The 243030-nt window shown below is 42.4% G+C and overlaps 9 protein-coding genes and 1 long non-coding RNA gene across 19 annotated transcripts; 5 read left to right on the top strand and 5 right to left on the bottom strand.

Annotated features, from left to right (window-relative positions):
- Positions 1 to 18467: 18467 nt before the first annotated feature.
- sik1 (salt-inducible kinase 1) lies at positions 18468 to 29253 on the bottom strand. The gene is made up of 14 exons (XM_062402066.1): positions 28978 to 29253; positions 28299 to 28499; positions 28094 to 28210; positions 24883 to 24946; positions 24600 to 24761; positions 23697 to 23821; positions 23474 to 23597; positions 23159 to 23379; positions 22671 to 22820; positions 22458 to 22568; positions 22147 to 22372; positions 21795 to 22049; positions 21471 to 21660; positions 18468 to 21297 (listed from the first exon to the last, which is right to left on the bottom strand). Exons 2-14 carry the CDS (start codon positions 28449 to 28451, stop codon positions 20781 to 20783), a joined length of 2415 nt encoding a protein of 804 aa, XP_062258050.1. The 5' UTR covers positions 28452 to 28499; positions 28978 to 29253; the 3' UTR covers positions 18468 to 20780.
- A 25369-nt stretch (positions 29254 to 54622) lies between these two features.
- ankrd10b (ankyrin repeat domain 10b) lies at positions 54623 to 69672 on the top strand. Its single transcript, XM_062402468.1, has 6 exons — positions 54623 to 55024; positions 55870 to 56022; positions 57455 to 57546; positions 66397 to 66650; positions 66838 to 66945; positions 69072 to 69672. The coding sequence occupies exons 1-6, from the start codon at positions 54827 to 54829 to the stop codon at positions 69287 to 69289; spliced, it is 1023 nt and encodes a 340-aa protein (XP_062258452.1). The 5' UTR covers positions 54623 to 54826; the 3' UTR covers positions 69290 to 69672.
- Positions 69673 to 70860: 1188 nt separating this feature from the next.
- ube2al (ubiquitin conjugating enzyme E2 A, like) lies at positions 70861 to 75649 on the top strand. Of its 2 annotated transcripts, none has more exons than XM_062402577.1 (6): positions 70861 to 71042; positions 72278 to 72358; positions 72490 to 72515; positions 73450 to 73539; positions 73620 to 73708; positions 74837 to 75649. In XM_062402577.1, the coding sequence occupies exons 1-6, from the start codon at positions 70999 to 71001 to the stop codon at positions 74984 to 74986; spliced, it is 480 nt and encodes a 159-aa protein (XP_062258561.1). In that variant the 5' UTR covers positions 70861 to 70998; the 3' UTR covers positions 74987 to 75649. The 2 variants fall into 2 exon arrangements, with proteins under 2 accessions (XP_062258561.1, XP_062258562.1); XM_062402578.1 differs by having other exon boundaries at positions 70863 to 71042; positions 74858 to 75649.
- Positions 75650 to 75746: 97 nt separating this feature from the next.
- Positions 75747 to 79572, bottom strand: ing1 (inhibitor of growth family, member 1). Its single transcript, XM_062402576.1, has 4 exons — positions 79451 to 79572; positions 78011 to 78181; positions 77079 to 77227; positions 75747 to 76659 (listed from the first exon to the last, which is right to left on the bottom strand). The coding sequence occupies exons 2-4, from the start codon at positions 78147 to 78149 to the stop codon at positions 76027 to 76029; spliced, it is 921 nt and encodes a 306-aa protein (XP_062258560.1). The 5' UTR covers positions 78150 to 78181; positions 79451 to 79572; the 3' UTR covers positions 75747 to 76026.
- Positions 79573 to 79920: 348 nt separating this feature from the next.
- naxd (NAD(P)HX dehydratase) lies at positions 79921 to 87817 on the bottom strand. 7 transcript variants are annotated; one of them, XM_062402670.1, is made up of 11 exons: positions 87700 to 87817; positions 86258 to 86394; positions 84070 to 84220; positions 83929 to 83974; positions 83739 to 83827; positions 82919 to 83027; positions 82149 to 82199; positions 81934 to 82038; positions 81706 to 81826; positions 81446 to 81569; positions 79921 to 80425 (listed from the first exon to the last, which is right to left on the bottom strand). In XM_062402670.1, exons 2-11 carry the CDS (start codon positions 86310 to 86312, stop codon positions 80275 to 80277), a joined length of 1002 nt encoding a protein of 333 aa, XP_062258654.1. In that variant the 5' UTR covers positions 86313 to 86394; positions 87700 to 87817; the 3' UTR covers positions 79921 to 80274. The 7 variants fall into 7 exon arrangements, with proteins under 7 accessions (XP_062258654.1, XP_062258652.1, XP_062258655.1 ...); XM_062402668.1 differs by lacking the exons at positions 86258 to 86394; positions 87700 to 87817 and adding exons at positions 84477 to 84959; positions 85076 to 85884; XM_062402671.1 differs by lacking the exon at positions 87700 to 87817 and having other exon boundaries at positions 86258 to 86441.
- A 5-nt stretch (positions 87818 to 87822) lies between these two features.
- Positions 87823 to 91970, top strand: rab20 (RAB20, member RAS oncogene family). The gene is made up of 2 exons (XM_062402675.1): positions 87823 to 88206; positions 90780 to 91970. Exons 1-2 carry the CDS (start codon positions 88017 to 88019, stop codon positions 91379 to 91381), a joined length of 792 nt encoding a protein of 263 aa, XP_062258659.1. The 5' UTR covers positions 87823 to 88016; the 3' UTR covers positions 91382 to 91970.
- A 313-nt stretch (positions 91971 to 92283) lies between these two features.
- col4a2 (collagen, type IV, alpha 2) lies at positions 92284 to 145453 on the bottom strand. Of its 2 annotated transcripts, XM_062402664.1 has the most exons (48): positions 145149 to 145453; positions 144808 to 144906; positions 144662 to 144713; positions 126018 to 126098; positions 108263 to 108397; positions 108125 to 108169; positions 107908 to 108024; positions 107754 to 107822; positions 107586 to 107621; positions 107445 to 107498; positions 107320 to 107355; positions 107142 to 107183; positions 106177 to 106254; positions 105990 to 106034; positions 105833 to 105874; positions 105703 to 105738; positions 105566 to 105610; positions 104347 to 104410; positions 103583 to 103696; positions 103347 to 103496; positions 103150 to 103221; positions 102917 to 103068; positions 102716 to 102788; positions 102506 to 102612; positions 102055 to 102238; positions 101727 to 101771; positions 101359 to 101433; positions 101181 to 101279; positions 100837 to 101058; positions 100538 to 100699; positions 100264 to 100434; positions 100002 to 100145; positions 99767 to 99892; positions 99491 to 99672; positions 99241 to 99304; positions 99057 to 99131; positions 98857 to 98964; positions 98619 to 98726; positions 98447 to 98518; positions 97663 to 97788; positions 97446 to 97562; positions 97096 to 97257; positions 96563 to 96661; positions 96317 to 96463; positions 96109 to 96225; positions 95512 to 95703; positions 94236 to 94522; positions 92284 to 93528 (listed from the first exon to the last, which is right to left on the bottom strand). In XM_062402664.1, the coding sequence occupies exons 2-48, from the start codon at positions 144843 to 144845 to the stop codon at positions 93274 to 93276; spliced, it is 5022 nt and encodes a 1673-aa protein (XP_062258648.1). In that variant the 5' UTR covers positions 144846 to 144906; positions 145149 to 145453; the 3' UTR covers positions 92284 to 93273. The 2 variants fall into 2 exon arrangements, with proteins under 2 accessions (XP_062258648.1, XP_062258649.1); XM_062402665.1 differs by lacking the exon at positions 101727 to 101771.
- On the top strand, positions 145445 to 183320 carry col4a1 (collagen, type IV, alpha 1). Its single transcript, XM_062402667.1, has 52 exons — positions 145445 to 145648; positions 162997 to 163050; positions 165577 to 165666; positions 166029 to 166073; positions 166196 to 166240; positions 166439 to 166501; positions 166602 to 166655; positions 166971 to 166997; positions 167103 to 167177; positions 167286 to 167348; positions 167524 to 167559; positions 167647 to 167685; positions 167803 to 167895; positions 168017 to 168052; positions 168137 to 168196; positions 168581 to 168616; positions 168720 to 168764; positions 168879 to 168911; positions 169931 to 169991; positions 170118 to 170153; positions 170243 to 170389; positions 170505 to 170588; positions 170750 to 170833; positions 170994 to 171064; positions 171204 to 171395; positions 171692 to 171860; positions 172005 to 172097; positions 172320 to 172424; positions 172559 to 172656; positions 172845 to 172995; positions 173106 to 173219; positions 173355 to 173522; positions 174204 to 174293; positions 174389 to 174541; positions 175331 to 175434; positions 175585 to 175669; positions 175824 to 175963; positions 176694 to 176820; positions 176940 to 177020; positions 177625 to 177723; positions 178184 to 178234; positions 178319 to 178504; positions 178667 to 178800; positions 178917 to 178989; positions 179109 to 179180; positions 179465 to 179593; positions 179714 to 179812; positions 179894 to 180106; positions 180242 to 180419; positions 180528 to 180642; positions 181268 to 181440; positions 181678 to 183320. Exons 1-52 carry the CDS (start codon positions 145577 to 145579, stop codon positions 181757 to 181759), a joined length of 4923 nt encoding a protein of 1640 aa, XP_062258651.1. The 5' UTR covers positions 145445 to 145576; the 3' UTR covers positions 181760 to 183320.
- Positions 183321 to 206868: 23548 nt separating this feature from the next.
- Positions 206869 to 221089, top strand: irs2b (insulin receptor substrate 2b). Its single transcript, XM_062402395.1, has 2 exons — positions 206869 to 210446; positions 218206 to 221089. The coding sequence occupies exons 1-2, from the start codon at positions 207080 to 207082 to the stop codon at positions 218208 to 218210; spliced, it is 3372 nt and encodes a 1123-aa protein (XP_062258379.1). The 5' UTR covers positions 206869 to 207079; the 3' UTR covers positions 218211 to 221089.
- On the bottom strand, positions 215407 to 219778 carry LOC133967148 (uncharacterized). 2 transcript variants are annotated; one of them, XR_009924016.1, is made up of 3 exons: positions 219657 to 219778; positions 219253 to 219371; positions 215407 to 215815 (listed from the first exon to the last, which is right to left on the bottom strand). It is a non-coding gene; the product is annotated as an uncharacterized LOC133967148 (long non-coding RNA). The 2 variants fall into 2 exon arrangements; XR_009924015.1 differs by having other exon boundaries at positions 219552 to 219748.
- Positions 221090 to 243030: the final 21941 nt, after the last annotated feature.

Genomic DNA, 243030 nt, shown 5'->3' with positions numbered 1-243030 from the left:
TTTCTTTACCCTGAGTGTTTGATTGTGGGTTGGGGGGTGTTCATAAACCTTTGTATGTTTACAAATGTTTGAGTGTATGTTTCTTATATTTAAAACTCAATAGATATATTGTTTAAAAAAAAAAAATGTCTCGGGATGAAAAAGAAGAGCAACACACAAAGAGGGCGCCGACCAAAATGTTCAGCTCAAAAAGACAATGAGAACTGAGTGTTTTGGGTGACATGGGCCGACTGTCATGTAGACATGGTGACCTGCTTCCTGCTGCCGTCACCACCACTCCTCACCTGAATGTTGCACAAATGTTCCTGTTGTTTTGACCCCAACCATCTCCTGCTGTGAAAACCTGTGTGCGGAGACTGTGCAGACCCAGTTTTCTGGACATTTTGTCAGAGCTCAGGTCTGAACGCGGCTCCAAGTTTGTGATGACGGAAATGGGTTTTTTATTACAGTGGGTGTCAATCTGAGATTCTCTGAAGGGGTCAGGAAACTCAATGATTCTGTTCATCAGGAAATACAAAGCAGCTGTACTTCCAATGAAACAATTTCAGAAGGGGCTATTAATCGGTATTAATGTGGTAAATCATTAAATAAGAAAACTAATAGTGATTTTATTCTTTATGTTTTAACGGTCTGTGGATGATTAGTCAGAGTGTCAAAACAAAACAGGCATGGCCATGGATACCCAGAGCCAAGCGTGCATCAGCTCCTTTTGGTTCTTATCCATGCGATCATGTGATGCAACACTGTGCAGATAAAGTGGGTATTCTCTGAAGCACAAAATCACACAGACTTGTCTTTTTAAATGTCAGAACCAGACCTTTGCACGAGCTCAAACCTATCTTTGGAAACATCCCAACAGCTTTAACATCACAGCAGCACCCGGAGATATTCCATCACAGTTTTTTTTTCATCCTTTTCTCTTCGACCCTCGGTTCAGGCCGACCCCTCAGCAGGCCGACCACTTCACGAGCACACGTGGCCGCTGCTCAAACAGACCGCACGCGGTTTGGACACACGTCTTGGAAACGAGGTGTATACCACAGAACGTAAACACGCATCTTCTGGGATAGTTTCTCAAAAGGAAACAACAATAAGTCACTTTTCTAGCCGGCACAAAAACTAATATTAGGGAAAATAAAACATGATGTAAGTTTGTGCAATTGCTAGAAAACAGTTAGTGTTCTTCGTACGCACTTGGTGCCTGTCGACATGACCCCGAGGCACACGGCTCACAGTGAGGTGTGAATGACATTTCCCTGTCCGAGTGGCACAAATGGAAGACCGTCAGAGTCTGAGTCGATGACGGCGGACGCTTGTCACCGGGCTGCTGCCTGCGGTTGTGTCACCCAGTCGGACTCCAGTGTCAGTAACAGCCCTGCTGGCGCGGCCCAGCATCGCGCCTCCCGGGCCTCCCTTATCTAACTCGCCGGAGTGAAGTCACTGGGTCAAGGCAGCCGCAGCCAGGCACGACCCCCTCGCCTAGAAAGTCACACTTGCGTCAGCACTCCAAATGGTTGGGGCTCGATCCATTAGCGTTCGCCTGTTGGAAATCAATAGGGATGAAAATAGCGCGGCTCAGTGTTTTTAACGATGAGGAATGCTCCCTCCACGGCGTCTGTGTCCCCTGCATGCTAAACAAGAAACGTCTGTGCTGAGATCCCCTCCGGTTTGTTTGTGCTCCATTACACATGAACAACCTCAACAAGAACTCAAGTGTGCAAACCAATTGTGTGAGATGGCAATCTTAACGAAAAGAAGAAATGGGCCCCCAGTGCTGGTTACATGTTCTATATACTGGTCATTATCGGCTCTTCTAAAAGCAGCTCTGGCTGTGAGTTGCACCCTGTGGACATGTAGATGCAACGATAAGCACTTGAAAAGAAACCTTCAATCGTGGAACCAAGTGTTTAATGAAAGACTTCTGAGAAAGACCGATTCAAAAACCATAACCAGAAATGTTCTCCGCTTTAAGCAGCTGCCATGAGGCGCCGTAAAGTACACAATGATCATGCCGAACCCACACAGAGGTTTACAAGAGGCTACATTTATTCATTGAACTCAATGACACACCAGTGAATTTAAATCATGTTAATCATGGTAACCACAAAAGTCGTGGATCCTTAGCAAAGTCGTTATTCTAACAACCTCACCGAACCGTGACCACCCTGTAACCTTAACCGCATGTTTGTTATCACAGGGAAGGGCTTGTGCGCCTGCCGTCCGCGTGTTAACAGTTAACACTGCCATCGCGAGGACATGGGCCTGATGATATTACCATTTAGCTCATAGTGCTGCAGTTTGCAACAAAAGCTAGAGCTGTTCTCAGTAGAGGGCACACATGGCAAGGTCAACCCCCCCCCCCCCCCGCCCCCCACATACATGACTGTCTGGTTCATATCGTAGAATCGAAGAGGGGTCTTAAATCATTTATTTTTTTCAGCCGTTTTTTCAGACATGACCATCTCCTGCTCAGCTGACAACAACCCCAACTGGAGACATTTGTTTTTCTTTTGGTTTCGTCTTTTCATTTTTGCGTCTGTCGCGTTTCAGAAATGTCATCAACCCCCCACTTGCGCGCAGTGGATTCAGCAGAGGACCTCCTGCTGTGTTCTCACATCGACTTCTCTCTCTACGACCTTCTTCGTACTGGGGGGGGCGGGAGAGGGGGGGGGGCAGATGGAGAAAGGCCTGGAGGCTCTTACATTTGCGTTTACACATACATGTCCTTTAGAGAAACTCTGGAGACTCTCTAGAGCTCGTTGCATGTCTGAAAGCTGCTAGAGACATGATGAGATTTCTGTAAACTATGAGTCCGGTTTTAACATTCCTCGTTCAGCTTTATGAACTTGCTGCAATTCCCTCTTAATCAGAATTTACACATTTTCAGTCTTGATTACACACTGTAAGAAATGTACCCGGTAAATTACAATAAACTACTGGCAGCTATAGTCACCAGCAAGATCATTTTACTCTACAGTATATACATACAAACATCAGGTTATAACCATTCAAATATTACACTACTATACTGTGTATTTAGATGTTTTACAGTATAATACTATAATGTTGTGTTGCCATCATGCTGTTTTCACGGATCCTACTACGATTTTCATTTATGGTTTATTACCATATAATTAAAATATTATCAAATCTGATTATGCAGTATAAAATTGGTAGAACCTAATGATTCAAAAGTTTTACATTTCACAATGATTACCTTTCAAACTGCAAGCATAAAAAAAAGTTCAGTTAGGAAATGGCCTTAAATCTTTAGGTTTTTATGAAGACAAAGCATCAAACATATTCCATGATGATGTAATCCATAAAAAAAACTCCCTTCCTCATGCCGAACAGGTTCTCAATCTGCATGTCAATGGATGAATTCAGTTTTCTCCTTTAACTATGACAATAGATGAACCTGAAACTTCACAATTGAAAAACTGCACTGAAGTAAACTGAGCTGAACAGAACACTTCGGCTGAGACCTGGTGAAAGTACAGTTCCTGTAGGAAGATGTATTTAGGTTCCATTAAGCCTTAAAGGACATTTTTCTCCTCTCAGTTTCTCTCCCCCTGCTTCTCCTGTGTTCTTAACACCACACGCACTGGTGGGCCTTTGTTCCCCTCTCAGGGTTGTCAACAATTAACCGCGTAAAAACTTAATAAGATAAAAAGCATGCAAATTGTGATTATTTACAGAGCTTGTGGCATCCTCTTGAGATTGCCAGTTGAACACGGGACAGTAAGAACTGGGCTGGATGATCTCATAGAGGACAGGACCTTTGGGATGAAGCAATCAACTGTGTTTCCGCTAGATTTGCTCATGTGATTCTTACCCAGTCAGTTGTGGACTGGCTGTGAGGGTCAGGTGCCATCCACATGACTTGGACTTCTTCTCTTAAGTAACCCAGGAGCAGGCCCAGTATCCAATTCTTTGCTGTCAGTCATCGTGACAATCATCCTCTTCAATCCCTCCTCTCATATCATTTAACGCCCATTTTGTTCCTATGCGCCAACTGTGCTAAATGAAGTAATGGAAATTATTCAGCCTGAGTTGTGCAAATGCATTATTTTTGGTTGAACAATCAATACTCTATTATTCTGTAATTATGGACAGTAGCTTGCAGTAAATGTCTCCCTCATCGAAGGCATCAACATTTCTAGTAATCAGATGTAAATAAGAGACACAGTACAGCACCGTAGAATTTTTACACAAATTTGTGACAGAGCACCGTAACAATCCTGTACTTATGCTCTTGAATATTTGCCATTTAAATGCAGAGAAAAATTCTTCCTGTGTAATTGACCCAGATGAAGTCAGAGCTATCTGGGAGGAGGAGTCTCGGGGATCTAGGGGTTGATTCCTGATAGGAAATGCCTCTGAAGCCAACAGGAACACAGCACAATGGAGAACTTTGTGAAGAATCACAGGGTTTTTATTTAAGGCTGTGAACAGAAGAGTAGGGGAGAGGAGAGTAGGGGACAGTGCTGAGGATGGGAACATGTCCTGGTTTTAACTTTCTCTTTTTGCGTCATCCCTTCGTCAAAACGTATAAATCACAAGTGTGTCACCCAATGATATGAACGAACTCCCTGCCCCCTGCCATGTCTCATCCCCTCTCTGCTATACGTCCTCTCAGGCTTCTACCATACTCTGCACTTACACAACAAAACGGATGAAAGACGTGTAATTCTAACAGCGGGGGGGGGCATGTCTTGAATACACACCGACAGACGGACGGTGGGTGAACGACTTCTACTGAGTCGGAGAGAGGAGAGAAGTCAAATGGTCGCAGAGCAGAGCAGCTGTTTGCTCTGATTTCTCCCGTGCGTCACACTCCGGCCCCTCAGGAGCAGCACAGCAGTTTGAAACTAACCCCTGAACTGTATTGGCAGGGCCAAGAGGATACAGCTTACAGTGGCGTTGGTTGCCAAAATGTGTTTATTGTTTCCCAAAATTTCGTAGAGCGTCCCTTCTGAGCAAGCGAATGTCGAATGGTCACGTCTGTGCTGCTGCTCTGGTGTCAGCCAAGTGTTAAACTCGCCCTGCGCCAAGGACGCACTGGGTTGTTTCAGCCTGAAGGAGAACTGTCAATAAGACGTGACTTGTTAATGTTCTCTCCTTTAAAAGTCAAGCTGATTCCCCACAAAGTCACGCTGCTGTAAAGTTATGATTACTGACATTTTACCAATAAGACTCCATTTTGAAGCTGTGATTATTCGCTGAGTGGCCAGTTAATCCATTGTTCTGTTCGTCAGTTAGAAGCCATTAGTAATAACAACTCACAGATTAGCCGGTTGTGGATAATTCTTCCTCCAGCCCGACTCTTTGCTATAGATTCACATGGAATTAAATCTAAGTTATAAAAGTCATGAACACAATTTTAAGAGTTTCTGATTTCTTATTTAATGTAAATTGTTAACACGAATTTCTTCAGCAAAGCACGGATTCTGCTGTCGAACATGAGCCATTTATAAATGGATTTTAGTCTTGATGTCCTGCAGCCCAACACGAGGTTAAGTGGTAAATATAAACATTTTTTAAATGAGTCATCAACCAGTAATTAAGCCATTTATTACACCTTTTAAACCCTTTTTACATTTCAACTAGAGGAGCCTAGAACTGTGTGCTCAGACGATGGATGTCATTGGTGGCGACCTCGATTTATTCTGACAGAAAGAGATAAGTAACAGAATCCTCTCATCGTCTGTGTCATAGCTGAGCACCACAGATGCAAAAGAGGCTAAAATCCAACATTTCTACGACCACAGTGTCGCAGACCTGTCCCCATGGAGGACGGCAGCAAAAGTGAAGAGATGAAACAGTTTTAAATGGAGGGGGCCACTGAAAGACAATAGAGGAACAGAAACGTGATCCACATATTGACTACGGAGGCCTAAACGTGCCAGATCACGACATAGACTGCTGTATAAAGATGAGTGATGTCTCTCCACTTCCTCCCACTATCCAGGAACAAAGCCAAAATATTCTGCATACGAACACTGGCATCTCGCTCATTTGGAAAACCTTCCGATACACGCGCTCGAGTCAGCCTCAGCTGTCTATCATGGTGTTTTTATGGCATCAAATAACTCTATGAAGCCAAACTTATCAGAAACATGAACACTTGAACATACATCAGTGTGATAAGAAGTACCTGAAAAATGACAAAAAAATATATATTTAAGAAACATTTATTCAACGTTTACAGGGTTGGATTTATGAGCTATGCACCGCAGCCGGCCGCCAGGGGGCGATCAAGATGCTTTTGCTTCACTTAAGTTTGGCTGTCATGCTCAACTTCTTTATACACAGTCAGTGGGTAATGCATTCTAACACAGATTGTGTGTATTTGTAACATTACATATTATAAATGTATGTTTGTTGCATGTCAAACTTACTCCACATATTTTCCCCACAAATTTGTACAAATCAGATCAACTCAAGCAGTATTATAAACTATTTCCTCTGCATGACTCTGCAACAATTTATACTGATGACACCTCTGACTCAGTGAGGATACAAATTCAAATAGTGAGGATATGTGTTGGGTTTTGTGGCTAAATTGAATTACATTTTCAAGTAGCGAGGAGAACCCAGCTGAGCACAGACCGACCTGTACTTTCACAGTCTTTGACTTTGAACACACACCCACTGCAGCAGCTCAGCAGATAGGAATGCAGAAATATGAAAACGCTGGGCGGAAAGCATGTAAAGCATTTCATTGTTGCTGACAATGCAACAGTGTGCGGAGTGCATGTGAAGAAAAAAAAACAAATGAACTGGGGCAGAGAACCCCACGTGCACGAGCACACAGACCCAGTGGTGCCTCTGAGAAGAGTGTGATGCTGATGTGCAGTGAAAGGCAGAGGTGGTGCATTAGTTGGAGTGTGGAGCCGCTGCGAGTCGGATTGTGCTGCCGTGTCAGCCCGTCCAGACAGACGCTGCTCTCCAGGCTCTGTGTGGGTGTCTCTCGGGGGACAGAGAGGCTTTTCTGTGATGAAAACCCAGAGCTCAGGCCAGTAGCTGCTGCACCTCTTCAATTCTTCATGACATGCAAGGCCTGCCTGCATCGCCTGGTTGGCAGCGCGGGGTCACAGGGCTCCCGTGCAAAATGTTTTTTTGAAATCACCCGTCCATTAACAGATTATCTCCGGCACTTTGCTGTTTTACGTGGGCTTTTTACTACAGGACGTTTTCACAAAGAGCATTTTAATCTTTGTTTTGGGCCCGTGGACACATGTATTTCCTCGTTCAGCCACAGTGATCAAAGTCCTGCAGGAGCCGTTCGTTCTGAGCTGTGGTGTTTGCTCTCAAAATGTTCTGCTTTTAAAGTCACAGTTTCTCCAACAAATGCATACATTTTTAAACAGCCTTTCTGAGCTGTCTGCCCAATATGAACTAAAATACAACCGGGGTCCTATCCCTGCTCAAATGTAAAATGTTGACTTTAAGGCAACAGTAAATAAGAGAACTCTAACTTTGTTTGAACTGGGGTCAAAGCTGCAGCCATAGACCCTAAGTCAAAATCTGATTGGGCGGTTGTTGTTTAATGGAGAATCCTGTGATAATCACAGCTTCGTCAAAGTTTGGTTTATTTCATTGAGGAAGTCTCAGGGATCGATCGTCACAGATATCTGTTGACTCAAGGTGTCCTGGACTGAAACCGAAAGCAGCAGTTGTGACCTCAGCAGAGAAACCGAGTTGCGACAGACTCAACGGAGCGTTTGTCATAGCTTTACTGGAATCTCTCTCTTTGGGAAAATGAAAGATTAACTCAAAAGGAATTCGCTTCTGATGTCTTTGTGAGAAGTTTGACTTTCAGGATTATTATTCTTCTTTTTGAAATATGCGTATGTAAATGTGTAAAATATGTAAAGGAATTGGGGTTTTTACCTCCAGAGAGGTGGTTTTGTTTTCATCACTGTCTCTTTGTTTGTTGGCTTGTTTGTTTGTTTGTTTGCAAGATTGTGATAAAAACAACCGGACAAATGATCACAAAACGTGGTAGAAGGATGCGACATAAGACCCCATTACATTTCGATGTGGATCCAGACCTTGGGGCAGATCCAGGAATTACTCATCACTTTCTTTAACATTCTGAGATGGAATGTTTTTTTTAATTTTCTCCAATTTTCCAGAGAATACTTCATGGATCCTGATGAAATCAATCAGGTGTATTTATGGAACTGATATCTATGAGTGTGTTGAGTAAGGTGCAGGTTGATTGAATTTAATGGGACTGTTGGGCCCTGGCAGCTGGAGCACTTTGTCTTTTAGTTTGATTAGTTTAATTAAGGCCCCATTATTACCATTAAAAGATTATGTCCTAATAACTGGTTGTTAGCATTTTTTGATCGTAACAAAATGTCCTTTTGTTTGTCACGCGCAGTCTGAGGAGGTGTGACGTTTCCCTTTATCACGCTCGCTGTTGACTGCATTCGGTTTGAATCCATTTACTGCCCACTGACATTTTAAGTATCAGAGATGTTGTTAATGGCTCCAGCGGCGCTGAAAATGTGTCACTTCTGGGTCACATGATGCACTTCAGTGTCTCCGCTGACGGTGACCTCGCATACCGCAGACTTATGTAACCTCGGCAGTCTCCGTTTCCACAGACGTGCAACATGAGCTCCGACACAGAAGTCTGAACGCACCGTGTGGTGTGTGTGTGGTGCGTGTGTGTGTGTGAGAAGCAACACACACTGCGTAGCGACCTCTCACACACCTGCTATCAAACACTGGTTTCCAGCACCTAGGTGGGACATTTTGTGATGGGTGCGTTTGATTCAGTTTAGCACATTTTTAAATATCAGTGAGGGGAGTTGAAGACAAATAGCACGTGTGCATAATATGTGTATAGTCCAGTGTACGTGCGGAGGTGTTTGTGGACGCATGTGTGTATTTGTGCCGGATGAGATGTTGTTCTGACTGAGGAGGTTTTCCATTTTGGGAGCCCCCGTCCTCCCCATCTGTTTTTTCATCTTTTACGTCAATGCCTCCAGACCGCCACTGAGTGAAAGGGTTTTCCCGCTCGATGCCTCCTGAGAGCTGCTGCCAGGCTCGCTTCATCACTGTGCGTCTTACGGGCCAATGAGTTTTCCGTTTAAGCTGGAGAGAACACTTCAGTGGAAAAAGTGAATAAACTTCCTCACCAGTCCCTCAACTTCCTCAACTTCCTCGTCTCTTTTGTTTACGGACGCTGGCATTTTCCAAACAGGTTTTTGTGCAGTGAAATAATAAAGTCATTTATAATTGTTTCCCCTCAGTGAAGTGGCAAGTCCCACATAAGATCATGACGTCAACAGGATGTGCGCTCACTTCCTCTTGAACGGAGGCCCTCGTTCCTGCATGTCATCTGACTTGCAGTCATGTGGCTGTGCAATAACTTTGTGCAGCAAAAAGACGGAGAGGAAGTAACGCGACCGGGCAGCTCGGGAGAGCGGCTGCAGCCTCGTAAACGAACAGAGACACAGCCGAGCGGAGGACCTCGCGGAGTGACAGACGAACAGCCCGGAAAGGATTTGAGTATAGCAGACAGAACATAGAGCAACGGACAAATGAGGACGATGAGGGGATAAAAGAGAGGAGCAGGAGGCGCAAATCTGTCAGACGAGACTGTTAATTACCTCGACAAATTCAGCAGAGCCGTATGACTGCCAGGCTGGAACCAACTATTGCTCCTTGTCTCAAATAATCAGCTCTGCTAATGCCAACCCTTGCCCCCTGACTGGTCCCATTTCTCTGCCCGTCTGGCTGCACAAACACTCATGACCCACTTAGAGAAGCTTACACACACACAAACACACACACACACACACACACACACACACACAGAAAGAGACATATCTCTACAATCAGCTCTGAGACACAGCTCAGAGAAATGAAAGGCAGACTTGTTAGCTCTCCTCAGACTTGTCGGCTGCATTGTGAGGCCGTCGTTCTCCGACTCCAGCTCTGGCCGATGGCCTCATGTGTCCACTGCAGCGTCGAGTGTTGACAGAGGTAAACAAACAAGCTGCATCGAGTTTCGAGCTGAGACAAAGAGCCAGTCATTGAAACGGAGAGAGTGTGAGGCGGCCACTCTGACCGATAACCCCCCCCAAAACCAGCAGCAATTTATGTGTGTGTGTCCGACTAATTGTGTCTTAACAACATTAATGAATTTCTTCTTATTTATGTTCAGCTCATACGGTTATGGGGTAGGTTGGGGTTGGGGTTGCTCAAAAGCAACATTCCATCACAAGTCAGCTGCAGCCCTCTTTCCCTCGCAGTGCCTGCACAGTCATGAGGGGGGATGAGGATGACTGCACATGTGCACCCCAGTGGGTTGGATTCGCGGAAGATCTATTCAGGAATATTGATAAAACCACACAGTGTGTCTTGAAAAACAATTGCAAGTGCAGGGACCAATAGATGTCATCATTTGGGGTAAAAAACAAAGTATCAGGGAATCTCTGAAGCTTAGACTCTTCGCTTCACATGAAAACATGGTGCTCTGTGGGACCAACTTCAAAAAAATGACTTCAATGGGGAACACACAAAACAATTGTGTTCCACTTAATTGTAACAAGTCTAACATATACAATTTCTAACTATAATTTAAAAGAACTCAATTCATTTGTGTGGTACTCATTGACGGATCATATAAGTCATTAAGATGCATCATCTGGGAACCATGGAAGTCTGCACTATATATTCCACTCCAACAATTGATGAGATAAACAACTCATGTCTCTTTGTGGTGCAGGAAAGGAGTCTGGGCAGCACTAATACCCATGATACCTTCCCACAACATGTGGTCATGTAGCGACAAAGTAGCAGCGTTCTCTCTGGGTTCACGAGTGAAACAGGAGCTGGAGGCCGACGAGTCAGGCCCCTTGTGACGCAGCCGTCACCCGACAGCTCCTCCCAAGTTTCCACTGAGACACACAACTTCTGACACTCCTGTGTCATTGTGCGACCACGTGTTGCGACGAGGGGCTCTGACTGGGTCTGTGATCGCCGTTCCTCCTTGTGTTGGCTCCGTCTCTGCCACGCACACTGCAGCCTGAGATGAAACATTGAAGTGAGAGATGACACAAGGGTGGGGGTGGGGGTGGGGGGGCTGTTCTAGTTCAATCTTAACTTTCTGAGAGAAGAACATGGAGGCTCTGAATCCTTCTGAGAAAGACAGAAATCTGTGTGCGATTGTCTGTCTGTGGTTTTAGTTTCTCAACAACAACAAAACAACTCTAAACATGGCGGGGGTTGTATTTCTGAGAAGCCTGGTGAATGTATTTCGAGGAATTGCCCCCCCCCCCCAAAAAAAAAAAGTTGGCTTCCTGAGATGACATGTGATTTCAAACACAGAATACTCCTTTGTGAGATTGAAAGATACATATTGTTTTGTAAACAGAAATAAAAACAATATCATAATTACCAGAATATTATTTTGATCAATAGCTCTTACTATAGACACGTGTTTTTCACAGCCTCCACCCAGGAGAGAATATTAGTCTGTTAAACTTAACATAAATAATAATGTGACATTTATAGTGAAAATTATTGACTCATATGAACTTTTTTTAAATCTTGATATCATTTCTGGCCACATCGTCCATTTTTAACGAGCATAAAACAGTAAATAACGTGTTTTAAAACACCAGAGTCGTTGGAACCTTGGTGGGTGGGTAGGTGAGCGTGCTGGTGCAGGTGGAGGTGGAGGGGCTGAACACGTACGGCTTGTTTGGGGTGTGTGTGTGTGACTGTTCAGATGGAGACAAATTCAGCACACAGCTGCTTGATGAACTCAGTATGAGACAGTGCTGGAATGTAATGCCTGTGATGGAATGCTCACACGGTCGCCAAAGCCTGCTGTACAATATTAACAGAGCCCAAAGTGCGTCACAGCTCTCACAGCTGACTGTGTGCGTGCGCGCGCGCGTGCGTGTGTGTCCCTTTAATCTCTCTCTCTACTGTAGTGCCACACCGGTCTTGTGGTGGCGAAGTATGAGCCTCCCAATCCAAGTCGCTGGGTGGTGTCGCCATAGAGACAGGAACAATGGCAGCGCTGCACATTAACCTTATAATCAGGGCGAGTGCGTCGTCAGAGAGTACAGCTCCGACTGCAGCACCAGAGGGCAGAGATAATTAGTTGTAGGGTGTTTTGAAGACATTAAAAACGTCCTAATGGTTTTAATTTGACGGGGTAATTATGATCATGATATCAATTACAGTCAATCCACAAAATACTGTATTGTTATAGGATGAATGCTACAGTGGTGTAGCATCCGTGTGAATCTGGAATCCTGTCTCCTGGAGATACATTCATATAACGTTCAGTTCAGGTTGGTTTACGTCTATTTGGGATTTGTTTTGTTTTTACATGTGAAAAATAGTGAGACATCCTACATTGTCAGTCAGGGGGAAATTGTGTCATAATAAAAGTTTTGGACCACATGGAAACATTGTACCGGCTTTAAAATAAGGTGTGTAAATATCCATATTAAGCCGGAATTCTGTCTCCTGGAAATTTCATTTATATAAAACTAATTTGCATGAAAAAGGATGATCTGAGAACATGTCACTGTGATCAGATCTGTTTTCAGTTAACATTGTGATAAAAGATTTGTATTTTTATTATCTTAAGAGTCGTAAATATGATGCTAGTGAATGTACTTGCAAAATGTGGCTGGACAACATGTTTGTTTCGTTTCAGAAAAGGAAGTAGGTGTTTAAAATCAATTTCTTCGCTACTTTGGTCTGATACAGAAACCCCTGACAGTTTCATAACTCATTCAACCATTCCAAACACAGCTGTTCATCAACCAACAGCTCTCCAATGCAATGAGTGGAAACACTGGGCAAGACGTGGGGTACACCCTGGATAGGTCCGAAATATAGAAAGATACAATTTTCCGGAAATACAACAGAACAGTGAAACAAATGATGAATGAAATGTGAAAACTCAGTTTTCACACATCTTTTTTTTTTTAAATACCATGAAAATTGGTACTGTTTGGTCGGCTGCCAGTGAAAATTCTTCTTGAGGCGTGGTTCTGCTGAAAGGAAACTCCCTGTAGTCATTGCTAATTATTTGTTCCAGCTCTAATAGCATGATGTGACCCAGCTCCAGGAGATACTACTAATTCCACTGCTGGGTGTGTTTAAAGGTCATGCTGTGCCTGTGCCGCCTCCTGTAATTGATCACTTAAACTTGATATAAGCCACGTACCGAGTACCTGTGTACTCACATCTCTCTCATTAACAGGTGACGCAGGACCTGCTGTACAGTATCACTTGAAAGTGACCTTAATGTGTCAGACAAAGCTAAACAAATATCTGTAGAGCCATGCAAAACAACCTGGCCAGGGTGTTGAAACATTTCCTATTAGCTCAGTTTTTATGCTCAGAATCACTGACTGCACTCAGAAAGCTTTACAATGTCAGCAACGTTCTATTATCACACCCTAGATGCTGTGAAGAAGTAATGACTTCATATTTTTGCCAGATAATGAGATAAATAGGACATGTTCACAGGGTCTCCCAGGTCTACTCACACAATTGCACTTTTAATTCTGGTCTCCACCAGCTCCTGAGAGAAATATCAGGCTATTTAGCTGCTAAATGATCAACTTTATCAGTAATGGCTTCCCGTTTTTTTCTATTGGACAAATGAATGCTCTGAGGCAGAAAGATTTATCATAACAAATGACCTTTCACATTGTTTTAACATTTTATTGAGTAAATATTGTTTATAGCCACTTTTAAATCAACGATCAGACTCAAAAGGATGAAAACCCTGACATAGGGTGCGACAAATAGAAAGAATTAGATTAAGACATGACGCTGATAATGTAGCACCAAAATTAAATTGGATATATGCTGTTCCATATATTTTCTCAGACTTCACTCATTTTCCAGTCGGACCGAATTTCGGCTTTGTTTTGCGTCAGTTGCCGCAGAGTGGACAGTGTTCCTGACCGGCTGTCGGACAAATTTCTGACATGTCCGAGCTGCTTGTGAGAAATGGGGATTCCCCCTCTTTTTAAATGTTCAGCCACACAGAATGACACTTGTGGTAAATTCATCACGTTTCCCATTTTTACCATTGTAAAAATAAGTCTGGAGGGGCAGAAGGGAAAATCGTGAGCTTTGAATTTCCATGGCAGAATTTAACAAAACTTGGTCATGACTTGGAGTGGTCTCTTTGTCAGCTGTGTCCATTACTGCTTATGTTTACTGCACAGTTTGTGCAAAGTTCAATAAAGCTTTCTGTTTCCCCCTTCGTGTGTGTGCTAACTCTGTAATGCACAGTTTCGCTCAACACTTCCGAAACATGTTTGTTTACTCTGCTGTGAACGTCCACGAGTTCCACAAAACCTCTGGTATTCGTACTCATCCTGCCAGAGGGCTCGATTATTGGCAGTGACGCATGTGTACAGTTCGTCGCTCACGTACACACAGTTAGCGGGGTGCTAATCTCACCGCGAGGGGAGAGCTTCACAAGCCGCTGAATTGGCTTGGTAGAGAATATTTCCCCCATTGTTTTTTTTATCTGCTTTACAGCACATTCAGGCCAGTGATGCACAGCAATGCAATAACTGACACTTTATAGTTTCTTATGCAACAGTCCTTGTGACTGTTAAAGTATCACTGGCATTTTGATTCTGAATTTCCCTTTTGTCATCAGACGTTCACTGGGATTTTTTTGTTTTAACATTTCCACAGTTGCACTTCTTCTCTCCAGCGTTTGCTTTTTCCCCCTCAACTTCTGTCTCTTCTGCTTTTGCCCACATAAACGATTCTGGGAAACCTCTTTGCTCGATGCCCTTTCACTTTTGATAAGTGTGTTACTTATTCAAAACGTCTGAAAGTTTAATGTAGAGCTGTCTGTTTGTTGAACCTTGGATTATTCTGTGTGGGTGTGTGTAGATGGAACAGATTTGGAAGTGAGATAGGTTCATCTGAGTGGGCCTCACACTCAAGTGCGTAACAGTCCAGGCCAAATCCCCTAATGCCTTGAAAGTCCCTTTTTACTCTCAGCTCAAGAACTTTCCTCTTACACTTTGTTGTAAGTACAAACATCCAAGTACTGTACTTCAAGTTCAAGGCTAGCGCTGTTCAAAAAACTTTCTCACAGATTTCATACAAAGTTCACAAAACAACAACAATAAAACGGGGATCATGATACTGATTATTCATCTGTTAATGTTCATAAACATAAATAAAAAACATATCAGTGAGCCAAACCAATGTGTTAAGGGACATTTTTCAAACATACACACAGGAGTTTATTTTCACTCCCATACTCCCAGTCGCACTATATGGATTCGTCCACAGCTGACAATATATAGTCATAACTCTACAGTTTCAGATTTAACACAGCTAAATATATCAGCTCTGGAACCAAACTCCTGTTCCTGACAACACTTCACTTTAACCCTCATTGAGTGTTAAATATATAAACACGTTACATGTGGTTTATTACTCCGTGAAATGTGGTTGTAAGTGGATATTAACGTGACTGTCAACAGCTATAACTCCTCAATAACTGGAGGCTGTTCTCGAGACACTTACTTCTTCATGAGAGAATGTGTACGTTAAGTAGCACTTACACATGTCATTAAAGCCACTTACACGAACATTATAGTTTGTTAAATGGGGAGGATTAAAGTAACTTATCACCTCCAATGTTGTATTGTTTAAGTTGCTTGAAATGCTATATACACATCAATTCATTAGTGATAAAAATATCATAACAAAATATACTACACCACCAGCTAAGGCCTTTTTTAAGCATGATGTTTGACTTTCAGTTTCGACACCCTAAAATAAATTTGGTTGATATTGCTTTTGCTGTGTTGAAAGTTTTTAGGAAGTAAAGAATCTGAAGGATCTGAATCTACTTCCCCCATCAGCGCTCACCTCCAAGTCCTCTTCTCTCTGCACCTCCTCCTGTTTGCCTCCACGTCATGCAGCACTGGGAGCCCAGGAACAAACTGTACAAGCCACACTGAGTCCTGTGTTTCTTCACTCTGGGTGACCCGCACTGAACTGTCCCGACCCTGGAGCTCAGTTTACATGCACATATACACAAGCAGCCTCAGAGTGTTATAAACAGAATCACCTCCATTTATCTGTCACAGAGGCAGATACTGATACTCAGCACACGGACTCCGACAAGGACAATTCAGCTGGGCCTTGGCCCAATAGCAAGTATGATGTGTGCAAGATTACATAAGCAGCCGAATGTCGACTTGTTCCTGGTGTGATCATGTCAGCACATCAGGTGTCAGTAGGTGTTTGGAATTAACAGCAGCCTCTGAAAGTTTCAACACATTACCAATATTTAAAAGGTGACTCAGTCAAAGCTCTGAATTACTTTCAGTGTAATCCCTCAGCCTGTCAGTTAAATTTCTATGTCCAGAGTTCTTTGGGAGTAAATGTTCCGCGTGGAGTTCCACAGGGCTAAAATCTATGCCTACTACCTTTTCTATGGGATAGCTTTACTGTTATATTGCATAAGCTTAGTATTGATTTTCAATAAATGACATGTAGCAATTAGTTCAAACAAAACTTATGTGTAACCTATGTCTTACTATAGTTCGATTCAGATTCAGATGTGTAAGAAATAAAAAGTAGAACCGATACTATCTTCAGCTTTTAGATAATACATGTGTATAAAACCCCGATAGCGGAATTTATTTGTGTGTGGAAAAAAAACAACTTCCCCTTTTTTTGTGAGCAGAAGTAAAAAGTGGAAAACGCACTTGCAAACTGCCACTAATGTTAAATCAATAGTCTATCAAATACAGGATTTTTAAAGCTGATTCCAATATCAGTATTAAAAAAATCGAAAGATAAAATATTGATAAAATTTATGAGTATGTGATGGTTGTAGGCACAAGCGTTTATTTGCCCTTTCTCTTCTGACATTTGCTTTTTAACTTTTCTCTGACAGTCTGTATTGTTTTAATCGTTAAAAGGAAGGAAAATAAGTTTCCCTCCTTACAAAATATGTACGGCATTATCAGTTGTTTTAAGTTGTTTGTTTTCTACTTAATATCAACAGATTTAGCGGAATTTCGTTCATTAAAAATATGCCTCAACAACAACTCACAGTTTATGTTTGTGCAAACTTCTATAAATCAGACAGTGTTGTTGAGAGCATGTTACAAAGAGCTTGTCGGTTACTACAGGGTCAAGTCTTCGGCAGTAGCTGATGACAGTTATGTTTGTGGTGGCTGGACATCGAATGCATAGTTCTCCTTTCACCCTGAGCCTCCAGGAGCACATTCCTGATGTTAATTGCCAAATGTCAAGCCATATGTTTCATGTACAAACGATTAGGACTATTTTCGAGTTGGTGATTTGTGGTGGGTCATCACCCTGTAAATCTGTACATGCAGTGAACAGCAAATCAACGCACTGCTAAGTTTGGAACAGGCAGCACCCTGTTGGGTCAAGTAGAAATTAGAAAGGGGATTCACCACTGTCTTAGTCTCTAATCTAGCTGCAGATAATGAGTGAGCAGGGAGAGAAGACGAGAGCAGCAGAGTTCACTCGACTCTCGGATGGTTCGGCTTCTCACGTCCAGCAATCCGGTAAATTCTGCTCAGACGTCAGACACCTGTGCGTTCTCGGTTTCATGAATAGCCGACCAGCAGGAGGGTCGCGGGGTCTGATGCATCATCGCTCTGCATCATAGCAGAGGATGATGTGCATCATCTCTGTGCCTGATCATCAGTGACTGGTAGAAGAGGAAGCAATATAAATTTTGTTTTACAGTAAAATACTGTCACTAAGGATCAGTGTTTTATGATCCTCTATTGACTTACAGTAAGATGTTTTTTTATATTAATCAAATAAAATGGATCAAATAACTTAATTAAGCAACACTCACATTATCATGAGTTATACAATAATAACATTATTTCCTTATGAGTCACTCATAATTACCAGTTATACAAAAATATATTACTTGGATGACACCACAGGAGCAGTATGGGGGCTTGGTATGATTTTTCTGTTTTGTAAGTTTTAAGAAGTGTTCACCGGTTATGTCAATTGTGTTGTCTTTGGCTGGAACACTGTTTACCCCTGAGACTCCTGAAGGTATTTTTGGACTAGAACACTTCATCCACCCCTCCGTCGGCATAGTGGTGAGTAGATAATGAGTGTACTTTCATTTTTGGGTGAAATATCCTTTAAAACTAGTGAATTGACATATTCTAGTATATGGATCATGAGATTGTAAGTAAAAAATAAATTTAAAAATGCAGAGAATATGTGCGATATGAATATTATAATAAATTAGCCTGCAGGTGAAAACAAGTCAGATTTGAGCAAAAAAGCTCTTCTCTTATAACCTTTAACTTTTAACATGATTGATAGTGCATCTGAAAAGTTTGAAAAGTTGATAAAAGAGCAGCAACCATCCAAAAACATGTCCACGTTATAAAGAACATTCAAACCACAGCAAGTTTAGGAAGTGAAGTTTATTTAAATAAATAGCCACATAAATAAACAATCTTTCTCAAACTAGCATTCTCTGTCCTTTCGTTTCTCTTCCTACCCTCCATACAACCACACATGCACACACAGACAAACACACACCCACACACACACACAGACATGCACATGCTCACACAGTCAAGTAACAAATAACAAAAGAATGACAAAGAAAAAAAAAAAAATGAAATACTTCTTATTATCCAAAGTTTATCAAAAGGGTAATTTAAGATTTGCATCGAGTCTTAGTGTTTCAATAGTTGTTAAATGTTTTCTTCATCATGAGAAAAAACAAATCGGCAATAAGAAATATGAATAAAGTGCAATTCTTGCTTCTGTTTACACAGCGAGTTCAAAAGGTGGAAGAAGCTGTCAAAAGGGGCTTCTGAGTGAACGGCCAATAACGGAGGCATCATTTGAATTTCTTCAGTGTAGTGATCAGAGACGGACACCTCTGATTGTGGGTTTGTTCAGAGAAAGGCACGTTTGTTGTTAACGAGTGCAATCAAATAAAAAAAAAAATGTCGGGTATAAATATCAATACTGCATGTTTCCAACAAAGAGCGTGGTTTGGAAAAACACTTCTCCTCTACAAGATGTTTCACAGAAATGAGAGAACTTGCTAAACGTCTCCTGCAGCTTTCTAACACATCATCTGCACACAAACATCATTTGTACCAATTTTTAGCCACTTATGGAGAACTGAAGAAAGTTTCACTTACAGCACAACATGGTATTGCTATGTTTTCACTCTGCTTATCTAGAAAAGTACAAAAAAACAAATACCACCATGGTCCTGACAGTAACAGCTGGAGATATTCACATGTGTAGCGTTAAGGTTTGGTGGCGACGGGAGGTTTCTTTCTCACAGCAAAAGCTCAGGAGAACATGTGGAAATGCGAGCGACCCACCGTGCTACATTTCGAGACAGCACTCAAAGTGAAAAGTCAGTAGTGTATCTGTGAGCGATCACCCAGCTCTTGTGCTGTTCACTCTTTGGTTAAAAAAAAAACAAAAAAAACACACCCAAGAATGCTGCGTGCAGAATCAGCCTTTTGAAATGCCTTCCAGTCTCGTCCTCTCCATTTCTACAGTGTCAAGTTAATCAGTAACGTAGCTCGTACCGTTTGTAGTCAGCGAGCAAGCACAGCAAGGTCAAACAGACGAGTTGAGAATCAAACAAGCCTCAGGCATTTACATTTTGACCATCCTATGTAGGGTCCTGCCTTCCCTGTGTATTTCAATGTGAAATATTGCACTGTTCCCACAGTCTTTGCCTTGTCCACATGGAAAATGTCATTCCTCTAGTATTCTGGGATCGACGTGTTGTTTAAAGTTTTTCTTCTGTTTCCAAATTCTTGCCTGAGGAGGTAGTAAAAAGCATCTAACAAGAAGTGATTATCGAATGAGGGGAATACGGATCAGAGTATCCACATACTGTGCATAAGGTGCTATCGAGCTGACTGATGTACCTATTGTGCTTTGCTCAATCAGCTACACTACCTCCTCCTTTAGTTTTGGCTGATGAGGACGCAGCAGTCTTTTTGCAGCTTGAGGTAAAAGCAGCATTTGCGTAGCTATAATAATCCTGCACAGAAAAAAAAAGGAAATCACAGTTTCAATACAAACCTAAATTGACCCCACAAGTGAATGTATGTAAGCTTAGGACACAATCATGCATGGTCATTGCACTGCTACAGAGGGATGTGTCTTTAGAAAGGCCAACATTGTGGGAGAAATGAAAAACAAAAATGAAAGAGAGAATTTTGGTCTTCTGTCCAGTCAAGTGAAAAAACATTGACAACAGGAAATAACACAAAAAAAAAGAATGAGGAAGATGGGGCCTTTCTTTTTTCAGAAAATGAAAAAGTAGACTTAGACAGCATCCACATATGTGAGACATAACACATCGGCTAACGTCAGCTCTCACTTCATTCAAGTGAGTCCGTCAGGAGGCAGGATGAGAGTCTTTCAGTCTATTATTGCTTCTCTGACTGCCTGATACAGATTGAACAACTCATCCAGAGTTTGGTTATTGCTTGTCTTTAGCTTATATGATATCAAAAGCATAAACACAACATACACACATGTGTACAGGATGTGTAGCCCGTGATGGAAAATAAAGTGTACGTTTTTCGGTTGCATTTGTTCTTTCTCCTTTCCTTCCTTCCTCTTGTTCTTTTATCTCTTCTTCTTCTTTGTCTTCTTCTTCTGGGCTCAAAATCAAGTCATTTTTGCTGTCTCCACAGGGAGAGCAATTGTTGGTCTCGAACATGGCGGAAGTTCTACTTCACCATCACACAGCTACTGAGCTGCTGCTGCCCGGCTAGTGCCAACTCCTGTTTGTCGGGATCTGTGCCGGAGGCCCCACCCAGGCTCCACACCACCGGCTTGGACAGGATGGGGGAGATGCCTAGCGTTGCAGACTGGGGCTGCTGCTGGAGGCTGGAGTGGGGATGGGGGTTGGGTTGCTGGCTGATGTGCAGGCGAGCCTCGAGGAGGTAAGCAGCGGAGGCCACGGGGGACAGCGAGGATGAGTAGCAGGACGAGGAGGATGAGGAGCAGACGCTGGAGGAAGTCTCGAGGGTTTGCTGCCAGGGGCTTTGCTGTGCAGCCACTGAAGGTGGTTGAGTAGGCAGGGTGGAGGTGGTGGGGGTGTAAAACATGGAGGAGGGAGCAAACACTGTTGTTGGCGGAGGAGAGGGCGACTGCTGCTGCGCCAGAAAGAGCAAGGGATTCTGGGTATGTCCAGTCTGGGGTGCTTGGACCTGAGGCTGCGGCTGATGTTGGATCTGCAGCATCCTGGAAAACAGAGAGAGAAGATCGGACCTATTATAGGGGATGACTGTTTCAAACTGTGGTTTCCAAAACGCTTTGGGGCATATACAAAGCAAGTATGGTTTTTATCCTGAGGTGATGTCCTTACACTTTTTTGACAAATTCTGCGCTTCATGATCCAATATTTAAGCGCTCACCTTTGTTGGTGCAGCACCTCCTCCAGCATGCTGCGGTGCTCAGAGAGGGCGGGACCCATTGAACCTCGGCTGCCGCGGTTAAAGGAGAGGGGAGGAACCACCTGCCTCGTCAGACCCTTGATCTTATTTAATCCCAGAAGCCCTTTGGTACGTGTGTTTTTCCTCAGCTGCTGGCGGAAAGCTTTGAGGCCTGCAGAAACAGCATGGGAAAGGGTTACACAATGCTACTTCTCTGATCCTTCACTGTGACACAGTAGATGTGAGAACATTTTGAATCTGATTAAGCAGTCGATGCTTGAGGTCTCGATCCTGCTGCTCCTGTACCTTGTGTAAGAGAGGTGTCGGAGGCCCGGCGACCCTCCTGGAAGCTGGCGGAGGGCAGGCTGCCCTGGGCAGGGGGGAGGAGGTGGGAGGAGAGGCTCAGAGGAGCTCCTGCTGGCAGCAGAGCTCCACCTTCAGCCCAAGAGGCTGGATGCGCTGACATCTCACCCATAGCAGCCTGTAAAGTACGGGTGGGACTGGATGAGGACTTCAGACAGCTATCAGAGGAGGCTCCATCAGAGGGACTCACTACAATACCTACATTTAAAAGAACAGTGAAGGAGTTAGATTAGGTGGTTAGATTAGGTAGAGCGAGGATTAAAATGTGCCTTTGAAATATGTTGGTCATGCTCACATGGAGGGCTGCACTGATGGAAACGGGCCGACACCTCAGCCAGAGTGTGTCGGCGGTAGGTGGTGGTGGGAGGGAGCAGGGGCCCAAGAGCTTGCGATGCCTCCTCCTCCTCCAGGTCTCGGGGTCGCACCTCCTCGCTGATGCTCGTCTCCAGCAGGCTGTTGGGTGAAATGGAGCGATTCCAGAGCAATCTGTTAAAGCTGGCCTCCACTGGAAACACCACACGCTGAAACAGAGGCAGGACGACGGTGAGCCACTGAGGGGGACGTCTGAGCGGCTCAATGCTGTCAAGTTTGAGCGAATGTGTTTACCTGGAACAATCCCCCTTGATCACACTCCATCTCCGGGTACACAGGGGGAGTATTTTTGGCTGGAATTGAAAACGCTGTGGTCCTAAAGCTGTCAGTGGACTCCATTATGACCTGGGGGCAAACAGAAAGCACACAGCGTTTCAGACTTCGAGTACATTTTGCAGGTTGGATCGGGACTAGTCTGAGCTCGGTGCACCCAGCTGGAGTGCTCACCTCTGGGCCAGTGGAGTCTGAGGTGCTCCTGGGTCTCTGGCTCCAGGTTCCACACTGGCGGCTGAGCTGCTGGGTGCGATGCTCTCTCACTCTCTCCAGCAGCAGATAGTAGATAGCCGAGAAGTGATTGTAGCTGCTGCTCTGCAGAGACTGAGGGGAAAAGGATGGAAGAGAGTAGATTAGTGGTTTGGCCACTTTGTTTAATAGCTTTCCTCTGCCCTGTACCTCTGTGTTCGTCTTTGGGTGAAAACCTGGGACGAACAAACTAAAATAATCTGTTTGGTGACAACGAAGCGAGAAGTCGTTTCTGGATAACTGTCCTAGAAAGCTGATTGATAAAGCATGCAGGGATATATGATGGGCCCTAATGTGATGCCATACATGTCTGACCTCACCTCATGAAGTCACCTGAGACTGTGAACTCTCTGTTTGTAATGCGACTACAACATGCTCACAATAAAACCCTAATTCTTTTCTCATTCAGTCACCTCAATAGTCCTCTGGCGGTCGATGCCCAGTGTGTTCATGATGCCCAGCACGGGTTCACTGTAGTCGCCCAGGTTCGAGTTGTACTCGGTGAGCGAGTGGCTGAGGGTCTTCTGGGCGGCCGTTGGGTCCGCCATCATCCAGCGGTGCTGCTTGATCTGGGCCATGCTGATTCTCTTGGCTGGGTCCACCACCAGCATCTTACGGATGAGGTTCTCACAGTCTGGAGGACGGGAGAAACAAATGGCTGTGAGCAATTTGCATTTATATAGAATTGGTAATAGGCAGTAGTCGTCAGATGTCAGAGTGATGGTTACCTTCGGACATGAAGAAGGGGATTCTGAATCGTCCCTCTGTGACTCTCTGTCTGAGCGCAGGAAGGCTGGGTCCGTCGAACGGAAGAGAGCCGCACACGAGAACGTAAAGTACCACACCGAGGCTCTGTTAAGAAATAGCGAAAAGAAAACGTTACGTTTTTTAAATGTTGATGTTTATCTTTAATTGATTCATGACGTCTATAGTCTCTTAATGCAAACTTACCCAAATGTCGAGGTGAGGCCCCTCATACTCTTTTCCTTCAAACACCTCAGGGGCGGCGTAAGGCGGGCTGCCACACCATGTAGACAGAGGCTCCCCTGCGTTGTAGAAGTTTCCGAATCCAAAGTCTAGAAGACACAGGAGGACACACACCACAGTTGTGTTATTTAAACTTGTTTGTTTTCTCTGCATTCCAGCGTGAGTTGCTTAGGGCACTGGGACACAGATGTGTTTTATTCCTTCCATAACGGTGTCTTTATGTAATTTGTCATCCTGATGATGAGGTATTCACAGGCTAGTCCACATCAAGCTCTTCTTAACATATCCTCATATCCTTTCTCACAAAAGTCTGTCTGTGCTTCAAAGTAATTTCAACTGTGAGTCTTGGTTAAATGAGTCAATTATTCACACTTAAATAGCAGAAAGGCAGCACGACAATGGTTTAAAAGCACAGGAATCCAACTGTCTCCGGGCGAAGACTGAACAGAATACAGATGTGAGATCAGATTAAGGAATGGTTTTCTAATAAAAATCAACGAGACGATCAAGTGAATGACTTGTCTCTGTGGACAATGCATTTTCTGAGCTTTTCTCTCTAAATATTTTCTACAGACTGCATTTGCTGCAAATAATATAGTTGCATTACATTTTGTATAGATTACCAGTTACTAACAGAGGAGAACGTCTTTGTTTTGAGTTGGTGATTTCTGATTGATACTTTTAATCTTTGTTTTTTTGATAATGTAGCAACTGTATATGCTGTGATATAGTACATACATATAAAAGGCTGTATGTCATGTTGTTAAAAATGTAAATACAAATATTGTTGCGAGAAAAAAAAATCAACACTCCCATCATAAAGCATCTTGTTACCATGTTAAGGTGAACAGTGTATGGAAGACCTACCAGCCAGTTTTATATTCATGTTGGCGTCCAGCAACAGGTTCTCGGTTTTTAGGTCGCGGTGGACAATGTGGTGTCGATGGCAGTAGTCCACCGCGGTGAGAATCTGCCAAAACTTATTTCGTGCCTCAACCTCACTCATCCGGCCATTTGTGGTCAGGTGGTCTGCAGGGAAGATAATGTTCCACAACTGAGTCGGGCATATTGGGGTGCTCCATCTGTCAAAGTATCAGGATCCACAAATCCAGAATACGCTCTTATTTGCAAATTTGTGAGCTGAACTCACCGAACATCTCTCCGTTGTTTGCGTACTCCGTCACGATGTACAGCATGTCTTTGGTCTCCATGACCTGAGCGGAGGGGAGATGAAAAGAAAACAGTTAATTTCAACTGGGCCACTGGCGGCTGGTGTGACGAAGAATTTGTTTTGTTCCAAGACCTTCCGTTGAGTCTGCTCTAGGCATTTCTTTGAATGGGACATTTTATACCCAGAGAAATCCCCTTCTCATACTTCTCCATAGACGAGTTCCACTCACACAAATCACCCTGGATTTCCATGATATGTCCTGTTGCACAAGCAGGCCGCCAGCAGCTTCCTGTGTGCTTTTTGTATCACGTCTGGTTAAAATCCTGTTTATACCCGTAAACTCAGCACTGGTTTTCAAGCTACCCCTTTAATATGATTTTCTTGGAAACAGAGATAAATGCACACAGGCTGTTTATACGGGTCCCGTCGGAGGCATCACAAAAAAACATCAGTGTGATGGCGCAATGCACTTTGTGGGCCTGGGAGAGATGCTGTAAACAATCCTTTTCAGGAGCTCATAGAAGCCTCCCATTTCCTTGGAGAGCGCTCCGGATCCAAGCAGTTCCACTAAAAAGGTTCCACAACAAAACAATTTTTCAGCGGATGACAAAGCCCTGTCTGGGCGACGCTGCCAGCCAGCTCTAGATTAAATGTCACTAGATTCCACTGAATGGTGGAGTGTGATTCTTTTCAAGCCACCAGGCCCCTGAGAAAGCCGAGCAGAGAATGATTCAATGCCCAGATGCCTCCGAGCGGCCAGTAGTCTTAATCTGTGAGATAGGGCAGCTCTCTGGGGCTGTCACCTTGAGGTGCGGATGACGTCATGGCTCTGAAGAACAGGCACGGCACGTCAAGGGCCATCAGCCCCCAACCCCCTACCCACTTCCTCCAGAACGAGGATTAACTCCTTATCATCCAGATTTTGCCAGTTTCTTTGCCATGGAGTAGCTTTAAGGAGATGTTTTACATTGGTAAACTACTGGGATCTCAACTAAAATCAAAAGTATTTTTTTATAGGTTTGCACAAATTTATGCTTCATGGCATTTCAGCAAAATGTCTACCAACCAGCCCACCAGTGGGAGCGGGGCATTAAAGAAGATAAAGAGCAGAGCGGTGGCTCGTCGATGCAAGGTCAAATAGAGGATGAGACAAAGACAGAGGGAAAGAGTTTTCAGTGACAATAAAGGGGGAAAAAAAAACATTCTGTTCCCATGAGACCACGTGGGAGAGTGGAAACAGCAGCTGATTCATCAGGGCCAGAGATCTCAGACGGCTCCCCAAAAAACTGCAGCAAACAGGAAGCAATGCTCCGATCACAAGACGTTCCTGTTACTCACCAAGGACCAAGCATCTGACTAACATTACCTCACCCAAGGGCATGGAGACATTCACAGGGATACAGGACACACAGGGCGCAGACAGACAGATAGAGCTCACCCAAGTTGGTTTATAGATTCAACATATACAAATATAGTCTAATGGTTCAAATTCTCTTTATATGATCACATGTTGAGATAAGTCATTAATAACGTGTAGTTTTGGAAATGGGCTTCACTCGAACAAAGAACATTTGACCTCTGACTCGGTTTTTAATTCTAACAAATTAGTTTTGTACACTTCACACACATTGTGCCATTAAATATCACTGGCTCTGAATTCCAACATATGTTATATCAGCCCTGAATGGAAACGCAGTTAAAACCTCTCAGCTGGTTAACGTCCCATTGTCCCCTCATGTGAGAACTGTATTATATATTATTAAACAGAGATTTTAATATCTTACTAATGTCTTTTCTGGTCCTACAATTGTTTTATGGTTTACTGATCTAATATTGTAACTTATTATACTTCTTAACAACATATACAAAAAAGAAATGTCACATCACTGACCCATAAGTTAAATGACATATTTCTTGAAAGCACTATTTCTGTAAATAATATGATGCTTTGGAGGCATTTTAACATTCTAATTATCAGTTTCATTATTGATTGATCCGTCAATATTGATTGCGATATGTCAATTTATCATTTCATATATCACAAAATAAATAAGCCGTTTTGGGGGGTTTCCTTAAACCCAAAGATGTCTTTAAAATTCTTGTTTGGTTTGACCAAAAAGACAAACCACCGGGATATTTAATATTAAGTCACTAACAACTATCAAAATATCATTAATGACTAATTGTTTCTGCTCTATATTGTTCTGATAATGGATTCTCTGCACCTGGCTTATACTGCGTATAAAGTTATATATTGTGAAGCTCTTATTTTTGCGTGAAAAATAAGTGAGAACTGTTCACCTTTAGATATTAATTAATTATAGAGTTCAACAAAGGGCAGGAAGAAAAAAAATGAAATACAAAAAGAGGATTTGTGGGTTCATTTTGTTCAGTTTGTTTTTTGTTTACCAGCAGACGTGTTGCACTGCACTCGCAAGGTCGGCTGAGGGCGAAAAAGCGGATTCTTCCCACTAAGTCCTCATTGTGATTAAATGTTAAGCAACGCTGTGAGTAGTCGTACTTCACGTGAAGAGCAGACACGTTGCACTTGGCTCGAACAGATGCTAAGTGGGCTTAACGCTCAGACCAGTGGTCAGAGCGTTAACCAGTCTGTCCTGACCGCCATGTTTCCCATGTCTCTGCAGTCACCGCTGACATTATATAAAAGAAAACATCTGAGAAATGCATTGTTCCCTGGTGCCCATGGTTATTCTAACTGTGACACAAACACACAGAGTCAGGCACACCAACGCACACACACAAGCACACACAGGGGGAGGTCAAATGGATTGCACTAATGCCCCTGTGCTGTCCTTATGATTCAATGTGCTCTGAGAGTCAGCAGCTCGAAACAAGCCAGTGCAAACCACCTGGACAACAAATGCCCCTTATTTGTGCCACACACAATGACACTGCTGCATCCACATGTCAACAGTAATGAGACACAACGCTCTGCACCACAACATTGTTCCTGGGGGAAAAACACATTTGTCTCCCACTTTCGAAGCTCTCCGCCACATTGCACTTGACTCCCCTGCACGCGGAGCCTTCCAGGCTGCAGGGTTTGGAGACACTGCTTATGTGATACCAGGAGAATAACACACGGCTCCACTCCCACAGCATTGGGCGCACATACACACACATGCATGAGAACCAGACCCACAGCAGGAGGATGAAACATGATACACACCTGGTACAGCTTGATGATATGGGGGTGGTTCAGCAGCTTCATGATCTGCACTTCTCTGTAAATCTTCTCCAGGTTGGAGGGATTCAGCCTGGTCTTATCAATGATCTTTATGGCCACCTATGAATGAAATCACAGATACATTTAATATATAAGGTTTAACATCGAAAATACACACAGGCCGACACTAGGGAGAAGAGACGCTGACCTGGGTTTTGGTGACTTTATGTCTGGCCAGTTTCACCACTGCAAAGTTGCCTTTTCCCAATGTGCGGATAATCTCGTAGAAGCCGACCTGCAGCGGTCTTCCCTGGGCAGAGCTGGACTGAGTCCCCCGGCTCTTCTCCGTCATGATCACCATGCTGCGCCAGGCCGACGTTACACAGTGGGAATGAATTAAGGCTCGAACCTGCAGAGACAGAGTTGCAGACTAAGTATATCTGGTAGATTCTGAGTATTAACAGATACGAATGTTTTACACATATTAGGGCGAATGCTTTTATCCAGGGTTTGCAAAAAAATAAGAGTCAGTGTTTGTTGGTCTGTGGTGCAGCAGTGTGAGAACACGTTTGCATTATAGGTGAGTTCGGTGCATGGGAAAAAGAAGCATAGAGTCAATAAGGCGCTAAATGGTTCTTCATAGTTAAACAGTATTGGTGAAAAAAGGTTTTTTTTAAGCGTAATCTTTTTGTTTTAATTTTTATTTCTTTTGAATTGTTTTGAAGTGGGAAAAAATAAATAAAAACGGTTAAAAGTTTCCCAATGTGTTAGTTTTGTCTGATAAAAAAACGCGCAGCAGGTAAAATTCAGCCAAAAGTTCCGCAAATTAGAAGTTGAGTTGACTGAAACGTTGAAAAAGCTGTAAAAGTGAGAAGTGCAGTTTTTACCTCAAAGAGCGGACATGAAGCTTCTTCTCTCGCAGTACACACGGATCTCAGAGGAAGCGGAAACCATTCCACCACCAGAGACAAGTGTCCAGCAGCACCAGCAGAGCGCGGGACCAGCCGAAGACACCGCGGAGCAACTTTTCCTCCTCGGTCTCCACTCGGGCTGGGTTGGACTTGTTGTGTGCGGGGCCCGGGACTGCGCTGCGGCCGGCGTGTGTCTGTGCGCTCCGGCGGAATGCGGAGCTGAGGGCTTCTGCTCTGACAAGGGGAACTCCTCCTCCCTTCCTCCCTCCTCCCCGCGCCACCATAACAAATTGATACCCACCTTATTGACGTCACACCCGCGTCAGAGCTCCGCGCTGGGTGCAAGGCCGGGCCCGAGCGCAAGGTACGGGTTGCCAGGCAACCGCGCGGCTCGGCGCAAGGTGACGCGTGTGCTGATGGTGGGGTTGCTCTGGAGATGGGGACGCTGACGTCAGTCGAGGAGATGTGTCACCACGTGATGTTTCCCTCTGCCGGGGCCGCTGCTCACGGGCACGCGCGCTCTCACTGCGCCGAGCGACTCCAACAGGAGCCAAGCTACTGGTAATCCACAGTCAGACTGGATCCGCTGCTTACTTATATGACGCCGTGAGTGGTTAGTGCATCATTCTACTCTACAGATTCTACTCTTCAGATTCTACTCTACAGATTCTACTTTACAGATTACTCTACTCTTCGCATAGTCTATTCTATTCGATTCTATCATGCTGAGCTCATCACACTTTCTGCTATTCCATTCTACTCTGCTCTATTTTATGCTATTCTAATATATTCTATACTCAGGCTCAGATCACTCCACTTTCTGTTCTATTCTACTCTACTCTATCCTACTCTTATTCTACTCTTTTGCTCAGCTCATCATACTTTCTGTTCTATTCTATTCTATTGTTATACTCTGCCCACAACGTCTTCTATAATATCCTATTCTATTCAGCTCATCACAGCTTCTATTAAATTCTAATCAATTATTATATTATGCTCTGCTCATCACACTTTCTACTACATCCTATTCTATTCTGTTGAGCTCATCTCGCTGCTTATTCTTTTCTAATCTATTCTGCTCTGTGTGCTCTGATCTTTGAATTAACTTGAAAAATAAAATAATGAAACAGTAAGTTAATGTTGATTTGTGCTTCATGTGAACTAGAGCAGGCTGATAAGCTGCTTTGGGATTTTGAGGCAGCCTGAGGCTCAGGAAACTCTGCACAGAGAGAGAGTAGAATGGATTCTGCTTAATGTCAATAGATGAAAATGTCTGCAGTCATTCAAGAAGGGGCCCGGGCAATGATCCTAGACAGAGATCCACCATGAAGTAATGTGTAGACAACACATGTTGTGTGGAGAGGACAGCCTAAAAATATCTCTTAACTCTGATCATCTGCAGGATGAGAGGAGGAAAATTCCTAAAGCATGAATTGAAAGTCTCATTGCTGGTGACAGGATGTGATGTACGCCAAAGAGGTTGTTAATGAAACTTTAGCACATGCCACAATATCTATATTTTGACCCCTATTATTATTGAATAAAATAAACACAGTAATCATTTGTGCAGAAAAGCATTAACTAATGAATCTGTATTCTTTTTAATTTAAGAAAAATCTACAAATTGAGCTTTCATTAAGCCTGCTCTGTTCTGTTCGTTACTGTTATATATTTACTTTATACATCAGTTTAAAAACTTTATATATTATTGCGCCTCAGTTAAAGGAACGTTACAAACACTTTTCAAAATCAGAATAACTTCTTTTAGCTCTTAAACTTGTTTCTGCAAAAAGCTATGGTGGCATTAACAGCTAATCAGGAAGCCTTGGGCAATCGCAAAAGAGTGGGCCAGTTGACCAGAGGCCTTTCGGAATGTGGACCAAGAGCTGACACAGAGCGTTTCAGACAAAGGGTGAAAGTGGCACCACTGCAATGTGAAGTTTGAGAAAAATAATGTTTATTTTTAACATTTAAGCATGTTAATCTATTCCAATAGATTAATAGCCAAAGTATTGGCCTTTTACAGTAGAAGTCATACAATTAAATCATAGGAGTCTATTTCCAATAGTTCCCCCATACTGACGGATTTATGGGTAATAACCCGTGGCTTAAGTAACGGCTTATTAATGATGTACTAATTCTTTATAGATTATTTTGATGCTTTGAAGAAGAACAGGTATTTGGTGGAATGTGCTTTATATTTAGCCATAATCCAATTACAAATGTTAGTCAGGCACTGACAATATATTCTCATACTACCTTACAATAAAATACCATGTCTGGTTGATGGGTTACACTAGTGTTAGTAAATTATATTGAATTAAATTACTGGTCATTACTTTTAAGCAATAATTAATACTAATGAAACAAACTATAACTTCTAGACTTAGTTATAAATAGTGTCTACAACTCCAAATGTAAAAATCCTAAATGTCACCATAAAAAAGGTTTATGGAGACAATGGCTCTTTAATTGTAGGTTTTCTTCAGATACTCGTGTCTATTCGGATGCTGTTAGAGTTCATTAAACACCGTAAAGCTTATTTGCTCTTTACTCAGTGGCTCAGCAATAAATCAGGTCAATGGAATGTTGTGAGAAGTACAGAGAGCTCCCTCTCTGCTCTCGCCACAAAGCAGGTGAGACAAAAAAGAGGGTGAAACCACTATGACACAGAGAGAGCGAAGCAGTTTGAGACAGAAAAGACAGACGTAGGGGACTGGGAGGGAGGGAGCGTTTACAAAGGACCAGGAAAAGAGTTGCATGAGAACCAGATGACACATGACAAAGAATAGATACGCACATGCCTCTTCTTTTTCTTCTTCTTCTTCTTCTTCTTCTTCTTCTTCTTCTTCTTCTTCTTCTTCTTCTTCTTCTTCTTCTTCTTCTTCTTCTTCTAAGTGTGGTCTATTGGTGAGTGGCAACCAATGTCAAGGTGCATTACCGCCATAAAAGCACATGCTAATACGCAGAAAAATCAAAGTGAAACAACAATGCCATGCTTTGTTAAGTTTCTTTTAATTTATAAATGTGCTGCAGGTGACCATTAAGAAGCTAATTCAATATTGTAATTATCAGGTTCTGCGTTTTTCGTGTTTATTCTATCAGATGTCCACAGAGCTGTGCTGGTAAAGGATACATCTAAATTACTTCTGACTATCAGTGGAGCTTTCTTCTTCCAATGTCTTCTCTCAGATTGAGGTTGTACCCACGCTTGTATTTGTGTGTGTTTCTGCTCCGAGATGGGGGGTAATCATGATTTTAAATGAAGATTGGATGGAACTGGAATGTGAAAGAAGAAATGAGTCTGCATCTAATTGCCAAGCCACTGTCTGGTCTGCAACCGGAGACAAAGTTAAAACCAAATAAAAGATGACGGCCATAACACGTAACAGGTGGTGGACAGACTGCAGCATTTCATAACATGCTCAGAGGCAGAGCGGGTGAGAGCAAACACCAAACATCCACCTCAGCACAGAGACAGACCCTCCGCTCCCTCAGTCTGAAATGTTAAAGAAATGCAAACCACATGCAAAATGTTTCAGTTGAAAGGTCACGCAATATTTTGATGCACACTCACAACAAAACCACACAGCCCTCTGCTCCACATCTCGGTGTCATAACCGAAAGTCTCGGCCGGATGCCTTTTCAATATCGGCCTCACATGCGTGCTGCATTTGTTGCACTGCTTGCGTGTGGATAAGGCAGACACAGTTATATAAACTGTGTGATGAGATGTCAGCATGAGCTCACGTATCCGCGAGCAAGCTGGGCCTGTGATTGTCAAACAATTTAGAGATTGAAAAAATAAACTTAAGAACTTCCACGAAACACACTGGGACGACAAGTAGTTGTTTTAAGAGACTTGTGCATTGAAATTGTCCTTATTTGTCTATGTAACTTACTGGTTTTATGAAAACTTGATAAATATAAATAAATAATGAGAATTAATCGTCAGCTACAGGCCTACATGTGGGGTCAAGCTGTGAAGGGCGTTTGTGATGCCAAACCACAACACATGCAGATAATCTTTTTTGCCCCTGAAGAAATAAATAACAGTCTTGTGAGCAGGAGACTTGAAAAACATGTGTTGAATGTGAGTCCAACCTCTTTCACAGAAAAAGAGTTTCACGGGAGCAACTTTTATTTACTGGAAATGACTTGATAGCATACACACACACTTGTGATATTAATTGTTTGCTAAAGTCACGCATGCAAGTCACAGTTATTTCCTGAAAATAAAATAAAATACAGCCTTTTCTTATTCTTAAAATACCAATGTGACTGACCAAGCTGTTGTTTTGTCATCAAAGTTAATCAGTTGTGACTGAAAACAGGTGACTTATCTGACACAATTCCCTGCACGCAGCTTGTTTGTTACCACAATGATAGAGCCATGCGTGGGTCTGGCCTTTTTAGTGTTTCTGGTACTTTGTTGTCTAATGTGGGCGCACAAAGGTCAAGTCAAGGGGTATTTCAGTCCCTGGCATCATTTATTTGAATTTTAAAGGAGTTGAATACTTTAACGACGAACACATTGGTGGATTAAAGGATTAAATGAGTAACACTTTTTACCCGTGGACCTTTTGCTTTGTGGTTGAGTCTTTTCACCAATACTGAAACTAATCGCTTCCTACATATCTGAACATATCAATAAACAGCAGGCATGCAGGGTTTGAAGAGAAGCAGAGATGAGATCAAACATTGACGTCTTGTAAACTGGTGTCATGTAATTATGACTATCTTCCTGATCTAATTGAATTCCAATGTCCCCTGGCTGCACTTTTCTGACAAAACACATCAGGGTTAATCTGGACTTGGAGTTCAAGATCACAAGACGGCAGAAAAGCCTTTGATGGTGAGATGTGTGTCTACCAAACAAGATTAAAGCTAGCACTGTGGGAGAGGAACAAATCCCATGTTTTAAGTGGGGCAACACATAATTCTTCATTTAGCGTAATATAAGTTATAACTGACAGGTTGTTTTTCCCATCCACAGTTTGTTCAGCTTTGGAATCAATGCTTTTCTTTTAATTACTTGTGTGTGACTTAAATTTCCGGACAAGCTTTCCAAAGACTGTCCTCACAGAGACCTCTCAAAACTGATAGTAGAGACAACTGTGTCACACGTCCCGACTCTAAGCGTGATACTGTGTAATTCAACATCTGTACAACTTGTTCTATAAAGAATCAGCTGCGACTGTATCCAGGCTGATCACACATGCTGTCTCATCCTCATATTTTATAATGTTAATTTACATTTGCAACTCCCTATTTATTAGATCTATTCGTACAGTCGAGCCAAAGTATTTAAAGGTTCAAATTTGACCTGATGATGAGGAGAGAGGAGAAGTTGGAAAAAAAATTAAAGCCATGGTTGGTAGTAATGGAAAAGCTAGCAAACGCAGGCTACCCTTTCGAAATCACATCATGCACATCCCCCCCATCTTTCATCTGCCCTCTCGTCAAAGCTACACCCATATATACAAGCGCTGCCTGACATCTGCTCGACGCCGACTCTTTCGTGAGTCACTTGCTAACTTTTGGCTTTTGTCATTGCTTCAGTGGTGTATAGCTCTCTGCCTCCCAGGCTTAAAAAGACTTTGTTCTTGTGCAGTGCGAGCATGGGCAGGATGTTTGCAGGCAGGTCGGTCGGTTAGTGACACACAAGTACACCAACGAACCATTTACTTCAAATCCTGTGGGGAACATGGGAACAAATGTCAAATCAAGTGAACTAGTAGTTATAAGGAAGTTATTGGGAAGCTCAAACGCATTAATATCAACCTTACGATGACACTAGAGGAACAGTTTGGGGAGCATCAAAATCATTTAGAAACAACCTCATTGCCAATTTCATAGACACCCATTCAATTGTTCCTGAGATATATTGAGTCTGGATGAATTTCGTGCTCCAAGATTGCTGTCTTGTAAAAACTGAAAGTCACCTGTAACAGCAACTTACCTTGACGGACACTTGCTTTTTATTGTTGAGCAAGTTTTAATGACCATAGAAATTATGATAGGAACAAAAACAAGGACCTTTGGTGAAATCGCTGTAGAACATGTAGTCCATGTTAGGAGTTGGTTTATGATGGACGGGTTAACAAAATACGCCTTTGAACCAGAAAACCGCTCTTTGTTTCATGTTTGAAACCCATATTCATCACTGACTCCTAATGTCAACCAAGGTGTGCCTACACGCAACCAAGCTTTGATCGCTCCACTAGCTTAGCAGCGTGTTTATTATTGTTACCATGATGAATAAGTTCTGGTATGCTTGTTGCCTTTGGCATTCTATTTCAGGAAGTACCAAGATGGGTTGGAGACGGACAAACGACCCATAGGTGTTGAGATCTGTTTCATCCGTGCCATCTATAGCATAATCACTACAGCAACACCCACCAGCTGATACAGTAAAGGCATACTCACATCATTAGCAACTACAGCAGCTCTCAGTTCAGGTCTGCTGTGAGGTCATGGATGCTTCCTGTTTTGCATGTGTAAATGCATGAGACATTCAAGTTTAATTTAGCTTTATATTTGTGAAACATTAGGCAGCTACAGATGTTTTGAAAGCATATGTACATACACCTCACTGACAGACCTAGGCTGATGTTTCACTTTCTGATCACCCTCCATTTAACCATTTATCTTACTCCTTGGTTTTACGGCCCGACAGTCAGTGAAAAGCACCTTTGTCTGATCATTCGGTGACATTGTGTGGTGCGGAGGACAGGAGACCTATTCTTTCTCAGTAATTAATGCTGGTCTGTCTGTGCTTGTTGACTTTGGCAGGCAGGGCTGTCCTCGTGAGTTTGTGCGTCAAGCTATCATCCAGGAGGACCAGCACCAGCCCTCCTCAAACAAACAATTCAACTGAAGAGGTCTCACAGATTTCTCACCCACAAGGACTAATGTCTCACATATTTTGGGGGTTTTGGTCAGAATTCCTGTAAAAATGATATTTATTAACAATAATCCCAGGTATTGCCATGGATTTCCCTACACCGAAATAGAATTCATCTAGGTTGACCCGGAAAATAACTATTTTCTACAAAAAACACTATTATGTGGTGGAAACACAAATGTTCCCTGAGAGACAGGGATTAACTAAATTGAAATTAAATTATTGTAATCAAGTGATCATCTAGTTGTTGTTCCATAGTTTGTTGGTACAGGCCTCGAGGGCGTCAGAGTGATGGACAATGTTGATCCAACATTGAAAATGAAAAACTATATTCCTCTTACTTGCATTGCAATCTACGTGCAAAGATAACCTACAGATAGCTAGGCATAAGTTCCTTTTCCGATTATCTTTGAGCTAGTAGAGTGAGCTTGTTGACAGCAGGGCTGAACAATTGTATACCTCTGGGCTACCTACATTTATTGTGGACATGGATAGAAGAGAGAAATGAAAGTATTGAGAATTGAACAGTGCCTAAAGGTTAGATAGTGATGGAGTTGTTGTCCCCTAATGTCCCCAAAAACCATGTAAGTAGGAAATAGACATCAAAATGTTTCATAGCCTCTATTGTATGAAAGCTCTCTATTAGTGCACATCTATAGGCTATGAACAGCTTTCTTAACAGGTATCATTTCTTTCTTTTTGCATCCAATGGAGAATTAAATGAAGGGGGGAAAAAGGGCTTTGAACTAATGAATGTGCTGGTCTCTAGACCACTGTTAACAAATGTAAAGATAGTAATGCGGTGATAAGGGAGGGAAACATTGTCATCATCGCTCTTTTGCTAGCATGAATATTCAGCAGCTTTATTTAGCCTTATTTGTTGTGTTGCATGTTTATAGCTGTTTATTAAAGCACCTGTAACTTTGTGCAGGCTTTCTATTTTTTTGTTTCCAGATTTTAAGAAAAGCTAAATTAAGCTAAACTGCTAGTGATAGCTTCATTAATAGCATCAAAACACGTGAGAGTTAGCAGTCTGCTTTTGAAGGGCTTACTCAGCAAAAAGAAAACACTGTAGTTAAACAAAATCAAAATCCCTTTCTGCTAAAGAATGCAGAGTGTATTGTACTATCAGCAGGGCCGCTGTTACAGAAGTCCTGTGGTGTCAGTTATCTCGCGATGTAAATACCTGGCCTCTGACTGTGTCTGCACACCAAGTTACACAGAGCCTTTATGAATGCTTGTGTGCGCAAAAGCCCCTCCGGAGACAGAGCTATGTGCGTCATACCGCGGATCAGCCTATTATCCCGGGCTGAGTGTGGCAGGGGAAGGGGACGTGGGGTATCCAGAAAGGTGACCGTATTTGTGACAATGAAAATGAAAGGAAAAGCAAATCAAGCACAACAGTTGGAAAGCTCAATGGGTTGATCAAATTTAAAAGTATGCGAAGAGAAAGTAAGTAAGATGGGGCATTTTGTAGAGAACAGATGAGAGGGTACAAAAACAGAGAGAGCAGCAATGAGGACACGAGGAAAAGGTCATCGCTGAGTGGAGCTTGATGATGCACCTCTTGTAGTGATTTAGTGATGTAATGCTCTTATTCCTGCTCCAAATACATAGAGAGTGAATGAATAAAAAAAAAACTATCCACACACACACACACACACACACACACACAATCTGAACTAACAGGGGATTTATTGAATTGACTTGCTCACGATGAAATAGATTTGATATATGAGACAGTGGAAAATCGGTGGAAAGGCATGACCTGATTAAAATCGTGTATAAAACAAACAAAGCCATCAAAGCTCTCATCAGCCTGCAGCATGTAGACTGGGATAAAGGGATGAAACTGAGATTGAACTGGGATTGAAAGACTCAAAAAATAATAATAAAAAAAAAAATCTAAGAGCTAAGATGCTGATGGGGTTTTAAATGTTCACCCTCTTAGTTTAACATATTAGCATGCTTACATTTACTTAGTGCTACACACCAAGTAAAAATTAGGCTAAAGTTTTTTATCTAAATTAATCTGGCCCCACAACATATAGCATATTACCAGGTGTAATCCCACTCAGGATTGACCTTTTTCATCAATGGGAGTGCATTGCCCTTAACTACACTCAATTATCTTTATTGCTTGGCCCATAGACTGTACACATAGACGGATGACATGTCTACGTACTTTCTCCCATTGCACAAAGAGGAAACTGCAGGTGGCACTATCTTCCAATCGCGAGTCAGTCTGAGCTACCAATTATGAACTTTCAGATCATTCTCATACCATCAAGTTCAAACCAAGCTTACCAGTGATAGGATCTACCTAAAATTACTGAAACCATCTTAGAGAAAAACGAGTTGAAGTCCCATTTGCTAACATGGAGGGGGCAGGGTTTGTGATCTATACTGCAGCCAGGCACCAGGGTGTGATTGAGATGATTTTGCTTCGTTTTTGTGGAGCTGTCATGTCGTCTATCTTTATCTGCAGTCTCTGGTTTGTCCATTTCCCTTGGGAAGTATGCCATACTGCATCTTTTGTTCTTGACAGGCTTCATGATGCTAGTCAGTGATGACATGTGTGTTTCCTTCAACCTGACCGTGACCTGACACATACAGCCAGAAGGGCCCACTGTGAAGGACATGTTCTACTATATTAAGTTGATTTCATTTATTGAAGAAAATAATAGATGTCAGTCATGATATTTTGTAATGTTTGTGAGTTCCTGAGTTGAATTGTTTTACGAGTCAGATCAAATTGTTGTGCTGGCTGTATACGGCCTGGGGGGCAGTTTTTCACAACCCTGATATACATAAACATTTCTAATGTTCTGCCCCAATTAAATGTCACGCTGTCTCACGTCTTTTCTTAACAGCTTAAGTGGGTTTACTCTTTTCTTTGTTAGTACCTAGCAACAAAAATGCAGCAATCATTGTGTCCATTGTGTTAAGAGGTGTGCTCAGTATGTGTATGAATTGCTGAAATAATTTCCCTCTGTTCCAATGAAGACACCTGTGGTGCGTGCATCAGCACAAACAAATGCATCAGCATGAACGCAGGGGGTTTGAACATATGGTCGCCCAAACTCAGGGTATTATCAAAGTCTGTAAGATCCTCTTTTAATGATAAATGTCTGTACTGTAAGGCTACATCCAGTTTCGTTTGAAAACAAATCAATTCACTATGGATACACCTGGCGTGAATGCTACTCTGGATTTTAGAGCTGCTAAACGGAAACTTTGCTGATGCTGATGGCCCCATTTTAGTTTGAAAACTCCAGGGCAGCACTATAAGTCTGGACCGGCGGACACTGAGATTTTTGAACACGTAGACACTAAGAACCTCTTGCTGATTGGCTCTTGTCAGTAATGACGTAAAAAACCCTCTGGAAGAAAACAACCAGTATCAGCCCCGACCACCAGTGTAGAACACAACATGGATAATCAGTCAAATTCTACATTTACAATGATACAACCGCTTATATGCCGGCTGCGAATACCTGCCTATGTACACCTGCACACGCATGCCCAGTGTCCATGAGTGGTCACGTGAAATGCGTTTTCAGGCGAGTTACAAAGGTCAAGGATTAAAACTGATACAGAGCCAAAACGGCTGTGTGAAGAGAGACTGTTATAAAATGCAGTAGTGTGGATGTACCCTGAGAGCAGTAGACTTGGCAATCGGCTATACAGACGTCAGTCTCTCACGTCATTCATTAGAGGAGGAGACGAACATCAGCGACTTGAAAGTGACACTGCAAGAGTCCAGATGGAAGGAAGGTTGTACATTGAATCCCTCCAGGTGAGGCTGCATCTTGTGCTGCTGACCTCTCTGCTCAGAGTCCATATGGTCTCTCGGCTGCAGCTCCTAAGTCCAACAACAGCTTTGGAGAAGGGAAAGAGTGGTAAAGACACATTCAGCTTCAGGGCTTCAAGTTGAGGCTGATGTTTGTTAAAGGAAGCAACATCTGGTATCAATTAAAGTTGGTGATTAAATTTGGATCGCAGGGTAAACTCCGGCAACACTCATCATCATTTATTCGTCCTTGTCAGCACTCATCTAAACCGACCTATCACTCTTTGCGTCTAGCCAGAGCCATTGCGTCATAACTCACTTTACTCATTTCCTCATTTTCTTTGTTAATGCCTACCACTTGACCTCCATCATCGCCCTGCGCAGTTGCCAGTTGGGAGGCGACCGGCATAAACGCTCGGCGTGAAGCGTAATGTGTTTTTGATTCAGTGCCGGAGAGTTTGAGAGAAGTCTGTCAGAGAAAAGAACAGCTAAGCGTGGATTAGGAGACCTAAGCTGGGTGAAGGAGGGTGTCTGAGAGGCAGAAATTACGCCCTGGCCATCTGAGTGTTCGCCTGCTCTTGCAATGTGAGCACTGCACCTATCCTGACTGAATGGTTAGAGCGGAGGAGAAAAGAGGGTGGGGGGAGGGGACCGCATCTGCACCAAAAAAGGAAAGCTAGAGCTGGGGCCGAAAGGTAATTTGTACACATACATGGATGGTTTGAATGATGAGGTCTACTGGCTATAAGTTCTTCTAACTTTCCCATCAAACTGGAACAAATGTATGTGGACATAAAGTGACTCAACATTCACAGACAATTTAATTAAAGATTATTTGGAAGAATTATATATTTATTCAATTGTTTTTCAAGCCAACACCAACAGGTTAGGTGTTCTCTCATTTTCTTTCTGTAAATGTTTGAGATGAATAAGATGATGTGACAGAATGTGAGGTAGTCATTATCTGAGACTCACAAAACTTTAATCTTCAGCTTCTTTCTTATCTTCTGCACAAAAGCCCTTATTCAGTCTCTGCAAACACACACATACGCACATACGCACACACACACACACACTTCCACAGCTGGTGCAGGACATATTGTTTGTTTCTCCTCGGATGCGTATGCCAGTGATTCTGATGTGCCAGAACAATAAATCCAGAAAATATGTCCCAGCTTACCGTGGAGCTGCAGGACTGTTTGATCATTCAGTCTGAAACCGTTTTTTTTATTTCTTGATGTGTCATACTCACTGGTGGTATCGGACTCCACATGCTACTGCGCAGAGCGAAAAAAGGGAAGAACACAGTGTACTAAAACCACCAGGAACATAAAGTGTGCATTCGTGAAGCGTGCAATTATGTGTCAGCGTGCAGCTCTTTCACAGCTTACCATCTCTGAGTAAATCATCATCAGCATTTAATTTATCAAATCAACAGCTGAGTTTACAATATGCAGAGAGAGCACGAGTACAGTCACCTTGAGCTCTTTAGACATAAAAGTACTACATCCTTTCCGAAGCTGATTTCAGACACGAACTCTGCAGAATGGCCAGAGAATTGGGTCTGGACTTTCTCTGTAGATTTGCTGTTCACATATGAAGAACACAGCAGGAGATTCTCTGCTCAGACCTGTTCACAAGGAAACAGAAGTCACTGGAGCGTTCAGGTTTTTGTTCACAACACATCCACAATGACTCTCGGCATCTTCTACATGTATGGTACCGCTTTTTTTTCTGTAGACATTTTTTGCTTTTATTTCAGTACGTTGGACATAAGGAATGTCATCCACAAGCCCACTTGCACACAGTGAATCCTCCAGAGGATTTCATGCTGTTTTGTCACAATGGGATCAATTGGAAATTCTACAGAGTTTTAACTGGGGCCTAGCAGGAAAACCAAGAGTCTCTCACTTGTGTTTTTTCTTACATATAGCCCCTAAGGAGAATGTCAGGAGATTATCTGGAGCTTGGGGCATGGCCTGAAAGCAGCTTAATTTGCACCTTTACCAGAGGGTCTGTCCAAAATGTTGTCAGACACACTAGCAGACAGGAAGTGTCGGAGCTGGCCCCTGTATGAACCACGCAGTGTTTAGAGTTGTGTTTGGCTTTGTTGCTAAGGGCTGAATTGAGATGAAAGCCGGCAGCAGATAGTTTGCCACGGTTCCTCCTCTGTTCCCTTGTCCAACACGACCTGTTCCCTTCATCCAGTACCAGGCCACCCACTGCTCACTTTAATCATTATCCTCAGATTAACTGCAGCACACAGACCCTTCTTTGTTTCCAGGCTTTTCAACCTCCCACACCCCCATTTATTCCCCTCCCCCCTGCTTTATCTCCTCGCACTACTTTCTGCTGCAGCCCGCAAATGACAACCACTTAGGGAAGAAAAATAAATATCAAAGAGTGCGGAGCAGCCGGAGGAGTCACCTGCCGCACTACGCAGCAGCATCTGCTCATCCACCTTAAAATGTAAAATTACAGTCAGACCTGATGCCATTTTTTAGCAGCAGGGATATGAAACTACTCGACTCTAAATCAGCACAAAACTCTCTTCCCTGCCCTTTATGATAAACACCTGATTAAAGAGGATGTGACTGATTTCCTCCATAAATTATTCTCCTTTTGGCACCGGCTACGAAAGACATATGACGTCAGCCTCATCGTCAGCAGTCTATGCTGCTCTCTAGGAAAGTCTGTCCTTTTCATGTTATCCATGCCTCCCCCACTATGAGTCAAGTATCATTACCTCAGCGTGATACTGTGTATAATTAACATGAGGTGCATGGTGACATTTCTGCAGCCCTTAATGATGTTCTGGATTCATAAAAGATGAAGGAGTGACAGTATACATTTCTTGGTCGTGCAGGTTGGTGGATGGACGAATGCCTCATGCCATTAGTTTTTTTTAAGCCAGTGACAGAGGACATCTTCTTCTCTCCCTCCTCATCATCGCTTTTGGTTCGATCCAATCAGTTTCTTAATATTCTTCTGCCACAATATAATTAATTCAACCTATCGTCAATCACATCAGGCCTCTTCTTTAAAGGATATGAGAGTCACTGTCACTGCTCTCCTCCTCTTCTCTCTCTCCCATCCCTCCACCTTCCTCCTCCTCCTCCGTGTGGCAGCGAGCAGTGAGCAGGCTGCCTGGTCAAAGAGACGTATGGGCAATGATGTCAGCAGCCTGCGTCAAAGTCTCAGGGGCACGTTTACAATCTTCTTAACCGTACTGAGCCTTCCATCGAGATCACTGCACACTAATCAAATCTGCACTGCTCGCAGAGTCTTTGTGCATATCTACGTCAATATCCTCCTCCAGCTCAACCCCTCAATTCATCGAGGCAGACCCCCTGCACATGTGTGGCGCCTTTGTCCTAAACAGACGCAGGCACACACGGGGAGAAATAGTGTGTAACCTTGAAATGGCTCCTTTTCTTCTGGGTTGATCAGTGGAAGTGACTGAGGGGCATCAATCCATCATACTTGACCTGGTGAGTGGTGGCTTTTGCTGAGAAAGAAAGACCCCCCCCCCCGCTCAGTTTTTATTTAACTGCAGAAGAGAGCAGGTCTTCAGCTCCATGTTCAGGATCCACTTTGCTGACTGCAGGCCACAGATAGTGTACGGTTGTTGTGCTGCTCGTGTTGATCCTCCAGCAACTGAGTCAGATGTTCTGTGGATTGCATTCGTGCGTGACTGCACCATAAATTGTCATAAACACGACATGTGCTCAGGTTTGTTTTCAGAGTTGGTAAAGACAAAGGGTGGAGTGGAACGAGTCAACAAGGTCGTTAAATCAGAGGTCACTTTATGGTGACACATATGTAAGCAAGCCATATTTTCATCATCACGGAGGTTTATAAGACAGGGTTTAATATGTAATTACCCACATTACGTTACTCTCAATCTATTACATCCAGCACATGCGCTCTGTTCTTATTTACAGCATGCAGGAATGTGTAGACAGGATTAAAGCAACAGGGAAGTCTGTTCCAGCTTTGTGATAATAAACCAAGAGGTGGTAGGTTTATACTAGATTTCCTTATCCATGTATTTCTATATGTAGATCAATATGAACGGATGTAGGATATGCAGATAACTCTTACAGAGATTAGCCAAGTTGTCTGGAGCCTAAACACACCACGCGTCAGCCAAATTCAACTCCATTTCCAGGTCTCATGTAACTGGCAGGACTATGAACAGTGTACGGTGAACAGAAGATGGAGTCTTGGCCCGGATGTTCACTTTCTTCACCTGAATTAGTTAGATTCAGGTCTAACTAATTACATAGCAACCCATCCATTCATTGTTAGGATGGACCAAAATGAATGTCTGACTGAAACTGGCGTCCCCTAGAGCCATACATATTTAATGAGTCAGGGTTATGCTGTGAAACTTTTGAACCCTCCTTTAAAAAAACTGAATATATATTATAAAACTGCTTTCACAGTCAGAATATCGTTCCTCATGAGATATAAACTGGACCAGTGAGTTCTGTCCCTAATTGGGCTGCTGCCATGTGTCGGTACAGCCGAGTGAATACGGTGACTCTTCACAAATTATCTCAAGCTTATGTGCCCTCGGTCGCCTGCACTGGCATCACTACAGACAGATGAGGGTCTATTACTGGTTTCCACTCCGGTCGTCAATGGGCTTTCAGCAGCTGCTCGGGCTCGACTGCGACATCCATCAGAAGGCTCAGCAACACCGCAGGAGTAGGTTGTTGGGGAGAGGCGGGTAGAGTGAGGTAACCCATTAACTGGTTAGAGCTGTCAGAGGGGCTGCGACCACACAAACAGAGCATTTGTGCTGCATTTACGTCAGACAGCAGCTGCGGTTCATCCCTTCCCCCTGCGTTACTACGACAGTCTGCCAGACGAGCATGCACGACTGGGAAAGAAAAACACTGCAAGGGACCATATGTTTGCGGACAAGCCGATACACTCCACATTGCACACACACACACACACACACACACACACACACACACACACACACACAAACACACAACACACAGACACACTAATTAGATTTAAGTGGTTGCCCACGTTCTTTCCACTCAGGTGACAGAGAGAGATTCATACACATGCATACATAAAGCTTTCATAATCCATGACATCTGCTATAATCTTCCTTGGCATTTAGTGCATGAGGGCTGAGCGATTATAACAGGTGTCATGTCGTGCTAAAGACTGGATTATTCTGGCTTTCACCCGCATGTGTGTTACAGCAAACGCAAGTGTGCATGAGGGTGTGAAGTCTCTCGGCTGCTCATATATGGCAGTTATTGTTTTAATTGGGGGGGTGTGAGGAGTGACGTCTGCTGTTTGACATTTCATCTCCCCTCTGCAGAAACTGGAGCAGAACAAATTAAAAGGAGAACTGAAAGAAAACTGAGTGTACTGAAGCAGCAGGGGTTACAGGTTTCAGTTGGGAAATAAATCACCAGGAGAAAGAACAGAAAGAGAAAGAAAGAGGAAAAGTGGTCTGCCCCTACTGTACTTCACACTTCTCTCATTACTATTGTTTTCTTTTCCTTTCATTGACGTCATAGTAGACTAATGTAATAGGAGAGAATATATAGAACACGTTTTTTCTGGAGTGAGAGTCATTGATGTGTGAAAGGGTGTGTGTGTGTGTGTGTGTGTTTGTCTATGCGTCTGTGTGTGTTTAGGTGTGAATGTATGTGTGTGTGTGTGTGTGTGCCCCAACTAACTGGGTCAAACACACAGTGTGTAGCTCTGCAGCATGGTTACAGCATTGTGCAAAGTTGTAGCTCAGTAAATGTGAGCTCTCAATGTTACATAAAGTTTACATTTTTAGTCACACAAAGTTAAGAGGAACAGGACTGGAAAATGACATGAGGTGTTGGTGGTGCTTTATGAAGAAATGTGGTGAAAAGACCAAAACAAATGCACCAGTCTGCCCCTCTGTAGTTTTCAACTTTCCCAACCCCTATATGTATCCCACTTGAAGATGTTAATAATGAAAAAGCTGAAACAGAGATTTTAGAGATTTTAAATTGAAATTGAATTGTGCATTACTTTCAGTTTTATATTATAACAGATTTGATCCACAAGAAAGTATTTACACCCAAATAAGTGGCTCATAATAAGCGACAGTGGCCATGTTTATTGTAGTGAAGGAACATATCAGCAGATGAGGGTGATTATGTTTTTTAGCAGTTCTGGAAAACAGTTAAAGTCTATGGCACAGAGGGAGAAGACTTAAGACTAACACCGTTTTTAATGAGATTTAATGACAGTGAGGAAGGTAGATGATATCTGAGTTCAATATAACCTTTTATTATTAGTTCATTACTATTACAAAGCAAAAGGGGAAACTGCAAACGGACTCCTGATAGACAAAGGAAGGAAGACAACAGGTGTTAATTCTAATCTCTGCGTAAGAGCCGGCGCCTGGCGTCAGAAGCAGCTGATGTCATCTCCAAAGCCCCCCCCCCCCACACACACACACACACACACACAAGGCATCACTGCTGAGCCCGATGATCGCCTTACTTCTCCTGGGAGAACACCTCACTGAGTGCATAGTGACTAATGAACTCCTCCCAAAGGTACATCTCTGCAGTCCTTGTCTTTTTTTGTCACAGGCGGAGACAGGTGCAGGGCCTGATGTGTTGTAACCTGATGAACCACAATGCTTCAGTTGCCCCAGGTGCTCCACAGTCTATTGTACACTCATGTTCTGCAGCTAAACATTCATTGCTAGGCAAATAAAACACAGAATAATGAACTGCAGCTTGATGCAGCATGATGAGTACTTTCAACAGACAGTGTTACAGTGTGTGTGTGTGTGTGTGTGTGTGTGTGTGTCCGTGCAACAATACCATCAGAGAGAAGAGGAATTACTCAGATGCTTTGCGTACATTAGGTCAATTTGGCTCCAACACATGCAGCTCTGAGATAAGGCCTAATGTCTATATAATGCTTACGGGAAGATACGAGGCTCGTTCATTATATTTTATGATGTCATATTTTTCATCTTTCATCATCTGAGTTACACCTTCTGGCTTGTGATAGATTCACTGAATCAACAGTCATTATCAGGTTTAATCAACTTAACCTACTATTCTCACTGATGTTAAATTTGAGTATAAATGAATTCTAATGATATGTGATAAAACAGGCTTGTACATTGTGCATACGGAGTCTGCGCAGTAGCAATCTTGGGATGGAGCAGAACAAAACTCCACTTGAACAAACATTAGTGTCATAAGAACTTCATGAAATGACAGAAACCATCTTCCACAAGAATGGGCTTAATGTGACTTATTAGTTCGTTCCATGTTCCATCCACTAACATGGAGGATGCAGTCCATTCTGTAGAAGACTGTTAGATAAACAAAAAGTACTAGAAGGTAAGAAGGAAACTCTCTTGAGTCACTGTATTTTATTTCTTCCTTTGGACTTTTATGGTGAAGTTCTTTTGTTACGACTTCTCTAGAATGACCTAAGAGATGTTATTTAAATGAACAGTACGCCATTCCCTCCCCTACAAATACGGGACTATCAATTCTCATTTTTACTAAAGCATTGAAACAGTATTTACACAAGCACATCCTCCTTGTAACATGATGCATAGTTATTAAGAGTGAATTGTGGGAACAGTTCAGACAGGTACTGACAGACAGTCCAGCCCTGATACTTTCAGTTCTTACAATAGAGACAAAGAACTCTTGTTCACTTCACAAATTACACAAAAAGGGTAAAATTCACATTAATGTTCTGAATCTGATATATGTGGTCTCTGGATATGTCCTTTATTGGATGTATTGTTGAAATAATAATAATAATAATAATAATAATAATAATAATAATTTGTTGGTGTGGTTAAATGGTACTCTGACAGCATCAGTGTAAATAATGTCAGGACATGATGCAGTTGTAATAATGTAGCCTCCCATATAACCCAAAAGGCGGAACATTAAACTTGTGAGCTTGTTCAGTGGAGTGTAAATGTTGGTAATGTTGACGTGTGAAACACTGGTCAGGCTGCTGAGAAAGGATTTACAACAGGAGGGGGCAGCGGTCTCCTGAGCAGGAGTTTTACCTTTGACCCAGATAAAGAAAGGCAGGAAGAGAGAAGGAAAATGAAGCATATATTGCTCTGGTACTTGTGTAGTGAGGAACTGAGTAAAGTAAAGGCATATGTATACAAACATACATGCTGAAATCACAATATCTTTAAGATAGTGACATTTTTTAATTTGTTGACAGAGGAGCTTTTGTTCTGGCATCATGGTTGCATACACTCACATACAAAAAGGATATAAGTTACTGACAAATGCCAGGGAAACCACAGAAATATTTACGGTAATTATAAAAAAAAAAGGTCTAAAAATAACCTTCAATTTAATACTACTCGTACTTATAATTATATGTATTAATGAGTTACAATTGACACCATCCTAAACTTTTTATGCTTTACCTAAGGGGCTTGTCGGCTCGTCTAACAGTATCATAAATGTCTTATCAATAACTTTACAGTGTCATAATCAGAGGAGTTCGGAATCAACCATCTGACAATAAGACCAACTTCAGGGTTACAGTGACACAATTATCTTAAAGTCCTGATCACATCAACAAGTGGTACAGTGGACTTAAATCATGCTGTACAAAATAATAAGTTCTTTGTGGCATAGAGACTGAACGTTGTACATACTTGTTCTTTCTGAGCATATTTCAGCCATAACACTAGTTCATGAATTCCTATATACGACAGGTAGAGGCCCACAAACAAATACATCAGCAAATTCTAATAAAGTGGCTGTTTTCATCAATTGTAAGAGCGACTAAGCAACCTGCGTTTTTGTGTTACTAAATATTAATGTTGGTTTGACATGTCACGTGTGTTTTAAAGTTATTCAAGTTTATAAAACAGTTAATGTTTATTTTGTATTTTGTTTTTGCTAATATTTTATTATATTCTGCTTTAGGTGCTTATTTTACGGCAGTTGAAGATGCCGTACTGCAGGTTAGTGCATATGCGTAGCTATATATTATTGACCGCATGGATATCGCAGAGGAGCAAGCATGAAACATGCAACGTGCAATGGGCAGTGTAAATAATATTAATCTATCTATCTATCTAAATGGAACAATGGGTTTGTAGGGATATTTTGGCTATGTGTGTCACCAAGACGGTAATGGGCCGAGTTAAGAAGTGTTGATAACTGTTTTGCTGGAACCTTTCAAATAAACCCCCCAAGTTTTTCGACGACTCTTGTTGAAGTGTGTTTACATTGGGAGTTCACAACAAGGCCAGAAGTATTTCTGTTGGACACGAGTCAAACTTAATAATCACTATTGGAATGTGGAACGAGGTAAAAGGCTACATCAAAGTCGCCAATATTTTCTATAATTCTAAAGATTTAATGGCTTATTTCTGTCTTAAGTATGCTTGAAAATCTGATGCTGCCTTATAACGTCCTCCTTTGGCTTTAAAAGGAGTGAGCGAAGCAGCGTGGTGGATTCTCAATAAAATGTCATAAACCAATTTAAGTAACTCGTAAACACACGAGAACAGCACATTACCATGAGGTTGAGAGCGGCGTAGAACTGTGAGTGTGGTTTTGTCCATGTTTAAGTGAGAGGGGGGGAGAGAGGGTTCAGCCAAATCGTCTCACTCACTTCCATTTAAGTCTGACGTCCGTAACCCACCATTCCCCTTCTGTTTACCAAAGTGATACCTAACACCTTTGCGTCATTCCTCTTTCGTGTGTGTGGAGTTGAGTCAGTGCTGTGTTATCAGACAAAAGCAAACAATCCTTTGAAATGTGCAAAGACTGGGGAGACGGTTTCGACAAACGGGAGCCTCTCAATTAAATGACGCAAAGAGGCAGGGATAAGTAACTGAGCTAAGCTTGAATGAAGAGTTTCAGGTCATTGACGCTGAGCTGAGCAAACAGACAGCAGTCAAGTGGGGTATCGACCCAGGCTGATAAGCTATCAGCGGACATTCCTGTGCAGATGTGTATAGTCAGAGCCACCTACAGACATCAGGACACAAGACTTGGCAACACTCAACAGAACCAAGTGTGATTCACCGACAAAGAGGCATCAATTCATTATTTTTTTACACACCGACACGTTTGTACTTCTTAAGGAAAACTCATCTACATAATACATTCGGTAGCTCCTTAACCCTAACTCTAACCCTAACCCTAACCCTAACTCTAACCCTTACCTTCAACTTTAGCATCAAAACAAAATGCCAATCCCAACCCTAACCCTAAAACCAAGTCTTAACCCTCAAACAGCCCATTGAAAAAAAATGACCGGTCAGAATGTCCTCACTCTATAGGATCTATGCTTAAAATGGTCCTCACAAATATATAAGTACATGAACTTATATGTGGTATTGTATTCTACTTTAAATAGGTTGTGTGTTTTCTGATAAAAATAAATAAAATTCTGTGAAATATATCGTTCTCGAAACGAGGTGAAATAGGCTGTGTCCCAATTCAGGGGCCATGTAGTGCAGCTCCTTAGTGCAGCTGCATTTCCTGCAACTCAGCCACACGCATGGCTAGCTTGTTAGCTTAACCACCAGAACACATTGAAACCTGGGATAGGTGAGCCCGAGAAGGATCCAGCTCTTGGATCTGTTGTTGTAGAGACATATTTGGAAGGATACAGCTCCTGAATTTGAAAACATTTATAGTGACTAGAAAATAGTTTTGGACTCTTTGGCTTTCTGTCCCATCAGAGGTAAACACATTTTAATCCATAGACAAATAATAAAAACATGAACGCAATCGCCATATTGGACTGGACAAGATAAGAATTGCCTGTAAATTCAAATAAGTAAATAGGGGAGCTGCAGTTTTCCTGTATAAAAAAGTTTCTATAATGTTTAAATGTCTCAGTCAATTTTAGTGACTTTTTGTCATATACAAAGTTGTATGATCTTTGGAGCACAAAGAAAATGATATCTTCAGTTATTTAGAATCTGGATTGTTCAGATGTAATGGCTGCCCTGCATAGGCTGCACGATATGAATTACTGAAGTGGTGGTAAACAGTTAATTGTCATGGAAGAAATACCAGCATAACCAGTTCTCCGTTCTGAGCCTGATTTAGTCAGACGTGTCAAAAAATGGCTTCCTTGGCAGAGTATGATAACATGAACTTTTTCCAGCATTCCTTAATCTCCAATGTAACTGGTGCAATATAGTTGCATCATGGGTAATGTATGCACCTGTAATGTATGACAACAAAGGAGAATGCAGTGGGGGGAAAAGTACATTTCTGGTTCTTCTGCATCGATTTTGATCCCTTTTTTTTTAAACGGTTTAACATTTGTCTTGTAAAAGGAGAGGAATATTAAAAACGGTGGAAAACGACATGGAGCTGATATACCCATCATTTCCGAAATGTTGGTGCCAAAGGGAAACCTGACAGAATATTTAAGTCAACAGTAGATTTCCACTGTGCACCTTTCCCTATTTCCTATATTTCCAGTGTTTGTGTTTCTTTATCTCTTTCAATGTACTCCTTGTTAAATTGCAGGATTTGGACACAGTGTGACTTCTTTACTGTGGCAATACATTTCATATTCTGGTCTATATTTGGAGCATCAGTTGAATTTTTTCGCCCCATGTTCATTTAAGTGTGTGTTTTAACTGTGTGTGTGAGTTACACACAGTATTTGTTCATAAGGAATAAGGACAGTCAGGAGAAGGGAGGGGTGCCCCCGCTGTGAACTGGTTCCCTGCTGCTTAAAACTTATCATGCTTGCATTGTGCTGCTTTATAAAATTTGTGTCCGGGCCATTAATGCTGACCCATGTCACTGATTGTGGGGAGGTGAAGGAGATGACTCGGGGGAAACTGGGTAATGGAGTGCCTCCCACAGAATGCTCAATGGTTTGCCGGTGAAGTGGAGCGTGATATCATCACAGTGATATCGGTATGACGCACCTCTCTGAGGTTCATTAACATTCTCTTCCCTCCAGAGCTTTTCTCATAAGAGAAACCGGCTCTGCAGTTCACCCAGTGCAGGCACAGGTTGACCTGGTTGTTGAAAATGGACGTGTGGTTCATTGGATGGAACAAACAGAGCTGGATGGAAAAAAGACTTTCCAACACTGTCTCTGAATACATCAGATACTTCCACTCATTAAGCACAACAACCCAAATTCTGAACTTAGAAGTAATTTCGAGAGTATTTCAATTGGTATTTTGCTTTCTATCTCTTCACCACTTCAATTCAGGGTGCAGTTCTAAAGATATACTATAATGAAAAAAAAAACAATAAAATTGTTCTCCAGTGCTGGATAATTACATCTTCTTTTTCAGTCTAAAACCTGATGACGATGAAAACAGGCAAATTAAAACTAAATAAAGCTGCAAACATAGTGTAAGAAATGGATGTGATACTGCACCTGGACTGACCCACAGACTGGGAAATGAAATTAAATGACGTGATATCGACCCATAACCGGTTACCTCTGGCTCACTAGGGAAATCACCGGTGACCCCCTGTGGTCAATATCTCCCCCTAGTGTACATAAATAACAATTTAACACAAAACAGGCACAGCTAGTAAATGGTTTGTCATTTCCAAATAGCATGTGCATTGTTACAGTACGTTTGTTTCCTGAAAACCGTATGATGAATAATAGTTATACCATTAATATGAAAATAGTGGGGAAAAGACAAGCAGATATTATCTGGTGTCACTGCCTGCGTCAATCTGTGTCAGAGCCAGTGTGCCAATCTTTTTGTATACGTCTATGGTCAGAGCTTGTGTTTGACCAGTTCTTGTTGTATACTCCCATCCTGTGGTAAAAAAGAAACATTACATTAGAAACTTATAAATTACGTGTTTCTAATCAATTAAAGAGCCTTATTTCCTTAAACATTCAAAAATACTCACATTTTTATTACAAGCATTAATCAATACTCTGTGTGATTCAAACCGCTGATACATATTCTCTTTTTTGGTCACCAAGATGAACCTGATTGTAGAAGGGACACATGTCAACGGATTATGGAGTTAAAGTTATGAGTTACTAGAGCTGTATTGTTTTATCAAATCTAAAAATTCAGTGAGATAAAAAAAAAATGTTTACAACAGGGAATAGTTTATATTTAAAGAAAGAGATATAACATTAAGGGTTATGGTAAGTACTCACAGGTGCATCCCTACTGTCAGTGAAGAAACTTGCCAGATATAATAATCCTATTTTGGCCAGAATAGAAATTAAACATAGGTGAGCAAAAAATTGCATTTTTTAAAATACCAACAAATATGGGTCGATCCTGGCCCATGTGTTGTTCGATTTTTGCTTTAGTTGTAGTATCTAGAGTTAAGTGTGTACAGCAAAGGCTGATTATAAAAATGGACGACTCGACAGTGTGTCACATGATAAAGGGCATTTATATCTACATCCTCTTCCACAGATGGTGTTTCCTAAAAGCCACAATTTTGCTTACAAGCTGTGAATGGTAGGAGAGGGAAATGGCACCTTGTAATCTGCACCCTCACCACTAGATGTCACTAAATCCTTGACGATTGTCCCTTAACCAGGAGGCTATACTTAGGCCCTGTCCCAATTCCTCTCCCTACCCCTAGTTATGAAGTGCCCTTCGTTAGGAGCGTCCTCTCCAAAAAGAGCCACTAGGAAGAGGGAAAAAAAATCTTCCTCAACAATTGGGACACCACTCACTATGTCCTCAGCAGCCAAACAACACCAAACAATATCAACAGACGTTTAATATTATTAACCACTATCAACCAACATTATAATAGGGACACAACTGATAACTGCAGAACAGACAGGACAGATTAACCTATTGATCAATACGCAGTCAGTCAACCTGTTTACATTGGTTATTTCAATGGATGTTAGTCTCGTCCATTCAACTTTGCCTGGCACTGAAGCGGGTACATTTTTTTCAAACTTCATATATGGGACATGGATGTAACGAACATTACCACGTTACTCACACGTAGAAGCACCAACAAAGATTTTAAGAGATTTTGTGTTGATAAGAGCCGACAACGGGGTCATGATCACATGATCTCAGCTGCAGAGGCGATATGTCACTTCCTGCCTCTGTCTGTTGCACCTGGCTGCTCTACCTCTCGCCTGAATAACACAGAGGGTTTGATGTGGTTTGAACGCGTCTGTAAAAAGAACATCTGCATGTGTGAAAGGCCAACTACGGGTAAAGTCCATAGCCAAATCTTCGGATTGTACCCAGAGATCATCTCGGAAAACGAGGTGTCATATAGAAATGGGACAACACTTCCCCTTCACAGGCCAGAGGGATAGGGCCAAGTGGTGAATTTGGTGATTGTTACCTTTATATTCAATTGATGATTTGGGCAGGGCGATTAAGATACATTTATTTGTCCCAAACACATGCACAGGCACACTCATGCAACTGTAAAACCTCTGCTTTTAACACACAGAGCAGTGAGCAGCCATATACGGCGCATGGGGAGCAGATGTTGGATGAGTAAGGTGCCTTGCTCAGGGGCACTAGACAGGGTAGGGAGAATCCTCTTGGATTTTTGGATCAATCCAGGTTCGTCTTTTTGTTGTTTCTCCGTGGAGTCAACCAGAGACGAACCAGAGACCTTTTCTGCCCATAGTCCAAGTTTCTGCCAGTAGTCCACCGCCTCTCTATGACCAGAGAGAGGAGGAGGAGGAGGAGGAGGAGGAGAAGGAGAAGGAGGATGAGGAGAGCTTTCTGGAGTGGAGTGGAGAAATCCAGCCCCGAGTTTCAAATCCAGTCGGTGCACTACATGCAGTCCTGACTGTCAAATCCAGTACGTAGTGTCAAATCCAGTCCTGAGTGACAAACCCAGTCCGGAGTTTGTTGCTCTCTCTGGGTATCTCAAGTTTCACTCCGGCGCGTGCTCTGCCCTCTCTGCTTTGTGTTGTCAGGCAGAAAGTCTGCACACATACACACACGCTCACACTCACAGACACACAGCAGGCAGGGTGGCCCTGAAACACACACACACACACACACACACACACACACGCTCGCTCACACTCCACCATCCACGACAACAGTCCGCTTCTCGTTCCGTCGTCTGTTCAAACCGCGGTCAGCCGTCGTCGGTGATCTCTGCCCCGGCGCTGCGACCATGTCGGCGGGAGTGGAGTCTGGATTCTCGAGCGAGGAGGTGCTGAACAGCCGCTTCCCTCTGCACCGGGCGTGCAGGGATGGAGATGTCGGCGCCTTGTGCTCCCTGCTTCAGTGCACCTCCAACCCGGCTGACCTCGGCGTGGAGGACAGCTTCTACGGCTGGACGCCCGTACACTGGGCCGCTCACTTCGGGAAGGTAGGTCGGGTTCTGGTCTTTGTTCTAATGAACGTCGCCGGGGAGCGGGCCACAATGAGCGGAGGAGCTTTGCGACGTTGAGCCTGGTCTCGGCCATTTCCTGATGTTAACTGTTCGCTGATGAGACCAAGCAGCAGCCATGGTTTTCTGGAGGCAGACAATGGACCATCAACACGAGCACTTCGCTTTCACATTACAACAACACAAAACACCGTGTTTTAGCCTCATAGGGTTACCTAGCTAAAATATTATTATGAGCGGGAAAGTCCTAAACATTAATTAAATGGCCGTTAGATGAGACGTTAACAATGGAATTACAACGTCACGGGGAAAAAAACACTAGTTATCTTAAATATGCGAGTGAACTTAGAATTAACCTTAGGAGAGTTTAAAAAAAACAACTATTGAGAACAAAGCTGGAGTAATTACTTTCATGTACGTGTGTGAGCTTTTTATAGAAAACATGGCGGACATAAAAAGTCCCTTCAATCCTAACTTTAAACCCTATTAACACGTTTGTAACGAACTGTTCATGGACCTCAGCTCAACACGCTCGGAGACTCGTAGTAAGATAAGTTTTACCCTGACTACTCCATGGAAAAAGGGCAGGGCTATACTCTGCAAGAAATTGGATCAATGCCTAAAGCAATATAAGACCGAGGCTGACACACTGAGTGTAATGTTGCATCTGTGCCTCTTAAACAGACACTTTGCTTGACTTGTCTGTACATGCTCAGTGGCACGTCTCATTACATAACCATTAACGAGGATCCCTGCAAACATGCTGTTATGTGTCTGACTTCCCCATTCATTCATTCGTCCATTCTTCCCCTGTCTCCGCACAGCTGGAGTGTGTGATGCGTCTGGTTCAGGTGGGGTGTGGTGTTAACGCGGTGACCTCCAGGTTTGCGCAGACGCCCACGCACATTGCTGCATTCGGGGGCCACCCTAAGTGCCTGTTATGGCTACTGCAAGCTGGTGCAGACATTAACAGACAGGTAAGACATCAGGCGCACACTCAACACACGTTCTGCACACTGAGGAGCAGGTCTCAGACACACACCGAACTCTTGGACTCTCTCCCTGTTGCTTGGGACGCTTTGCTAAACTTTTCCCCTCAGCCCCCCAGTAATCGGGTCCAGTTGATTATGTTTCTGACTTGAGACAGATGCAAAACGGGAAAAACAATGCAAATATCTCAGGATGAAGAAGATTTGTAATACACATAAGACACAGGCGAAGATTTCAACTTGGGAGGCACCAAGCTTCAAGGGTTTTTGGTGATGCATGCGGATATCTGCAGTAAAATGTATCCGTCATGTGTGCACCACCTTCGGCTGAACGTTACGAATATTTTCCTATTGTTGTGGGTGAGCTTCACCCAGAAAATCTCTTAATTTCTGTAAGGAAAACCCTGGGCAATGTCCTGACCCTACTATCTGGAGTTCACGTGTGAAAAGTTTCATACTCCAGAGAATTTAATAGTTCAGGCTGCTGCTTTAAAAATCACTCAGCAAGTCAAGAAAGTTCACTGGAATTTCCCCTTGTTGACATTTCCCAGAGAGACTCGTGTAAACATGATCTTTTTCATAGTTTTCTGACTAATCTGCTATGAAAACGGCAATCAACAGAGCAAACTTTAACAATAAATCACTTTTACATTAAAAACGGAGCCAAATCTCGACTGTATACTGGCAGTTGCACAAATGCTGGAGGGAAAAGAGCAGAGCTGTGTGCGAGGCTGAGCTCACGCTGATCCCATCAAAGAGGATCATTCTAACTCGAGGTCATGATCCTTAGCATGTATTGTTACTACTTGGTCCCCCACTTGACCTATATTCCGATTATGTGTGTCAGCTCGACTGCCCTTTGCCTGTGACGTCATTGCCTCCTCATGTATTTTCTTGCTCAGGCTCTGGGGGTGCATTTTATGCTGCGCTGCACCGCTGAGAGAAATCAGATTAGTAGGTCACAATGACATAACATGTTGTCGTCACTGTGAAACACATTGCTAGGGATTTGGCTTTGAATTTGCTCAGCATATGTTGAAGCACCTGGTGAAATTCTAGGATTTGCCTCTATTTCTATTGGATTCATGATATTTTGACCTGGCTGTTGGGACAGAGATGAGGGTGGGAGCACAAAGCACAGCCCATAATGCTTTGTGGTTGGATACAGCCTTCTTGGTTTGTGCTTTGTTCTCTCCCTCCCTTCCATCCCTCCCCTTCATCTGCACTAATGTGTAACTGTAAAAGTGCGTGGGTGGTGGTGAAGTATCTGAAAAGTTCCGCCTGTGTTACACCCTGTCATCGCTCATAGTGTTTATTTTTTAATTGACTATGGAAACGGAAGAGGATTAAAAAAAAACTTCTTCATACAAATAGTATTTATGTTTTTTGTGTGTAACTGCAGTCTTTTGTCGCCACTCAGGACTATGTGGGCGAGACGCCCATCCACAAGGCTGCTCGTGCGGGCAGTCTGGAGTGCATCAACGCTCTCTTGATTCAGGGAGCGAAAGCTGAGTAAGTCCAGCGATGGGTCCTTTACCCACATTTGTTTTACTTCTGTACTGTCCAACTACTTAGTTCACACCTTTACAAGGGATCACCACCAAACTCAAATCAAGCAAGGAACAACATTTAAATAATGTATTTACATGCAAGTAAATACTGTTATTATCTGTTATCTGTTATTAATATTCCTGTGAATTACCTTTTTACAGGAGTGAGCAAATTTGTACACAAAGTGAAGAAGTTTAAATATATAAATAAACTTAACATCTTGGATGCCATGGCTGTCTCACTCACTCAGCCAGAAAGAAGCTGCTTTTATAAGTGGAAAATTAACCATAAGTACATTTAAGCAGTATGCCATAGATAATTGTTAGTGACACATTTTTTTTAACAAGCATAATGTGCTTTTCTGTTGGTAGAATTTGACACTGGAAAATGCAAAGAAACATTAACATTTAATTTAGTTTACTTCGCATAGCATTGCGTGAAATGCAAAGTTACATAGATGAAATGTTAAATTACGTATAGGGTGTGATAGAAACCAGTAATGGCTTATATGAAAACCACACCCAAATATAACGTATATATAAAATATCTTCAGGTTGTAGATTCGTATAAAAGAGTAGTTGGACATGAAATAATATCCCATCTGTTTAAGTAATTAACTGATGGCAGTGCATTTTATTAAATAGCTGCTTATTGACATTTTGTTGCAGAACGGTAAACTGTTGATAAAAGGCAAAACAAACAGTGTTTATCGTTCAACCACTTCAGCTCAGAACAGTCTGATCATAGCATGTGTTGTAAATAGTAAAAGAATTGATGGTGGTCCCTTGAAAATGTGACAGATTTTGTTAATCCTTGAAATTGTTGTTTATCATTGCAACAATTCACATTAAGTTGCCCTCCGTGTAATAATCAAACTGAGTTCATAGAGAATGATAAAGTTCCTTTTCATTTACTCATTAAACGCCTTTTGAATTTCCTTTGTAAATTGAGGAAGGGCTGTGTTATGATACAGTTTAATAATTAACTTGGCTCGGCGCCTCGGATCTTTACTGGCGCCTGTAAATTCAGCACGATTATTACTCAGACATGAGGACAACCTAGTGTAAAAGTTGATAAACTGTTTTTAGACTTGTAGATCATTTTGCATGATCGTTATTAAATCTAGAGTGTGATTTTCTTTGTTTTGGTTATTGTCTTAAATAAAGTGCCTGACTAGATGACCAAATGCACATTGCCTCATTTTTTTATATAACCTTTTACCGCCAGGAAGAAAAAGTGATATTTCTGTTGCACAAAATGAAACTGTATTTATTTCACATCGGACATAGTTCGAGATCTGCAAGATCAGCTAATTCTCACCCTTTTCAACAAGAACTGTAAGATAAATATGAGTAAATACAGACTTTGAGATAATACGCAAAGATAAATAAGCATTCTCAGCCACACCTTTCACATTGGCAACTGCTTTTGTGCTTTGGCCGGAATGGAAAAGATTTTGCTACTGTTGGTGCAACTGAGGCATGAACAAAGGCATTAGAGACACCACTCCTCATTCCTGTTTCCTAAATTTAGATCCAAGTCCTGCAGGGAGGTGAAACAAATATAGGCGATAATTATTATTCCCCAAAGGCCACACAAGTCAGTGAAGTCAAGTAACTAAGCACTTCATTTTTACCCTCGTCAGAATTAACTAGTAAATAAACATTGCATTTGTACTGCTTTATTACTAATACTCGAGCATTGTTTAATTAATACATTTGTCTTCTGTTTTGCCAGAATAAAAAGTGTTTTTTAAATGCAGTAATGATGACATATTAAAAGATACAGCTCATTTAAAGATAGAAATATATTTATATATAAAAGTTCTAAAGGTTGATGAACCAGTTTTTCCTTCTCGCATTACTTGCAGTTTCATTTTTTACAACAAGCTTCATGCCTTTTCTTTCTGATCTCATTCAAGTAGAGAAAGTCAAAACAAGCAGGGTGATTGCAGATGCCAAGTTTATTGTGAGTAGATTTTGTTAGTTTGTGTGCCATCATCAGCCAAATGGTCAATATGTTGTCAAATACATCAGTCTTCCACATATTGTCATTTAAAAAAACAAAACATGAATGGCTTTGTCAGTATTGAGAGAAAAAGTATTTGTATTGGATGAAAGTGAATAAAATCAGAGAAAAGTATAGTTTACTTTTGGCCTCTGGTTACCTCTGGCATTCAAGAAAGAATGCAACCAAAGCTAATGCACATTTTAAAAGGTTGTTGAGACACGTATGATCTCTTCCTCATTGTTTCAGTAACCACATGTCCCACAGACGCTACATAGAAATCAAAGAATGCTAAATATATATGTCATGAATGAAGTATGAGCCTGAAGGCTGAGTCAGTCAAGTCAAACTTTAACAGGGGGATTTGCTTTGTACTTCTAGTTCAAAAGTTTATTTTCCCCAGCATATGAACTCCCTGGTTGCTTTGACTTTTTCAAATTTACTGCAATGCTTTTTGCAGACATCTCTTTGTAATTACCTACAAAAAAACTTTCTTATGGACATCATGTAATGTGCATTTGGTTATCAGCTGATAAGTGATATTTATGATAAAAATTATGTGATTTTCTTTCCCTGCAGATTACAGATACTGTATTTAGTTTAGTTTATCATTACGTTTTTTTTGTTGTGACACAGAAATAGTGGAGCTCAACTGGTAAGGAAACTAAGAAACACAAGGGGGAATGAGGCTCATGACAAAACAAACTAACAACCTAGCTTAAAAATGTAATAGGTGTCAAAGGTCTGTTAATGATGTTGGATATATTCTTAAAACTACCCAAATATTTTAGATCATCCGAAAGCCTATATAAAGGCAAATGTTCTTTGTTTTTTTTGCCTTATACATTTTTTTATCAATATAATAAAAAAGGAAATTAATATAAATGCTTGTGTGCAAATTCAGGTTTTCATGGTTAAAAATACGATATTCAATGAAAAAAGCAAAAAATGTTTTTTTATTAACTTTTTCTTAATAAATTTACATTTAAAAAAAATCATAAACTGAAGTTGATACATCAATACTTTCACATAGGTCATAATCCTAAGTCCAGGAACTGTACTTTCCTATATAGCATTGCATTTTTAGTAGTTTTTAGTAATTTAGTAAGTAATTGATAATTGTCTGATACAAGTTTACCTTTCCACCTTTTACAACTCATTTTAAATTGCCGTAACATTTCAGCAGAGCAACATAAGTACAATCATTTGCTGTTTGTACTAGCATCATTAATATTTTACATGTATATATTTGTCCTGGCCAGTCAGTAAAACCTGGATCAGATTTTGAAAGTGTCCTTTTTAAAGTTGACATTAACATTTTACTGGAAACATAAGATCTTTGTCTCTGCCTCTGCAAAAATGGCTGACATTAAAAACGATTAACAATTTTTGGTGGAAACTGTTTTAATATCTAAAGCTATGAAAGAGCTAAGTCTAATTTTGGCAAATTCTTTATCTCTGCTTGTAATGTTAGTGAACGCCAGGTAAAAATCCTTCTGGCTCACACTGGCTGAGTCACAGACAAACAAATACAATATTTATTTGGTATCCAAAATTTCTAAAGAAATATGTCCATTTACAGCTATTAAATGTTAAATATTTGTTTTCTTTAATGAAACGTTAGCGTCAATATTATCAGTCATGTTATCAAATTGAAATATTATACTACATAACTTATGTCACCAAATAAAGCTATTACTATTTATATTGCTGCACACAGGTTGGAATTGCAGTATCAAATGTAGCGATATAAAGTTAACGCAAGTCATATTTAAGTCCTTGTTATCACTTGAATTCTGCTGCTCATGGTTCAGCTCGTTGATTCGCTTTGTGAGGATTCTTGAGTATAGAGCTATCTCCCATACTCGAATTGCCTTGTGCCACCACATGCCTGCTAGTATCTTCTGTTTCTTTGGAATTTGAGGAGGCTTTGCCACCGGGACTCCTCCTGTTCTTCTACGAATCATCAAAGTGGATGGAAGAAAAAAAGAAGAAGCCAAGTCCAAGTTAGGAGAGATCAAACCATTTTGATTCATCTCTGAGTTATTACAACACGTCGCCCCTCTCTCGCCGTCTGCCTCTGCCACTGATTCAACGCACTCAGTTGGACTCACAGTGGATTCAGTTTATTTTCCATTAGCACTTGATGGCTGATCGTAGGTTTGTTGAGATCAGGGATCTGATTCCTCATCTGGTGGGAAATTTTGAATGTATTTCATCATCTAAAGTATGAAGTACAGCTCTCGCTCTCAGATACTTTAAGACATCGAAATGAAATGTCAGCGACAGAATTGTTGAACATCTTTCAAAATGAATAAGTGGTGTCGTGGTTGGAGACTTTTTTCTTGAGTGGACCATTATCCTCATTTCCTATGGCCCAACCATCTTCTTGCACTCTTCCACTGCAGAGACCTGGTTCTGGACTGAGGTATTAATGTTGTTCAGTGGCAACAATAGAAGAGTCTCCTCATTCCCATGTGATGCTCATCCTTCTCCTATTAGATAGTGACTCCAGCTTTTCATTGGGACAAGTATTTCACATCTGCATTATCTTTAACTGGATGAGACTGGAACTCAACTTCTGGTCTTTCCCTGGCCTTCATAAAGAAACTTGTATCATTTGCCCACTTCCTCTTATCTTTTCTCCATTAAGTCTTAGTGACACAAAATCCTCATGCTGCAAAAAAATCAATGAAAGTCAACGTTTCTGGTTCTTCTGTCTAAACTTAATTTTAAAAAAAATATTTAACAGACCTTAAAGGAATCTTTCCCTAAAACAGAAATCTTAAAATCCATTTGAGTTAATGGGACAAAAATAAGCCTAACTTAATCGTGTGATTTTAAATACAAAATTTAAGTCATTATTGTTATTTGAAAATAATATCTAAAAAAAGCTCTAATTTTGTTTGCAACCATAGATCTCACTTCATAAGCCATCCTTGGGTTCAAACAATTGTGGATGTAAGAAACATGACCTATTTCTTGAACTCCACCAAATATCCACATTTGGTCACAACAAAACGAAAAGATTCTACGTATTTGTCATGAGCCTCAGAGTGTAAAGGTGTCGCTCTAGAGAGCTACTAGCAGGTAGGACAGTGATTAGAGGCTGCCGGGGATGAGAGTAGTGCAGAGACAGAGGCTCAGAGCAGCTGAGTGAGATGGGTTAGATTTGCATAGCAGCATGAACTGAACTATTAACTGTTTAATGCTAACACTCATCCTGTTGCAATGGTTATTCACTGTCATTTCACTGTACCAAGTATTTTTTACTTTCTACTTAGAAATGTTTTGTTTTGTATGTCACAGTATTTATTAACCCTATACAGTATCATAGTCTGTTTGCACATCTAATCTTTGTCACCTTGACAATAATTCACGAAAAAAGTTTTCTACACTGTTAACAGAAACAGAACCGTACGTCTTAATGTTTTGCAGCCATTGAATTGGAAATGACTTGGTTTTTTCAAGTAATCCTAGAAAGGGGGAGAATAGACACTGCTGAGTCTGCCCCGTTCCCTGGGATAGCCGCACTGTTGTGGCATTGAGTGTTCTCACTATCGCTTCCTATCTACACACTGGCAAACTGTTGAGGTATTTCTTGCGGTGATTGGTTTTAATGCTAGGTTTTTTTATGAATCAAAACTGAAGTTTTAGACCTGCATGCTTTGCTTATTATTCATAATTGTTCCTGTATCTAGTGTTTTTTATTTTTGTTTTTACTTTATGATTTCTTTTTTATTTTGTGAACTAACCATAGGAGCCCTTTATATGGACAGGTTTAATCACGTGAGTCCCATATCAACATGTAGCATGATAATAGGCTGCCTCTGGAAGGTTAGACGATAGTTAGAGAAGATACATAATGTGTGCATAGGAAGGAAAAGCAAAGCATAACAGGCATTTTTCAAAGAATTAACGCTTCCTATAAATTCAAACGTTAAATCGGGATTAAATGGTGTTATTCACAGTTATCCATATTATTGGATAAATTCATACTGTAGATGCCAGGTCTCACTAAAGGAATATATAATTACTTTTTTTTGTAGTTATCATAAAGGGATGGGTGCATCTCAATTATGCAATGGTCTTCTAGTTATTTAAGCTAAAAGATTGCCAAAGACAGGTGAGATGTGAAGAGAGAAATTAACAAAATAATATTGGAATTTAAGGTGCAGATTAAAATGGAGATTATGGAGACATTTGGAGATTTACAGAAGTAATGTACTGAAAGTGAAGAAAGATTTGCAACTGTTGGATCTGTAGGCATTAGTTTTTAAAAAAGATAATGATTTGTCAGGGATTTAAGGTGGTTCAGACACTCATGGACATTTTGAAATCTTAATTAAGATTGTCCAGTTTGTCTCTTATGGAGTCCAAAAAGTTGGAAACCATTATGAATGCAATGAGTCTGAGTTTCTACAATGGCTAATTGGTCAATTTAGGTGACGTATTTTTTTTACTAAAATGGAGGAATGAGGGTTTTTAATGGCCATTTTCAATATAAAAGTGTTGCAAAATGATGAGATTAAATACAAATGACAGCAATGGGAAGGTTGTGTTGGGCTTCGTTCCGAGGTCAAAACACATATTGATGCTGCTTGTTTTACCACTGTAATTCCTGTGGACAACATACACAACAATCCTCATTTAACAAAGAAATTATTATAAGTAATGTATCCGCTCAAATAATAATAAAATGCTGAAGCAAATCTTTTTTAAGCAAACTCTTTTTTGCTTATGATAATGTCTTTATTTATAAATACCTTTCTAGAGCAAGAAATTTGTGTTGCTAAGTTGTTGTATTTTAAAAGGAGAATTTCTATTCCTTGAAGTGAGACCAATTCATCTACCTTATCACAAACTGGTTCTTGGTATCATTGTGATTTCTTGGAAAAAACAATCCCTTGGAAGCGTTAATTTTGAAGGGGACGGGTAATGTGCAACAAGTTATTGTGTGATTATCTTTTAACTTTTGTTCCTTTTCATTTAAATCTTCAATTCTTTATAAAATGTTTTTCATGTGCTCTAGTTTTTGAAATGTTTCCTTTATGCACAATTGTTTAGAGAAAAAACTGCAGAGAAAGAACTAAATCTCCGCAAAATGAATGATCGAACAGCAACAGTGCATCTGAACAGAACTGTCTCATTGTGTGGACGTCAATTTACATGGCTTCAGCAACTTAAAAGAAAATATTTCAATAAAATAGAACAGAATAATGCAGGACCCACCAAGTATGGTAATTATTCACTGCAGGTTGGCATTACTTATCCTATAGTGTATTTTTATATTCAATAATTATTATGAAATATGGACAGGTTAAAAACAATTTTTTTTTTCAAGTAAAAGCTTGGACATGGGCCAGGAGTCCCACTTCTTCAACAAAGACCTGGCTGTTTGCTCTGAGAGCTCATTTTGCAGTGTGATGACCTCTAGGCTCAGAACAAGCAAAGCATTGTTTTGTAACTGACCAATGGAAAGAGGTCTCATCATTAAGCTTAACAGGAATCTATTGGTTGTGGGATATTTTCCCTCTCTAAACACTGACAAGCAGATTTCCCAACAGCAACAAAAAAGTTGTTTTTAACCAGCACTTTGTTTACTAAATAACTACAGTAATAATATTTAAATTAATAATATTATTCTTATGTAGTTTTTTAGATGCATTGATATGACAGTAATGGTTTTATTATCCAGTGGAGTTGCTTCTATACTGTTCTAACAAGTACAGGTCTGAACATTGAAAACCGATGACACTGCATTGTTCGCTCATTCATTATTGCACAAAATCCACCTATTCCTGCTGCAACTGGATACGATTAACACAACTGTGTCTGCACAGCCTCTAATTAGAGTTATAGATGGTTGAACAAATGCCTCTAACAGTTGCACAACGTCTCTTATCATTTCATCGTCTTCATTTATCTTGAATCAAGATGAAGACTGTGTCTTGGGAGTTGCATCTTCTTTGGAGACACATCTGGATTCCTGATGCTTGAAGTTTTCAGTCAGTGCTTTCTTCATGCTGTATAATTACCACCAAATCTGTGGTGCTTCTTCTGAAGATATAAGTGTGTTTCATGCTGGCTTCCTTCGGATCAAGAACATCTGGATCTTGTACTTGTTTAGAAGAGTTCAAAAATCTTGCCGTGCTGTGTCGCGTCACTCTTTCACAGATACATGTTATATTGGAGTGTAACCCTTTCATCCAATGTCTTTGTACACATCGTACAGTCATATGCACAAGTGATCTTGCTCTCTTTGTGCAGTACAAATTTGGTGAATGTCAAAACCATTACCTGGAACTTCGATGCAGACATTCTTTAACAGTATCACTGTTGGAAATCTGAGAGGACCGTGAACTTCAACTCCAAATCCTTAATGGTCTTGTCTTTCTTGAGCTCTTTACATCACCTAGAGAATCGATCTTCTTTGGATGAAATCATCCTCTCCATGTTGTTGTGTCAGGTTAAAATGAACAGGTGCACCTACAGATGTCTTAGTCATGTCCTTTTGCAGCAGACGACTCCCCAATCAGTTGGAAAGAGTAGTTCTTTGGAAGATCCAAATGATCCAAAAGGGATCAGTCGTCATCTCTCACGAAGATGACGAAGAGGATGTGAGGTGGTAGAGCAGCACAGGCTATTTCTATACATCTGTATGTCTGGTCATTTGTGAATGTTTGCTTTATGAGTCTGTGTGTCTGTGTGTGTGATTGGATGTGTCTTGTTTTGTTTGTTTTTGATTTGTGTGAATCAAACGTACAGTGCGAGATTCTAACACTCCCTCTTCCCGTTGTGCAGTGTGAGGAATGCCAGTGGGCTGACCGCTGCCGACCTCGCCCACGCCCAGGGATTCCAGGAGTGTGCAGAGATTCTCTCCAATGCCCAGAACTTCCAACAAAATATGGTTCTGTCCCATAACGGGACTATTCTGAACGGCATGAGCCAGAATGGTGGCCACGTCCAGGGCCGCAGCTTCTTGAACGGCGTCCCCAACAGAAAGAGGTCATTCGATGGCATGGAAGCAAACCCAGGGAAGAAGGCGAGACCTAACGGTGGGTCACTAAGCCAATCAAATGTCTGTTTAGTTCATTTATGAATTTCATGTCTTTGAAAGCAAAATAATATATAAGTATGTTGACGCTTAAACATGCACCAAGTTTGGTTTAAAATGTATTTTTATGCAGCCTTTATATTTCAAATATGTAACATAGCTTTATTTTATACTTTTCTTTCTCTTAGGTATGAGCATGCCACCAGAGATGCTGAATGGGAGCAGGCCACTGGGTAGTGCTGGAGAGACCCAGATGGAGAGCGTGAGCATGGAGCTGACGGCAACTGTAACCTCAGGTGGGCCGGGACCCTTTGCTTTTGGGCTAAATGGGTTTGCACCTCTAGGGCAGGGGCCCATGGATCAGTGTGAGGGCCAGAGGGGACTGGACATGATGAGCCACGCAACTAAAGAGCTGGAGGTCATCACCGTGGCACCAATGCAGACCCCGTGTCGCTGCACCAACTCCTACGCCTACCTGTAGAGGGCATGTGTGTCCATTCACACATTCTAATGCTCCTGAGAGTTCAGGGTTTCTTTTTGGTTTCGCTTAGCATTTCTTTCTATTATACATGAAAAATTGAAAATATTTGGTGTTAAAGTACATTTGAAAGATGTATAGCTATCTGTGCTGTATTTTCTACTTCTCTGTGTGACTGATTATACTTGGAATGTTAAAGGTATTAAGATTTCTTTGTTTTACGGTTTATCTATCCAGTTATACAGATAATTGTGTGATCATTCTTTTTTAGATTTAGAAGAAAAAGGTTTTTTTGCACAATAACATCCTAGATATTACAGTGATTTGCATTCCCTCGACACAGTTGAATCCTCTGTGAAAATGTAGGTCATGTTGGATTTACAGAAAGAATAAGTCTTTGTTTTTGCTTCTCCAATTGTGCAATGTTCCATTGCAGTGTAGGAAAAGGGGCTAAATAATGGGTCAACTAGAGATGTTTTCATGGGCCTTGTGCTGAAAAGTTTTTTTCAGCAGCTTTTTCTCATGTCAAAGGTTAGGAAAAGATACGTTTCCGTACAGTTCTGTTAAGAGAGATGGCCACAAACGATTAATTAATACTCACATAGAATCTAATTCCTAAATGTTGAGTTGAAGTTTACTGTTCCTTTTCCCCCTGCTGAGTTTAATTGCTCTAATACTCTTGATTTGCAAAGAACGTTTTGATTGAATAGATTTACATGAACAACAATGTGTGCCTCTGCACTCTTTTAATGTACACTGGGGATCGTCTCCTGATGTAAACTGCCACCATGTATTAGCTGATGCCGTTTTATATTCCAGAATTACCTTATGCCAAAGCATATCCCAAAATGAATGTAGCCGGTCAATTTTAAATTATTCACTGTGCAGCTTCTTTTTTTTGTAGTTTGTCAATGTCATGTACTAAGAGATTGTCGTCCATTCATCCTGGCTATGTGCTTTATCGATCATAAAGAGTGATGTAAGTTTACTGTGTGCGTTTTAGCAGCGTTTTTTTTTAGGAGCTAGCAGGGCTTGCACATGTGTAATATTATCCGTATGTTATATAATATTAATGATAATACCCAGTCTGATTTGAAACTGATTTTTGGCCATTTTACAATCAGTAGTTGCGATTTAATAGTTCTGCTCAAGAAGAAAATTTGCATGGATTTCTAAACTTTGCAAAAAGCCTTATTTCTTGAGATGTATAGAACAGTTAGAACAGTTAATTACTGTATGTTATTTTCAACTTTTATAGCGAGGGAATTTCTTTCTGTATTTTGTAGTACTTCTCAACGTTCAAGGTGGTGTCTGATTATTTTTTGTTTAACGTGACAGGTTTGAGTGTATAGTTGAATTCGCTTGGAGCATTCAGTGCTTAGTGGTCCGCAGGTTTAGCTTTGTACTTGATTGTATGAAATTATTAAATGTTGATCAATTTTATAAATGTGACTGTGGTCGGCCTTTTGTTTTCTTGATGTGTTCTCATGCATCTGTAAAACCCAGACCTGTTGGCATTTTTGCTGTTGTGCAAACAAAAAAACAAAAGAGTAATTTTCCTAATTAATGTAAAGGAATAATTATAAACATGAAAATAATGTGTTTTAATATTAATCCCCTTGCTTGGTTGTGGAAGATTTCCCTGTTTCATATAGTACTGCTGAAGCAACCAAAGATAAGAATGTGACCTATTCTGAACTAGTTCTCGGGTCAATACTTATATAACTTAAAACTCTGCAGTGATTTCAGTTCCTTTAATTGATTATTATGTAACTTCTAGTGTGTTGAAATCTGGCCACAAATGGACCTTTATAGTTGTGCAAAACAAAATCAATCCACTAGTATCTTTTGGCTGCTCCTACTCCAAAATTGTCTTTACAGAAGCAGGAATATGGTCACAAGCTTTTTCTCAATGTTCCTTTTGACAATTTGTCTCATTTTCAGTGACAGGTGAAGGACCCTGCAAGGATCTTTGCTCTAACGGTCACAGTGAATCCCAGCCTCTTTTCGGATTCGACGTGGCAGCAGCGATCCTCTACGGTGACTCGCCTGAGATCAACAGCTCCGCTGGCAGCCTGATGGAGCACCTGAAGTCAGTTAAAGTACAGCAGCTGTATGACCAAGTCTTCTTCAGCACCATGCTCCTGCACCCGGGATCATAAAGAATGAAGGAGCTAGCTGGCTGTCCTTTTGTTGCTTGAATGTCATGTCAGCTTAAACAAGAATTAATTTGCCTTAAAAGCCAGAGTGGTCCAATTATTAATTGATCCATTTATTTGTTATTGTTGTAAAGGGCTGGCCCGTTGTTGTGCATGGAACTGAAATGTGTAAGTGATGAGGTTGACTAGCAAGTGGATTTTTGTTTTCGACGTTTTTAAAAGTTTATATAAACTGTAAATAGCCATGTCCTGATTTACACTAAAGTTGCTATCTAAACCACTGCCAGGTCTCCTGATTCGGCCTCAACTAGAAGTGGGGTGATTAATCTCTTGTTAACAGAAACAAATGTATCCCATGTTACTCATTGATAATAAAAAACGGTTTTAAAAAATGTAAAACTTCCTCATTCTTCATTTCAATCTATGACTCTTAGAATGGAGCCAGTGCTCCATTCTAGGGCAGAGTTGTTTGTCTCTTTCAGGTCTGTATTCAAATGGCACCAAGTGGGTGGACGTGGTGCATTAGTCTTGCCACTGGGGTAACGAGCATTGGTGTAGATCCCCGGGTTTGCTTACTTTCGCCCTTGCTCTGTGTCGTGTTGCCCATTCGGCTGAGGGTGGTCTACTGGAGTGGACATTCAATTGCACATGTGGAGCAGTCAAAACTATGGAATGCTATGTTTTTTCAACCGCTCCATATGTACAGGTAACTTCAAGGGATAGTTCGCCGAAAGATGAAGGATGAGTTTGAGTCCACAAAACATGCCCTTTTGGAGATTCAGGAGTAAACAGGGTTGCAGCCAAATCCAATAAGATTGAAGTAATTGGTGATCCCTTCTTGAAACGTAAAAAAACAACAGAAAATACCTCCAAGCCCAGACATTTATATTCAATACACCATGTTTTTAGCCCAAATGTCGTCTGGTGTCACTTAGATGTCACCACAGGAGCAGCATGGAGGCATTTTATGTTTTCTTTCTGTTGTTTATTTACGTTGGAAGAAGTGGTCATCATTTACTTTAATTGGATTGGATCGACTGCAACGCTATTCTCTGTTTCTATCTCTATCTATAATATACATATAACTCTATATATGTTATTGGCCGCATAGGTAAGAAAACTGGTATGTTCTCTCACTGGGCTCCACTGGTTTCCACACTGGTGTGTCTCGCAGCCTGTTTGTCTCCAGTGCTCTGACCAGACCCCCCCACCGCAGCCTCACGTGTCGGGGCACAGCTGCTGTGGCTGAACCCAGCTGTCAATCACCTATCACTGGGTTCGACCTTCATCTCTGCGCTGCTGCACAAACACCACGTCACTGTGACCACGCCCCGCGACAAACGAAGCCCTCAACCGGGAGGGGTGACGAGGGGATACTGTAAATTACAAAAACAATATAATACATTCGTGTGTATCTTTATTGTCCGTGATTTAATACATTTTTCCAATATGTTGTCACAGCTGAACTATGAGCATGCGCTGGTAGTCCTATATGTATGTATTTGTGAAACGGGGCACTTCTGTACCTCCCCCTTCTCTCATGACATGGTATGGTCCGGTAAACCTAGCTGGGCTAACCAGAGATTCAGGATAATCCAGAGGAACAGTTTGGCCGCTGAGGAAGAATCGAAAACAAACTAATAACACGTAATTAAAAAAGACAAACCGCCGACGGACCGGTGTCGTCACCACATTTATTCACAAGTTAAGCCATGTCCACCCCGGCCAGAAGGAGACTTATGAGAGATTTCAAACGGTGAGTCGATGCGGAGAAATTACGCCGATGTTGTTGCTCTAGCTATGATTGGCCAAAAAAAAAAGACCACAGCTAGCATTAGCTTAGCTCGGCATAGCTAGCCAGTATGTATGTTGTTTTAACTTTTAGTTGGCGAATTCGCCGGACCCCAAAACAAACCACACTCTTAGCGTGAACAACGCGTTGTTATCGTGTGTGTTTTCACGAACCTGAAACCTTTAAGTGAAACAGCGTTAATCTGCGAGAAGCGCTTCGCCCGAAGCTAGAGGCTAACGTTGCTAACAGGAAGGTAGTAGCCACTGTTTACGACTGCTTCACACCAGCTTGTGTTTGAATGTCCGGGACGAGTGACCGATCGGCCACATTATCCCTGGTCAGGACACAGTTAGTGCCACTTGTCTGATGTTAACGTAACACAACATCACTCTTTGATGGTGATAGATACGAACCAGCATCGAAGTTGGCTAGAAATTTGAAATTCACACGGTCTTCACTTATGTTAATCAGTCAAAGTTTGGTGAGTGTAAGTTCTTATGGGCGGATTTATTCTTAAACAAAGAAGAATATCACAAAGTATTATCATTATATCTTATATGAACCAATTGTGTTGACTGTGAGAAATACATTTCCACCATAGAAGCATTAAATACTGCACCATATGGTGTTTTTGTGACCAAATGTTACCACATATCTTCTGAGTTCAGCATCAAATACAACGTGGCCATTAAAGAGGAAGTTAGCTCTGTACTAAAAATCAAACCACACTGTGTGTCTCTATGAGGAAATACATTTCATTATATCTAAATGTAGATTACTTTTAGGTGTTTTCACTACATTATTTTCAGATTCCATAGTAGTTTGGCTGGACTCTTACCTGCAGGTATTTGGATAGCAGCCATTTCTGTAGACAAGACCTCTGAATGTGGGAAATTATTGTTATTTAGAACAGATGTAAAAAAGAGACAAGTGACAGTCATGAGTACGCATATAGGCTTTTACAGTGTGATGCAATTTATAATGACATAAATGTACAGCACCTCTTCAATCATAAAACTATAAAAATATTAGGTCATATATAATTACAATATTTAATCTGAAAAATGGCATAACCAAAGACTGTTTTAAATATTAAATTTTGATGTAAAAGTAAATAAGCATATTCTGTCTGAAGGAATCTAGTTTATCATAATTAAACTAAGAGCTCCTGTAATAATGATATGTTTTTTGTTATGAAGATTACAAGAGGATCCTCCAGCTGGTGTTAGTGGTGCTCCATCCGAAAACAACATAATGGCGTGGAATGCAGTCATTTTTGGGTAAGACATTGAAACACAGCCTTAATAATAATCATTTCAGTTTAATCATAATGTTTAATAACTTATGCAAATCAAACAAGTGTGTGTGACACATTTGAATTAATGTGTTTATTTCCCCTCTATCCTCACAGCCCTGAAGGAACTCCCTTTGAGGATGGTGAGTAGTTAAATGTAGTAAGACATAGCTGGCTAATTTAAAATGATGAAGTGAGTGACACGGTGGGAGAAAGTGAACATATTTCCTGGAACTTAAATTCCAGAGGCACAACTGTGAGGTTGTAATTTTTTTTTAATGTGTACTTGTTTTAAAGCGGCACTCAACCCAAATATAATTTAGTTTATCTAGTAAAAATTACCATACAATTTGGATGATAGGAACAACATTTTTAATCGTCCGGGTCGTAGTCGTAACTGGCGGCATTTTAATTTTGGGTTGTCCGTCCTTTATTCCTGTGAAAGTAGATTTTCATGAATGTCTCAAAGGAACAATCACTTTATTTACATCTGGGATTTGATCTGCCTGCACGCAAAATGTTAGAGTTTTTTCCTGATGTATTTAAATACGTGTCTCATAAACTCTCAAGTGAATTAAACAAAGAAAAAGTAAATGTTCTAATAACTTCTAATAGTGGTGTTGGTTATTGTTAGTCTAAAGTGAGCACAGGCCAGCGGGGGAGTGAGGAAGGAGGACATGCAGCAGGGTGATGCATAGTGGAATATAGTGGAAACGCAACAGTTTGTGAATGCACGTATCAACCGAATAACCCACTTGAGCAAAATTAGGTTGGTTAAAAGCTATAAATGTTGGTTTCGATACATTTTTGGATTAATCTCCCAGCTCTACTTTGACTATATATCTACTTCTTCTTAATGAAACATGGACATAAATTGTAACTCGACAGAGATCTACAATCAAAAGTCTGTAATTCAAGTTAAACCTTTAAAACAAAACTGTTGATGGGTTTTAATCAGGTTCGGACAAGTCCCTCCTCCGATACACCTTTTCTGCCTCAAAAGATTATTTAATTTCTCCTGAACCAAATAGACAAGTTTAATTATTCATGTTTTCTTGTCTTTTGTCAATGTCGCAGGTACATTTAAACTAATTGTAGAGTTCACGGAAGAATATCCCAACAAACCCCCCACAGTACGATTTGTGTCGAAGATGTTTCATCCAAATGGTAAGAATATTTACTCATGTACTGGCCCATTAATGTTCTAGTGTTATTTGTGGGTAGTTTTCACCTATTTTTATCCTCAGTCTATGCAGATGGAAGTATATGTTTGGACATCCTACAGAATCGTTGGAGTCCCACCTATGATGTTTCTTCTATTCTTACATCTATCCAGGTAAGAAGTGTCATTATGCCTTATTTCTGTTTTATAACCAAAAGTGAAGGAATACGAAGATGTTTTTCTTTAAATAGTGAGCTTTAAAAAGGATTCAAACCCTAATTGCTTGTGTGAGAATTCTGTGCTTGTCCAATTCAAGCTCTGTGACCTGCTTAGTATGCAAACTCTGTAGTTCTTCATAATGCAAAACTGATTTCTGTGAATGCCTTCATTGATAAAATACATTTGTTGCCAAGGAAGGACATGACAGTAAGATTTGACATTAGTTGCTAACGCAAGATACATGTCCCTTGTGTTTGACTACAAGTAAGAATAACAAATCATCAGGAAGAAACTTGAAAGCTTTTAGACTGTGAGAGTGGTGCACTTCAGCCTCTAGTGGCCAGAATTTATACTACAGAAACACAACAATATACCTTGGCTCTTTTTCTCAAATGGAAAATCACTCAGAAAAATTTGCCGGGACAAAAATATTGTTGCAATTTCAGGGGAAATAAGAATGACGAAAACTAATCTCCTGTTTCACAGCTGTAAAAACTTGACCCCACTTGAGAGAAAAATCTGAATAACAACTGAACTTACTGCACTTTTTTCAGTATTAAATAGAATAGTTCAAAATTAGCTTATTTACTCTACTTGAAAATGGGAAAACAAGATTTTCAACCTTATATGATACATTAAGTATTTCAATTTGTTGATCATTCGTCTGACTACTGTTACTAGAAATTATTTTTTGTCACCATTAAGAATAATAGCGACCACCACACTTTCCTTTATCAACTGTACAGACTTTTCAGGATAGAAATTCATAATTTTATACATTTCAAATCTAGGAATTTGAGAGGCTGGCATTTTTCGTTTGTTTAATAAAAATAAGTATTAAACAGACGTTGTGACTGTACTATGGTTGTAGTAATAATGGTGATATAGTAAGCATTTTTTGAACATTTTTGGAAAAAACCTTCACAGAGTTGAACTTTGAACAGAAATCCGATAGTCAGAAAAGTCTGGTGTAAAATGTCACCCAAGAGCTGTTATTGCTTAATGAACCTGAATACATGACTTGTGTGACAAATATGACGATGCAAGTTTGGATGTTTTCCCCTGAAACGCTCTCATTTTCAGTGTTCATCTTCTCCTCCTCAGTCTCTGCTTGATGAACCAAATCCCAACAGTCCGGCCAACAGCCAGGCAGCTCAGCTCTACCAGGAGAACAAGCGGGAGTACGAGAAGCGTGTGTCTGCCATTGTAGAACAAAGCTGGAGAGACAGTTGACCTGACAATCCTGATAGCTGCTCTCTCCATTGTAAAGCTGTGTGTGCAACAATTTTTGGTGGAGTACCTCTTAATTTCTGGTCCCCTCGATCTCTGATTTAAAGCTTTTATGCACTTTACCTTCAAACTCCCTTCATAGAATGTTTTTGCGTTTTCTTATCCACCAGGAGGGATTTCTTTTTTCTATTCTCTCCCCCATTACTAGTCCATCAGGGGAAATGTGCTGAATCTTGCCTTCATTGTTTTGTCAATATGGACTTCTGAGCCTTTACCCCAAAAATTCTGGTGTGTTCTAACATGCTGTAGTAACTTGTGACTAATTATGTGAAACATCTCTGAGGGTGTTATCAGTTGAGTGGTCTTTTGTTGTGCCCCTGATCTGTTTTTGTTCACAAGGCTCCAGTGTGATCCCCAGCCCCCCACCTTTCCTCGGGAGAACGAGCAGCCTGAGTATTATGGACTACGACGAAATCAGACATCTTAATACCGTGTATTTTGCTGTGTTGTGAACTCTGTTACATGCATGACAGTTAAAGTGTATTCACGTTCCTGTTCAGTACTCATGTATATAAGGAAACCTGCAATTATGTACAGATTTTGCACTGGTTGTCTCCCATGTCATTTTTTTCAGTACTTGTAAATAAAAAGGCAATTTCATCCTTATTTGCTAACTTTACTACCGTAAAAGAGTCCCAGTGAAGGGAGTAGTGAGTTTATCAGAATCACTTTATCCTGAGAAATGTGGAAGAGCATGACATACTTATATGTTTTGAAGTCTTTTATTTGTTGAGTATATATAATGGAGTGGGGTAAGTGAAAACAAGGGGTTGGTTACAAACATGCAGTTGTACTGTACTGTGGCAATTCTTTACAGAATTTAGAGAGCAATCATGTTTCTCAGCTATGCAGCAGCTACAAAAATAACTATGTACAAGACCCCTCTCGTCAATGTTCAAACAGTGTTAACAGTAAATGGAAACCAAGACGAGACATCAAATAAAATTCAACGCAGCAGTGTTCGTAGGGTCGGGCAGAAGGAGCTACCTGTTGTATGCCCTCTCCTTTTTGGCCCGTTCTAAGGCCTTGTCCATGGTCTTCTCATTCTCACCTCTACACTTAGGGCAGTACCACTTTCCCTTGGGCTTATGATGGAGCCCGACGCAGGAGAAGTGAAACCACTCAATGGGACATTCGTCGTTGTCACAACCAATCATTTCGCCGTAGGACACCTGCTCACACAGGCAGTAGGTCGGCTCATCTGGATCAATGGGCAGGTCTGGAGGCGACACTTCTCTCTCAGACTTTCCTTTTGACCGTTTCTTCTTCTTGGACGATGTTTTGGCGCGTTTTTCCCGAGACGCCCCCGCTCCCGCCTCTTCAGGGTGATCCACAACCCCGTAGCTTTCGCGAGTTTCTCCATTTTTCTGGCGCCTCGAGCGCTTCCCTCCAGATTTGTCCGCACTACCAGAGCTCGGTGTCACTTCCTCGCGCTTCTTGTCGAGGTGGCCGGGTTTGCCTGGCGTGATGGCGGCTGATGAAGTGGGCGTCATGGCTGCTGCCGTGGTTGTCATGACTGTTGCTGTGGGAACGTGGCTCTCGGGGACTTCTTGAGAGGAGACGAGAAGCTCAGAGTGCCAGTCGATCTGTCGTGTTCGGTTCTCAACCAACTCCACCTGAAACAAAGCAAGGTTAGGGTTTACTGTGAATGTCTGTCTTTTGATTTTACACAACATAGCTTAATGCCTATAAATGTAAATTGGAAGAAGGTTTATAGTTGGTCAAACCCAGTTTGAGGATAATACCTTAACCACTTCTTTGGGAGATAAAATGAAGCAAGTGAAAAATGTAGATATTAATTGTAAGCATTTAACACATTATAGAAAAATCTCATTTCAACTTCACAGAGGAGGAGGTTAAATACGGAATTTTATTTCTGATGAGTTTTTAGTGTGTATCGGACTGTGGATTCGGTGTTCACTATTCCCTAATAATGATTTTAAGTGAAATCCAAATGGGAAAAATACAAAACACAACACTATTCAAATAAAAACAAAAAATGTCTCTGCTGTAGAAGAAGCTGTTGCTTACTCACCATCTGACCAGCAATCTGGATCTTTTCATCTCCGAGCTCTTGACTCCGGATCAGTGCCCTCTGAATCGATAACTGAAGCTTGCGCCTCTGAACTGAGTCGGATTCCCTGCGATACCGTTCGTAAGCATCGTCGAGCTCCTTCAGAACATCTGCCAGGAAAGATGTGGGAGAAGGAATACTTGAGTTTAAGCATTAGCATAAAAGGTAAAAACACGAATATGGCCCTGTGTCCTATTCCTTGCCATAATGGATTAATTTGCTCATTACCTATTGTGATGACTGAAGGTGCTTTGATACCGTCTGATACCACAGCGCTGCAGCAAATACTACTTGATGCAAATACTGCTTTCGATATATTATTAATGTCGGTATGGTAAGCACGTGCTAAGTTGCATTGTAGTGCCGAGAGCAGTTGTTGAGCATGTATAAACAATTCATGTAAAATTGTGATGCACATCTTCACAGGGAGCAGATCCCATTGCATTATATTATATGTTGAACCCTCACAAACATTCTCTAAGCTACTGTGGGATTCTTTGAAATCTGCAGCAAGATAAGTACCCAGTTAAAGGGATAGTTCACCCAAAAATAAAAATGTACTCACCACTAAGCTGATTTACATGGTGTAAATGACTTTGTTTCGAGTGGAATTTGAATGTCAGGGCTTACAGACACTAGGATGACACCACCGGAGGAGTATGGAGGCATTTTATGTGGGGGTTTTCTACGTATTAGATTTGGCTGCAACACTGTTTACCCCTGAAACTCCAAAAGTGTTTTGTAGACTCAAACCCTGGCCCAGCCCCTCCAGCTGCATACTGGTGAGTAGATAATGAGTGACTTCCTTAAACATCCATGTTTGAGGCTTTTGCTATGTTACAGTATAATATTTAGTACTTGGTGTACTGTGATCCACTGTGTGACTTCTTTACCTTGATACCTGGCATCGATCTCCTTCATGAGCGACACACTCCGCTGCAGGTCAAAGGGAAGCGATTCCACCAGGTCCAGATACTCCTCAACATAATTCACAACAACGTGGCCCGGGTCACCATTGGTCGGGTTCAACATTGTGAATCCCCAGGACTCACAGACACATGCGCCTGTTAATAAAACAGAAATGGTTGTTAAAATGTGTGCTGTCGACGTAAAGTCACTCTGCAAGCTTTTTCACAAATGTATATTTTCTTTGCAACTTCAACTTAACTTATCAGATGTCTTCAAGACTTCATTTGTCATGTTTACATACAGCAGCTGCTGGCAGAGGCACAGGCTCCCTCTAACCAGGCTCAACAATATTTAGAAAGAAAACCATACAAGCTGAATAAAATAAATGAATGAACGAAAGTAATCAAATGTGCAATTAAATATAAATTATAAAATAAAACTAAGTGGATGAATATAAAATAGAAGGTAGGTAATACATAAGATATAATGTAAGTAACACTGCGGTGCATCTCATGTTTTTGACAGGACTCTCAAAGATGGTTTTGCAGTTATCTGAGATCAGTCTAGAACAAACGGTGTGTGGTGAAAATGTGAAGGTCTGAGAGAGCAAGTGTTCTGCAGTCAGCCATCCTGTGCATGTAATGGTAATAATAATCTACCGATAAAACAGAGTGCAAAGCTAGTTCGAGCAGAATTTAAATAAACAGCAAGTGATGAATGAGCTCGGAGAAGGCAGCGAGGCTACTAGCTGCACAGTTAGCTAGCCACATTTCCCGGTTCGCTGTGGCGTTAACGCGGATGCGGATGAATCGCAACCCGACATGCTAACGTGTAGAATCACCCACACAGCCCCAGTGCTCAGCTTCACGTTCCCATCAGTGAGAGACTGTAGCAGCGGGGAGCTCCATTACTCATGATTACGGATGCTAACTGCGGCTAACGCAGCCCGTAGAGTTTACGCTAACGTCACGTAAACGCCAGCCAACTTTCTCCTCTGTGCGAGTTTGAGATTTAAACCTTGATTTACTATTTGAACCCGGTTGTGGTTTTGGCGGACAACGTTAGCGACGAGTTCACACAAGCAACACACAGATTTGACAAAGATTTACGAACACTCGCATTTAAAACGATGCCCCAGGAGCTTCGTTCACACACAACGTAAACAACCACACACAACTTAAATCCAGTCGCTAGTGTTACACACACACACACACATGCGAGCGTGATTCATTTTAAATACTGTAATGAGCTTTTAGACTCGTATCTCTACCTTGTTTACTACAAAGTGACTGCTAGCCAAATTAGCGTAGGCTAGCCGTTGACGTATAAAAACCCACCACTCTATCAAAAGCAACAAAAACAAACACTAAAACACGCCACACTCGTGTAGTTGGTGAAAAAACAAAACTCACGTAAGAACTCACCGGTTTGTCTTTAAGTGTTTTTTCCTGCAGCTTCTCCGCCGCTGACGTGATCCCCGAACACTGCGTGATGCTCCTCTCGTTGCTGTTGCTAGCGCTAGCTCGTGTGTGTGTGTGTGTGTGTGTGTGTGATGCTAGCCCCACAGTGGCTAATGTTAGCTGCTGGCTGAAGTGCCTGAACAAATATCCATCACTGCCAATGTAGACGGCTACAATAGATCAAGGCTGAATGAATTCATGAAATAACAAATGCTGCTCCGGATCTCTGATAGTGAATTACAAACTGCTGTTTATAGGATCATCGTTGTTACAGAATTATCTCCGCTTTACCCCTAACGAGACTTCCCTCTGGTTTCATAGTGACAAATGTTTCCTCAAGTCAACATCGCCACCATGAGGCAACAACAACGAACTGTTATGGTGAAGAACGTGTTGAAAACATTTGTTCCAAAAAAGCCACACAAAACACACAACATAATTTATTATTTATTTCAAAGTTCAAACAGGTTTCTAGGTTCTCTGTATCTTTGATGGGCATGTTTGGTGAATGCATTAATAATTCTACATGACGGATGGGAGAGACATTGTTGGTTTGTTTGTTTCCTGTAATTAATGAACCTCTTTCAACAAGTGAGTGTGTGTTGTAGTTCCAGCGCTGTCTTTTAAAGGAGACTGTCCACGCCTCTGTGATTCTCATTCCATTAGATGAGAACATCAAGTCCACCCACAAGTTCTACTATCAGTTTCTAATACCAAAAAAAAAAACTGTGTATGGATCTTCAGCGTTTTAACAAGTTCTATAGAATAAACATTGACATTGATTGTTTTCAGCTTTCAAATAACTTTTTAAAAGCCGGGCCAATCTCCGGGATCATGTCCGAGGTGGTGGTGGATCTGCCGTGTCGCTTGAATGCTTGACTGTTGCATTGCCTGGTGAGTGAACAGGCTCCGAATGCTGCAACCACTGAAGGATTCATACTGCAAGAAGACAAAAATTATGGTTTAACTTAACATAAAACAACACAAATATGGAAAATGTATTTAATCCTAGAATATGAAAGAATGCAAACTTGCATGTTTCGGCCGCCAACTCTTGATTTAGAACTCAACAAGATTCCTACGTGACAATAGCAATGTGTGTGAACTGAAACTGGAGATTTCTGATAAAATGTCAGAAAATTGTGAAAGAGTTTCCGACGGGGACTTCTTCAAATGTTTTGTATTTCTTTAAGAAAAAAAGAATAAATAAGGACAAGCATCATCCTAATTGTTTGGGCTTGAAAAATGTCCTTTATCAAAACAGTTGAAGATAAACTCTTTGTGGATCAACAAATAAATAATTTATTTGCAGTTGCCAAATACACAAAATATGATATAGGATGATCAGTTAAGTTTAAAGATGTAACAATCTGAGCTTCTTAAGATAGCGAGTTGAGTGGAAACGAATGGATGCTGTGAAGGTATGTAGTAGACAAACCATTTTGAAGTAGTTACAATAAGATTTTAGTTTGTTCAGATACAAGGTCATGTGCTGAAACATGTACAGGCACTGGTATGGGTCTTTAAATGTGTTATATTCTACCATTAAAAGGTCCAGTTTATAAGATTCAGGTGAGAGGGATCTATTAGCAGAAATTGAATTTGAAATAATCCCATTTATGTTTTCACTAGTGAGTTTCATCTGAATTGTACAAATGGGTGTTTTCTTTAGTGCAGAGCGAGCCTTTTATATATATATATTTTTTTATTAACATCAGGAGTGGGTCCTCTCTACGGAGACTGCCATGTTTTTTACAGTTCGTCCCAACTGGACCAACGCAAAACCTTTAGAGTTTTTATGACAACTGAAGGCTGCCACAGGTTCTCTGTCGTCATTGGAAGGAGAGGGCGAGATGAGGGGTATTCAGCCGCAACATGCAACTTCATCACTAGATTTCACTAGATTCTACACACTGAACCTTTAAAACACAGAGCACACACGCCCAAACAGGTGTGCACCTTTTGACCCCTCCAGTTGCAGCGGCAGCATGAGCCCAGTGTGCCAGCACTCCCATAGATCCAGACAGGAGGTCGCCCTGTCCGCCACATCTTCTCCCACTGCCCTCAGCACTGCACCAGATCACTGAAAACAACAAGTGTCAACGTGAGATGACAAAAACAAGTGTCTCAACACACGTCTAAGTAGTGATGGAAAATCTAAAGAACAGTTAAAAGCTGCTTGAACAGTAAAAAGCTTGTCTGATGTGCTTGATGCTAACCTTTACTGCCATCTGTGATGAGATCCTGTTCTCCTTTTAGCACCAGAGTGAGGTTGCCCATGGCTACACTGAGCTGCAAGGCGCTGCGTTGATGGTCACTACTGTCCACGGGTTCATGGTGCTGAGACAGCGACAGACAGAAAGCCACACACACACACACACATCAACATACAGAATCCTGTGTTGATTGTCTGCTAGTGACCGACCATATACTGCTGACAGACCTACCAGGGCCTCATATAGTCGGGTGAACTCCATGAAGTTGGGTGTGAGGATACCCTTGGTGTACCCTTGAATAACAGATGGTTGCTGTGTAACAAGCCATAATCCATCCTGGTAAAAAAACAAACACAAGACGCACACACACACAGTCAGTGACTGCATCCCACGAATCCAGTAAATCCCATCTGCTCAACAGCTCAAACTTGATTTGATCAACTTACCGCATCGATGACTATAGGAATATCTCTCGCTTTAGACTTCTCTATCACCTCCTAAAGTGTGAGAAAAAATTATATTATAAAAGTTATATCAAGCCCACAAACTTTTTTCCTTAAGCTTAACAAAATATTTATGTACAGATATACCAGACTGATGGGTCAAAGCTAAAAATGTCAGCAGCAGAGTTTGTGTTTGTGTGCAGGTTAAAGTAATCACTGATTTATATTACAATTCTTAAGGAGTTGAGTTGTCACCCCAGTTCAATTGTGAATTTGTCAGTAGGATTATGCAAAAATAACTGAGCTGAAATTCATGAAAGCTGATTCCCGGACTGGACTGGAGCCAAGTAAGAATCTATTGCATTTTGGCGTGTCTCCCACAAAAGGGGAGGATGCAGGAATTTTTCAAATGCTTCCTTTCATATCTTTTAAATAGTTTTTTTTTAAACATTTTTACTTAATGAATAATACATACTTTTTGATGAACTTCAGGAATGTTTTGGGGACTGTTATCTATGAGTGTGTGCAATTTGGCGAGGATCCATAAAAATCCAGATTTAGCAAATTTGGTTTCATCATCGGCTAAGATAATGATTTCGTGATCTGCATTGTTTTGTTGGCATAGCTCTGAGGGTTAATTACATGTAAGGCTGCTTGGTGGAGGTATGTGCTCTACTGAGTGCCATTCAAGTTGAAGATATGTCATGTTACATGGAAAAGTAGATAAGAGGCTGTTTTGAGTGAAAAAGAAAGCGTGAATATTTCCCACGTGCCTTAACTGTTTTCAGTAAGAAGTCTTCTCTCCCTAGACCTGGTCCCACCACAAGGCCATGCAGTCTCGGGAGCCATTTTTCAATCTCCTCCACTGCATTAGGACTGTCCCTTGATAGACACATACACACAAATATTAGATGTGGTTGAAAGAAGACATTATTGTGTATTAATCTGGTTAAGTTCTTATTCCCAAAAGTTATTCACTTTCCATCTTTCCTTTGTGTATAAATAACCTACTTTGGTAAAAACAAACACTGATGGATCAACGTTACAATGACAACAATTTTACATAATACATTTCGCAGACTTAACAACAGTCATGAGGAATAAAGCAACTCCTGTCACTTTGTGATGACAATGCATGTAAACTGCACCAACTGAAGACTCAACAGTCATATTGATTTTCCCTACAAGGTGTTGAGTCACTTGACAATAGAACTCATATTGAGTGTGTGTGACAGAAATGCAAACACAGTTTATACAGTAGGCATATAGACAAGTGATAACCATATCAGCCACTTATTATAAACTTATGGTGAGAAAACACCATTGTGATCAGCAAAAGCCGACCCTTTACAGTGTAATAATCCTACTAATTCCTTATAACTGTTGTTATGACAAATAATTTATAATGACGGTTTACAACAACTCTGATAATGTATTTCCAAAAGCAACTTAAGGGTATCTATACTTCATGATGAATATAGGCATCATAGAAATAGTTACCACACTTTTATTTTTAACCAAATTTTTAATTTCCTAACACACTATTCCTTTTACTAATGATCACATTGTTGTCAGAAGTGATCCTGTACTCACAGAACAGGATGAACTATGAGCTCAGGGCTGTATGACTTGATAACAGTCGCAGCATCTTTGGTGCAGAACACATGAGACAAGTCGGCCCCCTGGAGACGAGAAAAGAAAATGCCGTCACAGCATCAGAACCACACAATAACTTTACACTCTGTGAAATATTTGTGTCAAATCTGTATTTAGGAGTATTTACCACTTTCAATGCAGAGATGGCTGCAAAGTATGGGGCTCCGGTATAGCTTCAGGGGGTGAAGAGAAACAGTGTTGGGACAAATGTTCTATAACAAACAAGGGATGTTTCTATTGAGGAGGATTTGGTCTTTGTGTCACATACTCTTGGCATCCTCCAATGATCCCGATTCGTCCGGCTTGTCCCTTGTGCTTTTTGGACGTCAGTGGAGGGACTATACTCTTTACTAGGGCAAGGAGTTCATCGTCCATGCCGCTGTGTGAGGTAGACCCCAAGCCGTAGTAGCGTTCAAACACTGAGGACATAAAGCGATTAAGAGTCAGCAGATAAGCGATGTCTTTACATTCCATGGACATGTGATGACAAAAGTTTGGCAGCAAAGACATGAAACACAATAAAAAAAAAACCGATAGCACAATAAACAATAAATTTACATGTGGCGTGACTTTTCCATCACGTAGCGCTCACACGACAGCTGACACGCCCGCAATTTCAATTTCCTCTTCACACATTCCATCTCCCCGCTGCACACATGACACCAAAACCAATACCTAATGCCTGGGGATCTGGTTCCAACAGTTGACTCTGTTGGCTGTAACAGTCTGTCTGGGGTAAAGGACGTCTGAGATGAACCGACGGGCCATGTGCACACGACGGGGAGGCACTGGAGAACACAGGCGCGCGGGCAGGGACGGAAGCCTTCTTGGAGGGAGTGCTCGCAGAGCCCGGCCTGGCGGAGGATGAGGAGGAGGAGGAGGAGGAAGACGAGGAGGAGATGCTGGAGAACATCTGGCCAAGCATCTGTAGCATGTGCAGCTCCCTGGCGTGCTCGGCCTCTCTGCGGCGGTCCTCTGCCTGCAACCGCTGCTCCTCCATGCGGTAGAAGTTGTCCTCGGCCTGGGCGCTCTGCTCCAGGAACTGCTCCATCAGTTTCTCCATGGGGAAGTTTGCACGCCTCTTCCTCTGCCTCTTGGGTGCTCTGGGCGGCACGTTAGTAGTCGACTGGGCCGTGTTGTGGGGTCTCACTGAGGTGCCTTAAGTGGAGAGAGGGATGGGGATTATGTGATGCATCAGAACGTCGGGGTTTAAATGATTAAAAACCTACTGTCTGCACCCATGTAACAGAGAAGTAGAAGGAGGGATCACTTACTGTTATTTCCCACTGTCACTTTAACTGGAATCGGGATGGGAATAGTTGGGTATTCCAGCTTCACTTCAGCCTGCGCAGGGTAAGGACACTCCCCTGTGCACTCGGAGTAAACATCCTGGCCATCCTCTCCATCCTCCTCCAGGCCATCCACGGCCTCCTCTCCTCCCATCCCGCCGTCCATGAACTCCCGGGGGTCAAGAGCGGGCCGGTTGCTCAGGATGCCGTCCATGGCGTCGTAGAACTTGCAGATCTTGTGATACTGCCCGTTGTTGCGCAGATTGCCCTCCTTCGCCAGCAGGTACTGCCTCTTGAGGCTCTTGATGCGCACCCGGCATTGCTCCGGCGTCCTCTCGAACCCCATCGCCCCGAGCCGCCGGGAGACGTCGCGGTACACGAAGCTGTTTCGGAAGTTTCCGTCCAGCGCCGCCTGGATGTCCTGCTCCCCCCAGATGTTGAGCAGGGTCCTCGTCTCCACGTCCGACCACAAGAAGCCCCGCGTCGTGTTCGCTTGCATGGCGGAGCCCGCGAGTTATCACAGCCCGGACGGAGGTGTTGACACTGCGGATTATGACGGACGTCTGGATGCTGGCGCTGCGCCGCATCAAAGCCGCGGGGCGCTTCCGTCCCGAGCCCCGTCAACACCGACCCACCGGCCCGCTAGTCTTCTCCCATAGACTAGATACAGCTAACAACTTGTAAAGCATCACATTAACCTGCACACGTCAACTCTTTGTACACTAGCTAACACCTATTCCTCTGTGTCCTATTACGACGTTAGCTAAATATGTCGCACGGTATTTGGGAGATAAACTGACCGGGGATCGGCTTCCTGAGCGCTGATCGCTGCCTTCACCTCGGCTGGGTTGGTTTAGAAACTGACCTCTGATCAGTCCTGAGAGGGGGCACTTCACCTTTCTCCCCCCCGCCCATACCCGGTGTCTGCGGGGTCCTAGAGACCCCGCACCGACTCCACCAACATGTAGCTAACAGACGCTAAGCTAACTAGCTATGGCATAACATGTCGTCTCGCCCCCCCCCCCCCCTGTGTTTACCTCTCCTGTTCAAACAGACGTATGTGGCGATAATGGACAGTGTGAGTGTGAGGAGGGTAAAGGTGAACATCTGGATGTGTTGTGGCATGTTGTCATCTCTAGCTCCTCTTCCTCCTCTTCCTCCTCTTACCTAACCTGGATCTGAGCCTCCCCGCTGACAGATGCAGACACACGGCTCTGATCATGAGGCTCCACGCCGGTACAGTTGGAAACTTATGGTGCCTTTACAGCCTCCTCGGACACTCCACGATCCCACAGTGTTGAGATCTGTCAACAGACGAGAAGCCAAACGGAAGTCGCTTAAAGCTGCAGTTCCTCTACTGGCCTCCATGTGCGCTGACTGCAACACAATGCAACAATCTTCGTTTTTTAACCCATTTATACGACTAACATGCGGCTGAATGCACTCATACAAGTAATAAACACTCCGTTCTGTGCAGTCATTTTAAAAAACACTCCCCAGAAGACCCAACAGATCTTTCAATTGTTCTATCTTGTGCTTACAAGATAATTAACTAGTGGAAATAAGATATTTATCATAAATGTTTTCTAGTTTTACCACAAGACATGAACGCAACACATGAGTTAATGGAGCCGGAACAGGTTTAAAAGCTTGGATCTAAAATCGAAAAAAGCTGCATAGAAAAGGCAGAATATAAAATATAACGCCCCACAATAATAATAATAATAATAATAACAAAAAAAGTGTTGTCCTATATTGACCACAGTCTCAAATAGAAAAGCTAGTTTGACTTATTTAATTTCCTGTCCTGTGGATTTCCAAAGTCACATGAACTTTGTTCAAGAGATTCAGGCTCTGTCATCACTAACGGTAAAGCTCGTGTATAAAAACAACACAAGCCTGATGTGACGAATCAGGCACACTTGTTAATCAGATTTTGCCCTCAGTTTTGCCTTGCAGGTGCAAATAAAGTAATACATGAACAACATGACTCTGAAACTTGGCTGGGGACAAATCTTTCCTCCTTTAAGGAACTTGGGAGACCAATAAAAGCATAAATATAACCATCTGAAGTGTGGCAAGGACAAGAAGATTCTATTCGATTTCGTATCTCCAAAGTAGTATTGTCCTTCCCTTTTGGACACAGTATTTATAAGAATACAAATCATTTTCTGATTATGAACTTGATAATATCTCTGGATAAATATAATCTTCACACTATGCAGGTGGACCTCTCCTTTGGCTTGTAGTTAAAAAAAATCACAGTTTGATCAGATGTCACAAAATAATTTAGAATCCAAACAAAAGAAATATAAAGCAAATAGAGATATCAACCTACTAATTCAACTTATGTCCCTCTGTGAAACCATTCATCTCATCTAAACTCCCCCAGTAGTATGAACATTTTAATAACATATTGATAACGATACAAATGTTGAACCGGTCACAAATGAACCTGCCTGCAAGACTACATTGAGGGCGATTTTCATGAGGTGCTGCGTAATAAAAACAAATGAAAGTTAGGGCAAAGAGAGAAATGTTATACAAATTTGAATAACACATTGTTATAAATAAAATATGTGTGAAACATTGGTGAGGACCCTGCCTACCAGAGAACACGTAGAAACTCCTTTACTTCCGCCTACCAGACAACACTTGGGGGAAATCTCGTCCCTCTCCTCCTCGCCTGTTCACCTACTTCCTGTTTCACCTCAGTAACTTTTGAAGTCCAGACTTTGAGGCAGCGGATCTGAGGAGTCAACACTGAGCCGTCGCTCCTGGAAATGGCGTCAGTCAGCGGAACTTGTGCGAAACGAGGAATACGGTTTACGAACTAGATCCGGACTTATTTCCCGACGAGTCACAGGAAAGCAGGAGCTCTGTACCCGGCCCCCTGCGCCCGGTCCACCGCATCATCACCCGCACCATGCCCGAGGGGTCGAAGATGAAGAAGCCCGACGTGAAGGTGGTCCTCCTGGGGGACATGAACGTGGGGAAGACCTCGCTGCTCCACAGGTACACGGAGAGGAAGTTTAAAGACACCGTGAGCACCGTCGGAGGGGCGTTCTTCCTCAAGCAGTGGGGGCCCTACAACATCTCGATATGGGACACCGCCGGTAATGACCTCCCCTCTTCGTCTTTTCTCTCCCACATTCTGTTTTTCAACTCTTATCTCGTCCTCCTCACCTGAAAACGCGTGATCCATCCACTTGAGGCAATCACAGGCATGTGACCGCTGCTCGGGCTGCGTCATGAGAACCTGTGGCTCTGCTGCTGTTATTTACTTTTAGTGACAACAACATAAAGTCCTGCTGGATGACAACTGTTCAGGTTAAAACATCACAAAAACAACACATGGATCCAGCTCACTGACTTGAAACAACCTTTAAAAACAACTTAAGATCTAATCTCTCAATCTGTGCACAGCCACACAACTGTTACAGCAACACCAGGTCACGTTAACTGATTGATTTGTTTATTTGGGAACAGATTCAAGTTAATAACTCTCTGAAATTCAGGCTTTTCCAGCGTAAAGTAATATTTAACTGTTAATAAGATGCTCAGCATAGTCCGCATTAGGTTTGACTGTTTCATATTTATTATAGCCACCCAGATTATTTGGGTAGAATTAATAATGGGGCAAATGTTACTGAGACATGGGGCACTTCTGGCTTCATGTCAAGCTAAGTCTAAAATGAAATCAATATATGTTTATAAATCAAATCAAATATACTTTATTCTGCTAGAGCAGCTGCAGAACAATACATTGTGTAACACACAACAAAAGATTGAAGCATTTTCTTAAAAACAAAGACCTGTTTGTCAGTTGATCCAACACACTCATCAAGTCAATTCGATGATATATTTAGTTTCACGTCACATTTAAATTGACAATTTTTAATTTTCTTTTCAATTATCTGAGAATTTTACTTTTTAAACATGCCAGCTCTTGGCCAAAGTTTTGTCACACGCACTTGAACTTGTGCTTCTCCTGAACTTCTGTCCTACGAACAACCCAGAGGATCACGAGAGCGCCGATGTTTCAAGTTTCGCAACTCAAGTAAACCAATTTTTGGTGTTTCTGTCAGCTGTAGCTGGAATAACTGTTGATTACCGCTGACGAATTAAACTTCTAACCGCTCTACATTCCAGTATTGTGTAACGATAAATTACTGTTACTCTTCTTAGGAAAATACACAGTTCACTGAAACGGATGGTGAGCCATAGAGATAAGGGAAACGCCGCCCTTGCCACCAGTGAACCACTTCCTGTCTCTGTTCCCTAACTTCAACAAAAACGAAGCTGTGACACAGGGTCGTATTAGAATCAGTCAGATGTTTGGCCTGTCATGTTGAAACCTGGTCATATGGGGCACAGTTCACACACATTAAGAAGGTTCACCGACGTAAAAACTGACTACCCTGTTCCTCTTAATAGTCACATGACCGGGTGATGACAGGAAACTTTGACTCCCCCATGCTCTAAACTGCCCTTTCCAAATTTATGTGCAATACTACTTTCCCAGAGGCAAGAGAATGACGAAGTTAGGGTTATACAAATATGCAAAACCGAGTATCTTTCCACTAACTATTTTTACTCTGATGCATCCCAGGAGTTCTTTTACTCATTGGAACCAGCATGAATTAAAACACAATATTCATATTCATATTTGAATAAAAATTCCAGAACAAAATTTTCTCAAATATCTACATTGGATGGTATTCCTGTCCATCATATATTATAGAAAACTCACTATCTTTGTTCTTTTATCAAGGATTAAAAAAAATATAACCTCAGGCATCATTTACAATTCTTTACAACTCAAAATGATGAATAGAATAGTTTAACAAACTATCTGCAGATGAAAATATATGATTTAGTGGTTGCAGCCTTGGATACTGTTTAATCTGAGCTGCCAGTTTATCTTCAGCTTGAACTAAAATAGACAAATACAGCAGACCTGCAATATATCCTGTCTCCATGAAGGTTATGTTTTTGCCCCTGTCCGTTGGTGTGTTTGTTTGCCAGCTAGATTACTTAAAAACTACTGAATAGATTTCAAGGAAACTTGCTGCAAAGACGGGACATGGGCCAAGAAATAAGTCATTACATTTTGTGAGCAGGTCCGGACCAGTCGGCAGATACAGGATTTTGTATTTTCTTTTCTTTAACATTGTGACATATAGTGTTTTTTTGTTGTTGCTTTTTTTAAGCATATCACAGCTTTCCCTGGAAATAATGCACGAATCTTGATGAAAAGTAGAATATTAAACCTGGGATATTTAGGGGACTGAAACAATCAGATTTAATGCAGGAATGTTGTGTTGGCCTATACCTCAGATGACATTTTAAGATGTCTTATCAGAGAAGCAGCTAAATGGAAATCAGCCGCTTTGCCACTGTATTTACACCTGTGCTTTTCCTGCTGTGACATGTTGACGTATCTTCTGTGAGAAAGGCTGATTTAGTTCAGCGTGCCTAATAAACCAGTAACCAACAGATGCCCCCAGTGGAAAAACTTTTCACACAATGTGGCCTTTCAGGGATCCTAAATATTTCAACAACAGAGGTTGTTTCTGTGCTCAAACTGCTGACTGGTTGCACAATCTCTCTCTGTGTCTTTTCTCCACTGCTCCTCTTGCAGTTCTTGCCGTAATAACTATTTGTCTATGGGACTTTCCCTCCGCAGGTCGTGAACAGTTCCACGGGTTGGGCTCCATGTACTGCAGAGGTGCGTCGGCTGTCATCCTCACTTACGATGTCACCAACTGGCAAAGCTTGGCTGAGCTGGAGGAGCGCTTCCTGTCCCTGACCGACACCGCTAACCAGGACTGCATTTACGCCATAGTGGGCAACAAGGCTGACCTCACAGACCCTAAAGCCCAGTTGTCCCACGACTCAATCGGAGTGTCGGAGGATCAAACCCAGTGCGAGGAGGAAAGGACAGAACCACAGATTCTGTCCTCGTGCCCGACACCCCCGGCCTCTCCTGAATCCCTCTCCGGGCTGATCCCACACAAACAGGTCGCCCACGAGGACGCGGTGGCTTTCTATGGGAGAATACTGCGCTACAAGGGCCTGGAGGACAAGAGCAGCCTGCCTCCAGAGAAGATGTGCTTTGAGACGAGTGCCAAGACAGGCTACAATGTGGACGCATTGTTCGAGACACTGTTCGATCTGGTGCTGCCCTCCATCCTGAGGAAGAGAAACGAGAACCAGGAGTCTCCCACAGTCGACCTGGAGGTGTGCAGGGGGGCAGGCGGCAGGCGGGCCAGATCGACCTGCTGCTAGAATCTGCCTGGAAGAGATGGAGAGGCTGCCACAAGCAGAGACTTGTTTTTACCAAATGACAATCAACACGTTGGTCAAAGCACCAAATACTTACTGTGATGGTACCAATGATTTGCCTTGATTAAGACCCAAAATCATGAATCACCTCCCACTTACACTTACACACACAAACACTTTGGTGCTATGAAGACGGTCAGAGAAGTTCAGTGTCCTGAGACATTTCCTTTGTAAATATTGGAAATTAAAGCGTTTCCTCATCACTCTGTGCTTTTTGAAACCTTCCACACTAACGACTGAAACTGCACTTGTATCCCAAAAATGTGCCTGTGGGCAAATAATGCACATGAGTCAATCACTGCTATTTTTAATTAAAAGAGAAATTTAACAGCACTAATTGTTAGTTTGGTGGCACATTTCACTGGGTTTGTTGAAGTTGAGCTGTTTGGGTTTTTGATAAATCACAAAGTCTTTTATTTACAGATCTTTAAATTTTATAGCCACTTTTGGAACTTTTTCAATGAGTGTAAATAGTAAAAAATCCCTGTTGAATTTTTACCTATGCTGTCGTAATAAAATGTTTTATTTTGCAGGTTGCCTGGTCTGTCCAATTTGGAATTCAGTATTCAGACACAAACTCTGTAAAATATATAAAATCCGCTGCTGGAACTACGTGTTAATACAAATACCAGCATCGGCCCTAATCCTTATCGCCAAAGGCTCTCAAATCCCATTTTTCTAATTCTCTGTTTGCGTCATCTCTTTTTTTGAGCAAACATTGTCGGCAAAAATGTGTGGAGCAACTGACTCGGACATTTGCGCTCTCACTTACATCTCCCCCCGGAAAATTTCTGGAAGTTATGTGGACTGAACAGAAGCTTCCGTGAGTTAAGTGACACCAGAAATATAACAAACAATATTTATTTTTTACAGTCAAATGAAATGAAATGAACATAATTACATTGCAGTTAAAGCAAATGTCAGTATTTTCCATTGACATCAAACTGTTTATTTCCGAGTGAATGTAGATGAAGTGGAACAATTTACCTACTTTTCTAAATTGGGTGAAATACTAACAACCGCGGATCAGTGACAAGACCGAGGATTTGCTGCAGTCAGACCTTTGATCGAGGCTGTTTGCGTTCTGTTGGCAGCGGTTAAATAATTAGTAGGTTTGTAAAGGAAAAGGGAGTGTGGCATGAGTCATGTTAGATAAGGCATACATTTAAATCTCTTAGGGACCTGGGTCAAGTTGGTTCAGCTGGTTTAAATACAAAGAGAATCAGTGCGTTGTATGAACATTCGGTGCAAGAAAAATAAAAGAGCTGCGGGCTACTTTCGCAGTAGTCGGATAAAGTAAATGCATAAAACAAGTGCCGTATTATAAAAATAGGTTTTGTAAGAGCATTGGAATAAAGGCAGTTTAGTGAGACCTCAGATGACACTCATCATATGGCTGAGAAGCGGGGTCAGTGGTTTTATGGTGGGCCGTATACCCTATAAACGATAAAAAAAATCTAGATAAACTGAAGCAGTGCATACACACAAGCCTCTTTGGTTCAGCTGTACGGTGTCTGACCTGTGTCATAGTAGCTGAGGTAATAAGTTAAAACAGTAAGCACCAATACACATTTAATATAAAATACTTTTCTCGTAATGTTGTTGGCTTCGTAATGTGGCTTCTGATTTATCTACAGTGGGACGTTTCACTCAAAGCTCAAGGAATCACACAGTCATTGTATATCGGAGCTCTGTGGGAGAGAGTTTTGCTCCGTTTGCATTGATCTCAATTCGGTATTTCAGATCCCTCACTTTAGATTTTGTATATCGTGGATAGAGAGATAACACAAGACCACCGTCGACGGATCAATTTCTTTTCGTTTCTGCTGAGTCTCTCACAAGTTCTTCATGCAGACCTGGCAGCGGCTGATGCGCGACAGGAGCTGGCCTGCTTTCAGAGTCTCTGAGGCTGGGTTAGCGTGGAACGACTGATCGATGGAGGTCAGCCAGAAGCTCTGCTTGTTTGCGAAGTAGTGGCACGTCCCCTTGGCTCCGTTACACTCGATGAACGGTGTCGTGCGGAAGTCCTCCAGGCAGGAGCCGGGCGAGGACAGGGACTGACCTCCGCCCTCGTTTCCTGCTGCTGTGTGCTGTGGAGATAAAGGCGAGAGGGGGAGAGAGGAGAAGCCAAACGTTCAATAAATAACATGGGAAATAACGGAGATAACAGTTAGCTGATCTTACAAACCAGTTTTTCCTCTTCCAGTGAAAGACTGGAAAAAGAGACTGGAGCTAAAACCAAGTGTTTCAGACAGAGGGTGAAAAGAGGAGCTGCAGCAATGGACAGTTTGAGGAAAGCAATGTTTGTTCTTAATACTAACACATATAATCAATAAAATCCTAAACCTGAATATGATTAGAATATGTCTCCATGAAAGTCAGTTCCACGTAGACGGACCTGCTGCGAGAAGTACTTACTGCTGCATCGAGTGCAGAAAATAATCGAATAATTGCATAACCCGCTTCTGCTTGTAAACAGTGGTCAGATGTTCTGGGAAATTATTGAGCCTATTTTACAGAAATGTTAGTGACCCATTTGAACCTCTATGTTTTCAGCAGGAATTATGACGGAAGGGATTCAAAATAGTTGACCTTCAACATCACTGATGAATAACCAAATACTTTAATACAAACATTGTAATAAATCTAAAAACCAATGTACCACTGCTTTTACTTTTCCTAAGATTAGAGTATCATGCTCTAGTTATTGACAATAACAGGATGATGGATGAATGTTAACCTGCTGCACAAGGCACCAGATTATTCTTCTAACTCCAGAAATGAAGGCAGGACTCACCATGAGGTAGGAGTAGCCGATCCACAGGCTGCGCCAGCCGGCTGGACACTGTGGGATGGTGATGTCCTGGCTGTGGACTGCGATGGCAACTGACGGAGCTTCACACACCGAGCAGCGGCTGATGTAGGGTTTAATTTCTCCCTCTTCCACGGGCATCATGGGAAGGGGAGCCGTTGTCGACAGCCAGTAGGACTTATCATTTCTGCTGGCGTAGTAACATAGGTCTCCAGGATTGCAGTAGAGGAAAGGCATGGTGCTGAAGCGTGGGAGGCACGAGCCTGCCAAACCTGAAAAGGACAAACGGGCCAAATCATAGAAGTATGGCACATTACACAAACTCAATTAATATCATTCTTTTAATATGTCTTTAAATTACCCTTAATTGAATGCCTCCGCAAACCAGTGAGGTTGTAGGAAATATGTTCACAATCTCCCATTCTGCTCTTGAGTTATGGTGTTAAACAAAAGTTTTTGATCAAAATTATAATGTAAAGTTTACCGTTGACCTTCTGGATATAAATTTCATGTCACTTCATTTTATCCAAATAGACATTTGTGTGAAAGTTTATGCATTATAGCTTAATAATTCTTGAGTTACTGCGACAAATGTGTTCTGATAATGTTTGAATGCCCTTTGACCTTTGGGCCAAGCTGAATTTCCTGCAAGATGTTCCTGGGATGTTGAGACCGTTAGAATGGGATGGACGTAAATAAGTGCAGCATATGTATGCAAGGCTGATCATGACACTATTTCAAGCGTGGCAGCATAAGATTAAGCAGAAGATCCTCTGAATGTACTGAGCTGAGTATTGATGCTTTTATAACTTAGCACTTGTTGACGTTTTGTCTCTTCCATCAGAACTAGCTGCGTTGTATAAAAGGTGCTGAAAACTAAAGTAGGAATGACATCTGCTGCTGATATTTTCCAGCCGTGTGGTGTGACAGAGCGACGAGCAGGCTCGTACCGATTTTACTTAGATTTTAAGTTGGCGCAACTTGTAATGTGAAATATTTTCATGCCCTGAAACTAACTAATTAACTAAGCAGGACGAACTAATGAGGCCGACCGCTCTGGTTTGTCTTCTGGTTCAATGGATCACAATGTCAGAGGAGTTTAATGTGGGTTACGCTCACCTAAACAGTTAATGCATTCTGACAGGACTGCACTACAACACACTCACTGTGTATGACAACACAGGGTTTTATGCTTCCAGAACCCTGTTTGTACCTTGTAGAATTTTGAAAGGAAATCATTTTATTGTCCGTCCCGACTTACCGAGGTCCTGGTTGTGGGCTTTTTCCTGTCCCTCGAGGTACAGCAGACTGTAGCCGTTCCACAGTTTGGCCATACCCACTGGACACATGGGCGTCTGATCTGACTGACTGTGCTTCACCAGTAAGTAGCCGACACTGACACTGCGGCCCGCCATGCCAGGCAACCCGGAGATCCCAGGGTTGCCACGGCGACCTGTTGGGAAATGAGGAATTCAGAGGGTTTTTTCGCAGAGTGAACTTATCACCCTTTATAATAATATCCAATCCAAACACTTCTACAAAACATTTTGTATCATAGATATTTGAAAATTTTAACATATCATCTTTGTAAGCTTTTCCTTATCTGAAAAGAGCATGTAGCGTCTCCAAAGATGTTACAATAAAACATCTCGGCCTTGAGCAACATTCAAGTCATTAGCTCCCTCCGAATCATTTTCACTTCAGTGCTCAATGGTTCATTCCCTGAAACAACTCTCACAAAAAATAACGACACAACTCTCGTGGAGACTGGTTCGCTTCTTAATTCTTCACCTACTTTAAATCTTTTAATCCAGGCTTATCGACCTAATCCTAAACTGCCCCACAGCGTCAGACGCACCTTCCATGCCCTGCAGACCGGGGTGGCCCATTTGTCCAACCCCTCCACGAAATCCAGATGTTCCTGGTGTTCCACTGATCCCAGGCATGCCCTTCTGCCCAATGGGTCCCATGAAACCTGTAGAGTAAGCAGTGATGTGGATGTCGCTGAGCAGGACGTTTCTCACACAGAGATGCTCAACAGCAAGTGTTTAATGAGAATAACTGACCTGCATCACCAGGAGGACCCTGTGGCCCTATTTCCCCTCTCACCCCCACCGGTCCATTGAAACCCTGTGGTCCCGCAGGGCCCCTCTCTCCTGGGACTCTGATGGGAAAGGGAGCAGGGCCCTGGCTTCCTGGGTACCCACGGTAACCTGCAGCAGGGATGGATTGTGTAAAGACAAAGACTAAAGTGCACATATACTGCAGATATATGATATCCATTGAGCAGTATACAGTAGTGCCTAATTTACCTGGTTCTCCAGTGTTTCCTTTTGGACCAACTGGTCCTCTTTCTCCCTTCACTCCATTATGACCAGGAACTCCCATCATCCCTTGCCCTCCTTTCACACCTGCAAGAAAAAAAGCACATCAAGACTTTGCAGAGAAGATTGTAAATTTTCATATTTGCTACTTGACTCATGAATTGTAAAACATTGACACTGCAACTAATTGTATTTTAACCATATTATAATTATAATATTGTAAATGATTATGTTTTATTAATTTTGTTTAATGTTAGCAGCCCTGTCCGTCGTGCACCATGAACTCAACAAAACTAAGTTCTGAGGTCTTAAGGTTTGTTAGAATGTCAAAGAAACTCATCTCATAGGTAAACTGCAAAATCACTTGCCTACTGCCATCAAGTAGACATACAATCAGTGATAGCTTGTTCAGTTTATATATAAACATTATTATACTGATTATTTATTCTTTCACATCATATAACATCCAAATGGCATAGACTATAATATATTTCAGAAAAATATTCAATATTCATCCATACCTTTCTTCCCAGAAACACCATTAGCCCCCCTGAATCCAACTGAACCTTGATTTCCTTTGGATCCTTTTAAACCATTAACTCCAGGAAACCCATTATTTCCTGATATGCCCTTTTCTCCAGGTGGAGCGTCCAGGCCGGGAAATCCTCTTGGTCCAGGGAAACCTGAGAAACAAATAAGTTAGGTTTGATAAATACAAATAAAATGACCAAGATCTATTTTGCAGATTCAACAAAGAAATATTATATTATCTATTGAATCACAAGGATGAAAAAAACAGATGTGCCAAAGTGATCCCTGGTCACTTGGATTGACGTTTCCTTTGACTACAGAATCCTGTTCATTTTCTTACCTGGTAATCCTTCCCTTCCTATAAAACCAGGGTCCCCTCTCTCTCCTGGCCCGTCTGGGATCCCATCTGGTCCAATGGGGCCCCGGAATCCTGGTGGCCCAGGATGACCCTGGTCCCCTGAACAAATGAAACAAGGGATGGTTACTAAGTCTCAAAGTGGTCCGAGCACATTGCAGCATACATTATGAAACGTGAGTGTAGCAGAGAAGGGGCTGACCTAGAGTTCCCTGGAAGCCTTTCAAACCCGCCTGTCCTGGAAAGCCCGGTTGGCTATTAGGGTCACCGCTCTCTCCCTTTGCTCCTTTGATTCCGGGCTCGCCAGCTGGTCCGACGATATCCAGACCTAATAAGAGTATCAACAGAAAAAATACACATTGCCCTTAGAGGAAGAAATATTTTGCTCATATTCAGGTTCGTCATATTGTCCACTGCTGCAGCACCTCTTTTCAGCCTCTGTCTGAAACACTTGGTCTAAGGTAATGTCTCTTTAAGCCCCTCCCATCCTGATAAAAAGCCCAGTCTGCTCTGATGGTCAACTGGTCCACTCTATTATGATTGGTAATTTGCTACCAGGGTGCGTAGGAAGTGTCGGCCTCCTATCTCGCTTAACCTGGCTTTGTTAAGCGGCCTGTGAGACCAGCCCAAGGTGTGCATTATGCAAATGTGGAGCATTCTATCGTTAGGTTACGTCATAATTCCTGAATTATCAGCAAGCCTACTGATGAGGTGTACGAGGGGCTTCTCCTTTACTGTGGACGTTGGGCTTTATAATTCACAAAACCTATATAACACACTTGAGGAAAAGAAAATCAAAAAAAGCTCAACATGTTTCCTTAAAGTATTTCTCTATAAAACTTAATACTCATAACTAAAAAAGGGAACAGTCAAAGTTAAATAAATGTAGGTTTGTAGGCAATCTATAAAAGTATTATTTTGAACTTAAAAAAATTCTAGTTATGACAAATACACAAAGGGTTTGTTTTGATAAATTCTTGTCATACCTGGTGTTCCTGGGAACCCCTTCTGTCCTTTCAGTCCATGTAATCCATACAGGCCCTTCAGGCCAACAGAACCTGCACATGTTTGCACAGATCAGATGTTGGAATATGGTGGAGCAACAAGTATTTAGTTTTAAGGGAAAAGAAAGACTGAGCACCGATCTGATCTGGTTACCTTTGTTGCCTGTGAACCCAGGAAAACCCGGGCGGCCATCTTCTCCAGGAATTCCAGGAAAGCCTTTTTGACCCTGGTTACCAGGAGTTCCCCTCTGCCCATCTGAGCCTGCAAGAAAACAAAATGCACATGGGTCAGAGTGATTACGGTGGAATTCTGCTGTAATGCGTACAATATAATTACCACTATATATCTAAAAGGAAATGTGCATAATAAAGGAGTGCATAAAATCTCTTACCTGCTTGTCCTGATTTTCCTGGAACACCTGAATAGCCCTTTTTCCCTTCAATACCATCAAAACCAGGAACCCCCCTGTCCCCAGTGTATCCAATCAGTCCTTTTTGGCCTGTAAGGAAGGTATCAAACATTAAGTATGAGAATGCAAACAGCTGCTTATCATCAACAGAGGAGAAGTAATTAAGCTGCATGAGAATGTACCGAGAACTCCTTGGAAGCCATCCTCTCCTCTCAGTCCGGTGGGTCCTGGAAGGTCTATTTGAAGACCTTTAGCACCTGTAATAGTGTTCAAACATTTACTAACACTTCAACTATTTTCGTCACAGGGATTTTAAAATTGAAAGCTAAATCCCAGATGGAGTAAAGTTTAAAATTGAGGTTGTACCTTTGACCCCCTTTCTGCCTTCTTCTCCTGTTGCACCATAGGCACCAGGACTTCCTTTAATTCCCTGAGAAGGAATACATGAATATGAAATAAAAAACATAATGACAAACGTGTCAATACATCACTTTACCTGAGATGCGGTGGGGAAAGAAATACATTGGACATGTTTTTGCAGCCACAAGTCAGAAGATCAGATGAATTTATCACTGGCGGCCACTTGCATGCCTTATCTCAGCATTGTTCCGCTCACCTTGTTTCCCAACATTCCTTCAAAACCAGAGATTCCTCGATTCCCAGTAGGGCCTGGCATTCCCTTTATCCCAGGGAGCCCCTGTGCACCTGGATCACCGTAGTATCCTTTGTCATTGCTGGGATCTCCAGGTAAACCATGAGTTCCTCCGCTGCCAGGGAAACCGTGAAAACCCTTAGGACCTGGAGGACAGAGTAAGATGTGAGGAAGGGAAGCCTGGGATGACAGAGATGCTGACAAGGAAAGAGTTGCTGATGTCAGGCTGTAGCTCTGCACCTCTTGGCCCGATGAAACCTTGATTTCCTCGATGTCCGCGGTCTCCCTTGACACCCTTCATGTCAACAATCATCTTGGCAGGGATCTGAGGCTTATCCCCTGATGGACCACTCACACCACGTTCACCTGGAACACGAGGGTGACGAAGAAAGAGATGCTAAGTTTATATGCAGGTCTCAACAGAAGTCAGCAGACTAATACTTTTCTTGAATCACAAATATTGATTCAGTCTCACCCTTCAGTCCACTTTGACCTGACACTCCTTTTGGGCCGACCTGGCCTGGCACTCCAGGTTCTCCTTTAAGCCCCCCGAAGCCCTTCACCCCAGAATAACCCCTGCTCCCTTCGAAGCCTGACATGCCAGAAGATCCTTTATAACCTGGGAAACAAAAGGACCACAAGTAAAAAATTAAACATAAAAATCATCATGATATTTAATTTCAATATTACTCAACGTGGTAATGTCTAGATTATCAAATCAAATATGAGGAGCACACCCTTCATTCCTGGGAGTCCTGGGCGTCCATCTGGACCTGGCTCTCCAGGATTACCAGAGGGGCCATACTCTCCAAGGACACCGTCATCACCGTACCCCCCAGGCATTCCTTTTAATCCGATGGGACCTGGAGGGCCTGATTCTCCTTCACTTCCCCTCTCTCCAGTGAATCCTGAGCAGGTTGATGAACCATGATAACACACGAAAAAAAAGGTGAGAAGTGAACAGGAGCATTTCTGAGAGAGGGTACTGTGCGGTTGCCATCTTTGCCTTACCTGGCTGTCCAGTAGCACCACGAGGCCCAGGTGGACCTGCTTGCCCAGGGTCACCGGGGTAGCCATACTTGCCAGCAGGCCCAGGCCTCCCTTGCTCCCCCTGCAGTCCTCTAGGTCCTCTCTCTCCTTTGAAGCCAATCATTCCAGGCATGCCACCCATTCCTGGTTTGAATGGAAGAACAAGAACAAGAGACAACAGCTCTCAAATCCTTAACTATCCCACATTTACTGAAGATAAGGCAAGAAGTCAAACTAATACAGGTAGGGGAAATAAACTGTTGAGTTTGAACATCACTAACCTGGATATCCGGGATCTCCTTGATTCCCAGTCTCGCCCTTATTTCCTTGAACCCCAGGCAGCCCAGAATCACCTTGGCCTCCAGTGGAAGCCCCGAAGATCTCTCCATGCAAACCCTTCTCACCCTGTCCACCGTGTCGCCCGGGCATACCGGTTGAACCAGGGACACCAGGTGAACCTTTGCTGCCAGGAAATCCAGGGTCACCACGTGGGCCGGCAAAACCTTTAATGGAAAACCATTAAAACGAAAGAAAACAATCAGGATGAAAGATGAAATTCAAGTCAAAGTTCAGATGTGGTTCTCTCTATCCAATGATTGGCCAGTGTCTTCTTGTCATTCCGTACCTGGTGGTCCGATACGGCCACCTACGCCTGGCTCTCCTGTTTCTCCTTTCTCTCCGTGAACTCCAAGTATGCCCCGTGGTCCTTTTTGGCCTTGTAGACCTGGTTCACAAAACATAAAAAATTATTCATAGACATTCAAATGCAGGAAAAACAGAACAATATTTTGTTGTTGAGTTACCTTGGACACCTGGTAATCCAGGGGGCCCTGGAAGTCCAGGCTGCCCAGGAGGTCCTGGAAGTGCATTACAAGGACCTGAAAATAAAATAACAGAAACAGAGTCTTCAGGGCAACAGCTTGGTAAAAGTGTTTGTTTATGTGTGACTGTTTTATATAAAACTATTTTGATGGTTGTCTGCTGCCCAGCGTGGTTTGTATTTCAGAACATGATGTTATCATTACATTAGCTTGTATGTCAACACACTCACTCTCAAATTGTCAACAATTAAATCATCAGGCACACAAGTCAAATAACAAAAAGGCAAAGCTGTTATCAGAGAGCTGTTAAAAAGGAAGCAATAAGGTGAAAACCTTATTAGACCAGCTACCTGTTACATCCACCTGTCCTCCATCTTCTGTCGGACTACAGCTGCCTTTCAGTTGCAAAAGAGAGAGAATGAAAGAGAGAGGCATCCGGAACCAGAGTTAATCAAAAGCACAAGCATTATCTCAAACCAGCTCAGCTGCAGCTGGTTTGAGGGATGCGTATTACGTATTACAAAAGAGAGAACTTTTAGACAGTCATAGTGAAATCAAATATTTAGATAGAAAACAGTTAAAAATCATTGTAAAGTGGTAAAAGCCTTGAAGGAGAAAATGTGCAACATGTTTCAGACTTGATGAAAAGGAAGAAGGCAGCGGTCAGCTGACTCTTACCTGGACTGCCAGGTGTTCCAGGAACTCCAGGATAGCCTGCAAGACCGTCATCACCAGGTAAACCACGCTGGCCTTTGAGGGCACCAAGGACGGCACCTGGCTCTCCCCTCGGTCCGGCTACACCGGGTTCACCAGGTAGACCTAGGAAACCTTTGTCTCCACGTTCTCCCCAGGGACCTTCTCCCTGTACACATGAACCAGTTATACCAGTTATCCACAAGCCTCCTGTGGACAGGTGTTGTAAACTAGCATTTATGCTAATACACTGTAAACAATGCATCTGGTTCGTCCAATGACATTGTCATCTCCATGTCCAAATAAAATAAAATCAATACTGTGTCTGTTTCTGACTCTGACCCTATTCACATAATAAGGCAATTGATAATGATTTTAAATATGATGAGTATGTTTGATGTTACACTGTCATTATGAACATGACTGATGGACTCACCGGAGGACCTCGGCTCCCAGGGAAACCAGGTAAACCGTTTAGGCCTGGAACACCTTGTGCTCCCGGCTCACCGTCTCTTCCAGGATCCCCCAGATCTCCAGGATATCCTGCGTAGATCAGACACAAATACACAAAGATATATATAAACCATACAATCCTGCATCAACACATGTACATACAGTAGACACACACATAACATGTAGACTGCACCTTTCTGTGTGGCCACACTTGCTTTTCCTTTTTGGCCTTTTGGCCCCGGTTCACCTTTGAACCCACTAGCGCCCTGTAAGACATCATATTAAAGAGTGAGGGAACAAAGAAGAATGGAAAATGAACAATAGGAAATTATTATGAGGTTATGTGATTTTTATGTTCTTTTTTTAAATACAGTTTTCATGATTTGTCTCTTACGTTGGACCCGTCCTCGCCCTGGGGACCTGGGTCTCCTGAATCACCCTCCTGACCAAACTCTCCCGTCATCCCAGGATCACCTCGATCCCCAGCAGGGCCGGGTGGTCCCGATGGAGAGTTTACAACACTGCACTCACATTCTCCATGGTCACCTACAGGGACCGTCAGATATTATCAATAATTCATTAGGATATGAACAATCATCATTAGTTAGGACAGTATGGTTACAGCACCTTTCCCTCCTTTATAGCCTGCGTTGCCGGGCCTCCCTCTCCCGCCTGGAGCCCCCTTAAAGTGCTCTTCCCCTGGAAACAAACATAAATACAGTTAAATCAATTTCAGGAAAAAGGAGAAAACAACAAAAGATACAATATATATAAAATTTACTATGAGAGTATCAACACAAATGCACAGTAAACCACTCTCTCACATGTGTGTGTGGGTCCGGGAGAGCCCATAGACCCTGGGCGCCCCTTGGCTCCTGGGGGTCCTACACTGACTGCCGGGCTCCCTGGTTCCCCATCTGGGCCCATCTCTCCTTGTTCCCCCTTTATGCCAAATGGCCCGAAAAAGTCCCACACTGAGAGGAACAAATGGAAGAAGGTTCAGTGTATTATGTGGATCAAAGTGTGAAGGAATCTCTTTGTTTAGCTTTAGCTGAATGACCTTGTTGTTGTGTGTCAAAGGCAGGACGTCCTGGGGGTCCAGGGAGGCCTTGATCTCCTATTGGGCCCCTCTCTCCATGTGGACCCTGCTCACCAAGGGGACCCGGAGGTCCAGCTTTTCAAATCAAAGCAAATGGAATAAAAATATTTGTTAACTGCAACAGGTAACATCAACTGCATGAATCCATTCTTTAACCCATAGCTCTCTATCAGATTATAGATGACAGTTTATAAAGGGTTTCTAAACCAATGTAGCTTTATTTGAGGATGCTGTAATAAAAATAACAACACAAATAATAATAACTGTTGTGGTTATATCATAATACCAGATTTCTTATCTTCAGCTGTCACTAGGTTTCCCTAAAAAATACCCTTAATTTATACCAAAAGCAATAACTTTTAAGTCATACATTTTTATGTTCACTTCATCCAGCTGCTCCCCTGCACCACCTGGTCTGCGTACTGTCAGGTGATGCCCCTGCAGGACAAGATGCTCTATTGTTCCTCAGGATCACGGAGTCTCTGATATGAATTTGAATAACCTTCAGCAAGTCCATATTCATCTCGAGCACCTGACTCGCAGTGGTCGGTCACAGCTGAACTTCAGTAATACCCCAAATTTCCCTCCAAGAGTTTCACTTCATGTCAGCAACAACTTGTTAAAATAGCTTTTACTGTCGTACTGTGTGTGTTTGTGCGTGTGTGTGTTTATATCTGTTTCCTCTTCTCTGTTGGCTCATTGTTTTTGTGTATTAATCCACGTACCTGCTGGAGACCAAGGCCATGAGGATCCAGATGAGATCAGCTCTCCTGGTTCACCTCGGACTCCCTGAGGCACAAAGTTAACGTCTGTGTCATTAGACTGTGTGTGAGCACAAAGGTGAGATGTGGACACACTGTTTGAAATTGACCAACACACATATCCTGTTGCTGCAAAGCGTTGAATCACTATTCTGTTTTTCCTTTTTTAATCTCTCTGTGTTTTGTCTTTTCACTTCTTCAGGGTATGTTTTACTGGATTCACTGGAAACATTTGATTGTCTATTTTACAACATTTGATGACACACCTGAGGCAATTACTGACATCTAGTGGTGGGAAATAAACTCAATTTTTTCTTTTTTTGAAAGACTCCCAGGAATGAAGGGTGTGCTCCTCATATTTGATTTGATAATCTAGACATAACCACGTCGAGTAATATTGAAAATCAAATATCATGATGATTTTTATGTTTAGTTTTTTAATTGTGGTCCTTTTTTTTAATATGACACAAATTCTTGTGACAGGATCACATATATATATTTAGCAGATGCTTCTTCAAAAATGTCTGATAATAATGAAATATTCAAACGGCACACACGATGTTGCAACCTCAACTTTACATTGGAGTATTTTTGGTATCTTGTGCGTCATTAAACACAAACACTTGACATCTGTGAAAATTTAAAATTCTCAGCTAGATCGTAAAATATACTTATGTAGGTTTTAACAAAGCCATCACGAATTTTAAAAAAACGTCCAGTTACTCAAGTAAAACTTACTCTACGAGTAACAGTCCTGCATTAAGCCATATCAGCAACATAAAGTATCAAGAGTTAATTATGTTTAATTCAGAAAAATGGCTCCTGTAATTATTAAAGTACAAAACTGGATTATTATCACAGATGCATTAATGTAGAAGTAGCATTTTACTGTTGTATATGGTTGAGGTGGAGGTAACTGTTAGTTATTCATATCGTTTATAGGTAGTTTGATTTGTAGCATCATTATTTATAATTGAATGGGAACGAAGAGGAAAGCTACATGAAACTTTACAGTGGAAATATCTCAGATTTTTATATTGAAGCACTTGTGTAAATGTACGAATTTACATTGTCATTATTGTCTTTCAGTGATAATCACATTACTATTTTAAATGTACTTACTTGTCTCATCAAGTTGGAAAAAGGTTTGAGACGTAAAATCACAATCAGTTGCTTTTCTCACCTTATATCCATCTCTGCCTCTTTGTCCTAAATCGCCAGGATCCCCCTGAACCAGAGTTTTCATTCATCAGGTTATAAAATTAAATTTTATTCAAATTTGATGATAGAATAATAATATAATCGTTCACACAGACATACCCTTGGTCCAGGTCTGCCATCAGTGCCAGGTTCACCCTGGAACAGCATTCAAAAACAGCATTAACAGCACGTAACATGTGGATAGAAGACTGAGTTTTGCTGAAATGTAAAGAAATTAAAGTTTGCTGACCCGTGATCCAATGAATCCCATTACACCCGTTTCTCCTCGGTTCTGAGATCAAATCAAAAAGCAAACGTCAGTGCCATGGTGACGTGTGAATCTATTAGTGCATGTGAGTATGAATACATATAAATGGGTAAAATCATTCAATGAGCCGATTACATACCACATCTCCGCTTTCTCCTTTCAGACCTTTTTCTCCAGGACTTCCCTACAATAAAGACAGTTGAGTGTTTTTGTGGGACATCACTGTTTGCGTCACTTCAATCCATAGTTGTTATTTCAGAGGCCACATTTCAGTGTGGTTACAGCAGGGTAATGACTAAAGCAGCACATATTGCTGATGGACAGACCTTGATTCCATAGTAGTCTGGGGGCTCAGAATAAGGATGAGTGGAGTTCCCTGGCTCGCCTGGAGGTCCTATGTCCCCCTGTAGTGAGAAGTAGGAATTGCCACAAAAGTCAGCCAACTCAGAGAGAAACAAATCATCATCGGCCAACAAGTACTAACCTCAAGTCAAAATAACTCTTGTTCAAATGCTACTGTTGTGTAACAGAAATATAGTAGGTAATCTTCAGAAAGATGTCTACTGTGACTGACATATTATCATGAATCAAATTACTAGATTGTAAATACTGATGCAGCAGCAGCACTTGGGGAACTTAAGGGAACGTGACATGATTGTAAGGGCCGAAAATAGCAACAAAGTAAAAATATTTGATATTTAGGATAGCTACGATTGTATAATATTGGATACTGACATTTTTAGCAGGGAAATATCTTTAGTGATACTAATAACGAGGACGTTACATTTTTGTATCATTGCAGGATATGGTGTTTCAAAATTTAGGATAATGCATTGATCCTGATGAAAAGAATCACACATGTTTAGGGGACTGATATTTATGAGTGTGTGCAATTTGGTGCAGAATCAAATCAACACAACTTTGGATCTAAATTAAAAAAGACTTAGTGCCACTGTAGTTTAGTAATTTTTTGCAGTGGGGAAGATGGTTGGAAAACAATGACTTTATCTTTAACAGTGTGATGTATTTCATGAGCTTATCAATCAATCAATCAAATTTTATTTGTATAGCCAATATTCACAAATTACAATTCAACTCATAGGGCTTTAACAGGGTTATGAGTTTTTTAATGTAAAATGTATCATAATTAGTGTGGTTAAATAAATAAAGTAATGCATAAGAGCATAGAAAATTGTACTTAAGTACAGTACTTGAGTAAAAGAACTTTGTTGCGATGAACTACTAAAAGTCGTATGAATGACTTTGCATTTGTACAAACATGGCCACTCACATTGTCTCCTCTGATTCCTTTAAACACTTTGGTCATAGTGCCCTGCTCAGAAAAACAAAAACACAAGTGAGGTTGTCTTCTTACATTTGCTAAAGTTCACTGATTCCATGCAGGGTTTACCGAGTCGTGCAAAAAGTTAGAATTTTGTTGTGTCATATTCCCGTAGTCTTTACGTTACCTTTGGTCCACGTGGACCCGGAGACCCTGGGGGACCCTTTCAGAAGACAAACAACAGGATTCTAATAAGCACTTTATATCATAAAAGATAAGGTTTCACAATCTAAAAGAATTCACAAGTTTTACCTTTGGTCCTGGGAAGCCTCTGTTGCCCTCCCATCCTGGCTTTCCCATAGGCCCCTGACAAAAAACACATGAAAGACGAAGTCAAATGGGAGAAGTTGCAATGTATGTTTTAGATAATTCATTGGATTGAATTTATCTTACAAATATTCCGTGCATCCCTGGTGTTCCGGCATCTCCCTGCAGATGGACGATTAAAGAGTTACGATGTAGGCAACATCTGTACGACTTTGCAGCTATGTAAAGGTATAAATGTCATTTTATGGAGCCAGGTGTCCTTCAGTATTAAAGTAATATGTGGTGTGAACTCACCCTGAAACGCTGCATGTACACACTCAGCTCCAGCGAGTCTCCCTTCTCTCCCTTCCTGCCCGATTGTCCCTTGGAGATGAAGAGCAACGGTCAGGAAGTCAAACTCTATGTGTTATACAGATCTCTATCTAGACAGGGTTAGAGTCGAGCTTACAGGAAAACCAGGTGAGCCATCATAACCAGGTACTCCTGATAAACCTGAGTCTCCTTTTGTCCCGTTGCAACCGTCTGCTCCCGGCCTCCCTCTGGGCCCAGCTTGTCCTGGGTGTCCCTGCAGCGAACGTCAAATCAAAACAGTCACATCCAGAAGAATAAATGAGAAAGTACAACGACATGATCCTGCTTTCATCCAGACTGGTGGATGGACTTACAGGTATGCCATCGTTTCCAGAAAACCCAGGAACGCCGGTTTGTCCCTGTGGAGCAACATAAATCAGGCCTTTAAAAAAAGTTTTCATTGTAGTAGATTTTAAAATATTATTCTAAAAAAAGAGACAATGATATTTTACCACGCTTCCTTTAGGACCTATGATGCCTCTACGGCCACTGTCGCCTTTGTGGCCCTTTTGTCCCTGGATGCCATAATCACCTGGTCTTCCAGGAGGCCCTTGTAGACCCTGGGGACCAACAGGCCCAGGGTGACCCTGATGTTCGGAGGTTAAAAAGAAGAGTTGATTAACTTCATTTCAAAGAAAGAATATTTTAATAAAGTATCACCCTCTGTACATGACTTACATATTCATTTGATGTTAACTTTAATCTGAATGAAAACTTTAATTAATTAATCAATTCCATTGTAATTTTTTCTCTATCAACAATGTCATGAGTGTTGTTTGACAAAAGCCAGAATGAAGGTGGAGAGATCCCTGGTAAGAAAACAATGCTTACTTACCTTTTGATGAATTAGAAGATAATAGGAATAGTGTTTATTGAGGGTTTAGAAGCAAAACATCACAACAATGATACAAAAGAAATGCAATCATTCATTTCACAAGTTATCACGGATTGCGTTTCATGTGATTTTCTGTTTCCGTCACAAGGGGGAGACAAACACTTTTACTTTTCTCTCCATCAGCGCTCCTCGCTCTCTATAGCCACCCAGTGGTCACTTGCTATATTTGCAGGTGTTACCTGTGTAAAAGCTGCCACGAGCTTCAGAGGGAAAAGTCAGAGAAGCATTTAATCTCCACAAAAAACATTTTCAATGTCACTGGACTGACTTCGAAGTTGTTTTAAACTTTTCTTGAAGAAACAAGTAGAAAATGAGAGGGAGGGAGGGGGGGCTCGAGGGGCAGAAAGCAGATAAGGTCTGGTGGGATGGAAACAGAATACAGACAGAGCAGACAAGGGTTGAAAAAAACCTGTGAGGATAAAGGTACTATGGGAATTTGGTGTGTTTTCATGGTCTGAGGGTTGATGGGGTCAAATAGTGGTGACCTTCGAGGTTTGGGGGCCTGACGATGTTCTTGTGAGAACCAACAAACACAACAAGGTTATACGTCCCTAGACAGAGATGCTCTCTGGGCCTTGTGATATGGAGCTTGAGCCAAGGGGTCCCAAGGGAATGAACAAAACTGCAGGGAGCCTAAACAATGTCAAATAACAATTCAAACAATCTCACAGACAAATTATGATGCAGATAGTGTGAGATTAATACAAATGATGAGTTTGCACTTAGGCAGCTTGTGCGTCCTGTGTGTGTGTGAGTGTGCAATTCGGGCCAAAAAGCCACCCATATAGCTTATTAACAGGAGGTGTGTGTTGTGTCTGTGCAGCTGCTGCCTATACGTTGCGACAACAGACACACACCAGTCCTGTGAAAACAACTCAAACGCCACATGAACAACGGCAGTGCTTTATAGTCTGTGTCGTGTTTTGTATATTTAGAAATTAAAACAACTAGATAGACCTCTGTTTATTATATATATTTGTATAGTGTCAAATCATAACATACATAATCTCAAGGCACCTAACAAAGAAGGTTGAGACCTTAAAAATGATAGAGAAACAGTTCCCACAAACAGACTTAGTGTGGGCTGCCATCTGCCTCGAACAATATATCTTGCCCATAATGGAGATCGTATCAAGACACTGGCTATAGTCAATTTACCATTAATACAAATATCAAGAAAAAAAAACTTACAGTAATATGTTTACATAGGGCAGGAATGACATCACAATCTGGATTTATTCACAATATTATCGAGGATTTCCAGTATGACAGCGCTTTAAAGCCACCTGAGATGAAACTGCAGTTGAGCTCTGTGTTGCTGCACAGAGCCGTTCTTCTTTCAGCTAAACGCTAATCATAACAAAAAGACACGTGAAGTAAGGTCGAGTATCTGCCCAAACACATCATTCTCATTGAAAGGATAATAATCAAGTGGACCCACTTTTTAAAAGACAAATGGTTCTGTCAAATTGATAGTTTGATAATAATTCACATGGAAGGAGAAGCTAAATATACAGTGGTAGAGGAGATGAGCGAGGTGGAGTGATCTTTTTCAAAAGAAAAAAAACATGTGTGTATATGTGTGTGTGGGTGTGTGTGTGTGTGTTTGTGTGTGCGTGTGTGTGGGCGTGCGTGTGCGTGTGTGTGTGTGTGTGTGTGTGAACTCCATAAGAGATCCTTGTCTAGAGCACTTCATGGTTCAGTATGTACAACTGCTGACTTTCTGCATGGCTTGAACACGGGGTCTGATAAATACCAGGCTCCTTATACAACTCATCATTTCCTTTTTCCCTCTATTCTCTCCTGAGCCAGTCCTCCCCTCACTTTAATCACCAGCCCTCCGCAGCTTCACTTCCTACTTCCCTCCATACTCCCGTCTCTTATCTGCTCAAACTACTTCCACACAGCATTTCCTTGCCCTCCCTAAACCCCTCGCATCTATTCAAACCCTCCTTTGTCAGTCTGTATTCTTTACTTTTCCCGTCTCGGCCGGGCAAAGACTAATCAACATGTTAACCTCCTGAGACAGATTATGTTGGGGGAGGGGGAGGGAGATACAGTAGAAACTATGAAAAAGTCACAGGAGATGACAAAAAGTTCAGGAAGAAGTATGAAAAGCGCGACAATTGTCATATCAGGGCTCTAACGGCACATGTGAAAGATACATGCTTTAAAGCCGTTATCCGACTGGAGATTGTCCGGGTTAGACGTGTTAAAAGTTTTTAGTTTTATTTACAGCACATTGAAACTGGCTCAGCCTTTATCGCAAAAAGCTATGGAACTCATTGTCTTTCTAAGTTGTCATCTTCATCAGCATCTTGCATCATGTACGGCATCATGTTTTCATCCTGATATTTGTATTATTTTTAAGATTTTTTCAGTTTGGCCTCCCACTCGCTCACAGAGACTTCTCTGGCCGATGTCGTGCTGTATCCTCATCTGGGCTCCCTCGGACATTCTCCACAGATTTGACAAGGGGGCCAGCAGGAGGAACCGAGGATGATGTGAACGTGAACGAGTCGGACATTTGCATTCTCACATATACAGCCCCTCGGAGAATATCCAGAGTTCAGTGCACGTCTGAAAGCAGCTTTATTGTGTAGTGGGTGGATGGTTGTGTAGGGGAGCAGAAACCATGAGTTTCCGCACCTGACATCTAGATGAGTGGAAGTTGAATGATCTTCAAACAAACACGATTCAGAGTCCCTTAAAGGAAACTGCTCACACATACCAGCGTGTCTGTTCAGGTCTGAGTTCTTCTCTGGGAGTCTTTTGAAGGCCGGTCATGACTTTACCAGGTAATGAAGCTCAGACATGTGCTTCCCTCTGGCTTAATTCTGTAACTATATCTGTCTGGGCTCTTTTATTTTTCTTCCCGTCCCAGTTGGCTCACGTCACTGCTTCAGCCTCATGTCTCGTGAGCTCGGTAAAGGCGAGCGGTGAGCCGTCAATCAGCAGTCGGATCTACTAAAGTCAGCGGGGCAGGGGAAGGAAGTGTGTGTGTGTGGGGGGGCAGAGGCTAGACGATCACAGCTGACCGGGCTTCTCCGCAAGTTCAGATTCTGGCTTCAGACTTGGTTATGCAGGTCATGAAGTCAAGCCAATTTTAGGCTCTGAATATACAAGAGAAAGTGGATTTTCAAAAATAGAAACACCAGCACTCTGAAATCTGTTCACTTCTCACCTCATCATAGGTCTTTTAAACACTGCACACAAATGCTCGCACACACACTCACAGACACACACACACAAGGTGTCGTATGATGAGACGCTGACATGCCAAATTTTTTTCCCGTTTTTTCACAGCAGGTGAATGTAAGATCTTAAAAACTATAGATACTGTCTTTCCTAAATATTCCTTTTCAAAGGCATCCATTAAATATATTAAAGGATTAACCCCCTCTTTCATATATCTTGCATGTCACTGACAACATGATCCAGCTGCACGTTTTGCAGCTGTAGGAATGTGTGCGGAGAATGTTGGACATTAATTTTGACATGGGAGATTCCAGTGTGGAGAAAGCTGGTGCCCATCAGCCGGCTGAGGTTCACAGTTTATTTCAACCAAATGCTTGAAAGTAAACAAGGTCCGGAGAGGTTGACATCTGAATGTTAAAACCCAGAGGTTCAGGTTTTCTATATTAGGTAATGTGGAACAAACAAGATTAGAGGGTCAGTTCACCTGAATAGCCAAGAAAATATAAAATAGGATTTAGTTTGTAGTTCTCAAGGGAATTAAGGACATTTTAAATAAATGAAATAAAATGTCATCATCATGTTTAGCAGTTTGTTATATAACTTTTAAGCACAGAACAGTTTCAATCAAAACACAAGTTCTCCCGGTGAGATGTGGATTATAAATCTAAATCTAAAATCTGAATCTAATACAAACACACGCCAACGCAGTTTCCTTTCCGCATTATCCTAATATTAACCTGACCAAGAGTCCTCGTGACATCTCACCCTTATCAAGACATATCTGAGAAAATCCCAGCTTTTCACAGCATAAAATGCAGAAAGCATTTTCCTCTCATTGTGTGTACGTGGGGGTGTGTTTGCATTTCTCATTCCTAAATTACAGATCTATTAAAAGTTTCCCCCGTCTGACGCCATAAATTTGATCAGACTGTCCCTTGGGTGAACGGATTTGGGAACGACCCACTAAGAACAGGATGGGAACACACAGCCCAGTGCGCAGACCTCTGACCTCAGAGTGGAATAAAATAAATCAACAAACAACTGTCCGGAAGCCTCCTCCATTATTCCATCTCTCTGCCAAAAACAAAAAAAATATAGATGACATTTTGACTCTGAAATGGAAACAGATACAGATTCAAACTTTGATTCAAAGGTGGGAGGTCAACAGAGGAAGGTTGAATGATGAATACGAGGAAAATATCAATGTTGGCTGCAACCATAACAGTGGCATCATAAATAAAAGAACAAAACCTAGTTCTGTTTTTCATGGATCCTCAACCCTGTATATACTCTGTTTGAAACAAAGCTGATTGCTCCTGTTCCAAATGTCTTGCCCTTCCAGTAGTTGTATATACTGCATCTCCTCAGAAATAACATAGAATCCAAACACAAAGGGTTGTGGTGAGATAGTACCAATGCTATGTGGTGTGTACTTCAAACTTTGATGTCATCAGTGTGGGACATGGAGCTGAGAGCGCTCCCCCACAGAGACACCTTAGTGCTTTTACACAACACTCATCATGTCATGTGTACTCACTCTAATAAACTTGTAATTCCGATAGGTGTCTGTGAGCTGCCTGCTGCAGAAATGACGACAGAGTGACGACAGTTACTGAAGAGTATTTACAGTACAAATCAATCTTTATATATACCAAAGCACCTTTCCACTGTAAAACACTACATCAAATAACTATAACTAGCAATGTGTGGTTGTATACTTACAACAACCAGTGAAGTTTCAGTCCAAATACATGTTTGTCTAGACTCGTTCATGTCACTGTAACTTTTCACCACCAAAATCGAACCAGACTTGAGATATATGCTCAAGAAGCCAAAATCCTTTGACCCGTCACCACCAAAATCGTATCAGTTAATCCGTGAGTCTAAATGGACATGTTTACCAAATATGAAAAGCCTCTGTCAAGTTGTTCTTAAGGAATCCTGTTCACAAGGAAAAGGGATTGGCGAGATCACAGTGAACTTGACCCCTGAGTCTAAAGGAAACTCACAAGTCCAGTCACAGACACTGAGGTGTGAAAATTATTTCTAATAAAACTGATTTAAATTGGGCAATAAATTAATTGACAAACCATAAAATTGTTTCATTTCTAAGACCCTACATAAAAGCCAATTACTACTCTGAACTGCTTCATTGTAGTGGAATGGAGGGAAGCAGGCAAAGTAGAAAAGAACAAATGAAGGAAGGAAAAGTGTGGAAAGGGGATGTAAGAGAGGAAGTGTTACAGAATGATTTAAGAAAGGAGGAAATGGATAGAACAAAAGGGAATGAATGAACCTGAAGAAAGATAGAAGAGAGGAAGGAACGTAGATAAGAAGAATATGAAGTAGGATATAAAGGAAACCTGGATTGGAAAAGAAGGGGCCAGGAAGGAGAATTGCAGCAAAGAAACACTAAATATCGCTTCCTAACTCCCACATTAGGCCTCAGATGCTTCAGTGGATTGGGTCCCACTGCTCTGCGACCCTGCTCAAATATTTTTCTTGGACACATTTCTCTTGGACTCATTTCCTGAGGATCTGCATCCGAAGCCCCGAGGGGGAAACAGAGAATCAGCTCCCCTGGATGCGTAGGGGCAATAAGGGGTTAGGCTAAAGCACTGAGAGGGTCCTCAACTGGAAGCCCCTGAGGAGAAGCCAGGCAGACCAAATAAACATGTGCAGATGATGTTTAGATATCTATTAGAGTGTGTTTAGATCTCCTGGCTGTGGTCAGGGGGGGTCAACTTTCTTAAAATCCTAGAGGATGAGGACGTACAGGCAACAGGTGGGACAGGAAGTTATGAAAAACGGTCTCTGCTGCCATGGAGACAAACCTCAAGGCCATATTCTTTTAAAACATCACTTGAACTAAGTCTCAGCTGCACAATGACAAAAAAATCCTCTGACTCATCTGCTTGAAATGTCTCATGGGGAAAGCGAGGGAGATGAAGTACGGGGATAAAAACAGATGACGTTCCGACAAAGTGATTTGTTTGTCCCCTCGCTTCGTTTCTCATGGAGATCTGCTGCTCTTTGTTTAAACGCTCGCCGCACAGTGGTTTGGCCCAGTTTACATCAGCATTAATGTGTTTAGGCTCTGAACTCATTTCTGCATGCACGTGTCGTTTCCCGCCGAGCACGTGCAGACGTTTGTGCCAGAGATCCGACGGTATTTTGGACCAGAGCGTCGGGGTCTGATAATGACCAGTGGTTAGACTGATGTGTGTGTGAGTGTGTGTGAGAGAGAGAGAGAGTGTGTGTGTCTTGAGGATGTGTGTTGAGGATCTAGACTCGAGGGGGGGGATCCCAGGCTGAGAACAGAACAGCTTGCACCTCCAGCTATCCCACAGGTCTCTGGGGTCCGACACCTGTGCTATTGCCTCATGGCGGAGGAACGAGGCGTCTGTGGTCCGAGCACATGTGTGTCTAAACAGGTCACAGCTGCAGCTTGCGTGTGTGTGTGTGTGTGTGTGTGTGTGTCTCTGTGGGAGAAAGAGCGAGACATGCCGCAAGGTCCCAAACGAGGTGTCGCCCTCACCTCAGAGACCAGCCACCTGTGAGCTTGTGTCGGGTGTCGGCGTGAGTCTGAGCGTATGTCTGTGTGTAATGAGCTCCATCATGGGCGTGCGGCCTCTAATATAATCCCACTGTTACATTTATCACTGCGATATAATGACATTACACTTTCCATACAGTGGATCGCCCAGAGCGCTGGGTGTCTTGTTGTTTATAAAGGCCCACAGAGGAAAAGTCAGTTTCCTAAACAGACTGTTCTCGGACATTGAACATCACACCCCAGGGCACAGAAATATGTGCAGTAAATTATATATGGTGTGAAACTGTTTGAGCGGACGCAGCAGCAATGGGCAGATGAGAGAATGTAGTTTTTTTGTATTTTACATTAGGATTTGTTAGCTTCACCCAAAGATGGTTTCCCTGATAAAAATGACCTTGAAAACATTATGATCCCTAATTGTCGGGCAATTAGAACAATAATAACTTTAGTGTTGAAATAAGTCATGGCACCGAGTTTATAAGCAGATAATCAATCTTGGCTATATTGTCTGATGACGAATAGCCTTTGAGGGCAATGTCCAATATTTTGGGGCTTCTGGAGTTGACAGCAGATTTGAAATGTCTAAAGTCTGATAAGGTACTTTTATCACACAAGTCACAAAACACTTACTGTGATACGTAGGTGTTTAAGGTCCAGAAAACAATTCGGCTAATCTGTATTAACAGATATCTGAAAAGGCAGATAACAGATGCATTTCAGTTAATGTGTTCTGCCTCTTTTAGTCTCCACATGGACAGTTTATCAATTGTGTCCAGGAGACTGGTCAAAATCCCCTGAGCTCCTCGGCTTGAAATGCCCCTGATCTCAACCAAATTGCATGGTCGTCCATTCATCTGTTGTTTCTATATCTATGTCTCGATCGACACTGTTATCCCTGCAGCCACACAGTTTACCTTCACAACTTAAATGAGTTATCAATGGATAACCTGGATTGAAAACAGTTTTTGCTAACATTGCTCTTTACAACCTTTTCTTTTATAAATGGTTTAAAAAAAAATAAAACAACGCACAGCAATGGGGAAAACCCATGTTTGGAAAGTGAGAGTCAAATACCCAGCTGTGACATTGGTGCTTCTTGCCATGGACTTCAGCCAGTCACATTAGTGTCAGGGATACCCATAATCCTCAAGGTCTCTTTCTGCACCCTCTAACCCATCCAGCTGGCCCCGTTCCATGGTCCAATTTTTGCCAATCTGGAAGACATTTTCCCACATGGCGATGCAGCACCCACTGTCCCTCCAGCTGCAATACACATTCCTTGATCGTTTGCATGGGAGCAAATCAGGGCAGGGGTCCAAGCATGTGTATGGTTTACTGAGCAACATGAATGAGTTGATTATCTTGAGTACATAAATTACATCAAGTTGTTATTCCTAATTTGAGTAAGCAGCAGATGGTGTTGGTTGGGGATGGTGTTTTACCAAAATTGGAAACAATTGCTCCCAGAGACCTCGTCTCTGCTCCTGAGAAAAAACTTCTGCACTGAAAACATGTCTTCAATATAAGTGGAACAAAAATGAGAGGATTCAAAGGAGATCTAATTGTTTCCTCTGCAGCCGGCCCCCCCCCGATGTAGATTTCACAACGAGGCCTGATGGGGAACACATGCCGTTACTGTGGTGACCCAAAGCTCTGGTCACATTTTTCCCACTCTGAGGATCGTCTTTGTGGAGCAGAACATTTCCTGAGTGCAGCCTACAAATCAAATCCAAACCTCCCAGAGGAGGATCAGCGTGAACACCTTGTTTACCCAATTTTCCTATTGTGAGAATTCAGACTGAGAGACATATTATAGATATGGAAAACATGCTGGGTGTTTGTGTGTGTTTGTCCTTGACAGGGAGATGGATTGAGCAGATGAAACAGTCCCAGCTTGTTTCTTTAAAGGGTGTTCGCAGCCATATTTCTCTGTCACCAGAATGTGACAAAGTGTGGTTAAGTCCAGAGAGCCAGGAGGCAAGAATGTAACCAGCAGAGAACAAACTTGCCCTCACGCCATGTTCTCTGCCTGACGATAACAGTCAGACCACAACAAGGCCAGTGTCTACAGCCAAAATACACACAAGGTCGACTGAAGAACTTGGATGTCATCATCAATTTTCCTGCTGTAGGATGGATAACATGATGATGACAGTGTCGAGGTGACAAAATGGCATTCTGGGATATCTAATGAAATTATCAAAATCAAGATTTCCTCTTGTTTTCACTCTCATGGTCAAGTAGATTCAATTCTCTTTTAGAGGACGACTTAAAATATTTTTAAACAAATATCTCTCAGGCAACTCAAGTATAAACTACGCACCGTGTGGCTCAGGAGGAAGAGCAGTTTGAGGTTCGATGCCTGTCTCCTTCCAAATGTCCTTGGACAAGGTAATGACAAAAGCTTTTGTTGGCTAATAAAATGACTCCCTGGCCTTGGAAATATCACATATAACTGGATTACATTACTACGTTAAGCTTATCAGCCATCCATGCTGACATTTGTAGATTACGTTTCAGCAGACGAAGAGGATGTAACCCCATCGTCTTTGGTCTTGTGCCGGCTAAATGAAAAGATGCAAACCCTCAAACTGTTGAGTTTTGCTCCTGTCACAGTCCAAGAAATCCCAAAACTTGACAGACCTGCTATTCCTAGTTAAGTTTTCTAAGCTACGATTATTTTAGCCAATGATGAATACTCTGAAGCAGTTGACAATTACTTAATCTTTAGTTATAATACATTACTTTTTGTGCATGTTACCCTGTGTTTGTGTGTGTGTGTGTGTAATCATTTTAAAAAGAGATGCCCCTTTGTCCGCACCAACAATAGTCCTCTTGTTCCCAAACCGCTACCATCGTCTTAAAATGATAGAGCGAGCCATTTTAATAGGCTCTTAAAGTCCGACCACTGATGTGTGCCGGACGGAGGGTCAAACCCGGCTTTCACTGTTATGGGAAAAAAAGAGTGAGGGGTGCAGTAAAGAATTTCTTTCTGATGAAAAATGTCAGTGGAGAAATATGATGTGATCTTTGCATTCAGTTTTCTGAGTTAAGTGGAGCTGCACTTTAGAGCAAGTTTGATAGTTTGTTTACTTTCAAGAAAGGTTTGTTTCTCACATAAGAAAGCAAAATTGCAAACTGAAATAATAAAAACATTTATGCTGGTTAAAATGTGGAAAAGTTACTCTAGTGATGAAATAACAGCAAATTATCACCTACTCTGCAGAACCACCCTCTGTGAATTTGGGGTTTTCATCGTGTTTCTCTCCTCTCACTATTTTCAGCGATGCTGTCTCCAGATGCAGCAGGCAGCTGTTTTTAGCTAAAACCAACTCGATAAACTCCAACACAGCCCCAGTCAGCAGGCAGACAGATTCTGTGGCTGGTTGTTGGAGCATTTAACAGCTGAAGAGACAGATAGTTTTCCCAGGAACTGGTGGATACCAAAGCAGAGCTAAAAGCAACATGGAAATCGGACTTGGATCTGTCAGGAGGTCAGAAACATGACTCAGAATAAATGTAAATGTTGCTGTGTGTCAGCTGGATTTGTGACTACATATAACGGCTGATGAACAGATTCTCCAAACAACTTCACGATACTTAAATGGACCACAATGTTATGTTTAAAGGTTGTCAAAAAAGTAGATATATTGATTATTTTACTCATGAGGTAACAGTTTATCAATCTTGTAAAAATCGTAAAATGGTTTAAAACCTAATTTTAAAGTTACACTATGCAACTTTTACAGAGCAAAAGTGACTTGAGGTGGTTTCATGTAAATAAAAATAAAAGTCTATCAACGTGTTGAGGCCTCTAAGTCTTTTTAACTGATCTAGAGTTCAGCATCACTCTTGAACTTGCTGGACCTGATTCTGTAGATTCAAGCTGCTACTATTGGTCAGTTGAACACACTACCTACTAAGCAAAGTTACAGAGTGGAAATGAAAGTGGCACCGTTCTTATCCAGGTCAGTGCTTAGTGTTGCTTTTACTTGATGTTTTTAGAACAATTAAAAAAAGTTCTTTGCACCCTTGTCCAAAATTTATTTTTGGGATTATGGTGCTTATTATTTCTAAGCAGATAGTTCTGAGTGGAGGAGTGAAGCCACACAAACCACATGAGGAATGTGTGAGGTGTGAACATTTAACAGGCTATTAAAGACTTTCTCCCAAGCTTGACTTTACTGTCTTTAACCATAACTTTTAACAGGTTCACACAGCGGCGGAGACGTCTTTAAAACCTCTGACCTGTAGCAACAGCCACCAATGATGCTTCCCTCCATCTAGTGTGTGTTACTGTATATCCTCATCACTGGGCTGCGTTAACACACACAAACAGCAGCTGAGAGTCTGTTTGTCTAAGCTCCTCTCCAGACATGTCCTACTGCTCCACAGCTTTAATTTTCACACAGGACAAAGCCAGCTCATGATCCCTGCTGAATTCCTCTCTCCAACATCCTAATGAAAGAAAATCCTTCTGCCTGAGGGTTTTAGTGAAAGCAGCAGGGTTGTAACCTCCAACCCTCCCGTACACTCACACTCACGTGCACCATCTCTTTTATTCTAAAGTTTTACTCCACAGTTGGTAGTTGTTCCTTGACAGACCCAGTCAAGGTCGAGGTCAGGGTAGAGATCAGGTTTGCATGTTTTGAGATGAGGGACTTATAGCTGTCATTATGAATCATTTGTCACTGACATGTGAAGGTACAACAAGCCCCTAATGCAAACTGACATGCCACGATACCGCGAACAAATCAGATCAAAAACGTATCAGTCCTCCTCTGCTGTCAGACTAAAACTCTCTATCTGAGGAGATGAATCATGACCGGCTGCTGACGGAGAGGCAGCTTTAATCAGAGGAGCGCAACCCTGATTTAAGGTCAAGAGTTATAGGGAGTTTATTTAATACACAGAGTTGGGCACATTGAGACAGTTTCCAGAGGGTATGCAGGGGCCATGATGTCGGTTTCACATGCATATCACTACTGTCACTTGAGAAACTCACCAGGGACAGAGGGAAAATTCTTGCTTTTCCACAGACTCCGGCCGTCCCCGCTCTAAACTTTCCTGTTTAAAATGGGCTGTTTACTTGACCTGTGGTGATGCTGGTTGCAGCTTTCTTTTGGAAACTGTAAAAGTGGCCTGCAGTAATTGAGATGGGGCGAGTAATGACTGATTGCGGGACTCATCCGCTGAATCTGCACCCCCACCGCACAAAGAGTGTTTACGTGTTTACTCAAAAGATCGGTAAAGCGTCCTGAGCACTGGTCACCTATTCATTAAAATTGTGTTAACATTGAAGGCATCGTGTGTCCAAATCGCACTTAACTCAACACTTCCTTGGGCCTTTAACAATACTCATTTCAAGTGTGAAGCAGATAAGATGAACAGTTTTTTACCTATATGAGTCACATCCAAACAGATTGAGAGATTTATGGAAATATTTGATAGATGTCACATATTTGCGAGTTTTAGGATTTGCTTTGAAAAGGTTTAATACATGGAGGGGTTGTAAAATGTTCTCACTGTGAAGAGGTCACGGTCAAGCAAGCGCAGTAAAAAAAAACAAAAAAAAAACACTGATACAGAGTTTACATCCTTCAGTGCAAACACCATATATTCAACTCTTTGATGTCTTGATGAACGAACAGCATTCCTCTCTGTGCCGCTATCCTGTCCTTGAGCAGACAGGAAAGTACATCACATTACAGTCATGGGTACTGGATTCAGAAAGGAGGTATGTCTGACTTGTTTTTCATCTTTGCCATTTATAGCTTCAGCCAAACACAGACGATCTTGTTTCCCACAAAAACAGGGACTGTCCATATTAAAAAAAGATCAGTGGAGCGTCATTGTGTTCAGCTTCCTGAGACGTGTGTCACTTCCTGCTCTTCATCAGCTGTCGCAGCTTTTCCCAGGGTGGAAAAGGCCAGCGTATCTCCATCTGCACAGTGTCTGCGATGGTGATTAAAATCGTCACTTTCACACACACACCCACGTTATCTTTCTCCCCCGAACACATGTCTCTCAATGTGTTGTAATCTCTGCTTGTCCACTCTGTGGGACAGTGAGCTCATGCGGATGGACGCTTCTGTTCGTTAATCCAAAGTTTCTATTTCTCAGTACGACCCGGGCGCCACTCCCCGTTTCTGAGAACAGATGACAGAGAGACTCCCGGCAACAAAAGACAGCATTGATCTCCTAAACATGTTTTCTGGTGAGGACGTGGAGAAGCTTGTGTTCAGTTTCTCGTGCTCTCATTGATTTTTCATGCTTAAGTCGGCTATTTTTACAGCACCTGAGATCATCCTCTCTATCTTTGACCGCTCTGCACTTTCTTCGTAAAGGAGCCAACACTACTGTGCGATTACAACTCTGCCCTTTCCCTTCAGCTATACTTTTGTGAACTACACTTCAGATGCTTTGTATGCCTAATTGCTTTAATCAACTTGATTGTTCTGCGTTTTTATTTCCAATCTGAGGAGTCCAATCCACAACTAATGCAGGAGAACAATGAGGACTTTATGAAGTATGCTGTAGGCAGCTTGATTTTTTTTCTGTGCGCCTTCTCTGTCAGGGGCAGTGGGTGGTAGGGCCAGCGAGTCGGCCTGCCAAATCTTTGTCCTCCCTCCAAAGCAGAAAACCAGTGGAATTAACATATTTACCCCCACCAAACAATCCAATTCATTCTTCCTGTCTCTCTCACGCTCTCTCCATCTGTCTCTGTCATTTGAATCCACTCTAAGTCTCACTGTCTGTATCATGATGCCTGTTCTAACACATGAACTCTAGCATTCATTCACAAAGTACCTTGTGTGACCCTCTGTCCACTGAGACATAATTCATGTTCCTTTCCATCATGTATTACATTTTCATCTTGCATGGAAATAAAACTCTTTGCATTAAAAGATTTTGTGGCCACTGGGGGGCCACATGACAAAACACAACACTGATATTTTATCCCCTTTTAAAGTTATATAGAATAAGTCGCCAAGTAGTAGTTTATATACACATCCAGCAGACACAAAGCAAGTAGCTCATGTTTCTTGGCCCTTAATTAAATGGAAGACCAAATTTCATGCTAATTTTTGCCAGTTTTTGGTCTCCACCAACCATAGAGGGAAATATTTGGCTCTAGGAATGGTCACCAGCTAGTCACTACGTGTGTCCTCTAAAGCTGTCCACGCTTTCCAAAAATCAAGTTCAAATGAAATTGATATGACACGCAGTTTGTGAATATGCTAGTGTCCTTGATTTTCAATCCAAAACAAAATGAACGTTCACTTGGAGTCATGTTTCTGGCCATTTCATGAATGGAGGTCTGATGTTAACCCTCATTTTAGCCCTGTTGGTGTCTGCCACCCACAAAGGGAAATATCTGGCTCTATGTGTACCAGCGAGCCACTAACGTTGTCTATTAGAGCTGTTTACCAAAAACCTGAATGAATTCCAAATGATAAATGATGGCCCTGATGTCTATTGGCTGTTTGGTACTAAACCGGCAGCGTACAGGGTTTTTTATGGGATTCAAGCCACTGAAATACTGAGTTAATCACAACAGGAAATACCATTCAAATAGAGGTTTGATTAATTTCAGCTTAAAAATTACACTAATTCCAACTGGACTTCTCCCATCTCCCACAGGTGGACAATGTGGTGATTCTGCGCCAGCAACTGAATCCTACAACCTCACAGAGCAGCCAAACCAAGATGCTGACATGACCACAGCCACCCATTAACAACCATCACCTAATCTCCACAGCTGCAAGCCACAGCAGATCCAGGCAGCTGTGAAGGATCAGTTTGATCCGTCCAGGGAGGCGTTCGTCGTCATGACTCTCCTCTGGGGGGAAGAGATTTGGACGGACCGGAGACAGTCAAGAAGCAAGAGAGACGGAGGGATGAACACATCTGCGATAAAAGCCGTATTGGTTTCCATTGCATTAACAAACAAGCACATCTGTTGGGTAATGCTTTTGAGGGGGGGGGGGATTTACTAGATGCAATGAAATACATCAGAAACCACAACTTACGCACATAACACAAAGACAATGTATATTTCCTGGATTCTTGGAAAAATCGTATTAGTTAGAAATATAGCAATGTGTACTGGGAGAGAAATGTGTGTATAATTCATCTTTACCACATCAGATATTTCCAAAGCGCTTTGGATGGCCTCGCTGTTGAACTGTGCTACATAAACAAACTTGCATTGGATGAGTAGAAATGTTTGAAATATGACCAGAGTCATTTTGTACTTTTAGCTCTTTTTTTCATAGATAAACCACAAGTGATGTCGAGGTCTGACTGCCAAATAAAAAGCTCTTCACTCTCCCCACACAGTCATTATCGCGTCTTCACTGAACTATCAAAACTCTTTCCCTCACATCTGGTTAATGCAGAGAAAGAGGAAGAGAGAGGTGGTCCGCTGACCCTGTCATCGGACCTTTGTGTTCTTCAGATGTGGAATGTGGAACTTCCTCTCTCCGTGCCTCCTTGTGGGGTTTCCTGTACCCATAGCAGGCGTGCAGGTCAAAGGTCAGGCTACTGTAAAGTTGATCGGGTGAATTCTTGTTGCGTGCCAACAGAACAGTTGCTAGACCGATCCCATCTTCACCTCAGTATTTTCTTTTAAAGAATGGTTCCCTCAGGAGCCGTTCTTCTGGTCGGCGAAACATTTCTGAGAGAACATTTCAGTCCTTTACCACATCCCACAGATTAAACTCAGAAGTTAATGTGCAGTTTAGGTACAGAAACCGAGGAAATAGGTCAAATCTGCAGTGGAACACTTTAAAACTAACAATAGGTTAAACTAAATGTTTTGTGTATATATTTATATATATATCACTGTGGTTTTATTCACAGCAGATTAAGTGACTAATGATGACTGGATAATGCAATTCAGTTCTCTTCTTCAGCAGGTACGTTTAATATACATTTTTACATAAACATAGTTTATTTGCATATGTTCTATATGCACATAGAAACAAAGGATGTGTATATGCAACATTTACATGTTAATTACCAGGTTTTGTTGCATTTTTTGGCCCGGAAAGTAAAAATTATGTGAAAACGATCTGTTGACAGATCAAATCTGCAAATATGTCGGTATTGACATTTATTTTTGCTGATATGTGTTCATATGAAACTTTTTTTTACTGAATGAACTACACAGAAAAGATCTGCATTATGTTTACATTTTACGTATAAAATATTTTTTTTTTCGAGTTCTATATATTTGTTTTAATTATTTATTTATTTCTTTTTCTCTTCTTTATTTATATTTATTGATAATAAGGTTTATGATTAAACTGTAAACAATAAAGCCTCAATTACAAACAACATATTTTTAAATATATATCTATATCTGCAAAAATAGATGTATCGGCATTGGTCTCCAACAATCCATATCAGTTTGGTTATAATAAAAATACAAATTTTACTAATAACATTTAAAAAAAACAAGCATTAAGTATGAATACCAGGGTGTCAGATCTATTTTGGAAGTTGACCTACCCCAAAACGGTTTACTACATATTCTGTAGCTCAACCTGCAGAAAGTGGTCAGAACTAAGCCCAGTTTGTAGCTCAGTTTTTGAAGAAATTTTTATTCCTGCACTCTACAACCATATGTGAGCTAAGATTACCCATAAACCAACTCTCTACTTCCCGATTTAAAGCTTGTGTTGAGTATAGTGTTTGCTGCCTGATTCTGAAAATAACAAAACTTTAAGTGTGAGGAACCTGAGTCCAGCGATTAGAACGCTATCAGACGATCTCCACAGCACATATGAGGCCAAAAGCAGTTTTATTCATGCAGAACCTCAGTCCCTCACTCAACATTTGCTATCTCTGAGTGTTTAGTCTACGTCTGTCTCTCTCCGATATAAAAACCCTCTGGCATCAGGTCCGTCTCTTTTTTCTGTCCGTCATTGCTCTGGCTGATGTGTCTCCCACACTTCACACACTCCCTCCACTGGGGCCTCCTCTTGCTCTGGGGTTAATGGTTTGAACCTCATCACTTTAGCTGTAGCATCGTCTGATAAGGGTTTCAGAATAATGAGTCTCGGCAGCAGTCTTCCACGTGGCTGAATGCCCACTTCGGTCACATAAATTCCCATTAACCAACTTCGTTTATAGTTCATTGTTGTGATGCTTTGATTTTCCACGAAAGAGCCTGGATAAGACATGATGCTTCTATTTTGTGTTGGTAACAGAGACAATGCTCACATGAGGCACAGACCATTACGTTCATTCTTTACACAACATCCACTTGGTTTCAGCTTTAGCCAATCTGGAGTAATAAATGCTATAAATCAAAGCAGCTTGGCTGCTCTCCTTGGGTTTAAAGGATGATCCTTTCAGAGAAATTTGGAAAAAGTCTCCATTTTATTGATAATGCGGTTTTAAGAAGCATCATGTGTGATCATGGCCTTTTTTGGTATATTCCAGAGAGAAAACCAAGAGCTGGTTAACACAGAGGAAGAGCGAAGGAGAGAGAAATAGAGCGGCACGTTTACGGTGCTAGTTAGAACAGTAGTTGGAGTTTAGGACTTACCCTGGCACCCTTCTCTGGGAAACATTTACAATCTCCACTGCAGTCTCTTCCTCCGCAGGGGCCGCTGTGCTTCTTCCCACCCTGTCACACACAAATCACACAACATGGAGGTCAGGGATGGCTTATGAGAGGTCAGAGTGCAGAGGTCAAACATACTCAAAACTGTAAAGCAGCAAAATATTTTGCTGTCTGCTTCATTTGCATAAACACAAGGAAAGTTGTGCTTCCATGTTGTGTTGCTTGCCATTCTCTTGATGCATTTCATGGGTCACCGTGTGGATTAAATTGTTGTGTAGGTGTGACCGCCTGTGTTTGTTTACAATGTGGTTTGTGAAACGTGCAGTTTGTTGCTGTCCTGTCTGAGCAGTTGAGTAAATTGGTCCACTGTGAAGTTAGGATGTTTAGGATTCTTCTCTAGTGACTCATGATGGACATCCAGACATAATGGACAGCCATGAAAGTCCTATTCATCAGAGAGGCTGCGTCCCGCCACTGGACAGCCACAATTTGTCTTTGGATGTCTGCATACCAACTCAAACCACCCACTATCACAGGCCGATCTGTGCTAGAAATGACACAAGCACACACACACACACACACACACACACACACACACGCACACACACACAGCCCATGAGGTCAGTGTGGACATGACTCGATCAAAGAGAGCGTGGACACAAGCGGGATTTCCCAACCCACAGGTCAGAGGTGTCCTGAGCCCACTGAGATGTCTGGATACGTTCATGACGACAGAATGGAGACTTTGAGAACCTTTGCTTTTATGTTGTGTTTTATAGGAAAATACCTTGTAAAATTCAAGCTGAGGAGAATAAGCTTTACATCCTTTGCATGAGCACATTTCTTACTCATCAGAAGCAAAGGCAAAATAGTTTGAAACCTTAGCAAAACAGTACAAACAGCTGCCACTTTTAGATTTGAACTCCGGAAAATGTCAGGAATATTGTGAGTGGAGTTCGCCTTTCGAAGAACACTCTTGAATCTCATTGTCTTTCTAAGTTGACATCTAAGTCTGTATCTCCACCCAAACATATACGTCCAGTTTCGCCTATAAGAAACATCACCAACATGACCACTGGGAATTTTCCAGCTGTATTCACACATGGGCTCAGTCCGACATTTCCTGGAAAATGTCCAGAGTTCAGTGCATGTGTGAAAGCAGTTTACATGCTGAGATTCACATCTTCACCTCCACTGCTGCAAAACCTCAAGACTTTAGCTCTAATTTGTTGCGTGAATCAATGAATCACTGATCCAAATGTTCTTTTAATGGACGTGTGGGTCAATCAGTGACTAAACCGTGCAGCACTGTTTCCATTTAAATGCCTGGCTGGAAAACAAAGCTTTATGATAGTTGAATTATTCCACGGAACTTTTCCCTGCTGTGAATACAGATGCAACACAACACAACAAATTAAGCATTTTACTCCCAGGTTAAGGTATACAAGTCTTTTCAGTGTCTTTGACTTAGCTTATTAGTACAGTGTGAGTAAAACTGTCTATACAGACATGCAGAGACGCTTCGTGTTGCTGACGTCTCTGTGTCGGCCCACGTCCTCCACCCACACAGCCATACCATAGCCTGCTTAGGCAGCAAATGCCTCGATACCCTCCCTTCTCCCTTGCCGAGAAAATGGACACATTATGCCCACAATGGTAACAAAGTGGCTGATAAAGAATCAGAAGATTTCTCCCTCCGCATTTGGACAGCAGATCCCAGCGCCCCCGAAGACAAAGGCCACATTGAGAACCTCCTCACACACAAAGGCCGTCTTTTAATGTGCAGACGTCGTCCTTTAATGATCCCCTATCGCCTCAACAAAAAGACCCTCTTCGCCGCCATTATGGAATGCACAAGGCTGCATTTCTTTGCTGACTATCGGTGGATGTGTGGGGTCCCCTCCAAACTGCTGTTGGATCTAGTTAAGACAAGCTGTGATGAGCTCAGTTTCAGCCTGAAATACGATGGTGACAGACTCACTCTGTCCACAAACAATATTCTTCTTTCATGTCCCTAATGTTCCCAGCCCAAGCGTCGTCTCTGTGAACACCTTGGCAACGTTTTATCCTCTGGAGTGGACGAAAAAGTCACGACATGACCTTTCTCCACAGTGAGGTGGAAATCCAGAACACGGACAATGGACGGCGTCATCTCCGAACAGGCCCACAAAGGACAAGCTCCCCATAAAGGCGATGCACCATCAATTCAACTTTCAACCATTTACAGGTTGGAAATAGCTGGTGGCTGTTTCAGCAGACAATAGGATTTTGCTGCAGCATCCTGTTTTCTCCACCCGACGACTTACTGGAAAGTAATTGGATGATATTGTGGAGGTGCATTTTCAATGAAGCACTGAACAATAAAAACTTAAAATTTTAATGGAAAAAGATGACGTTCAAAAACTTTTTGCAAATAGTCCACCAACAATTAACTATTCCCTGTCTTTCTCAGGGTGCTTTCTCATAGGTGCCTCTTCACTAATACACACACGAGGGAACCACTAATTCACCATCCTGTCTGATCGCAGACTTCAACTACACGTCTTCTATCAGACAACGTCACCAAAAGGACGATAACAAAATTATAGATAAAAATCCCATGTTGGAATCGTTAGAGCTGATTTTCGCTCAATGTTAGATATTTATATGCAAATGGACAGAGCCTTCTTTCTGCCTTGTTGGGTCTGAGAAAACTGAACAACAAATGTGACAAAGGCGGTGTGTTCAGGTTAAAGAAAAATTGTCAGAGGGACCTTTTTAACCATGTGCTTTATCAGATCAAAACTACAGGTCTAAAAGCTGTAACCGGTAGAAAGAATGACATGAATCCAGACCACCCAGCACCACAGCAGGGGGTCATACAGTCCATTACCGTAAATCTGACACCTATAAGCCGTAGTGAGAGAGGTCAGGCTCCTAGTCTCAGTAGAGAATACTTTATCAGGCTATTGCTATTTGTCTAGCAGTGAAGGGTGATTTCGGGTCGACACGTGCCCATGAGCTGCGAGTGTTTCCCATATTTATAAAAGAACCCATTAATATCTCCTTTCTTTACTCTAGACAGATTTGAGAGTGTAATAAGCAACTTCCATTATCTTTGACATGAGGGCTGTCAAACAACAGTGTATATGACATGAAACACTGACCATATGCACAGAGCAATTCCTGGGATCTGGTCTGTTGTGATCATTCATCCAGGGCCTCTTGTTTACAGAACAACCCTTCAGTGTTGATAATCTTTTATATCCTATGAACCGCTGTCAGTGGCACCGATGTAAACACGCTTTCTACACAGATTCATATCCATACTTGAAGCTGTGCATCTGGGTACATCGCTCAGACCAAACACACGTGACAGCGCAATAAAACATTTTATAAAGGTTGACGCAGGGAAATAGGTTGAGTCTGTCGAAGTAACAACATGCTGTTTTCCTCTCAGAGCCAACACGGCGTCCCCTTAGGGAGAATAATATATTCCTCTGCCATATGTGTTTGGAATAAGAAACAAAGATGGACAACATGACAACTCCCCAAAAGTGAGGCCAAAGTGACTCAATTGCCCCCTGGTGGCTGGCTGCACTATAGGTCATACATCTCACCACCTCCAGATAAATGAATGGGACATGGAACAAATTAAAGTGAAATATGTCCAAGGTGGAGACGTGTTGTCCATCTTCATTTACAGTCTATCTTCTACTTTTTCTGTTTTATGGTGGGCGGCAATTTGCTTTAAGGTGCATTACCACCATCAACTCAATTATACAGTCTATGGTCCGTGTGCGGGCCATATCACATCTTTGATATTAAGTCATCTGTCACTACCTGTTTTTGAAAGTCCTTCCTTGAAAAACTAATTAAACACTGACACACTGCTGTATGAAGATGAACTGTACATGTTCGCCATGCAACAGTGGTCAGATTAATGCCTCCCTGACTGAGCAATGTTGTTTTTGTTTCCTCCCTGCTCCTTATGGCTGAGCTGGAGCTTCACTCTGAACGTGCACCGACTCCTTCAGTGTAATGTACAGTGAATGAAATCTAAGCAGCTGGGTCAACAGCGACTCTTTCTCACGCTCAGCTTCTCACTCGCCCTCCTCCTTCCTGCCGACACACACATTAACAAATCACTGTGATCAATGCCATTAAAATGAAATACGGAGGGTTTATTTGGATTTGTAAAGCAGGTGATCCAGTGAGCGTTGGATTTTAATTACATTCCTCATCCGTAAAGAAAGAGCGGCGACAGATGCTGTTACAAGCCATCAGTAAGAAATATGGCATGAGACGTAATGGAGTTAAACACATTGCTTTCCCCTTCATAACTATTACGTTATTATTGTCTATGAATGTGAGGATTAGTTTCGACGAGAGTATAACGCTCCTACCAGGAGTCTAATAAAGGTAAACTGGAGGCAGTGGCACAGAGTCTCAAATAATAACTGATTTACTAATAAGTTTAACAACATCTATATGTATTGTTGCTATGGTTTACAGCAGTATCTGGTGTCATGTGAAAAGTGGTTTAACTGTTGACTTGTGTTATTTTTGACTTATGTTATGTTTGACCTATGCCATCATTTTATAGGATGTGAGCCTCTCCCATAGATATAATGTAACACCTCTGCCAAGGCCCTTAAATCAAATCAAGCAGCACCAAATTGCGCAATCTCATAAATATCCATCCCCTAAATTCGCCTGTTTTTCCATCAAAATCCATGAATCATTCTCTGTGAAATCAGGGAAAATATCCATAAGATCACAATTCTAAAGAAGGTTATAAGAAAATGCTGGATCTGTCCCTGAGGCCAGATCAACATCAAACTTGAATATGTTGATTCATGGACCATGTCCCATCATTCCACCAAGTTTCATGGAAACCTATTCAGTAGATTTGGCATAATCCTGCTAAAAATCAGACCAACAAACATGGACAGGGGAGAAAACATAACCTCTTTAATTAGACGCAAAGCGAAACCTTTGGATAGGCGTCTTCCCCTGCCTTATAGATTCTTGAATTATAATTGCCCATTTTTATCTTCATCTTACTCCCCATTCTTTTATAGTGTACCACCATCATACCATATTATATTCTCAGATGTGATGATCGTCGGTTTGTGTGATTTGTCTGTGGTCAGCTTGAGTCACCATAGTATTGTTTTTCTTTTTGTGAACACTTTGCAGTAGTTTTACCATAGACATAACCACTTCCTGTCAATGTCAAGCAGCCAAAATAAACATCGACCAGACAAAAACACAGGACAAACGCAGACCAAACAAACTGAAGTCAAATTATAAATCAGTTCCAGAGGAATAATTTCAGCTACAACTGAAAGAGTCGCGTTGGGCTCTTGCCTCCAGCTGGAGTCAAAAACCAGAGGCTTTCTGGAGGATTATGGTAAATTAGAGGAATCAGGGACCCACATAATGACGACTACAATGATAATCCCTACATGCTTCTGTAGTAAAGATGTCACTTTAATACAAATGGGGGGAGAGAAATTGATTAAGAAAAAATCTCAAAAATGTATACGTTAATGGAGAGCACTGCAAAAAACACCCATTTATGGAATTCAGAAAGTGCATTGTGAATCCTCTCCCCTGTGAAATGAAACAGAAAACAAGGCATAAAACATGCACATGCGAGCGCGCACACACACACACACACACACACACACACACACACACACACACACACACACACACACACACACACACACACACACACACACACATGCAGAAGGAGATAGATGTGAGTCCTTGGTGTTGACACATATATGTACATTCCACATCTCCCCCTGCAAATCCAAAGATACCAAAAAGGTCCCTTACTTATTTCAGTAAAAACAAAACTTATAGATATAATTTCATCGTTTGGATTTGATGTTCAAACATTCACAGATCCACCTTGGTGCCACAGACAGATCCACGTAACACAGATCCCTCTGAGGCTCAGGTGTTGGAAATGACAAACTGCCACTTTTACGCCGGTTGCTCAGTTTTCACACATGAAACGGCAAAGTGGAGCGTAACCAGTATTTCTGAGGGACCCCTCCTGAGTTTGAGGTATCACATGAGCCGAGATCACAGACAATCACAGGTCAGCATGCGTTTGATCTGAGGCTGGTGGTGACACAGTTGTTTCCCTTCACTCACTCTCACAATGAGGAGAGAGATGGCTGCTGTGATAACGGTAATGAAGACTCTTGAGACGATGAGACAGAAACCAAATCCCACTACAAGAAAACCTTAAGTGGTTAATCTATGGGCCGTTTGTCAGGGGCTATTACTCATCCTGAATGAAGGATTTGACCTGCTGCCTTCCCAATGACCCAGAGGAATGTCTGATCCCACTATTCGATCTGAGGGGGACCATCTCCCTTCTGCAGTTACTAGGCAGAAATAGTGGATCCTCAGAGGACTCAGAGAAGTGCCACCAAACTAATCCCTCCTGCACTGGTAAGTGTTAATGTGTTTGAACATGACCCACCATGATAGGAGAAGCCTTTTTAGCAGGTTAACCCATGTTTGAAAAAAACTGATATTTTGATTTAAATCGTGTATAAATCAAAAAGAGCACAGATTCAGTTAAATCACGACCCACAAAGGTTATTCAGAGCTACATTCAACATTCTCAGAAGAATGCAATATAGGAATTCAGTTACTTAAAACTAACTATAAACCTAACTGCTAAGAAAAAAAAAAAAAAGCTGCTTTCAAGCCCAAGTTTGGCGTTTTTGTCCAAACCGATCTTGTCTGATTGCAGCCATTGGTCAGTACTAGCTGTCAATCAGAAGGTATCACGCCCGTTGGCTGCATCATCTTTACTCTAAATGCTAATCAACTCCATCAAGTGAGAAATACAATTATTTTCCTATTGGCTTAGACAGAAACTTATTTATTTTGAGAGAACACAAGTTTGAGTTTGAAATGAAGTGAGAATACAATATGTAGTATTTTCTTTTGGAACATTATGAAAATGTATTTAGAAATGTGATGTAATAAATTATCCAGGAAGGGAAACTACCAAGGTTACAGCTGCTCTTGTTCACACTAATGATGTACACGTCAAACAGAATGTGCAAAACTTGCTGAAGTTGAAACACCTGGCCCCTTTCAACGAGAATCTATGAGAAGTGTTTCTCTCCGATGTGATGGGAACAGACGGGATATAACTTGATGCATATATGTGCTATATCACAGTGTCAGGTCAAGAGCAATTCAATACTGGGTGTGGGATACTCCCTTTGCCAGCTGAGAAGCATCTCTGGGAAGGACTCACTGTAACCTGGAAGCCAGAGTTCACTTCTAAATCATGAGGTAACTTCACAAGGAACGTTTTTATCTATGCTAGTGGTGTGGCTCCATGGACGGGAACTTCCACTGTTCAGGCAACCACTTTGTTCCTGACTATATATTTAAACATATTTAAAAGGATTGCCAGGATTTTACAGACATTTCATGTCTTTTCACAAAAGTGCTCAAAACACTTGATGTTGTCTGACAGACACTAAGCCCTGATGCTGCAGTTGAAGGAGTTGGTGACCACATCATGCTGGTGATTGTTGCTGTCTGGCTGTGTGACTAACATTGTGGGCTATAGGAAATGTTATCCTCACAATGTTAGTCTGAAAATCTGGGAGCTTTCCCTCAAATCGCCAAATACCCCAAAAGTTCCTGATCTCCACTGAAGAGATTTCAAGTCATATGTTAATTTGATGAATGCAAATTATGTCGGTACTTAATCTATCAGCTTAAGTAACTGTTTTACAAAAAAGTTGTCTAGTTGCTTAAATAGTAGAGCAGCATGTCCAAACAGGCGTTTGTACTTCCTGAGCAGCTTCGCCTTCCGGCAATAGTGTGACATAGTATTGCTGCAAATAATCAGTTTACAACTCTTTAACAAACAAAACGGTCCGACACAAACACACAGACACACACGCAGAAGAAATTCATCGTACAAATCCCTTGCACTGGTGCAGTGTGTATTGAGCCATGTCTTAGTGTAGAAACAAATGTCCCAAAGGCCTCCATTAAGGTGATAAGGGGAATTCTCATGGCAGCTATAATGGATTCTACAGATTCTACGCGTGATAAACAGTAATGCTTATCTGCACCATTGCTTCTTTACACCTCATTCTGCTTCCTGGGCATTCATTTAACATCCAGCTAGACAAATGTTCACATAGCATGAAAATCTGAAAAAAAACTGAAAAAAGAGGAAAGAGAAAGAAAAGAAGAGAAGGAGGAGTGAATGAAAAAACTGTGAGACTAAACACATGACGTGATTCTGTACGTCAGTGTAGAGCAGCTGTAGAAACCAAGTTAACACTGTGTGTAATGTCTTGAAATTTACAAATTATTGACATAGGAATTAGAGATGTTATGAGCTGAGGGATAGTACAGGGTTAATCTGAGCATATTTAAAGGATAATTATCAGTTAAACAAAACCAATGTATTCATTTCCTTCATAAATACAACAATGTTGATTGAAAGTGTGTATTGTATATAGCACTTTTCTAGTCTTCAGTTCAGTATCTTGGCCAAGGACACTTTGAAACCTGAGATGGGATAGACTGGGATCAACCCTGTGGTTGGTGGACAATCTGCTCTACCTCCTGAGCCTGCTTGTGTTGCAGATGCATTATTATACACGCATATTTTTTAAGGAAATCTTTCACTGCGCAGTTACTTCACATCCACACAACGACTCCATTTCTTGGACTGAAAGGAGCAGCATAAAAACGTTGACTGGATTTGTGAGGTGATACGTTACAAAAAGTGTTGAGCCAAAACACCTCAACATTAACATTACATCCAGCTGCTTTTCTATATTAAATCTGGCTCTGTCACACGTTCTTTTAACAGGGCTCATCTTTTTATTCAAGCATTTCACATTTTGAACCCTTAGGAGTCCTGGACTATTTCGGATTTTGCCTTTATACACCACATTCAAAATGTCTTCTTCCAGCACAATGTTGCCTGTATGACCAGACTTTCCATTTAAAAAAAGAATTTGGACTCCTGAGAGTTAATTCATTTTAATTTTAAACCAGTATTTAATGTAAATAACCTTTTTAACTCCATTGTAATTTAATTATGTATATGACATAACAATGTGTGCTAAAAGTAGGCTTTACAATACAGAATAAAGCAGTGGGAGTACAGAGAGCAACCTGCAGAGACGGGGGACAGGGTCACTCTGCAGAGAGCAGGACATGACTTTGAAGGAGAACATGAACTCGAGCAGAGGGACCTGGAAGAAGCAGGACGGAGCAGAAACTCCCACCTTATCCTCTGGTTCAGCTCTAGTGTAAACAAAGCTCCGGTTTCTGCCCCAGGCCTGACACAGCTGGACCTTCCTCCTCCTTTAACCGGCCTCAGGTCACCAAGAGACTGGACTCCATTTCCCAGAGGGCCGTGCTCCTAATGAGGGCTTCCTGCTACAGAGTCAACTAAATGAAGCTGCTCTGGTCTTTGGTGCCAAAGGGTCGACTTGTCAGATCTGTTAATGGTGATCACTTCTGCTCTCCTATTTGATCAATGACATCCAGATGTGAGGACACGTTCAATAACACACAGGCTCCTGAATATACATGTTTGTTTTCTGTGTATGACAAGACAACTTCCTCACATGGAATTCACATATGATGAACATCATCCAGAATGAGAGATGAGAAGTCGTGTACATAAAGTTCCACACACTAAATGGTTTGGATTCGTCCTAAAATGGAAATGATTGTGTGAGCCAAATTCAATTGCAACCCATTCCATAGAAGTATGTTATTGCCAAGTAGGTTTACACCTACCAGGAATTTGCTTTGGTTGTTGGTGCTTACAATGAACATAGAAACATAAAACACAATAAATACAACATACATAGGAAAAGCAATAAACAATAGAAAACCAGTATATATTTACTCACTGTATACTTCTTATTTACTCACGTTTTTCCAATATTTATACAAAGTAGCATTTATTTGACATAAAACATTTCTGAAAAAAAATATATGAAAGATAAAAGATATAAAAAGTGAAGTAAACAGTAAAATGCAAAATGCAAAACAGTATACAGTGTCCGATTGCAATATGCAATGTAATACAGTATAAAGAACAGAGAAGGACATTATCTGGTTGTGATGCGTTCAAAACACCCGGAAAAAATATCTGGAACATTCCAACGAGCCCAGGCATCTGAGTAGAGCACGCAGGAGCCAGAATATGACGCTGCAGAATTCAAAGCTCTCGAATAAATATTTCTCTTCAGGTTGACATCTTTGTCTGTGATTTTTTCAGTTTTGCGTCTGTTGGGTGTTAAAACATCATTGACACGCCCACCCCTGCTAAATTCTCAATTGGGCTAATTTTACACAAAGGTGCAGGAAAAGTTTGCAGCAACTGACTCGGACAATTGCGTTCTCATACACACCCTCCAGTTTTTTCTAAAAACAGCTCAAGCTTGTTACTCTGGACAGTGTCTGTGGATGTGAATTTGGAGGCAAACTATCAAATACTTTCTGAGATGATTCAGTCTGGACCAAAGCAGTTGCAGGCTGACAAGCAAACGTTGCCATGTATGGCGTCACACCACTATTACAGCTAAAACGGTGGTGGGGGGGGGGGGGGGGGGGCATCAGCTGAAGGATGAGCAAGAGTGGGAGAAGTTGGGCACAGCCTTGTTATCGCAAAGTGTGCATTTAACTTTGTTAACATTTTTCCCATCACAAAAAATAATTCACTTTAATCAATTAGAGCACAGCTGGGATGGAAGTGAATGGTCCAAGTCTCCCAGCAGGGAGATCAGTGAATGGCCCTCAGCAGGCACCTGTCGGACCAAACAGCTCAAAGCCCAGAGTGATGCTGTGAGAAAGGAGCATGTATGGTCTTTAGGTAAACACAGCTGACACAATCCTTCCACATGAGCTCACTGGGAAAGCTCACCTCGACTGAGGACAGACAGACGCACATGTCCGAGGGCCGCGAGGGGGGGGAGGCGAGGGGGGAAAAATGGGGAGAGAGCTGAAACGTGAAGGAGACAAGCTGAGGCAGGACAGACTCTCTGCCAAGTGTCCCTTTCACAGATAGATGGGGAGAGAGCGAGGGGACAGAAGACAGGGCAGACACAGACCAGGGGCAGAACAAGGCTATAAAAGGAAGTGAGAGACTGAACCCTCAGATGACTGGGAGGATGGAGCCTTTGGAATTCTTTCAGCTCAGCATGATGGGACCCCTGTGTGTCCCACCATTAATCACTGTAAGATGGCTGGAGGTCAAAGGACAGGGGCGGATATATATTTATAAATATACAGTAAATGGGGGATTTTCCAAAGACAACTTCCAGAATGAACTTCACTTCCGAACTCAATTCCAAGGCAAATAAAAGTCAGATGAAAACTGATGGAGTTTACAAATGCAGGTTACATCGACACAAACCAGAGAGGGGATGACAAGTCTTTATATTTTTAAGCGAATGTCAAAGATTACACATTTTGCAGACTCAATTCAAAAGGGGACACAACGTTTTGTTGGAGAGGAAGAAAAGTGTACAAGGTTCCTTCCATCTTAGAGTTATCCCTAGATGACAGCAATACAAAAAATATGTAGACCTATATGTTAAGTGTAGGTGTTTCTCCGCTTTCTCTAACTATCCAGAAACGAAGCCAAAATATACCATAAGAACGCTGCCATCTTGTGTAGGTGAAGCCAGAGTCTGCACAGTAACGATGGGGGGGGGGGGGGGGGGGGACACTTTGGGTTCACTTTTGGAGAGCTGTCATGCTCTCCATGTTTATATATATGGTAAATACAAAACGTATTGAAGGCATATACGTAATGGGGGTTAAGACGCAGCTAAATAGAATTCATTTTGTTTATAGACTCCGAAATAACAAATGAAAAAGGGCTTTTACTTTGGTTTGGATGAGGAACTTAGACCCTCAAACATGCAGTAAATGTTGTATATACACAGTCAAAAGAAAGTACACAGATAGAATCGCCCTTAGGTCTATCTTATAAAAGTTTGATGTCAATTGGCTCTTAACAACCTCACAAACAAAAACTCTAATGAGCAAGCATGCAAATCTGCCACCTATCACTGACAGATCCTGCGCCAGAGGATATATAAAGTATTTAAATGTTTAAAGATGTTAATTCGTCTGTTTGTATGCATACAGTAGAGATAAGCACTTCTCAGAAATAAGTCAGAGGGTTTGTGAGTCTGCTCTTTTACTGTAGCCTGTGGTGAACCAGGGAAAAGGCTCATGGCGTGTGACCACAGGCTGTCACACATGACTGGGAATGAAAATGAAGCATGAACTGATTATCCACGGAATCAAACCACTTTCCTGCTACCCTTTCCCCTGAACTTTTACATACTTTCTCATAGTTATAACATAAGAATAATACAAATACATAATTCACTAGTTTTTATGCCAGGCAGCCAAGAGGAGGCATGGGGAAAGGATCCGCTGAACAAGCTGACAGTGTGCAGTGCTCTTGCACTGTGATGGAAGGCAGCACATTAAGGTAAAGAACATGTTCAGAATCAGGATCAAATCATGAGACCACAAAGCACCGGGTTACATCAAATGTACAATGATAATTAACCCATTTTGCAGAAAAGACATAGATGGTAAAACCCAAGCGATTTATTTCTTGGCAAATACAAGCTGGCAGATATGGGTCTTTCACAGATGTATTGGTATTGATGTTTATGTTATGAAAACGATAAGGGCTTGTCTTCACTGCAGATTTTCTTAAATTATTTACTTCCTGTGAAAAGTCTATAGCGACCATTGTTTCAGCTGTTTCTGGCACATGCTCATTACATGATAAAGATGTGATGTCATCATTTCTCAAATGCTCTGTTGTACGGCGGTGTGGCCTAGTGGTTAGAGTGGTGGTTCTTCAACAAGAAGGTTGCCGGTTCAAACCCCACTCTCTCCCATCTGCATGCCGAAGTGTCCTTGTAAGTCGCTTTGGACAAAAGCGTCAGCCAAATGACATGTAATTGTATGTGCACTAATGTACCAGTGGCGAACCTTCGCCTCCGCTCTGAACGATCGATGAGGTGAATTGAAGCAAGGCTTCGTGTGGATTTCGTTGCGCTTTGACCCTGCGATATTCGCTTCACACATTTGCTCATGTGTGACGGTGCCCTAGGTTTGGGAAGGGCGGGGCTCTGCAGGATATGTTTACATTTTATGTAAAAAAAAGTTCTATATATGTGTGGTTGTATTTGCATTTTTATTTACATTATAGTTATATATCTATATATGTTGGACAATTTTTACTCCATAAAGTCGTTAGCGGCCCCCAAAGATCCTTGGCCAGGGGTGGTTTATCCCACATACTGTTAACAAGTGTTTGACACTTTGAGGAGCACATTTTTAACAGGTAGTGAAATTCAATTGATTTCATTTAACATCTAAATTTTATAAATTTCATGCTACAGAACAATTAGACAAATAAAACAGCCATCATGCAGCCTTACACATCAGATACTCTTCCCCTGGCCTGTCTGGTGTTGCTGCTGTAACATATGAGCAGGCCTCAGTTCACACAGTGAACATACATCCCAGTAAACGCTCTCTGGAGGAGTCTAACTATGTGGGGTCCGGCAGGGCTGTAAAGCATCTCCTGACACATTTAACTCCATCCCGTTTCCTTTTTCCTGTTTAGAGAGCTTCTCTGGATAACCTATTTTCTCTTCACACAATTCTGCTCGCAGGATGTTTCCCATAAAGTCAAACTTCGCTGAGTCCAGAGATAAACACATCCCCCACACTCTGTGCGTGCAACAGAGCAGAAAATTAGGCACGTGCTGTTGGTGGGGGGCAAAATTGGCCGACTAATTGAAGACACCTCTCAGGGTCTGCAAGAACCACCCCAAAGATCTCTCACAATATTTCCAGAGGTGTACTAATTCTCTGATTTCAACAGGTCTTGTAATAATGCAGGCGATGCTTGTTCAAACTGGGATTTCTGTGCCAGTAGGACAAACATCCGAGCTCACCAGGGCCTTTCCTCGCTGTTACAATGAAGAATCAAAGACTAATAAAATAATCAGCACCAAAAAGTAACAAAAAAAAAGGAGGAAAGAAAAGAAAAGCAAAGAACACACACACATAAAATACATGTGAGCAGCTGTGCACATTACACAGACGTAACGCAGAACAAATGCAGGGAGGTCAGAGAGGTGACGGCAACACCTCAGTGGAAAGTGCATGGCTCCCCTGCTTCAGTCTCTTAATCACCATACATACACACACACGCCCCCCCCCCCACACACACACAGGGAAGCCCCACACGTAGGCTTCTCATCCGAGCCTGTGGTTTCCTGCAGCAGCGCACAATGGGGCTCTTCCCTTGATTGTTACAGCCGTGCGATCTCGATACCACAGCCACTATTTCGGCAGGGGATGGGCTCGAAATTTTTCTGCCCTTATCACCGGCAGACATCTTCCCCCCTCGCCCCCGGACACACGCCTTCCTCCCCCATAAAACAATCACATTTGAGCGCTCGTTCACGTGTCTGCTTTCCATTCGGCGACCCCCACCACCCACCGCTCATCCACATCTGAAAAAGCAGGCTCGTGAGGCAGGGTTTCCCAAGTGAACCGCACCACGCATCTTCTTACACCTTTTAACTAGTGTGAACTGCATTTCCATCCCAATTCTCTTGTGGAGATTAAGAAAAACTTGAGTGTAGTTTGACCTTGTGGAATACGACACCAGAAAGGCACATGCAGCAGAAGCATTTATCACAATCAATCCACGGAGCCGAAAAGAGGGTAATTTGTAAAGCAGTCGTTGCTGCAGGGCTTCCAGATACAGTCGTGTCATCCCCGGCCGCGGACAAAATTCCCACAACTCACACATCCGCCGCATCATCCCCTCATTCCATCGCGCTTGCACACATCATGAAATATATTCTCAAACAGGACAATCAAAGCCCCTCAAAGGGTCCTTTACGAAACATCCTGTTAACATTTCTGCTTCAAGGGCCTTCCTTCCTCCGCCAGCGGACACTGATGAATGGTAATTGTGTGCGTGTGCATAGAGGGGGAGAGGCACCTGCATCCATGTGCAGAGTAATGTTTTTGCCATCATGAGCCACAGGGTGTATTTTCCTCACAAAAGTTTGACACTATATCTCTGTGGAGCTGTGAATGGTAAATCTGACGTTTCTGGTTTAACATTACGGGAGTGCACTAAAAACTTGAATGAATGACATACATACGTCTTTGAAGGGTCATCCATTTCTCCATTCAAACAAAACATGCTGATGTCATATGTTAGCCCATGTACAAACCTTTGGCACCCATGTACAAACCAAAGGTTCCCATGTACAAATCCTTTGGTACCCATTGGTTTGTACATGGGTACCAAAGGGTACCATGGGTACCAAGCATGTTTTGTTTGAATGGAGAAATGGATGACCCTTCATTCCTGTCGAAGGGTCAAACAGCATCAGAGCCCCCCCCCGACTTTTCAGACAATTGGACGGTCACTTCGCGAGTGGTCAGCTGCGTGAAAGTGAGAAAGCAATAAAACTTTGACCTTTGTGGCTCAACACTGACTCTCAGTGACCCCCCCCCCCCCTCCCCCCAAACATGACAAGGCTGAGTCCCACTCCCTTGGACGTTAAGATCTGGAAACAACTAAATTGAATCTCACATGCAGAATATCTTGGGAATTACATTTTCAATGATCAGGGAGAATTCCAAACGTAAGAACGTCATGCGGAGTCAGATGGTGGGAAAGAGCTGTGCAGCACGGAGGCGGGGGTCTGCTTCAAAGTAGTACATCATTCCCGAGGGTTCGATTTGGGTTTGATATTAAACAGAAACAGACACGGCGAAGATTGAGAGAGTCTGCGTCAGATGGGAAACATCATACAGTGACACTGGATCTGTTACCACTTCCTGCACCATTTTACATGTCAAATCAGGCCGCTAACCATCTCAAAAACCTCCAGCTCACGACTCAAACTTGTTCTTCTTTCAACCACTTCTTTAACGCATGCACAGGGAGATATTTTTCTGAAAGGTCAGAAACTGAAGCTGTCTTGTTTTTTGTTGATTCACTGTGAGCCGTTTCATCACTGGAGAGTTAATTTGCCTGCACTTAGCACATGGATGCTGCCCAAACTAAAATTCACCTCCAGCCTCCGAGTGTCACCACCTTGGAGCGAAGCTGCACAATTAACAGAGGAGCCGCGGTGGGTCACACGCTTTTAATCGAGCCCCGGCGAAATCTGATAAAGCGAGACACAACGGGGCCTTTTCATCACACGCGATAAATAACTTTTCATCTGACAGTCTTGTGTATGATATTACATCTCGGACTGAGTCACTGAACATCTGACATCCAGCACAAGCTGCAACTTACCGAAAAAACAAACATGCAAAAACACAGTGTGCAGAGTCAGCGTCACATGAGCGTTTGGTCTCCTAATAGGAGATGAAAACAAACCAACAACGACCATTTTCCGTTTGTTGCAGTCGAACATCATCATCATTTAACGGAACATCTGTAAAAACGTTTGTGACGACTTGTGGGACTAAGGTAAATCCAGGAGGCCTTTTACACATGTAAGCGTACAAAAACAACATCTCCGTTTACATGAGTAGGAGGGTCATTTCCAAAGTGGGAACAGTGAAGTGTAAAGTCAGCAAACACAGAGCTGCTCCACTGATAATGAATCTGTAGTTTGTCCAACAACAGGACGTGCACCATGGGTCCATTCCCCCAAAGACTTTTCCACACTCAGGGCTTGATCTACTAAGATCCCAAATACTTCGCATTATAATAGATTGCAAGTTTGGTTGGTGGGCGTGTTGCGGGAGATCTACAAAAAAAAATTGCGTAAATGATAACAGGTGCAGACGTGGTAGGGGCAGTAGTATTTAAAGACGTGTTTTGCGTGCATTACTGGTTTCAGGCATGGAGCATTATGGAGAGCTTGCACGAAGCGAAATTTAATGGCATGGAATTGGAGGTGCTAGTGGAAGAGGCAAACAAACATGTTGTTGAGCTACAGCAAAGAAATATTAACATAGCTCAACCATGCGATATGGGAGAGTATCTGCGAGAAAGTAAACGCTGTGGGTAAGACAAAACAACAACCGATGAAATTAAGAGAAGATGGCAGAACATAGGAGGGAAAATTAGCCCATAAGAATTAAAACAGGTTAGGGGGCCGGCGGAGGAGATGCCTCGGAAAAGTCTGGATTGTTTTTGCTTCTGTTAATCCACACATGCTAACACGAGCAGAGAAAAACTGAATTCTGCACAAAATCCTCAGTGCAGACCGTAAGTAGATCAGACCCTAAGTGCTGGTACACTTTCAATTAGCTCACGAGACGAAATATCGCAAAAAGGTCAACTTGGCTGAGGTGGAAAAGTTGATTGATAAATTAAGGTTGTGACGATTTTGAAACTGTCGTCCTAAAATCTTGTGCAGGAAGACAGACCTATGATATCCCACCAGATTAACTTCAATGAACCGACTGAGCCCATGTGCCAATAGAGCATGATAGTTTACAAGCAGCGAACGACCAGCTGCGTTGATGACGTCTCTATGACACAACTGGCATGAAACCGCAGGAATACAAACATCATTTAAGGAACAATAACAAAATGGAGAGATCACTCAACTCAGGAACCTCAGCTGGTAAAGGCCGATAATGAAATCTTCAGGACTGGCATTCATTAGTTGTTTATCATGCAAACAAAACACAGCGATTGCATTATTTCCTCTTTCCAAGTGCCAAACCTCGGCAATACCAAATTTACAGTATAGGAAAAGTCTGAACTGAGCCTTGAGATAAAAATCATGGATACAGTACAATTGGACTGGTCTTGTGGTAATGTTCCGGACATTTGGGATCTTTCAGACTGACGAACACACGGAGATATACCATTGTATACTCAAACAGATCATCATGTCCACTCCATGACCTCACCTCTCAACTCAACCACTGTTCAAATTAATCAAGCCCTCAATTAATTTGAACCCATTGCATGTCCATGTGGATCTGGTTAAAGTTGCAGAGCCGTGAACTTTTTTATCGCTCTTGCCAACACTATGAGTCATTTTCCTACAGTTTAGTCAGTTTCTCATGAAATAATGTGGATATTGATGGAGAGTGACAAACACATGTGTTGTGTTGAGTCTATGACGCTATGTTCGAATCCACATAAGAAACCAGATTTGATGAAAAGAAGTGTGTGGTCTCTAGGAATGTGCTCTACTGCTGTTTTAGCTCATTTTGCGACACACATTGGGAATGTGCTAATTTCAAACAGAAACATTGCAACATGATGCATTGCTCAAGAAACTGCTGCTCTAAGTTTGACTGCGATTTACCAGCATGCCAAGCCAGAATAAAAAAAACATCCTCCTACTGAAGGAACTCCCCAAACAGACACTCCCACAATCAGCAGGTCTGCGTGTGTGCGTGTGTGTGTGTTCGTGTGTGTTAATGTGTGTGTTAATGTGTGCGCAAAGCAGCTCCAAGTCAAAAAAATAATCCAAAAGTTTCGTTTTCAATCCACACCTTAATTGTCAACAAGTTTTTACGCACAAATAAAACTCAAAACAAAGTGGGGAGAGGAAACTTACCGCGTGCGCTCCTGACACAAGGATGGCGCAGAAGAGGCACAGAAGCAGCAGCCTGGAATCAATAGAAACGAGATGATCAATAATGCTGATCAGTAGATCCTGATCGGTTTATGCTGTGCGGTGAAGTGCGCTCGTGTTCTGTGTACCTCAGGTTCTTCGGTCCACCGGTGTGTTGGCTCTGCATGGTTCCTTTTACGCGCACCGCAAACGTTAGTCCCACGCCGCAGATTCTTCTACAGCATGACCTGAGCACAACAACACCCCCAATGTCACCAATACACTGAATCATTAGCCCACACGTCTGAACTGCGTTATTAGAGCATAATAAATATAAATAATATATGTAAATATACATATTTTCATAATTTTTTTCTTATCAAGAAGGTATTCAACACCTGCCTCGCGTGGATCAACCCTCAGTTAACACGCACGTGAAGCGGTGATAAATCAGTAACTTCGTATCATCTTAATCAAACGCATTACTTACAGTCACCCCAGTCGAGATCTCAAGGGGAAGGGATGCGCGGGCTCCCGGACTGAGAACTTCCAGGTAACCGGATCAACCGTGGCACCAAAAAAAAAGCCCCGCTTCTTCAAATATTGTCACAAAATCAGCCAAAGTGTGCAGCGTAGTCCCTGGACGTTACTGAGAGAAGTCAGAGTGTTTGTATCTGCAGGGTCGGGTCTCTTTGCATGAGGGTGAGGGTGGTCGTTTTTTGGTAGGGGGGTGTGGTGCTGCACCAACAAGCAACCAAGTTGCACTGATCAGAACCTCACATCGTCTCGGACTAAGATGCAGCCAAACGTGCTGCCTGAGCTCCGACGATAAGCCCGAGACGCACCAGAAGAGAGAGGACCAGAAGCGGTCACCAGGTGGTGGTTTGTGGGCACTCGGCACCGTTACGCACCGTCAAGATGCTGTTACCGTCCGGCGCCCTGTTCCTGCTGGCGGCTTTCTGCTGCAGCGTAGACCTGACACAGGCTGAGGTGAGTGGACGAAGGACTTCAGATAGTTTCAGGTTGATTTTATTGTGGAAAAAAGTTCAATTTAAACTTTATCTAACTTTCAAACTTGGTTGAAGATTCCTCTAATCTGTTCTCATGCGTAAAAAGTCCTTCACGTGTATTTGCTGCCAACTCTTTTTATAATTTATGTTACAGTTTATTTAGTATATTTGTGCTGGTGCCTAGTGACCAGCATGTGTTTAAGCATCACTCAGAAGAAAACTCTTTATTCCAGATGTTTATAGTTTTGAATTTATTATTTTGTGTGTGTGTGTGTGTGTGTGTGTGGGAGGGGGGGGAGGTTGGATAATCTTTTTCACTGTGGTTGAGCTCTGTCATGTTGATCTGAAAACTTTAGAGCTGAGTCTCTTCTCAGTACAACCTCTTTCACGTCTGCTGGAGAGGAGCAGAGGGAGACACACAGAGGAGAGAGAGGGTGGGGCCGAGAGCTCACAGTAGCTGAAGTGTGTTTGCGTGAGTCTGTGTGTGTGTGAGTGTGTGTGTGTGTGTGTTTGTATATGACACAGGAATGATACGGTGTGTGTGGTTAATCACTGGTATGTTTAGATAATTCAGTTTAATTCAAAGCGTTTCATGAATGTTTCCCTTTAGAATAGACACAAACTAGCTTGCTTTCACGGTACAGACAGAATACTGACCTCTATTTACTTTATCTAACTGTATCACAAAGATGATACAGATAAGATATACAAAGATATTTAGAAATCAAGGATTCTAAAGAAGTTTACTGTTCACATTTCAAAGAATGTCCACTTCTGATTCAGTCTAAGAGAAGTTGAAAGAATACCAACCTCTCTTTCATTAAAATTTGACTTTTATTATTAGTGAGAATGAAAATCAGATGCTGTTTTGGAATAATGAAGAAACAGACATTTGTAATGCTGGTTAGCTTGATTAGGATTCATCAGTTTTTCAGTCACAGATAGGACTCTGCCGACCCTCTAGTTTCTGTTTCAATACAAATCCCTGTTTCTCAACCAACTCGTTCACGATTTGAAGCATCAGCCTGAGACCTCTTCATCTACTGAGATTCTTCAAGTCAAAGCCTTCAGGTTCTTTAGTTTTCTTTAGTGAGCCGTGACAATGTAGATCTGTGAACATGTCAGAGTTAGCTACAGAGTGGACACAGTTAAATCCTTCCTCCTTATTAAGTTGCCCTGTCCGTTGGTGAAGGTGTGTCTGACAGGTACAGGTAGCTATGAACTTTGACCCCAGGGTGTGAGGAAACAGAGGCAGCTGCCTCTATCTTCATCCTTCCATTTAGATGTGGTGAATTTACAGCTCACAGCAACTTATTTCAATGTTAGGGTACTTAGTGCTCATTTGGATAACTGTTACCCAAACCTTGTTGAAAGATCTTGCAGTTAAATAGTTGAAAGTGGAGAAAAAAAGCTTCAGTCCCAAGTCTCACCTGAGAACTACAACAATATAGAGACTCAACAAAGTGTACGATCCCGACTGTTGAGATTCAGCCTTGTTGGACGTTCTTTAGAAATGTACTGAAGCGTTCAGATTCCTCTGAGCAGCTCGTCGTCGCATGTGGTGCTTTATTCTAGAAGTGTGGGTGGAGTTTTCCAGTGGAAACATTTCTTGCACCAGAGCCACTCACACTGGAGCAAACATCACTGGACGCTATGAAGTGTGAAGACATTGAGGGTTCATCATTTCGTACTATTGCACTATGTGTGATGTTTCAGAGAAAATGAACACCTCACTAGGGACCCTGAGTTTCTCCGTTTGAAGAATATGTTTTCAGCTGCAATGGGCTCTAGCTGCTAGATGTCCTCATCAAGCACCAAACAAAAAAACTTTGAGACTTGTGGTGAAACAGATTCAGGATAATGGCTGCTTTCCCCAGATGTTTTATCTCCAAAACAATCATTATTCACTTCATTGCTCACAATGATTTCCGGCCTTGAGAGCTTTGAATCAGAGAGGTGGGTGGCATGGAGGTGTATGATCCAACATATCAGGTTAAACAGTGCAGCAACTTTCATCCTTTCTGGATTTCGAAACACAAACACGAGACAGACACAGGACATCTGGACTGAGGAGATCAGAGGGGGTGTATATCTGGAGAACATCCCATCACTGATCACGTTTATTTTCTATTATTTCCCTTGGGAAATGATGGTAATTTTTGAAATCCTACTTACAAACACTAAAAACAAAAAGCAAAGGGAGGGGGGTAAAAACTGAACTTTCTTGACAGAGAAACATTAGAGTATTTAAACATAAAAATACATACAAACATGCTAAAATGACAGAAACAATCTTTGAGAGGATATTACTTGACATTAAACTTTTTAGTTTGGCCCGTGTCACATGCATTAACATGGTGGAGGCATGGTTTATGACCTGTACTGCAGCCAGCCACCAGAGAATGATCGAGAAACGTCGTCCTGATATTTTAATTCCAGTAGTTGCCTCCTGTTTCCCATCCACCCATGGGAGGTGCAGAACAGGACGTTTGAGAACCTGTCTGGAGCTTTGATCCGTCCAAAGCGGCACAGTCACGCCCCCATCACTTACATCCAGAGCAGGGGCACAGATATATTATTGGCTTATTTGTAGCCTTATTTAATATCTCCTTGCTTCTGTGACCTGCTCATTCATACATTTGAAGCTGGGATCCGAGATGAATGTTTAGCTCATGTCCCTGTGTTTATGAATTCTTTATCTCTGTGTACACAGAGATGTGATGTTGATGGAGTATCACAACCTCCTGTTTGGGTTCCTTCATAATCAGTGGAGCCTAACAAGGGTCAGGAGTGAATAGACAGTATAAACAACTCACAGTCAAACAATAATTCAAGCGACCCAACTGTGATAACCAAAGTGTATAGAACGGGTCAGGACCACTGTATTTAAGGACGAAGCAACATGTTAATATTCATGTAGACCTTTGCTCCTGATTTTTGTTCTCCTCATCATTGGAGCCTGAGTGAGTTTCTCCACTGCTTGGAGTTGTTCTCCCTTGACGGCAATTTAATCTGGTCAGAGTGAGTCATCTGTAATTCATGGAGGAACATGAGGAGGAGGAGGAGGAGGGGGAGAAGAAGGCCAGATTAGCAGATTCCTGGAGTGAGAGTTTGTGTGTGGGATGTTGGACAAATGGTTTGGGAGAGGCGGTCACTGGTGGGAGAGAAGAACCTGTCCGTGCTGCCAGGTTCCTGCTACTGGCTCGGCCATGCTGTTCCAGGACGGGATGAACCCCCCAGGGAGGATGAGCGCAACTCCGAGAGCCCCTAATCCTCATTCGCCCCGAGGAATGTGTGTGTATTGTTGGTTGAAAGCTGAGAATCATGATGGAGACTTGGCCCTGTTGGTGCTGCTGCCCAAAGTGCAGACAAGGCTTGTTGTTTGGTCTAGGCCCTGATCCTGTTGTCCACGACCTCTTGCCTGACACCTCCCACAGAGACAACAGCTGACCCTGTCACTCTATCGCTGGCCACCAACCAAGTGGGCACCCTGGGAAGACACAACCTGCCCTGACCCCTGGTCCCCAGCGTCGTAAAAATGCCTACATTTGGAAGAGATGGGACTGTGTGTGTGTCTCTGTATTTTGACAGGCATCTCTTAAGTCTTCTCTGACCTTGATACTCAAGTGGTGTGGCAGGTATGCCCCACTTTCCTCCTGTGTGTGTTTTCACTGTGTGGGCCAAGTAAGGAGGGGATTAAATGCTTATTAAACACGGTAAAGCCCCTTTCAGATTCCCTGTGGTCCAAGCATCATTTCATTCAGAATTGCATTACACATTATGTTTTTTACACATCAAACCCCTTTTTTCCCACCAAAATGCTTACACTCCGAAATTAACTTGAGTGTTACCCTCGATATCGGTTTCTCCCCGGGGGTGTAGTGTTATGGGAGAAAGTGCGATTTGGCCATTTAACTGTGAAATTGGTGAGTCATAAATGTCATTTGCGCTTTGGACAGAGAGATGGTGTAATGGATACGTCTCTCTTATGCGGAGGTGGGAGGAGGGGAGTGGGGAGTGATGGAGATGGGAGGCTGCGCGAGAGGGGAGATGATGAGGGGGAGGTGATGAGGTTAGGAACCCCAGAAGTGGAAGAATGTGTTTCGGAGCCAGAGATGACACCCCGTAACAAATCTTTAAGTCTCACGCTCTGCTCCTGGACCGTGTACTTCCACCCGCTGCTGCCAAGGAGGATAATGAAGACAGTGATGATGGTGTCAATAGATTAACAGCTTTTATTGGGCCTGTAAAGTGAAGAGTGAAGTTCTGGCTTCTTTTCCCTCAGCTGTTCTCTGTCAGTTTAAAAAGCTTTTTAAAAGAACGTTGTGCGAAACTTCTTGAAGTATCGCACAACGTTTCCGCCGAATGCGAATGCTTGATTGGTTTACTGAAACCCTTTTATTTATTATATTTGAGCTCTGTGGTTACTTTGTGTGTCTGTGTTTGTGTTACCTGTGTTAAGATGAGTAGATCCAATGCTGGCTTCAGAGATGTGGAGAAGGTTTGAGTTAGTTTCTTAAGAAAACAAATCATTACATTAAGTTTCTACAGTTGAGCCTTTCTGTAAATCTTTGGTTATTTTCCTTAAGGTAAACCTGGAAACTGCCCTCAACCAATCAGGTTTGATCTATGTGTTGACAACATAAGCTTCTCCAAACATTTGGGGTTCCCTGGCTCTCAACAGGTTTAAAGGGGAACTCTGGTTTCTTTCACCCTGGGCTCTATTTCTCTCTCACTGCAGATTGTCTGTACTCCTCTTACCTAAGATTGAGTTTTTTTATACAGGGTTTTATGAATGTGGGTGTGTGAGTGAATGGCACTTTGGAACCTTTGGAATTGGTCCAGTGGATCCATGACCCTGTGACAGTGGCTCCAATTGTATCTTATGGGGAAACTATAAACAACAAAAAAAGACACTATAAAAGACTCAAGTTGTTATTCTGGGACTTTGCTAAGAGTTTGGCAACATTACACACATCTCGCTCGAAGTTGAGAAATACTGGAATTCCCCTTTAATACGAATATGAACACAGCAGAGAGCTGGGTCTTTAAATGTGGCCTCACTCGGAATCCCAGATTTTAGGATAAACTTCCTCTGGTTGTAAATAACAAGCACTCTCACATCACAAGACTAGATCAGAAAAACAAGGCCTCACATGCTTCACATCTGTTTAGATGATACAATCGCTTATATGATCCTCGGTCACACAGATTTATCTCAGTGGCGATGAGATGATAAGGAGAGAGAGTAAAGGTGAAGGTGGGTTATATGTGGAGAGGGTGACGACCGATGGCTTGAGTGATGGCAGATTGAGCCATGATGAATGCAGGGAATGATCTTAGATATGAGCCGGTCTGAAGTTTCATATATGTCCAATTAAAAGGTGAATGTGTCATATGTGGGGTCATAGCTTCAGATGAAAGGAGACAATTCCTTTTTCTCTCAGGTAACCATAACGGTGATGTCCTAACTAAAGTAGTCTGGTTTCTAACCTTCCTCTTCATTTTACCTCAGCTATAGGGTTACTTTTTAATTTGTACCAGACATGGCAGGACTGGACTGTTATTACACTTAATTAACAGCGGAGGTGGGATAATATAAATAGCAGGAAGTGAGTCAGACCCCAGTGAGACTTTTGTCCATTAAATGATGCCCCGTCTGTAAATATTTGGTTATTCTTCTTCAAGCTAAACAAGGAAACTGTTTATTCACATCACATCCGATCAAGGGTTAAAGGGGAATTTCGCTAACTTTCCACCTGGACACGATGTTCATCTCACTGCAGACCTTCCTTATTCCTCTTCATCAACCTGAGCTAGAGTTCCTTTTTAATTTGTACCAGACATGGTTGTACCGGAGTGTTATTGCACAAAACGAACAGCGGAGGTGGACTGATAGAAATAGCAGATCGTGAGTCAGACCCTCCTGTAATTCAGAGGAGCTGAGAGTGCCTGGGCATCCGAACCTGGACCCTTGATCCACTTTCCAGGAGGAACAGATGCTTTATTCATCTCCTCTTATGTTGCTCTTGATTCGTCTGTGCCCTGTTCACTCGCAGCACAATGACAATTGTTCATTTACGAAGCTGTTCTTTGACTTAATTCCCAAGTAAGAAAGAAAAAGTCCTAATCAGATAAGTTTGAGTAGGAACTAAGCTACGCCGGTCACGTAATGCGACTCACACCAGGAGACGAGGAAATCATTCAATGCGTAGCGGAGTCTATAGGGGTAGATTGTGTTATTTTCAGCTGATACTCCGTTGTCAGCGTCTCTAAAGCCTCAGGGCGGTGAAATACGTTAGTTACAGTCACTCTATATGTTCAGACGGTATAGTGATGTAATGGCAGTGTTGGAGATAAGGCCTGATGTGGAAACAGGAGAACAATAGAGGGCAGTTATGTCCATTGGATATAAGCGTAAGTGTGTGCTCTGTTAATGGAGCCAAAGGGTTCAATTATCCATTAGTTTGCTTGGAAGTGGAAGGCTGGGCTAACAGCTGTCTTACTCTGGTCCCTGGGATTTCCTCTTTCTCACATTTATTCTTAATATAGCCTATATGGAATTGTGGAGGCCAATACTGATGTTGAGGAGTAAAAGATCCGCTTATATATTTGACACCATATGCCGCCATTTGACACCCATAGATATGAATCCCCTTGACAAATGCAGATCTCGCAATATAAATCAATCAAAAAAGTCCTGTGTATGCCCCCTGATCCGGATCCACACCTTTTCCCTGACCGACACGGAATCCTTACACCAAGTTTTGTGGAAGTCTGGTTTGTAATTTTTGCATAATACTGTTTACAAGCCTGAAAAATCACCAAACAAATAAATGGACAGTAGTAAAACCATAACTTCCTTGGCCGAGGTGAGAACTATAAATAGAAAGAATTCAAAAATACAACCAACATATAGAGCTTGGAATAAGAAATCAAAAGTTTTTTTTTAATGCCAATCTTTTCTGTGTTGTTTATTTTGCTAAATAAAAGCTGTCATTTTGGGAGAGATCCACGACGACACCAATAATATGTCTCAAGCTTGAATATTTTCAAGGAGTGATGAAATGAAAATCAGGAGAATTTCTCCTCTGAGCCAACAACATCATCGTATGTGCAGCGTACATACATGGAAAAGCATTTGTTCAAACATGGACACACACACTTCCTGCATATGTAAACTCCCAGAAGACTCGTGTCACCTCAGATAACAGTGATGGTCTTTATGTCGATGACTCACCCACATACCAGGCGCTTCCATGTAACGTGTGAACGTTAGAGACTGAAGTAAAAAAAAAAAATGTCTTCTCTGAGTTTGCGTGAGAGAATTCCAGGTTGGACATATTCGGTTGGTGCTGGTGTCACGGAGGTCACCCCTGCTTGTCTTCACGTGCTGACGTTATTCCCAGATACCAGAGCACTCTTGAGAGAGACGGGGAGGCTGGCCCAACCCCTTCTTGTCTTTGTGAGCATAAAAGGCAAGGAAGAGGCCTTCCTCCTCGCAGAAAGAATGGCTTCCTCTGTCCTACATCCTGTGGCACAGTGCAGCATATTCACAGAGGAGCCACGGGCAGCGGTGAGGCACTTAGAGCTCTGCAGCCGCACACGTGAGCTGAGCTGGCTCTTTCTCAGAGAAAACAAAGGTCTTTCGTCTCAGTGTTTCCACCAGCCGCTGATTTCCCCCCTCACAGCCCCAATACCTGATTTGTTATCCGAGAAAAGGTATTTTTACTATCATATTTTATTCCTAAGCCAAAACCCTACTTGCAGCTGCAAACAAAGAGGGGCAAAGGTATTGTGAGTTTCGGATTTGATGTTTGTGTTTATTAGTCGGACTCGGACCGATCCTGTTCCTGAGGGATTGTTGAGGAATGTTTTTCTTTTTCAACTGTTTGTTCACTGTTTCACTGTTTTTATATTGTAGAACAATAACCGCCCAGACCACTGATGTGTGGGCAAGTGAACAGCGCTCTGCACAAAATTAAAAAAGCCCATAATTAACTGCTGCGGTGAGATAAATCCTACTGCACCAGATTCGTCTTGTTCGATTTTCAGCTTTGCGCATCTTCTGCATTTTAGAGCTTAAAAGTGTGTTTCATCCTGAGCACAGAGCATCAGGATGAGACATGTGCACGTCTGCTTGCGCTGTAATTGGAGCCGTAAAGTTCCATCTAAGACCAAGGGATTAGCGGGAATCAGGCTTAATTTGTTAACAAGGTGACATTTTGTCCACACACATGAACGCTGAGGAAGAGCCGAGTTATCAAGATGACCCCTAAATTGAAAGCTCTGTTTGAAGGTCTAAATCCCCTCTAATGGCCTGTCCAGAGGTCGCAGGTCAACAGGATGAGACAGCGGGGGTCATGTAACCGGGATGCTGACAGACTGGTTGATCAAGACAGGTCACGGACCTCTGTAATCTAAGGCAGGGTCGTTGTATGGGATCAGTTAGAGGCAATGTGATGTGGAATTCGCTTGAATGCAGTTGAGTGAAGTTTCCTTTAACTTTTTTTTGTTTGGCTTCAGTCTGATTTCTTAACTCTGCTGAGCGATTGTCCACAAAACTCGTTGGAGGGATCCAGTACGGGTCAGGGATGAATCCGTGGAGTTCTGGTTCAAATCCAAATCAGGGGGCGGATTGAGGAGTTGTTTTTCTTGTCTACATTTTCACAGAATTGCCAGAAATCATTCTTGGGTTTTGATTAAATAAAGTCCGATACATTTGCTGAACATATCTATGAATTTGTGAAATGTGGTGCGGCCTGATTGACTTCAAGGGGACTGTTGGGGCGTATCTTCTGTAGGCGACAGTGAGCGCTCAGCAGTTTTCCTCCGTCAGCCTGACTTGCTCCACCGGCACCTGAAGCTCAGCCAGTTATAACACTGTGCCAACCAGCAGGGCCTGAGAAACTCTTTAAAACACTTTTTTCCCATTTCCTGAGTTAATTTTACGTGTGAGAATTCCTGAGTGGATTGTGAACATCTCGCAGCACAAACATGCCTGTGCAATGTTTCTGCCGCCTGTCGCATGTCTGCTGACCTGTTCAGCGACTCCTGCAGTCCCAGTGGACGAGCCGTGTGTTCACCGCTGTGTCAACAGATGGACATGTTTGGCTTCACAACAGAATGACTGTAGGCTCATGTTCATGTTTGATCCCATTGAGGCAAACCTTAAGTGGAGACCTGCATCACGTTGATTGTGGATCATGTATCTGATGCAGTGTTTTTTTACAAACTTTCCTCCTTGGAGCCCCAGGACACATTAACCTGGTCCCGCTTGGTCATGCATGAGCACACTGGTGACTGATTAGTGCATTTGTTCATTCAATCTGTGTGTGTGTGTGTGTGTGTGTGTGTGTGTGTGTGTGTGTGTGTGTGTGTGTGTGTGTGTGTGTGGGTGTTCTCATACTCCCACTCACTTCACATATATTTTCTTCCAATCTTAGATTTTCTCAGGGATAAAAAAAAGTGTAGGTTCTGCCTCTATGAATCCCACTGGGATTTTCTCAGTGTCTGGTTTTCATTTTTATGTTTGTGTTTATATCCATTGCATGTGTGTGTGTGTGTGTGTGTGTGTGTTTGTGCATGTGTACAGCTCTCAGCCGATGCATCTGCTTTTGGTTACAGAAACCCTAAATTATTTCTATTTTGCAAATGAATACCTGCTGCCTGCAGCTAGACCAGGACATGTTTTACATCACGTTGGTCTCAGCAAATATGTGCTACAGGACTACTTAAATAAAGGAAACACTAAACACATCCCTGTTTTATTGTAAAATGTACATATATTACATCAGCAGGTATAGAGGGCTTCGAATCTGGCCGTGGGTTCCTCTGGAGAACTCATGTGAAACTACACAACTTTGTGTCCTCTGGATGTTCTTGGCATTTGTTAATGGAAAGTTCAACAATTTTGGGAAATTACAGGAATTAGCTTTTTTGCCTTGAGTTAAAGGAGAAGAGAGATCATATTATTTTAATAAGAAACTTCTGCATGCTGACTTTACTTATCACAACAACTGGAAAGCTGTTACCTGTTACACTTGGATAGAAGGCAGGAGTCTTCACTACATTAATAAAATATATGTGTTAAACATGAATTAAATGCACTGAAAGGAAGAGAATGTGAAATATATGTATAGCTCACACAGGAGTCGTTAATATGAAAACTGGGTTTGGCTTATCTCGGAATCTGAAACACGCCGCTTCCCATCGTGCTCTTCCAGTTTGTGCACGTGCCGCTCATTCTCACACAGACACACACTCACGCTTGTTTACAGAGCAAGTCGCACCAGGATCCTCGTTTTCCAAGTAAGGCAGTCTGACCAGAACTATTCTCCTCTCCTCCTCCACCTCCGTTCTTTCATCCCAGCCTCTCAGGACCAGAGAAGGCCAGGAATGCCAGAGCAGTTCCACCCCGCACATTCTCATTACAATTATCTCTCCTCCTCCACTTATCTTTCATCATTTCTTTTTTTATATGCTTATGTCTCGCTCCTGTTTCAGTCTGTAGCTGAGGACTGTTGACAGCACTGTGGTCAGTAACACCTGATTAAAGGAAAGGGAAAAGCTCAAATAAATATTCACATAGACACCGACTTATGACCTTATTCCAGTTATATTTAAATGAGCATATGACTTGTGCAGGTCTGTTGTTTTCGTGCACATGTGCTTGTATTTATTCTGTTGCTGGTTTATCTGCTACAGGACAATGTGTTGCCTGTATCTCCATGTGCTTTGTAACGGGCTCTTTTAGTGCTGCTTAATGAGCCAAGTAAGATCACCGTGACGTTTATGGAGTAAAACTATCCTGATTGTCTCCATATGAAAGTCGTGATCTGTGCTGTGTCTCTATGAAGTGACTTGCACGAGTTTAAACGTCCACGGCGATGTGATAAATTGACTGGAACGGAGCAGGATCCAGTTTGATGGCTCCTAATGTCGGTATTCTAGATAGGGCCTTGAAACATTACCTACCTCTGCAGGAAATAAGATTGACATTAAAGGGGCACAGAAGCATGTGAGGTGTTTGACTCCTCTTGTTATTTCCATGAGGCTCAGTCTATCCGCACAAGAATCCAGACGGGGATGTGATCCATTTAGCGGAGCTGCACAGTGTTTACTGACGGGACACGAAAGCCCAGTATCTCATCAGACGTCACAGAGAGAAACTAAATCAGCCAACCTTTATTCAACACAGATAGAAGACTGCCCAAAACACAGAAGACAAAAGTAAACACAAAGTGAAGTGATGCAACAATTTGGTTGTATTATGTACAGGGATATAATGACTCAGACTCTGAGACTGTTCTGAGCTTTTGTGGATGAAAAGTCCAAACAGGCAGCAGATTCACCAATTATCTTCCCAGCTTTGTGGCTCACTATAAAACAATGTGCTGGCACTTGTTGGTGTTAAAGCCAGACTTCTGGAAATCAGAGTCAATTTCTTTTTCCATTTAGGGGCAGAAATAAAAAAATAGATTTTTGGCTTTATTAAACAAAGCCAGGAAAAAGGATCAGAGAGTATGTGTGTGTGTGTGGGGGGGGGGCATGCAGTAAATGAACATAAAAGTAACGTTTACAATCTGATTTGTATTGTGATGGTCATAGAAAGAAAGAAAAGAACCGAAACAGAAACAGAAACTCTTCCAGTGTCAGTTTACCCATGTTAGTATAATTGGGGAAATAATTTATAACCTATTCTTTCACCACACTGATGAACTTCAGATTTACTGATGAGAAGAAGCAATAATTTAACCATTCTTGATTAAAATGTTTAAAAAACGACTTGACCTATGTTACATAGGTCAAAGCAATAGGACATTTTATTTTCGTATTCTTTTCACTGCGTCTCACTCTCGACCTCAAACAAACTTTTACAAAGGAATAACACACTGTTGGCCAGTTAGCGTGTCAGCTGTTTTTTCTGTTAGCATCAGTTACTTGATACAATAAATCATCTGTTAATAGGATTTGTGCCTCAGTCGCATTGGGGAGACTTTCATACCATGATCCCACACTGCTTCATCAAACCAGATCATTTCTTATTGTTTTGATTGGGACACTTAGCTGAAGTTACATATTGTACCTCTAACAAAAATACAAAATACAAACTCCAAAAGTACAAACAACAAGATGTTGGCATTTCACTCAGTTAAATCCATTATCAATGTGGAAGGAAGGAACCTCCTCCACTTCCCTACTGCTGAAAAGATAAAACTGGGACAAAACTCTCCAACAAAATCCTTTTCTCTGGTGACACAGATTTTCACACTATTTTGTAAAACCTTGTGCTTTGTTTTCTGATGTCAGCAAATGTTCCTCTGCTCTGATTCCTGATAATAGTCACAACTTTGACTCATGACTGTAGTTAAAGATGTACAGAAGCCCTGAGAGACCAATTAAAGTGGGGGGTTATTTCTTCTTCTTGCTCTTGTTCTTGTTCTTGTTCTTTTTCTTCTCTTCGTTGTTCTTCTTCTCTTCTCCTCCTAAGGATAATTTCCCTGTCACCTGACTTGCTAAAGCCTTTTTGACTGAACGCCTCACGTTGTTTGTTTGTTTTCCAATAAGGACCCAATTAGGTTTGTACAGAAAAAACAGCATTCTTGCAATTCCACAGCTTGATCCCATGATTCTTCTTTTTTTTCTGATAGCCGTTGTGTTGTCTTAAGGCTTCTATTGGCAATTATTCAACTGTGTGTATGGACTATGAATATACATGTGCAAAAAAATGCGGAGAGGGATGTGAATGAACAAATCCTCCCACACTCACCACAGGGATTTATGAGATACCCGCTCAGCAGTGGTGGGAGGTTATGGCAGGAATGCGATGTCGTTCTGAGAAAACGTCTGTAGATGACATTGAGCAGATGTTTGTGCGATCTTCATTTTCCCTAAACACAGAAGGAATACCCAGTGAAACACCTACAGCTGTACATGTACAGCAAATGTGGAGCACTACAGCTAAGGTGACATTTCTGCCCCTGTGTGGTAGTAATCGGTACTGCTGTAATGCTATTAATGAAACCTGTGGTCAAAATGTGTGTTTCACGCAAGGGAAAACAGTTGAGGATTTTGAGGAGACACTGAAGTACCCTTGTCATCTTTAGAGATTGGCTGGAACACATGAGGAGTGGATTTGCCCACTTTGCCAAGAAGAACAGATGCAGTGAGTCATGCAGCCACAGAACGCCAAAAGGACAAACTGAGACTTTATTCAGCAGGCTGCAAAGAAAGAGACCCCCTGTTGGTTCGGGAATTACCAGTTCTAATTAGTTATTTAATTACTCTTTTCTCCCTTCCCCTCATTTGTTTAGCCTTTGTGCAAAATGTAGTTAAGATGTCTCATGTCTGTAGCAGGATGTGTCATGAGAAAAGCAAGGTCAGGAATGCAGTCTGATTCTGAATGGTTACAGATATGGGGCTGAATTGATTGGTTGTAGAAAAGAGTGCTACGTCATTCACCGATCAGAACCCAGAGAGCAGACCAACACTGAATCAGCATTGAATCAATGTTAATGCATCAACCAGATTATCAATGAATCAATGTTTGCGATTTATCTTTCATCATGTTTGCACCCATAAATATCTTAATTTAGTAGTATTTTAAGTATGTTATTTTATTTTATTTAAAAAAAAATAAAGCTACTAAATGTCAATAAATCCCTTTCTCATAAATCGTACACACCGGACCTTTAAGGAAGAATGCGTGATATCATTGAAAGCTCAATAACTAAAATAGAAAATGTACTTTGTTGTGAGTTTCTTTTATCAGTATTATTGTATTTGTTCTATTTCTCTCCCATGATGGGAAGTCAGTGACTAAATGTTGAAATCAACATAGAACATAGAGATTTATAATGCCAGATCCTATCTAAACTGATCTGGAACAGTGCCTCAGCCATGATGGTGCTGGCATCGCTATATGGCTCATATGTGGATCCAGTTGTGTAACAGCTCTATACACTCAGCCTGGGTTTACATTAAAAGTGTAAAAAGATCTCTTGCTCTGCGTCGAGCTCCGTAATCTCGAGAGCAGACATTACTCATCACTTCCTCTCTCCTGAGCTCATCTCACAGCCGGACTCACGTATCAACTACGTCAGACATATCGAGCAAGTGTTGTTTAAACATGGGGCCTTCTGGGATGAGGCTTCAACTGACGTTACCCTAGAAACCTCGGCCACAGCACACAGAGCTCACATACTGTATCAGTCTATGAAGGCCTGTGTGCCATGGGTTTTTTGTGTTTCTCTGGCCACTCCAGCCTCTGTAAACAACCACAAACACACTGTACACCCAAGCATGATAAGGCACTTTTTGTGCATTGGGTCATATTGGCTTTTCTCAGATTTGTGAAATCCAGACCTGCCATCCAGGCTTATAAACACACATCCGGAGACACGTCAGGCCACAGAGGTTTACTGGCTCTGGTTCAGTTTCTTCAGAGCTCAGTGACTCACCAGCAACTGTATATTCACAGTGGACGCACACACTCGTCAGTGCACAGCCTCAAGGGTTTTGCTCTCTCTGTTTGCTCTGCGGACGATCACACTGTTTGGGCTGAGTAACATCATCTTCATCTATTTAGTTTCTCACAGTCTGGATCCAGAAAAATCCCACGTGTGCACAGCCTGTATACGGTCCTGGTAACGAACCACATAGAAGAATACTCCCCTACAAATATAGATGGATACACTACCTGCATAAAATCTCAAAGATTTCAGAATATGCTTTTGGGCAGTTTAATAACAATGCATCATATACTATAAGGTCAATATATATATTTTAAATAAGGTATCGATCAGTAAAGTATACAAAGCTTTTAGTTAAGGACGAATTGAATCAGGTTTTTCTCTCCTGATGAGGCCTTGATAGACTGTATAGCTTGTGGTAGAGGAAGATAGTGATGTCCCTCATCAAGCTATGTTTCCCCGAGGATCTGTATGATAAGCGCCTCTTAGATGCCTCTGTCCTGCAAAGAGCCTAGATACCAAATCGGGGCAGTCATCCGCTTCATGGCTTCAAGACCCATTAGCAAGACGCTCTTTTTGTGCAGATGACAGTTGGGTCTTTGTTCCATCGCTCCCATCTGGTGTTTGGGTTTGTGACGGTGCGTAACGGAAGTAAAAGGAGAAACAAACGGGCGACATCAAAGCAGTGCCACTTTGATCTATCTGCAGATTGCGGCGCTGTGTATGTAGATCCGGCGGCAGACACCACAGGGTATAGTGGCGTGTCATCACTAGCGCACACAGCGTCGATCCGTCTCATATTGAGGCTGCATGGCCACCGGCATGAAGGAATGTCTGCTCTGTCCAGTTGTGTCTTAAACGGCAGACAGAGATAGTAAAAACAAGAAAGGTAGAAGGACACAGATCCACAGGTGAATGAGGGAACACTTCACCGAGAGCAGCTGGGATTTACTTCAGTGGTGATGACAATATGCAAACATGGTCACACATTGTTTTGACTTGCCTTAACTGCCTCAATGATTTGGCAACAATAAATCACGACAAACCAGCACCAGGAGCTCTTCTCTCTGTGAGCCTGCAGGGTCGTTGTAATAAAACACACATGTGCTTAATCGTCGGAATCCATACTCCTCCTCTGCTGTCGGTCTTGCGACACTAATCTGATCTGAAGCAGGTGTTCCTCAAGTTTTCCTGAGAAAAACAATTAAGGAAGCCAGAGGTGAAGAAGTGAGATGGAGTGACGTGTGAGAGAGCAGGAATGGGAAATGACATAGTGTGCGTCGGGCCACATGTGCGTAATTCAGTGCAAATAGAGGAGAACAAGTGCGGGGGGACAGGGTGTGGGCAGCTGGGGGCCCACGACCCAGAGTGAAGTGCGTTCACCTTGGTTTCCCATGGTCTTAGGTCCACATATTGATTCAGGTATATGAGATGTAAGGTTTAAACAGTTTGGCACGGATCCAGATGAATCGTAACGGGGCCATTTGCTGTGAGATCGTGAGAGACGGGCAGAGAGAAATATTTGTGGTCGGCGGAGCTCTGCATTCTCTGCCCAAGTCTGCGAGAGCCCTTCCAAAGCCCTGACAGCATCTTGGCCGGACGCCGTGCACGTGAGTTGAGCAACAGCTGGAGGATGGAGGGGAGAAGGAGGAGAGGAGCAATGAAAGGAAGAGCCAAGGCAATTGAGGCCAGTTCCCAGGCTCCAGCCCCGGGAGACCCCAGAGGAGAGGAAACAGGCGGAGGGGTGTATGGGGGGGGGGGGGGGAGCTAAAAGGGCCAAAGCAGCTGTGGTGATGTTCTTCTGTCTGAAAATCCTGCTTCAAAGTTAATCAGAAGTCCCTTGATATGGTTTAATAGTAACTTGATCATAGGATATAAAGACTTTCTTTGTTTCCAACAGTATCACCCGTGAAATTAAAGCTACAAAGTTAATATGGTGATATTAGCAATGGATAAAATGATATAAGAGCATGTGAACATGGTCCATGTAGTGGAACCAAAGATGATTATCACCCAAATCCACATTTCTCTTTACTTCTAATTTGTTTTTAAGCTTCTTCCATCAGCATCATTTTCAGACATAGCTGATATCTGTTTTCGGCAAACTAAACCTGCTACGTTGGCAACAAGTGGGGATGCAGTGACATCTACTGATTCAATTATATATTGCAACTAGTGGAATAATGTGCTTACCTCACATTCCTGACCTAAGCAAACGGAGAAACTGAGAGATGAAATGTGAGAGGCCCTCTCTAGAGCCAGGGTTTGATTTGTCTGTTCCGGGCCACTGTAGAAACATGGTGGTGCAACATACAGGATTTACTATATTCCATATTTGCCAATTGAAATCCCTAAACGCTATTGTGACTATTGTGCCTACAGCTTGTTTCTGCTGCCACCAAGTGGCCAAAAACACAGGTTAATTCACGTTTAAGGTGCAGGTATCAGGTGCAGCTGTGGCGGAGAACTCGCGAATCATCCTTTGACATTTCACTGTCTCTGGTTTAAAAATGATCATCTGTGGCACAGATCAGTGGAAGACTTGCACGACACAGTCAGGCTTGCACGAGAACACTGCAGGAGTCCATCATGCTGAGAGTTACAGTGTCAGTGGAATATCTCTGAACCCTCTGACAGGCTAAGACCCTAACATGCTATAAAAGAATGACAGGATTGCAGCACATTATTTCACATCTGCTGGATGACACCCAGTGACCCTCACAAGGCGTCTTTTATAGGGCCCAGCTGGTACACAGTATTTTCATTTGTGCCTTTCTCTCCATGTTTATGTTCTTTCTTTTTTCTTCGTGCAAGTGATGGATCATTTATTTTGTATGTCTCTCCTCTTCCTCAGGGTTGTGGGGCATCATGTGGGAAATGTGACTGCAGCGGCGTGAAAGGAGCAAAGGTGAGATTTATATTTCCTGATTTAATTTCACTTTTCACTTTTTTTTTTTTATTATAGCCCAATTGTTCAGTATGTGTATTAACTGATTCTAAGTCCAGACTTTGTAGGCTCACGTGAGGCTGAAACAGCTGTCACGATGCTTGCTATGTCTTGACGTGGCTCAGTCTCAGAACAGGGGCCGGGACAAGATCAAAGATCATTCTGAATTAGAGCATGTCCGCAAACACAGCTGGGCTGATGGATCCGTTCCCATTAGATGGAGGGAAACTCTCAGATAAAGATGAAAAAGTGGAGGATATACAAACCACAAACTGCCTGCAAGCCCTCGGCCTGTCAGCACTCCACCATGCTTTTCAATCACGGACCTGGAACCTTATCCCTTAGGACAACAACGTTAGCAGTAATGGTATAAATACCAAAACATATCTACATTGTTCTTGGGTGTGTTGTCTGACTAGCCACAGCCTGATATAACTTGTTCCTCTGTGTCAGGACGTTGGTTGTTTTCCCCAAACCATTAAAAATACACCAGCGTGCCACATTACACTGAGTATCATGTTCCTTTATTACAAGGAACATGGGCACTGTAGTTTACTGTGAGTCCGTCCTATGCCCACCGTCTAACTGCCAGTGAATCAATCCACAGAGGAAAATAGTTCCTTATGAATTCACTATTTACTCCTGTTTGAGACAAAATACTGTGCTCTTAATAAAATTCTACTTTATATTTGTGACCCATTTTGAAAGAATGTGGCTACAGCAGGAATGAATGTGCTAAGTGCCACATAGAGGGCAGATATTTCATTATTGTCAAGTATTTAGAGACTTGAATGACAATGTTGGTTTTAGTCTTTAAATGGAATTTGTTGATACTATAATTGTTTATAAATTATATTCTATTTTATAAAATGCAACAAAAAAAAAAAAAACTCTCACTCACTCACTCTTATGCAGAGGTTCCCAACCTGGACATCAGGGCTGCACATAGACTGCTAATAAAGATGCATGATATGACTTCTCCCCGAAAGTGAAGCCTCAGTGTCTTGATCGCCCCCTGGTGGCTGACTGTAGTATAAGTCATAAACATGCCTCCTCCTCCTCCTACTGTTATTGGATGGGACCAAGCTCAAAAGTCAAGGTACACATAGAACACTTTTTTCTCAAAGATGGTTTCTGTCCATTTAGTTTATCACACTGATGTAAGTTCACATCTTTATTTCAACAGTAAGTTTCATGACTCATTAATGGTTGAGCCAATGTATCGACAGGACCTCGCTGCTGCGCAGACTCTGACTCCAAATGCCAATGATGGCATCGTTTGTATCCAGGATATTATGGCTTCATTTATGGAGAGTGGAGGAAGTGGAGACACATCATTCATCTTCATCTGTAGTCTAAGGGACGGCAACTAGGAGTCAGAACTGGAACCAGGAAAGACCAGAAAGTATTTCAGGCTCACAGAATAATATTTTGTTTAAACTGGTGACAGCTAGTTGATATTATGCAACATGTAACATGCGGTCACAAGATTCCTTTGTTTTAATTTGTCACAGGTGAAACATTTTAGGAACCACTGCTTTAAGCTGTTGCAACATTATTTCCAATTATTTTGTATTGTGCTGTTTGTGTGTAATCTGTATGAACGGCTCAGTTATATCAGACGAATGCAGGGCTGTATCTAAACTAAGGGCCACAGTCTTGCCTTCTGTGGCTTATTCTTAAAGCAACAGTAACTCACCTAAAAACAACAAAAACAAACACAATATATCTACTGTCTGTGTTCAGTTGAGCTCAGTCAATCAACTGTTGTCCCAAAGCATCTTTGTGTTTTCTAACCTGCTGCAAGGCTCTAAAGCAGCTTCTCCCCAAACTCCCCTGTGAGTTTTATGTCTTATGATGTCACTTCCTGGAGTTTCACAACATGAGGTTGCCATGGTAACCCCGGAACAATTCCCATGTAAAATAAAATATATATCATATTTTCTCCACTAAGAGAAATCAGATGTGTTGTGGTTATAGACCGTACATGAAATCCAGAACGACTAATGGATAACTTGTGAAGCAGTGCTTCCATCTAGTGGCTGATAGTGGAACTATAATAATTTCTTTCTGGTTTCGTTTAAGGTCACCGTCAAGGTCACAGTGAGAGATTTGTATTCACCAGTATCTGTGCTTATTGTTTTCAAATCATTAAAGTAAACTGGATTGAGCACTAGAGATATACAAGCCTTTAAAATTAATCAAAATATAGTGATGTCCATTTTAAAGATAGAAATATGTATGTTTTATTACATATTTACAGGAATTAGGTGTCATTTTGTAAGTTATTGGGTCAAATATTTCAACTGGGTGAAATATGTAATTTTCAAAATCATTTATTGACCTTAAAATAATTTGATAATAATTGATAAAATGTCTTGAAATCTATTTTGAGAACTATTTTAACATTGTTGGATTACAAAGTTCCTTCCTATATAAACAAGTAGTGTATTTTGTCTCATTAACCTAACAATCTGTGTGTCACAGGGTGAGCGGGGATTTCCTGGTCTTCAAGGCAATATGGGATTTCCTGGGATGCAGGGCCCTGAGGGGCCTCCAGGAGCAATGGGTCCCGCGGTCAGTACAGACTCACAAACTCACACATTAAAATGAATAATCTGAAATGACTTTGGGTGGAACTGATATTTGTCCCATGATCCAGACATGTGACGGTCGACTGATTTTATTTGCCCTAACATAAACACACACACACACACACACACACACACACACACACACACACACACACACACACACCCACACTATCACACACGACTGCAGCAGGGTTAATCAAGTTTAGACCCAACAATAAAGTTTGTTGAATTGTTGCATTTCCCCCCAGTTTTTTGTAATTTCTAAGACAATGAACTGGCCCAATGTCTTGTTTTTATCATTTCTGTGGATTTTGGTGATCATGGGGGTCATCTGTCTCTTCGTAGGGAGCTCTGGGTGAACCAGGGGCTTCTGGAATGAAAGGAGTGAGGGTAAGTATCATGAGTTAGGATATGATGGAAATTTTATTATATGCACTATTTTTGTATTGCTCATGTTTAGGTTGTTGTATTATCTGGAGACAGTGATGTTGATAGGTTTTTTTACATTACAGGGTCCTCCTGGTCTGCACGGTTTCCCAGGAAACCCAGGACTACCAGTAAGTTACTTTAACACCCCACCCGTTACCTATCATCTAATCACCATCTAAATAGTAACATCCTCAAAATAACACAATTTAGGTCATTTTATGTGGCACATGTGTCATTCAGTGTTTGTAGCAGCTCAGAATCTTCAGGACACTGCAGAGATTCTGTCAGTGATTATCTGCTGATTATTTGTTCTCTCCGACTCTCAGGGCATCAATGGAAACGATGGCCCACCAGGATCACCAGGTATCCCAGGATGCAATGGGACTAAAGTAAGCCATTTCTAAAACGGTTTTAAAATCAGATTTGCTTCCCCAGGTTTTGTGTCCATCCCTGGTGTTTAACCCTTCTGACTGTGTGTGTGTGTTTCAGGGAGGAAGAGGACTGGATGGCACCTCTGGTTTTCCTGGTCTTCAAGGACCTCCGGTAAACAAGCTCTGCACCCATGACAACCACCTCAATAACCAGCTCACGTTCAGTTACTGCTACAACAAGTTACAGTGAAATAAAAAAAAAAAAATCAAGAAAGACTGCTTTGTTTTAACAGCCACTGGGAATATATTTATACATTTAAAAAAAGTTTTGTATTTGTATTTGTATTAAACATAAAAACTGTAAGATTGGAGTTTAATTTTTTCATAGGCTAGGAATAGCAACTGATCAGTAATTTACAATAGAAATATTCATCCTACCTGTATATGCAGCATTTATTCATCTCTTTCCTTCATCCCTGCTCCTCAGGGCATCCCAGGATTTCCTGGAATGAAGGTCAGTTGATTTGTCTTAATATTTATATTTCTTTGTCTTACAATACAAGTATGAAACAATCTTCCAACGTGATGAGACACGTGTTCTTTATTTTGCCTCTGACAGGGTGATGCTGGTGGTGTGATCGGGATTGTTCCCCTGAAAGGAGACAGAGGATTCCCTGGCAACCCTGGATTACCTGTACGTTGTGTGTTTGTTTGCGTGCATGAGTCTGTCCGCTCTTGTGTTTTTGTGATTAAACAGGGACGATGTAATTCAAGATTCTTTCCAAACGTCTTTCTCTTGCAGGGATCGATCGGACCTTCTGGACCCACTGGACCTCCAGGACCTCGTGGCTACCAAGGACCCAAAGTAAGTTTCTCCCACAGTGATGAGCAGTTTATCATCCTACACAGTCTGTGTTAACTTTCTATGAGTCAAAGCATCTGGAAATACTAGAAAAAAAAAACTAAATATAAAAGAATCTCTGTAGATAATCACATTTTACAACCGTTTGTTTGACTGATTGGATATCTGTGTTTCACAGGGTGATATAGGCCTGCCAGGCCCTTCTGGAGAGAAGGTATGAGTCATCCTACATACAACACATTTTTAACTTATAAACAATGTCTTGAGCATTGTAACAGTTCCTTTTTTAACTTCCCTGCAGGGTGACAAGCTGGCTTTTGTGAGTGAAAAAGGAGAAAAGGTGCGAACTCTAGATTTCAAACATTATTTCTTACAATAAGAGAGAAAAACTTCATTAAGAAAAGGTCTTGTGGTCTCATCTTAATTCTGTTGTTTAATGTTGGCGTTCTCTCTGCAGGGTGATCAAGGATTTCGGGGCCCCCCCGGTCCCCCAGGACCTCCATCACAGGAAGTGGGAGGTCAAACCACAGTCTACGTACCTGGACATGCGGTACTCTCAGCTCTTTATAAACTTAAGAGAAAATTTACAAACCAATCACTAAATATCAGTTTATGAAGATATTAATATTGTGGTTTATTCCCTGAATGTGTTTGTGTTTTTATTCCTGCAGGGAGATCGAGGACCTCAAGGAGATAAAGGAGAGAAAGTTAGTAATTTGCATTTAAAGCGTTGAGGTGTCTGACTGATATTAATCACTCTACTTCTTTTAAACGCTTGATATCTTTTGCAGGGCAACTGTGTCCCTCATCTCAGTGGTTTTAAAGGTGAACCTGGACCACCTGGACCCAGAGTAAGTGACCAAAATATGTACCTGTAGAAAAAGTTCCATACAGTATAATAGTTTGATAAATAAAGATGAAAGTTCAGTGTTAGTCATCAGTGTTTTTATATTGATTAAAGAAAGGAAAGTAACTTGTAATTTATACCCATTTTTGGATCACAGTGATCCACACAAAGACTCTCTGATTACTCCAGCAATACAATTAAATAAAAACATTTTTTGCACACTTGTCGATTATTCATAGTTTGTAATCTCATCTGTCTTTGCTATTGACATTCCCTTGACATGCTGCTAAAAACATAATTATTTTCTCAATTTGGGATCAATTAAGTGTGTCTATCTATGTATCTACTACAACAGTTAATTAATGTGAGTCTGTTTCTGTGACTTTAGGGTAAACCTGGCAAAGATGGAGAATATGGGTTGAAGGTAAATACAATAACCTATTGTGTTATCTACTCTACTGTCCAACTGCTTTTTTCTTTATTATTATACATTTTTAAAAGCTAAAATGCAACATATATTCACAAAGGGAGAAAAAGGATTTCCAGGAGGTCCCGGATACACTGGTTCCCAGGTAAAATTATTTGTATTTTTTTAAACTCTATACATTTAAACTTCATTAAAATATATTCCAATTTTTTGTTGAGTAAAAAAATTTAAACTAAAAATGTTCTCCCTTTTTTTTCAGGGTGAAAAAGGAGACCGAGGGCCACCAGGTTTTGTAAGTGATCTCACTCCTTCCTCTTCTCTGAAAATGCAACTAGAACTGGTTTCAAAGAGGATCAGGTCTAAAAACTACCAGCAGATGTCAGCACATATTCATTTAGTTACAACTGATTTACTGACTTTACTATTGTGTAACATCTTCTACGGACAGAGAAAACAACATTACATCACATCACCTGAGTGACAATTTGAGGAGGATATTGATCACATTAAAATTCACTGCATCAGCATATAAATTACACATGATGGTTTCAGAATTTCTCTTGACCAATTATATTAATTTCGATATTAATGGGCTATATTATTGATAAAATTAACTTAAGAAAACGATTCTGACCTCTATATTAACTCTTTCTATTCTCAGATTTAGTCTCATGCCAGAAAAAAAGCAGAGGTTTGGCACAATAAGCTTTTTTAAACAGAAGTAGGGAATAAGTTGGAAGGAATCATTTTACAAAAGAAATGCTACTGTAGCGAATGTGGGCTCCAGAATTAAAGAAGCTTGAGCTACAATGAAGACTTTCACCAATCAGTCACAACATTAAGACTCCTGTTCAGTACGCTACATGGCGACGTAATGTTTGCATATGGTTAAGAATGCAACACATTCATACACTGAGTGGGATCAGAGACAAAACAGATTAACAGTCCAGTATTAATTTACTTCTGGATTTCTTGGCCTCTGCTTTTCAATATTTTTTGCCATTATCTCAAGCTGTCTCTCACAAGCAGCCTAACGTAAAGGCAGCACTGTTCTAACATGTTTCCCTTGAAATAGATAATGGCAAAACCTATTCTATAGTCACTGAGGTACATGAAGTTATCCCAGGGAGTTATATTAATTCAATATAATATACAATATAATTCGCACCAGCACAAAAGTAACGGTAACATTACGTTGAGAAAAATTATGCAGTCAACTGATCTGAGGTAAGGTAGATCAGTGAAGTGAAATTGAAACATCTTCAAACAAAAGTGCACATGAATCTTTAATCTATACAATTATCATTTTAGGGTAACGGTGCCCCTGGCCGTCCTGGTCCGAATGGTCTTCCTGGGTTACAAGGAGAAAAAGGTAAAATGAGGTCTCAGTAAGCCGTCATATGTTCAAACTATATGTGGACTTATATGCATTAACACCATAGTTGGATCCCACAATAACACTGTTTACTTCACTTTTGGCTTTCCTCTTAATCTACAGGCTTCCCTGGCCCTCAGGGAGAAGCAGGTCAACCAGGTAAAATAGCACAGTCTACTCAATGTAATACATATGACATATGCTAATCTGAATAACACACTAACGCTGGCTCTCTGCTTGTACCTTAGGCCGAAACGTCGAAGGGCCTCGAGGAGAGAGGGGTCAGAAGGGAGACGTGGGAGAGAAAGGAGAGAAGGGTAGAGAAGGAGAGTCTCTGGTCGGTCCTCCAGGACAACCAGGTCTCTCTGGCCCCCCTGGACCCCCCGGACTCCCAAGTATGTCTCATCGTACCACAAGCATGTGAATATTTGAATCAACGTTATTGCCTCCATTAAATGTAGACTTATTTTATGTGTTTGTGTGTGTGTGTGCTATGACATGGACGCACAGATAATTCGAGTAAATGTGACATCCCGAGAGGTGCTCCTGGCCCAGCTGGACCTCTAGGGTTACAAGGGGAAGTTGGACAAAAAGGTAAGAAAAAACACAATTGCTGCTGATTTAACGAAACTCGATTATGGACACATTGACAACAGATGCCATGGACCAGGGTATTCCAGCGGCCAGTCTACAGTCTCAAATGTGCAGTCTACTATGACGCCAATTGATTAACACATGCGTTTCTGTGCCATCAGGTGACCGAGGAGATACCTGTGTTCAGTGTAAGGCTATCGGCCCACCTGGATTACCTGGTCCCCAGGGGCCTAAGGGAGGGCATGGTGAGTGAAATTGATACGTTCAGTTGACGTAGCCTAAAAGTCAGGGCACTCCGAATTTGTAGCTTGCCTTTTAAATATGTGAGTGTTGGAAAATGTTCTACCACCATTTCACTTCTGTCTTAATCTTCCTCTTTTCAATTCATCCATCTTCATCTGGCAGGACCACCCGGAGCAGTTGGAAGCAAAGGAGAAAAGGGTCAGTCAGGCACTCCCGGACAACAGGGACGATCTGTGAGTGAAACAATATCTACACTTCACATGACGTTCAAGCTGAATGTTTCACTGAAGAAACTTGAGAACGTCAAAGATATCAGAATATGTCGCTGATATTTTTCCGTCGGTACATGATACATTCTTTTGACCTGTGCAGGGAACTATAGGTTATCCTGGGTTGCGGGGAGATCCTGGTGCTGTTGGTGAGCCTGGCGACATTTCCTTAGCTCCTGGTCTGAAGGGAGAAAAGGGACTTCCTGGTTTTGCTGGTTCACAGGGGCAGCCGGGAGAGAACGGACAGTCAGGGAGAGACGGCCTCCCGGGTGTACCTGGCCTCAAAGGAGAACCTGTAAGTTTGTGTTTGTGGTTTGAGTGAGTTATTACTCAGGGTATCAGGACAACATGAGCATCCCTAGTGATAACTGATAAAGGACCAACAAAACAAAACTGTAAAACAGGTGAATAATCTTTCGGACCTCAACTCTACACTACTTTTTTTTTAAACTAGCCGTTTTGGTTTTGATATCCACTACTTTCACACACAACTTTTCATAAGAACATGAAGTTAACAACCACCTAGTGTACATAAAGGACATCAAGAGCAAAACTAGCTCAGACCTCCCCTTTCTCTAATCTCGATTTCAGGCGAAAGAGGGCCTTAAGGGTGAGCGAGGATTTGATGGGGACCCTGGTCGTATTGGAACCCCAGGAGAAAGAGGTCCTCCTGGTCTTCCAGGCATCGGGCAACCAGGAGAGCCTGGAGAGAAAGGCAGTTCAGGGAGACCAGGAATTCCTGGAGCTCCTGGAGCACTAGGTGTGGGATATACACATTCTATAAAAATAAAGAGTTAAAGAGAACTCATATTAGACCGTATGTCAACATTGCACATGAAACACACATACTCACACAGCTACTACAGATGGGTTTATTATTAAAGCACACTTTGCATCCTCCCAGGTGCAAAAGGGGAGCCAGGTGTTGGTGTGAGCTCTCCAGGACCTCAGGGAGTAACTGGACCACGAGGAGAAACTGGCAGACCTGGAGGTCAAGGTGAGCAACATCATATATTTATAGTTGTACTCCTCTGCATACAATTCTAAAAAAATCTGAGGATAAGTCAGTGAACTAAACGTTGTCTTTGTTAAGGCAAATATAATTTCACTGTGATGGAGGAGCAGAGTGTGATTATGAAATCACAAAAAAACAATGCTCAGATATTCGTAACGATCGATGGCAGTAAGTCTTGTTTACTGTTAAAAATATTGTTTGCAGGGGATAGAGGTTTCACAGGAGATGCAGGGTTGCCAGGTTTCCCTGGACCGAAAGGTGAACAAGGACCCTATGGAATCGGTTTTCCAGGGCCATCAGGTCCAAAAGGTTTGTTATTCCATGTTAACCCCATTCATCACTTCATGCATCACAAACATTTCATACATACAGAAAATGTAAACAAACTGTACATGATACAGAATGGGTACATTTGAAATGGAAATGTTTATCTTTGTTTCTAGGAATCAGTGGAATTCCAGGAGATTCAGGATCACCAGGAGAGCCAGGAAGACCAGGACAAGATGGTTTCAGTGGACAACCTGGTTCACCTGGACAAAAAGTGAGCAGTTATTGTTTTGTTGCATGTTTTATCCAATAATTGTTTACAATCTTTTACCATGGAAAATGTGTTACGTCAGAACAAATACATCAGTCTTCAAGCATTAAAAGACCAAAATGTCAATGTCAAAGACACTGTGGCCAGAGATGGTAATGATGCAAGCCTGTAATTGCTTGTACACCTTGCAGGGTGAACCAGGGCGGGGTCTTCCTGGTCCAAAAGGTTTGCAGGGCCTTCCGGGAGTTCCTGGTTTCCCTGGAGAGAAGGGTAGCATTGGACTACATGGTATTCCTGGGCAAGAAGGGCAGACTGGACCTCCTGGACCTCAGGGAATCACAGGTACTGTTGGCGACTGGGAAGCCTGATTCAATATTTTTGGTACTGCAGATTTAAAAGGCCTATCTCCAGTACCAAGCACTATATCATCTTCCTTTGGTCTTTAACATTAGGTGACGCGGGACCCCCCGGATCTTCTGGACTCGTCGGCTTACCAGGTGAACCAGGAAAAGGCTCACCTGGAACGCCTGGAGCACAGGGACAACCTGGATTGCCCGGACCACACGGTGAGCACAAACATAAAATCCAATCATTCCAAACAAAATGTCTGTCTTTCAGACTGTGAAATTATTGATTTTCTTTATATGACTGTCAGTTTGTGTTGTGCAAGTCCCTAAAACCTATTTATATTTATTGAACAGGTGGGGTAGGTGTAAAGGGAGATAAAGGCTACCCTGGACCTCCTGGTCTGGACATGCCGGGACTTCAGGGAGAGAAGGGAGCCTCCGGATTCCCAGGAGCCCCGGGCTCCAAAGGACTGCCGGGGCGAGCAGGATTACCAGGCAGGGATGGGCTGATAGGAAGCCAAGGTAAGACGGACAAACAGCAAACACATACACAAGAAAAGAAGAAAAGAAAATCTAAACACCTATTGAGTGATTTGTAATCTTAAATGTCAGTTTTTCTTTGTTCTATTTTGCCTTGTAAATAATTAAATTCCTTAATAAAATCAGCATTCTTAACATTTCTTGTTCAATTATTAAGCAGTCATATCATCAATCTAGTGTCAGTTTGAGTTGTTAAATCCGGGATAAGATACTTTTAACCTGAAATCTTTTCAATGCATTTACTTTGCTCGGCTTGTTATCAGTGTTGAACTACAAAACTATGCATTTCCTGCACATTTTTCACATTAAAAACTTTCAAAGTAAGCTTGGTATTATGTCCTTTGACCTGCTTGCCGGCTTTTATTGTGAAACATCTGTGCAGAGGGTTTAAGCGTCAGACATTTTGAATAGTACAAAAGTAAAGTATTGAGAATAATTTATTGAAGAATCAATTTCCTTTCTTTAATACAGCCATTATTCTCACCTCTAATCAGCAGTAATATATGATGTTGAGTGTTGAACTCACCATTCAGTTTGACATGAAGAAAAGGAAGAGTTGACTGTTAGGTGAAAAAAACACTCCTGTGGAGGCTGCATTGGTTTTTTCATCGTGGATTATTTAATTTATGGTGATAAAGAGCCGTGTGTGTTTTTCGTTGTTAGGTCCTAAGGGTGAAATGGGGGTCATTGGGACACCTGGAATACAAGGATTTCCCGGAAAAGCTGGTACACCTGGATCTCCTGGTCTGAGAGGTGAGGTAGACCAAATGTCTATGTCCTGGAGTGAAAGTGATTTTTTTTCTTTCTCATATTTAGCAGCTGAAATATTTGTTTCTTCTTCATCTCAGGTGATCCTGGTATCACTGGACCAAGAGGTGGTATTGGACAGTCTGGACCTAAAGGAGAAAGGGGAGAGCCAGGTCTTCAGGGACCTCCGGGGAACATGACCGAAGTTGACATGGAGCACATGAAGGGAGAGAAGGGAGACCTCGGAGACTTTGGTACAAAACTAAATACTGTACTTTAGATCTATGCAAGAACATCATCATAGAGATATATTAAAGGCCAATTAGGGATGAGCGAATAAACCATTATCTCTATCTGTATATGTTCAACAAACTAATTTATCTGTATCCATACTCGGAAGGAGCAGGACTTCAACCGGAAGTTGGTATTTTTATTGTTTATTAGAACTTTATTTACAGAAAAGCCTTAGAATTGAGCTTCATATCAATGTTTTTGATCACAAACTTCAGTGAATGCACTTCAGTGAATCAATGAACACAACACATGCAGTATCAAACAGTATGAAGTAAAATGCAGGTTTTCATAGACATACTCAACTCCAGGAGTCTTACTCAACTTTAAAAAAAAATCTAAACAGTGATATGTTTGTGTGTGTGACCGAACACAGGGTTTCTTAATACCTGTTGTAAATCTTTATGTTGTGTGTGTGAGTGTGAGTGACTGAGAAAGAGAAGCGCTCGCTCCGTGTGCGTCTGGCTCTGTCCTGCTGGGCTTTGCGTAGCATTGACGCTAAGAATATATGATCATAGATAATGATGTTACACGTTAGTTTCCCTCTGGAGAGAGTAGCTGTGAACTTTTTCATTAATTACGAGTAAGGGTATTGAGAAATTTTACTCTGATTGGTACTCAGGCTCGTAAAAGTTCCCTATCCGTACCGGACACTTGTTTTATCCAAGTATTCGGCTCAAACCCTAAATCCAATGGTTCATTCTGTTTATTTATATATTTTTTTAGTTTAAGTAACAACATCTTTCCATCAGGTAACCCTGGTGTCACCGGAGACAAGGGCCACCGTGGCATGCCTGGAGACCCTGGTATGCCAGGCAAAGATGGAGAGGCTGGATTACCTGGACAACCAGGTGACCTTTGTGACCACATGCAAAAAACTTATATTTAAACTGTGTGGACTTCATATCTCTTCACCCTACTCATTTGATTTTAATCTTATTTTGATAAATTCTACCTTCATTCTCCCCAAATTGACATATCATTTCAATGATATGTCTTAGGTGACAAAGGAGACCCTGGTTTTCCTGGCGAGCCTGGCAGCATGGGACAACCTGGACAGAAGGGCAGTGTAGGAGAGATGGGAATACCAGGTAAAACCAAGATTAATAGGAAATATCTCTCATGTGTATTGCACAAAAGCTGAAGTTGACCATTAATTTGTATGAAACATTATGTTGAATGCAAGTTTAATGTATATCATTATAAATGGCTGCATGCTGTCTGCTTGTGTGTATGTTTGTACAGGTGTGTCGGGTCCTAAAGGTTCTAAAGGAGACTTTGGCACGACGGGACATCCTGGATTCAGAGGCACTGATGGACAAAAAGGAGACAGAGGAGCAGATGGTAATCCAGGTATTGGGATCCCCGGACCTCCAGGAGAAAAGGTAATACCCACTGTCTATAAGATAATTATTAGTAATAATAAAAACACCAAGAATTTTCACTTAGATAAGAATTCCAAACAGCTTTCCGTAAGTAACATCAAACACCCTTAAATTTCACATCATTACGAAGGGTGTTTTTAAGTTATAGTCTCTTAAAAGTTCTGTTTGATTCAGTATTTGTCAAACATGTAAATGTACAGACGTCATGTTTATAACTTTTTTGGGAGACCAACACAGACAAGTCTCCACAACAAGTATCCACTGAAAATTCGAGTTATTAGGAGAATATAAATTTATGCCCAAGACGGACAGAGCAGGAAACGTAATAATTCCTGATACTGTGTTTGCTCTTTCGAAATGTGGCAGGACAATATGGCCCAAATTCATTTCAATAACCAATGATGCGTCATTAAAGTTTGAAGTTTACACTTTTAAAAGTTTAAAAAGTTAAAAGGTTAAAGCTCTTCTTCATGAGCAAACATTGAAGAACACTTGATAAATTAACAATTATTTCTTACTAATCCTCACTGTGCTCGCACAATGCATATATATCACATTGATATAAATAATGAGCTTTTGTCATATTGAAATTGAAGAGAATTATGTTGTGATAGTTGTTGATAGTCTTTTATTATTTATAAGGCCCAGAGTTATTTCAACATCTACTGCTGACTTGTTCCACTCGACAATCATCAGTCTTTACTCAGCAATTCCTCCTATCCCCTCACAGGGTCTGTCAGGTCATCCAGGATTTCCAGGATCACCAGGAGAAAAGGGTCAGCAGGGTCATGAGGGTATGCCCGGCAAACCAGGATTGCAAGGCTCCAAAGGAGATAATGGAAGCATCGGTTATCCAGGTCGGATTTCTCTCTGTCACATTCATCCAGTTTGTCTACAAGCAGAGCTATAGATATTATAATCATACCTCATGTGGTTCTCATAGTGGTGTGTGTGTATGTGTGTCTGTGTTGTACAGGTCAGCAAGGTAGACCAGGTGAGAAGGGTACCCCTGGGCTCCCTGGGTCAGCAGGAGAGCCCGGTCGTGGAGGCCGACCTGGTACGTATTTAATTAGCTTGTCAGACAACTGCTCACAATTTAGCCACAGCAAAGATTTAATTCATGTGTTCAAGGTTTTTTTTATAATGTGAGCTTCCCCCAGTGTTAACCTTGAGAGATACGTTTTTGGTAAATGTCCAGTTTGTAAGATTTAGGTTAAAAGGATCTATTGGCTGACATTAAATATAAAATAATCATAGTGATGTTTTCACTAGTGTGTTTCATCTAAATTTAGCAATGTGCCCTCTATACTCAAATACTCATATATTTTCATCAGTAGCAGTTTCTATGACACAAGGCTATCACAGGTTCTCTTCCATGTTGGGTAGTGGATGTTGGGTTGAGGGGCATTCAGCTGCAACATGCAACTCCACCACTAGATGGCCCTAAATTCTACACACTGATCCTTTAAGATAATTCAGTCTGAGAAATTAATAGAAACTAATCAGTGAGATATGAAGAAATCTCATAAAGAAACTTTCAAGATCATCTGCCATGTTTGCCCAGATTTCCAGTCATATAACTCTCCGAAGGAACACCCTGATGTTGTGTCTATGTCGGCCCAACACACACTGACAATTAGTGTGTGATTGTTCTCCTCTAGGTGAAGGCGGCTTGCAGGGACCCCCCGGTGCTCCTGGAGAGAAGGGAGAGCATGGAGTGGATGGCATCCCAGGATCCTCAGGGGAGAGAGGAGAGCCAGGTTAGTGCCAGAGGAAGTTAATTGCATGACTGAATTGTTTATCAGCTGTTAGTGTGCTGACTAAATGATATATTTGTATGTTTTTCTCATGATGTTCTTTTATTGTTTTAATTATTGTTCTTTTATCTATTTTGTTTTATTGGCTTTCTGATGATGATATCACGTTTCATCACTTTGCAGTTGTATTTCATTTTGTGAGGTGCGATAGAAACCCTTAAATTAAATCCTCTCTAAGATAAACACATCACACAAATTTAAAGAATTGTATTTATTTTCTGATTGTGTTTTGGTATAAAATAATGGAGGACAAAAAGGCTTTAGAAATTAGTCGAACACTACCCATAGGCTTAAATATTTGATAATATGAGTAACTAGGGCAGCTCTTGCACCTGTAGACATCATCAGAAAGACATCACAAAAAATACCTGTAATTTATATTTTATTTATTTATCTTCTGCAGGTCTCCCTGGCCGAGGTTTCCCTGGACCATCTGGAGATTTTGGTGTTAAAGGTAAAAGTCCTGATCCGACAACTCATCCATCACTGGAGCTTAACAGAATTTCATTATGTGACCCTCTTCTCTTTCCTTTTCCAGGTGACAAAGGTGGTCCTGGCTTCCCTGGTACTCCAGGTCACCCTGGAGTCCCTGGTATCAAAGGTGATAAGGGACTTTCGGGATCACAGGGACCACATGGTGAGACAGGAGAGAGGGGACTCCCAGGTATCTCTCTCGAGGGCCCCAAGGGAGTTAGGGGAGAGCCAGGACAACCTGGAGAAGCAGGTATTTGTGGAATACTTGACATGCTAATCAACTGCATTACATGAGAGCCTGCTTCCTAAATATGCATAAGATAGATGTCACAAAACATAGCTGCCGTCACAATTGCATGAAAATATATTTTTTTAAATATCTCCTCATCATCTGTATGTCTTTATCACACAGGATCCCCAGGAGCACCGGGACCTGGTGGTTTGCCAGGCAGAGATGGACCAAAGGGAGAAAGAGGAAATCAGGGTCCCTCTGGTTACCAGGGAGAGACAGGAACGAAGGGTGACCCCGGACTTATTGGAAATACTGTAGGTCACAAGGCGTTTTTTTACTATACATATCAATCAAGGTGCTTTCTGATGAGAGATAGCTCATGCATGCGCAGTAAGATCATCTTTAATGCTGCCACATGTGTCTCTAACAGGGACAACCTGGACTCCCAGGTATCGATGGACAGAAAGGAGAGATGGGACTACATGGTGTCCCAGGGTTCCCAGGTGACTATACACAGTGTGATATAGTGTGTCTTTGTATAAATTGCAGTGTGTCTGTAAGGGTGTGTGTCAATGGTGATAATTAACAGATAAAACACACTCAATGTTTAAATTAACTCTAGGTGTAAAGGGGAACCTCGGGGAACTTGGATTCAAAGGAGAGTTTGGAGACAGAGGATTCACTGGAGAAAAAGGTAATTCAGGATGTGTATATTCAAAATGTGTAAACCAACTGATATCAACATGTTGTACTCCATAATTATCAAACTTTTCTCAATGACTGATTGAATGAATTTTCTTTTCTAGATAAACATTAAACTAACATGATGTAATGTTTTCAATGTCCTGTACACATTTTGGATGCATTAATGCTCTTCAGTGTTTGAAGTGATGGAATAGATTGCTGGTGTTTGACCAGTAGGGTAAAAGATGTTGGTAAAGTTGAAGATATCAAGTGGGTTGATGTTGTATATTTCAGGTAGTGAAGGCCCCCCTGGTCCCCCTGGGCCCCACACCTTCATCAAAGGAGACATTGGCTTTCCAGGTATTCAAGGTCACCCCGGACCACAGGGGCCATCTGGGTTCCCTGGACAGAAAGGACTGCAAGGTGACTTTTTGATTTCAAACACGTCCCTTCATATAATCTCCCTGTGATCAAACTGTTCTGCTCAGCTGTGCTCCACATCCAGTTTTTTAATCACTTCCTCGTGCTCCTTGTTCCTCTCAGGTATGACAGGCATTGCTGGACCGAAAGGTGAAGACGGCCTTCCTGGATACAATGGTCAGAATGGAGCCAAAGGAGAGATTGGTCTGTCAGGGCCGCAAGGTGAGAGAGGCTCGCTTGGATAAAGATGTTGTTTTGTTGTGCTTTAATTTTTATAACTTATTAATTACTCAATATCTTTAGGACCCAGGGGATATCCGGGCCCCCCAGGACCCGACGGTGTTCCAGGTCAAGTGGGTCAGCCTGGCCCCTCCTCCATGGAGCATGGGTTTCTGGTAACCCGTCACAGCCAAACGGTGGAGGTGCCATATTGTCCGGAGGGAACATCGCTCATATATGAGGGCTACTCCTTGCTCTACGTACAAGGCAATGAGCGGTCTCATGGACAGGACTTAGGTAAGAACATAACATAAAATGAGAGAAAAATAAAAAAAATAAGCACTGATACAAGATTGAAATGATCTACAGTGCACAAAGGGGGAGTTTTGTGAGATAATTTATCTTTCTCATGGTGCCATGTTTTTATTTTAGGTACGGCAGGCAGCTGTTTAAGAAAGTTCAGCCCCATGCCCTTCCTGTTCTGTAACATCAACAACGTGTGCAACTTTGCCTCACGTAACGACTACTCCTACTGGCTCACGTCCCCCGAGCCCATGCCCATGAGCATGGCTCCTATCACGGGTGAAGGCATCAAACCCTTCATCAGCAGGTACGTTCATATTTCTGTCCCCACTGCTCTGTGCAAGATTTGTTCAATACCTGTGTGACACTCAACATAAATTACTGTGTGTGTGTGTGTGTGTGTGTGTGTATACAGGTGTTCTGTGTGTGAGGCTCCAGCCATGGTGATAGCAGTTCACAGTCAGTCCATCATGATCCCCCAGTGCCCTCTTGGCTGGGACTCTCTGTGGATTGGCTACTCCTTTGTCATGGTAAGACTCCCAGGATTAGGTCTGACTGCAAGTCAGCTATTTGCAGTGGTTGGTTGTAACAAAGTACTTTTACATAGTGACTGTACTGAAGTACATTTTTCATGTGTCTTGTGACGTAATTTAAATATATTTCTTATAAGGTACTCTGCACCTTTACTCCACTTTGAGCAAATGTCTATCTATCTATCTATCTATCTATCTATCTATCTATCTATCTATCTATCTATCTATCTATCTATCTATCTATCTATCTATCTATCTATCTATCTATCTATCTATCTATCTATCTATCTATCTGTCTATCTATCTATCTATCTATCTATCTATCTATCTATCTATCTATCTATCTATCTATCTATCTATCTATATATATATATATATAAATGTATATGCAAATATACAAGTTTGTATTTATTTTTATCTTCTTAAAAGTAGTTTATAAAACAAAGGGAATTGATTCAATGATCCAATCAGAGCATGCAGGAGACAGCAAATAATTCCTATACAGTTAGATTTGCCAGAAAAAGCTGTTAAACCAATCTAGACCCAATCCGACTGATATCTTTCAAATTTAGTTATAGAAATAATGTCCTGCTGATGTTTTTTATTGTGTGTGTTTGTGTAGCACACCAGCGCCGGTGCTGAGGGCTCAGGTCAGGCTCTGGCCTCTCCGGGCTCCTGTCTGGAGGAGTTCCGCAGCGCTCCGTTCATCGAGTGTCACGGTCGCGGAACCTGCAACTACTACGCCAACTCCTACAGCTTCTGGCTCGCCACCATCGAAGACAATGAGATGTTTACGTAAGGCATAGACACTCGCACCCAGACATTGTAACCAATAATGTAACAGTTGAAGCTGAGTATCAATTTCGCATCTACTGCTCGACCAAACCACCTCATTTTTTGGACACTTGCAAAGTTTGAGGGGCTGCTGAGGAAATCGAAAAACAAAGAGACAGAGATTCCCAAATTTATAGAGAGAGGAACTTTGCAGTGCAGGATGGAGCTCTGATGTTTTTCTCTCTTCCTTTTTTCCAGGAAACCCGTCCCGACGACGCTAAAAGCAGGCAGTCTCAGAACACACATCAGCCGCTGTCAGGTGTGCATGAAGAGGACATAAGCCCCCCCCCCAGGCCAGAGTCCCACATCCTGACTTGCGAGTGACACAGTGTACACCGATGTTCCTCAACTTCCTGTTTTGAAAGGATGGTGCTACTTCCCTGCGTGTGTGAGATGAGAGAGGGACGGGGACGTGGTTTGCCGTAATCCACAGATCAAACTTTTACAAACCAGAACACAGAGACCTGAGCGGCCTTTTTCTCAATGCAGAAAAAACTAACATGATCACAATGCTTCTTTAAAGAATGGCGCCCAGTTTACCACTGCACTGAGTACATGCCCACTAAACTGGTAAATGAGTGTTCATTTGGAAAGGGTTGTTAGTGTAAGTCAGGTGCTATTGAATCGTACTTATCTGCCTTATTCCAGTTTGTTCTTCTTAAAGTTTCCTTCACTACAAGTGCCACAGCATTCAAAGATGTAGCTGCATTCATATTATAGATTTTCACACATTATAACTAACAAATGTAAAGGATGGGACTCACCACTGGTTACTGAAGCTCTAAATCACAACGTGTTTTCCCCATAGACAATCACAATCTGTTGTAAATATGATGCATTCCTCTCTAACATAGTTCAACATACTCTCCTCAGGTTATTATTGAATTACTATGTGTGCTATTAGCTCCATTTTTATTTATAAGATTTATGAGAATATATCTGAGTGTATCTGAGAGTATCTGAGATTTCATTGATCCGAAAAACAGTGCTTCTGACATCCGACAACCGGCGCCCTACTAACTTACAAAACAGCACTGAAATAGCATTAGCAGGTGTGTGTGTACGTACGTGTATAGGCATGAGTGTCTTTGAGCTGCTTGGAAGTGAAGCGTGTGTTTGCATATACAGCTAATTGTTTCAAAAGCAACAAAATAGACCAAAAAAATTGAAAAGGACCTTTTCTCTGTCTGAACATTGTGTGTAACAGCTGTGTGTTTAAGAATCTACTCCTCCCACATGAAGTGAACCAAATCTTTCTGATCTCCGATCCCAAAGAAATGCACATGTATATATATATACACAGTATACTTACACATAACACGCTATTCTGCTCATGTACTTGACTGTTCCCGTCTGTGAATGACTGTTTCTATCCCTGTTGAATTTTATGCAGAAATTATTTTTGATGAGTAGGAAAGGGTTTTCATGTCACGGCTGCACATTCAAGTCAAAGTCGTACAGATGAGGAGGATTGTATTTATAAGTGTCTCTGCAGGCTGGCGGGTTTTAAAAAGGTCTTAACATAGGTTTGTGTTTTGTCGACAGTGTCATGCGAGAACTTAGTTTCTGTGTCCCCATTTCAGAGCAACGGACAAGATGCAAAGTATTCTACTGGTGAAGTAATTACCCTACACTGACAATAACCTGTCTATATTTGTTGTGCTTGTTTATGATAAAAGGCTCCATGAAGTACTGATCACAGAATCAGCATGTTTGGCCGTCATAGAACAAACAGTGGGGATGATCTTCATATAAAACACAACCAAACACACATCATCAACTTTTTATATTTTCCGGATCTCATACTGTGTAATTCCTGCAATAAAGTGATTTGTAGAATATTTGAAATAAGTCCTTCGCCAAATGATTTTTCCTTTTTTATTCCTTTTGTTCCGTGGTTTCCACTTATTTCTTGTTTTTCAGCAGGAAGACGTGAAAAAATACAGAAAAAAATTCCAAGAAACTTGGTTGAAGGATGGGACATTGGCCCAGAAAGATCCCATTGAAGTTTTGGGGGAATTCATACAAATCTTAGTTTTTTACCAATTTCCGTGCGTATAATTTATGGATTAAATTAATTAAATTAAGTGCAATTTGGTGCAGACTAAACTGTGTACCAAGCAGATTCTTTTTTCGTCCGTTACTGAGCAGGATTACGCACAAATTACCATACCAAATACCAGAAGACTTGGTTGGAGATTGCAGCATGGGTCAGGGAGGAATCCATTAAATCTTGGATTAAGTCTTTCTTTAACAGAAACGTTTTTTCAACATTTCCCTTAATTTCTTAGAGGATATAGTTCATGGATCTTGATGATGAAACTGAGGCATGTTTTGGGTGCTGATAGATAGAGTGTTTGATATATGGTTTTATGGGACTGTTGTGAACTTCCGGTTAAGTGCCCTTCTAGGTTTACTGGGTCTGTAAATATGAAGGTTTCTCTAAAAGTACCTAAAAATGGCCACCAGAGCGCAGCACAAGCACGATTAGTAAATAAGTTGCTGCCTGTCCATGGTGTCACGGCTTTCCATCCGGCTGATTCACCAGCCCACAGTGTTTATGGGTTTTACTGTCACGGCCATTATTTCTCTAAAACACAGCGCGAGCCGAGCCTGGATGTATCTCAAACTCAAGCCTCTGCACCAACACTTCCACAGGGCAATGCAGCCACTACCTCAGCACTTCTGCTGGGACGGTGGCCAACAAACCCGCTCACCCCCAATGAAAACATAAACAGATCGATACACTCCGCAGAGAAACAGATAACCCCCTCCTTTCATCTCCACTCTTGTCTTTCATCTATTACCGGAATCCTATCCCTTGTTTCCTCTCTTGTCATTCGACGGGGAAACATGGGCCTTGACCCCTGACTATCTGCATAAACATGACTAACAAGGCCTTGACCTCCGAACGGCCAGTGCAGGGTCACTCAGGTCGGATTCAAACAGTATGGTGCACCACACTCGAAAGGTCAAGTGGTCAAATGACAGATACAACTAAGAGCAAAGGCCTAATGACCACGATCAAGACCATTGTTGCAAGAATTACTGTAAGTGTCTGCACTTATGAAAAGGTTATTTTCACCAATAAGTGGTAAAATGTAACTCAAGAGACAATACATACATTTATTTTCAAATCCAAATCAGTATTATAAATTGTTTCTGTCAAGATGTGATTTAAAATGATTCTAGATTTAGACGTTATTGTTGTAAATAACTGCTTATTAAGGTATATCGATCAATGCGATTATTAGGAGTGAAGTATTGATTTATACATTTTATAAAGCCTTTTTACATAGGGGTAAAAATACATCAGTTAAAAGGAACAGATAAGCCAATACTCTGTTGGAAAGAAAATAAAGAAAAGTGACTGTTATAGTAAGTGAAGTAATTCATTTAAAAACTTAAAACATGAAGTCATTCAACCATGAAATATGTATTACTTTATTGTGAATATAGAATGGCAGTCAGAGGAGTGCCAACCTTCACTGAGGTTGAACAATGCAACACATGATGGTTTATTCTTATGTTAGAAAAGTAAAAGTAAAGCGGTCTGATAATCTCATTGATTTTTTGTCATGAAACATAGTTTAAAGAAATGAAAAATAACACCTGGAGCCGACCCTTCATCCACATCCATCCCAAACTTTGATAGGTTCTTCTCAGGCACAGGCTTTATTACTTCACCAAAGTTTTGTGGAATTGGTTCACTATATTTAGCAAAACAAATCCTTCCTGTTTGAACAGTTCTGAAAGTTTTGAAGATTCATACTACTGTTCATTCCCTTTTGAATCCAAATCATATCAACTACACACGAGTCAAAAATCTAAGTGTCTAAGTGTTTTCTGTATCTCTGTGTTGATCCGAATTGTCATGAGTTCATTTTCAGCTCATGTTTAATCCTCACACCAAGTTTCGTGTAAAACCGTTTAGCCGTTTTTGTGTAATCCTGCTGACAAACAAACAAACAAACAAACAAACAAACAAAAGACAGGGCTGAAAGCAAAACCGCCGTGGATGGATGAAATAGAATGTCATTTATAATACAGATATGACATCGTGAGCACATAAATCACTGGAATTCACATGCATCAATGCCAGGTGTTAGGGTCAGCGCTCAGCCTTGCTTAGGGGCTTTAGAGTTCAAAACCTTAACCTCATTTAAGTGTTTTAATCTATCAATTGTTTAGTGATACTGCTAAGTTGAGACCCGAGTTAGGGCGGGGATCACCTTCAGAGAGCTGGGATTTACGCTGGTAAAACTCCACTGCAATAATCTGCCTGGGAAGTTGCAAGTGGACAAAAGTAAATAATCGACTGGAGGGGATTTGAACGCATAATAATAAGACTGAATTTAAATGGGTAATGACTGTTTTTTCGCTCATACGACGTTGAAATGAAAAAAAAAAACTGCTTCTTAAACCCTGGCCTTGCCTCTTGCATGCATCAAATTAGAATATGTCATTCTTACAATTTACTGCATGTTTTCCCAGAACATGTTTACGATACAGTTTGGGAATGTGTCAGGAGGTTAGGTTGACCTTTCTACTCAATGGATCAAGCACAGAGGTCACCACCCACCCCCCGCCCCCTGACCTGAGCTCTGCCTAATACAGATTAGCTTGCAACACAGCACGCAACCCAAAACGCAACAGAAGCCATGTAGGGCGAACACACAAACAAACAGGCTCACGAATGTGCGCGAGTCGGCACACACACAAAGTAAAAATGGACTGTGATTGGGAAGTGCAATCTAAAGCCGAGTGGGTCAGCACCTCCACCAATCACGTTGTTTACTGGTAAACTGAAAGTAAGAACTCTGTCTTTAGTTGGATTTAAGTGGCTTTTATGTATAAGACCTTTTACTACAGCTGCTATTAAACTTAACTATTACATTTTAATAGGTTGGACAGCATTTGTATTATTTATGTTTCTAGTTTGTTTGTATTTGGTGTTTTGGTGTATTTTAAAGTCCTGCACAGCTTCTCAGTTGTCTTTAGTTATTCTGGCAGATTAAAAACAACACATCAATTTTTATAAGCCACAGTCAGTTGGACGGTGAGTGAAACGTTTTCCAGTTTGAAGATTGTGTAAAGTCACCAAACCTAATAAAAAGTTGGGAGGCAGACGATGATCAATTGCAGTTTGTGCACATTCCAACGGTCGTCTTTAATGTGCTCAAACTTTATCCCTGCAGCAAATCAGCTTTTCTCATCTCTGCCTCTTGTAAAAACAACTTTTCCTGTACGTGGGTGAATGCTGCAATCCTGAGTGTCTGTCGGATTTAACGAAGTGATGGTCAGTTTGCAGTGAACATGTCTCACCCTGATGCTTGTTGAGATAAATGAGGATCGACATGACCACATCTAGAGACGTCTTATCAGGTTACTTCGGTGAAAACACCGCGCATTTGGAGCATGAATGTGTGCCGTCTTAAAGAATAGAATTTAGAAGAGCCAATACAATCATCACGTTTCCCCTTATTTTGATTGCATAAAACAACAAATTAAACCCCAACATAGCAGGAAAAAAAGAACATTCAAGAGTGAAACAATCTTTGAGAAAAACGCAGAGTATAAAATGTCCCATCCACTAACATGGAGGAGGAAGGAAAATTAAAACAATAAAACTTTGCTAGTTTGTGTTAACTGTTTATGTTCCTAGCCTCAGTATTTGAAGCACAGATGAAATTAGCCCGTTAGCAGTGTTTGGCTCTGACCGTGATTTCAGCAGGATCATTACTCCGATCTGCTCGGATGAAGCCAAACATGGTGCTTCCTCCATCCTCCTCATCTGCTTCCTCCACAGAAATTTCAAGTCAATGCACAGTGTCCACTCAAAAACATGGAAATAGCAATGGCAGCACATGAATGAGAGGAGAACAGAACGCCTCCGCAAGCCGAGCGGAGGAGTAAAAAGGATGAGTGGACGTCACAGTAACAGAGAGTGCGTGGGTGAGGGGGGAAGAGTGGGAGTGCGTCTGTGGGAGGACATGTCAGTGTAGCTCTCAATCTGTCTTTGCTCTATGTTCCTCTCAATTAAATAATTGAAATTTTTGTAAGGATCTCTTCATACGTCTCTCACTGTCATCGTCTTAATTCATGCGAATATACATAGGTGAGGGCTCAAGTCGGCAGATGGTGGGCTTAGCTTGAAACAGGAAGAGACTGCTATTCTGTCCTAAGAGAACAAAATCTGCCTGGCAGCACCGACAGAGCTCTGAAATATACATGTTATATCTTGTTGGTTTAATCTTAACAAATGTGAAAGTGTAAACCGGTCATGTTGGGTTTTTGGGGGGATTTTAGCGGGGACTTCCTGAAATAACTGCTCTCCCTGTTGTGCTCTCGAAAACAATGTTAAGTTAGGCTAAGCAGTTAATGCAGTTAATGTACCTTCTCATTTAACACTCAATAAGTGTTAAAAAACAGTATAACTTTTGTTTCTGGATTCAGATTCAGGGGGAAGTGAAGCATTAAGGACGGCCGCTCTGTGGCACAGTGACTGGCAGTGAGCACAGGACGGTCTGTTTGGCCCTTCTGGACCGTCAGCGTGATCAGATGGTTGGCAGTCGTGGATCGTTCAAGTCTCGGCCTGGGAACAGAGAGCGAACATGGGACGTGATGTTTGTGGAAGTCAGACAAAAAATGGGAACCATGGAAACACCATCCTTTGAGACAAATCTGCTAGATGGAAGAAAGGAGAAAAAAATGAGCTGCGTTAGAGTGAAGCTCCTGAAATGCCTGGTTATTAGTCCGACAGACACTTCCATACCATTGTGATGTCACGGGCGATCACTTTCCCAGCATTTGCATAATGTAACAAAAAAAAGCGAGAGCAGAGGCCGACATTTCCTCCGAGCACTAGACCAATCACAACAGGATGGCCGGCTGGTCAATCAGGGCGGACTGGGCTTTATTGGGAGGGGGATGGCGGGTCTTAGAGAGACATAAGCTAAAACAAAGTGTTACATGTGGTGGAAATGCACCTTGACGTTGGTTGCCACTCGCCAATAAACCAGAAAAAAAAAGAAAAAGAACAGAGTGTTAGAGACAGAGGCTGATAAGAGGACCTTCAGCAATGAACAGTATTTTCTGAACATTAGAACATGCAAACCCTTTCAAGTAATATCCCAAATTATGAACCTGAATATGAACATCATGTCCCCTTCAATTATTTAATGTTGACTTATATTTATAGAATATACAGTTTCTTTATCTGGGCAAAGGATGTTCTATGACATGACACTGGATGTATGTATGTCTTCTTGGTTGTAAATGTAGTTCACAATTTAAGTGTTGAACTAAGGAAAACCAGGTAGACTCTGTACGGTCCAGTCTTCACACCAACAAGGAGTGGTGAGTACTGCTCTGTCAGAGTAGGAGTGGAGGACTGTGGGTGTTGTGTGAACAACAGCAGCAAATGGTGTGAAGACTCATAGTTAAAATATACGTTTTCATGAGAACACCACTTTTCCTAAACCAGATACATCAATAAAGAACAGACGTGATTCGTTGAAAGTGATTTGTATCATTGTGCATGCGGATCAACATGGCGACTGAGACACTTCGCCCATGACCGACCAATACTTCCGTCATGATGACCCAAAGTGATTGCAACACTGTCCTGAGCTACATGCTCTTGTCACATCATGATTTAAATTACCAACTAATGATTTTTAAACTATGTGTTGAGACAAAATGTACAATTGATTAAGCATGATACTGCCATCTGTCTTAATGTCACTTCTTCATGTTAAAGGTTGGAGGGGGAGCTCTTGGCTCACTGCACAGCGTTCGTTGGTGGTGTTTTAAAGACTACCTCGCAACTTACGTTTCAATTTCCTGGACAGACGAGCCTGCAGCAGCGTATCATACTTAGTAAATGACCTTTTACCGTGTTTCATGCTAAATTACCTCGGTTAATATTACAAGCTGGATGCAGGAATCTCTTAACAACTTGGCTGCTTCATTTACATGCTGGGTGAAGTCATCACTTACCTCAAGCACCATTAACAAATGTGCTCCCACTAAAAGATGTCCAATTACGACAAATTAAAAGGCCATTCAGGCTGAGGCTCCATCAGCTTACTAACACTAACAATCTTCAACCACTCAGTGGAACGTTCAAAATAGACTGAACTACAAAAATTGTTGTTTTTTTTTAAAATGTAACCTTTAGAGGAGAGGGTCAAACTAAACCATTGGATATTTTATTTCACTTTTATACACTGCATAACAGGCTGCACTGAATCTCTGTATATAAAGATGGATCATATGACTGCTCTCCAAAAGTGAGGCCAAATCATTTATATCACCCCCTGGTGACTGGCTGCAGATTAGCCTACCACCTTCAAAAAAAAAATCACACATTAAATACATTTTTCTCAAAGATCGTTTTAGTCATTCATGGTTATTCTCACACTGATTGGTTTGATTTTCCAGCATTTCTTGGTTTTAATTAGTAGTTGGATGCTACAACAACTGATAAAGCTGAAACATCAGGAATGACAGCTGAGACCGACTCATGAATGGTGGGACTTCGTGGTCCCACCTTGACCATTACTCTGCACTTTGTAGCTCCAAATGACATCAGAAGTGCAAGATGGTGGCAGGAACTCTGGAAGCAAGTGTGCTAAATGGGCTGCAGCATCCCCTACTGGTGAAGAGCTATAACTGTAGGGTAAAAAATGCTTACCAACTAATGTTAGCAACTTACGAGATACAGATAAATTGTTGAGTAAAATGATCTAAAGCTGGTGTAAATGTTGGCCATTCAAATGTAACCAAATATAACCCTGTGCACTGTTTTTAATATGACGCCCTGGGATGTCATTTCTATACAATGGACGAGGGGTGGAGACGTGTCATCCATCTTTGTATACTGTACAGTCTATGGTCACAGAGCTTTATCTGCCGTTCCCTGTTTGTGTTGTGCAAACCGTGGCTAGCCGATTACATTTTCTTCGATGTTGTTTGCTCTCTCAGAAAGCTGCATTGTTGATTTTCCCAGCAGGTGCTGAATTATTGAGCAAAGCCATCATCTCACCAGCAGACCAAGTATTTACAGTACCATTAGGGGTGTTGTGGTGTTAATGGACACTTCAAAAAAGCTTTTCTGAAGGCCAGAGTAACACCTGCATCAACAAAAACACACTCACGTGCACACACGCTTGGAGACACAAATCTTGTCACAGATTTGTTGCGGGGGGGGGCTGTACCCTCATGGGATTCAGTTGTTTTTCAGCAGTGGTCGGGCGTACGTCAGAAAATGTGCTTACACCATGGCAACACATGCTGGCTCAACAGTATTATGGAACGTAGCTGTCCTTCAGCGTCTCAGCAGACTTCTGATTAAACACACAATCACATGCAGGAGCCCTGTGGCGACAACATGTATGAAGGATGTTACAGACCCCTAAAGACTTCACCTTTCCTGGGTTATTTTCTCTGTGTGTACGTATGTGTGTTTCTGACCTTTTTATATTTGTCTGGCATGGGTCTTTTCCATCATCATGGGCAATGAGGGCAAAGCTATAAAGAGGCCGGTAACTGCGATCCCCTCCAGAGAGATAAGGGACGCCTTTGACCTTTCACTGAGCTCTGTGGAAACTTCCTTGTTTGCAGCCTCCACCACGGACTCCCCCTGCTCCTCCATCAGCTGACAAACTGTTACATAAGGCGACATAGTGGCAACAATATGGCCACTATGTGCTTTGCTCACTGACCTGGTCACCCTTACCATTTCACTTTCCCACATGCACACAGACCCTCAAAGTAGGACTTGTAAATACCCCTGAGGGCTACATGCATTATACATTAATGAAAGACTGAGGTTAAAGCTACAAGCTTCAGGCCAAACAGCCTCACAACCGACTAATGAAGAGCAAACATTAAAAAAAAAGAGTATCATTGTTGTATTACTCTCATAGACTCTGTATAAAGATTGACGACATGATTGCCCTGAAAAGTTAAGACATATCATCTTGATCGCCCCCTGATGGCTGCCTGCAGTATAGGTCATGAGGGACATAGGTCGAACTAAAAGTCAGCCAAATACATTTTTCTCGAAAATGGTTTATGTAATTTTAGATACACAGATGTTTCTTCAAGCGTTAATTTTTCTTTTTTTTCTACATTTGAATTATTATTGACGCTATAAAAACAACTGAGACTGACTCAAAATAGGTTGAGGGCATTTATTGGTGGGACCTAAATGCTGCCGCTGTTCATCAAGATAACTACTGCACAGACGCTGGCTCCGAATGGCATCATCAGTGCAAGATGGCTGAACCGCCAGGATATTTTTGGCTTCATTTTTTAACAACAGGAGGAGGTGTCGTTCATCTCTATATACAGTCTGTTTAGAGCTTATCAGCCATTCAAAGGTTTTAATAGTTCTTACACCAAACATGCTTGAATGCTTGCTTTATTAAAAAGTTTGTGGTCATGCAAACTAGGGCTTAGATGAAGTGATGCTATGACTATTTTCCAAGCTAATCTGTGACTAATACTCTAGGTTGAATAAATTATTCATCTAATATTTCTCCTTGCATTTATTTTGTCTCTCCTCATGCATTCATGTGACCATTTCTGCCCATTTGATTTTGTCTCTATTCATGTCCTTTGTCTCGTGTCTTCTGTGCTCTGCACTACTTTAGTTCAAGCTCGTAATAATGTTCTAATCTTAATCATCTTTTAATTTTTCTTCTTTATAGATGGAGGTGAGGGGGGATGTCTGATGCTTTCATTTCAATCGGAGGATCAAATTAATTCATGCAGCAGGACTCAGGTTTATTGCAATTAATGCATGTGAGGCCTTGTGACTGGCTGGGAGCTTATCCGGACTGAAACTTCCCAAATGATCTGAATTGCAGCTGACAGAGCCATGCTGTGTCTGGTCTACATTTATTAAAGGTTGACAGTGTGTAACTAAAGAAAAGGCATTGCTGCTGATGGAGAAGAGTGAAAGCGTGAAAGGCAGCAGTAAATCCTTCCATTTCAACGCTGTCACACATGAAGGCTCTGATCGTTTCTTGCATATCAAAGCTCCTCCCACCAAGTATCGCTGTCAAGGCCCATCTCAGGAGGCCGCAACCTGCAGGACCGGCATTACTCACATCCCAAATGCCTACAGATGCAAATGTATATCTAATGACTTTCTCCTATATATCCTTTCAATACGATATATAATTCATTCTGTACACAAGAGCAACCATGCGTAAACCCGCTGCCTCTTCTCAACACTGTTTTTCCACACAAAGCTTTTTCCATTCCTGCTGTTGGTCTTCTGATTAATTCTTGGGGTGGAATTTACTGTCATATAAGGTATTTAAACATCCCCCTATCGCTTTAGTACACTATGCACTATATGTGCATTTACTGTTACATTTTACCATCCACACATAGATGAACTTTTCCACATGCACATAATGTGTGTGCCTTGATATTCATTAAAGAGGCCTCACTCTTGCCATCTTGTCGAAACCACATCAATCGGAGAATGGGACGAATAAAATGTGTGTATGTAAATGTATGTAAATGAAGAGCTGTGCTGCAGCGTCAGACACACTGGCAGGGCTGCACTGGCTGCAGGAAGAAAACCTGGATGCCACGGCCCGAAGGTTCCCTGCCCCCCTCGAGTAGAACCCTCTGACTTCATCTCATTATGCCATGCATTCTCTTAATTCTCTTACAAAATCATTACAACTGAAATGTAGAATTGTGCTTAATATATGCACAATTAGGCCTTGTCGGAATCAATTGTGTTAATCTTAATTAAACAATGGATTCTCTATTGAGTAAGTGATCAAGATCTTAATGCTTCCCTTTTGTCTGTTCCTATAGCCCCCGTGCTGCCGAATGTATAATGTTCTTAATAAGGAAAAAAATTCAATCATTAGCCCAGTCGTCTTTTTTACAAGTTTGATTTAGACTTTGCAAAGGCCTACACACTTTCATGTTGAAGACAGTGTCAATACAGGATGAAGCTGCATATATTATGGTCCTTTTCAGAAAAATCGAATAAAAAGATCTAAACCAACGATGCATTAATGTGTCTGTCAGCAATTTCCTATACCCCGTCTGTGACTTCAGACTCCATCCCCAGTTGTTCCAACCAAAGACGAAAAAGATATAGGTCACAAGTTTGCGGTTTGATTTTTTTGTATAAAAAAGATATTTGAGTGTCTTCAACTGGGATTGACTCAAAATAAATTGCAGTGCCCATTTTAATCGTAACAAAAGAACACATCAAGCTGCAAAATGACATGACTGACTGCTGGTCTTTTATTGAACGATGCACCACTCTGGTCCAGATTGAGATTTGAAAGCATTGGATGGATTGTCATGTAATTGTAAAAACACTGACATCTGTGGTTCTGAACGATAAATCCTGTACCTCGACAGCCATGGGATATACTGCCATTTTCTGCCATCATTTTTTTATTGACTTTTATGATATCCTTACGATGACTTGAAACAACTTTATTGATTCGCATTTCAACTAGATTCATAAATTGGTCAAAACATTTTATTTGTCCAATTCTTTGGTTTGCAACCACAAAACTCACATCTGTGTCAGATTACCTTTGTGTTGCGTTACATTAATTAGTTATATGAGTTAATCGTCAATATCGTTAATAGCACGTAAGAAAAATAATACCAATTTCACAAATATTAGTGGATATAAGTGGGTTTTTAAAATAGTACGTAAACTAGCTTTAAAAATGCTCCTTTTACCAGTAGTTTACCTTTGTGTTGGGAATCAGAGCAGGATGTGAGCGGACAACTGATAAATGGATCCATGTGTCTCATCCGCTGACTGGTTTTGCCCGTCAAAGTCTGCACCTCAGTCCGAAAAGCTTTGGACGGCATTCAACTGGCTTATTGTTGTAGCCCTGACAGCTGCACACCACGCATCAGATAGTCTGTATAAAAATAAGGAGCAGCCTCTGTGGTTCTGGTTTGACAGCAACTTCAATCAATCAAATTTTATTTGTATAGCCCATATTCACAAATTACAATTCATCTCATAGGGCTTTAACAGGGTGTGACATCCTCTGTCCTTAACCCTCAGCAAGAGTAAGGAAAAACTACAAAAAACCCTTTTAACAGGGTAAAAATATGTAGAAACCTCAGAGAGAGCCACATGTGAGGGATCCCTCTCCCAGGACGGACAGAAGTGCAATAGATGCCACGTGCAGGAGAACATCATCAATAATCAAAGTCTCTAGCAGCATTGATGAAGCACAGTCCATGCTCAGCAACCATCTAGACCACGATCCACCATCCAGACCAGACGCCACTTCAGTCCTCAGTCACCGTCCACCGCCGCCCACCAGGAGGACCCATCACAAGCCACCACTGCGGTCCTGGTCCACCACCCGTGCCCAATGCCAACGCGACACAGGGTCCGCCACCAGCACCACGATCAGCCCACATGACTCAGAATCCGCCACACTGGATCCAACACCGCGACCCCCGGTGCGCGATCCACAAACCGTAATCCATGGTGCGGCCACAGAGGCCCTGGATCTGCGGGTGATAAAGCAAAGGGATTCCGGGGAAGGGGGATAGGGATGGAGAAGAGGAAGGAGAAGCTGGAAAGAGAAGCTCCGTGTGTCATGTGTCATAAAATAGAACAAGTAACGTTCTGGCGCACTAATTAGCTCTAACTATAAGCTTTATCAAAAAGGAAGGTTTTGAGCCTACTTTTAAACGAACAGATGGTGACTGCCTCCCGAACTGAAAGTGGTAGATTATTCCACAGCCGAGGGGCTTGATGGCTAAAAGCTCTGGCTCCTACTCTACTTTTAGAGAATTTAGGGACGACAAGTAGGCTTGAATTCTGGGATCGGAGTGCTCTAGTGGGTTTATAAGGTATTAACAGCTCTTTAAGGTATACAGGCGCTATATTATTAAGGGCCTTGAAGGTGAGGAGGAGAATTTTAAATTCTATTCTAGATTTAACTGGAAGCCAGTGTAGCGATGCTAATATTGGAGAAATGTGCTCTCTTCTCTTTGTTCTCGTCAGGACACGTGCTGCAGCATTTTGGACAAGCTGTAGAGTCTTTAACGACTTCCTGCTGGAGCCTGATAATAATGAATTACAATAGTCCAGTCTCGATGTAACAAAGGCGTGGACTAGTTTTTCTGCATCTTTTTGTGAAAGGACATGTCTAATTTTTGAAATATTACGCAAGTGGAAAAAAGCGGTCCTAGAAATTTGTTTTAAGTGACTATTAAAGGATAAATCAGGATCGAAGATCACTCCCAAGTTCCTGACTGTTTCATTGGAAGCAAGGGCAATGTCGTCTAGCGCAGCTATATCATTAGATAATGCATCTCTAAGGTGTTTGGGGCCAAGTATTATAACCTCTGTTTTGTCTGAGTTTAATAAGAGAAAATTGCGGGTCATCCAGGTTTTTATGTCCTTGAGACATGTTCGAAGTTTAGTTAATTGATTACTTTGTTCAGGTTTTATTGACAAATATAACTGGGTGTCATCCGCATAGCAGTGGAAATTTACCGAGTGTGTCCTGATAATGTTTCCTAGTGGAAGCATATATAATGAGAATAAAATTGGGCCGAGCATAGAGCCCTGTGGAACACCATGATTAACTTTGGTGCGCACAGATGACTCATCATTAATTTGCACAAATTGGGAGCGATCAGAAAAATACGATTTAAACCAGTTAAGGGCGGTTCCATTAATGTTAATTAACTGTTTTAGTCTTTGTAATAAAATTTGATGGTCAATTGTGTCGAATGCTGCACTGAGATCTAACAGAACGAGGACAGACACAAGTCCCTGATCTGAGGCTATTAAAAGGTCATTAGTGAACTTGGTGGGTAAGTGACAGTTTCCAATGTTTGAGCTCTCTGAAAAAACATCGCTACGTGGCGAGGGGGCTAATCTGCTGATCAGAGCTGGAGCCGATACGAATCCCTGACCACTGTATCATGTGACCTGAGATTTTGAAATCTGATTGTCCCCTTTCACGCCCGGGACAAAGATCCAGATGTTAATGTTTTTTTTTAAATAGGCTTAAGCTGGAAAACATTGTAAACACCTGCTGAACTTCACAGAGCCAAAAGCATAACTGGATCTCAGTCTTAATAAACTATTTGAAATAAGTTATATCATGGTTAGGGTTAGGATAAGCCGACAATACTCGTTTTTGTGTTTTTAGTTTGAATGAAAGATTTTTGTTGGTTTTAGCTTTATATTTTTAATGTTACCGTGTCTGTAGGTGGATTGATTCAGATTTAGGTGCATTGAGCTGCTTATAGATGTTTTGTAGCACTTTTGGTGATTCAGGATGCAGACAGTTGTAGTTGTCTGTCCCGCAGGGGGTGTCCAGTGCCTGAGGAGGATATTTCCTGTGTAGCTCTGGCAATAGGTCCACCTCCTCACATCCTCCTGCGCTTGCAAAAACCACTCTATTATTCCTCTACCCACACAGGCAGCCTGTGACTGATGAATGCACAGGCTGACAGTTTACCTTACTACACCATGTATGTGATCTTCACCCACCACCAGCTCTAACACGTTGAGAGAAATATGATGCTGTATCTCGCTGTATGAAGATAACCCACAATAAACAGCTTTATTCTCAAAGCGGCGAGTCTGTTTTCAAGCCAACCAGTGTGATTCAATGTAAAAGCGGAAGACGGACCGGATCATTCTGAAATGTTAAATATTTAACAGCTGCAGGCCTCGAAGAAATAGAGGGGAGGGTAAAGAGGAGAGGGGGAAGGAGGGCTGAGAGATGGGGGAGGAGGAATGAAAGTGAGAAATATGAGCAAAAAGAGGGTAGAATGATATAAAACTCCGGCCTTCTAATTTCATGTGGACCTCATTACATATTCATGTGACAGTGCAGCCATTACGTGCGTGTGGGAGTTTGTGTGTGTGTACTGTGCAGCCAGTGATGATACATATTACCTATCACTTCCACTTTAATTGCAAAAGATGGGGCACTCATATCAATAATTCTAATGATACAAATGCAAATTCTCATTTTTCAAATGATTTGCTTGAACGTGCTCTCTGAAGTGTTAGATGAATGTATTTATGTAGGCTATGTAACTGCGTCTAGAATATGCTATTATGACTGATTCCTTCATTAGCAAGGCCTCTTGTGGTAGCATGGATTTATACATGTCTGTGTATGTGGCTGTGTACGCTGTGTGTGTGTCCATGTGGGCCCCTCTGTCTCCATATAGATTTTCATTACAAGCCCTATCAGCGTCCAATTTATTAGATATCGCGTTGAACTTGTACCATGTTTCACTTCAAAGAAATTTGATTATGATTCAAATTGCGTGTGCACGTGAGCGGCACTCAACAAATTATTTATAATAATTTGAAGTTTATCTACCCTGACTAATAACATTTAATGACATTCCAAAACAAGAATGATTCTTCTCGGAACAGAGTCTAGTAGAGTGCACGACTCCGCCAAGGCCCAGCAGTCGCCTTTAGAAACCACGATGAAATCCATAGATCCAGGTTTTTATTTCAATCTTCACACACTAATAAAGATCTGTCGTCAAAATTGGCCTTGTTTATTTAAAAAAAATAAGAACAAATCCATTAGTTATTCCCCGGGAAAATTGTGAAAATGTCTAAAGAGCCCTATTTCGCAATGTTAAAGAAAGCGAACGGAAGTGCTTCCTTGGGTCGAATTCCACTCCTCCACAGAACTCATGGTAATCAGCTCAGTAGTTTCAGTATTCCTGCTAGTCAAACAGAATGACACAGGGATAGAGCCCATATCCAACGCCAAGGCCAAACAGTCCTTGAAACTCAATCAAGCTGCACCAAATTTCACACACTCATAGATTTCAGTCCCTTGATCATGCCCAGTTCCATCATAGCCCCTGTGCTATTCACTGGGAAATTAATGAAAATGTGAAAGTAACATCCTGTATTGCTGCAAAGAAAGTCCTGCCCCTTTGTCCGGATTTGTTCCTCTCACCGAGCTTTGGGATTCAGTAGTTGACATACAAATCAACAGACCAACAGACAAACCAACAGACAAAACATAACCTTTCTGGTGGAGGTAATAATTGCATAGCCAGCAAAAGTTTTAACCTTCATTGCCATTATGTATTCAGTGCTGATGAATGAGAAAATGCACTTAATTAAAAGTAAAATAAAAAATTAATTTATAGGTAAAATAAATATATGATTACATCTCAGCCATGTTACTACACCTGAAATTAAATGATGGATAAGAAAGTTAAGTATAATTAAAATTAATTTTTTTCAGCAATGGGAGTTTGCCATATGTGTTGTTTATTAGTTTCAGGTGAAATCAGTAAAACTTTAATGGGGACATCGGTGATTGACTTGACATTAATGGGAGTATACAGTAAAAGGATGCATATGTAACGAGGAAGTAATTAAAAACATATATTGGATAAGCCAATAAACTATTAATGGCACCATAAGAAAACAAATAAAAACAAGAGCTAATTTTAGATTAACACTCAAACAACCATCCTGCACTATATCGTCATAATAAATTTGAATTTTTTTTTCTGAGGGGTAATTAAAACATTTGAGAGGGGGATTTTCTTTTTGTTGGGGGAAACCCTGTTCGAGTGTCACCCCCTCATTTGTGGCAAAAAGTAATCAACGTCTAATTTAAACGCTTGATTGGCTAATTACACTACATGCATAATTTAACTCTGTGACCTCCCTCACTCTCTTTTCTCTCTTCATTAGAACATGTGAGACACTCACACAGACACACACACACACACAAACACACACACAGACAAAAACACAGACAAACACACACCACACCTACTAGTTTTACCATCACTTTCTGGACAATGCTGATCGAGTGTAGAGCCGTATTTCTCATAATTTTAAGATAAACAAAAGAACAAATAAGGTCTTTGTTTATCTACTTTCTCTTTATACAAATGTGAATCTGCTTTTTAAATTATATTTAAGCATTTGTCACGAAGGGACTTGCAACAGTAGCATTCAGCCTTCAGCAGTCTTTCTGAGGCACCTGGTCCTATCGTTAAAAAACTTGACCTTTAACATCATGTGATCCCAACAGCTGAGATCATCCTCAACCAGTAGTTATGTTTAACCCAGCAGATTGTCATTGTGTCTTTTTTAAGCAAGCTGTGCGAGTCTTACAGGATCAGAAATACGCTATTTGTGTATTTTCAAAATCGTCCTCTGACACAATTAAACTTCAATTTGGCCTCTGCCCGGCTGTTACGTGAAGCAACTGCTGAATCACATATTCCATGTACAACAGCATGAGAACCTTGCAAAGTTCATCATTTTATCATGTTTTGTGGCAGATATATGGAAAGTGGAATGGTCGGCAGTGGAAAGAAAGGTAATATACTTGCTATGTTGCTTGCTGTCGTCAGTGTTGAACCATAGTGGCCGAGTCCTTTGGGCATTGTGTCCTACACATTCAGATTGTGTCCTCCACATTCAGATTGTTTTCTACAGCCAGTTAAAGTGGATTATAATCATCGGGTGTCTCAAGGGAGCATCAGTAACTGGATTGTTACTGCTTCCCTGCCCTCGTTCCATTTTATCCATGGGAAACTGGGACAATTACTGCTAAAGAGAAAAAAACTGCACACCATTCAGGAAGAGAAGGTGTTGGTTGGGGTTCGGTGTTTGTTGTGGAGTTGTTGAGATTGTTATTTTTGTAGGCCTCAAAGTTGAATGGGTGGTCCTCAACTGTTGAAATATGCTCACATTCATGCTTCTGAACAGCAGCACTGATGAAAGTAAAACCATTGATTTCCTCTCTTAGACCGACAACAAGGTGGAACTGTCACTGACAGTTAGTTGAGTTGTGACTGAAAACAACCATTAAAACACACTTTTAAAGACCTTGTGGTTCACCTTTAGGTTAAATACAGATCTGTCTTTGTTTGATGTGATCCGCTCAAAATAGTTCTAAGAGACTAAAGTCGACAGTGTGCGTGTGGTTCTTGTTTTAGTGGCCTCTTTAAGACCTTTTACAGCATTAACACTGACCTTTTCATGACCGGTAGAGTCCGGCAAGTGTCATTTCTGAGTCTGAGGGCAAGATCTGAATTGTGGTCAGGATAAGGCTTTGATTAGGCTGTTCAAAATAAATGGAGGTCAATGCAAAGTCCTAATCAGGATATATGTAAAAACTTGTGTGTGTTTGTATTTGTGTATGTGTGTGTGCCTGTGTAAGTGTGTGTCCACAGTATGAATGTGTGAACTCGTTGGTGTGAGAGACGGGATGTTTTTCAGAGAAGAGAACAGAACATTAGATCAGTGGATCAGCTGATGCTAAGTCACAGCATGAAAACACACAAACACACATGAGCGGGTAACTTCCTACACACTCCCACTCGGATCAGTTGTGTTTGTTTTTTTTCTCCTGTAAGTACTGTACACGCCACCTACATTCCTCTAATCTTTCTTCCTCTAATCTATGTGTGGACTGGGACTGACCCCAAGGAAAAAACATTCACAAACTGATTTGTCATGATGCTGCATCGGGCAACAAATATCATGGCCCCGATCCAAACACTGCCCACAATTTCCTCCACCATGAATAAGCTGGCAAATATCAGCAATCTCACTTCCGTCATGGAATTACAGACTCAGATGTTCAAATAGAGACCAAAACAAATGTCATTTAAAAGTTGATTATATATTATTTCTCTATGATCACAGACACATAAGAGTGATTTTTATACACTCGGTCTTTCCCAGTCATGTCCCCCCCCTTTTTTTGATTGAAACAGAGATTGGGGCTCATGTATCACTGTCATTTATATCTAACCATGTGACTCCAGATAAGGCATAATTGTGACAAATGACTGATGACGGTATTATGGAGCATGAATATCACATGGGTTCATATCCGTTGAATCAAGGCTACAGGGAGCTAAGATTTCAGCTGGCCGGTTGCTGTTATATCCCTCCGTGTGGCCAGGAGAGTAATTTGTTGGGGGGGAAATGTGCTCATGAATAAATGTGTTGTCTATATATGTCTTCAGCCTACATAAACATATTATCATTGGTTTCTCCCCCGGCCACATAAGCTTGCTGCGACCGTGTCTGACTGATATGTCTCCCGTCCCTTCTAATGAGCTTATCAAATAAATATCTGTCTCAGTGACCTGTGAAATGAGAAAACCCGAGTCATTCTCTGTACAATGGATTCCTAAAAGGGGTTGGTAATAATGTGAGGAGATAAGAGTCCGATTTTCACGGCTCAGAAAGGCCAAATGTTATGTGTAAAAACGAGAAGCTAGCACAGGGCAACAAACAACACGCAAACCCCTGCAAAGCCATTACTACACAATGTAGGTGAGGCCTTGAGCACACCATCACAAACAGCTATAATTGACTTTCTGGGACCGTTCTACAACAGCTGTCCCCAATTTGCAGATTAATCAAAAAATATATATTAAGTCCATGCCAATGAGTTGGTTAACTGAAGTAATCAAAACTCTAATCACTTATGCTGTGGGTCAATAGAGCCGCGGGCGACCGTGTCCAATAACACAAGGATCTCCATTGGCACATGCCGTCTTTCCTTCAGGTCAGCCAGGTGATCAATCAGCACAAAAATTTACCAGAAGAGAAATGTCAATTTTTCCTCGGCTGTATTGATCAGGGAATTGAGTCAATTACGGGTGACAACCTGAGATTGAACGGAGCAATCTATATCGTATGTGCTCAAGAGCAAGGAAAACAGCTTTCATTACCATTTACTGGTTACAATATTGGATTAAGGAAATTACAGGGGTGGGAGGGAACAGATGTTTAAAGAAGAAATAAATGAGGTGAGCCTAAATGGTGACCACACTGCCTCCTTGTAATAATGCAATGAAGTTTTCCTGGCAAATTTTCGCATTTTAATGGAAAGCATAAGAAATATTTATCCTTTCCTTTCTACAGACTTTCCACAGGTTTACATATTTGATGAAGGAACAAAATTCAGAAATTAACATAAAATATTGTTTAATCTCAAATGTGGAAATAATTCATGTTGAATTTGTTAAAGGCACTCCATGAACAAATACATATTAATGCACTGACAAAAACATACACAATATTGTTCCCTACATATTTACATAATTACTTTTTGAGGGGAGTAATAACCCCAAAAAATAAATAAAGACATTTTAACAAAGACAACCCTTAAGAAAACGTATTGGATGTATTTAGAATCGATAAACAGGCATCCATTCTTTTATTGTTGTCTATTTAACATGGCAAGACACTTTTTTACATTTTGTTTGATTTCACTGATCCATCGATCTAGTGGATTGAAATGAAGTTTCACAGGGGGAATAACGAGTGCTTTAGATTTGGCAGAAGGAATCGCTCTACAAATCCCTTTCTATTTTTACTTTTTTCTTCTATTTTTTTTTGTCTCATTTATTTTTACATGAGATGTCTGAACTGTCTTCCAAAATCAGTTTTCCCCAAAATAACGTTATGAGAATCCTCATAACAGTATCACCCAACTACGTCTCTTCTTTTCAATGTATATACCTTTATTATTTTTATTCTAGCCTCTGATTTATGTTGGCTTTAGAGGGATTTATTGTTATCTAATTTCTTTACACCCTGTTGTCTTGGTTGGGAAATTCTAATAAATTGATTCGAAAATATTATATTTTTTAGTGCTGTTAATACCATGTTGTGTCCTGGATCCTCAACTGAATATCAGGATCATCTGACTTAAGTTATCCACCATTGGAACAAAGGTTAACAGATCCAATTCGGTCTGTGACCTAACAGAAAACATAAAAATATCCTCGGACACCAGATAATAAATAACAAAAACATCAAAACATCACTACCACAACAATATGAATCAGACACCCCGGGCTACGGCTGTAATCTGTTTTGTTGTTGACTAATGAGATGAGGCAGCGGCTGGGTGACGAGTATGTGTCATGTTTGGATGCCAACAATCCATGTTGATGCTGTTCATTTGATGGCCTTATGAGGCAGCGAGCGGGGTATGACTGGACCCCCCCCCCCCCCCCCCCCCCCCGCTCCGGCTCATCCTTAATCTTATCTCATCAGATTGGCTTTTCTAATCTGCTTATGAAACGAATCGCTGCTCGCAGTGACAGTGCAGTGGGTGACTGTGAGACATTATGTGCTTGTGACTCAGCAAATGGGGCAACCGGGGGTGTTTATATTTGAAGGCCAGACCGAACGGACTAAATGAGATTAAGTCCTCAACGCTGCGGCCTTAGTGAAAGTTAAAGACAATCAAGTCGACTTTGTTTAACCCTGTTTGGTTGTTTTCTTGGACCGTGAGTGAAAAGGAAATCCAGAGATTGAGAAAAGGCTTATTTGTCTTGAGAGGATGCCCCCTTAAAGTCACAGCCCTCTCCATCTGGACATAAATAAACCTATAAAGACCTAATGGGTTCATACAAGGAGATTATGAGAGAGCCAATCTAAAGCCTTGTAAATCAGGTTTGGGTGGCCCTTTAATTAACTTGTAAATTAATGCACCATGCGGTGTAAATTGGAAGGTGATAAATATTCATGTTGTTACCTAAGAAAAGGGCAAGGACATATCACAGACGTAACCAGATTGGGTTTGCAGGCAGCACACTTTAAGGGACAATCGCCCACCTTATTGGTATTTTATAGACAGCTGATTTGCATTTCTTATGCTTCATGGGTTATGCAAAAAGAAACCGTCACTCCCTCTGCCCTTGCTCTTCACTCCACACTACCCCCACTCAGTTTTCCGGTTATCTTGCCAGTGTCAGGTCATGGCATTATAAAAAGCGGTTTGTCATGGACATTTTCCGAAAGGGACACTCATAGTTTATCAGAGGTTTGAGCAAAACTGTAGACCAAGTCTTGGCCTACTTATTTAAAGCAGTGCACCCACAGTACAGCAAGTCCGCAGTTGCTGTTGTATCAGATTATTAAAGGTCAGGTCTCAGCCTGCGTTCGTCATGTAGGAAACCTAATATAAACTGAGGGAACCCTTCCTATCCTAGAGGGAGATATCTGAGCCAAGGGGCTTTAGGCAGCCAACTTCACTACATCTATTTATACCAGTATGCATTCATAGCACTTTAGGCATGGCGAAGGTAAACGGACAGCAGCTCAAATAATGACAAAGGACACAGCACCAGACATGGAAATATGCATCCCTATACCCTTGGAGCCAATCGCTTCATTTAAATGTTGCTTGAGGTATGGATCGCAAAGGGGCTGCTGCTTGACTTCTTTTTCCAATGGCGGCAGCCATCAAATCATTGCTTCAGGTGGCATAATTGACCTGCACAGGGGCATGGTGATTGACCTTGCAGCCGAGAGACAAGATGGTGTTGTGCTGAGCCAGCACTGTGGGATGTGAAATGAAATGGGGATACAAGGAGGGAGCTGTTGAAGGTGCATGAGACTGGGTTGGTGAGTGTGTGTGTGTGTGTGTGTGTGTGTGTGGGGGGGGGGGGGGGGTCTTCACCATCTTCTCATCATGGGATTTGTTTTTTCTTTTAATTGCCCGGGAACCATGCCTTGTGGATAAATTATGTTGTATTGTCTTTTAATGTTTCTGTTCTTCTTGATCTACTCTGTTCAGGCTGTTTTCGTCAGTGCCTCTGTTGGGCAGGATGAGGTGCATGGATCTCGTCCCCTCAGGTCACAGACACACTATTGGCTGTGCGCTCGCATCACCACCACCTCACCGCGCGGTACCCAGCTGGCTGCAGCATTTCATCATTACGCACATCACCAGCATTGACGCATCAAGATCACGAGAATTTTTTTTTGCGTCATCAGGATCACTGATATTTATTTTTATAATATTACCATATATGGGTCACTCCTCTGTTTCCACTCTCAGAGGGAGGGCGGTTTTTTGGGACGATTACGCTTTGACCTGCTGTAACCTTAAACACTTGGGACACAGGGATTCGATATCCTCCGTTTAATTAAATCCCTCGCACGGCGCACACAGTATTTGTGAATGGAGGACAGATATGGAGACGGAGCGGCCAGAACCGGACTCCGGGCGAACATGAATAAAGCAGCAGCGCGTTATGCAATAATAAACCTGCCCGGTGTGTGAGTCTGTGTCTGCTTGTTTATCGCGAACACACAGGGACATATGGAGGGAGACACACGGGCGAGAGAATCCCGTTGGTGAACGCGTACAACCGGTTGGGTGAATATTAGATTCCAGTGAAGCTGTGTGTACTGGTGCTTGTTTACCAGCGAGAGACTGGAATGACTCCCTCTGCAGTCACGTTGAAATAACAGGGGGCGGCGCAAAACAACACGGAGCGATAAGGGCAGTGAGAATAGACACGATAACACAGAACAAGACTTTTGTCAATATGTTTATTCAATATGCTGGAGGTCGCCATGTGTTGTTTCAAGTAAGTTCAAGTTTAGTTTTGTATTATTTAGGTTTCCACAGGTACAACGACGAAAAGTGTTTGAACGAGCAAACTCAGCAAAAATAGTAATTATAAGAAGGAAAATACAAATAGTGACAAATAACACAATTTAAAATAATAAATCAAAATTGTGAGAATTCAAAACCTATCCTACAAGTGGAAATAGAAGAAGTTTCACATTGAGTCTGAATGACACAGATATAGTCTTTACAGGTCAGGGAAGTTTTCTTTAGGTCCAAACAAATACAAAACAAATAAATGGAGCCAACCTTTTTCGTGTTAATTTCTAGTTCTCTTTCTATTAGGCACTGGTTCGGCGTTTTAGTCCATATATACCGTATATATGGATTGGTAGATGGATAGAGGAATAGGCAGACAGACGGATTGTCAGATAGATGGATACTTTATTGATCCAGGGGGAAATTTAGGGCCTACACAAATAAACAAAATCCCATAGGGCTAAATTTGACAAATATGAAAAGCAAAAGTGATATGGGTGAAACCAAAGTAAACAGGTTGTAACCCATTGTCAGAGGTAATTGCACATGGTATTGGACAGTGGGACAATGACGCAGATGACGTCCTTATGGGTCAAGAACATAATTTTTTTTCATACACAAGTAGAAAAAATATCATCGCAATAGCCAAGTAAGTGCTGGATCATTCACAGGAGCGGAGCTGCTATAAATAAAGCTTCAGTGCTGACAGGCTACGCGCAAAAGAGTCGGAAGAGGGCAGAGTGATAGTAGGAGGGCCCTCTCTCTCTCTCCCTCTCTCGCTCCTTTGAACCTGAGCCATCTCACTCCAGCATTCATGCCGTTTCCACCAATAGGCCCAATGAGCTGACTGCGCACCACCCACTTTCCGTGTGTGTGTGTGTAGTTTTTTTTCTCCTCCTCCGTGCCCCTTCTGTTTTTTCCGAGCAGAGCTGGATGTGTAGACCGTCACATGTTGTTCGCCCTCCTCCTCCTCCTGTTCCTCCTCCTCCTCAGTCCGGACACCGGGAGACATGTGTTATTTATCGCTCAGCTGTGCCACGGGACGAACGGACGCGCGAGCGGCTCTGGAAACTCCGCAGGATTAAAAACAAAAACAACCGGCTCGAGCGTTTCCCCGGCACCCCGAGGAACGAGCAGCGGCGGCTTTTGTGTCTGAGCGCCGAGGACGAGAGATGGCGAGTCCGCTTCACACCGGAGAGCAGCCGTCGGTGGCCGGCGGGGCGAGCAGCGACGTGAAGAAGAGCGGGTACCTGAAGAAGCAGAAGCACGGACACAAGCGCTTCTTCGTGCTGAGGGAGCCGAGCGACGGCTGCCCGGCGCGGCTGGAGTACTACGAGAGCGAGAAGAAATGGAGAAACAAATCGGCGGCGAAGAGAGTGATCCCCCTCGACTGCTGCCTCAACGTCAACAAGAGAGCCGACGCCAAACACAAATTCCTCATCGCTCTTTACACCAAGGACGAGTATTTCGCGGTGGCGGCGGAGAGCGAGCCGGAGCAGGAGAGCTGGTACCGGCTGCTCGCGGATTTAATGGCCGAGGGGAAAGTCAACGACGGCTCCACGTCCAACTCGGCGTCCTCGCTGGTTGGCTTCGACGAGGAGAGCTACGGTGTGATCACGCCGGTCGCCGCCGCCTACAGCGAGGTATGGCAAGTGGTTCTGAAATCCAAGGGCCTGGGGCAGAGCAGGAATCTGACCGGGGTGTACAGGCTGTGTCTCTCCAGCCGGACCATCGGCTTCGTCAAGCTGAACTCGGAGGTCGCCTCCGTCGTCTTGCAGCTGATGAACATCCGGCGGTGCGGCCACTCGGACAGCTTCTTCTTCATCGAGGTGGGACGCTCGGCAGCCACGGGTCCCGGGGAGCTGTGGATGCAGGCTGACGACTCCGTGGTGGCGCAAAACATCCACGAAACCATCCTAGAGGCGATGAAAGCCATGAAGGAGCTGTCGGAGTTCCGCCCGCGCAGCAAGAGCCAGTCGTCCGGTACGAACCCGATCTCCGTGCCCACAAGGAGGCACCTGAACAATCTCCCCCCCAGTCAGACCGGGCTCACCCGGCGGTCGCGCACTGACAGCATGGCCGCCACCTCCCCCATGAGCAAGTTTTCCTCCTGTCGAATACGCACGGCCAGCGAGGGAGACGGCACCATGACACGCCCCATGTCAGTAACCGGGAGTCCGCTTAGCCCGGGGATCCACAGGACCCTCCTGAGCAGATCCCACACCATTACAACCCACCCGTGTAGGACATTTGAATCTTCTTCCCTGCAGCACAGTAAGTCCATGTCTATGCCCCTGTCCCATTCCCCCCCTATGGGTGCCCCTAGCCTAGTGAGCCTGTCCTCCTGCCAAGACACCAGTGCTCCTCGCCCCTCCAGTTGCAGTGCCTCCTTCTCTGGCTCACCCAGTGATGCTGGTTTCATATCATGTGAGGAGTATGGCTCCAGCCCTGCAGATGTACGGGACCTTAAGCTGTCGCTCACCCTTCGTAGCAACACTCCCGAGTCTCTCAGAGCAGAGACCCCCCCCTCCCGGGATGGCAGTGAGCTTGGTGGCTACATGGTGATGGAGCGGCAACATCTGAATGGTTACCGTCGGTTACCAGAGCAGGACAAGGCTTATAGGAAGCGCACATACTCCCTCACCACCCCCCGCCGACAGAGGGCCCCTCCACAGGTATCTTCAACCTCCCTGGATGAGTATACTCTCATGAGGGCCACATACACCAGCGGTAACCAGTCTTCCCGCAGGTGTCACACTGCCTCCCCTAAAGGGACCTTTCCCGAGGATTACAGGGATGTCCAGATCGGATCGAACGGTGTTGAAGCTGACAGTGGGTATATGCCAATGACTCCAGGTGTGGCACCCCAGACACCAAGGTCCAAGAATGATCCCTACATGCCAATGAGCCCCATGTGTGTTTCTGCTCCAAAGCAGATCATCAACCCCCGTTCACACTCCTCCTCAGCAGGGCTGGCCCCGCACACAGACTCCCCCGGGAGTGTTTCTCTGGAGGACAGTGGTTATATGCGCATGTGGTGCGGAACCAAGATGTCAATGGAGAGTTCTGACGGAAAGCTCACAAATGGAGAGTACTTGAATATGTCTCCTGTTGACCCTCTTGTGTCTTTTACAACCCCGGACTACATCCTTAGTCCATCAGGAGGAGATCCCAACCCCCAACAACTTCACAGACAGCCTTATTTTTACAGCTCTCTACCACGCTCACTTAAAGCTCCGTTGCAGCGCAATGGGTCCACAGACACAGACCAGTATGTGGTGATGAGCTTACAGAGACAGCGGATAGAAGAGGAGTCCAACTATTGTCCTATCTCACCAGGAGACCGTGTGGCCAACAGCTGTCCAGGGACACCAGGCACGGTGTCCTCTGTTGTCTCCCCTCTCAGACTGGCTCGTGTAGATGGAGGCATGCAACACCGGAGCAGGGCGTGTCGACCTACCCGCCTGGCTCTGGAATCCCTCAGAACATTACCATGTATGAGTGAACACCCCCTTCCCTCAGAGCCTCGCAGCCCTGGAGAATACATCAACATAGACTTTAATAGTGCAACCCATAACCCTCAGGCATCCACTGTGTCAGAGAGCTCCGAGTCCTCAGTGGGTTTAATGTCAGGAAAGAGGGAAGCCTTACCACTATCAGACTATACCAATGTTGAGGTCACTTCCCCAGGTCACCTTGGCTCACACAAAGTTACGGGTTCCCCCCCACCAGGATGCCTAAACCACACGCCTGAAGCCTTGACTTGTCCTCTGGTGAACAAACAGCAGGGCATGCAGGGGGGTGAGGAGGAAGAAAAGGAAAAAGGCATAGGGGGACAGGCAGAGGAGAGGGGGATGGTAGAGGAATATCCTCTCCAACAGCAGGTGAGTCTGGTGTGTCAGCCTCCATCAGTCAAGGATGACTACACTGAGATGACATTCAGTCCTCCTGCCCCTCTCCCTGCTCTTTGCAGCACTGATGCTGCTCCCCTCCCCACCAGCCCTACTTCCTGTGTCCAGAGACTTAACCTTGGGAGCAGCATTGTGGACGGGGTGCCCCATGTCCCAGAGGACTCATTTCTCATAGGAGGTCCTTCATTATCTGTCCCACTTGTGGATCCACACAGGGGGGCCAAAGTGATCAGGGCTGACCCTCAGGGTCGCCGGCGACACAGTTCAGAGACCTTTTCCTCCACCACCACTGTCACACCTGTGTGCCCATCCTTTGCGCACGACACCAAACGTCACAGCTCAGCCTCTGTGGAGAATGTATCTCGGACTGTTCAAAGCTCTGAGGCACCTGATGAGGACTGTGGCAACAACAGCCCCATGTGCAGAGAGATGTCAGCTGGTTATCAAAATGGACTTAACTACATTGCCTTAAACTTGATGGAGGGAAATTTTGGAGGATGCCGGTTAGGGGGCTGTGATGGACTCCTGAGCTTCAAGACCGCCTGTGGCTGCAAGGGAGGCATGACCTGCTTCAACACCAGCCCCTACGCAAGCATGGGATTCAAGGAGACTGCTACTGCTGTGAAAGGTGAGTGTTTTTCAAACATGTCACACTCACCCATTCACTGGGTTTTCATTCATGAAGGCAGTGATGTCAGGGCTTGAGTACACAAGAGATCCACCTCATGGGCACAGTTTACTCTTCACTGATAGGCTATTAGAGGCCTTTCATTCTAAAGTTAAGAGTATGTTAAATAAGCGACTATATCCTAAAACAAAGGGCTTACATTTTTAGCCCTTTAGCTTACTTAGAGGGTTTAAAACCGAGTGGATTTTATCAACTGACTGCTATCACACTGTTTCTTTTAGTTTTTTGTCTCTGCTTTTAAATGTAGGAAAAACACCCCTGACAAATGATAACCTTACGTTTTCTGTAATCGATTGTTGTCCTTTCAGTTTTCAGTAACAGTGATTACATACTGATAAAAGTTGTGCATTATGAAAGCTGTTTTCAGTCTGTAAACACAGGCTACAGGAGCGTGGGGAGTGAAGTTGCTTTTGGGTGTAGGCTGTGATGTTTAGATAGCATTAGTCATTTACTCGTCACACCCATGACACATGGACAAATATTGAAGCTCTTCAATGCTGAGGACTTTTTGCCTGGTTCTTGATCTGTGTGGAAGTGCACTGAGATGTAAAGGAGGCAGCACCGGTTCCTATAAATAAATAAGGGCTTAGAATTAGAAAGTTTAATTGAATTGAAATAAATTTACTATTTCAATTCAGAATAGACTTATTTAAATTGGATGTTGTCGTCCAACTAAAAATAATGAAATAAAAAACTTTGGCTATGACTTTTTGTCATATCTTATTCTGTTTGGCTTGATGCTTCAGTTATCTATGTGTGAATGGTCTGTCTCCCTCGAAGAGGGCTTTCAAAAATGCCACGTCAATATTTCAAAAAACATCTAATCTGAGTGAGTCAGTGTTGTGGTTGTGAGCTCCTTATGACTAGCTGTCTTTGTGGGAAAGAACGGTTGCCTTCAAAATATTACATTTCACCTCATTTATTTTCTGTAGCATCAGTGGCTTTTCATGCACATCTAAGAGGAAGGGATTATTTACCAAGATAGATGACCTGACTGGGGCATGTCAGAAGTTGCTGTTGTTTGAAAAGAAAACACACTGTGTCAAGATAATCGTGAGTCAGGAGTCTGTGTTCCTGATGGTGAAATACAAGAGTTTAATTGCCGTTTGTGGTTTCACAACCGAGTTGTCTCGCTTTGTCTCTGTCTCTGTTGGCTCTCATGCTGCGAGCACAGCCAGTGTGAGGCTTGGTGGAAGTCATCAGGTTCCCCAGAAAAACAAGTGAGTCAGTTGTTTATCAGTTGTCAGGTACTGGGTTTCAGGACTGGAATGCGGGCAGTGTGCAAAGGTTGCTGGGAGAGGTGAATGCTCACTTGTTTTTCGAACCTGGTGGGATGGAGTCAGAGGGGGGATGGGAGGATATTCTTTTTTTTCCCACTTTGAGCAACTTCATAAACATGCAAATGAAACAGTTTTACAGAGCAGCAGATTTGAATATTGGTAATATGTCACAATTCTTCTTTAAAATGTCTAAATACTACCAGACCTGTTTTATATTTTGAGTGACTTGTGTACTTACAATATTAACCCCTGGCTTTGCCCATCTCTGGTTTAACTTCCAGGACAAACGAGATATGATGAAGAAAAAACAACAGCTAGATAGATAGACAGCCGGTTGTTTTTACATTCCACTGATGGTTTTGGTCACTCCTAATGCATCACAATTATTTATTGCTGTTGGCTGCGTAACTCATCCATGAAAAATTATCCGGGCCTTAGTTGCATCAGGTAGATTTTCATCAGCATCTCCCATAATCCCCCACTGCTTCATGACATCATCAAAATATGTCTTTTGTTGTTGTCCTGGTTGAGAGACCCCTAGGGACTGAAGTAACTTATTGCAGGCCCTAAACTAGGCACACACACACACACACACACACACACAGACACACATATACTTGTGAACCCTAACATCTGCTTAGAGCCTCCCATGTATTGGGAAGTCATCACTTTATTTCATCCTGGTCTCAGGACACCAGATATTGAATTTTGACCCTCAGTGGAGACATTGGTCCAGGGCTGTGGAAGCGGAGGAGGAGCAAAGAGGGATCTGAAAGAACAATGGTGATGGATGGAGGGGTGGAAAGACTTGTTTTGTTTTTCATGTCCAACCAAATAGACAATCTGGCTTTTGGCTGAAGGGAGGGAGGGAGGGACAGAGTGAGTGAGGGGGAGGAAAGAGGGAGTAAGAAAGAAAATACAAAGACGTAGAGATCAGTATTGTTCCGGTAAGTGTTGATCTGTGCTGCTTTATATTGGTTATGCAACCTTTTCCAAACAAATGTCTTTGTTTATATATATATATATATATATATATTAATTATAGTGAACCACTCCACTCCGATTAGACGTGTGTCCAGGGCTGCAAGTTATTGATACTAACATCAAAATACAAAACATGCACACCCGTTTACTACAAGATGACAGGCTTAACTGCATTCTCTTGTTATCGCTGAGGGAGCCATAGTTCATATCCCCTGCAGTGTATCAATCTGAAACAGGTAGATTAGGAAAACAAATCACTTGTCCTCGTTTGGCCCTGCAGTACGAGTGGAGGGGGGGCTCCACAACTCGACATACATGCAAATATGTAAGCAGGTCCTACCCGTCTCTTTACAGAGGTTTCTGTCACAGTGAGGAATGCTCCATACCGTTAGTTTGTAGGTCGCACTACCGTTGTTGTTTGGGTTTCGGCCCTGACATTACGAGCAGGGGAGAGGGGAGAGGGGAGAGGGGAGGCAACAGGACCAGAGGAGTTGGGGGTTGTTTAGCTTTCAGTGCACGCTTTCTGGCCCTGCCGCCAATGTCAGTTTCTTGACCTTTGAACCCGCACTGTGTGTGTTTGAGAGGCTCTTCGGGGAGAGAGAGAGACATTTCCCGGAAGCCTCACACCCCCGTCTCAGTTATGGTAAAGAGTAAGGCAGGCGTTTTAGTGTGTGTGTGTGATTTTTTTTTTTACAACTTTTTACACGCCTGTGTTTGAACCTCTCCTTTTAGAGTACATTTGCGTTGACGCTTATTTCCCTCGTCCACAAAAGCTTCTTTATCATCCTCATTTCATCTTCTTTTTCCACTTCTGTCCTCACTTATCTTATGTTTGGCTCTGGCGTAAAATGATCCTGCACGGGAGGGGGCAATTGAGGGAAAACTGACTCACACTCTCCATTTTTGGGCTCAGACCGCACCCCCCCCAAGCACCACTCAGACCGTAACACACACACAGTAACACAGACACACACATTATTTCCATTTAGTCTGCGAGTCTTCGTCTCCTGTCTCGTCTTCTCCTGTGTGAGTACACAACCATCAGCAGATGGTGGCGGGGTAGTGGGGTCAGGGGTTTTGCACCTGCCCTGCCAAGCAGTGCTCACTGGCCATACAGAGGAGAGTGACAATACGCTAATGACTGGCCACCATCTGCCACAACAACAACCAGGAGAAGGTGGGGGTGTGGCCAAGCAGTTTCAAGGAGCCTTGCACCAACCCCCCTAGTTTCTCCGCCTCCTCTCTCCAGGCATTGGTTTCTTTTTTTCAGAAATCATGTGATTCAGCCCCCACCTCCCAATAGACACAAACACACACACACAAACACACACCCCTCTATGCACACAAACACAGGCGCATTTTTCCTGTTATTATCTGACCTCAGCAGACCGGTTCTGATTGCCTTTTGACACCAGAGGCCATAGAGGATTGTCTAACAGTGCATTAAACAATTAGCTAATCATATCTGATCAGAGCTACTAACAAGACTCACTCCTCTTGCGGCTTGGTTTATCTCACACCGCCAAGCAAGATAACAGCCATCTGATGTGAACTATTGATATTGAGTCCTATTTGAAAAAAATTGACTAGGTTCCTGTCTGTAGTTTTTCTGCTGTTTGTTGTTGTGTTTTTATTATTTAAAATTGATTCCTTAGGGCCTTCCTTTAGTTATCTGGGATATAACATTCAATAAAAGTAAATCACAGATAATGAAAAATCAATCGTGAACAATGATGCTGATTGTTAACCTAGAAATGTCCTGTTATGTTGAGATCATGAGCTAGTGGGAAAGACTGAAATTTGTATAGCCATCTGTATTGTTCTTATACAGCACTGCTCATAGTGAGATTGCGCACTGTAGAAACAGAAGTTTAATAGTTAATAACAATATTGAAAGAACCAGTTTCAGGAGGATTTAACTCTATAAACAATCGCACCACATGGCTGCTTGAATAAGGTACTGTGTAGGAACCTTTATTCTCTGTCCTAACCTGTCCCGTGCACGCCTCCCCTGCAGACGTGCACATGCATCACTCCTGGCCGCTTGATTCATAACTCTTTGTGCAAAGTAGGGCGGGATGTTCCAGCGCCACATAAAAACAAAGTTAACCTAGCGTATCCTCAATTTAGCTTGGAGGTAAGAAGGATTACATTCACTTCAGGATTAGACATTGTTGAGTAGCTTGTTGTTCCAGAGGTAGAGGAAGAGATAGAGCGTCTTTGTGTGTGACATGAGTGCGCATGTCACACAGTACTCACACACTTACGCCGAGTAAGTTCTGCCTAGTGTAGTGGTGACAGGTGGATTTATTCATAAATGGAGCAGCTCATCTTAAACTCTCCGGAAGTCTTTGCATGGGGCTTTATCATTGATTCTCCATCCAGGGTTTTTAGAGTTACAGTTATGTAATTTTTTATGCACATATTTATATATTTACTTTTAGAACCGTAATCAGGAGCTCCTTCCCACAAGGAGGTAATTGTTAAAGTAATTTCACAAAAATCACAAAAAACATCTATAGTTCCAGATGGTCAGCTATGAAAGTAGGCTCATTTATCTCTCTTATATAACTGAATATAGTTGCATATTGGATGGAATAAACAACACATTTGAATAAAGCAATTGGACTCTGGGAAACTTTGTGTTTGTCATTTTATCGACCAAATGATACAACATGAAATATTTGGAAGATTCATGAATAATGAAAATGACTGTTTTTTTATTTTGTGACTAGACTAGTGATTTTTGAAATAAGACATGATTTAAAAACACAGATGTTTTGGAATATGTAACAATGAGTTAGCAGGAGAACAGTGTTACTGGTAGAGGTTGTTGTTGTTTTGTTGGCCAGACAGGGATGTTTGAGGTCAGAGGTGAGGAGTCAGTCTGTTTGTTTGGTGGAGCGCTGCTGTAGATCAGGGAGGAGCGAGCAGGGCAGGAATGTAAACAGCATTTTTGAGTCTGCTCATCTCTGCCTATCTGTCATACGAAAACCAGCTCTCAAAATCAGCTTTGTTGTTCGCATGAAGCTCCCTTTCCAGCGTCTGTATGGTAAAAACAAAAAACAAAGTTACTCCTTCCAGTTTTGCTGATGCTGTATACAAATAGAGTTGGACAAGTTCACCTACAACCTATTAACTTAGCTCTGCCACAGCGTGAAACTACTCAAGCAGGCGATGAATCAACAGACACGGGCACTTGTTTACACTGACTCCGAGGCACTAGAGAGGAGGCTGCTAATGCATGTGTGTGTCCTAGCCGTGAATGGAGCACGGCTAAATTTAGCATGTGAGAACTAAATAAATAATGAACAGAGCCTGTGTGTGTGTGTGTGTGTGTGTGTGTGTGTGTGTGTGTGTGTGTGTGTGTCTGTGTGTGTGTGTGTGTGTGTGTGTGTGTGTGTGTGTGTGTGTGTGTGTGTGTGTGTGTGTGTGTGTGTGTGTGTGTGTGTGTGTGTGTGTGTGTGTGTGTGTGTGTGTGTGTGTGTGTGTGTGTGTGTGTGTGATTGTGTGTGTGTGTGATTGTGTGTGTGTGTGATTGTGTGTGATTGTGTGTGATTGTGTGAGTGTCAGTCAGGGGGGAAATGCATATGTGCTCACAAAAAGAGGAGGGGCAGGAGCCATTGGGTTCATTCCCCCCAGCAGACTTCTGTCCCCCTGTCTCTCAGTAACACCCCCCAATCCCCCACCCTCCAAAAGAAATTTGCCCGCCCACCCATACTTTTCTCCTCTCAGCATGTGTTTCAGTAGCAGCGTGTATGTGTGTGTCTGGGGCGAGTCCCTGCATGTCACATTGCCCGCGTGCACCATTGTTCATAGGCCGATGGTAACGTTTCACAGTGTCAACGTTCGCGTCTCCGCCTGGTTGCTAATCTGAGCTGTTCGTGATTCAGCGTTCCTTCCCGGTAGATCTCAGTCATTCCCACCCGAGTGTCGGCAGACTAGCCCGGCCCCTCCAGAAAAATTTACAAAAAAAACCCACACATGCACACACATTCAGATTGTTGCGGACCGCCGGTCCCATGACCTCACCGCATTCCCGTTCTTCTCTGTCAGGTTGATTCCGTTACTGTGGTTTTTCCAGCATTTCCCACACCAGCGTTTCCATTTGTGTCGGTCCCTGACACCTATGGCTGTGAGAGGACAGAGCCCACCAACCCCAGGTGTCCTCAGGAGTGAAATCAATTATTGACTCTGCCATGGAGGTTATGTTTTCACCCTCGTCTCTTTGCCTGTGAGTTTGAAAATGTTTGCACTGGTTGGAAGGGTGCACATGTGAAGCTTCATTGGCTTTAAGGGAACTGTTGGTCCTTGGCAGAGGTTTGCGCTCTACTGACTGCTGTTCAAGTCTTAGATTCTAAACGATCTCTCTTTACGTCACTAGGTCTGTATTTTTGCATTCCTGAGCATCTTTAGAAATGCGTCAGCCTCTGTGATGTGAGACGTTTTCTAAAGTTTCGGTCGTCTATGAAGCCTGCGTCGATAAAGCGTAGAGCTTTGACTTCAACATCTGATTTTCATTTAAAGAGAGAATGTATAGTGCAGAGGGAGAGAGAGAGAGCTAGAGAGGGAGAGAGAGGGAGAACAGACATGCGTGTGTGTTTACGGTGGGAGTAGCTGAGGAGGGGGGGAACACTGAGGACTGAAAGAAAGGTTTGTTTTAGAGAATAACGATCACATCCAGCTTTGTGAAAACGGCTCTTGTTCACGGCTGGGGAAGAGGGAGAGGAGACGGCGGGCGAGGGAAGAAATGCAGCCGGGGAGAAGGGCTCTGTGTGTTTGAGTGTGTGTGAGTGTGTTTGTGTGTCAGACAAGACTTCCGCTCCCATTCGATAGCTCTGCATGCAGATGAAACCTCACAAACAAGTACAAAGGGGGTCAGGGTAGATTTCCGCTATAGGAGAAAAGCTCTCGAGTTTATAGTAGGTGAAAATACACAGCTTTAGTGTGTGGGAGTAAATCGTTGTTTATTTGCTCCAGTGGATATGCAATCAGGTCTACTATTGTGTTGGTGTGTGGGAGTGTTGTTACTGTCTCTTCTGCTCGACTTTGTGGCTGCCCTGTGTCAGCTGCACAGTGCTAAATGCCACTCGTTTTTTTCCGCTATCGTGAAAGCACCTGCCACTTCAGTGTCTACCAGCTGAGGAACACACATACACACACGTAGACACACATCTAGCACACACACACACCGGCAGGCCCCTAGAGCACTGCTTCCTTACTTGGTAACAGAGTGGGGGTATCCGTCTGACCTCTTCCTTCATTCTAATGCTTTGACCTATGTAATGAAACACATATATATATACTATTCTATATACACACTTAAATTCAGTTTCTGACGGTAGTATCGATTGGGATGATGCCATTACATGCAGGTTTGTGTCTGTAGTCACATGACAAGAAACTCACTCGTGTTTTTTTCCTCCTTCTTTCAGAATGAAGGTCGATGGATCCCCCTCCCCCCGCCTCCCTCCCTGTCCTGTGAATGTCGGATTTGGCTGCAGCCGGGTGACGAGGTCACCACAGCGACAGTTGGACCATGCGCTGCAGCAGATGAACTTTGACCTCTTCGCTGCCTTCAAGGTTCACAGGGACTGCCATCACCATGGAAACATGGACACTTGACCCTTGCCCCAAATCTTCCCTCCGCTTCTCTTGGCACCAAAACATTCAGGCGCCATCGCTGCTGTAGTACTAGATTACTTTTAAAGAGAAAATGACAAGAGCTTAAATGGACTACTAACTCTAACCATAGATAGGTAACTATTTATCTATTTATCTCTGTACGTAGGCCTGCAAGATGATTCTGCAGTCAAATGTTTGTTATTTGTTGTTTTTACCATTCTCACACTTTCAACTGGCTTCCCTTGGCTTCAGCCAATCGTCGCCAGAAAATCTCACCTGAAAACCTGTGAACCAAACCTGGAGAGCACGTGGGCACACACACAAGGAACCTTACATGCATACAGAGCACATGTATTTATCTATTTATCTATCATGTCTGTATGCTGTAAATGAAATGAGTGTGTCAATTTTTATACAGATTGTACTGCAAAAGAGGTGGCATTTATGAACATATTTAAAATCAGAGTTAACATTTGCTTAAAATAACTAAAAAACCCTACCTCAGCCAAAACCAGGTTGGTACCAATTCTCACAGTAGAAATATATATAAAATATTTATTTTTTGGAGGTGAATGTTTTTTAGAAATCACCAATCCTAAGCCTTACTCTAACCATCAGCCCTTGTATGATGGACCTTTTTTTTTAGTTTGGACCTATAAAACACGCAGTATATCAAAGATTTACTTCTTAGAGACTGAATGTGCATCAGAGCAGAGTGAGAGAGAGAGGGCCTCTCCGAGAGCTCCTTCTCTCCCCACACACATCTATGACAACATAATGTATACAAAAAATCCATAGTAATATATTTATCAATATGCCTGAGATGGAGGATTTATACACACTAAAAGATTACTTACAGTGGAACTCTTGACACTGCATTGCATCACATGTGTATGCAGGTGTCCGAACGATGCTGCACCAACCAGGTCCGCCTGGTCCTGAGCACCGGATCTGTGGCCTGTCTGAGCCCGATGCCCTGTCCACACAAATACGGATATTTTGCAAAACAAACTTTTTCCCTCTACGTTTGGGCCACTCGCCAACACGCAATGACGTTAAGTCAATAAAACAAACATTTTTTACAAACGTCTTCCAAAGTGCATGTTTGTGTGTATTGGTGTGTGCATGTTAAACGTTTGATGACATCACAGCTTACCTGGCGCACACCCATTTTGTTTTGTTTAGTGAGCATGCACCAGAAACGGCAGCAATGCAGCAAAATTTAGCATCACCGCACCGGCATTCACAGGGTTTCTCTTACGAGACGGATCGTGAATGTAGACTTTATCGCCACCTATTGGCCCGGCATGCTTGTGTGAGCATTTGAACATTTTGCGTTCAAGTCTGGGCGGTCGTCCGGATGGAGATTTGCTTTCTTCTTGTCTTTAAATGGAGGGAAAAATGTCTGTTAAAAAAAAATATCTGCAGTCGTGTAGACGAGGGCCAAGTCTCAGCATCTTTATAGACTTTACCAACTCACTGTTCACTTGTGATATCCTGCACAGCCTGCAGGAAGTATATGACCTGTCAAGACAAGGGATGGGCACACGAATGTTTGAAGTTATTTGTACGGAGCAACTGGACAGCCCAGTATTGTACATTTTCTCACCTGATGCCTCGCTGTGGGCGTCTTGTCACACCACACCAGACAACACTGAGCAATGTGGCGGACGCCGGACGCAGTCGGTCCAACGAGCCGCTCAAAAGCTCCAATTCACGGCCTCCACTGCATGGTCTTGCACTTACAAACTTTCAAGATTGTAACACAAGACAAGTTGAATGTAGTACACGCTGTGTTCCAGGCTCGGGAACACACGACCCAAACAAAACACCACAGCATCTGCGACAACAGTAGTGGAACATGCAGAGGTAGAGAATGGAGACTGTACCACAGACACAAGCCGAATGAAAAGAGACAAACCAGGGGAAGTATCTTATTATTTATCTGAATTCACTGGTACCTAACCTTTTCTTCTATACTGTAAATAAGGCAATGTTACAGAGAATTACATCCAAGCAAACTCTGCAAGACTTTGAGAGATGTTAAGTTAAATAACTTATGTTGTTTGTACTGTATATAGTATGTTTTTGAGTGAAATTTCTGATACAACAAAAGCACTAATTAAGTTATATGCTAAATAGTATGGTTTGGCTTTGATTTTCTCTTTTTTTAAACTGTCATGGGATAATCTTGTGAAATGGATGCCACTATGAGGACATTTTCTAATGCTGTAATTCTGAAAACAAAAAGATTTTAAGAGAAATCATTAATACTTGACATAATTAATTCTCACTACCACGGTACAACACAAATGGCATATATGCAATATTTACACTTTTAAAAATTAGTTTACAAAGATGTACCAAATGTATAAATACTGTTAATAATGTTTGTTAAAACCTTAAATCTGACTTTTGCTGTTTGTACATATTTTTTTCTTCAAATTTGAAATGGAAACTTTGTTTGTTTTTTGAGCAGTGTTTTTTGCATTTGGATAATATTTCAAGTTTTTATTCAGCATCTAAAAGTTACAATATGGGCCCCGGCTTATCCTGCTGTGTCTTTCATTGTAAATATTTCATGTCTTGCATATTGTGACGCTTCTAAGAGATGATAATTTAAACAGTTCATTGCTTTAGATTGTATTGATTCTTTAGAGACACATGCAATAAATAATGCTGTTATTTAAGAGAGCCATTCGCCTCTGTTTTCTTTCTCCTCCACGCCGTCACAACACAAACAAGCAGGAGCTTCTCATCTCTCTTTTGAATGGATGCTCACTGGAGCAGCTGCTCTGGTTCAGATTCCTCCCTTTCATTAGGTATCCTCCAATTAGGAATAAAAGAAGGGAGGAGAGGACATATCTTGAGTCTTCCATTTCTTTTATTGTATGATTGAGAAGGCAAGAATCAAGGATTGGGTGTAGGCCTAAACTAGCATTGCCTCCAGCATTAACATTGTTATTGTTTTCTCTGCCTGCCTCCCAGGCCCCACCCCCAGCCAATAGTAATTAGACCGGCGTGTTGAAACAGCCCGTCGAACTGGGAGGGAATAAATAACACTGTGATAGGATTATGATTTTGCACCCTTAGCCATATGCTGTCAGATTATTCGTTTTCACAGCCCTGCTAATTAAAATGGTAATTAATGCTGAGAGATAGGTCTAATTGTCCTGCTATGGGTGGTGGTGTGTGTTTGGGATGGGAGGAGGGGTCGTGTGTGTGTATGTGTGTATCTGTGAGTCTGTGTGTGTCTGTGCTGGACGAGGGACACGACATGCTTGTACTTAAACCCTATGTGCGGCATGTGAGCGGTGAAGTGGTGGAGAACAGCTGGAAAGAAGAAGGGGCGGGCTGCAGAGAAATGTGCAGGTTAGACTGACGGAGGAAGGGCAGGGGGGGGTTGGGGGGGGGGGGGGGCAGCCTGGAGGCAGAGCTCTTCCATTAGGCAGATTTGTCCCTGCAGCATATGTGGGAGCTAGGAGGCTAATGAGAGAGCAAAGTGTGACAGAGTCTGCAAACCAAATCTCATCCATCACTGCTCCGCTCATCGCTCCTGTTCAGCCTCTGACACGTCTCGCTCCTAAAGTTTAATTAAAGACGAGACTCAGAGACTCAGAGAGGGGACAGAGTGTCAGCGGCAGAACACGGAGTCCCTATTTGTCTGATATTATATATTATGTAATGCTCTTGGTGGCTGGGAGGAAAACCGAGACACAAAACTGTCAAAACAAAGAAACCTGAGCACACAACCGCACAAAAGACCCTGTTCAGACCCGGAATTCACATCCGCCCAGAGTGGTCAGCACATGTCTGAACGAACCACGAGTGCTCAGATCTTAGGACGCAGTGTGGACAGATGTGTCGCGTTCGGACTTGTGCCTTAACGCTGACCTCTTGTGACAGTGAACCACTAAAGACAAACCCCTGCAAATCCCTCTTACAGTAATCTAATGGAAAACCAGTGAATGAGTTTTCGGGGGTTTGTTGTGCAACACCGGATATGACCTTATGAGCAACGTAAAAAAATAACCAATTGCCCCGAGGAGTCATCGGCCTTATGGACAGAGACCTGCACAGGCTCTGCAGGAAATTCCAGAAAAGCTGTCCTGGGTTTGTGTGTTTGTGTGTGTGTGTGTGTTTGTGTGCGTGTGTTAGTCTGTGGGCTTTAAAAAGCAAACATGCTCTCTGGCCATTTGTTGGTGTCTCCCACAACAACCCGTTTTAACGCATTTCCTGCATTACAGTGCACGTGTCCATTACAGAGCAGAGAGAGGTTTACGACAGTACAGCCCCTGAGGACCCAACACACACAAAACAGGAAGCACAAGGACAACACACACAAAAATCCATGCAACCAATGTGAAAACATTAACAAAAACAAATGCTATACTAGAAGTGGTCCAGGACACTGAGGAAGGGATGGATTAACTGCTACTGACTATTTCAAGATCAAAAAATATTTCATTCATGGAGTTTAGTAAAATATGTGTTTCTTATATGATCTGATATATATCTAAAGTATAGGAAATCATTGGTGGACCCTGTGTGGGGGACCAGTCCAGAGATTTCAGCACATTTATCCTGCATCTGTCCACATGTATGGGACAGCCCGACTATTTGCTAATGTGCAGAATGAACCAGGTTCATCTCCCTGTGATCAGAGGCCAACTGTTCCAGTGAGTCTGTCTGCAGAGTCAGTTCTGCTGCATCTATATCGAGCTTCCCAGATATTTCCCACAGATCCAACGAGCAGGAATGCAAACACATCGGCATGCAGCCCTGTTTTCACCATATGTGTATATACTGTGTACTGCAAGGGAGGCAACGTGTGTGTGTGTGTAACTGAGCAGTGGCCACCTATTGAATTAACACTTCCTATTTGTATATGTGACTACAGTGACTATCAACACCTTATCTCTCTCTCTCTCCATCACACACATAGAGGACACGTTGAGCACCGTGAGGACACACACTCTCGTCTGTGTTGCATAATGTTCCTGCAGAGCTGCAATAAACAAGGGTTAACTTCCTCTTTCCAGTGAAACGTGAGAAGGAAGAAACTGTCTCTTCCCATCCACTTTTACACACAAACACACACATGCACCCAAAATCACACAAACAAAAACACTGTGTGAACCTCTGTCAAGGGCTGTGTTCAAACAAACTAACCACAGGAGAGGGTGCATTTAAAGAGGGAATATATATCTCTATATATAGAGAAAGAAAGTAGAGGGATGGGAGGAATCAGGAACCTAGTTTGAAGTTAAAAGTGCCGGTTTTCCAGGCTGTTAGGAAAACTCTTTCCTCTGCGACCACTGAAAGAAGGATTCTTAAAAAATGAGTCAGTGTGGTCGCCCCAGCTGGGTCTGACCCAGCATGTATTTTACAGGAATGTGTGTGTGGTCCAGGTATTACTCATGTTGTGGGGACCCACAACTATTGACACACGTGTATCATGAGGACTTTTCTTCCTTGCATGTATGAGTGTGTGTGTATCAGTAGTGTATTTGCATGAGTGGTCGGACTATTAAACCGACATTCCAGGTAGTGTTCTCACGCTTCTTGTGCATCTCCTGTTTCTCACGCTGGTTGGCCACACACACACACACACACACACACACACACACAGTACTCCGCCTCTTTACTTGGCCACCAGGTGAACAAAAACCCACCTCACACACACACACACACACCCTTTCCTGTCTCTGATGAATGAGAAGCTACCAAAACAAAGGCAGCAGGGTCACACACACACACACACACACACACACACACACACACACATACACACGAGGGAAAACAGGTAGATCTGCGTAAGAGGGGTGGGGAGACAAAGGCCGCACGGAGGGGAGGTGGAGGTGAGATGTGGGAATGTGCAGGAACCAACGGGATGAGCTCATCCTCTCTCACGGCCCTGGCCCTGCCCACCTTGCGTGACTCATGCTTGGCAGGTGTGTTTGCAGCTGCAGGTCAGCGCAGGGTGTGTCCTCGCTCCACGACTGTGGAACATGTTTCCTCAAGCACAAGTGGAGCCATTCATCACACCAGCGTTCCAACGGCTTCCCTTCGGTGTTACCGCACTCACCAGCGGGTCGAAACCTATAGCTGCTGTCTGGACATACTCCTGAAGTTCTCCCGCCCGCCCCCCTTTAGGTATATACACTCAAGTCAGAGAGAGGTCATGTGAGAATGCAGCAGGAGAAATCATCAAGAGTCAGTTGCTAACACAGCTTCCCCCCCCCCCTCACGCACACTTTCCTGTTGTCGTGAACGCATCTCTAGCCCAATCTCCCGCTGCCTTCTCCATATGTGAAAAGCAAACTCCGGGAAATGTCCTCTCTCAATTTTTCCCGACATTCTCCACCAGTTCATGGCGTACGTGAGGACTGGCCACAGAAAGATGGCCGTTTCTGTAAGATGATTCCGAAAACAGAAGCCCTGAAGAGTGTGTGGTGTAAAATTTGGAAACCCTCGAGTGTGCAGCGCTTTGAAAGTGACCACATCCCCCTGGAGAGAGCAGTGTGAGGGTTCCTTTTTTCGGAGCGGGCCCCGACTACACGTCCTGTGTTCCCCTCCCTGCCTTCGCCTCAGAGTGATGGATGTGGCGGGTGGAGACGGCACACGACCTGCAGTCAGCACACGGCCAAAAGCTCCTTAGAAGGAAACGCCATCTGCTTCTTCAGCTGCTGAGTGTCTATGACGCCTGGGTGTGTGTTTCATTTCCAAACGGGACTGTGTGTTGAATTTATGATGATCACACGTTAACCCAGAGGTTTGGATTAGGTGAAATTAATTGTCACTCGTTCACCTGAGGCAAATATGAATGCATCGCTATCGTTGGGTCAACTTCTGTTTCTATTTGGAGAAGAAATCCTGATGTGTTGGAGCCTTCACGTTACCCAAAAGAAAAACACAAGGTCAACATTGATGAAATTCCTTTTGTATGATAAAATATGGTTATTCCAACAATTCCAACACATTTTTTCATTGGAGTGGTGGAGGATTCTGATCTGGAGCATGGCAAGGACATCACAAATTGCACAAATGCTTGTGGTATACATATCCAAGACAACAAAACAATTATTTTGTCTTCTGTAACATGAAAGTTGATCAATAAATAACAGTAAACAATAAACATGAGCTGCCTATAGACAAGCACGTGGAGAAATGGAACTTGTTCATGCATTGACTTTTCAGATTCCTTATGAAATATTACATTTTTAAAAGCCTCAACTAGTAACCAATGATGCTCAGGCCTCCTGTGGCCATTTTTCATTGATAAAAAATTTGATAACCCACGATTTAAGTAATGGCTTAAATTTAGAAAATGCATTCGTCTTTAGACTTATTGGCTTCAAAATCCAATGCATGGCTTCACTATATAACATCAGATACTGACTTCATCATGGCACACACACGCACTCAAACACACACACACACAAGGTCGTCAGTTAAAAGCGTTGAAACCTTTGGAGGAGCACAAACTGATGCAGCTCATGTTATGTTGAATGAAGACGTGTGCGTCTGCAGCAGAAAGGTTTCGCTGCTTATCTACGTAAACGTCAGAATAATACGTTTATTCATACAGAAAATGAGCCAATGAATCTTTAGACATGAATTTTTAATAAATAACACAAGCATCTCTTAGTTCCTCTATATCCCTCCTCGTTCCCTCTCTTTATATATATATGTATATTTATTTCTTTCTCTCCGTAACCTGCTGTTAATATTCATCTGTCATCTTTAGTGAAGACCCCACATGCTTCACTTCCTCTAATCTCTGTGTCACCTTCACCTACATTCACCTTTATTTCTGATAATGCTCTGAATTCTCATGGCTCAGGTCTTATCTCGGGCCGCTCTCTGTGACGCACAGAGCTCAGCAAGGACGCACGCTTTCTATTCAATTTCCCTCTTGGTGTCTGTTGGTTCAAAACGTTTCCATGCTGGAGAATGGTAAATGTTCTGTATGTAAAAAGCGCTTTTCTAGTCTTGATGCGCACTCGAAGCGCTTTACAGTTTGCCATTCACACTCAACTTCACACGGTGCATCTATTAGCGGAACTTTTTTTTCTTTTAGGGGCGATTCGGGTTTCAGCCTCTTGCCCAAGGACACTTCAACATGCAGCTCGGGGGAAAACCGGGCTCGAACTGCCGACCTTTTGGTTGGAGGACGACCGCTCTACCGCTCATGCACCGCCGACATCATGTAGAATGAGGGTGAGGAAGACTGAGGGACAGTAAATGAGCGCTGACTGACAACGGTGCCGCTGTTGTGCATTTACATTAACACTGTGTACATTTTCAACATCACAGGTCACAAAAGCGATGATGAGGTCATTTGCGTCTGTGAGAAATTCTCATTGAAAAGTACAAGCGATAAACATGAGGGGCAGCCTGCAGAGGGGGTGGAGGAGTGATGGGGGGGGGGTGGGGGGGGATGGGGACGTCTCATTTGGGAATGACCACATTATTATATGAATGATGGAGGCCGGCAGTGGCGAAGGGAGGATAAATAAATGATTAGGGAAACACACGGCCGCACAATACGAGGCCTCTTCTTTTCCAGGCAAAAAAACCGAGGCCGGTTAAATCATTCATAAAACAGAGGCATTGATTGATTCCCCCACTCGTAAGTATTCATCTCTCTGACAACGATCCCAAAATGGGGCTCGAGATACAAAAGGTTTCCCTGTTTGGCTTCTCTGGTATCAGTCGGGTCTCACAGCAGGTTTTACCGAGCGCTCTGGAGAGACTGACACCGTCTGGAAGTGGGCCATCAGTTTCCTTCAATCACCCCGACGTGGCGAGCCGCTGACAGCCGTCCACAGCCGAGTGATCCCCCCCCCCCAGCCCCCAACCCCCCCGAACGCTAATAAACAAACACACGGCCTCCCTCGGAGTCCCCCAGGTGGTCTCAGTCAACACATTGAACGGAGCGTCACTCAATGATGGATAAAGCGAAGGACCGTCCGCCCATTGCTCATCTTCTCCTCCCCTCGTCCCCCCCCCAGCCATCCTCTCCTCCACCGCTGCGCTCTTTGATCCACTTTTTCTCGTTTAGCTTCGGTGTCATCCATCTTGGGTGTTCCTGCCCCGCTCCGAGCTCCAGACGGGCCGAGGCGCTCTGGACGCCATCCCTCACCCGGCTTTCTCTGTGGGGACAAATGGGTCCCTGAGCGCCCCTGGTGAAAGATGAGCCTGTTGAAAGGCACGACCATTTTCTTTATCTTTTTTTCTTTTTGATAATATTTCCTGTGTATCTGACGTATGCGCTCGCACGCATGTGAGATACATCCAGATACATGGAACACAGCTCCTGTTTTCCATACAAAGGCCTCCGCTCCACTATTAAGGGATTTGTCAGAGATGTAGTGAGATGTTGTTCATACTGGTTCCATCCGAGGTGCGTACACATCTACACAAAGTTCAAAGTGTTTCAACCAGGACCTTATTGCTGTTAAGTAGAATATGTGTCACGTCCAAATTCTCCGTCGATTTGACATTAAAAAAAACTAGACTCGAGAAATGTTGCACGACTCATGATTGCTTGTGTAATGTCTATGGAATTGATTTTCTACAGTAGACAGCGTTTTAATTTGGAAATGGAGATGTGACATTTGTGCATTTCATTTTATCTGAATTAAATGAGGGATAATCCTATAAAAAATGCACTAGTTTCAGTCGTCCACTGTCTCACCTTGGCCAGGGCTCACACTGTATTTGTGCACACTGTCTGTTCGAAATGGAAAACACAGAGTACAGCGCTGAGAGATGTTTTGAGCTATGAAGACAGAGTGTGACAGACAGTTGAAGAACAAAACAATGCAATAACAGTGACAGTGTTTCTGTGTGAGTGTTCCAGGACCCGACTCAGTGGCTACTAACATCACGTATGACGCATGTTTACATTTTTGTCTTGACATAGTGTCGTGTGCTGTAGAAATTCTGCATGTATGAACATTCTGCACCGGCTTGAGAAGAAACTACGAAGTCTGTTGCAATGTGAACTCCAAAGAACCCCATGATGTGAAGCTGACTAAAAAATAAATATATATACATTTCACACTAATGATGAATCTGATTATTCACATTCGTTTTGTGTTTGGAGCAGAAATTCTGTCTTTATGTTCAGGCTGTGGTGTTTTGCCTGTGGAAGAAAACTGGGCACAAGTAATTTATGAAAAGCAATAAATGTTCCACCAGCTATCCTCAAACAGAATGAACCCAAATGGAACATTCAGGAGTGGACGACCTGCAAACACCCGAAGCAACCAGATCACGTGGTTTTACACCCGAGGAGTATGTGTCATGAGCATGCTTCAACTCAAGTGCTCGGTGGGCACACACAGATTTGTTAATCCTATGTAAAGACATTTCCTGATTATTTTCAAGTAAAATCAAATTTTATCTTGAGAAAAGATGTCAAATAATATGGATGACACATTTTCTCCTTAAAATTTCCCCAGAGATTCCTCATCAGTGTTCAAACCCAAACTCTGCCGCCAGATAAGTCTCCCCCCCCCCAGTCACCCTCACACCAACTTAGCTGTTATCTCGTAGTTGGTAGGTGATTTTAAACTTTGTTATCCCGGCAACTGCGTAACCACTTTCCTCAATGTACTTATTATTTGCAATATCAAGGTCTGCTTTATCTTGTAGGTCAAACCGGGAGTTGTAGATATGATTTGTGATTTCTCTTTTTTTCATCAGTAATCAGATTGTACACCTTGTACAAAGACGAGAGGTTCTTCGAGTCCAACGGCTACAAATGCCTCTGGGGGAGGAGGGTCTGAAAGCGCTCGCTCCTTCCACCATATTTGTACGAGTAATGCCCCCCCCCTCAATGCTGCAGGCCCAATGAAGCACAGGTACATTAAAACAGACAGAGGCTGGCAGGGGCGAGGCTTAGACTAGCAGACCAATAACAGGCCGGAGTTATGCAAGCGTTGGCCCGACCCGAGCTCCCAGCATCATAACAGCTTTAATGAAAACCAGAGACAGAGAGAGCATCGGCCAATGAAAACCAGCAAAGCTCCCCAACAACACCGAGGACAGTTCACTACTCTCCACTTTACTCGTGAACAGCCTGTTTGTCTTTTGGCCACTTTGCTCCCTCTTTTTAAATCTCTTTTTCCCCCTCCATGCTTGCGTCACTCTGTTTCTCTTTGCTCTCTCTCTCTCTCTTTTGGTCTCACTCGCTTTCTCTCCTCGAGCGCGATAGGTTTTTCTCCCTTTGAGCGCTAGCAGGGCAACAACACATTCCTGTCCACATTCCAGCCTCAGGAAAAACAGTGTCCGGAACATAATAAAAGGCCAAGCACGTCATTTGTTTTTAAACCCACTTTGCTCGCTGGAACAAAGGCGCGCTGACGGCAGGACCGGGCAGAAATGTGTTTGCTCGTAAGAGAAAGAGAGAGTGGAGATGGGATGTGTTTGTGTTTACGAGGAAGTGCGTTTGCTTTTTCTCTCTGTGGTAACGACGAGAGTCTCACTCCGATCGGCTTATATCACATCATATCATATGCTTTCCTATCATTCCTCTCCTCCGTCCCCCTGTTATTGGCATTCTGTCCATCTTGTCTCGTTTGTCTTCCGCGCTCCAGATCCCTTTGAAATCCCCGGGTACACTGTGACCTTGTCGGGACTGTACCTGCACTCTCAGGTCTCTGCTGCACAAACACACAGAGACGGACAGACACACGCACATGGCTGCACAGTGCACACACAGTAATTAGCATAGGACAGCTGATAAGAGGAGCCGGGACATTTTGGCGCTGTCCCAGTCGGCGCTTGTTTGTTGTGGAGACGGCCTTTCATGTGTGTGTGGGCGCACTTTGATAATTATCCGTGCAAACAACAGTCTCCCTGACAGAGGCGGCAGGTTGAAGGTCAGCCCAGGCGGAGCTGTGGTGTATCCTGGTGCTCAGAGAACCTCTTGACCTCCACATCCTGCCCGGAAAAATATCACTTTCACTCCCCGTCCTCTCATCACTCTGAGCGGGACCATAATTGATTTTGGTGGATAAGCCACAGTTTGGACATTTCCCATCATACAGCCCCATTTTTCGTCTTTTGAATCCATCCAGTCCACTACATTGACCACAGCCCTCGCAGCTCCTCGAGTTCTCCACATCTTCAGGTCGCGGAAGTAACGGATACTCAGAGCTTCCGACCGACCAATCCAGTGCCCCGCTGACCTCATCCTGTTCTCCTCGGTGTCCGCTGCTCCCCGGCTGCCAGCCCCATCAGTAGCTCAGGAAGCTAATCATCTCCTTCCTGTATCTGACACAGGCCGTGGCAGCCGGCGGAGCCCGTGTGTTCGAGGGCTGCGCGAGTCTACGTGTGTACGCACGAGCACACTGATTATTCAGCCATAACGGAAGTCATAAAGACTTCCGCTGATCGCTATCACTGTAGACAGAGGGAGTGGAGAGATAATACAGCCACGGGGTGTGTGTGTGTGAAACACTGGAGCCGAGCTGCACTGACACCCAAACAAAGCTGCTGCCTGAGAGGGCGGGAGACTCCACTAACCACTCGCATTATTTCTAAATGTCACTGAATGCCAGGCGGTGTCAGTTGAACGATGTGGTTGTGCCACACTAATGTAAAAGTATGTTTTACAGTTGCATGACAGAGATGTGATTGAATGACAGCAGCACCCTGACACGCGAGTTTTATTCACTGGAAATATGTTCTAGTGCGCTGCTGCTGTTAAGCTGCCAAATAGTTTGCGGTTAGAGGATTAAAGACATGATGCAGAGACGCAGCGTTTGGCAATGTCTTCTGGGAAACTGGTGTCGTGGAAATTTATCATGAGATTTGAAGTAATGAGTTTCCCAGACCCGGAGTTGCCTTAGAGTTTTAATTATTAGCTCTGCAGAGGGTAACACAGCCAGCAGCATGGCTCAGAGTGCAACAATGAGAAGTTAAAAAGGAAGGTTTTTTACACAATGAGATAAACAGGAAATAAAGCAGAAAGCAGACAGGATGCTGTCTGGCATTACTGTTACAAAAAGAGGAATCAAACACAGTTGCACAACTAAAGGTCAACAGGAGGTGGAAGACATTGATGTTGTATCAGCTCAGTGCACAGAAAACAGTCAAAACAGTAGTAGGACATTCTTCACAGAGGTAAGACATTGATCAGGTACATTTTCCATTACATGGTTTAAAATGTGATGGCGTTGAGTCTCATTGTACATGTGCTACGTGACATATGGAACATACCATAAGTTCCATATGAGATTCAACCGATTTGAGGTGAGCATAAAAACCTATGAAATTCTGTTGCTTTAAATCGACTGTAATAAATGGCAAAGTGTCACCTTCAGTGTCATGGTCTGTTTTCAACTGTTCCCATTTGTTCTTCGGATTCGGAGCAGAAATCTATAAATTAGTTTCAAATGATTTATCTGTGTCATAAGACAGTATTTATATCGTAACCACTCAAAGTGCTTTACAGTACAAGTTGTATTCACCCATTCATTCATAAAGTATTTTTGAATGTCCTTTTTTTTACTTGTCAACCACCTTTCATGCACTGTTCTTGCCCATGGACACTTTGGAATTCTGAGGTACCCGGTATCGAACCACCAACCTTCTGATGAGTGGATGATCCTCTCTCGCTCCTGCATCACAGCCGCTGACATGTGCGGGGTTGTTTGGCCTTGGCGGAGCACTGGGTTCCACTGAGAACCTTCAGTTAGTCAAATCCTGTGAAATTCCAAAATCAACAAAGAATTAATCCAATTTGACTCTGCCTGTGTAGCCACACCATTTCCACCATTTCCCTCTGTGCCACTGTTTTTGCATATCTATTTTGAACTCATTACACATACTCTAAACCTGCCTCTGCACATGAGATCAATACTCCGCAGCTAAAAATGATCTGTGACAGAAATATGAGTTATTCATGTATTATGAACGTATGCTTTAGAAGTAGAGAGCCTGAAGGCCACAGTCATGAAGGTTCATATCTTAAACTGTTTGCTCGGGGAAAATATGGAGAAAAACAAAGTGCTGGCAACGGCAACCGCTTTTTGTTAATCTGGTCTGTCTCTCAACCAGTTTTTCCATCTCCACTTTATTCTATTACCCTCTGTTGGCTTATGAAAATGGTCTGTGTGCCTAGTCTGAAGTATGCGTGATGTAAACAAGTGCGATTTCACTGAACAATGATCATCAGTGAGAAATAGAATACGCATCATTTTATAAAATTGCTCTTTCAGAAAATGACTCTTTAAGACGCTCATGACCAGAACAACATCCTGTATCTCCCTGACACCAGCTGTGATGGCCACTCGGTGGTAACGGTGAGCGCGGGGTCACTCTCCATGTCCGATCGTATAAGTGATCTCACAGAGATGTCCCGCACAGGAAACATCAGGAGGCCAGAGTTTAACAACCCACCAATAAACCAGCAGTTCTTACAACCTGCTTTTATATGACCCAATATCACACGAGCACTCTGTGAGGACCTCAGGGACCAATAGCGTGTGTCATTAATGGCCGCTGCTTATCCTTCCTCTTGACCTGGACATGTCCTGTTAATAGACGAGCAGAAGAGGAGGCAGCGGGGGAAGTTACCAACGTTTGAGTCTCTACAAACAAATTCAGCTCTTATTCACAAGAACAGCACGTGAGGCCATGCTGAGCCAAATCTCACGAGGCAGCTTCATCACTTTGTTTCATTAGCTCCACCGGGGACGTTGTGTTTTCATGGAGCTTTGTTTGTTTTTCTGTTTTACATAAAATGATCATGAGTCTTGGTGGAAGGATGTGATGCCTGTCAGGGAAGAACCCATTCACTTCTGGATTCTAACCCTGATCTCATCAGAACGCTTCAGTTTTTCATTTATATTCATTTCCATACTAGACAATCGTGTGTAGAACTTTGTTTAGTCACAAACATGGCGATTTCATAGACACAAAGCAAAAAAAAGGGACAGTTAATAGATTCATTCCTGTCTCTCTGTCTCTCTCTGAGTGTGACGCTCTGTCGCTCTCTCCTCTCCTGCCTCACGCCACTTCCTCTTTTCTTTGTCGTGGTCTTGATGTTGTAATCCACACCTGGACGGGCGCCAAGCGTGTCGACACCTGCTCCGGGCCGACCAGAGAAAAACAAGACTGAACAACAAAGAACAAATCCTTCCACCCCTCTGACCTTTCACTCCGGCGCTCGGTGTCTCCCTCACTGTTTTTCTGTGTTTCTCGTCTGAATGGCTCATGTGACTTCCTTCCTGTTGTTTTGACCCCGGGGTCGCGCTGCCTCGGGGGTCAGCGTAGCCTGCCGTTCGCTTATTAAAACACAATCTGAAAATCTAAATCTCTTTTAGCTCGCTCTCTCTCCCTCTTAACCACACACAGACACACACACAAGCCCCCTCCCCCCCGAACACCCCCCCCCCCCCAGCTGAATCTAATTGAACTTTAGAGGAACTCAATGACCAAGTTCTCCTCCTCTTTATGGTGCTCTCCGGGTGACCTTTCAGTCGGTGGAGGACGACAGACAGTGGGGGGCTGGGCGGCCGCTGCCTCTTGTTATGGCTAACTCCAAAAAGCACAGGCCTGTTTTAGGTCCAAACACTAGATGTTGTGTAAAGAGATGAATATTAACTGCAGACAGACAAACGCTAGCTGCACGCCCAACTTGGGCAAATGGGTGAAAAGTTATGAGGTGAACGCTAACCTTTACAGTCCAGGTCATCAGGTGGTGAAGTGCCCCCCCCCCCCCCTTAAAATACCCCTCTAGATTTCAACATGCGTTACCAGAGGTCCTGCTATCTCCCAGGCTTCTGTTCCTCTCTCACACCGCTCAGACACTTTGCCGAATCAGAACAAGCGTCAGAGGGGGCCACAGTGGATCCAGAGCGTCGTCATGGTTACAGATAAGGCTGTTGCGTTATCACTCTCTTCAGCGATGGAAAGCACATGACCGTGAACCCGAAGCACAATTGGTTTATGTGTGTGTTTGTGCACACGTATTTGACTGTGGGCACTTGTCGTACGAGAGCACAAGCGCAGACGGGGGGGGGGGGGAAATGTGCCCGAGTCTGCGTGATCGGAATTCTTGAGGAAAATGAGAAGGGGGACGTTCACTGCATGGGAATCACAATCACCGGACTTCATCACTGACCTCATGCTCTGTGGAGTAATCTTTCAGTGTATATGAAAAACAGCTCTTCACTTATCAAAAATGTTCCCGTCGAGAATGCCCTGGTATTTGCTCTGAGGGTGGAACACTCTGTCTTGCTCTATGTTTAATCTCCCTGTGTGTGTGTGTGTGTGTGTGTGTGTGTGCGTGTGTGTGTGTGTGTGTGTGTGTGTGTGCGCGTGTGTGTTGCAAATGCTCCTCTCCGTGTACCTCAGATGACTGAGAGAAAGAGCTGTTCTCCACGCTGCTCTGACAGCTCTGCAGAATGCCGGGTGCTAAGCAGTCCAAATTAGATCCACTTTGGCTGCATAACGTTCTGTTCCCGGCCCTGGGAACGATGAGCCCCCTGGCTCAGTGTCAGACACACGCTGGAGTGCTTCTCAACACCTCATCCGAAGAGAGCAAGGTGACCTGCTGGTGTCATGTCAGCCGTTTGGGCAGCGAGAGGGAGTTGAGAGTAGTAGTACTTTCTCTGTGAGACAGCGGAGGGTGTGTGTTACCACTGCTGATCACGACGCAGACGTTAAAGACGCAATCGGACAAACGGTAGATTAGTTCTTTTCAGCGACGAATAACTGCCGATGTCACTGGGAGAGGCGGTGGACTAGTGGCAGAAAATTTGGACTATGGGCAGAAAATTTGGACTATGGGCAGAAAGCTATGGACATCGGACTGGAAGGTCTCTGGTTCGACTCCTCGCAGTGAGAATAAAAAAAAAAAACGTACCTGGATGGACAACACCTGGATCTGTTCCAAAGTCCAAAGAGCATTCTCCCTACACCCACTGTCTAAGTGTCCCTGAGCAAGGCACCTTACTCCCCCAACATCTGCTCCCTGGACTCTGTGTGTCCGGCGATGTTCACCAGATGGGTCAAAAGCAGAGGACCTAGTTCCCTCATCTCATGTTGTGTGACTGTGCATGTGTTTGAGATCGATGCATCCGGTATCTTGTATCTGTGGAAGCTTCAGGCTTTCAAACAGGTCTGTTATGTTAATGTTCTGAAACAGCTTTTTGCAAACATCACAGGACCTTGATGACCAAGTAAAGACTGCGTTAAGGAACGGCCCATCACCTCAGAGCAACAGCTTTGCAATCAAATATTTTCTATATGTTATCGGATCACCTTAGAGCATGACCTTTCCATGACTTTAACTATGTAGTTTTTATGCCTTGTGGCTCCCAGGTAAAAGGGACAATGGTGAGGTTTCCAACAATGGTGTTAGTGCCGCCTCCTGGAAATTGAAGGGCGTTCATTCCTGTAACCCTTTTATCAGCACGTGCCTCGCCCACCCTGTTGCAGCGGCCCTGCCTCAATCCTTAACATGGACTTGTTGGGCATCTGTGTGAAAAACAGGAACAGGACAGCTAATGTGACGTTAGCATTTGCACAGTTCAGCTTTTCAAACTGTCATGATCCCTTTACTTCTGTTTTGTGTTGTAAACATTAAACAATAGCATGATGGTGCCATCTTTACCACGAGATGCTCAGCGGCAACAAAAAGAAACGCAAAACACCGAAACAGGTTTGTCACAAGACCTTGACTGAGCTCGAGCCCCTTAGTTTGGACATTTTCTGATTTTCACTGAGTCAGCCGTCGGCACGGTGACACAGTGGTTAGCACCTGCGCATCACAGGCTATTTAAAACATTTCAAAGCATCTCCTCCTTCCACAATCCAAAATTTAATTCAAAATCTTGTAAACCATCTTGTACATTTGGTGCCAGATTCTGTGCAGTAGTGACTGTGGGATGGAGGTGAGTGTTTTCCCCGTTGCTCGACTTTCTCCCACATTCCAGAGACAGGTAGCTTAGGTCAGTTGGCGCCTCGAGGTGCGAGCGTGTTTTGCGTGAGTCGCCTCCAGTGATAGGCTGGCGACTCGTCCAGGGTGTAGCCAGCCTCCCACGCATTATCAGCCAGGTTTGGCTCCAGCCTCCCCCCTCGAGACCCTCACAGGATGACCCTCAAAGGATAAGCGGTGTAGATAATAGATGGATGAAAATACAGTTTCTCCCCTTTTCACACGTAAACCACAACCCTGCTGAGAGTGTGTACAGACACACACACAAACACACACACGTGTCATTGTGTGCTTATCAGGTGTCAACACTTAATTTTCTTGACAGACAATAAATGCAGATGGGCTGTTGATGACTCCAAAAGGTGAATTAGAAACGGAGCCAGCAGTTCACTGTGGTACCATCCAAGGCCTCTCTCAGCCGTAAAGAGGAGCCAGCCATGCTAATGAAATTACTTATAGCGCTTAAGCACGGCAATTAGGAGCTTTAATTAGCTCTTGAATGGCTGATTGGATAGTTAACTAATGCTTGATTAAAAATGCTCACTGTCATTTACAGTTGGGGGAGGGGGGGGGTCTATAGGCACAATGGGAACTTGGATTATTTTATAGAAACACACGTGCGTTCATCTGGGATTAAACAAAAATGTCTGGGCATTTACTTCCCACATTTCTGACTGCATCTTCCCCAGATGTTCAGGTTATAACTGGGGTTTTCTCTAATCTGTCATTTTACGGCTGTCAGCAGAGACAAGTGAAGGAAGGAGGCTCGGCCACCGCACAGAGGCGGGTCCGCAGGACAAAGCACAGCAACATCTGACATTTCCCCCCTTGACCGAGCTGACGAGCACTTTGCACACGCGTGGAATTCTGTACCGCATTAAACGTGTCTCTTCTGAATTTGCATACTGCTCAATTCATCACATGTCTAAACGTGCGGCGTCCATGGAGTGCAGGGTGTGCAAACCCCTGCTGGGTGCACTTTAGAGGAATCCCCCCCCACCCCCCCGCTGCTCCTCGCCGGCTCATAGACGTCAGTTTGCTTGTTGGAGGCGGCGTGGGTTGTTAATGTAAATATGACATACGGCAAAGAGAGGTCCCAGGAGAGACGACTCAGCGGAGAGAAGCAGCATCGCAGCACAACGCTGACAGGGCCTCCCGTTGCCATGGAAACCATAGAGGTTATCGACATCATTTCCTAGTTCCTCGGAATCCCACCGTTGCAAAATTTCATAAATTTCCTTAATGCATCAGTGGTCGAGAAACGGACACACAAGGCATGTGGTGTGACACAAACTGTTCTTATGTTATACACATGAGAGCAGGTGCTCAATTGGGCGCTGAGGTCAAATTTCTGTTGATTCCCTTTTCAATTTGTGAAATGTGCACTAAATGAGTGTGTAGCCACATTAATTACAGCTAATTGTTCCCCTATGAGTCCTCCTGAGCACCTCGCCCGACGCACATCTATGTGTTAACGTGCATGTCTGTGTCTATACGGACAAAAAAGTGTGTCTGTGTCTGTGCGACTTCGTCAGCAGCACGGAGCTCTGGTAATTGCCTTGTTAATTAGTTTTATCATCAGAGACAGTTTGACAATCTGCTGATTGCTGAGGAAAAAAAAACAGAAGGGACGCAGGATGATTTCGGGGGGCTGCCTCTGTTCAGGGGGGGGGGGGGAGCAGACAGGATTCATCTTCTGTTACTGATCTGCCATCAGTGATTTATCACTTTGTTTTCCTTTCCTATAGAGTCATTGTGATTCTACATCAAGACGCAGACAACAAGATAGAACGCTGGAAACTGATCGAGTTCAGATTTACACACACTACTTACCTCACTATGTGGGTTAGTGAGAATAGTATAATGCTAACACTCCCTTTCCTTTTAGCTCCGTTTTTGGTCTCCACCAACTCTTAATAGAAAAATTAGCAGCTGAAGCTAATTTACCCACTGTTTTTTACTGGTTAGTTGCTAAACTTCAGGGATTTCGTTGAGCTGCTTTCCGAAATAAACCAAACGATTTACATATTCCTGATTTTACCAGAGTGGCTGCATGTGAGACGGCAAATGTCAGTTGCTTTGGACAGAGTTTAAGGTTTATTTTCTGCCAGCCCTCTAATAAGACATTAGGAAAATGTCAGAGTGAGCCCAGAGTGAGAATAGAGCAGGAAAGTGTCAATGACATTTTTAACAAATGCAAGACCCAGAGGAAGACGTCAACTTGGTAATGAGATAAGAATCAACGCCGGTGTCGACATAATGTAAACAAAAACAAGTGCGTACCGAGACAGAATCCTGATGCCAACGCTTTGCCTGAATGTTCCTGTGCGCGCCGTCTGTCTCGGACAATATCCCTGCTGCCTTCTTCACAGGAGAAAGGAGGTCTCCAGAAAATGTCCTGACCCAATTTAACCAACAACGGGCCACAAGATACTAAAATGCTCTTTACAGATGGGGAGCTGTTGTGTTGGATATCATTCATTGAAGGTTTTCCACTACAAGCCGTGATCCATTGTTGATCTAAAACATTAATAAAGGCAGCCGTGTTGTTGTTGTGCACATATCGTGTGTGTGTGTGTGTGTTGTGCGAGTGTCTCCTCCTGTGCGGCTCTGTGTCTTATCTGATGTTTCTAGGGCTGATCTGATGCGATGGATGTGTCTGAGGAGACAGAGCTCAGAGTCCTTAATTGAAATTTGAGACAGTGTGGAGATGATGTTATTGATTTTCCCGCCGACAGCGAGCACGGTGTGTGGAAGTCTGCGCCGCTGTGAGAGACGGGGGGGGAAGAGGAAACAACGGCGAGGGTCAACGCAGGATAAAGAAAACTGGACGGAGGGAGGAGGGAGAGCAGAGAAGGCAGGAAAGGGGAGAGGAGGGGATTACGAGGTTAGGGCGCGGAGTAAAGTGGGGGCTGAAACGTTGACGTTATGGGGCCTTTAAGAGCTGCCATCCTTCATGTGTGTTACAAGGATAACCCTGAAACCTTTGGCTATCATAAAGCTGGTGCAGGCCCAGAGCTCGAGGAGTAACCCTTCCAGCCTCTGCCTTTTCTTTACAGCATCGATCAGACTGGAGCATGTCAGTCCCCAGGCTGTTTATAAACAACATAAAACCTACAAAACCCTCCAACCACAGCTCAGGTAATCAATAGAGGTGGGAATTGTGTTTACTCCCGTGGTTCATGGCCTTTAAATGTCTCACATGGAGGGAAATCTTACAGCTTTCATTTGCCTCGTATCTCACAAACAAACACAAAAGACAAACAGTACAGTAGGTCCGTGTCTCTGTGGATGTGTAGAGGTGGTTTGTCGACCGAAACAACGACTCAGGATCGATACCCGGCCTCTCCTCGTCCATAACACATGCAACGGTTCCCTCTCCCTCAACATCCCGGCAGCAAACATTCAGAGCTGCAACAACAATCATCTGGTCAGCGCCATCATGAGGGGATGCAAACATTTTGTTTGTTTATTTTTGTTTGTCTGAACATTGTAATTGGGAGAACCTTTAAAAAAAAATAACTAACCCTCATTGTTGTGTTTAATGAGCATTACAGCAGAGGATTCACTGTACAGGCTGAGAGTATAAATGCATATTAAATCAAAATCAAAGAAAAAGAGTGTGTAGGATAGGAGTCCTTTTTAATACTTAGGGTCTAAACTACAAGGGTTCAAAATATATACATTATATTTATATATTAGATTAAGTAAGTAGATTAAAGATGAGGATTTTGTGTGTGTATCTGTGCAGTTTGTGTAAAAGAGGATACACCATTATATGTTTTTTTCCATAGTGCTTTAATGTCATTTTAATAAATAATATATATATGTGTTATATAAACGAATAGTATAGGATCCTAATGAAAAAAATCTGTCATATTTAAAAGGACTGATATGTGTGTGTGTGTGTGCAATTTGTTGCAGCTTGATAGAAGCTAATGAAGTGAGTAAACCGAATGTTGTTCTACAATTAGTTTACAATTAGGCTAAGTTGGAAGTTGGTCATTTATTCTCATCATTAGAAAACTATCATTATGGTTTTTATCTAAAATGATGATCATGAGTAGGCGGCAGGGAGGGAGAGATCTGAAAAGTGTAACCAGACCGTTCTGGAAAAGAGAATAAAATGTGAAAATGAATAATAAGGGTGTGTGTAATTTTTTCCAATTTGCATTTCAACCCCTTACAACCACTGTATTGTAAGATCAGCATTTCTTTAGCATGTATTTCATCGGCAGAATTTATTTTAATTGGTTAGCATTGATGCCGCCAAACCAAGAACTGTCTGTAGATGAAAATCTCTACTCACCTACATCATGGTGCAGTGGATTCTGCCCAGTGTACTAACATAATCAAAAACCACTGAGATTTTTGTAGCTGCGTCATTGTCGTTTACTCAAACCACTCATATACAAGCACTGATGCCGTAAAGTCACATGAGAAAGTTGAATTTGCGCCATATCTCTGCAGCACTAAAAGGTTAATGTGGTTATTTAATGACTTTCATAATAAAACCCACATTTCAGAAAAGAAATGAGCGAGGTCCAGACCTCAGCAACCTCATAAATGACTACAGGGGCGATGGAGACTGAAGACAATCAGGGGAAACAGAAGATATATGGCCAAGGTGACCACATCCAGTGGCCCAGATGAGAGGCGGAGAGGAAGGGGCTGTGTGTTTGATTAAGGGCTTATTGGTTTAGCATCAGGGGCGGTTTGGTCCAAATTACCTCTTGGCCATTTACCCCCTCTGTGTAATGGTGGACCTTTACAACCCGGAATAGATGACAACATGGCCCCGCTGCCACTTTCAGAGCGGTGGGGATAAATTAACAGTTGTTCGCAGTGACCTGAACAACAAACAATGGCCACATCTCTTCTTCCTCGTCATTTTTTTCTTTTAGGCTAACCACAAAACAGTTAATAATCAACACAGATTATCAGTTGTTGTCTCCACATTTCTTTATATTGCAATCTATCATATTTATTACTCTCTGAACAGCACAACTACCTCAGCCGGATGTTGCATCTATCCTTCCCAGATATCATTTATACGTACATTTCTTCCTTCCTTCAACTATATTTGTCTCTGTATATAGTAAATTCATTATCTCAATTTCAAGGAGATTTGTATAAGATATTTCACTTAAAAACAAAATTTAATTTGAATTTCATTGACTCTATCCAGTTTGATCACCTATACAGATTTTTAAATGGAGGGATTCAAAATATAGATCCCAGCTCTTTAACTCAATACGTTGACCTCCACTATTCCCAAGATGCTGAGGTGCAGCGATAAACACATTCATTTAGAACAAGCTGGTAAAAGAAACACGTGGACAACAGCTGACATTGAAATGATCAATCCAAGACCAAGTGAAACGATTTCTTAACTTAACTGGCAAACAGCCCCAACTGGCTCATGTCATCTCTTTTCATCTCCTGAACCAGTGGCAGCCTTCAGTCGTCATCAAACGCAGAAGGTGCTTTAGCTTGTCCGGTTGGGACGACTGTAAAACACATGGAGGCCTCCACAGAGAGAACTGGCTCCAGATGTAAATATGAAGTATTTAAATATGAAAGGGACCACTGGTGAAAACATCAGTAACGATAACATGACATTACATTATTCATTTAACACATGAAAAAAACTAACACAACGGGTCCTTGGGTTCTAAAAGGTAACTTTGGGAAATTAAGTTCCCAACCGTCATCCACTAAATCTATCAAACTGATAGAACAGAAAAATTGGACCTAATGAAAGTGGGAGTGAGAGAGAAAGGCAGCTGTAAATAATAATAATAATTAAAACCAACAACACAAACTCAGAGAGACAACTGAAGGTGTTGACCCTCTGAAAGCAAACAACTTAGGACGTGAGACCTCCTTTATACCCTCCCAGCCAGGGAGGTCTCAGTCGATCCCATTGCTACAGATGAGCTGGGGAAGCTGTGAGCTGGATTCTGATCTCCATGTGATCTCCATGTGATCTCCATGTGATCTACATGGCCATAGCAGTGGCAGTTTGGAAAAGCTTCTCTTTGAAGGGAGACAAACACTGTTTCAGTTTGAGTAGAACAGGAAGGAGGCAGGACATGATGAATAAAGTCTGCTGCAGGAATCAAACCGGTTTGTTCACAGCACATCACTACCAGCATTTCTCTTGAGCACCTCTTGGGACTTCTTGTTGACATCTTCGTCAGAACCTTTTAGTCTTTTGAAAAATACCTAAATGTCCATGTACTAAGATAAATGAAGGAAAATTAAGAAATTATTATTAACTAAACTAACTAGGACCTTGTTGAGTCAAAATATATCAAACAGGTGCCTGGATCAGTTTAATATAAACTCGAGCAACAGAGCAGATACAGATTAGAAGAGTTCCTTTTCTGCTCCTTCTCCTCTGCTGTTCTGATCTAGGGGGTTGCTCCACACACCGGGTAGAGAATGAGTCAGCACTCTCCCACACTCGAGGATTCCTCGGAATTACCTCAGTGGATTCTTTATGTGGGAAGATACAGTCAGGTTGTTGAGTTGGCGGAGCTGCTGCTTGTCTTGACCTGATTGTGAACAGAAAACCACCGCAGGTTCAAATACCTGGAAGGTCGGCCTGTCGCTCTGGGAAATGTCACCGCTCATCATTCATCGTATTGTCACTGCAAACATGTTCAAC

This window comes from Platichthys flesus, chromosome 13, assembly GCF_949316205.1.
Source record: "Platichthys flesus chromosome 13, fPlaFle2.1, whole genome shotgun sequence".
In the NCBI taxonomy this organism is placed as follows: Eukaryota; Metazoa; Chordata; class Actinopteri; order Pleuronectiformes; family Pleuronectidae; genus Platichthys; species Platichthys flesus.
This window is presented reverse-complemented; position numbering and strand designations above follow the sequence as displayed.

Bases quoted from the DNA above. Each gene is read 5' to 3' on its own strand.
- rab20 (XM_062402675.1), top strand. From the start codon at position 88,017: ATGCCCGAGGGGTCGAAGATGAAGAAGCCCGACGTGAAGGTGGTCCTC. The intron at 88,207-90,779 runs GTAATGACCTCC...TTCCCTCCGCAG, and splicing joins CTCGATATGGGACACCGCCG to GTCGTGAACAGTTCCACGGG.
- col4a2 (XM_062402664.1), bottom strand. From the start codon at position 144,845: ATGCAGAGCCAACACACCGGTGGACCGAAGAACCTGAG. The intron at 100,700-100,836 runs GTTAGTGATGTT...CATTCAAACCAG, and splicing joins AGGAGATCCCGGATATCCAG to GAATGGGTGGCATGCCTGGA. The intron at 98,727-98,856 runs GTAAGAGATTTT...GTTTTCTTGCAG, and splicing joins AGGAAAATCAGGACAAGCAG to GCTCAGATGGGCAGAGGGGA.
- col4a1 (XM_062402667.1), top strand. From the start codon at position 145,577: ATGCTGTTACCGTCCGGCGCCCTGTTCCTGCTGGCGGCTTTCTGCTGC. The intron at 145,649-162,996 runs GTGAGTGGACGA...CCTCTTCCTCAG, and splicing joins TAGACCTGACACAGGCTGAG to GGTTGTGGGGCATCATGTGG. The intron at 171,861-172,004 runs GTGTGGGATATA...GCATCCTCCCAG, and splicing joins TGGAGCTCCTGGAGCACTAG to GTGCAAAAGGGGAGCCAGGT.
- sik1 (XM_062402066.1), bottom strand. From the start codon at position 28,451: ATGGTGATCATGACGGAGAAGAGCCGGGGGACTCAGTCCAGCTCTGCC. The intron at 22,050-22,146 runs GTGAGCATGACC...TTTTAAATGTAG, and splicing joins CCATCAGTGCAGCCCTCCAT to GTATTGTAGTGAGTCCCTCT. The intron at 21,661-21,794 runs GTACAGGAGCAG...CTGTTTCTGCAG, and splicing joins CGACACCTCTCTTACACAAG to GCCTCAAAGCTTTCCGCCAG.
- ing1 (XM_062402576.1), bottom strand. From the start codon at position 78,149: ATGTTGAACCCGACCAATGGTGACCCGGGCCACGTTGTTGTGAATTAT. The intron at 77,228-78,010 runs GTAAAGAAGTCA...CTTTCCTGGCAG, and splicing joins GATCGATGCCAGGTATCAAG to ATGTTCTGAAGGAGCTCGAC. The intron at 76,660-77,078 runs GTGAGTAAGCAA...GCTTTGTTTCAG, and splicing joins TCCAGATTGCTGGTCAGATG to GTGGAGTTGGTTGAGAACCG.
- ankrd10b (XM_062402468.1), top strand. From the start codon at position 54,827: ATGTCGGCGGGAGTGGAGTCTGGATTCTCGAGCGAGGAGGTGCTGAAC. The intron at 57,547-66,396 runs GTAAGTCCAGCG...CCCGTTGTGCAG, and splicing joins ATTCAGGGAGCGAAAGCTGA to TGTGAGGAATGCCAGTGGGC. The intron at 66,946-69,071 runs GTGGGCCGGGAC...TCTCATTTTCAG, and splicing joins GACGGCAACTGTAACCTCAG to TGACAGGTGAAGGACCCTGC.
- ube2al (XM_062402577.1), top strand. From the start codon at position 70,999: ATGTCCACCCCGGCCAGAAGGAGACTTATGAGAGATTTCAAACG. The intron at 72,359-72,489 runs GTAAGACATTGA...CTATCCTCACAG, and splicing joins TGGAATGCAGTCATTTTTGG to CCCTGAAGGAACTCCCTTTG. The intron at 73,709-74,836 runs GTAAGAAGTGTC...TCTCATTTTCAG, and splicing joins CTATTCTTACATCTATCCAG to TGTTCATCTTCTCCTCCTCA.
- naxd (XM_062402668.1), bottom strand. From the start codon at position 85,589: ATGCAAGCGAACACGACGCGGGGCTTCTTGTGGTCGGACGTGGAGACG. The intron at 83,975-84,069 runs GTATGTGACACA...CACCCCCTGAAG, and splicing joins ATCATTGGAGGATGCCAAGA to CTATACCGGAGCCCCATACT. The intron at 83,828-83,928 runs GTAAATACTCCT...TCTCGTCTCCAG, and splicing joins CCATCTCTGCATTGAAAGTG to GGGGCCGACTTGTCTCATGT.
- irs2b (XM_062402395.1), top strand. From the start codon at position 207,080: ATGGCGAGTCCGCTTCACACCGGAGAGCAGCCGTCGGTGGCCGGCGGG.